At 36.8% G+C, this 288,358-nt stretch overlaps 1 protein-coding gene and 1 pseudogene across 16 annotated transcripts, besides 5 other annotated features; one reads left to right on the forward strand and one right to left on the reverse strand.

The window, feature by feature from the left end:
• Window positions 22,839-22,988: an enhancer, noted in NCBI's record as "active region_25676". NCBI's record gives its function as "activates an Ori minimal core promoter by ATAC-STARR-seq in GM12878 lymphoblastoid cells {active_cell/tissue: GM12878}" and the evidence as "EXISTENCE:reporter gene assay evidence [ECO:0000049][PMID:35858748]".
• Window positions 59,092-59,386: a silencer, noted in NCBI's record as "tiled region #6645; K562 Repressive non-DNase unmatched - State 18:Pol2". NCBI's record gives its function as "represses a minimal TATA promoter and a strong SV40 promoter by Sharpr-MPRA in K562 cells {active_cell/tissue: K562}" and the evidence as "EXISTENCE:reporter gene assay evidence [ECO:0000049][PMID:27701403]".
• SNX13 (sorting nexin 13) lies at window positions 67,928-217,661 on the reverse strand. 16 transcript variants are annotated; one of them, NM_001350864.2, is made up of 27 exons: window positions 217,451-217,661; window positions 174,501-174,613; window positions 170,499-170,601; window positions 168,713-168,802; window positions 167,530-167,651; window positions 158,134-158,200; window positions 152,836-152,957; window positions 152,647-152,748; window positions 150,695-150,783; window positions 145,574-145,657; window positions 127,993-128,131; window positions 127,514-127,602; window positions 122,762-122,861; window positions 116,974-117,167; window positions 111,928-112,032; window positions 111,219-111,351; window positions 107,177-107,214; window positions 103,189-103,258; window positions 98,676-98,815; window positions 93,349-93,456; window positions 92,001-92,111; window positions 80,586-80,747; window positions 78,755-78,826; window positions 76,176-76,321; window positions 75,857-75,925; window positions 73,994-74,106; window positions 67,928-71,459 (listed from the first exon to the last, which is right to left on the reverse strand). In NM_001350864.2, exons 5-27 carry the CDS (start codon window positions 167,594-167,596, stop codon window positions 71,212-71,214), a joined length of 2,568 nt encoding a protein of 855 aa, NP_001337793.1. In that variant the 5' UTR covers window positions 167,597-167,651; window positions 168,713-168,802; window positions 170,499-170,601; window positions 174,501-174,613; window positions 217,451-217,661; the 3' UTR covers window positions 67,928-71,211. The 16 variants fall into 16 exon arrangements, 14 of the variants coding, with proteins under 14 accessions (NP_001337793.1, NP_001337796.1, NP_001337795.1 ...); NM_001350867.2 differs by lacking the exon at window positions 158,134-158,200 and adding an exon at window positions 165,727-165,889; NM_001350866.2 differs by lacking the exon at window positions 158,134-158,200 and adding an exon at window positions 165,727-165,955.
• Window positions 101,950-102,136: a silencer, noted in NCBI's record as "fragment chr7:17864406-17864592 (GRCh37/hg19 assembly coordinates)". NCBI's record gives its function as "represses an EF-1alpha promoter that drives an FKBP-Casp9 reporter gene in an ReSE screen in K562 erythroleukemia cells {active_cell/tissue: K562}" and the evidence as "EXISTENCE:reporter gene assay evidence [ECO:0000049][PMID:32094911]".
• Window positions 198,434-198,934: an enhancer, noted in NCBI's record as "H3K4me1 hESC enhancer chr7:17960890-17961390 (GRCh37/hg19 assembly coordinates)". NCBI's record gives its function as "activates a minimal SCP1, AML or CMV promoter by ChIP-STARR-seq in naive H9 embryonic stem cells {active_cell/tissue: H9 hESC(naive)}" and the evidence as "EXISTENCE:reporter gene assay evidence [ECO:0000049][PMID:30033119]".
• On the forward strand, window positions 239,253-240,385 carry MRM3P2 (MRM3 pseudogene 2; annotated as a pseudogene).
• Window positions 254,682-254,871: a silencer, noted in NCBI's record as "fragment chr7:18017138-18017327 (GRCh37/hg19 assembly coordinates)". NCBI's record gives its function as "represses an EF-1alpha promoter that drives an FKBP-Casp9 reporter gene in an ReSE screen in K562 erythroleukemia cells {active_cell/tissue: K562}" and the evidence as "EXISTENCE:reporter gene assay evidence [ECO:0000049][PMID:32094911]".

Raw genomic sequence — 288,358 nt, forward strand, 5'->3', positions numbered from 1 at the left:
TGGCAGCACAGCAAATGAGGAGCACTGGAAGATCAAAAGGAAACCTGAAAATCACAGGTCACCCTCACTCTGTACCTCTCAACTAGGATTACCAGGTCAGCCATTTGAAAGGGAGCACCCGATCTTTACAAGGTCAAGAGCCACTGACTTTGGTGAGTCTGTAATAGATCTGAGTCAGTTTCATTGCTGCCAAGTACAGAATACATTCCAGCCGGAGAAACTCAGGTAGCTCCCAAAGCTCTTTAGAGTTTGTGGAGGAAACCTGCATTCCACAGGCTTCTGAAATAGTTCTTTTGAAGTATCTCTAGTATCTAAACAGCCTTTCCAGAAGGGCTTACTTAGCAATGTTCATAAAGAGTGATAAAAGTTCTGCAAAATTTGCCCCGTTTTGTTTTGCCAGTGCTGCCATCCAGGTAAAAAGAGGACAACCTCCTGCCATTTTGCCCTAGGACAAGGTCGCCACTCATGCAATGATACCATTTGTAAATATTTAATGTACAAATGCATCTAGTTTCAACACATTACTCTTGAAGCCCTGGTCTTTGTTTTTGGTTAGAAAAAAAAAAGACACTATATTTCTAGGTTTATTTGGATTGAAGTTTCTATATGCTGTTTGAGAAGAATCAAGGCAGTGTACAGCATATATTATGCAACCCTGTGGCTAAGGCAGAGGGCCTGGTAGGGGTTGCTTCTTTACTTCCACATTATGAAGAGCAAAATAATCCAGTCATTGATTCTATTAATCAACTGTGAATATGATAAGTTCACATGATGTTATGTGTTCTGGGTTTGTTCCTTTTTATTTATTTTTACTGTTTATTTTAGGTTTGGGGGGCACATGTGAAGGTTTGTTACATAGATAAACACGTTTCATGGGGGTTTGTTGTACATATTGTTACATCACCCAGGTATTAAGCTCAGTACCCAATAGTTATCTTTTCTGCTCCTCTCCCTCCTTCCACACACCCCCGTCAAGTAGATCCCAGTGTCTGTTGTTTCCTTCTTTGTGTTCATAAGTTCTCATTTGGCTCCCACTTATAAGTGAGAACATGTTGTATTTGGTTTTCTGTTCCTCCATTAGTTTGCTAAGGATGATATCCTCCAGCTCCATCCACGCTCCTGCAAAAAACATGACTCATTTTTTATGGCCACATAGTATTCCATGGTGTATATGTACCACATTTTCTTTATCTGATCTGTCACGGATGGGCATTTAGGTTGATTCTGTGTCTTTGCTACTGTGAATACTGCTGCAATGAACACTCACATTCATGTGTTTTATATCCCTCTGGGTATATACCAAGTAATGGGATTGCTGGATTGAATAGTAGCTCTGCTTTTACCTCTTTGAGGAATTGCCACACTGCTTCCCACAATGGTTAAACTAATTTACACTCCCACCAACAGTGTATAAGGGTTCCCTTTTCTCTGCAACTTCACCAGCATCTGCTATTTTTTGACTTTTTAGTAATAGCCATTTGACTCATTTGAGATGGTATTTGTGATTTTGATTTGCATTTCTTTAATGATCAGTGATGCTGAGCTTTTTTTCATAGGCTCGTTGGCCACATGTATGTCTTCTTTTGAGAAGTGTCTGTTCATATGTTTTGTCCACTTTTCAATGGGGTTATTTGTTTTTCTCTTATAAATTTGTTTAAGTTCGTTACAGATGCTGGGTATTAGAGCTTTGTCAGATGCACAATTTGCAAATATTTTCCCCCATTCTGTAGGTGGTTTCCTCCTTTTTAAAACCCTTAACTCAGTCTCAGTGAAGACTTGAGAGTATTTATAGAAAATTTTGATTAGTTCAACACATCTCAAATGCTGGCTTGAGAATTAAAAAGTCAATCAATAACGTTTCGTTCATGTGCATCTTATAGATCCCACTTCCAAAATTAAATTTTTTATTGACTCCTAATTTTTTTTTTAACTAAATACATCAAAAAACATATATAAAACGTAGTTGTGGTTTGGTGTTCCTTGGAGGAAAGACTCTCTAGGTTAAAAAGAATCAATATTTCCTAGCTGTAATCAGATTTGTACGGATAATATAAGCCACCATTACTATGGCCTTTTCCTCCTCAGCTGGTGCTAAAACCTCTGGACAGCTTAGAGAAAAGTAAATTTTGCTCTGTGGATAATACGTGAGGTTTACTACATTTCATATTTCGTCTTGCATGGTCCAGTGTGTCCATCAACACAATTTTACAAAATATCAAATCCAGTCCAATAAATGTTTAAGTCATGTTCTCTCTGCTTGGGTACCTAGAACTGTTAGCTTATTTGATTTAATTATACAAGAGCAAATAAATAAAACACAATTACCAGAAAATTTCAAGCTATGCATGCTCAATAAATTTATTCATTTCACCACCAGAAAACATGCCAAATAGTCTGGCAGAAAATTCAAATGATCTGATGATATTTGATTAAAACTGAAGTAAAATCAATGGGGAGAAAACTTCAGTCATTCCCAACAGGAAACTCAGATCACATAAGAATTAAGTTAACTCTTGGATAATATTTAAGATTCACTATTTGAAAAGCCTGGTCTTTAGAGACAAGGGCTGAAAAAATCCAGTTCAATTATAAAGGTTTCTGTTTCTGAAATGCAAGTACTGTTAACTTTTTATTATTTTCAGCAAAGAAAAATGATGAGAAATCATCACTGAATGGATGGGTGAGGCAGTGCAACAGGGTGGGTGGGGGGCTAGGCAGAAATAAGAGATCCAGCTGCACTGAGGCAGGTGTAGGGTGGCAGAGCTACCCATGCAATGGTATCCTAAGCCAAGCATCCTGTGACAGAATTTTGGCTGTGCCTAACCTGTCATGGTTTCTGCCTAAGTTGTTTTTCCAGCTTTCCCATAGATTCTGGCAGCCTAGATAGACTTTCAATAGATTCAATTTTAGCTTGAAGTAGCCATGTTTTTGGTGTTGTTTGCCACCAAGGATCCTAAAAGTACAAAATACAATGAAGGAAGAGGAGTTATGGCAAATAAGGGAACGTAAATAAACAAGAACCCAACTAATTTATCTAGCTGAGAAACTGGCAACTTTTCTTAGGAAGTTGTGAAACAGCTGACTAAACAGTTGAATTTTATATCTTAGGGTGCTGAGGCTGTTGTATAAAGGCAAATAAGAAAGATTTATGATGTTGGAACACATTGCGTATGACTGTTTTGTTCTACAAAAAAAGAAAGAAAGAAATCTGGGCAGATGGTAGCCTGTTTGAAAGCAGGCAGCTTAAATGTGATTCAACTGCTGAATCCAACAACTTCTGGATTTCCTCTTATCTGAGTTAATCAGCTTCTTTAATGTTCCATCAGTTTGAGTTGTCAGTTACTTTCCATCAAATCCATCTTAATGGTATACACAAAAAGTTGGGTCCCAGTTTGCTCAAGAGGAGAACAAAGACCTGATATGGGTCCTGTTGCATAAAGCGGGCACAGGGAGAGCCTCTATTATGGGGCTCTCTACATACGCAGGGCTAACTGCATTTTATCTTGATTTATGTTGAGAGGCCAGGCATTCAAGGGCTGAACTGCCCAGACTCAAGTCTCCCCCTGTATTCCAATTCATATTTGTACCACCAATTCTCTCGGCAGCACCTACCTCCAGGGCCCTTGGCCACTCGCTTTTGCATCAGCTTCCATGGCAAAAGCCAGCCATGCCTCACGTCATGCGTGCAGCTCCACACCTCTGCTCTCCTCCCGGCTTCTCCATTGCTGCTGGAGCATGAGAAGCCAGGGATCCTCCTAATGGTTCATTATGTGTACCATGGAAGTATGGCATTAATATCCCGTAAAGAGCTCATACCCTGTAGGGTAAATCTTTGACCAGTGGGAAATGGAGGCTGTCAAATAAATTCTTCTCCTTTTTCTCCCCAGACAGGCTTTCCTAAATAATTTGGTAGCTCATGCGGCTTCTCAGAAAGTGGTCTTGTGAGGTAGAGCAATCGGTGCACTCAGTATCAGATGGCAGCCAGCTCCATAGTGCACACCCTCGTACTTGCCCTCCCTCCTTCTCTGCCTCATTCCTATTTCCCTCAACCCTGCTTCCCTGGGGCTGCACTCCCTAATAATGTATTCCAATACAAGCTTTTGTGGGCTCTAGTTTCTATAGAAGCTGGTCTAAAATGACCCTGATATTTAAAAATATATCCCTTATTTCCAACCATCCTCTTAGATTTCAGCCTTAGCCCCTAATTTTTCCCTAAATTAAAAAATGTTGTACTGCATGTTCTCACCCATAAGTGGGAGTTGAACAGTGAGTACATATGGGCACAGGGAGGGGAACACACACGCCAGGGCCTGTCGGGAGGTGGGGGTTGGGGAGGGATAGCATCAGGAGAAATACCTAATGTAGATGACAGGTTGATGGGTGCAGCAAACCACCATGGCACATGTATAGCTATGCAGCAACCCTTCACGTTCTGCACATGTATCCCAGAACTTAAAGTGTAATAATAATTTTAAAAATGTTGTGCTATATTTGGGTTGCATCTGCCAGCTTTATATTCAAGGCCTACATATAGCAATTAATTTAGAGGACAGTCTGGGAACCAAAGTGGTATTTGTTGGGTACAGACCTCAAAAGAGGCCACTTTGTTTCTTGACACTCCCCAGTCTTGATGAAGTTCTCTCCATTTTTGGGCTGTGGTACAGCATTTGGCAACACACAGTTTCTGTCTGTGTATTCCCAATTCTTGGAAAGCCATTTGCTATTCATAAAACTTCTTTTCCAGTCTTGTGCACACATGTACATTCACGTATTTCTCTCAGGGTTCCTGATGGCTCCCAACCTCTAACCGAGGGAGAGACTCTGACGTCTGAAATTATCTTAGCCTTTGGAGCACACACCCTATTTTATTTTTCTTTATTCATTAAATATTAATCTGAATTAGGCTGCTAATGACAGATTTCATCACCAAAAGGCATTATGCATTCTAGAGCCTGTTAATCTTTTCTAATAGTTCATCTGTATATAAGTGTATCCACTGCCACTCCCTCGCCTCATTACACTGCCATTTTCCCAAGAGTATTGATGAGAAATAATAAAGTGAGTAAAGTGTATTGGCTATTTATTTTTTAATATAGCACCTCTTATCATCGGAGAGGTAAAGTCAGAATTAAGATAACAGCCACTAAGAAAAGCCAAAAATATTTCACCCCAAAATATACTCCTTCTTTGATATATTTTGGGATGGATATTCAGAAGACCTGTAGAGAGAAATAGCCTGCAAAACTGCTTTTTGTGGAGGAGGTTTGCATCTGTAGAGAAAAATCTACATTAGGGAAATAAATAGCCAGGCTTTCTCTGACAACGCCTCCCCTCCAGTCTGGACCTAGGAGACATTTATTCTTTCTGGGAGCTGCTACAAATGAGGTTGCATGTACATAACAAGACCACTCTTCCTAGCCATGCCTTTCCCCTTCCCTCTCTCCCATAACCTGTCTTGACACATTGCAAGCCCCTGTTCTTTCTGGGTAGCTTTTACTCATGGTGGAAGGCGAAGCAGGAGCAGGCATCTTAACATGGCAGAAGCAGGACTAAGACATAGAGTGGGAGTTGCTACACACTTTCAAACAATAGAATCTCATGAGAACTCCATCACAACAGCATGAAGGGGATGTAGCTAAACCATTCGTGAAGCATCCACCCCCACGATCCAATCACCTCCCACCAGGCCCCTCCTCCAACACTGGGGATTACAATTGCACATGAGATTTGGGTGGGGAAGCCGACCTAAACCATATCAAGTGTCAACCACCTGGGCCTTTCGTTGAGTTTTTATATTTTGTATGACTCCTGTGCACATGTGCGTATGTTAATAAATTTGATTATGTCTTTTCTCCTATTAATCTGCCCTTTGTCAGTTGATTTTCAGCAAACCTTCAGAGGACAAAGGGCAAACCCTCAGCCCGTACAGTTTTGGTGCTGTCAGCAGGATAACCAAAACTGCTCTGCTCTTCCAGAAGCTGCAGTCAAGGGAACCCAGGACCTGACAAGCTGGCAGAATAGTAAGAATTCTTTAACAATTAGCTTCTTGGTTGTCTGTGGAATCTGGTTGAGTGGATGGTAAAAATCACTGTCTCTTTTTTCCTCTTCCCAATTTAAGACTGTGGGAGAAAAGCATGTATACAGACTGGTCTTAGGTTTAGCAATTTTGATGTTATTGTCATTGGTTTTGTATAAATAGGTGTATTGTGTGATCCTTTTCCTTCCAGGAATAGTCTTTGTTTTTTCTTTGTCTTTGTCTTCCCGTGCTGTTTCGTCATAAAGAAGGATACTATAGACTATGGAATAAAAACCGAAGGTTGGCCAGGTATGGTTGCTCACGCCTGTAACCCCAGCACTTCGAGAGGCTGAGGTAGGCAGATTACTTGAAGTCAGCAGTTCGAGACCAGCCTGGGCAACAAAGGGCCCCCTCCCCGACCTCTACAAAAAAAAAAAAAATTAACCGAGCACAGTGGCATCTGCTTATAGTCCCAGCCACTCGGGAGGTGGGTGGATTACTTGATTGCCCAGGAGTTTGAGGCTGCAGTGAGCTATAATTGCCACTGCACTCAAGCCTGGATGACAGAGCAAGACTGTCACTGAAAAAAAAAAAAAAGCAAACCCCACCCCCCCTGCCAAAACACTGGAGATTTCCCTCTCATTTTGTTGTACATCCTTGAGGGCTTGACTTGTGACCAAGTGGGAGCACCCTATTTTGGTCTCCACCATCTCAGGGGCCAGGATTTTTGGGTCACATTCAGTGGACAGTATGAAAGGGCTGAGAACCCCAAGACACATAAGATATTAAGAACACTTTTTGTTCCAAATGTGCCAAGCTTTTATGGGCGTTTGTCTTAATAAATCCCATCTATAAGGAGCTTTTGTTGTCTCAACTTTTGTTGCCTGGTCAGTTCTGGGAAAGTCTAATCCTAGGAGGGCCTACCCAGTGTCCCGGATCAATGGGTCTGTGACTGGCGCTCCCCTACACACAAATTTGTGGGATACCAGAGGCATCATATGCACAAACTGTATCCTTAACTGTCTGTAGCAACAACAGTCTTTTGCTATCTTAGACTATTTCTGTGAGTGACTTTTTTGGTGGGGAGTCATAGGGGACTGCATCTTCTGTGCTGATTTTTTTAAAAATTTTATTATTATTATACTTTAAGTTTTAGGGTACACGTGCACAACATGCAGGTTTGTTACATATGTATACATGTGCCATGTTGGTGTGCTGCACCCATTAACTCGTCATTTAGCATTAGGTATATCTCCTAATGCTATCCCTCCCCCCTCCCCCCACCCCACCACAGTCCCCGGTGTGTGATGTTCCCCTTCCTGTGTCCATGTGTTCTCATTGTTCAATTCCCACCTATGAGGGAGAACATGCGGTGTTTGGTTTTTTGTCCTCGCGATAGTTTGCTGAGAATGATGGTTTCCAGCTTCATCCACGTCTCTACAAAGGACACGAACTCATCTTTTTTATGGCTGCATAGTATTCCGTGGTGTATATGTGCCACATTTTCTTAATCCAGTCTATCATTATTGGACATTTGGGTTGTTTCCAAGTCTTTGCTATTGTAAATAGTGCCGCAATAAACATTCATGTGCATGTGTCTTTATAGCAGCATGATTTATAATCCTTTGGGTATATACCCAGTAATGGGATGGCTGGGTCAAATGGTATTTCTGTGCTGATTTTTAAGACACCACTTATATCTATGGTATTCTAAATCTGGAAAATTACCACTGGGACTTTTCATTAAAAAGGATTATTGGCTTGAGCTGCTTAGGGAATAAATAAATTGGCTATAATTTTTTTAAAAAAACTTTTTAGAGAGTTCTCATCTTAAACAGCTATCTTATTGGTACCTATTAGAAAAAACAAACAAACAAACAAACAATAGCCTTAAAAAAAATCCCTTGAAAAAATCAAAAGAAAAAAAATAGCAGAAATCAGTTTTCAAACAAAGTTAAAATCCTTTGTATACTCAAACTGCCTGCTTTGGGTCCCCTGCGAGATTTGCAAAGAAGGGACTCTAGCCAGTACTCTCATGGCTAGGATTCCATACTTAAACCACCATGGTCTGGGTGTGAGTCCTGTCTGGGAGCCAGTTCCTTGGAAATGTAAGTCCTTTAAATCAAAAGGAAAAAAAAATCTATAAAAACTGGTTTGATATTTGTATGACTCTTAACTTTTAGGGTATCCATTGTTTTGTAATCCTTTTTGCCCTCAGGGACAGTTTTTGATGTCCTGTCTTACAGACGGGTGTCTCTTGTAATCTTCCATCTACGGGGCACACTAGATGTCAGGCCTTTGTGTGCAGATGGTCAGCTAAGAAGCTGAGACTCCAGAGAATATGGTCAGACAGAAATGTGGGTTGTGCCCTATTTGGGGTGAGTGAAACTTTCCTTTCTTTGAGCTGTCATTGGGGGTGATCTCTTGGGTGAGTTGCAGTTTTCCTCCCTCTTTGGAGACTTTAGTTAAAGCCATAAAGGACTTCTTGCTTTTAGTCTCATGTGTGCTTATTTGTTTTGGTTTTGAGTCATTAGTTCAGGCATACCTCTGCTTTAAAACTTTTGTATTTAGAGTGTGATAGCAACTTTTTTTCCCCATTGATCTTGCTTCCCCTAGTAGGCCAGAGAGCCATACCTCCCTCTGCCACTGGAAACCAAACCATTGAGCTGAGGAGATGGACCCTACTGCAGCCATCACACTCTCGGCTCTGGCAAAAGGCTGACTGCTTGTAGGATAGAACACTTGCTGCTTGGATATTTAAAACAAATTTTAAAAGAGCTTTATAGTCAAAATTAAAAGCTGATATTCAGGCTGTATTTTTAATAACCTTTCTGCTTTTTCTCTTTTGGATCCTATTTCTCCCCTGGGAATTTTTTCAGTCAATTAAAACCCTTTTTTAAAATGTATATGTTACATCTCTCTGTTCACTTCCTTTCTTGTTGGCATGATTTTTGCTGAGAAAAATGTAAAACTTCATTGATGTTTTTGGAAGTTTAAAACCTTCCCAAACTGGTTCTCATTTACTTCTACTCTTCTCTCCCTTTTGCTTCCTTCGATATCAAATGAAGAGATCTAGACGGGATGTCTAGTGACCCTGAGACCTATGTTCTTGAAAAACACAGAAAAAGGTACCACACACTCATTTTGGGGGGCCTTCTGTCTTCCTCACAGACCCCCAAGAGTCATAGACAGGGTCCTGTCAAGTCTAAAGCTCTGCTGCCATTTGCACTGAGTTCCCTGATCTCTCTGGCTTTTGGGAGTACCGGGAGTTACTTTGCACAGTGGGTGAGCACTTGACCTTTGAGTATGCTGTGGCTGGTGAGTCCCTGGCAAGGCTGCAATTCTGGAGGCAGCTGACAGCAGTTTTAGTCAATGGTTATCACTACAAGGGGCTACTTGTTTCTTTGTGTGTTTCGATAAGCAAAGCATGGTCTGGGCACTTGGAGGCTGTGGGAACACATGCCATCAAAGGATAAGACTCCCATGGGGATTGGGCCGATCACAGAGTGAGCTGGTTGGCATTGGGTTGCCCACTAGCCTCAGGGGAATGTCCTTGCAGCAAGGTTCACTGTGGAAGGGTATGGTGCTTCCTCTTGGGCTTTTGCCTCACCTCTGGAGAACCCAGGATTCAGTGAAAAATGACACCTGGGGATCCAAGCAAGCGCTCTTCCAGCTCTGCCTGCTTTTCACATATAACAGCATTAAGCCCCAGAAGCTGCAAATGCTTTGACAGCCCTATGCATTGATGGGCTCTGCCCTAAGCACACTTGGAAAAGGGAGACTTAATTGGTAACTAACTAAATTGTTCTCCTTATAAAATCCGCTAGTGAATTCCTACGTTTTTGTGTTATTTTGGCGTCCATTTTCGATCTTCCTCTAACACACCCAACTTCTTGAAAAAGCTTAAATTATCTCTCTGCACTTTGAGATGCAAATTTACGACCTATTTTTTCTAAAACTTGGTAAGGGCTTCGGCCTTGTGGAACAAATAAACTTGTGGAACAAATGGAACAATAAATGATGTTTCCATTTACAGAGGCACAGTTTAATCCAACTGTCCTTTTAAACTAATGAGTTTTACCTGCCTCGTGGCTAAAATTTTAGAATCAGAGCTATAAAATCTTTATGTTTGTCTGTTTCTTTGTGTGTATACATGTGTACACATCTGTGTTTGCATATTCTCTACATGGTACTAAATTGGACTTACAAATAAGTCAGTACTCATGAGAGGTGAAGCCAGCTGGAATTCCTGGGTCCAGTGGGGACTGGGGGAACGTTTCTGTCTTACAAGAGCTTTGTTAAACGCACCAACCAGGAACTTTCCTGTATTACAAGAGGTTTGTAAAATGCACCAATCAGGAACTTTCCTGTCTTACAAGAGGTTTGTAAAATGCACCAATCAGGAACTTTCCTGTCTTACAAGAGGTTTGTAAAACGCACCAATCAGCACTCTGTAAAATGCACCAATCAGCGCTCTATAAAATGCACCAATCAGCAGGATTCTAAAAGTAGCCAATCGTGGGGAGGATTGAAAAAAGGGCACTCTGATAGGACAGCAATGGAACATAGGAGTGACCAATAAGGGAATAAAAGCCAGCCAGCAGCAACAACCTGCTCAGATCCCCTTCCACGTTGCGGAAACTTTGTTCTTTCGCTCTTCACAATAAACCTGGCTACTGCTCACTCTTTGCGAAGGTCTGTGGCTTCATTCTTGAAGTCAGCAAGACCATGAACCCAGGCAGGAACCAACTCCGGACACATTCATAAATTAAATAATTTGCCCAAATATTTTTCACTTTAGTAATAGAGTTGACCCTTGAACTGCAAGGGTCCACTTACATGCATATATTCTTCGGCCTCTGCCACCCTTGAGGCAAGAAGACCAACCCCTCCTGTTCCTCCTTCTCCTCAGCCTACTCAACATGAAGATCATGAGGATGAAGACCTTAATGATGATTCACTTCCACTTAGTAGTAAATATTCTCTCTTCCTTATGATTTTCTTAATAACATTTTCTTCTCTCTAGCTTATTTGATTGTAACAATAAAGCATATAATACATAACATAAAAATATTGTTAATCAACTGTTAATATGTTGTCAGTAAGATTTCTAGTCAACCATAGGCTAGTTGTTGTTACATTTTGTGGGAGTCAAATGTTTTCAACTCTGTGGGGGATTGGCTCCTCAACCCTTGTGTTGTTCAAGAGTCAACTATATTTGGTAAAGAAAAATAGTTTTAACATTTTTGGTAAAATAAAATCAAAATGCCTACAGAATTTTAGACATTTTTGACTGGATCAACTGGTCAGACATATTTATACTTTCTCTTCTAGATGTTTTAAGGTAATAAACCTGGTATTTTTTATACTTAGTTTAATTTGTCTATGAGGTTATGTCTTTGGTTTTGAGCCTTTGAATTTAGGAGTCTAGCCAAGTGGCCATGCTGAGTCCTAGGGATATACAGAGCTTGGGTCACCAGCTACAGAGCAGGGACAAGCACATTATGGCCCCATCCTCCCTGGCTCAGCTATGCCTTCTGGATGTGCTGGGAGAGTCGGATCCTCCAGGCATGGTCTTCACAGCTTTGTCCTCTGTCCTGAGCTCTGCACTTTGTACATAACAATTAAAATTGCTTACCTCCTGGATTTTCACTGGAAATTAGGGTTATTAAGAGTTAAAATAATTACATCTATGTCGTTAAAACCAGTAGATATAAGAAAAACAATTCTGTATGTAAAGAGTACAAAGAAAGCAAGATATGTTTGTTTAGGTAAATTATAAACGCATGAGGATATGTGTTGAGAAAAAATTAATTTTGTCTATAGAGGTTATTTAAACATCATTTCAAAACAAAGGGGAATGGTCCGGTTCCAAGATGGCTGAATAGGAACAGGTCCAGTCTATAGCTCCCAGCATGAACAACACAGAAGACAGGTGATTTCTGCATTTCCAACTGAGGTACCAGGTTCATCTCACTGGGGATTGTTGGACAGTGGATGTAGCCCACTGAATGTGAGTCCAAGTAGGGTGGGGCATCACCTTACCCAGGAAGTGCAAGGGGTCAGGGAATTCCCTTTCCTAGCCAAGGGAAGCCATGACAGACGGTACATGGAAAATCGGGACAGTCCTAACCTAATACTGCACTTTTCCAATGGTCTTAGCAAACGGCACACCAGGAGATTATATCCCGCACCTGACTTGGAGGGTCCTACACCCACAGAGCCTCGCTCACTGCTAGCACAGCAGTCTGAGATTGAACTGCAAGGCGGCAGTGAGGCTGGGGGAGGGGTATCTGCCATTGCTGAGGCTTGAGTAGGTAAACAAAGTGGCAGGGAAGCTCAAACTGGGTGGAGCCCACTGCAGCTCAATGAAGCCTGCCTGCCTCTGTAGACTCCACCTCTGGGGGCAGGACATAGCTGAGTAAAAGGCAGCAGAAACTTCTGCAGACTTAAAGGTCCCTGTCTGACAGCTTTGAAGAAAGTAGTGGTTCTCCCAGCACAGAGTTTGAGATCTGAGAACGGACAAACTGCCTCCTCAAATGGGTCCCTGACCCCTGAGTAGCCTAACTGGGAGACATCTCCCATTAGGGGCCAACAGACACCTCATAGAGCTGGGTGCCCCTCTGAGATGAAGCTTCCTGAGGAAGGATCAGGCAGCAACATTTGCTGTTCTGCAATATTTGCGGTTCTGCAGCTTCCACTGGTGATACCTAGGCAAACGGTCTGGAGTGGACCTCCAGCAAACTCCAACAGACCTGCAGCTGAGGGTCCTGACTCTTAGAAGGAAAACTAACAGAAAGGACATTCACACCAAAACCCCATCAGTACGTCACCATCATCAAAGACCAAAGGTAGATAAAACCACAAAGACGGGGAGAAACCAGAGCAGAAAAGCTGAAAATTCTAAAAATCAGAGTGCCTCTTCTCCTCCAAAGGAACGCAGCTCCTCGCCAGCAATGGAACAAAGCTGAATGGAGAATGACTTTGACGAGTTGACGAAAGCAGGCTTCAGATGATCGGTAATAACAAATTTCTCCGAGCTAAAGGAGGATGTTCGAACCCATTGCAAAGAAGCTAAAAACTTTGAAAGAAGATTAGACAAATGGCTAACTGGAATAAACAGCCTAGAGAAGACCTTAAATGACCTGATGGAGCTGAAAACCATGGCATGAGAACTACGTGAAGCATGCACAAACTTCTGTAGTCGATTCGATCAAGTGGAAGAAAGGGTATCAGTGACTGAAGATCAAATGAATGAAATGAAGTGAGAAGAGAAGTTTAGAGAAAAAACAGCAAAAAGAAATGAACAAAGCCTCCAAGAAATATGGGACTATGTGAAAAGACCAAATCTACATCTGACTGGTGTACCTGAACGTGACAGGGAGAATGGAACAAAGTTGGAAAACACTCTTCAGGATATTATCCAGGAGAACTTCCCTAACCTAGCAAGGCAGGCCAACATTCAAATTCAGGAAATACAGAGAACACCACAAAAATACTCCTCAAGAAGAGCAACTCCAAGACACATAATTGTCAGATTCACCAAAGTTGAAATGAAGGAAAGAATGTTAAGGGCAGCCAGAGAGGAAGGTCGGGTTAACCACAAAGGGAAGTCCATCAGACTAACAGTGGATCTCTCGGCAGAAATCCTATAAGCCAGAAGAGAGTGGGGGCCAATATTCAACATTCTTAAAGGAAAGAATTTTCAACACAGAATTTCATATCTAGCCAAACTAAGCTTCATAAGTGAAGGGGAATTAAAATCCTTCACAGACAAGCAAATGCTGAGAGATTTTGTCACCACCAGTCCTGCCTTGCAAGAACTCCTGAAGGAGGCACTAAACATGAAAAGGTACCAGCCACTGCAACAACATACCAAATTGTAAAGATTATCGATGCTAGGAAGAAACCGCATCAACTAATGAGCAAAATAACCAGCTAACATCATAATGACAGGATCAGTTTCACACATAACAACATTAACCTTAAATGTAAATGGGCTAAATGCTCCAATTAAAAGATACAGACTGGCAAATTGGATAAAGAGTCAAGACCCATCAGTGTGCAGTATTCAGGAGACCCATCTCACGTGTAGAGACACACATAGGCTCAAAATAAAGGGGTGGAGGAAGATCTACCAACCAAATGGAAAACAAAAAAAAGCAGGGGTTGCAACCCTAGTCTCTGATAAAACAGACTTTAAACCAACAAAGATCAAAAGAGACAAAGAAGGCCATTACATAACAGTAAAGGGATCAATTCAACAAGAAGTGCTACCTATCCTAAATATATATGCACCCAATACAGGAGCACCCAGATTCATAAAGCAAGTCCCTAGAGACCTACAAAGTCCTAGAGACTTAGACTCCCACACAATAATAATGGGAGACTTTAACACCCCACTGTCAACATTAGACAGATCAATGAGACAGAAAGTTAACAAGGATATCCAGGACTTGAACTCAGCTCCACACCAAGTGGACCTAATAGACATCTACAGAACTCTCCACCCCAAATCAACAGAATATATATTCTTCTCAGCAACACATCACACTTATTCCAAAATTGACCACATAGTTGGAAGTAAAGCACTCCTCAGCAAATGTAAAAGAACAAAAATTATAACAAACTGTCTCTCAAACCACAGTGCAATCAAATTAGGACTCAGGATTAAGAAACTCACCCAAAACTGCGTAACTACATGGAAACTGAACAACCTGCTCCTGAATGACTACTGGGTACACAACGAAATGAAGGCAGAAATAAAAATGTTCTTTGAAAACAATGATAACAAAGACACAACATACGAGAATCTCTGGGATACATTTAAAGCAGCGTGTAGAGGGAAATTTGCAGCGGTAAATGCCCACAAGAGAAAGCAGGAAAGAGCTAAAATTTACACCCTAACATCACAATTAAAAGAACTAGAGAAGCAAGAGCAAACACATTCAAAAGCTTGCAGAAGGCAAGAAATAACTAAGATCATAGCAGAACTGAAAGAGATAGAGACACAAAAAACCCTTCAAAAAATCAATGAATCCAGGAGCTGTTGGTCTTTTTGAAAAGACCAACAAAATTGATAGACCACTAGCAAGACTAATAAAGAAGAAAAGAGAGATGAATCAAATAGACAGAATAAAAAATGATAAAGGGGATATCACCACCGATCCCACAGAAATACAAACTAACATCAGAGAATACTATAAACACCTCTATGCAAATAAACTAGAAAATCTAGAAGAAATGGATAAATTCCTGGACACATACACCCTCCCAAGACTAAACCAGGAAGAAGTTGAATCTCTGAGTAGACCAATAACAGGCTCTGAAATTGAGGCAATAATTAATAGCCTACCAACCAAAAAAAGTTCTGGACCAGACGGATTCACAGCCAAATTGTACCAGAGGTAAAAAGAGGAGTTGGTACTATTCCTTCTGAAACTATTCCAATCAATAGAAAAAGAGCGAATCCTCCCTAATTCATTTTATGAGGCCAGCATCATCCTGATACTGCAGAGACACAACAAAAAAAGAGAATTTAAGACCAATATCCCTGATAAACATTGATGCAAAAATCCTCAATAAAATACTGGCAAACTGAATCCAGCAGCATATCAAAAAGCTTATCCACCATGATCAAGTCAGGTTCATCCCTGGGATGCAAGGCTGGTTCAACACACACACATCAATAAACGTAATCCATCATATAAATAGAACCAAAGACAAAAACCAAATGATTATCTCAATAGATGCAGAAAATGCCTTAGACAAAATTCAACAGCACTTCATGCTAAAAACTCTCAATAAACTAGGTATTGGTAGGACGTATCTCAAAATAATAAGAACTATTTATGACAAACCCACAGCCAATATCATACGGAATGGACAAAAACTGGAAGCATTCCCTTTGAAAACTGGCACAAGACGGGGATGCCCTCTCTCACCACTCCTATTCAACATAGTGTTGGAAGTTCTGGCCAGGGCAATCAGTCAAGAGAAAGAAATAAAGGGTATTCAATTAGGAAAAGAGGACGTCAAATTGTCCCTGTTTGCAGATGACATGATTGTATATCTAGAAAACCCCATCGTCTCAGCCCAAAATCTCCTTAAGCTGATAAGCAACTTCAGCAAAGTCTCAGGATACAAAATCAATGTGCAAAAATCACCAGCATTCCTATACACCAATAACAGACAAACAGAGAGCCAAATCATGAGTGAACTCCCATTCACAATTGCTTCAAAGAGAATAAAATACCTAGGAATCCAACTTACAAGGGATGTGAAGGACCTCTTCAAGTAGAACAACAAACCACTGCTCAATGAAATAAAAGAGGACACAAACAAATGGAAGAACATTCCATGCTCATGGATAGGAAGAATCAATATCTTGAAAATGGCCATACTGCCCAAGCTAATTTATAGATTCAATGCCATCTGCATCAAGCTACCAATGACTTTCTTCACAGAACTGGAAAAAACTACTTTAAAGTTCACATGGAACCAAAAAAGAGCCCACATTGCCAAGTCAATCCTAAGACGAAAGAACACAGCTGGATGCATCATGCTACCTGACTTCAAACTATACTACGAGGCTACAGTAACCAAAACAGAGATATAGACCAATGCAACAGAACAGAGCCCTCGGAAACAATACCACACATCTACAGCAATCTGATCTTTGACAAACCTGACAAAAACAAGAAATGGGGAAAGGATTCCCTATTTAATAAATGGTGCTGGGAAAACTGGCTAGCCATACGTAGAAAGCTGAAACTGGATCCCTTCCTTACACCTTATACAAAAATTAATTCAAGATGGATTAAAGACTTAAATGGTAGACCTAAAACCATAAAAACCCTAGAAGAAAACCTAGGCAATACCATTCAGGACATAGGCGTGGGCAAGGACTTCATGACTAAAACACCAAAAGTAATGGCAACAGAAGCCAAAATAGACAAATGGGATCTCATTAAACTGAAGAGCTTCTGCACAGCAAAAGAAACTAGCATCACAGTGAACAGACAACCTACAGAATGGGAGAAAATTTTTGCAATCTATCCATCTGACAAAGGGCTAATATCCAGAATCTACAAAGAACTTAAAGAAATTTACAAGAAAAAAATCAAACAACCCCATCAAAAAGTGGGGGAAGGATATGAACAGACACTTCTCAAAAGAAGACATTTATGCAGCCAACAGACACATGAAAAAATGCTCATCATCACTGGCCATCAGAGAAATGCAAATCAAAACCACAATGAGATACCATTTCACATCAGTTAGAATGGCGATCATTAAAAAGTCAGGATACAACAGGTGCTGGAGAGGATGTGGAGAAATAGGAACACTTTTGCACTGTTGGTGGGACTGTAAACTAGTTCAACCATTGTGGAAGACAGTGTGGCGATTCCTCAAGGATCTAGAACCAGAAATACCATTTGACCCAGCCATCCTATTATTGGGTATATACCCAAAGGATTATAAATCATGCTGCTATAAAGACACATGCACACGTATGTTTATTGCGGCGCTATTCACAATAGCAAAGACTTGGAACCAACCCAAATGTCCAACAATGATAGACTGGATTAAGAAAATGTGGCACATATACACCATGGAATACTATGCAGCCATAAAAAAGATGAGTTCATGTCCTTTGTAGGGACATGGATGAAGCTGGAAACCATCCTTCTGAGCAAACTATCTCAAGGACAGAAAATCAAACACCGCATGTTCTCACTTGTAGGTGGGAACTGAACAATGAGAAAACTTGGACACAGGGTGGTGAACATCACACACCAGGGCCTGTTGTGGGGTGGGGGGTGGGGGGGAGGGATAGCCTTAGGAGTTATATGTAATGCAAATGATGAGTTAATGGGTGCAGCACACCAACATGGTACATGTATACATATGTAGCAAACCTGCACGTTGTGCACATGTACCCTAGAACTTAAAGTATAATAAAAATAAATAGATAAAACATTTTAAGATTAAAAAAATGGGGGAAAGATGGTTGACTCAAAGCAGCTGGTGTACAGCACTCTCACGAAGAGGCAACCAAGAGGCAAGTAAATACTAGTTTTTCACATGGATCATCAAGGAGATCGTGCTGGGATTCAGCAAGGAAACAATGGGGACATGGGGAGAACAGAGAGGAATAAAGTTGGGCAGCTGCCCTCTCGGAACTGGCATGGAGGTAGGGGAAGCTCCCTAATGCAGAGAAAAGGGGAGTGAGTGATAGTCCCCAGTGGATCCACACTTCAGCCATGGATCTTGGCAATCTTGGGCACAGGAGACCCCCTGGCCCCTCTGGTCCTCCAGACTGACACGGAGAGTCACCTGGACCTTGTGCAGAGGAACCAAAGTTCACATGGAGCTCAACAGGCCTTGAGTCCCTGGGCAGCCTGGCAGCAGCTGCCATAGCCCTGCCAAAAAGGGAGGACAGGCTCTTTTGCACTCCCCTAGGATAAATGCCACAGCCTCAGTGCTGAGGAGCTCACAGACTGCAGACTGCTTGATCCCAAACCCCTGCTGCTCTGCACCAGGCAGAGCCTGCTGATTTGAGCTCCCAGAGCAGTTGCCATGCCCTTTTCTACACTCTGTGGGTGGTCTAGGATGGAACTCCCAGAGTTAACTCTGCCATCACCATTCTTGCTGTCCCTGCCCCTTCTTTCCTAAGGCCAGGGAGAGAATAAAGAGGCTGAGCATATTTGCAGCCTTCACAGGGGTGCCACAGCCACCCCACTAAGAGGTGGCCAGACTGTTTACTGTGCAACCCCACCCCTGCTGCTCCTCGCCAGGCAGGGCCCAGCACCTTGGGCTCCCAGGGTAGCCACCCTGTCCCCACCTGAACACTGTTCAATGGTGGCTTTATGTTCTTCTGGGACCAAATCGCCCACAGGTGGCTGATAAGCCCTTCATAACTGCTGCTGCTGTTGTTCCCATCCCTACTGCCCTCAGGCAAGGGAAGGAACAAGGAAACTGGGCACTTCTGTGCACCTGCAGCAAGGATGCCACAGCCTAGACACAGAGGAGCAGTGGACAGACTACCCACCACACAGCTCCCTACCTCTGATGATCCCTGCCAAATGGGGCTTGCCCAGTGCACCCACCGTGTTCTCATGTGCACATTTCAGCTGTGGTCCAGAGCCCTTCTGAAAATCCTAGCACCACAGGCCTGTGATCTTCCCTCTGGCTCCCACCACCTAAGCATTCCACCTGCCCCGACCTGAGAGTTCAGCAGGTGACCTGGGGACCAGCCCACCCCTCCCCATCATAGTCAGCACCTGAAGTCTGGGCTCACCCAACCAAGGTCCAGCCCCTTCAGGACACATACACATTGTCCAGTGGGCCATCTAGGGGCCTAGAAACTGGGGAACTAAATACCTCATTGCCAACTCTGCTGGCACCTGACCACTTCCCCAGGGCCTGAGGTTGGGTCAACCAAACCAGCTGACAATACCACAACCAACACACACCTGTACAGGGCCAAAGGTGGAGACCCCCCACACACTTTATATGAAGCAGCAGTCCCACTACATCAGAGAAGAAGCAAGCCATAAACCGATCTGTATCAGACCGAGTGAGAGGTTCTGCCCTAAAACCACTTCCATGGCCAGTGACAAAACAGAGACTTACCATGGCTCTCAATCACATTGGGGTCCAGAGATGGACTACAGTGTGCATCTGAACTAGGAGTCATGAGTCTTGGGACAGGGGTATGATAGGGAAACGGATCATAGTCCTGCCTATCTAGCATGGGGAGCCAGTGGAGCCTGCTCACCCCGGGGCAGAGACCTCAGTGCATTTCATTAGGAGCTCCTCCCAGCCACCTTTGTCAGGGCTGGTGCTTGCACTCACCATTGGGGTATTTGTGGGCAAGCCAGGGGCTCCAGTTCTGCTGAGCTGTGTCCCCCATGGAATAGGAACCTAAGGGTGCTGGGAACCCCGCTGTCCAGCCCTCCATTTGTAACAACAGAGAATATCTCACAGTAAATGAAGATCAGGTACAGATCCATCTGCTTGAGCCACAGCTGCCTCTTAAAAGCACTATCTAGTGGCCTCTAAGTCAAACCATACAGCCCAATATAAAGCCTGCTGACAGAAGTGCATAGAGCTATAGAAGCAAATCCAAAGGATTCTATGCAACGTACTCTATGGTCACACTCCCCTAGGGAGAGGGAAAAGGGAAAGAAATATACAGGGGAAGAAAAAAATCAATATTCATATGAAAATAATTACAAAAAGTAGGAGTATTAGCATCGCCAGATGAGAGTAAAACAACACAAGAATTCTGGCACTATGAAATATCATGACAGGATCAAACCTCCCCTATCAATATTAACTTTGAATGTAGATGGTCTCAACACCCCACTTAAAAGGCACAGAGTGGCAAGTTGGATAAAAAATAAAAAAAAAATTTAAAAAAAAAACAAAGATCCAACCACCTGCTGTCTTCAAGAGACTCATCTCACATGTAATGACACCAATAGACTCACATTCAAGGGTTGGAGAAAGATCTATCATGCAAATGGAAAACAAAAAAGAGCAAGGGTAGCTATTCTTATATTGGACAAAACAGACTTTAAACCAACAAAAGTAAAAAAAGGACAAAGAATGGCATTACAAAACCACAATGAGATACCATCTCACATTAATTAGAGTAGCTATTATTAAAACGTCAAAAAATAACAGATGTTCGTGAAGTTGCAGAGAAAAGGGAACACAATATGTTGTTGGTGGGAAGGTAAATTACTTCAGCCACTGTGGAAAGCAGTTTGGAGGTTTCTCAAACACCTAAAAATAGAACTACCATTCGACCAAGCAATCCCATTACTGGGTATCTACCTAAAGGAAAATAAGTTGTTCTATTAAAAAGACACCTGCACTCACATATTTATCACAGCACTGTTCACAATAGCAAAGACATAGAATCAACCTAGGAGCTCATCAGCGGTGGATTCGATAAAGAAAATGTAGTACATATACACCGTGGAACACGAGTCATAAAAAACAATAAAATTATGTCCTTTGCAGCATGTAGACACAGCCGAAGACCAATATCCTAAGCAAATTAACACTGAAACAGAATATCAAATACCAGATGTTCTCACTTACAAGTGGGAGCTAAACATTGGGTACACATGGATATAAAGCTGGGAATAACAGACACTGGGGCCTATTAGAAGGGGGATGTAGCGGGGGTTATATGGTTTGGCTCTGAGTCCCCACCCAAATCTCATGTTGCATTGTAATCCCAATGTGTTGAGGGAGGGACCTGGTGGGAAGTGACTGCATCATGGGGGTGGCCTTCCCCTTGCTGTTCTTTTGATAGAGTTCTCACCAGTTCTGATGGTTTAAAAGTGTTGCACTTCCCCGACTTGCTCTCTCCCTCTCCTGCCTCCATGTAAAACGTGCCTTGCTTCCCCCTCACCTTCCACCATCACTGTAAGTTTCCTGAGGCCTCCCCAGCCAAGTGGAACTGTGAGTCAATTAAACTTCTTTTATTCATAAATTATCCAGTCTCAGGTAGTTCTTTATAGCAGTGTGAGAACAGACAGGGGGGCAAGGATTGAAAAACTATTGGGCACTATGTTCACTACTTAGGTGACAGGATCATTCATACCGCAGACCTCAGCATCATGTGATATACACTTCTAACACTATTGCATATGTACCCCTGAATCGAAATGAAAGTTGAAATTTAAAAAAAGCAAAAAACAAAATGGAGGGAAAAATGATATGAATAAAAATAAAAATAAATGGGGTCAGAAAGTTGGGGGAAAAGGAATCTCAAAACATATGGTTAAACTGACCAAAATTAAACAACTTTTAAAGTTGTTTTAAAATTTGTATGGGGGTATTGAGCCTCAATATCAAAAAACCACTAACGCAAAATTAGAATTTGACTTTCTCTTTTGAAGAAGATTTTTATGTATTTTTAGTAATGGTAAAAAAAAGTGTTCATTTTTGAGTAAACTGCAATAAATGGTGGGGGGATAGAAGGAGAGAAATTATGCTTGCCTCATGTGGTATGGAAAACTGAATCTCCTCTCTGACAAAGGGTAGGATATTTTTCTTTTTGAAATCTTTTAATTATCACTTTGACTAATGAATGACTATTATTTTATAGCAACCTGTAATCTTATTTTGATAAAGTGTTTTAAATCTTTCCTATTTTGATAAAGTGTTTTAAACTTTTAATATGTCTCACAGTCTTCCCAACATCAAATTTCAAAATCCAAATTAAGCTCTTTTGAACTCAAACTAGCTTTGGGGTGTTACAGAGGGCTCCTGAAACATCCAAAAGAGAGATAATAAACAACCTGATTAGATATGTTAAGGAGGTTCATGAAAAGGATGAACGACTGACAGGTACTCTGAAATACGGACCTGTGCTGATTACTCAACAGGACGAGGTAAGAATTTTAAAACATCTCATAAACAAAACTGGACTCATGGAACTGCTAACCAAACGTCAAGCAGAACAAGAATCAAGTACATGAGATTGAACTGATGGAGGACTAAAATAACTTTATGACTTTTTTGGTCTCCCACTCACTTGACTTAAAATTACTAAAAATTAACCCTAAAAACTGAAGCTGGACAACTTGATATAAATTTTGGGAAAAATCACTACATTAACTATAATATAAACAGCCTTCATGCCTATTGATGTATGGCCTATTCAGAAAGTTCATGATTCAAACTCAATTTAGAAAAATCCATCAAATTGTCACTGCCTACCCACTCCAACTGCAAATGCTTTAGAGACTCTAGAAAAACCAGCTTATAGATGACTCCAGACATTAATCTTGGTTCTTCTTTTTTCTTCACAGAAAGGTCTCTTGTTGAAGATCTGTTTTTCTACACCATATATAGATGCCTAGCTTTGAGGCCCATCTGCAATGCCATCTCTTGAAATGAGACACAACTGTTGAACTGAACTGACCTGTGCTCTCAGGACTCAGGACTGAGTCAAGAAGATATGGGTGACTTGTTCCAATCTATGGGTTTTTTTCTTCCCCTTTACCAATCTCTTATCTCACAACCTCAACCCCAAATCTCTCCATAGCTACCAATCCTACTTTAATATGTGAAACTTTCTGAAAATAAAATTTCAAATGAGGAACTAAAGGAAACCAAAAATATTTCACCCCAAAATATACTTCTTTGACATATTTTGAGATGGCTATTCAGAGGGCCTACAGACAGAAATAGTCTTGCAAAGCTGCCTTTTGTGGAGGAGATTTGCATCTGTAGAGAAAAATCTACATTAGTGAAATAAATAGCCAGGCTTTCTCTGACAACGCCTCCCCTCCAGTCTGGATCTAGGAAAGACATTTATTCTTTCTGGGAGCTGCTACTAGTGAGATTGCATGTACATAACAAGATCGCCCTTGCTAGCCATGCCTTTCCCCTTCTCTCCCCCCCATAATCTCTTTTACCACACTCCAAGCCCCTATTCTTTCTACAACCTCAAGAAGGGATAAAAGTGTCAACCATCTGAGCCCTTTGTTCATATTTTCTATGAATCCCATGCATATGTGTATGTTAATAAATTTGGGATGCCTTTCTTTTCTCCTATTAATCTGCCTTTTGACAGTTGATTTTCAGCAAAACTTCAGAGGACAAAAGGGAAAAATTGGGGGAGTTTTAAACATTGCATTTGTTGAAAAGAAATCTTCTGGCCTGGCACGGTGGCTCACGCCTGTAATCCCAGAGTTTTGGGAGGCTGAGGCAGGAGGATTGCTTGCAGCCAGGAGTTCAAGACCAGCCTGGGCAACAAAATAAGACCCTGTCTCAACAACAACAAAATTTTAAATTAGCCAGGTGTGGTGGTGCATACCTATAGTCCTAGCTACTCAGGAGCCTGAGGCAGGAGGATCACTTGAGCCCAGGAGTTCAAGGCTTCGGTGAGCTGTGATCATGCCACTGCACTCCAGCCTGGGTGACAGAGTGAGACTGTTTCAAAAAATATATATAATTATTATAAAAATAAAATAAATAAATAAGAATCCCATACCTGTAGCCCATGTCAGTTAAAGTGAACTAGGCTATACTTGCCAAAACTTCTCTTATCGAGGCTGTAACAGTGTTTCTGCAGTTATTATCTAATACTATTAGACAACTACAAGGCATTTGACTAAAGTCCAAATACTAGACTCTTTTTGCCTTATCTTGCGTATTTCTGAGCCCAAATACCATCATCAATGATATGTCCACAAATATGAATATAGAGAATCAATATTTCAATTCCAAATTAACCAAGACATTGTTTTTTCCAATAAAAGTTTTGACTAAAGTATTTCTTTCTCTCCAATATGTTGATCTCCAAGTTTTTGCCAGAAATCAACTTATTTTCTGTCTATTCACAAAATGGAAAAAAGGTGATCCTACCAGGGGTATGACAGGATTTTTAGAATATGACAGAAAAAAATCTAAATAAATGTGTCACCTTCTATTAAAAAATAATACTGTTTTAAGGATAACCAATAATGTGGTGAAAGATGGCAAAATTCAGCTGCCTAATAAGTATAATGAAAACGAAATGAACATGTATTCTGTGTGATGAGAGCACTTATACTTATGTAACAGATTTAAGGATAAAAAGCAACGGAAGGACTGATTTTTAAAAAACATACTGACAATGTAAGATTTGTCAATGTTTGAAACTCTAAAAAGTAATGGGGAAAAGTATCACTTTTCCTAAAATTGTTCCTTATGCAAAAGATAAAGCTACAGCTATGATTAGTTGACAACATAGGTTAAGAGCAGCTTTTAAAAAGTAGCAACAGATGTTTTAGCAATTCACTATATTATTCCTTGACAACTAATTGCTAAGAATTATAGTGAGAAACTGAACAAATCAACAGATGGTTTTAGTTCTATTTACATAGTGAGAGTAACCCCTTGAATGATAGATTATTTTGTAAATGTTTGATGACACAAAGAAGAGTTTGTATATATTATGCTACAAAAGGAAATAAGTTGACCCTCCAAAGGAAATTATTTGACTTTTTCAGTTTAATATTTGATACCATTATTAAATACTATTATTGTTTTTTTAGTCTCTCAAATAAAAAATTAAGGAAATTAAAATATTATGAAGTTACATGAATCCCTTTCAAATAAGAACTTCCTTCATTTGAAGGTTAAATGAAGTCCTTCTTTAGGGAGAAGAAAAAGATTATTAAAGTAAAAGAAAGCTTAATGAAAGTTTATAGATAATTTTACATAATTTTAAAGGAGGCTTGCCCAGAGAATTTTCAGTTTCCATTCCTGCAGCAATTAGAAAATGACTGGTTTAAACTAATGATCTGAATATATACACTCTGAATTGGAAGCTGTTATAAAGATTTGATGACATTCAATGGTCTATATGATTTTTACAATACAATTTTCTGTGATTTACCCATTTTTAAAAAAGAAATGGAACATGTTAGCCATCATTTTCAGGAAGAATTAACTGAGCTAAAAATTGACTTTGAGAGGAAAGCATAAATTAACTAGTGTAACTATAAAAGGCTTACATCCATTAAGACTCTTATAGTTATTTTTTTTTGCAGAAAGAACCTAATTACTTATTTATAGCTTTCCAATTACATATTTGGTTGAAAAAGTTTTCACTGGAAAAGGGAAATTACCATAAAATATCAAAGCAATTACGCATATGAACAGAAGAAATGGGAGACTATTTTTTACAGATTTACAACAAAATTTTATTAAATTAACATACACATAAAATGCTGGAATATCATTGTTTTATTAATAAGATTGTTTATTAAATATTCCATGTTACTGTCACACTTTTAAAAATTTTTGTGAAGCATAAAGATATGAGCAACCTAAGGTACTGAAAGATGTATTTGGAAATTATTTGTCTTTGGGTTGCCTGTTGTTTTTCAGTCTCACTCCAATATTATGGCCAGAAGTCTGTGCCATACAACTTCTCTATTCTTGCTTGTGCTCCCATTACCTTTTCCAGTCCATCTTCTATTCCTCATTACTTACGTAAGGCTAGGATCTTCAAGGTCTTTTTCTTTTTTTACTCATAACTACATTAGTATGTTTCTCTAACTGATAAATACCTTAAAAAAAAATACAACCAGTACTCCATGTTCACATCTAAGACTACACGTTATTCAGGTCAAGTGTGAGAATTGAGTTAGCTATTCAAATCTTTTGTAACATTATAGATTTACTTTGTATGCTTGCTATTAATATACTTGTTATTGAAAGAGATATAATCTCACACCATAATTGTGTGATTTGTCTACTTATATCATTATTGCCTACTTATTATCATTAATTTGGCTTTATATATTTTGAAGCTGAAGTCATATTATTAGATAGATACATGAAACTTGTACAATTGCTTGTTGTACTGATCCTTTTAAAATTATGAAGCAACCCCCTCTATGTCAAGAAACACTTTTCCTAAAGTCTACTTTATCTGATATTAGCATACCTGTTGTTTTGTTGGTTAGAATTTGCATGATATATTTTTTATCCATTTATTTTCATTCTTTCTCTTTCTTTATATGTAAGATGTAGCTCTTGAATGTATTTGTATATGTTTTATTTTTTAAATTTAGCCTCACAATTCTTGATTTTGAATTCCATTTCTATTTAATATAACATATGTATTTGGGTTAGAGTCTACCATATTACTGTTTTTTTTTTTTCAATTTGGTCCACCTGTTTTATATTACCTTTTCTTCATTTTTGCCTTTCTTTGCATTAGTCAATTATGTTTAGCATTTCATTACTGCCCTTTACTAGCTTGTTATTTATACATAAATAGAAAATTTTACTCTGCTTTTACTGGGTATTAGGGATTATAACATGCATCATTGACTTTTATCATTTCCCAGACAGTTTCAGAATCTTACAACACTGTAACTGCATTCTTCACTTTCCTGCCTTTTGTGTTACAATTATCATGTATTTTAACTCTTCATATTTTAAATTTCACAAAACATTATTATTTATATTGTAAATAATTATTTATATTTGCCCATTTATTTACCCTTTCCATCTTTCTTGCACTTCAATGCTTTATCCTGAATCATTTTCCTTCTTTCTGAAGTTCGCTTTTGATTTTCCTTTTTTATTTTATTTTATTTTATTTTATTTTATTTTATCTCATTTCATTTTATTTGTCTATTTATTTAGAGACAGAGTCCCCCTCTGTCACCAAGGCTGAAGTGCAGAGGCACGATCTCGGCTCACTGCAACCTCCACTTCCTAGATTCAAACGATCCTCCCACCTCAGGCTCCCGAGTAGCTGGGACTACAGGTGTGCATCACTACACCCAGCTAACCGCTATATTTGTTTGTATTTTGTAGAGATGGGGTTTCATCATTTTGTCCAGGCTGGCCTGGAACACCTGGGCTCAAGTGATCCACCCACCTCAGCCTCCCAGAGTTCTGGGATTACAGGTGTGAGCCACCACGCCTGGCAGATTTTTTTTTTTTTTTTTTTCAGTGTGAGTCTAGTGAAAGTAGCAAATTGTATTTGTTTTTATCTATGAATATCTTTATTTTGCCTTCATTTTTGAAAGGCCTATTTATTGGATGTATAATTCTAGGTTGGTGGTTATTTCCTTTTAGGACTTTAAAGGTGTCATTTCATTGTCTTCCGGTTCTGTCGTTTCTGTGGAGAATTCAGCTGTCTTATTGTTACTCTGGTCTATTGTTATGTATTTTTTCTTTTGATTTCTCTGAATATTTTCTCTTAGTCTTTGTTTTTTAACAGTTGCGGTAGGACGTGCTGAGGTGTGATTTCTTTGTATTTTTCCTACTTGGGGTTTATAGAGCTTTTTCAATATGTGGATTGATAACTTTTATCTGTTTCAGAGAATTCTCACCCAGAATCATTTCCAATATTTCTTTTGTCCCATTCTATTCTACATTTTGGAGACTACTATTACACGATAGACCATTGTGCTGTCATGTACTTTCTAGTTTTTTCATCTCTGTCTGTGTATTTTCTCCTGATTTATCTTTCCGTCCAATAATCCTCCTGAGATTCCCAATCTGCTGTTACAAACTCATCTATAGAGTTATTTTTCATATGTGAACTTTCATTATTTTTTTACAAAGTTTTGATTTTGGTGAAATTCTCCATCTTACCTATTTTATTAAAATAACACTTATAGTTATCTTAAAGTCTATGCAGGAAAATTCCAATAACTGAATCACTTATGGGTTGGTTTCTAATATCTTTTTTCTTTTTTTTGGGGGGGGGTCATTTGTTTCTATTTTCTTGCACAATAAAATAAAGAATTGAATGATAGATTCTGGAGGTTACTTGAATCTCTGGCTGATGTTATATTCCTCCAGAAAGGATTTATTTTATCTTTTGTGGGTGGGTGGGAGTGAAGATAGGCAGTTATAGTACAGACAGATGATCATAATAAAATGTGGGCTCTAACTGTATCAAAGCCAGGTTTCAGTCTTTATAAAGGCTGGTATTTTTCCAATTTTCCCTCTCTCCTAGGCTCTAGCCCCTTCTGGCATCGTTACTGGAAATGTGGGTGTTTCCAGTGTCACTCTACCTTGATGGGCCTTGAAACCTCACTTTTATTTCCCTACCCTTGTGAGAGAGCTCAAAGCTCTACTCAGTTTCCAGCTTCTCAGCAGCAGCTGTTTGGCTTCTTAGCTTCTTGGTTTGGTTTCACAAATCAACTAATGTTTTTGGAGGAAAAGTACACACCTCAGTGACTTCCCTTCTCTCTGGGATCATGGTACCACAATTTCTGATTGCTTTGGTAGTAGGTCAGTGTCTTCAAACTAGTGTTCATTTGTTTTAGCTAGCATTTCTGTACTCAGTGGACAATGTGGTGTGGCTTCAATAAACTACTGTTGCCAGAATTCAAACGCAGTGCTGTGGCTTTAGCTTCAGGATGGACTCATCCCTTCTCTACCCTATCTCTAATAATATTTGCGTTATATATCTGGGTGAACCAATGTTGTGTGTATGTATATTTAAAATTATAATATCTTCTTGCTGAATTGACCCCTTTATCATTATATAGTGACTTTCTTTGTCTCAGAGTTTTTGTCTTGAAATCTATTTTGTCTGATATAAGTATAGCTCCTACTGCTCTTTTTTTATTTCCATGTGCATGGAATACCTTTTTTTACCCCTTTATTTTCAGTCTGTGTCTTTATAGGTGAAGTGTGTTTCCTGTAGGCAACAGATCACTGGGTCTTGTTTTTTTAATCTGTTCAGTTACTCTGTGATTTGGAAAGTTTAGTCAATTTACACTCAGTGTTATTATTGATAAGTAAGGACTTACTCCTGCCATTTTGTTATTTGTTTTCTGGGGTTTTTTTTGTTTTTTTTTTTTTGTGGTCTTCTCTTCCTTTCTTCGTTCCTTCCTGTCTTCCTTTTAGTGAAGGTGATTTTCTATAGTGATATGATTTAGTTTCCTGCTGTTTATTTTTTGTGTATCCATTGTATATTTTTTGGTTTGAGGTTACCATGAGGCTTGCACATACTACCTTATAACCCATTATTTTAAGCTGATAACAATAATGTTTGCATAAACTACTGCCTGTGTTCACTTAAGGCCTTGGGGCTCTTCAATCAGCAGGTGGCAAAGCCATCCAGGCCTGTGGCCTTCCCTTCTGGGCAGTGAGTTCTCCTAGGCCCTATGTGGGTCCAGAGGTGCCATCTGGGAGCCAGGGACTAGAGCCAAAAACCTTAGAAGTCTAGCTGGTGCTCTAATGTACTGTGGCCAAGCTGGCTTTCAAACCACAGGATTCAGTCCTTCCAACACCCCACTCTTTTCTTTCCAAAGTCAGAGGAGCAGGCCGGGTGCGGTGGCTCATGCCTATAATCCCAGCACTTTGGGAGGCCAAGGCAGGCGGATCACAAGGTCAGGAGATCGAGACCATCCTGGCCAACACGGTGAAACCCCGTCTCTACTGAAAATACAAAAATTAGCCGGGCGTGGTGGTGGGCGCCTGTAGTCCCAGCTACTCGGGAGGCTGAGGCAGGAGAATGGTGTGAACCCGGGAGGCGGAGCTTGCAGTGAGCCGAGATCACACCACTGCACTCTAGCCTGGGCGACAGAGTGAGACTCCGTCTCAAAACAAAACAAAAAGTCAGAGGAACCTCACCCCATGGGCCTCCACCAAGGGCCCACGGGAAGTATTGCTACACTACCACTGATGTTCCGGTAAGGCCCAAGGGCTGTTCAGTCAGCTTGTGGTGAATGCTGCCTGGCCTGGGACTCACATGTCAGGGCAGTGGGCTACCCTCTGGCCTAAGGCAGGTACAGAAATGCCATCCAAGAGCCAAGTTCTGCAAATGGGGCCCCAAGAGCTCGCTTGGTGCTCTAGCCGCCTGTGGCTGAGCTGGTAACTAAGGTGCAAGACAAAGTCCCCTTTACTTTTCCCTGCACTTTTCTTCTGCGGGAGGAGTCTTGCCTTATAGGGAATGTGCTGAGTCTCATCTGAAGCCAGAAAGCCCCGGAGTCTCATCCAAGGCCCACAGTGTACTACCTGGGTGTCCCTGCTGGTTATTCAGGATGCAAGGGCTCTTCAGTTAGCAGGTGATGAATCCTGCCAGGACTGAGTCCTTCCCTTCAAGGTAATGGGTTTCCTTCTGGCCCAGGGCATGTTTAGAAATGTCATCTGGAAGCTAGGGCCTGGGAAGGGGGCCCTCACAACTCTGACTGGTGCCCTACCCTGCTATGGCTGAGCTGGTATTCAAGGTGCAAGATAAAGTCCTTTCTACCCTTCTCTCTCCTCTCCTCAAGTGGAAGGAAGGGGTCTCTTTTGGAGCTGTGAGCTGTGCAGCCTGCAGTTAGGGAAGGGGTGATGCCAGCACTCACTAAGCTGCCCTGCTGGAGTCTCAGTGGGTTGTGTGACCTTTCTGTCCACTGGCTCTGGGGCCAGTTCAACACCAGAACTCATCTAGGAGTTGCAGTCCTTGTGACCCAGACTGCCATTCAACGTTATTTAGGGCCACAGAGCACTTTAGCCCATGGTGGCAAGGCGTGTAGGAACTCAAGCTCCAATGGCTGGGGTTGGTGATTCCCCTCTTGTTGGGGCTGGTTTAAATGCTCCCTACATAAGCAGGTGTCAGCTGAGTTTGGCCTGGTTTTGCTTTCCGCTATAACAAGGCAGCACTGTGTTCTGTGCCTCACAACTGCTGTGTTCTCCCTCTCCCCAGTGCACAGAATTACCCTCTGCACCACACCACTGCTGCTGGCAATGAAGGAGGAGAGGCACTGGCGATCCAAGGCTTTTTTCTACCTCTTCAATGCCTCTTTCAGTGACATGAAGTTAAAACCAGATACTGTGAGTGCTCACTTGATTTTTGATTCTTATACAGGTACTTTTTTGGTGTGTAGATAGTTGTTAACTTGGCATTCTTGTGGGGCAACAATCAGTGACGCCTTCTGTTCCACCATCTTGCTCTACTGCAACTCCTGCCCTATCTATCAATATTGTGCATCAGGATCCTATAAATGTACTTCCTTACAGAGTGGTTCTTCATGTTGGGGCTCAGAAAACAATACCCCAAATATGGCACTTTCACATGCTGAACTAAAGAAGCAGCCTCAAGGTCTCTCTGACCTTCCCTTGCCTTCCTTTCTCACTAATCTTCTTTCCCAAAGCACCAGGAGGGACTCTCTGGAATTTCCCTATCTGACTAAGAAAACTTCTTTCCAAAATAAATGTAATCATCTTAAAACTCCTCTCTCTAGGAATTTCATCAAGTAACCAGGAATGATTAACCAGCAAAGAAGAGAAGAGACTGGGAGTTATCTCCACACTCAAATAAACTTTCCTCTATTCTTCTGAGGGTAGGTCCAAGAGATTATCTGGGTGGTTTTATCTGCATAAAAGACCTTTGCTCACAGTGAAGTTCTGTCCCTCACCTGCCTACCACCTCCCCCAGTGCTCAGAGGAACTTCATTCAAGGCCATGATTCTTTGGGTTCATTCATTTCCTCTGAAAATCAGTTACTCCTACAATCTCCCCTTCCCTGATGAAGAAGAGTTGGGTTGCTGGGTAATCATTCTCCTGTGATTATCCTGTGCTATGCTTAAATAAATGGCTTTTTTTCTCCCATTAATCTGTCTGTTGTTGGTTCATTTTCAGCACCTTCAGAGGGCAGCTTTCTTTCAGCCCCTACACTCAGTTCAGCCTACTAATTTCAGTTTATCAAGTGACTTTTTGACTCTCACCCTTTGGACTAGGGGGTTTAGCATACACAGCATTCATAGTTATGGTAAAAAGGTATTTCCATTCAGGGCCTAATACAAGATCCTATCTTGCACTTAAGATTTAATAATGAATTACACTGTTGAAATATCTCAAGAAGCTTGAAGGCTATGAAAGATTCCATCTCTAAGGTTCACAGAGTTATCACAACTTTAATGGTAATAATATATTTGTATCATACTTCATAATTATATTCTCATCTATTTTTACAGTAATTTCTTATAGGGTAAATGAGACATAGAGATTAAATTTCCTGGTTACATGGCTAGTTAGTGACAGCCAGTACTGCAAATTTCTTTAACAATCTTTCCACCATATTCAACTATACTATATTTTTTGAATTGCAAATGTAGTCTATTCAGTGGTCTCTGAAAATTTTTCTATTTCAATAGATCTAAATAAGAGTTCTGCAAGGTTATTACCTAATGGTAGTCACTTTAGGGGGCATCACATGAAAAGTGGCCTGGTGGTTCTCAAACTTCAGCCTTTATTCCCTTTGTAATTCTTACCACACCTCCTGGTTAGGCTTCTGCAACTCTGATTTTACTGATATTCTAGCACATGGAAGTGGAAAGTGGTGAATCCCATTTGTTTCAGTCTCCTAACATTTTCTGATTCTCTCAGTAGGGCCCCACATTTCCTTAAGCAACTTAACTGCCTTTAGCTATAATTTCAGAATGTAAGTGAAATCCTTAGTTGAGCAATATGAACTAGCCGTATGTGTCCCCCTTTTCCTTTTGAATGGAATTCATTGGCCTCTGCAAATGCCTTTGCCTCTCTTTGAGGATCATATAAACTTAGGCTGACATTTTCCTGAAAATTAAGAATCTCTCTCTAAATAAGTGGGCATCCATAAAGACTGAAAATCCTTAATTGGGCTTGAATTCAGTATTCTAGCATTCACATCTGTGTGAAGAGTGATCAAGTTGAGAGTTCTCACCCCAAGTCTTGATGGTAACATTCAAAGGAAAACCTTAAGAATTCTTTCAGCATAAGCAGTAGTTTTTATTAAGTCGTGGTGTCCACATGTGAGTGCCAACATGAAAAGGTTCTCTTAAGTTCATTTGACAATGTTCTTTGGCCGGAAAGTAGGACATGCCTAGCACTATTAATGTCAATTTATGCTTTTTCTACATTTTCTCTATTTGGTTTTGTTTTTTTTGTTTTTTTTTTTTTTTTTACCTCTGTCACTATGTTCATATGATAACCGGTTAGTCAGTAAATAACATTGCTAAAAGCATATGATCAAATATATAGTTGGACTTCTAACACTAACTCTTCAAAAACTGAGAACCATTTCCCTCATTCCTTCCTGACCCCAATGCCCAGACATTGCCATCAGGCTCAGCAAAAAAAGCAAAGAAAATAGATACTGCATGCGATGGGTTAGGAGAACTTGTGAGCCAATGTGGTCTCCTGGGAACACACAAAAGGGAAAAATTTTTAATAAGTGATTGGTATTTTTACGCTTTTTAAAGAAAGTTCAGTTTTCACTTTTATCAAGGTCTCCAATTACATGGATGGAGGCGGTAACAAGCAGAATAGTTACGTGTGAAACCCCTTCAAAGTAAAAATGTGTTTTGCTTATTTATGGATATCCTGAGAATTTTAATATTTTCTAGAGGGAGGAATACACCTCTAAAAAAAGAATATGAATTCATACAAAGAGTGGGAATAGGCAGTTATATGTGGTGGGAAAAGTGTCAAATATATATTTTTATATTTCAATGTCCTACCATTTAGCATAAGAGGTTTCTGTCCGTTTGTCCAAGATGTTTCCTTAATCCCTACTAAGAGTTAATCCACTTAACCTTGAATAAAAAAGATTTATTCTTTCTCGTTTATGCAGATCAAGTTGAGCATTTCTCTTGAAAATCAACTAATATTTTTAGGATATGTCTCAAAACAAAATTTTTTCCATCTAATTCCTTTTTTGGATCAACCTACCTCTTCTTCCCAGTTAGAATAAAGAATTTCAGTCTCATGTAGACATCCCCCATCATAAAAGCAGAAAATAGTCTGTAGAAATTCGTGAAGATAGGAAAAATGATTAGCAGGATCCAAAGCCTGACTTTCAAAAATTCTAGGATTTCTGTCAGTGAACATTTACTGGGTATGTTCCCAGTGTATGCTTACTAAAAAGTACCACAAAGTGGAGAGAATAGCTTATAAGTTGATTCTTGCCCTAGCAGAATTTTAGATTTGCAAGAAAGCTCACTGACAAAAAACTAATATTCTGTCCTTCTATATATAAAAAAACTAACTTAAAATTTATAAACTCTAAAACATCACAATCTTTATTTCTGAGGACCTGTGTAGATTCATGCTAGAAAGCACTAATAAAAATTTTTTGACCATAATATTTCCACCACTGCTAAAAATTTACAGTACAAATTAAGGATTTATTTTAACCCTTTTAAAAAAGATTAGTCTGGCAGTACAGGGAGGGAAAAAGTAATGATACAAATGTCAACGAAAATTTTGTGATCTGTTGATTTGAGATATGTATTCTAAGACTGGGGTTGTTTTTATGCTTCGTGTAAAATGGTGCTGTTATGAAACAGTAGAGAAGGAAAAGCGAGCTGGCTTATTTCCTTTAATAATGAAGTATTTTCTTCCTAAAACATGGCAGTCCCAAAGATATTGATAGCAAGTCTACAGTATATCATGTATTGATTGTATTATCCCGTTTATGTAAAATTGTATAAGACTATCTCTACATGTATGTAGGCTCAGAGTCAAATAATATCTGGGATTATGTTAATCAAAGTATAAAACAACAGTTTTCTCTGGTGGAAAGGTTTGGGATGATTCTACTTAAAACTTCATATTTTTTCTTGATTGTTTAAGTTGCTCCAAAAAGGACAAATTATTTTTACCAATGTAATCAAAGCATGTATCAGATCCCCCTACATGAAAATATTGCTTCTCCGGCCAGTGTTGTGGTCCTAGACTTAAAGCAAGGCACTCTGAGCTCTACAGACAATGACCAGGGTTCGGCTTCTTGCATACAGCAGCCCACTGCTCACTAAGTTCCCTCGTTAACACTGCCTATTTACAGAAACCTACCAGTTATCACCAGATTCCATGCTCTTATCCTTCCCTGCTGATAACAATCACCAGACTATGATATTCAGTTTTTGACTCAGTGTGTCTGGTGTGGAGCATAGATATTTGCATTTGAATAAGATCATCAGGTGATGGTGAAACATAATCAGGTTTCAAAGCATCTGGACTCAGCATATCCCAGTAAATGTTCTCTGCAATGGAACAGAGCTTTCTGTGCCCTACACATCAGTTTGCTTCATCAAAGTCTTAGCAACCAATGAATAGCTTCAGAATCCTGAAACTACACCTTAATGAAATAGCGAACCAGAATCATGTCAGAATAATCTTTCATAGAAGCCAGGCATGACCATTAAGAAATGGCTCCCTCCCTGGCAGATCTAAGACTATAAGGCTATTTTAAAAGCTAATACAGGTTCTCTCTCTAGCACCATGTTTTAAGACCATGATGTTCTAAGGTCTTACAATATGAGAACATCATGGTCAAGAATCTAGGCTTTGACTTTCACCACACTTATTCAACATAGTACTAGAAGTCCTAGACAGACCAATCAGGCAAGAGAAAGAAATAAAGGCCATCTAAATCGGAAAAGAGGAAGTCAAACTATCTGTCAATGATATAATCTTATACCTCAAAAACCCTAAAGATTCCTCCAAAAGACTCTTAGGTTTGATAAATGAATTCAGAAAGGTCTCAGGTTACAAAATCAACATACATAAATCAGTAGCACTGCTATACACCAATAACAACTAAGCTGAAAATCAAATCAAGAACTCAATTCCATTTACAATAGCTGCAAAACAAAACAAAACAAAGAATCCCTAGGAATATACTTAAGCAAGGAGGTGAAAGATCTCTACAAAGAGAACTACAAAACACTGATGAAAGAAATCACAGATGACACAAAAAATGGAAAAACATTCTATGCTCATGGATTGGAATAATTAATATTGTAAAAATGACCATATAGTCCAAAGCAATCTACAAATTCAATGCAATTCCTATCAAAATATCAAAGTCATTTTTCACAGAATTAGAAAAAAAAAAACCCTAAAATTTATATGGAAACACACAATTCCCTGAATAGCCAAAGCAATCCTAAGCAAAAATAACCAATCTGAAAGCATCACGTTACCTGATTTGAAATTACACTACAAAGCTATAGTAACCCAGAGAGTATGGTACTGGCATAAAAGTAGACACATAGAGCAATGGAACAGAACTGTAAACCCAAAAATAAGGCCAAATCCTACAACCAACTTATCTTTGACAAAGCAGCCAAAAACAAACAAACAAAAAACACTGGGGAAAGAACACCCTGTTCAATAAATGGTGCTGGGAAAATTGGATAGCCACATGCAGAAGAATGAAACTGGATCCCTATCTCTCACCATATGCAGAAATTAACTCAAGATGGATTAAAGACATAAACGTAACACTTAAAGACACAAACATTCCAGAAAGAGCAGGGTGCGGTGGCTCAGCCTGTAATCCCAGCACTCTGGCAGGCCGAGGTGGGAGGACAGCTCGAGCTCAGGAGTTCAAGACCAGTGTGGACGACACAGGGAGGCCCTTGTTTCTACAAAAAAAAAAAAAAATTTTTTTTTTAAATTAGTTGGGTGTCGTGGCACATGCCTGTAGTCCCAGCTACTTGGGTGAGTGGTGGGAGGATTGGTCGAGCCCGGAAGGTTGACGCTGCAAAGAGCCATGATGACCCCACTGCACTCCAGGCTGGGTGATAGAGAGGGACCCTATCTCACAAACAGACAAAAAAGAATTCTAGAAGAAAACCTAGGAAAAACTCTCCTAGATATTGGCCTAGGCAAATAATTTATGACTAAGACCGCCAAAGCAAATGCAACAAAAACAAAAATAAATAAATGGAACTTAATTAAACTAAAAGCCTTCTGCACAGCAACAGAAATAATCAACATAGTAAATAGACAACCGACAGAATGGGAGAAAATATTTGCAAATTATACATCTGACAAAGGACTAATATCCAGAATCTACAAGGAACTCAAAGAAATCAGCAAGGAAAAAAAGCCAAACAATCCCATTTTAAAAGTGGGCAAAAAACATGAACAGACATTTCTCAAAAGACATATAAAGGGCCAACAAACATGAAAAAATGCTCAATATCACTAATCCTCAGAGAAATGCAAATTAAAAACACAATGAGATACCACCTTACCCTAGTCAGAATGCCCATTATTGAAAAATCAAAAAACAATAGATGTTGGCGCAGATGTGGTAAAAAGGGAATGCTTACACACCATTGGTGGGAATGTAAATTAGTATAACCTCTATGGAATACAGTATGGAGATTTCTCAAAGAACTAAACGTAGATCTACCATTTGATCCAGTAATCCGACTACTGGGTATCTACCCAAAGGAAAAAAGGTCATTATACCAAAAAGACACCCACATGCATATATTTATTACAGCACAATTCACAGTTACAAAGATATGGAATCTACCTGAGTGCCTAACAACTGATGAGTGGACAAAGAAAATGTGGTGTATACATACCATGGAATACTACTCAGCTATAAAAATGAACGAAGTAATGTCTTTTGCAGCAACTTGGATGAAACTGGAGGCCATTATCCTAAGTGAAGTAACTCAGGAACAGAAAACCAAATACCTCATGTTCTCACTTACAAGCTAGAGCTAAGCTATGGGTATGCAAAGGCATACACAGTGTTATAATGGACATTGGAGGCTCAAAAGGGAGGAAGGTGGGAGGAGGGTGAGGGACAAAAAATCATCTGTTGGGTAAAATGTACACTATTCAGGTGATGGGTAGACTAAAATCCGAGACTTCACCACTATAAAATTCACCCATGTAACCAAAAACCACTTGTACCCCTAAAGCTATTGAAATTTTTAAAATAATAAAAAGGAAAGAGAAGCAGGAGAAGACAGTAAGTGAAGGAGCCAAGGTTCCACCCAAAGATTAAAATAAAAGCCCAGACATTAAAAGTTTTTTCAAAAAGAGCAATCCAGGTTTTGGAGTTGACAAACCGCTTTTGAATACTAGCCATAGTGGCCTTCAGCAAGCCTCAGTTACTTTATCTATTAAGTAGAAATAATATTTACTTCCTAAACTTTTAAAGTTTTCATTTTCAATAACTGTATTGAGATATAATTCACACAGTATAAAATGCACACATTTAAAGAACACAGCTCAATGGTTTTTAGGACAGGTATATTGCAGATACTGCAAGTTGGGTTCCTGACCACCGCAATAAAGCAAGTATCATAGTAAAGCAAGTCACACCAACTTTTTGGTTTCCCAGTGCATATGAAAGTTACATTTGCACTATACTGTAGCCTATTAAGTGTGCAATAGCATTATGTTTAAAAAGATGTACAAACCTTAATTTAAAAATACTTTATTGCTAAAAAGAAGCTAACAGTCACCTGAACCTTTAACAAGTTGTAATCTTTTTGCTGGTAGAAGGTCTTACCTCCAATGTAGATGGCTGCTGACTGATTAGGCTGGTGTTTTCTGAAGGCTGGGGTGTCTGTGGCATTTTCTCAAAATAAGACAACAATAAAGTTTGTCATACCGATTGAGCCTTCCTTTCACAAAAGGTTTTTCTGTAGCATGTAATGTGGTTAACTTGCTGATAATATTTGACCCACAGTAGAACTTCTTTCAAAGTTGGAGTCAATCCTCTCCAACCCTGCTGCTGCTTTATCAACTAAGTTTATGTAATACCCTAAAGCATTTGTCACTTCAACAATATTCACAGCATCATCACCTGTAGATTCTATTTCCATAAATCACTTTCTTTGCTCATCCATAAGAAGCAACTCCTTATCCATTCAAGTTTGAGCACGAGATTATAGCAATTCAGTCACATTTTCAGGCTCCACTTCCAATTCTAGTTCTTTTGCTGTTTCCACTACATCTGCAGTGAAGTCTTGAATACCTCAAAGTTATCCATGAGAGTTGAAATCAATTCTTCCAAACTCCTCTGAATGTTGATATTTTGAGCTCCTCCCATGAAGCATGAATATTCATCATGGAATTTAGAATGATTAATCCTTTCCAGAATTCAATTTACTTTGCCCAGATTTGTCAAATAAACCACTATCTATGGCAGCTATAGCCTTATGAAATGCATTTTTAAAATAATAAGACTTGAAAATCGAAATAACTTCTTGATCCATGAGCTACAGAATATATATTGTATCTGGAGGCATGAAAACAACATTAATCTTCTTGTACATCCCCATCAGAGCTCTTGGGTGACCAGGTCCATTGTCAATGAGCAGTAATATTTCTAAAGGAATCTCCTTTTCTGAGCAGCAGTTCTCAACAGCGGGCTTAAAATATTCCAATAAACTGTGCTATAAACATATACTGTCATTCAGTCTTTGTTGTTCCATTTCTAGAGCACAGGCAAAATTGACTTAGCATAATTCTTAAGGGCTTTAGGATTTTCAGAATAGTAAGTTAGCATTGGCTTCAACTTAAAGTTGCCAGCTACAGTAGCCCCTAACAAGAGAATCAGCCTGTCCTTTGACACTTTCGAGCCAGGCATTGACTTGTCCTCTTCAGCTATGAGAGTCTAGCTAGCATCTTCTTCCAATAGAAGGCTGTTTCATCTACATTGAAAATCTGTTGTTTAGTGTAGATGCTTTCAACCGTGATCTTAGCTAGATCTTCTGGAGAACTTGCTGTAGCTTCTATATCGGCACTTGCTGCTTCACCTTGTACTTTTATGTTATGGAGATGGCTTCTTTCATTAAACCTTCTGAGCCAACCTCTGTTAGCTTCAAACTTTTGTTCTGCAGCTGCCTCCTCTCAGCCTTCATAGAATTGAAGAGAGGTATAGCCTTGCCCTGGATAAGGCTTTAGCTTAAGGGAATGTTTTGGCTGGTTTGATCATCTATTCAGACCATTCGAACTTTCTCCATATGAGCAATAAGGCTATTTCACTTTCTTACCATCTGTGTGTTCACTGGAGTAGCAATTTTAATTTCTTTCACAATTTTTTCCTTTGCATTCACAATTTTGCTAACTGTTGCAAGAGGCCTAATTGTAGCCCTATCTTAGGTTTTGACATGCCTTTCTCACTAAGCTTATCATTTCTAGCTTTTGATTTAAAGTGAGAGTTGTGTGACTCTTTCACTTGGACACTTAGAAGTCACTGCTTAATTTCAATATTGTGTGCATGAGGAGAGGGAAAGAGATGGAAGAATGGTTGGTTGGTGAAACAGGCAGAAGACATGCAACATTTATCGATTAATTTGGCTGTCTTATAATGATACAGTTCATGACACTCCAAAACAACTGCAATTGTAACATGAAAGATCACTGATCACAGATGACCATAACAGATATAATAACAATAATGTCCTCACATTTCAATACCAACATTGAATGTAAATGGCCTAAATATTCCATTTAAAAGATACAGAACTGCAGAATGGAAAAGAACTCACCAACCAACTATCTGCTGCCTTCAGGAGACTCACCTAACACATAAAGACTCACATAAACTTAAAGTAAAGGGGTGGAAAAAGGCATTTCATGCAAATGGACACCAAAAGTGAGCTGGAGTAGCTGTTCTTATATCTGACAAAACAAACTTTAAAGCAACAGCGGTTAAAAGAGACAAAGAGGGACATTATATATTGGTAAAAGGCCTTGTCCAACAGGAAAATATCACAATCCTAAACATATATGCACCTAACACGGTAGCTCCCAAATGTATAAAACAATTACTAATAGACCTAAGAAATGAGATAGCAACACGATAATAGTTGGGGACTTCAATACTCCACTGACAGTAGTAGACAGGTCATTAAGACAGGAAGTCAACAAAGAAACAACGGATTTAAACTATACCTTGGAACAAATGGCCTTAACAGATATATACAGAACATGTCATCCAACAACCACAGAATATGCATTCTATTCAACAGTGCCTGGAACTTTCTCCAAGATAGACTGTATAACAGACCATAAAACAAGCCTCAATAAATTTAAGAAAATTGAAATTATATCAAGCACTCTCTCAGACCACAGTGGAATAAAACTGGAAATCAACTCCAAAAGGAACCTTCAAAACCATGCAAATACATGGAAATTAAATAACCTGCTCCTGAATGAGCATGGGGTCAAAAACGAAATCAAGATGGAAATTTAAAAATTCTTCAAACTGATTGACAATAATGACACAACCTATCAAAACCTCTGGGATTTAGCAAAGGCAGTGCTAAGAGGAAAGTTCATAGCCCTAAATGCCTACATTGAAAAATCTGAAAGAGCACCAACAGACAATCAAAGGTCACACCTAAGGAACTAGAGAAACAAAAACAAACCAAACCCAAACACAGCAGAAGAAAGGAAATAATCAAGATCTAAATGAAATTGAATGCCCCCCCCAAAAAATACAAAAGATAAATGAAACAAAAAGCTGGTTCTTTGAAGAGATAAATAAAATTGATAAACCATTAGCAAGATTAACCAAGAAAAGAAGAAAGAAAATCCACATAACCTCACTAAGAAATGAAACAGGAGATGTTACAACTGACACCACTGAAATACAAAAGATCATTCAAGGCTACTATGAACACCTTTACACATATAAACTAGAAAAACCTAGAAGAGAGGGATAGATTCCTGGAAAAATACAATCCTCCTAGCTTAAATCAGGAAGAATTAGATCCCCTGAACAGACCAATAACAAGAAGCAAGATTGAAATGGTAATTTAAAAATTAGCAAAAAAAAAAAAAAAAAAGGCTAGGACCAGATGGATTCACAGCAGAATTCTACCAGACATTCAAAGAATTGGTACCAATCCTTTTGACACTACTCCACAAGACAGAAAAAGAAGGAAACCTCCCTAATTCATTCAATGAAGCCAGTATCACTCTAATACCAAAACTAGGAAAGGACATAACCAAAAAAGAAAACTACAGACTGATATTCTTGATAAACATAGATGCTAAAATCCTTAGCAAAATACTAGCTAACCAAATCCAACAATATATCAGAAAGATAAACCACTACGATCAAGTGGTTTTCATACCAGGGATGCAGGGATGCAAGTCAATAAATGTGATACATCACATAAACAGAATTAAAAACAAAAATCACATGATCACCTCAACAGATGCAGAAAAAGCATTTGACAAAATCTAGCATCCTTTATGATTAAAACTCTCAGCAAAACTGGCATAGAAGGGACGTGCCTTAATGTAATAAATGCCATCTATGACAAACCCACAGCCAACATACTACTGAATGGGGAAAAGTTGAAAGCATTCCCTCTGAGAACTGGAACAAGACAAGGACGCCCACTCTCACCACTCCTCTTCAACATAGTACTGGAAGTCCTAGCCAGAGCAATCAGACAAGAGAAAGAAAGGGCATCCAAATCGGTAAAGAGGAAGTTAAACTGTCACTGTTTGCTGACGATATTATAGTTTACCTTGAAAACCCTAGGGACTCCTCTAGAATGCTCCTAGAACTGATAAAAGAATTCAGCAAAGCTTCCAAATACAAGATTAATGTACACAAATCAGTAGCTCTTCTATACAGCAACAGCGACCAAGCAGAGAATAAAAACAACTCAACCCCTTTCACGACAGCTGCAAAAAAAAAAAAACAACTTAGGAATACACATAACAAAGGAGTCGGAAGACTTACAAGGAAAACTACAAACTACTGTTGAAAGAAATCATAGATGACACAAAGAAATGGAAGCACATCCCATGCTCATGGATGGGTAGAATCAATATTGTGAAAATGACCATACTGCCAAAAGCAATCTACAAATTCAACACAATCGCTATCAGAATATCACCATCATTCTTCAAAAAATTAGAAAAAACAATTCTAAAATTCATATGGAACCAAAAAAGAACCTGCATAGCCAAAGCAAGACTAAGCAAAAAGAACAAATCTGGAGGCATCACACTACCTGATTTCAAACTATACTATAAGGCCATAGTCACCAAAACAGCATGGTACTGGTATAAAAACAGGCACACAGACCAATGGGGCAGAATAGAGAACCCAGAAATAAACCCAAATACTTACAGCCAACTGATCTTCAACAAAGCAAACAAAAACATAAAGTGGGAAAAGGACACCCTTTTCAACAAATGGTGCTGGGATAATTGGCTAGCCACATGTAGGAGAATGAAACTGGATCCTCATCTCTCACCTTATACAAAAATCAACTCAAGATAGATTAAGGACTTAAACCTAAGACCTGAAACTATAAAAATTCTAGAATATAACACTGGAAAAAACCCTATTAGACATTCGCTTAGGCACGGATTTCATGACCAATAACCCAGAAGCAAATGCAATAAAAACAAAGATAAACAGCTGGGACATAATTAAAGAGCTTTTGCATGGCAAAAGGAACAGTCAGCAGAGTAAACAGACAACCCACAGAGTAGGAGAAAATCTTCACAATCTATACATCTGACAAAGGACTAATACCCAGAATCTACAATGAACTCAAACAAATCAGTAAGAAAAAAACAAAAGATCCCATCAAAAAGTAGGCTAAGGACATGAATAGACGATTCTCAAAAGAAGATATACAAATGGCCAACAAACATACAAAAAAATGCTCAGCATCACTAATGATCAGGGAAATGCCAATCAAAACAACTATGTGATACCACCTCACTCCTGCAAGAACGTCCATAATCAAAAAATCAAAAAACAGTAGATGTTAGTGCGGATGCAGTGAACAGGGAACACTTCCACATTGCTGGTAGGAATGTAAACTAGTACAGGCACTAAGGAAAACAGTGTGGAGGTTCCTTAAATAACTAAAAGTAGAACTACCATTTGACCCAGCAATCCCACTACTGGGTGAAAAGAAGTCATTATTCAAAAAAGATACTTGCATATGAATGTTTATAGCAGCACAAGTTACAATTGCAAAATCGTGGAACCAACCCAAATGCCCATCAATCAATGAGTAGATAAAGAAACTGTGGTACATATATACAATTGAATACTACACAGCCATAAAAAGGAATTAATTAACAGCATTTGCAGTGACCTAGATGAGATTGGAGACTATTATTATTATTATTATTATTTTTTTTTTTTTTTTGAGACAGAGTTTCACTCTTGTTTCCCAGACTGGAGTGCAATGGTGTGGTCTTGGCTCACCACAACCTCTGCCTCCCGGATTCAAGTGATTCTCCTGCCTCAGCCTCCCAAGTAGCTGGGATTACAGATGCCCACCACCACACCTGGCTGATTTTTGTATTTTTAGTAGAAGTGGGGTTTCACCATGTTGACCAGGCTGGTCTAGAACTCCTGACCTCAGGTGATCCGCCCACTTTGGCCTCCCAAAGTGCTGGGATTACAGGCGTGAGCCACCACGCCTGGCCTTGGAGATTATTATTCTAAGTGATGTAACTCAGGAATGGAAACCAAACATCGTATGTTCTCACTGATATGTGGGAGCTAAGCTATGAGGATGCAGAGGCATAAGAGTGATACAATGGACTTTGGGGACTTGGGGGGAAGGGTGGGAGGGGGGCGAGGGATAAAAGATTATAAATATGGTGCAGTGTATACTTCTTGGGTGATGGGTGCACCAAAATCTCACAAATCACCATTAAAGAACTTACTCATGTAACCAAATACTACCTGTACCCCAGTAACTTATGGAAAAATAAAATTTAAAATAAAATTTAAAAATTATAATAAAAGTTTGACATATTAAAAAGAATTACCAAAAGGTGAATCAGAGACACAAAGCAGGTATATTTCATTGGAGGATGCCAATGATTAAGACTTGCTTGACACAGGATTGCCAGAAACTTTCAGTTTGTGAAGAAGTACAATAAAATGAGGTATGTCTGTATATTCATAAAATTATGCAACCATCCCCACTATTTAATTCTAGAATGTTTTCATCACCCCAGAAAGGAACTACATATCCATTAGCAGTCACTCCCCAGCTCTCTTCCTTCCCGCAGCCCCTGGTAAACACTAATCTACTTTGTGTTTCCATGGAATTTCCCTGTTGGGTCATTTCATATAAATGAAATTATACATTATGTGGCCTTTTGTGACTAGTTTCTTTCACTTAGCATAGTATTTTCAAGTTCTATCCATATTGTAGACTGTATTAAAACTTTTTCCTTGTTACAACCAAATAAAATTCCATTGTATAAATACATTTTATTTATACATTCATTGATGGATATTTGTGTTGCCTCCATCTTCGGGTTGTTATTAATAGTGCTGCTATAAACATTCGTGTACAAGAATTTGTGTGGATATATGTTTTCATTTCCCTTGCGTATAAATCTGGGCATGACTGCTGGGTATTATGGTAGCTCGATGCTAAACATTTTGAAGAGCTGCCACACTGTTTTTTAAAGGGGCTGCACCATTTTACATTCCCATCAGTTTTGTATTTCTCCATGTCTTTATCTTTTTTATTAATGTCATTCTAGTGAATATGAGGTACTAACTCATTGTGGCTTTGGTTTTTATTTCCCTAATGACTAATGATGTTGAACTTCTTTTTCACACGCTATTTGTAAATCTTATTTGGAGGAATGTTTATTCAGATCCTTTGTCCATCTTTTAATTAAATAGTTTGCCTTTTTATTATTAGGTTGTAAGAGTTCTTTATACAGTCTTTATATATATATATATTTAGAAATTCTGGTTACAAGTCTCTTAACGGATATATAATCTACAAATATTTTCTCCCTGTGGGTTGTTTTTTCACTTTCTAGATAGTGCTCTTTGAAACACAAAATTTTTAATTTTAATTTTGATAAAGTCTAATGTATCTATTTTTTTCTTTGGTTCTTTGTGTTTTTGGTGTCACATGTAAGAAGCTATTGCTTAATCAAAATTTATTAATATTTACTCCTATGTTTTACAGCAGGGGCCCCCAATCCCTGGGCCATCAACGGTACTGGTCTGTGGCCTGTTAGGAACCAGGCTGTGCAGCAGGAGGTGAGCAGTGGGTGAGCAAGCATTATCACCTGAACTCCACTTTCTGTTTGTTTGTTTGTTTGTTTTGTTTTTTGAAACAAAGTCTCACTGTGTTGCCCAGGCTGGACTGCAGTGGTGCGATCTTGGCTCACTGCAACCTCTGCCTCCCAGGTTCAAGTGATTCTCATGCCTCAGGCTGCCAAGTAGCTGGGATTACAGGCGCACGCCACCACACCGGGCTAATTTTCATATTTTTAGTAGAGACAGGGTTTCGCCATGTTGGTCAGGCTGGTCTCAAAGTCCTGGCCTCAGGTGATCCGCCCACCTCGGCCTCCCAAAGTGCTGGGATTACAGGTGTGAGCCACCGCACCTGGCCTCGCATTCTGTAAGATTAGCAGTGGCATTAGATTCTCATAGGAGCATGAATCCTGTTGTGAACTGTGCATGTGAGGGATCTAGGTTGTGCTCCTTATGAGAGTCTGACTAATGCCCAATGATCAGAGGTGGAACACTTTCATCTCAAAACCATCCCACTCGCAGCCATTTGTGGAAAAGTTGTCTTCCACGTAAACAGTCACTGGTGCCAAAAAGGTTGGGGACCACTGTCCTATGAGATTTTGGTGAAGATTAACTGGGATAATGTATGTAAATTCTGGGCATGTAACTATCAGTGGGAAGTAATATCTTATATTGTCATTCAGACAATTCCTCCAGGCTTCCACCTCCACCCTCATCTAATTTCTCTGGTTTCCACCTCTACCATACCCTCTGGATTTGCCCCTTGGTTGGACTGGCTCTGGCTTTGATTTCAGACTCTTCCTAAAACACTGCTTCTGCATACCTCATGACCTTTAGTTTCAAGCAAGTGATGTTGACAGTTGCTCAGCTCAGGTTCTGGACTGTCCAGGAGGGGGCATCAGACAACAAGAAGAGAAGTCCCTAGAAAAGACAGCTTTAATCAAATAATACTGCCATTCATTGAAAACCTGCTGCGTGGCTTCCTCTTTATGGGCATTATCTCTATTCTCTAGAATAACTGTGGGAATAGAGTACAGTATTACCACCATGATATAAAAGAGGAAACTGATTTTCTAAGTTTAATAACTTTCCCAACATTTCCCAGTTTAGTAATTGATGGGCTGGGATTTGACTGACTATAAAGCTTGTACTATTTCTTTTATACCACCAATCTCGATCTCACAGGGCTACAAAAAATCTTGAAGCAAGCATTAGAACTTCCCTCTATCTTTAGTAGCTCTAAATGACGTAAAAATGTGTTTAGAGAGCATTAAAATGTGTTTAACAAAATGTGTTAAGAGAATATGTCCTGGACTTAGGGGACAAACTAGAAATCAAGCTTCCAGACCTCAGGACCTACAGTATAAATTAGAATGCAAAACACTAACAAGCAACATACCCAGAAGGTAGTTATGAAGTAATAATGACTTGATAAAGTTAACATCATACATTCTGATACTTCATTGAAATTTTCTTCCCTGGGCTGGTCTATGATGTTTTTAAATATCTAAACTATGGCTTAACGTCCATGAAGCTTGAACCTGATCAATTTCTCTAAGGCACTATAGTTACAGTTTGAGTATCGTTCACCCAGGGGATAGTATTATTTTCTCAAAATGTCTTCTGGGTCTATCTGCAGCAGAATCTCCTGCTATACTTAATAAAATTCACGTTTCAAAGCCACTCCTTTCATTTACTGATGTCTACGCTGGTGACTGACATGCTGCATTTTTAAGCAGCTGTTCATTAAACAGCAAGAAACAGTTATTGCCTCACCATTGGACTTCCCTTTTTGCCATTAAGAGACAGCATCTGCCCTTTAAGTTCTGCCTCTCTTACCATGAGTCCTAAACATTATAAAAGCAGAAGTTTATAAAGTTAGTCCAATTTCTACCATTTGGCACATAGTGGTAATAACAGCTAACACTTTCAGAGGACTTACTGTGCTCCAGGTACTAGTCTAAGTCCTTTACCTACATATTAGCACCCTGAATCCTCACAACTGTCTCCTGTTGTTGATTCTATTAACTTCAAATCTCTTATACAAATGAGGAAACAGACAGGTTAAGACTTGCCCAAGGTTAAGTAGCTTGAAATTGACAGAGCCAAAACTCGAACCCACAGGCAACCAGATTTCAGAGTCTAAGCTTTTGAACATTATAATTCTTCTTTTTGAAAAATGATTTAATGGCAGAAGATTTGGAAAAACAAACTCATATATTCATCACTAGGGGAATGGTTAAAGAAATTATGATTCCCCCAATGAAACGCAGCTGTGAAAAACTAAGAAGCTTTCACTGAGCTGAAAGGCAAGGGTCAGAATGTGTATAATATGCTGACTTTATGTTTAAAATAAATCTTTTTTCAAATTGAATTTTGGATCTGTATGTATTAGGAATTTAGTCTTTGTTACATGAGTTAAAAAATTTTCCCAATTTTTCATTTAACTTTTTAGGTACTTATGGTATAATTTACTATGCAAAAGTTATCTTTAATTTTATGTACTTGCGTTATTTATTTCATGGTTTTTGGATTTTGAGTCATCATTAGACCTTCTCCACTTCAAGGATAAAAAGTAATTATCCTAATACTTTCTTCTGGTGCTTTCAGGATTTCTTTCTAAATGTGTGATTTTTAATGTATTTTAAGTTTACTGTGATACACAGGTAAGGTATGAACAAGCTCATTATTTGTCGCAACATCCATTATTAAATTGCCCTCTTTGCCCCACTAATTTCAGATGTCCTTCTATCATGAAGTGAATTTTCTTATGTATTTTGAATTATTTCTGGGCTTATTTTGTCCCTTTGGGTACTAAGTTTTTAGTTTATGAGGCAGCCAGATCCATTTATTTTTGCACTCAAGTATTATTTTAGTCCTGGAGATAAATTTATGGTCTGTTTAATGTACCATGTTATTGCTGACATCCCTTATCGTCCTGGGGAAGTTACAGAAATAATGAACAGTAGTTTTACAGTGATGGCTTCAGCAGAAAACAGATCTAGAGAAGCACTGTCCCTGAGGATAGCGCACTGAGCCCCACACCTGCTGAGATTTTCAAATTCGTATCATTCTGTCTGCTCAACTCTGCAACTACCTTTCATCTTCCTTTGGAAAGCAGCAGGACTGAGGATTAAGGTTAAATTCCCATTGTCTGTGGTCCAAAGAGAAAGCATACTACCACTGTCTGTTCATATTATTGCCATTGTGTTAAAGTGCAGAACCAAAAGCAAACTTTCTAATTTTTCATACTCCTAGCTTGGTGTGTGTGCCTGCTGTTGGCACCCAGGATCTGCCTATATTCCCTAGAAAGCATATCAAAACAGCAGCTTGACTCTCCTGAGAATGGAGAGGTGGACTGGCACAAATTCAATGGAGTATGGCGAGAATGTCACAGGAGCTACTCCAACCAAAATTCCTTTTCATATTGCAAAGCTCCTACATGGGCCACTCTGAGCCAATGTCCCTCTAAGTCCCCTTGAAAGCACTGTTTGAATAGGATAAACTTCCTGACAGTGTTTGAACTTTGCAGACTCCCTATCAGACTCACAGTCTCAAGTTAGCAGCTCACAGTGGATAAGGCGGTGTGAGCGCTAGACCTCAAGGCCTGAATATGATTTGGCCAGTGCTCTTGGCTCAATCCCTGCTCCATGTTAAGCTGCAATAACCACAGCTGGAAAGTGTGTTTGTGCCCTCTAGGTCTGAACAGCTGGAAGAAGGGGGGCCCCCCCCGACACAAATTAAATTAGGAGGTGTAAAATGCTGTGGGAAGAAAAACAAACCAAGATGACAAAAGCAGGTGCCAAAAGGCGTTTGTTCACAACCCCCATCACAGTTTCATTTTTATGTGTATGATTAGCAGCTCAGCTGCCTTAGGGCACATTTCATACTTCTTTGATCTTTTAATGTCTTGAAAAGAAAAAGAAACAGCACCTGCTGATGAAAGATATTCCAAGAGAATAGCAGGCTCTGTTCTCCAACAATCTCAAAAGCTTAACTATCCTACTCTGTGGACAGTTTTAAAGACTGTGTATTTTAGAAACCAATCTCTTCAAGAACTAGCTGAACAGTATAAAACAACTGTCCTTTTATTGTTATTTTCCAATTTATTGCCAGAGGATTATCTGTTAATGAGCCTTAGCTTATTAGAAAGACTTAAGGAAGCTAGAAACTTTCACCACAATAGCACTGATTGGTTTGTCATAGTCTGAAGTAACTCTCTTGTACTAGATGATTCATAAATTCTAAATAGGAGACCAAAGGGGCAGCAGTTCTAAAGAGAGCAGCCACACAACCCCATTGCACAATAAGCTTTGTCAGCACAGCCTGTAGATAAACACTGGGTTGCAATATAGCCACGAATGACCGGTTCTCTCCCTTGTTCATCCATCCTGGGAGACCTACAGGTGCCTTAAATTCTCCCTAAATTGTTCCAGAAGACATCGCCTGTGTCCCTTAGCCCGGTCTTCTTGACTACTCTTTAGGTTTCAGCCTTTTTTTTTTTTTTTTTTTTTTTAACTCTCATCTGCTCAGTTTTGTGCTGATTAATGCCTGTAAAGGTACCACCATGGCTGCTAAGGCCCTCACTCTCACATTTCTGTGCCCAGATTGTAAAGCCCTAAGTTCCATGCCAAGCTCCTGACACCTTGTGCTCTCAATGTCCTAGATTTATTCATTTTCGATCTTATCTTTCATTATACTCTTTACTTTCAGACTCATAGCAGAAACAGGACTTGAGGACCATCTAAATGAGTGATAGACATCCCACCCCTTCCTTCCTGACCTACCATTCTTTAACCCTCTTCCAATACAGTGCATTCCATCCCAAGTTTCTCAGTCCCTCATGCCAGTGGTACCTGGCCAGCCTGTGGCATCAGTCCTCTAGATTTGCCTTAGTCTTGGGACAAACTTACGTAGGTCTTCCTTCTAGTAAAACATTGAGATAAAACAACTTTGCAACTGTTATTTCTTCTTGAAATTAGCATTCTGAACGTATCATCCTTAAAGGTATGAATCAATAGTTTCATCTCTGATAAATATTAGAAGTCATCTGAATTTCTTTCCAAGTCATTGGAGGGGAGCAAGAATTAATAAGACAAAGAAAATGAATTCATGCTTGTCACTTTATAGAAACAGACCCACTAATTGATACGAATCAATAATGCCTTGCATGTCCTATGTCCAGTTTTCAAGGAGTCATCCACTTAATAGTGTTATGTACTCAGAGCTCCCACATTCATCAATCAGTCAACCACATATGCTCACATCTCATGAGCCACTGCTTTTGCTGTCCTAACCACTTGCTCCCATTGTGACTCACAGTCCAGTCTCTCTGCTTGCAAACTTGGCTTTCCACCCAGTGGCTCTCTTCTCTCACTATTTGGAGGCAGAACTACAGAGTGATTAAGAGCAACTTGGAATTCTGGTGCCAAGTGTCAACGGTGTGGCTGTGCACAGATGATGTACCCTGCCCCTGTAACTGAGTCTCTCCAGCTATAGAATGGAGGCAATAATAATAATACTTAAATCTTTGGGGGTTTTCAAAGGATTTAAAGCACTTCAAATGTCAAGCACTAATTGTTAGCTAGGATTGCTATTATTCAGGGAAAGGCATGTCACCCATCAATAAAGAATAGCCTCAAGAATCAAACTCTGAAGGGCCACTCTGAAGTGGAGAGTTAGAAGACAGAATGTAAAAGTGCCTAATTATTTTTTATAAGTTGTAAGCTGACTCGTGGCAAGCTTATCTCCATGACTGCAGCCCAAAAGAAGTAAGTAACTCCATAAATGGAAGGCTATATCATTGCACTTCACAGCACCAAGACCAACGGATGGGCTCTAAATACCAGCTGGCAGATGAACTAAAGAAACAGAAACTAATTTTTTTTTAAACTCTAATTTGATGCTGTTTTATTTATATAAGAAAATCCTCAATGTAATTTGCAAGCTCAGCAATAATTCAAGAAATATAAATAGCTCTGCAAAAGAATGTGTGAACATCATTTAGAAAGCTTAACTTCTAATGAGTGAAAAGTTTCCTAAGAAAAACAAATGACTTAGGCTAACAGGAAAATAACTCCTAAAGCAACACATCCAAGGAGAAGAGCCAGGATCCAGAACCTCACTGGGTCTCACGTCCACCAGAGCTCTGCTTGCCAATGGTTCACAGGTGCCTAAGATATGTTCTGCTCTCCAGACACCTGGCACACCAAAACTGTTCCGCTGAACTGAGAATTCATTGATTTCATTTCTGGGCTACAATCTTGGCTACATGGAGTCACTGCCCTGTGACTCCAAGGTTTTGCAGTGATTTTGGGAAAGCCCCTCTTTGAGATACTGCCCTCTGTGTTATTATTCCTTACTCATCACTGGAGCAAGGTTATTTGACCAAGCTTTTATTCCAGACTCTCTCTCACTTCTCTTAGGACACATTGTCTTCCAGACGGTTTGTAGGGCCTCTCCATAAGTCAACTATATACCAAAAAGCATCTGAATCCTAGAATGGGCACACCTGAGGCTCAAGCTAGCCCCTGCCCTGGAATGATTTTATCAGTGAATAGGGTCATTTAGCCAGTGGGTTACAGAAACAGTATTTTAGTCAGGAGACTCTTATTCCAGTGCCCCTTTTCATTTCCCTCACTTCATGTTGACTCACTCTGTGAAAGAGCTCAGGTCAGTTACAAGTAGAACTAGCCAGGAAGGGACAGAGTCTCACCACAACTGATAAAGGAGTATCTTTTCAACAATTAGCCTTCAGCAGAGGGAATTAATTAGTGAATTCCTTAAAAGCTGTTTTCTATGCACCGACTTCAGACAAGTGCAGTTTTGGTGGGATGTACTTCTATTGTAATAGGAACCCAAACCTGGTATCTAATCATCAGGATATTATTAATTGCATGATTGTAAGTATCATTTAAACTGACTCCTCAGAGGGAACTCCTAATTCTATCTCAAATATTTCCTATGTAAAACGGAAATAACTATATCTTACAAACTCATATATGTATACTCGGAACTTCTGAATGGTATTTCTGGGTTTTAAGACATGCATTTGAAAATTATCTTGATTTCCTTCTCCCAAAGGATGATTTTGCTTTTCCTGTTGCCCTTGTAACATCTATTGGACAGGAGTCTGCATACTTGGGCTGCTGACCATGACTATGACATCTCTCCATTAGAAATCTCCTTGCTTGTGATGTTCTAGGAGAGAATCAGTGGCAGGCATCCATGTTCCATACCATAAAGCACTGCCATGGCTGATGGGACAAAGAATGGCTCCTGATCCAAAGATGACTTCTGAGGTGCCCCATTCTGAAATCTCCACCCAACAGAAATGCCCTAAACTGGATGTTGACTGGGTGAATCAATCAAATCCTCTCTCCTGGATTGAGCACAAAGAGAAAAAGCAATGAAAAAAATTCCAGAAATGTAGGACACCACTGAGAGAACATCTGAGTAGCAGAGTCCCAGAAAATACAGTAAAGGAACCAAACACAAGAAATAGGTAAAGATAATTTTCCAGAAATAATAAAAGACATAATACTATAGACCCAAGGAACACAATTGTGAGCAAGATGAAAATACACATGTGCACAGGAGCATGTGCTTATGGACACACACACTCCCCTAGACACATCATAGTCAAACTATATAGTAAAATAAGGATTACTGAACGCACCTAAAAAATTAGAATAATAGAAAAAAAGGTGCAATACATACAAAAAAAGAAAAGAATTACAGCAGACGTCTCTAACAAAACCAAGCAAGGCAAGCAACGGAGTGATATTTTTAAAAAATCATTAAGACTACTTTTAAGTACAGTTTTAGATTTACAGAGTAATTGAGAGATAAGTACAGAGTTCCATATATCTACACCACCCCCCTCCTCATTCCCTATCCCCAGTTTTTCCTATAATTAAAATCTTACATCAATGTGATATATTTGTTATAACTGCTTATATTAATGCAATTATAATAACTACATAATAGGGTTGCATTATTAGTAACTATAGTACATCATCTACACTAAGGTTTATTCTTTGTATTGTACAGTTATATGGGTTTTGACACAAGCCCTTATGACACGTATCCACCATTTTGATTTCATTCAGAATAGTTTTCCCCCATGTGTCACCTATTCATCCCTCCCTTCCCTCTTCCCAAGTCCCTGCAACCACTGACCTTTTTACACGTATGGAGTGGCATATACAAAGTACTGAAAAAAAGTATAGTCAACACAGAATTCTATGCACAGTGAAAATACTGTTCAAAAGTGAAGGTGAAATAAAAACTTTTAGGCAACAAAAACTGAGAGAAGTCAAAGGTAGCAGACATGTGCCACAGTGAATGTTAAATTAAAAATTTTCTGGCAGGAGTATATTACCAGATAGCAACCTGGATCTGCAAAAAGAAACAAAAGCACTGGAAATGGTAACAAGAAATGTAAATATAAACAGTACTGTTCTTCTTTTTAATCACTTTAAGAGATGTCTGACTAACATAAAATAAATAAGTTTATTACAGGGCTTATAGAAATATACTGTTATAAGACCGGCTATAAACAAAGCTGTATAATATTTTAAGGCAGCTGTGGTGAATTAAAGTTGTATATTTCAGATCTTAGAGAAACCACTCAGTTTAAATAGAAAGTAAAACTAATAATAACCCACTAGAGAAGATAAAATGGAATCATAAAAAATATTCAATACAAAAAAAGATTAAAAGGGAATAAAGAACAAATGGGACAAATATAAAGCAGCTACAGCAAGACAAATTTAAATTCAACCGTATCAATAATTAAAAACAAATGGTTTAACTACATTTAACACATTAAAACGACCACATCTAATACATTACAATACAATAATACAATAATACAAAGTAAAAGGCAGAGTTTTTTTAAAACAACAAAAAAAGCTGACTCTGTTTTGCCAACAAAAAAACCTGTTAAAAAAAGGGTCAACACACTACAACCCACTGGCTAACTCTAGCCGCACATATTTTTTTAAGGCCTTAAAGCAAAGAATGGCTTTACATATGTGATCTATAGTGTCGAAAATGTTAGCTATCTAGCCATTTACGGAAAAAGTTCGCCAACCCTGTCTCTAAACAATAAAGACACAAATAGCTTAAAAGTAAAAGAATGAAAAAGATACACTATTCAAACACTAATCTAAAGAAAGCTGGAGTGGCTTTACAAATATCAGATGAAGTAGACTTCAAAACAAAGAATATTACCAGGGATAAAGAAGAACATTAGGCAATGATAAATTGGTCAATTCATCATATAGATATAAATACCTTGTACATGTATACACCTAAGAACAAAGCTTCAAAAACATGATGCAAAATCTGACAGAAATAAAAGAAAACATAGACAGAATTTATAATTTTAGTGGGAGATGTCAGTATTCTTCTTTCAGTAATTGAAAGACCAAATTAAAAAAAAAAGTTGGTAAGGATATTACAGTCTTGAATAGCACAATCAACCAACTTGATCTAACCAACAATCACTGAATACTCTACCCAGTAACAAGCAGAATATATATTCTTTTGACAAGACAGATCATATTCTAGGCTACAAGACAAACCTCAACACATTTAAAAGAAATCACATTAAGTGTGTTCTCCAACTAAAAAGGAATTAAACTAGAAATCAATAGAAAAATATGAAAAAATCAAAATATTTAGAAATTAAACAACACACACGTCTAAATAACCCATAGGACAAAGAATAAATCAAATAGAAAAAGAGAATCTTCTGAATTAAATCAAAATGAATTTTTAAAAAACTCCAAATATGTGGGATATAACTAAAGCATACTTAGAGGGAAATTTATAGTATTAAATGATTATATTAGGAAACAAAAAAAGTTTGAAGTCAACAATCTAAGCTTCCACCTTAATAATTAGAAAAAGAAGAGTAAATTAAACCTAAATCAAGCAAAAGGAAATAAACAATAAAGAGTAGACATAAATAAAACAGAAAACACAAAACAACTGAGAAAAATCAATGAAACAAAAAACAGGTATTTGCAAAGATCAATACAAATAATTAAACTTTAGCCAATCTGATGAGAGAAAGAGAGAGGAGGCAGAGTAGAAACAGAGGGAATGGAAGGGTAAAGAAGAAACACAAATTACCAATATCAGGAGTAAAAGAAGGAATATCCTCACAGTTCTCATATATATTAAAGAGTAGGAGGGGAATACTATATATAGGCAACTTTATGCCAATGAATTGGATTGCTTAAATCAGTGGTCCTCAACCAACAGGGGACATTTGGCAAAATGTCTGGAGACATTTTTAATCGTCACAACTGGGGAGTTTGCTCCTGGCATCTAGTAGGTAGAGGCCTGAGATGCTGCTAAAACATCCCATATTGCACAGAACATCCTCCCACAACAAAGAATTATCTTGCCCAAATGTTACCTTGGTTGAGAAATCCTGATTTAGATGAAATGAACAGTTCAGATAAAATTCCTTCAAAGACTCCAACTACCAAAGCTTTCTCAAGAAGAAATAAATAACTCAAACAGTCCTTTATCTATAAAAGACACTGAGTTTGTAGTTCAAAACTTTCCACAAAAGAAAACCATAGCCTAACAGGCAAATTCTAACAATTAGGAAGAAATAATATATTCTTCTAGAATATATAAAAAGAGAGGGAATACACTCCAACTCATTTTATGATGTTGTTGCTTTGCTACACAAACCAAACATTAAAAGAAAACAAGTGACTAATATCCCTCATGACTATATATGCAAAAATCCTTAATAATAGAGATTCAAATCCAACAATATACAAAAAGGATCATATGTCATGACCAATTGGGATTAATCTCAGGAATGCAAAGTTTATTCAATGTTTGAAAATCATGTAATTCTCCATATCAACAGAGTAAAAAATAACACTACATGATAACTGAAAATGATATAAAGGATTTGAAATCTTCAAAATGTATTTGTGATAAAAGCTGTCAGCAAATAGGAATAAAGAAAAACTCCCTCATTCCAATAAATGACATCTACAAAAAGCCGACAACTAACTTCAAGCTGAATGGCAAGACACCTCTCCCTTAAGATTAAGAACAAGGTAAGGATGTCCATTCTCATCATTCTTGTTCAGCAATATGCTGGAGTTCCTAGACAGTAAAATAAAACAAGAGAGAAATAAAAGGCGAAGGGATTGAAAATGAAGATTTTAGGCCAGGTGTGGTGGTTCATGCCTGTAATACCAGCACTTTGGGAGGCCAAGGCGGGTAGATCACTTAAGCCCACGAGTTTGAGACCAGTCTGGGCAACGTGGCAAAACCCCACCTCTACATAATAAAATTAATAAAAAATACAAAAAAAATTAAAAGTGAAGATTTTAAACTGCCTTTATTAACAGATGATATGATTGTCTATGCAGAAAATCCCACAGAATCTTCAAGTGAGTTTAGCAAGGTCACCAAATATAAGGTGAACATAAAATATTGTATTATTACATGCTAGCAATTAACAATTGAAAGTTAAAATTAAAATATAGAACGATTTATAATAACATCAAAAAACATGAGACACTGAATAAATCTAGCAAAATATGTAAAGGGTTTGTTCAATGAAACTATAAAACACTGATAAGAGAAATTCTGCTATATTCATAGATTGGAAGATTCAATATTAAGATGCCAAGTCTCACCAAACTGAGCTATAGATTAAATGCAAACCTTAGAGGTTTTTTGTTTTTTTTTTTTTTTGGTTTTCATTTGTTTGTTTTGTCTGGCAGACAAGCTGATTCTAAAATTTGTATGGAGAAGCAAAGGAGCCCAAATAGCTAAAGCTATTTTGAAAAATCAAAACCAAGTTGGAGGGCTCACACTACCCAATTTTAAGATTCACTATAACTTTACAGTATTGGCAAAATAATATATATATATATATATATAGATCCATGGAACAAAAATCCAGAAATAAAACCACACATACATGGTCAACAAATGATTCAACAAAGGTGTCAAGGTAATTTAATGGGGGACAAAATGATCTTTTCAACAAATTGTGCTGGAATAATTGGGGATTCATAAAAAAAAACCCCAAACTTATACCCCACATCATACATAAAAATATATTTGAGAGACGGACTATAGACCTAAATGTAAAATCCAAAAATAAAAAGCTTCTGAAAGAAAATGTAAGAGAATGTCTTTGTGGTGCTGAGTTAAGCAAAGTTTTCTAAGAATGAAAGGGAAAAATTGATAAATTGCACTTCATCAAAATTAAAAACTCCTACCCTTTGAGAAATACTGTTAAGAAAATTAAAAGATACAGAGAAAACCTTTGCAAAGCACACATAAAGAACCTGTATCCATAATGTACCCATAATTCCTAGAACTCATTAATAAAAAACCAAAATAAAAAGAAATGAGCAAAAGATTTGAGCACCCACTTTACCAAAGAGACAGAATGGCAAACAAGCATATAAAAAGGTGTATAACACGTTAGTCATCAGGAAAACCCAAATTAAAGCCACAATCAGAGATAACTGTATGCCCATTAAGATGGCTAAACTTAAAGACGAGAAAAGCCTTATAATACAAGTGTTAGCAAGGATGCAGAGCAACGGAAACACACACTGCTGGTGGAAATGCAAAATGCTACAACTACTTTGGAAAATAGTTTGGCAGTTTCTGATAAAATTAAATATACATTTATCACATAACTTGGCAATCCCACTCCTGGGAATTTATCCAAGATAATTAAAACATATGTCCATGGACTGGCACATGAATGTTTATTCTGATGACACCTGGTGTACTGTAATACAACTTCAATGCTAACCACACAGAGTTAGCACCACACATCGCAGGTTTAAAAGCATGCTCCTCAGTAAGACTTCCCTTACTTCTGAGGCCCAGATGCACTTGCGGGTGCCCAAGTCCCCTGCATTTTTGATCAACTGGCTACCAATCCTGTGGTTTCCACAACGTTCCCAGGTTCGATAAGAGAGTGACTCATATAACTCAGGAAAGCACTGTAATCATGACTGTGGTTTTATTCTTTATTATAAGAAGTAAAAATCAGAAACAGCCAGAAGAGACAAAGGGCAAGGTCTAGGAGGTTCTGCAACACAGGGCTTTTGTGTGCTCTTCCCATGGAATTAGGGTGTCACTCTTTTTTAAAGAAAAGGCAGCAGGCCCAAAATGGAGTCACTTATGCCAAGGTTCCAGGTCACCAAACCTAAATGGTTCACTTACAAGATATGACCTTCTGAGAAATCAGGAGATGATGCCAAATTCCATTAGGCTAACAAGATTTTGTTTACTCCCATAAAAGAAATGTAATCTTAAAACAATCCATCCATTAATTTGTTCATTGTTCTTGCTTGCTTCCACTTTTTTCTGCCATAAAACCCATCCATTCTGTCTAGCTTATTGGCACTCCTTTCTATTTTGTAGACTGGATGCTGCCGGGCTCATGAATTGCTAATAAAAGCCAATTAGATCTTTGAAATTAAATGTTTAAATTTTCTTCTTTGATATCCTTTTGGCACACCAATGTGTTCTTCAAACAGGAAACTCTACTGAGCTTTGCTGTCCAGAGTTCTAATTGGGGATTCATTACACAGGCACAACTGATCAGCCAAGTGATTGAATCCAATCTCAACTCTTTCTCCCCTCCTTAGAGGTCAGCTGGCTCAAAAACCCAACACTCTAATCACAGGTTAAATTTTCTGGGGACCAGCCTCCATCCTAAGTCATCTCATCTTGTTAGCATAAACTTTAATAATCCAAGGGGCTCATGAATCAAATACATTCCTATTCCTAGAGAAATTCCAAGGATTTATAGTCTCCCAAGAATGAAGGAAAAAGCCCAAATTCTTTATGTAACAATGTTTATAGAAGCTTTATTAATAATCACCCAAACTTTGAAATAATCCAATTGTCCTTAAACTGGTGAATGGATAAAACTGTGGTATATTCATGCAATGAAATGTTAACAATAAAAGAAACAATTGATATATACAATAACATGGATGAATTTTAAGAATATGACAATTTTTTACATAGAAACTGTAAATGGAATAACTATCAATACAGCATCATCTTATGATCTGTAGCATCAGAGAAACAAATGCTTTTTTATAAAGCTGTAATTTAGTTCAGTGTTTCACAGCCTCAGTGCTCTTGACATTTTGGACCATACAGTTCTTTACTGTGGGGAGCTATAGGTTATTTAGCCTCATCCCTGGCCTCCATCCACAAAGACACCAGTAGCAATGTCCCAGTTGTGACCACCAAAAATGTCTCCAGATATTATCAAATGTTCCATGAGTGGTGAAATCACCCCCAGTTGAAAACTACTGATTTAGTTAAACACATATTTTTTATATCTTCATAATCTTAAGTGTTTTGTGGAAACAAAAATCTGATCTATTAAATCAGTGTAGAAAATTTTATGGCATTCAAATTATGCTTTCCATAGAAAAACATATCAAAATTTTACATAAATTAGAAACTTTAGAGCAGTATTATTTTTCACATCAGGGCAAAGATATAATTGACTTAAAAATTATCACACTTGTCTAAATTGTCCAAGTATTCACTTTGTTTAGTAATATTACCTGATCTTTTTCCACCATTTACTTAATAACAAAAACCTCATTTTTCTTAGAGCTAATTTTTTGACACATACTTGTACATATTTATGGAACATATGTGATATTTTACATGCATAGATTCTGTAATATCAGGTATTTGGACATCCATCACCACAAGCATTTATCATTTCTATGTGCTGAGAACATTTCAAGTCCTTACATCTACCTATTTTGAAATGTACAATACATTGTTGTTTAGTCACCCTACTCTACTAGACTATAACTTACTCATTCTAAATGTATGTTTTTGCCCATTAACCAACCTTTCTTCATTGTCTCCCCCCAACACCTCCCCACTGACATTCTTCCTAGCCTTTTATAACAATCATTCTACCTTTTACCTCCATGAAATCAACTTTTTTAGCTCCCACATATGAGTTGGGAGGCATATAATAGCTTTCTGTCGCTGGTTTATTTCACTTAATGACCTCCAGTTCCATCCATGTTGCTGCAAATTACGTGATTTCATTGTTTTTTATGGCCAAATAGTATTTCATTGTGTAAATATACTACATTTTCTTTATCCATTCAGCCGTTGGCGGACACTTAAGTTGATTCCGTATCTCTGCTATTGTAAAAAGTGCTGTAATAAACATGAGGGCACATGCATCTCTTTGATATATTGATTTCCTTTCCTTTGAATAAGTACCCATATGCTGGATCATATGGCAGTTTTATTAGTTTTCTGAGAAATTTCCATACTGTTTTTCTATAATGGTTGTATTAATTTACATTTCCACCAACAGTGTATGAGAGTTCACTTTTCTCTGTATCCTTCCCAGAATCTGTCATTTTCTGTCTTTTTGATAACAGCCATTCTAAGATGACATCTCATGGTTTTGATCTGCATTTCCCTGATTAGTGATAATAAGCCCTTTTTCATACACCTGTTGGCCATTTGTATGTTTTCTTTTGAAAAATGTCTATTTAGATCCTTTGCCCACTTCTTCATAGGTTTAAAAACCTCTTATTTAAAAATACTGACGGTCTTAGATTGTTTCCTGTTATTTGATAACATATGCGTATCTTTGTTTCTTGTAATCTGGCAATCAAGGCCATTAAACCATGGCTAACTTCTTCAACCCATCTCCTTAACTATTTGAAATTCCTTAAAAAGCCAGTAAACTCACCCATTGAAGTTTTTTGTTTTTTTACTTTCTCTCTGAAAATTTGGTTTTCTTACAAAAAGTCTTACTTTGTTTATACCAATCGAAATAGGAGCTTCTGTTAGGCTGTTCTTGCATTGCTATAAATGAATACCTGAGACAGGGTAATTTATAAAGACAAAAGGTTTAATTGGCTCATGGATCTACGGGCTGTTCAAGCCACCATCTGCTCAGCTTCTGGGGAGGTCTCAGGGGACTTTTACTCATGGCAGACGGTGAAGCGGGAGCAGGATTGTTACACGGTGAAAGCAGGAGCAAGAGAGAGGAGGGGGAGGTACCACACACCTTTTAAACAACCAGGTCTCACATGAATTCACTCGTCATCAAGGGGATAGTGCCATGTCATTCACGAAGGATACGTCCCCATGATCCAAACATCTTCCACTATGCCGCACCTCCAACACTGGGGCAACGTGAGATTTGGAGGGGACACAGAGCTCCATTAAATTTAAGACACATTAAAATCTAATTTAGTACTTATCTCTGGAGAGAAGCAAAGGCATGCAAGTTTATCAACAAATGTATTTAGAAAATATTGTACACTCATAAAATACTTTTATCCAACATCTGGGCAAACTAGGGTACTGTGGAGGAGTTTAGTGCCAAATTTCTTTCCATTTCAGTATTTATGTGTGTATGTTTTGTTTTTAAACACAAAGCTTTTTCAGACCATCTGATTTGTATTTGATTCATTTTATTTTATGGGATTTTTTTTTTTTTAAAGAAAGGAAAAATAAAAATCCAAGCTACTCAGCACCCTTTAGGTTGCTTAGGAGGTCATCAATCTCCAGAAAAAAACAGAAGTAATTTTCCCATTCAGTCTGCTGTCTCATTCCATTACACTTACACATTCATTAATATAAGTGTTTTTTAAAGGAAAATTCTTAAATCTGAAGTCTTTACAACTATGTAAAACTAATTTCAATTTTTTACTTAAATCCCCGCATCACTCCCCATCACTCCCTCATATTTGATGGTTAATCTGTATTTTTAAATTACGTATCACCAGTAGTGCATAGAAATGATCAATTTGTATGTCTAATTAATATCAATAATTTCCAGAAGTTGAGAGACCATAAAGTGGGTAAATGCCAGCTGCAAATACAAAAAGTGTTACAAGTATAAACATCTGTAAAAAGCTTTTACAAGGAGAGGTCTTTTCTTTCATTTACACACACACACTTTACAAGGAGAGGTCTTATATTTACACACACACACACACACACACACACACAGAACTAGCAGCCTAACTTTTGTAACTTCATCCTTCTTAATCAAAAATAAAGAATAAAACTCACCAACTTATTGGAGGGAGATCAGAGACACAAAGGATAGCTGAAAGATGCCTGCTTTCCAGCAAGCATGAAAACTATCTTCTTGAATACTTTTTAACGCTCATAGCACTGTGTAAATAAGACGAGGAACATGCACAAGACAGGGAGCTCTCTGGGCTTCTCAGTACAGGGGGCCTTCAGCAAATGGGCTAGAAAAGGAGAAAGGGAGGTCGAATTCCTCCCTTACAGCCAGACCCTGCCACACAGGTTCCAAGGGCCTTAGCCCCCTGCCCTGGCTGATGCTCCCTCCCCCTCTCCCCCTTAACAGGGCCCTAAGCCCACCACACAGCTGAGCTGGACCAAGCTGAGGAGTTGCTGGAGCAGCAGCTGGAGCTGAATCAGGCCCTGCTGGAAGGGCAGGAGGGGGTCAGGGCCGCAGCCCTGGTGCTCAAGGTCCAGAAGCTGAAGAAACAGATGAGGAAGCACAGATAGTCTGGGAGGAGACACTCAAGCTTCCCACCGGTGGCCACAGCACACTCCATCCCTGGAAATACTGCAAACCAACCCCCCAGGAGCCCCGGGATCAGAAACATCCCAGTCTCTTTCAGGCCAGATAAAGCAGAAGAGACCCCCACAAAGGGCCGGCAATTGGTAGGTAGTGGGGGAGCCAGGGCTCTGCAGTCTTAGTCCCATTCCCCCTTGACCTCGCAGCAGGGCACCCAGGCCTTACAGGAATTTACCCTGGACCATGCCCTAAAATAACCTCACCCCAAATACAACAAAACAAGAGAGCACCCACACATTAAGAAATAATAATAAAATAAATAAGACAAGGAACATGAAGGATTCTGCCACTGGCAGAAGAAACTGATCTAGGCTGCAACATGAACAACTTAATCATACAGGAGAGACAAGATATTGGCCTGACTGAGATGCCAGTTGATATCAACAGCCTTGAAGACATGAAGACAATCAAGAAAGATAAATAGCTGCTTGGCAGAAAATTAGGTCAGACCACAAAAGTCAGCTCTCTAACACTGCTTCCACCAATTGAGAAATAAAGCAGCCATGCACTTATCAAACCCAGAACCAGACTTAACCAAGACCCAGAAAAAGAGCCATGAGGAGGGGAAAGTAGAAAACAGTCAGCAAGTGTAAAGGCTCTAACTGTTTAATGAGGTTCATCCCTGGAGGCAAGGTGAGCCTGGATGTAAACAGCCAACTAGGCAAAGCTGGCTCAGCAGGTGAGTCACCTGGGCATCCCAGTGGAACATCCACCTGTCAAAGGAAAACTCAGACAACAGCATTTAGGACGGGAGTTTACTTGCAAAGAAGGCTGCAAGAAAATTTTCAGGCTTTAGAAGGACAGGCTCACAAATAAAAAGGACAACAGTTATTTGAAAGAAAAATAACTTTCCTAAGAACCAGTATTACTGAATTAAAAATTAGGCTGGTCAGGGTGTAAAATGACAATTTTCTCATGTAATCATTTACCTCACATCTTCAAACATCTTGAAAAACTGTTTTTCTTATTTATCTTAGGTTGTAAGTCCCTTCCCTACCCAACCTCCCCCAACTGTGGGATGCTTACTTAACTGAAAGCAAGGTAAGAAATTTGGACTTGTTGCACCCCGGCCACCTCCATCCCTTTAGGGCAGAAGTAGGCATTCCATTTACATTCCCCTACAATGCAAGCCACAAATTTGTCAGGTGATTGCTTAAAAAGAGAAGACATTCAGCAATCCACAGTTCAATCTTCAGTCCCTACTTACCTTGGTTATTTGACTGACAGCTAAGGTCAGTAGTTTTCAATTGGTGGTAATTTGGCACCCCAGACACTATTTGGCAATGTCCACATACATTTTTGGTTGTTACAGTGGGGGAGGGGGTGCTACTGGCATCACCTAATGGGCAGAGCCCAGGGAAGAGGCCATCTCAACATTAAGAGGTATTTCTACTAGTGAAGTAAACCATGTTTTTTTTTCTAACAGCCTAAGAATATTACACCAAAAAAAGAATTTTATGTAGACATATTAACACCAAGCATTTATTAGTTTTCAATATAAATCTGACAATTATTTTGAGTATCTCTTAATACCTGGTGTTGAGATGTTAAAAAAAATTAAGTTGAACTTCTCTTAGATTAATTCCATTACTATTGTAAATGTTCTTAAATATTAGGTACTAATGGACAGAATAAGTAAAATAATGGATTACCTATAATGCGCAGGATAGTTCCCACAACAAAGAATTACATAGCCCAAAACGTCAATAGTGCCACTGCTGAGAAACCATGACATAGACTCTGGAGCCAGCCCACCTGGGTTGAGATTTCAGCTTGATGACCAGTTACCAGTTGTGAAGCTTTGGACAAACTGACTCAACTACTCTGTCTTATTTAGTTTGCTCATGTAGAAACTGAGTAAGATAAAACAGTACCTATAATGCCTAAGGTTGCTGTGACTATTAAGTGCCATATAACTGTTTGCCATGGTAATCTTTATCGGAAATACTCCTCCTGTTTCTCAGACTGCAATATATATCCGTATCAGTATCACTTCAATAGTTTTTCCTTTTATTTACGTCAAAATTTCCTCTGTCATGTTTCCACTTCTAGATATGGAGGTTTCAACACAAGGATAAATCTTAATGGACTTTCAACATCATCACTTTCTATTATATATAGTCATACAGAAGAGTTAACATAGGAGGCTTGACTGCTCTCCTTGGAGGCCTGCTTACAAGGTTGGCCCTTGTTCTCAGGTGTTTGAGAATTTAAGATTTTAGGAGTGTTCCCATCAATTCCCAGAACTGATAAAAGTGGCTCAGTAAGCCTAAACTATACCAAAACTACAGCGTATGTTGAACACAATTCTCTGAGAAAGAAATTCCATAAAGGAATTCTGTTATGTGCCAGGCAGAGGGTGCCTAAATAAATGCCCTCAATGAAAACCCCAGGCACCAAGTCTCGAATGAGCTTCCCTGGTTGGCAACATTTCACAGGTGTTGTCACAACTCCTTGCTGGGGGAGTTAAGTTGCATCTTGTGTGACTCTACTGGGAGAGAGCAGTTGGCAGCTGGAGCCTGGTTCCCCCAGACTTCATCCATGCACTTTTTTTGCTCTTGTTCTATATCCTTTTGCCATAATAAATCTTATCTGTGAGTATGACTATATGCTGAATTTTGTAAGCCCTCCTAGTCAATCACCAAGGGGGAAAACTCCTAACAAATAGTTCTTGTTGTTTCATTTCATTCTTGATGATATGTAAAAGATCATGTTTACCAATTTAAAGTATCACGTTTAATACATGTCTCATACACTGCATTGGTAAACAGACGGGTTACATTTCATTTTCACTCAGCTACTGCAAGTTTTCCTAAATCAAACATATTCTGTCATCATATATATGGGTCAATATCTGGCACAAATATTTTATAAACTAAACTGTATGGCATTTCCTTCTTCCCCTTACATTTCCAAGTTACTGTTCTTCTGGTCACATGAGCAAAATCTGTGGAAGTATCTTTCCCACTTCTCATGAGATGTGCTCTATTATTCCTCACTGAAGTCATTATTCTGGTATTCAGAGCCAAATTCAACTCTTTAATATCTGCTATATAATCAGCTGTTAACTTTCCATCTTCACCCTTTTTCCATCTTTCCCTTTTCTTCCAAAGATTGAACTTTCCATTAAAATGGCAGGCAAGAAAAAAATCTTTGTGCTCCAAATCCACTGGGTTTTCTGTCCAGTTTACATTCCCTAAATAAAGACACCTCACCTTTTTTTTCTCTCCTACTAAAGATTTTCCAAACTACATTCCATGAGAACATCATCCTCAAGCTGTTCATGACAAAAGATTCTGTGGTTAACTAAGTTTAGGAAATTAGGTAAGCAAAATTAAACAGGTTTCTTATGGAACGTCTCAAAATTTTTGATATAATCATTTGAATTATGAAGGAACATTTTTGCTTTTTGGTTCATATTACAGATAGTCCTGTATAAGTTACATAAAAGTATAAAACTTCTCCCTCAGGAACATCTTATAGGGAACAATATTTTACCATATGCATTTTAAGAAATATGCCAATCCCTGATGGGCTAGAAGTTATCACATCTGAGGCCTTAGAAGTCTGTTGATACAGCTCCAAGAAAGATGCAAATATTATGACCAATCTACTTTTAGAATGGCAAAATCTAAAATATTAGCCAAAATATGAATTTAAAATGAGATCAAATAAAATGGATTACTAATTATAAATCTTTTCATCTGTGGGAAAATACTTTATAATTTGATACGATGAGGAAGTATAAAGTTTCTTTAACACTGTGGTGTAAATTATTTGCCCCATAAAAGAAAAAGTTAAATTCAGTCCATTTAAGTCAGTAATCACTCAAGCACTCATCTATCAACCTGGAACTTGAATTGGTTGATATCTAAAAGAAAAGAAAATACAAACAGATACTAAAAATAAGACTACTGAGCAAGCATCTTAAAAGTAACAAAAATACATTACTATTAAATGAACTCAACAAAAATGTTTGTTAATACTTTATTAGTATTTTCTAATGGACAGAACACAAACCAAATAAATTTTTTAATCCTTTTAGTTGAATAAAAATAACTGACATTCTGATTGTTGTTTCTTCTTTGTTAAAGAAAGAAAGTATTGATAGAACAGTTAGGCACACAGTTGACACTTACTGTACAATGATATGCACACATTATCTTTTAACAATTATAATCCTAAAATGTGCTCTTCATATTTTTTCCCTTGTAATACAGGAGCCATGCTCCTAAAAGCAAAATTTACTACTAATAAAAGAATTTTCCAAGGAGTGACAAAAAGACTTTTAAAACAAGTCCTTAAATAAAAGGATGCAGCAACAACGGAATGTAAGTTGTTGGATTAAGAAGACAGTTTAAGCTACATCTCAAAAAATTAAAAATTCATTTATCTTACAATTACTCAAATACACATGCATTAAATGAAAATATTGCACAAAATTAAAATTTTAGATTGTGAAATTTATATCATTCTTAATTTTTATAAAAATTGGTACACTTTCTGGTAGCACTTAACTGATTGATTTTTCTTCCCAAATACCAGCAGCACAAACTTAAAATGAACAAACTGAAATATTCAAGAAAGTTTTTGTTTTTTTTTTTTTTAAAAAAATTAAGGCTAACCAAGTGCATCCATTGGTCAATGGCACAATTGATTTCAGCAACTATTTGGAATATCCTAATTATAGGAAATGCCCATCTAAGTGATATATTTAAATAATACAATCAATTTTTTAAGGTGAATAAACTATGATGGTTTCTAAATAGTGTACATGTTACCTGAAAAATCAGAAAACACAAAGAATGATTAATTTCGAAAGTTCTTGCCTAAAGGCACCACTGACTTAAAAAACATTCAAAATCAAATACCAGAAGACATAAAGCCTCTTCATGTATATATTCATATATGCAATAAATGCATTAAATGTAACTTTATTAAACATAGTACACTGTACTTGACTTATGGTTAAATATTTTACACACAGCTTGACCAAGTCATTCAAAAAGTTATCTCTAATTTTAGCATGACCACAGCTCTTTCTGATGTAAAAGACAGATGTGCATAGAGAAGGTGCACCACCATTTACAAAGACTATCATTTGACATTTTCTGCTTCTGAAATATAAACTCTTCTAAACAAAAATTACTTTAAAAATCCATTTACTCAAATAGTTTTTGGTATGATTGCAGTTATCTTGCAGGGCTCTATTTTGAAAATTTGCAATATTACATGACCTTTATTTCCCTAATTGATGGCCAGTGCTCCTCACATTATATAGAAATGCTTTTTCACATGTACACGTTAGGGTCTTACATGAATTATTCTGTATACTGTTAGATTTATTCATGTCAAAAATATATTTGAAATGGGCAGAGGCATATATGAAAATCACTGCACTTATGGCCATGCTGATGCTTCCTACAGACATGTTTCATGTTTCAAACATTTTCACTTTTAAAGCCTGGGGCTCAGGGAGGGGCCAAGGCAGGGAGACACCCTGAGAAGAAGAAATACTATTTCTTCCACCAGAGCCACTAAGGATCTTTTCTCACTTGCAAGTTGCAATGAAAGGGATTTCATTTTATGTAATTCTGAAGACATGCAACATATGCTGAATATATGCATACTATAAGTATGCACAACAGCATTATTAATAAATATGATTATTATAAAGCTTTAAAGGAAGGCTTTATTCTGTTAATAACCCTCACTTTGTAAGTAGGATCTAAGTGAAAACAAGACAGTGATATCTTGTTCCAATCTTAAAGCTCCCAAATAACTGGGATACCAATACTCTGTCCCTTTATCTTAAGCACCCAGACTTTCTTTTAATACCAGGATCTTGGCTCAGTGGTCTGATAAGTAGCTTCATTATTTTAAGGTTTTAGTGTTAAATATTTTTAAAACAAAAAAAGCTGACACACCCAAACCCTTAGGCAATGAAAGTATTTAAAACTATGCAGAAATCCTGCATAGAAGGGATGTGAATACTTCTAAGATGGATAAAATGGACAGTCAGAAAACTATAGGAAATACAGAAGCTCCAAAACTAGAGAAAGTATTTTATTTTATTGATATAAAATTAATTTATGGGTTTAAAGGTATACACTGAGGGGTCTTGCCTACTAGCTTTATTTTGTAGAACTTTACATTATGTGAAATATAAATAAAAGCATATTTTTAAAAATATTATAGTTCTTTTTTCATCATTTATTTTCATATATGTACACTGTCATAGAATTAGGAATCTGTATGTTTACTATGACTAATAAGCTCATTAATCATTTAATTTGCTATTTCTGCAGTTACCTAAGGCATGTCTAGATCACACAATTAAAAATTATCATATGGTAACTTTCCAGACTACTATTTAAATTTCCATATTTTTAGAAGGACAAAATGTATTTGGCAGTTCTTCCAATAAATTATATCTTCTGTATAATCAGTAATCTGTTAAAGATAAAACTAATAATTTTGAAATTTAAATGAGAGCCACCACATGCTTCTTTTTGCACAAAGAATGCCAAAAGGAAACATAAAATTGAGTACCCTAAGAGCAAAACACAGCCCTTAAAGCACACATAAGAATAAAAATTGTTGTATACCAATGAATAACAAATCCAATCAAATTCTGTGTTTGATTGGTTTTATTTTATACTCAGCTTTATTTTATATCACAAAACTGTAATTCAGGTATAAGGTTATTTCACACTTTAAGGGCATTCTGTCTCTTTCTCCAGACCTGAAAGAGATGTTTCAAGGATCATTCACCTGGCTAATCCACAATATATCAAAATGCTGACAGACCTACAAAATCATTATGCCAAACAAACTCCTCCAAGTCGTACATTGCACAGTCTCCAACTGTTAAACAAATTAGCCAATTTATCTCTGAACCATTGTTTTGTGCTTTCCTTAGCTTTCATATATACACTCTGGCACTTTGTCATTGCTGGAGAATGCTGATTAGTTTGAAATGGAAGAAACCAACGCCATTCTTGCTTGAGATGGGGGCAGTTTTCTCTCAATGTTGCAAAATATGCACCAAATCATTTAAGACACAGAAATCTCTCTTGGTAGTGGTGGATTATAGATGAGAATGAGAAGAACCACAGACTTATGGATGTATTAATAATCTATTTTGAGACACTAAAAGACTGGTGCAGACACAACAGTATTTGAGTTAAGCCCCAGAAGATCTGTCCATACCATTAGTCCTGGACAAAATGAACACCAGCTTCATAGAGTGGAGTGTCACCTTTTCTGCAAAGAAGGCGCTTGAGTAGTTTGAAGTTTCTGTTTATATTTCTGCATCTGCTTTGACCGTGAATGCAGTTTGTTGAAAAGTTCACGGAATTTATACTGTGGAAATAAGGTTTCTAAAAAGCCTTCCAAGAAGACATAAACCATTCTCCTATTTAATTGGTTGTGCTGAAACATTTCAAAAACACGAAGAATACCTTTCCGTGTTGTCTCAGCCCCAATAATGTGCTTCAGCTCATCTAAATGAAGTGGAGGAAAACACACATAATTATTCAAAGGAAACACAAGGCCTAAACTCTTAAATGTTCTTAAATTAAGGTACACAGCAGAGTAACTGATGAACAGTAGGTAACCAGTTAATGCATTTCAGCTATGTACTATAGCTGAAACTTAATATGCATCTTTGCATGCATGCATCTATTTACGCACTTAATGCAAAAGCTACTGGGAGACAATATAGCACAGGTGTAAGAGATAAAAAATAAAAAACAGTCTCAAAGATCCCAAACTATGATTACAAACATGTCCCTTAATACCCATGTGATACTTACCCACCACCCTGACTCTCTTTTCTCATCTGAAAAGGAGGATTTATAATAACATCCTTATAAGGATTTATAAGTCTTTAATGAAATAATGTAAAAAGTGATCTGTAAACTTTGTAATATTATACAAATATTCTTAGTAGGCCTAATGAATAGTGACAAATGCTGTAAGGAAACAAACTAATCCATGATGGTGAATAAAGTTTCATTGGAACACAGGAAAAAAAAAAATTAATCCCTGATCTACAAAAACCCCTGGCATAGTAACTATACCATAAAAATGCTAAAAGTATAAGAATATTGGTAGTGGGGAGACTTTCAGATGCGATAACAAAGAAAAGTTCCCTTTAAGGAAGTGGCAGGTAAAGGAGACTTTCTACTTGGGCAGGATTTTGATAGGTGCAATGAGATGAAGGATTAGCCTTGGTGAAAAGAACATGAATGAGCAAATAAGCAGTAACTAGAATAACAAAGCATGCTCAAGAAATAGGGATAGTACAAGTTGGGTTGAATTTTATTTAAATTCAAAGTGAAGAAAGCAAAGAAAATAGAAAACCGATGGTGCTGTGACTAAGAGTGAGCAAATTTGGTGTTTAATCATAAATAACACCAAGTTATGAGACCAACATGTATGATTATTAATTATTCATATTCTTATTCATAATTACAAATAATTATTCATAATACTGATAATATAGATATTATTTTGCTGCTTTGGAAAGAAACATGCAATTTCCAAAAAGTCTTTATCTAACTAGGGGTAAGATATAATTTAAAGCAAAAATTTTGAGAATTTACTAAAAAATAGGCAAGGATTATGTATATATAAATTTATATGCTTTCATATTTACCCTCACTTCCTTCAGATCTTCACACCACCATCATCATCTCAGTGAGGCCTGCCCTGGCCACCCCATCTAAAACTGCAACTCATCTGACACTATCTATTCCATTTTCCTGCAGTATCTTTCTCTTTAGTACTTACCACTTATCTAACAAACTACGTTCCATTTATTTGTTCTGTGTGTTTTTGAGTCTCTCTATTTCTACTGGAAAGTAAGCTCCAAGAAGGCAAACATAAGTGCAAAGAACAGCACCTGGCACATAATAACTTTCAATAAATATTTAGTGAATAAAGATTTCTTCCAGCTAGATAACTGAGTCAGTCCATATAGCACAATCAGGTTTACTATAATAGTATATTAAATAATATCCTAAGCAATTGTTTCTTATTTTTCTAAAATGTCATTTCTATAATTTGCTTTTTTATCAGCAAATGAAACGGTATATAGGTAAGAATTAAAATTGTGGCAAATTTTTAATTTAATTGACAGAAGAGAAGGCTGGTCATTAAAATTTATAGAGAAAATACAGGTAAGAAAACAAAATTAGAGAAAAAAATTGGTATTGTGTGATATTAAAGAATGTACAAATATGTCTGTTCATTCTCTACATCCAGAATTAAAATACAGAGAAAAGACATGCAGGCATTTTCAAAGATACTCATTAACAAGGGGCAAAACAACCATCACCACCTCCCAGCCGCATTAAATTGCTTTTTACATTATATAACTTCTCTGATTGAAAGAAGAAAAACGAGAAAAAGTAAATCTAAGGTAGTGAGATAGCTATACCCTAATGAAGCAACCAAAATCAGACCAACAAAATGCTACTAAGTATACTTTGTTTGGGATTGTATTTTAAGTAATAAAGATTAATAATCAGCCAATCAGTTCTTTCTATGTAAATGGAGTTTTTGAAATAACTTGTTTTCCTAAGTACAACAAATATTCTTCCTGAAAAATTCATACTTTATATTTTATTAGCCCTTTCACCTGTCATGTATTTTATTTATTTAACTTAACTCCCAATATGTTTCAAGGCAGCAGAGCGAAGTGGCTAAAAGCATAAGCTTTCACATCACTTAAAGCCAAGTCAGAATACCAACTGTTGCTTAGTAGCTATAAACCTTGGATAGGTTATTTAACCTCTCTGAGCTTCCGTTTCCTCACATATAAAGCGGTGATGTTAACAGTCCTTAGCTTTACAGTACTGTCATGAGGACTGATTAAGAACATATGAGAAATGCCTAGTACAGTGCCTGATATGTATTAAGCCATCAAAAGGTAGTTGTTATAATCAAAAGGCAGTTACACTGGCATGATGAATGCTAAAAACTCAGAAGAATGACAAATTATAAAGATTTTTAACTATACATGCTCACTCACCTGGCATAATTGCAAGTAATTTCGTTTTTCCTGCTACTCTTGTTCTCATTCGAATACTTTTATCTCTGCATGGAACAGCCTCTGCTAAAATGCCATTTGGCCAAAATGCATCTCTATTTGAGAAGATTAAATACATTTTGTAAACATTTTCATTTTCTAATGATACAAGTTGATAAAATTATTTCAAATTTCTACAGAAAATACAAATGTGAACAGAAAGAAAAGTTTCTGAATAATAACATATAGCTATAATGATATTCAAGAAAGATCAACTAAGTGTAGGGTTCAATTTTAGGGGTTCAAAAAAAACGAACACAAGAAAAATACCAGATAAAGTCTGCACCAATGCAGTTCATAAACACTAATGAAGACAGCAAAATGGAATATGTACATGACTATATCACAGCCATTTAAACTCAAAGTGGGCATCTGCTGATTGAACATCTCATCCAAATGCAACCCTACAATATCTTGAATCTCAATGCCTTAGAGTTTAATAGCTATCTCCTTCAGTTATGCCATCCCACTCCTCTTATAATTAAGCCTACATAATACTAAATTCTAAGCCCACAACTTACAGATGGATTGACTATAATGGTCCTTTCACAAGTAAAACAACCCATTCTTCTTAACTTTCAGTGTGCTTTACTCCTGTTCCCTAATTCTTGGTCTGAAGGCAGGGACTGAGCACAAAAACTAAGCTTTCATCTGGGAATTTGGTGTAAGGGCAAGACTCCCCAGAGCAGCTGTTCTTAACTTTACACATTAGAAGCACCTGAGAGCTTTACAGGCTCTTCATGTTCAGGCCTTTCATTGGATTAATTAAGTCAGACTCCCTGGACATGGGATCTAGGCATTAGTAATTTTTAAAGCTCTAGAGGTGATTCCAATGAACAGCCAAAGCTGATAATCACCACTCCAGAGGAACATCATTTACCTACCCTGAAATAAAATGAACATGCCAGGGCAGCTAGTCCAAGTTTTGGAAACAGTATGGTACAGTGGGAAGAAACTTAGCTTCAGATTAGAGAAACCAGATTCCCCACTTTGTAGCCTGAGAGCCTATTCAACTTCTCTAATCCTCAATTTCCTTATAACAAAATAGAGACAAAAATACCTACCTCGAAAAATGGCATAAAATCAGAAAGCATACATAAAGTACTGTGCACAGTGCCAAGAACTTAGTGTTCAATACTGATAGTTCCCTTCTTGCTTCCTTTCCTTCCCTTCAAAATACATGATGCCATGAATTTTTACGCATTGCTTATCTTCACTTTCAGAAAAGAGGTTTATTTCTCTACTATCTGTACTTTCCTCAAGGGACTGCATCTTATCTCAGCAATGGGCTGAGTGCTAGGCACAGAGGAGGCGCTCAGTATTTTTTGTAGAAAGAAATATGAAGTAGGGTACCTACTTAATTTTTGTTCCTTGTAGAGGTTCCAATATTTAATAAAAAATTACAACATAGCCAGAGAGACTTACTTAAAACAATTTCATTTAAAATGAAGGTTAGAAAATACAACTGAGAAAAACTAATCCCCAAAACTAGATATTTGATGATACAACCATATCATTTTTAGGTGAATATTTCAATTATCTTACAGCCATGGTACTGTGATAAAATGTAGCCTATCATTTGAAAGATCTTTCTTCTTACTTTTCCTATTCTGGTTTTAAAGAAACAAAGATCAATAGGTTCATAAGACAAATGTTTAGTATAATTCTTAGAAGTCTTTTTGCTCATCAATGATAACTAAACCAACTTTATGTCCAGGAAGGAAACAAAAGCAATGAAAGTTAATTAGTGATAACAATGCTAAACTCTGTACTACCTGAAAGAAGTGACTGTGTCTTAAGATATACCTGAAACGTTTCACTGAGTCGGCTACTTGTTCAGGTGAAGTCATCCAGTCAACATGGTCAACTATTTTTCTGAAAGTAAATTAATGTAAATGAGGAAGGTTAAAATTTTAGAAGGTGAAAAAAATAAACGTGACTTTCATAGAGCAAGCAACTTAATCTGGATGTAAATTATCCCTGAGAGCAACAGACTGCTTTAATGATGTCCTTAAAAGGCCCAGAGAAAAAAATTCTCCTACAAAGGTTGAGCAATCTACTTCCAGAAGTAAGAGTTTAATAGCTAAGTAAGATCAGATTAAAAGCGAGGAGGAAAGAGTGCTACCTATTAATAGTATCGCCATATGTAGCTCTAATAAGCTGTTGAAGTAGGTTTTTGATATTCCTTCGCAACCACTGATTTCTTTCTTTTAAGTCGAATACTTCATCCATGAGAAGCAGCATTACCCTAAGTGGAATATTGTCATCCACCTGACAAAATATAAGAAATAAGAATAAGTTTGAGTTAGCTATCTACTATGAATTGTTACTTTTGTTGCTTTTACGAAATGATTGATATTTCACAAGTCAGAGAACAAGTTACATTTTAGCCTTTGTAACTTGACATTAAATTCTAATGTAGAAAAAATATTTCTAGTAGTCATTCTGACAGAATACAGAACTTCATAGCCCCACAATAATGAATAAATTTTAAGGCTATAGTTTAACATTTTCAAGGCAAAGTAGATTCATGATGGTCCTAGGAAAAGATGATTTGGTTCTTACTATTGGAAGAGACTGTATGAGTTTGATAAGGCAAATGCTAGACCCTTTGTCTATTTTCTGATGCATCTTTTTCACAAGAATAAGATATTCTCAACATCTCCATATATTTAATAGAACAAAACATGAATGATACAGAATAATGTATTTTGCTTAGTTAGTAAATTGTATGTATTTATGTACTTTCAGGAAAAAGATGCTGAAGTTCAATCCATCACACAACTAAATTCACATTACAAAAGGCATAGTTTACTAAATTACTAGAATTTTCTTTTAGCTTTTAGCAAATAAAAGTCAGTATTATGGGAGTATACAACCACTAAGTATACAACCACTAAGGTAAAAAGGAAGACGATCGGAATGCTTTGATGCAAAAAAATACGTATAAAATAAAAAGCAGGTACAGATTTAGTACCACATATAATTGTTAGTAATTTTATAATTTTTTCATCACTGAGAAACTGTTTCCAATTATTTCCTCATCAACACTGTAATTTAAATACTGGCAAGAAAGCATGAGTTATACATTTTTCACTGTCACGTTACAAACATTTCCTTAGTGCACCTTCCATTTCAAAAACTGAAATCATACAGCTTAATCAAAACCAGTAGGGAGAGGGAGACCCATTTCATTACTGAGACAGAATAAAAACTTCTGTATTCTCTGATCAAGTATATTCCTACGAGTTTGGTGCCATATGAAAATCTAATAAATAGCTAAACTGTAAAAACCACATACCAAAGGTACAATGTTATGGATATTATACCATCAATAAACATAATAAACATCCTAAAATAATCTTGAAAAACCAAATGAAAATATTATTTTTGATTAAGACAGTTGATTATAAACAAATTCGATTAGAAACAGAAAGGAGATAATTACAACTTAAAATAAATCTGCCTAATAGAACAGAATAAAACAGATCCAAACATATATGGTAACCTGATTTGTGATAAGGGAGAAACAGTACAGTGGGGAAAAGATGGCCTTTTCAGTAAATGGTGCTTGGATCAACTGGACCCATACTTCAATCCATATACAAAAATCAATCCCAGATGAACTGCAAACTTAAATGTTGTTACAGTAAAACAAAAAATGTTTTTAAAGAAAATTATAGGACATCTCTGTGACCCTGCAATAGGCACAGATAACATATATAGCACAAGAAAGAAACCTAGAGAGAAGACAATGTATTACATATATCTGACAAACAACTCACATTCAGATTACATAAAGCACTCCTACTAATCAAAAGAACTAAGATAGCTAAGAACTAAGACAGCTAAGCCAACAGAAAAATGACAAAAGGTCTTGACAGACGCATAAGACAGAACATTCAAATGGCCAATAAACATATAAAAAGGTGTGTAACATTTCAACAGTTATCACAGAAACGCAAATTCGCATGAAATATAACAACCAGAATGGCTAAAATTAAAAAAACAAAATACTGAGTACTGGCAGGATGTAGAACACTGGAACTCTCATGTACTGTTGATGGCAATGTAAGTGGTACAAATAATTTGAAAAAGTACTTGGCAGTATCTACTAAAACTGAACATATATATATATATATATATATATATATATATATATATATATATATATATATCCTGATACAGCAATTTCATTCCTAAGTATAGATCCAATAGAAACATGTACAGACATGTACGAATGTTCATAGAAGTATTATTCATGATATAACAAATAGATTGTACTATATTTACAAAATGGAATACTATAAAGCCACAAGAATGAAGGAACTAAAATCATACAAAACCACATGGAAGAACATCACAATGTTGAGCAAAAAAAAGTCAGACTTCATGGAATACGTACCTTACAGTTTCATATATACAAAGTATAAAAGCAGAGTAGAAGTTAGGATAGTGATGGTCCTTGGTGGAGGCGAAGGTCCTAACAGGAACAGAGGATGAAGGGCTTTTCTGGAGTAGTGATAATCTTATTTTTTGATTAGAGTGTTAATTACATGGGCATGTTCAGTTTGTAAGAATTCATCAAGCTTAACACTTATAATATGTGCACATTAATGATACATAGAACACTTCATTAAAAAGTTAAAAAGATATGCCAAGTATGACTTAAACTAAATACTACCAAGAATAAAATTAACTCACATTATCGTCAAGTTGAGCCGAAACTCGGCGATGTTCAGGGTCTGAATCAGTCTTAGGAATTAAAGGAGGCACCTAAAAATAAAACCAAATCCACAAAGTAAACACACTAAAGCAGACAGTGAAAGAACACAACACAATCATAAACCTAAATGAGTATCAGCATTTGATCTGACTTTTGGTACAATATATAAGCCAAATTTAACAATCTAAAATTTGGAACCAAATATAAAGGGTAATTATTTCATTACTAAAAGGGTTTTCTCCTTTACAAAATAAATGACTTTTGAGTTAGAAATAAAAATTAGTCAGTCAAACTCCCATATTTTTTAGAAGAATTCAAAGCTAAGAAAGGTCAAATGACTTGAAAGCCAAAAAGTCATGCATCGCATAATGACGTTTTGTTCAACAATACCACAGTGGTCCCATAAGATTGTAATACTACATTTTTACTGCATTTTTTCTGTGTCGATATATTTAGATACACATTTGTGTACCATTGTGTTAAAATGCCTACAGTATTCAGTACAGTAGCATACTGTAAAGGTTAGTAGCCTAGGAGCAATAGGCAATACTATATAGCCTAGGTGAGAAGTAGGTTTGTGGAACTTACACATACCATCTAGGTTTGTGTAAGTTCACTCTATGATGCTCCCAGATGATGAAATCGCCCGGTGACACATTTCTCAGAACATATCCCTGTTGTTAAGTGATGCACATCTGTAGTTAGTAGTACTGCCAGGGAACAGAGTTCCAATCTTCTTTCTTTTTACCATAAAGAGCTTTTGATATAGTATGTTAATATGTTTAAGAAATTAACAAAATGTTAGATGGAAAGAAGGACAGAAAGATCAGTATTAGCTGAAAATCATTTGTCAGCACAAGGATTGTCAAGACCATCTCAAGTTATTGGTGATGACAAAGAGGCCTAGAAAACTTCAGTGACTTTTGTACAAATTCATATGAGTAATGAACAGCAGAAGTGCGACTGAACAATACTGATTTCAGTGTTAGTATACTTCCTCACAAATAGAAATAAAAATGAGGCATCAGAGAAAGTATGAGAATTAACAGAAAAGTATGATTTACACAATTTTAGGAGTGGCCCTTACATTAAAGAAAACCTGTTTATATACATTTCCCCTACATTCAAGCATAATCTATCAAGTACAAAATTCTAATACCTATATGTTTTATAGCCTTGATTACAACTTCAAATAACTACGTCAAAATGATTTTTAAAATGTTAATTAGGAATTCAACAAACTACACAGTCTAGTACCTTTATGTGTTAATGTAATTAAAAAAAAAATCTCCCTGTGAAATTCTTCTATGACACGCAGAGGTCTATACCCAGTAACGTATGAGCCCAGAGATTGATGGTAATGATGAACTTTTCTTCTCTTTGATCTGGTAATCATTCTATCATGTAAATCAGGAGAAATAAGACTTTATGCTTCCTGAGTGAATACTAGTATAACTCATCTGCACGACAGAATTTGTTTGCTACTAAATTTAATAGTACTTCATGATAAAAATGGCATAATGAAATAAAACAAGATAAAGAATGTTAACTTTACTAATTTTCAGTTTTTGTTTTAAATGAATTTTAAAACCCTACCACAGCAGAGACTAACAAGCAAGTGGATTTTACTATACTCATTTCTGGTAAGAATTTTTCTCTTTAGTTCTTTATTCTTTATGAGACTATGTGTCTAGCAATGTTTGGAAAAGAAATAAGGTTAAGGGACTAAGGTAAATCCAACCAGAATTCAATACATCTTATTGACTTAAAAATAGTTTGCTTTAGACATTACTGAAAATGTCTTCTTACCTTAAAAAATGATTGCTTTATGTCTTGACCTAATCTTTCTGACATTTTGCCCATGTTGTCTGACATTTTAGTCATTCCCTCTGCCAAGCTATCAGGAAGGGATTTAACTGCATTTGAAACATTCCTCATTGAATTGCGAAGTGGATTTACAAAAGTGTCCATCTAAAGGGAAAAAAGATATTATACCATGACTTTATTGTACCAGAGTTGTTATCCAAATGACAAGCCTTGGAAAATATAGAGTGCAACACTGGAAAGATGCAGTAATTTTCTGGTCTATATTATGTCGTTACATTTTAAAAGTACAGAAATGTTGTCTTCAGTGTGTCTTAAAAACGTATTTTCAGCTGGGCACAGTAGCTCATGCCTATAATTGCAGCACTTCGGCAGGCTGTAGCAGGAGGATCACTTGAATCCAGGAGTTTGAGACCAGCCTGGGCAACACAGTGAGACCCCATCTCTAAAAAAAAAAAAAAAAAAAAAGCCAGGTATATTGGTAATGTTGGTACACACCTGTGGTCCTAGCTACTGGGGAAGGTGAGGCAAGAGGATGATTTGATCTCAGGAGTTCAAGGCTGCAGTGAGCCGTGATCATGTCACTGCACTCCATACATTCCAGCCTGGGCAAAAGTGAGACCCTTGTCACAAAAAACAAAAGTATTTTCACATACATATATATGATTTGAAAATCTGCCAGATGAGGTTATTCTTAGAAAATCAATATAAGCTTTGGCTGCCTTCTTATTAAAGAAATTTTGAATAAAAAAAGTTTTCCATTCAAAATTGTAAAACAAAAAAAAATGTTTTCCAAAACAGAAATTGATGCAACTAGAATTAGCCACTATATACTTCTGGCACAGTTCAAGGCAACAGTTAGGTATTTTGAGTAGATACTGAACAGAAAACAGGTAAAATAAACAGAAAACTGAAATAACTAATAAGTATTTGATTTATTTTTTAAAATAATTTTAGAATACATTATATGTGCAATTAAAATCTACAGAAGAAATTTGAAGTTCATTACAAAGAAGGAAAAGAGACGTTGCAAATCAGACATGTAAATCTTATCTTAGCAAGGTGGAATACGAAGACTGTAAAAGGAAATATGACCAGAGATATAAAAAGGAATTAAAAATCTTCAGAGTGACAGAAAGCAAAAATGGTATAAAATTAAAATAATTTACATTAATAAAGAAAGAGACATCTAAAGAAACCAAACTAGAGATGCAGATGAGACTGAGCGATTCTTTAACAGAAATAAAGAAATCAAAGAAAAGACACAAAACCAAAGTCATACAAAACTACAGAAATGTTTTCCAAAAAAAAAAAATTGTTAAGTATCATAAAAGCTACCAGTGAAAACAAATTATGTTTCATGCAAAAACAAAAAAATGAATAACAGTAACAAAACTGAATCTCACTGCTTAGGAATCATAGCAACGTTAATAGATGGTAAGAAGACAAAACTCCTTCACTCTAATTTTATTTTCATAGCTTCCATCAAGAAAAACTAGAAGAGGTAAAATGCATATTAATAAAAAGTGAATTTCAAGATAACTGTACAAGGGCTGAGAGTTTTGGTTGGTTACTCCCTGGCTTAAGCTCAGCCAATAGTACCATAGATATGCTTGACGGAACATCCAACCCTAGAAGAGACTGTCACAGTACAACCCAGAATAAAACCAAAGAACAGAAACTGGCTTGAATAAGGATTTGAAAAACATGACCACTGGTGGAGAGAAACATAAAGATAAAAAGATGAAGTTAAGTCTCACGTTTGGCTAATGATTCTTTGTGTGTGTGTGTGTGTGTGTGTGTGTGTGTGTGTGTGTGCGTGCGCGCGCGCGCATGCATGCACATGTGTAATTCTAATTCTATATACTGTAGTTTTTGGTCAACCAGAATAGTATGTTCAAATCAATCGGGACATTATTTGCAACACTGTGGCCTTTCTTTTAAATGGTAATAACATATAAATAAGCTAAGTCATGAGAATATAGCGTAGAATTCTAAAGAGAAATAAGCATTAAGCATGACAATGCAACATTTAAAATGTGCAGCTTGGGAAAAAATTGCCACCTTGCTAATAAGCTAAAATGTTCACAGAAGAAATAGCATTTCAGAAGCATAAAAGGCATGAATTTCAATTTAATCTCCAACCTGAGTTTAAATAGTGTGATATCCTCAAAAATATTTTAGAAATTTATACATCTTACACTTCACAGCAGAAACTTGAGTTTACCTATTATGAACTGGTTAAATGAATACTATCTCACATGCTTATCTAGGCATGAGGCTATACTACCATTGATACTCTAAGAGAAAGTAAATCTATATAATGAATTTCCTAATTAAAAATAGTTGTCTGTGTAGCATCCCAGAAGTACTGAAGCCTTTTTTTTGTTTGTTTTCCCCACCAAAAGGTAAAGCCCAAGCATTTGTATTAGGAGGGAAGTGGGGTAAGAAGAATGAAAAACCTCTAAAGGTGACTGTTGGTTAACCATGAAAGAGGCAGAATTTCATAAGCATAAAAGCAAAGTCCATCATTGTATGAAAACATTTCCAAAAACAAGATTTGTTTTAAAGTAGATTTTTAGAAAAAAAGAAAAACTTTCAGATGATCATGCACAGGAGATTACGGATTGCCAGCTAAGTGTACACTTAGCTGTCCTTACACAGATGCTGTATATTCATTCAATTACCACCCCAGCTGAGTTATTTGTATTGTTAACAACATACACAATGGTATTTTAACTTAAATTTAGATCTCTAATTATAGCTTAAAATGCCTTCACCATGATAACAAAACTGGATAGAAAGATACTGTGTACAAAGGAGAAAGGCTACCTGTCTGTTACTTTTTCTAAAAATTGTTTCACAGATTTTCCAAAGCTAGGATACATTGTGTGACCAAATTAATGTGTTATAAAGTATTATTTCTCAAGTTCTGAATAGCCATTGATAAAATGTTTGCAGATGATCTACTTTAATAGCTATTTAATTTCCAGTGAAATATAATTAAGGAAAAAAATATTAAACTATCATTTAGCCAAAAAGGAAATAAAGTTGGAAACCCCAAATTCTTAATATGCATAAAAATTATTCTGACATTCTAAAGAGGTCAACATGACCTTGGTTATCACCAATATGGTTTATGAAAAATGTGTGTTATTGTGGATTGCCAGAAATGAATCAGAAAGATAGGTAGACGCCATTATTAATTAAAAAAAAAAAGTGAGTGGCTGGCAAGACAGCCAAATAGGAACAGTTCCGGTCTGCAGCTCCCAGCGAGATCAACGCAGAAGGTGGGTGATTTTTCCATTTCCAACTGAGGTACCCAGCTCATCTCACTGGGACTAGTTAGAAAGTGGGTGCAGTCCACAGAGGGCGAGCTGAAGCAGGGTGGGGCGTCGCGTCACGCGGGAAGTGGAAGGGGTCAGGGAACTCCTTCCCTAGCCAAGGGAAGCCATGAAGGACTGTGCCTTGAGGAATGGTGATTTTTGGTCCAGATACTACGCTTTTCCCACAGTCTTTGCAACCCACAGACCAGCAGATTTCCTCCGGTGCCTCCGCCACCACGGGCCTGGGTTTCAAGCACAAAACTGGGCGGCCGTTTGGACAGACACCAAGCTAGCTGCAGGAGTTTTTTTCATACCCCAGAGGTGCCTGGAATGCCACCGACACAGAACCGTTCACTCCCCTGGAAAGAGGGCTGAAGCCAGGAAGCCAAGTGGTCTAGCTCAGCAGATCCCACCCCCACGGAGCCCAGCAAGCTATAAGATCCACTAGCTTGAAATTCTTGCTGCCAGCACAGCAGTATGAAGTCCACCTGGGACACTCGAGCTTGGTGGGGGGAGGGGCGCCCAGCTAGGTGGGGGGAGGGGCCCCCACTAAGGCTTGAGGAGGTGGTTTTCTCCTTATAGTGTAAACAAAGCCTCAAGGAAGGTCGAACTGGGCGGAGCCCACCACAACTCAGCAAAGCCACTGTAGCCACACTGCCTCACTAGATTCCTCCTCTGGGCAGGAAAGAAAGGCAGCAACCCCAGACAGGGGCTTATAGATAAAACTCCAATCTCCCTGGGACAGAGCACCTGGTGAAAGGTGCGGTTGTGGGCGCAGTTGCAGCATGCTTAAACGTTCCTGCCTGCTGGCTCTGAAGAGAGAGGCAGATCTCCCAGCACAGCGATCGAGCTCTGCTAAAGGACAGACTGCCTCCTCATGTGGGTCCCTGAGCCCCATGCCTCCTGACTGGGAGACACCTCCCATCAGGGGTCGACAGACACCTCATACAGGAGAGCTCCAGCTGGCATCTGGAGAGTGCCCCTCTGGGATGAAGCATCCAGAGGAAGGAACAGGCAGCAATCTTGGCTGCTCTGCAGCCTCTGCTGGTGATACTCGGGCAAACAGGGTCTGGAGTGGGCCTCCAGCAAACCTGCCACAGAGGGGCCTGATTGTTAGAAGGAAAACTAACAAACAGAAAGGAACAGCATCAACATCAACAAAAAGGACATCCACACAGAAACCCATCTGAAGGTCAGCAACATCAAAGACCAAAGGTAGATAAATTCACGAAGAAGAGGAAAAACCAGTGCAAAAAGGCTGAAAATTCCAAAAACCAGAACGCATCTTCTCCTCCAAAGGATCACAACTCCTTGCTAGCAAAGGAACAAAACTGGATGGAGAATGAGATTGACAAACTGACAGAAGTAAGCTTCAGAAGGTGGGTAATAACAAACTCCTCTGACCTAAAGGAGCATGTTCTAACCCAATGCGAGGAAACTAAGAACCTTGAAAAACAGCTGAATTGCTAACTACAATAACCAATGTAGAGAAGATCATAAATGACCTGATGGAGCTGAAAAACACAGCATGAGAACTTTGTGAAGCATACACAACTCTCAATAGCTGAATCAATTAAGTGGAAGAAAGGATATCAGAGATTGAAGATCAACTTAATGAAATAAAGTGTGAAGACAAGATTAGAGAAAAAAGAATGAAAAGAAACGAACAAAGCCTCCAAGAAATATGAGACTATGAGAAAAGACCAAACCTAAGTTTGATTGCTGTACCTGAAAGTGACGGGGAGAATGGAACCAAGTTGGAAAACACTCTTCAGGATATTATCCAGGAGAACTTCCCCAACCTAGCAAGGCAGGCCAACATTCAAATTCAGGAAATACAGAGAACACCACAAAGATACTCCTCAAGGAGAGCAACTCCAAGATACATAATTGTCAGATTCACCAAGGTTGAAATGAAGGAAAAAATGTTAAGGGCAGCCAGAGAGAAAGGTCAGGTTACCCACAAAGGGAAGCCCGTCAGACTAACAGCAGATCTCTTGGCAGAATCCCTACAAGCCAGAAGAGAGTGAGGGCCAATATTCAACATTCTTAAAAAAAAAGAATTCTCAACCCAGAATTTCATATCCAGCCCAACTAAGCTTCATAAGTGAAGGAGAAATAAAATCCTTTACAGACAAGCAAATGCAGAGAGATTTTGTCACCACCAGGCCTGCCTTACAAGAGCTCCTGAAGGAAGCACTAAACATGGAAAGGAACAACCAGTATCAGCCACTGCAAAAACATGCCAAATTGTAAAGACCATCGATGCTAGGAAGAAACTGCATTAACTAACGAGCAAAATAACCAGCTAACATCATAATGACAGGATCAAATTCACACATAACAATATTAACCTTAAATGTAAATGGGCTAAATGCCGCCATGAAAAGAGACAGACTGGCATTCAGATAAATTGTCAAGACCCACCGGAGTGCTGTATTCAGGAGACCCATCTCACATGCAAAGACACACATAGGCTCAAAATAAAGGGATGGAGGAATATTTACCAAGTAGATGGAAAGCAAAAAAAAAAAAAAAAAAAAAAAAAGCAGGTATTGCAATCTTAGTCTCTGATAAAACAGACTTTAAACCAACAAAGACTTTAAACCAACAAAGGGAAAAAGAAGGGCATTACATAATGGTAAAGGGATCAATGCAACAAGAGCTAACTATCCTAAATATATGCACCCAATACAGGAGCACCCAGTTTCATACAGCAAGAGACCTACAAAGAGACTTAGAGTCCCACACAATAATAGTGGAAGACTTTAACACCCTACTGTCAATATTAGACAGATCAATGAGACAGAAAATTAACAAGGATATTCAGGACTTGAACTCAGCTGTGGACCAAGCGGACCTAACAGATATCTACAGAACTCTCCACCCCAAGTCAACAGAACATACATTCTTCTCAGCACCACATCGCACTTATTCTAAAATTGACCACATAATTGGAAGTAAAACACTCCTCAGCAAATGCAAAAGAATGGAAATCATAACAAACAGTCTCTCAGACCACAGTGCAATCAAATTAGAACTCAGGATTAAGAAACTCACTCAAAACAGCACAACTACATGGAAACTGAACAACCTGCTCTGGAATGACCACTGGGTAAATAACGAAATAAAGGTAGAAATAAATACGTTCCTTGAAACTAATGAGAACAAAGATGCAACATACCAGAATCTCTGGGACACAGCTAAACAGCGTTTAGAGGAAAATTTATAGCAGTAAATGCCCCCATGAGAAAGCAGGAAAGATCTAAAATCGACACCCTAACATCGCAATTAAAAAAACTAGAGAAGCAAGAGCAAACAAATTCAAAAGCTAGCAGAAGACAAGAAATAACTAAGATCAGAGCAGAACTGAAGGAGATAGAGACACGAAAAACGCTTCAAAAAATCAGTGAGTCCAGGAGCTGGTTTTTTTGAAAAGATCAACAAGATAGATACAGGACTAGCCAGACTAATAAAGAAGAAAAGAGAAGAATCAAATAGACACAATAAAAAATGATAAAGGGGATATCACCACTGATCCCACAGAAATACAAACTACCATCAGAGAACACTATAAACAACTCTACACAAATAAACTAGGAAATCTAGAAGAAACAGAAAAATTCCTAGACACATCCACCCTCCCAAGACTAAACCAAGAAGAAGTCGAATCCCTGAAGAGACCAACAAGTTCTGAAATTGAGGCAGTAATTAATAGCCTACCAAAGAAAAAAAAAGCCCAGGACCAGATGGCTTCACAGCCAAATTCTACCAGAGGTACAATTCTACTAGAGGTACAAATTCTACCAGAGGGACAGAGGAGCTGGTACCGTTCCTTCTGAAACTATTCCAAACAACAGAAAAAGAGGGAGTCCTTCCTAACTCATTTTATGAGGCCAGCATCAACCTGATACCAAAACCTGTCAGAGACACAACAAAAAAAGAGAAAATTTCAGGCCAATACGCCTGATGAACATCAATGTGAAAATCCTCAATAAAATAATGTGAAACTGAATCCAGCAGCACATCAAAAAGCCTATCCACCACAATCAAGTTGGCTTCATCCCTGGGATGCAAGGCTGGTTCAACATACACAAATCAATAAATGTCATCCATCACATAAACAGAACCAATGACAAAAACCACATGATTATCTCAATAGATGCAGAAAAGGCCTTCAACAAAATTCAACACCCCTTCATGCTAAAAACTCTCAATAAACTAGGTATCAATGGAACGTATCTCAAAATAATAAGAGCTATTTATGACAAAAACACAGCCAATATCATACTGAATGGGCAAAAGCTGGAAGCATTCCCTTTAAAAACCGGCACAAGGATACCCTCTCTCACCACTCCTGTTCAACACAGTATTGGAAGGATGTCTGGCCTGGACAATCGGGCAAGAGAAAGAAAGAAAAGATATTCAAATAGGAAGAGAGAAAGTCAAATTATCTCTGTTTGCAGATGACATGATTGTATATTTAGAAAACCCATAATCTCAGCCCAAAATCTCCTTAAGCAGATAAGCAACTTCAGCAAAGTCCCAGGATACAAAATCAATGTGCAAAAATCACAAGCATTCCTATACACCAATAATAGACAAACAGCCAAATCATGAGTGAACTCCCATTCACAATTGCTACAAAGAGAATAAAATACCTAGGAATACAACTTACAAGGGATGCGAAGGACATCTTTAAGGAGAACTACAAACTACTGCTCAAGGAAGTAAGAGAGGACACAAATAAATGGAAAAACATTCCATGCTCATGGATAGGAAGAATCAATGTCGTGAAAATGGCCATACTGCCCAAAGTAATTTACAGATTCAACGATATCCCCATCAAGCTACCATTGACTTTCTTCACAGAATTAGAAAAAACTACTTTAAATTTCATATGGAAGTAAAAAGAGCCCATATAGACAAGAGAATCCTAAGCAAAAAGATCAAAGCTGGAGGCATCATGCTACCTGACTTCAAACTATACTACAAAGCTACAGTAGTCAAAACAGCATGGTACTGGTACCAAAACAGATATATAGACCAATGGAACAGAACGGAGGCCTCAGAAATGACGCCATACATCTACAACCATCTGATCTTTGAAAACCCTGACAAAAACAAGCAATAGGGAAAGGATTTTCTATTTAATAAATGGTGTTGGAAAAACTGGCTAGCCATAGGCAGAAAACTGAAACTGGACCCCTTCCTTACACCTTATACAAAAATTAACTCAACATGGATTAAAGACTTAAACATAAGACCTAAAAAACATAAAAACCCTAGAAGAAAACCTAGGCAATACAATCCAGGACATAGGGATGGGCAAAGACTTCATGACTAAAACACCAAAAGCAATGGCAACAAAAGCCAAAATTGACAAATGGGATCTAAATAAACTAAAGGGCTTCTGTACAGCAAAAGAAACTACCATCAGCATAAACTGTAGGAACCTACAGATTGGGAGAAAATTTTTGCAATCTATCCATCTGACAAAGGGCTCATATCCAGAATCTACAAAGAACTGAAACAAACTTACAAGAAAAAAAACAACCCCATCAGAAAGTGGGCGAACGATACGAACAGACACTTCTCAAAAGAAGACATTTATGCAGCCAACAAACATGAAAAAAAGCTCAACATCACTGGTCATTAGAGAAATGCATATCAAACCACAAGGAGATACCATCTCACACCAGTTAGAATGGCAATCATTAAAAAGTCAGGAAACAACAGATGCTGGAGAGGATGTGGAGATACAGGAATGCTTTTACACTGTTGGTGGGAGTATAAATTACTTCAACCACTGTGGAAGACAGTGTGGCAATTCCTCACGGATCTAGAACCAGAAATACCATTTGACCCAGTAATCTCATTACTGGGTATATACCCAAAGGATGATAAATCATTCTACTGTAAAGACACATGCACACGTATGTTTATTGCAGCACTGTTCAAAATAGGAAAGACTTGGAACCAACTCAAATGCCCATTGATGATAGACTGGATAAAGGAAATGTGGCACATATACACCATGGCATATTATGCAACCATATAAAAGGATGAGTTCATGTCCTTTACAGGGACATGGATAAAGCTGGAAACCATCATTCTCAGGAAACTAACATAAGAACAGAAAACCAAACACCACACGTTCTCACACATGGACACAGGGAGGGAAACATCATACACCGGGCCTGTCAGGGGGTTGAGGGCTAGGGGAGGGATAGCATTAGGAGAAACACCTAATGTAGATCACAGGTTAATGGGTGCAGCAAAGCACCATGGCACATGTATACCTATGTAACAAACCTGCACATTCTGCACATGTATCCAAGTACTTAAAGTATAAAAAATAAAAAATGAAAAAAAAGTGTTGTATAACTGTTGGGACATACACGTGTGCTATTGTTGTTTGGTTAAAAAAAAGTGTACTTTAATATTTCTTTTATCTCCAAAAGCTGATATCAATTTATTACTTTATCTTAAAATGGATATAATCTTTAAAGGAGAAAAGATATATAAACATAAAAAACATGGAACACTAAAATGCATCTCTAGTGACAATAAAACTGTTCCAAGTTGGAATTTAACTCAATCACTTCAATCATGAAATACGCAGAAAAGCAACATATATTTTTCCCCTCCATTGTAAGGTCCACACCCTAGAACTTATTATTAAAAGAAAACACTAACTTAGAAATGTTATTAGGTTGGTGAAAAGGTAATTGTGGTTTTTGCCATTTGTTTTAAATGTCCAAAAACTGCAATTACTTTTGCACCAAACTATACAATCAAAAATCCTGAAGTAATCATATGAACTCCTTTTTTTTTTTTTTTTTGAGACAGGGTCTTGCTCTCTCACACAGGCTGGAGTGCAGTGGCATGACCATGGTTCACTGAAGCCTTGGCCTCCCAGGTTCAAGCAATCCTCCCACCTCAGCCTCTTGAGTATCTGGGACTATAGGTGTGCACCACCATGCCCAGCTAGTATTTTTTATTTTTTGTAGAGACAGGGTCTCGCTGTTACCAGGGTTAGTCTTGAACTCTTAGGCCCAAGCAATCCACCCACCTCAGCTTCCCAAAGCGCTGGGATTACAGGCATGAGCCACTGTGCTTGGCCCAAACTTCCTATAATTGTTAATTCTTACTTATTTTGTATGAATTCCTTAATCTTTTTAAAAAGATGGTCTTTTTAGGGGGACAAAGAATAGTGAGAAACTCCTTGTTCTTTTTACATTTTCATTTTGAAATAATTTCAGACTTATAAAAAGTGATAAAATACAAAGAGTGGTATAAATAATACCAGCTTCCCCCACTGCTCCTCCTGCTCCTATTGCTATTATTACTAAGAGCAAACATTTATTCAGAGGTTTATTATTTTCCAGGCACTGTAATATACAGAATATTGCATGATTCACATAATGCTCTAATGAAATTTAAATCTTCATTTCTTGAGTAAACTGAAGTACCAAAGGTTCAGTAACATGCTCAAGGTCACAGCTAGTAAATAGTAGAGCAGGGATCTGAAACAAAAGACTGCCTGATTTCAAAGCTTGTGTTCTTACCCACTAAGCTATCCTACCTAATTTAAGCACTTATTTACTGTCTTACCTTACGATTTTATTCCAAGTATGGGTCTTAAACCCTATTTTAAATTATTTAAAATATTTTATATAATAATGATTTTATTCAAAAGGCATACTTTCAGAACATATCCTGCTTAATATTTTTATCATTATTCCAAGTAAATGACATTTTCTCTCAGAATGAAACATTTCCCTCTAAAGATAACGAAAAGCTTGTGACTTGTCTCAGGCAAACTTTTCTTAATGTACCATTTCAAATTTTTTATTTCTTCCTTTCAAGCGTCTGCTGAATTATAATCAACATGTCAAGACAGGAGTTTATATGTAGATATTCCTACCAATAGTGATAAACATGCCGAGAACTTAATAAAATTTTCTAGTTTTAAAACACACGTACAAATCTAAATTTATTTTCTTTTATTACAAACAAAGTAAGAAAACAGACCTAGAAAGAAACCCAGTGCAGTGGTCTGCTTACTTACCTTGCGAGCAAAATCCCCTTTTCCTTTACTGTAGGCTTTGTTCTCAAGGAAATCATACACATAGTGAGCTAAAGCGGGGGATGCCTTCATCATTTCAGGAGCTAACAGTAACTAACAAGAAAAAAAAAAAAAAGAAGAGATTATCTTAAACTGACAGAATGCTAGAAATTACCATTGTTTATAATTTTAGCTCATAAATTTTAAGAATGTATAGTAAAAAATATTGATTTATATTTTTAAAAACCCAATTATACAGTTAGGATAAAGTCACCAATAATTTTATGACGATTAACAGTTTGGTATATATATTCTTTATATCAGCTATTTTGACTTTAAGTGTATCTAATGTGAAAGTTGTCTGAACATATTTACTATTTTATTTTCAGATCTTACAGCTTATACTAAGAAGATCCACGTTAGAAAACTGTCACGTTATTTGCATAACAATTCTAGGGTTAACATTAAATAAGCTGGGCAAGGTGGCTCATGCCTGTAACCCCAGCACTTTTGGAGATTGAGGCGGGAAAATTGCCCCAGCCAGGAATACAAGACCAGCCCGGGCAACAAAGCAAAACCCCATCTCTACAAAAAAATTTAAAACATTAGCCAGGCACAGTGGCATGCACCTGTAGTCCTAGCTACTCAGCAGGCTGAGGCAGGATGATCCCTCGAGCCCAGGAGTTCAAAGTTACAGTGAGCTATGATTGCATCACTGCACTCCAGCCTGGGTGACAGAACAAGATCCTGTCTCAAAACAAACAAAACATTAAATAAAAATGGTACGAAATAAAGTACATAAAATAATCCAAACAAAAACATTCAAGTGTTATATGGAAGCCCCAAACAAAACACTGCTTTCACAACTGCTAATATAACAACATTCTAGCTTGGTTCCTTCAATGGAACAAGTTTTGACATACTGAGTTCATTAGCTAAGAAGTATATAATACATCGACATCTAAAAGATACATTTAGGATAAAAGATTTGGGAAAAGGTGGTTTTTCTTCAAAATCTTGTAAATACATGACACAGACATTTAGCACTTTAAAAAAAAAATTCAAATGTTTGAGCCAGGAGAAGACAGGCAAGTGCATTTATCTAAACACAAACAAGCAAAATCCCTAACATGGAGTGTCTAGAAAACTTCTAAGTTAATCAATACATACAGAAATAATGTTTACAAATTACTAAGCAGACTGCACGTCACATTTGACATGCTGCACAAAAGTGGTTGCTACCCTGTGATTACAGTAAAAACATTCTGTGTGCTATATTAAATGAAAAACATTCTACACCTGTGTGCTATATTAAATGAAAATCTGTGGATTATAGTAAACATGAGCTTACCTGCAAATATGCATTTAGATCCTTTTTTCTCTTTTCTAAAAAATCTCTATCCATATTATTAAAAGTCTTTTTTCCAGGAAGTTTCAATATGCTTGAGAGACTTTCAAACTGTAAGACAAAATACATTCAATAGCACTTTTTATAAAGACAAAAGGTTTTCCCAAGTGATTATTTCTCTACATATTAAAAACATCTTCAGGCCAGGTGCGGTGGCTCACGCCTGTAATCCCAGCACTTTGGGAGGCTGAGGCAGGCGGATCACCTGAGGTCGGGAGTTTGAGATCAGCCTGACCAACATAGAGAGACCCTGTCTCTACTAAAAATACAAAATTAGCTGGGCATGGTGGCACATGCCTGTAATCCCAGCTACTTGGGAGGATGAGGGAGGAGAGAATAGCTTGAACCCAGAAGGTAGAGGTTGTGATGAGCCGAGAGTGTGCCATTGCACTCCAGCCTGGGCAACAAGAGCAAAACTCCGTCTCAAAAAACAACAACAACAACAACAACAAAAACCCATCTTCAACAGATAATTTTGCAATATATTACATGAAAATCAGAAAATAAAAAACATTGTCCAAATATACTCAAAACACAGTTCTAATATTATTTATTAATAAAAGTATTTTAAATCAAGAATGACAGATTTGCATAAATGATGAAGATGGATTTTGACTATGTGGGGTTTCATTTAATATTCTCCCTAATATTGACATTGTTCAAAAATTTCATAATAAAAGGTTTTAAAAAATATTTTCCTTAATAAGCCTTTGACCTGTGAAGTACTAGCAAATAAAAAGGCAATTTTCAAAATACAGATAGTAGTTATATAACCCCGTGTATACACAATTATAATAAATATTGATACCTTTGCCCCATCAACCACATTAAACATAAACTCATAGATTACACTAACCAAAAAAAATTAAGAACAGTCAGCATATACTTTATCTTTGTAAAATCACAAGCACAAAGTAAATGTGTATACCATAAGTCTAGCACTTATGGACTTAACATTTGGATGCACCTTCAAAGGTCCATCATCGTAATCTGTAATGCCTTGCTAAAACACTTTTTTTAACCATACGAGCTGCTAAAATAGTTTAAGAGCAAAGTCATTTAACTAGTGACTGTACCTGACCAACAGCCTAGTGCTGAAATTCAAACAGCCTTACCACTTTTCCCTTGTGATACATATCCTAAAGCGAAACAAACTTTTTAAAACAATTATTTGTTGAAAACGTCTCTGTAAAGAAAACTAATTCTTGGTGCAGAGATTAAAGAGAAGAGAAATGAAAAGGATTAGGATAATTTCCATCCCCAAACTGGAAGATTCTGATACATTAAAAGAAGGACAAATCTGATGGCTGCTTGGAGCTAAAATGTGAACAAGTTCATTATATGTTACACATGAAAGGTAAAAGCAGTTTTTTACTCCAGTATTGGGAGGAAAACCAATAAAGGGTAGAGGTAATTTATAGAGAAAACATTAACTATAGCTATATTCTCAAATTTGGTGATTTACAAAAGTATTAGAAATGGGTCCTCACTGAACATCACATGTGAAAAAAAAAATTTTCGAAGTAAATTTACTTTTTCAAGGTGTCCTAAGAGATATTTCCTGCAATATGACCTATCCACATTAAACTACTGACTCAATTTTAGAAAACACATATTTTTCCTGGTATTACCAAGTCTTGTGTGCTTGTACTGTATTTCCTCAAATTCATGTTGAAGCCCTAACATTCAGTGCCGCAGACGGTGACTGAATTGAGAGATAAAGCCCCTAAAGAGATTATTAAGTTTAAATGAGCCCCTTAGGGTGGGCCCCAACCCAACCTGACTGGTATCCTATCAGAAAAGAAAATTTGGACCCACTAAGAGACAACAGGAATGCATCACATAGAGAAATGGCCATGTAGGGACATGGCAAGAACCCTACCATCTACAAGCCAAGAAGCGAGGCCTCACGACAAACCAAACTTGTCAATACCTTGATCTTTGATTTCTAGTCTCTGGAACTGTAAGAAAATACATTTCTGTTGTTTGGGCCACCCGGTTGGTGGCATTTTATTAGGGCAGCCCTACCAAACTAATATACCAAGGAAATATGACACTATCCATTAAAACAACAATTTATTTCAGAAACTTTAAAATATTAAACCTTACTAATAAAAAGAAATAAAAACCACAGTAACAGTTATTTTCTTAAAGCCTGAATTACCAAAATAAACTCCTTTGTAAGTTGTCTGTCTGGAACAGAAACATAAATCACTAACAGTTTTCTCAAACTATAAAAGCAAGGGAGAAAATGTGAAAATTTATACTCTATATTAACTCATCATAAACTTGCTATTTAAAAGATTATTTTAAACTACGAACAAAACAATTGCCCATTCCCTGAAAAGTAATATAATCCCCTCTGCCAAAAATTCATGAAAATATTTTTAAAGGCATTTAAAAGAAATTCAAAATTCAGCAAAAAAGAACTAAAATAAATTATATCAGAGGATTTCAATGTTTAAAAATAATTCAAATACTACACATAAATCATGGACATTCTACAATCAAAGATCTTACTTTTCTACATTAAAAACACAAGTTTAGATTCCTAATACACTCCTGGAAAATTTAAAGAACAGATGTGAAATTCTGTATTAAAATAATTCAAAATTTGTTTAATATGGTGCATATTTTTACTCAGTTACCTTAATGAATACTTAATATGATCATTTAAATCATGAGTTTATCTATACCTATACAGATTTCACCAAATAAAACAGAAATGCACAGTAGCTATTACACTACAAGCTCTTAGAGGCAAGGACTTAGTCTGTCTTGTTCTCTCATATGTTGCTAGCATCAAGAAAAGTACCAGACACATAGGAAAAGCTTAAGAAATATTTGTTAAATCAATGAATGAGCAGCTCAGGCCATTTCCAAAATCATGACATTTAACATTTTAATTATTTTCTTATAAGTCTCCATAAAATATCAAATAAGATTATTAAAATCTTTAAGGAAAATAAATGATAGCTCATACATTTAGCTTGGATTTTCATTCATTCATTTATCCATTCATTTATGGAACAGGGTCTCACTCTGTCACCCAGGCTGGAGTGCTGAGATCTCAGCTCACTGCAATTTCCACCTCCCAGGCTCAAGTGATCCTCCCACCTCAGCCTCCTGAGTAGCTGGGACTACAGCCCAGCTAATTTTTTGTATTTTTGTAGAGATGAGGATTCGCCATGTTGCCCAGGCTGGTCTCAAACTCCTGACCTCAAGCAATCTGCCCACCTCAGCCTCCCAAAGTGCTGGAATTACAGGCGTGAGGCACCGCGCTTGGCATTGGAAAAAATGTTGTATCACAAAATTATATAAACAAATGAAACTTGTTGTAAAATAATTTTACTTTAAGAGCTCTATGCAGTTACCATTTATTCATGTTAACAGGCTATACTGTGACCAACTGCTGAATTACAAATCATTACATTTTTCTTCCATTATTTTATAAGGGATTTGAGTTTTTAAAATATAGATAAGGCTGAGCTAAAAGGCAAAGACCCTAAATCTTATTTACAGATACTTAATATTTTACTAAAACCTGATTTTCATTTAAAAGGAGTTTTTAATTTCTTAAGTTCTGTGAACAATCTAAACACTTAGGTAATCACAACTTTATAAGTTTTATAAAGTTTATAAACTTTATAAGAAACACACACACACACACACACACAAACACACAAAAGGAAACACCAAGTCAAAACATGTCCATTTCACTCACGTGAGCTGTTTGAAAAAGAAATTGTGCTGTATCAATTTCATGTAATTTTTGGCACTGAACTGAAAAGGGAAATTTCTGTATGAACTGTCCTCTTAAAGTTTTCTTCAAAAGTATGTTCTTCATTTACATTTGTCAATATGTAAAATAATGCCTACAGTTCTAGTCTAGAACATTTAAATCAGGGAATGATTATTCCTCTTAACTAGAAAGAAAATTACAACTATTTACACAATAAAAAATTTCATATTAAACTAAACTCTCATTAATTTGCAAGTAAATTCATTTGCAAATAAATAGAACTCTTACCAACTCAAATTATTTTTTAAATTATCATGTTTGGTTAAAGTGTAAGGATGGGAATAAAAAGATATATGAGCTATATGCTTTTAAAATATCAAACAGGTAATATTTTAAAAAGTAAAGCAATTATTTCTTCAATGTGGGGCAGAAAATTATTTCATCTCTGCAAACAAATCAAGCTAAACATGAAGAAAGGTTATATTTGACACCAGAAGAATGCGCATGTCCAAAGTTATTAATTTAATTTTCTTATTAATATAACACAAAATAGTCCTTTTAATATAGGCTTCAGAAGTCAACATTAACTTCTTTTTCATCACTTTAAAGCTATTAATAGTTTATCTCACTCTATCCACAAGATATTTTAATAAGATTATCATGGTGCCAACTATATATTTTCCACTATATTAAGTTGAAAAAGATAATTTCTGATTTCTAAAGTAGTACAACGTCATTTCAAAGCTTTAGCTCACCCAATCAGATGTCACTTTTAACTATTATTGGTTTAATACCAGTTGTATACCTAAAATCCCTGAATGAGTCAGACTTTTTAAGAGTTAAAATAAGTTAAAATAAATTTCATAGATCATTTATTCCAATTCATCAAAGATCTTTTTTTTAAGTTGAGAAAATATTTAATTTAAAAATAGGACAGGGAAATAATTTCTTTAGATTTGTTATCTTTAAGAGTACTTTTAAATTATTTCTATAAAACAAGAGGGTTGTATTTAATAAGAATTGAAAATATTACTTGGTTAATATTAAATTTATTTTATGTTGTGATTCAAAATAATTTGAGTAATGGATCAAGGATTCATTTCACTGTTACACTGCTGGATTAAACTGCCATTTAAAATAACTTCTAGGTTTAAATTATGCCTTCAAAAACAAAAGCACAAAATGTCCTACAGCAATCCCCATTCCTACTTCAATCTAAGCCCAAAAAACTTTGAAAAGCACAATACACACACGCAAATTTTAAAATCAGAAACATGTATTCACTTTAATTTTCCAAGGTATACTCTTGATAGTCTGTCACTAGTCCATGATGGTTAGGACTGAGGAAGTGTTCAACATTTGATTTACTGGTTAAATGCTCAGATTAATTCTAAGATTTATGGTGATTATACCAAAAATTCTTACCTTATTTTTTTAATTAATCACTCTATCTGGGCATCCTCAGATTTATAATCAAAATCAAATCAAGAAACAACATAAAGTACACAAGTTTTTAAAACTTCATTACCTGTTCAGTGATTCTCATGTGGAAGTCATGGAAGTCACTATAACGACGATAGGTTTTCCACATCTCCTCACTGTTTAGGTTGCGCCGGTGTACAGTGATGGCATATAATGCATATGTCTTGCCATGATCATTACAAACGCCTGCCACAGCATATGGGTCATAGTCAGCATATACTAATCATTTAAAACAAAATGAAGAGGAACGAAAGACACAAAAAAGGAGGAAGATGAAGAAAACAAAAAAGATAATATGAAATGAAGAAGAATCTGAAATGACAGACTGAGACAGAAGGATGTCAGCAAAGGATAGATTCCCATCCTCCATATTCACATCCATAAGGTATTACATATAATGGCTAAATTACAAAATAAACTAAGTTCAGTATGACACTATCAATCACAAAGCGGTACCTATTACAATTCTCTCTTCCAAAGAGCTTTCTGTTACTACATCACTACATCATTACATTGCTACATCTAATGTTACCTTAGAGAGTAAAATTAGAATTTCTTAAATTTAATATAGAAAAAATAAACAAAATGATGTTTTGTACTAGCCTTCACTCTTCAGTTGTATTACAATTAAAATCTTTTCAACTAAACAGCAACAGCCACGGGATAACATTTATCTTCTGGCAATTTTCTTTTTCTTTGATACGTTCAGTAGTTCACAAGTGCGGTTTATTCTGGGGATTTTTTTTTTTCAAAGCATTTTCGCATTACTTTGCCACATACCAAGCAAGTCAGGTAATCTCTAAAATCAAAGCCTGTTCCTATTTTGTACTAATCTTAACTAAGGAGATGCACTTTAAATCATTTTCTCTAACTTGTCTTTCTGATGTTACATTTCTTTATCTTTCTGCACTCTACAATTAACGTCTCCAAAAGTTAATAGTGAGTCTCTTCTCATCTGTATCTGGTCTATTTCTTAATCCATTCTCTGACCTTACTTTCAATCACTGTATTTTTTTGATCTCTAGAGTTTTATTTGGTTCTTTTTCATACTGTTTATTCTTGTCTTAGTATTTCTCTCTAGGAATATTTTTAACATACTTACGGCCAAGTCTATTAAGACTGCCATCTCCAAGTTCACAGGATGCAAATTATCTGCTGGTTCTGTTGGCTTTCTCTTATTGTGGTTCGTATTTCTTTCTGTTGCTATTAATTGCTTTCTGTAAGCTCATTTCCAGCTGGTTTTATTTCTCCCTGGGTGTTCTGAGTGCCCTGGGCTAGGGAAGCGTTCACATTGAACAGTGTCAAGTGTCACCACTCTAACTGCTGGTTTCAGTGGTTCAGAAATAATTTTAATACTAACTCTCTGGCTTGAGATCTTGCAGTACATAATCACTTGAGGACAGCTAAATCCAGACATACTCAGGATAGGATGCAAGCTGGGCTTTCAATTTTTTGTGGGTGACAGATACCATTTCCAGTCATGATCTTGACATTTCTTGTTTTTCTACTGATGGTAGGCTGTTTTCCTAGTTCCTCTTTGACACTGAGCTGCCCTTTGTGACTCTAGGCTTTATGTAAAGCACTTTGTTCCAGCATCCCATGGCCTTGGCCCATCCTGCCTCTTCTAAATTTGAGGGCAGGAAAATGCTATCAAAATCAAGATCCAGTCTTTATGCTACTATGAGCCCCTTGCTTTAACACCCCTTCAATTCTCTGAATTTATTTTTCCCCATGGTCTACGGCATCTGTAGATTTTCCCCTTCAGCTATACTTATAATATTGTTTTTAGCCTTTCTATGCGTGGAAGGCATGATATCTCATAGCAGTTCAGACTACCACACTAACCAGAAGTCTAAAACTGATCTTGTAATAATGGATTACGTTTATTCATAAGTGTGAATAAACGTGGTCAAGTTCTGGGGCTAACATTTTGCTATTTCGTATATAACTGGGCAGAAGAAGGTCACTACAGCTTTTTGGTAAATTAATAACATAAAAGTTAGGACTCTATATTGGCAAGAGTAGTTGGACAGAAGCTCTTCCCAAACTTTCTTAAAATTTTTTCTAAGATTTGTACTTTCTTTCCAAAATTATCTTTCATTCCCTTTCCATCTATTATCACTGTTTCTGATTTAACAAAGTATATGACTAGAAATAGACTTTGGACATCTTGCTCTGTAAGTAGCACTATTATTCACTGTTCACCTTGTCCAGTTATCTTTCTCTCAGAGACTTATGCAAATTAAACAGCACAACACGTTTTAATCACGTTAGAGAACCACCATTTCTCAATGGAGTTAGCATGGCAACAAGGGAATGGTTTTATCAGGTGTGTCCAAGATAGGTTTGGGAAAGGAAAATAGAAAGCAGAGGCCAATTAGGCAGCTAACCATAACTAATTAAAAATTAACAACAGTAAGGAGAATAGCAAGGAACAAAAAAGGAGAAGAGATATAAGAAAGAATAATCAGGATTTGTCAAAAACCAACAGGCTTGGAAGATCACCCAGGGTGGATGCACAATAGGAAGAATAATGAGGTAATTATTTAAAAAAAATGCAGAAGACATCAAGGTAATCTGACTTAAAGGAAGATATTGGGGTTACATATATTGGTTTTGTGAAGATGGTGATTTAGCTAGAAGGGTTTGTTTTTATTAGGCCAATGTTACTCATAGCAGGCGATCTGCAAACTATTTGCTAGTAATTCTTATTATGTAAAAAAAAAATAGCACTAGAATGTAAATCAACTCCATTACTAATCATATTGTTTAATTTAGCCAATACTTTTTAAAGCAAGATTTCTCAATGAAGGAAGCAATACACATACTAGACCACCATTCTTGTGTGTGTACTGCTTCCTTGGGCCATTCTTTCAGTAGCACTGGACTAGTCTATAAGCTCCTACTTTCTGAAATAAAGATGCTAAAAGATCTAGAATCAAAGAGACTCTGAAGTCCAGTTGGTAAAATAAGTATTTAATGAACCAAAAATCAAATATGTTTACCATGCATAATTACCAATGTAATGAATTAGTTCCATAACAACCCTATGAGTTATGTATTATTATTATTATTATTACTAGCCCATCTCACAGGTAAGGAAATTGAGGTACAAGGAAGTTAAGGAACTCACTCAGGTTCACCCAGCTATTTTTTTTTTTTAACTAAATCTTAATTTTGGATGGCTTACCCAACTATTAACTGGCAGAGCTGGGGTTTGAGCCCAAGCAATTCAGTAAAAAAGTTATACTCTTAACCACTATAGTATGCTGCTTCTTCAGTATTTACATATGTTTGTCAGGAAGAAATAACTTTTTTTTTTTTTTGAGACGGAGTCTCGCTCTGTCGCCAGGCTAAAGTGCAGTGGTGTGATCTCGGCTCATTGAAACCTCCACCTCCCGGGTTCAAGCGATTCTCCTGCCTCAGCCTCCCTAGTAGCTGGGACTACAGGTGTGCACCACCACGCCCAGCTAATTTTTGTATTTTTAGTAGAGATGGGGTTTCACCATGTTGGCCAGTATGGTCTCAATATCTTGACCTCGTGATCCGCCTGCCTCAGCCTCCCAAAAGTTCTGGGATTACAGGCGTGAGCCACCAAGCCCAGCCTGAAATAATTTCTTAACAATGCCTAGCACAGTGCTTCCATACATTTTAAGAAGCTAATAAATACTTGTTTTCTTCCAGAAATCTGGCAGGCAACAAATGTAAATTGAGACTTCAGTTCCAGTGACAAGAAAAAGGAAATGAAGATCTATTTTAAAAAGATACAAGTTAATGTCTTCTAAACTAGATTAAACTAGACTAGACTAGACTAGACTAGACTAGACTAGACTAGACTAGACTAGACTATAAAATCTCTTCAGTGTCTAAAATGTAAGCATGAAACTGAATTAAGGTATATACCTCAGTATGTTTATACTTCAGTATGTAATATGACAAACACACTTCTACAATCTAAGAACAGTAAGAGGTCAGATAAGAAAACTATCATTATTTAATACTCATTAGTGTTATCTAATAACTCAATAGCAATGATGAAAACTGGTTATTTTTCCGAATTTACTAACAATTCTTCACATATGCTGAATGATCACAAAGTTTTAGAGGTTTCTCACCTCATTATTCAAGCACTTCTTGAAGTTCTGCAAACCCCTATACCTGGGGCTTCATTTACCCCAGTTATCTAGCCTGACTTTGTATATATGAAAACTAATCCTGAACTAAGATCTCTCCAGAAAAGATTTAACGAGAATTATACAGACAACTATCAGCTAGACCCAAGAACAAAGAGGAAAAGAATGGTTTTAGAGTTTATTAGAAATAGTAGAACACTTAGAATATAAGCATTTTCAAATGTTGATAGTGACAATCTTAGAGAGATCAAATACATAAGCAAATAAATATAGCAGAATTTAATGAAGGACATGCTGCAGAAAAAAAGTAACAAAACTATGACTAGAGAACAAAAAAATGGTTAGTAAAAATTAAGTGTGGAAAATTATTTAGGGATATAATAATACATAGTTTTAATGCAATAATTATACTTCAAACTCTCTTACCTGTGTCTGAAATGTAGGCATGAAGTTGTACTGAGTCATCAGAAGAAACATTTGAAAGGTCATCTAAAGACTGAGAAAAAAAAATCAGGAAACAAATTTTTAAAATTTTATAGGGAAAAAAAAGAGTAAAGAATTCTACATCATATATGCATTACAATTACTCATTTCCCTGCATGTAAACTATATATTATTTGTATACCCTCCATCCCCTCCATACACAATAATATTTTCCATTTAGGCTAACAGAAAAAAAGCAAAGATTAAGAAACAATAACAAAAAATTTAGTAATAAACTTAATATATTAGATTATTTCTCCCTTAATTGCTTGTCCATCTACTGTAACTTGCTACTTTTCAATTATGATCCTTATATGGCAAGAAAATCTAGATAAAAATAAGTAGACATATTATGTTAACATTTACATTGAAATATACTAGAACCAGCTCTGTAGTTTTTAGCTTAATACTTTTGTTAATATAGAAATAATTTTTAAATTTAATTCAGATTCCTTATCTATAAAATGAGAATACTACCTAAGTCAGAGAATTATGTGGAGATTAAATAAGACATGTAAGACATTTAGAAAACTGCCTAATATAACAACTGTTAGCTATTATTCTGATTATTTATTAAATGAGGTGAATCCATAGACTATGATAGATTTTAAATGATTAGTTTTCAAAAACAATTCCACAAACATAAATTCCTATTGACTGACTCAAAATGAATCTTTTATAACTACGGCCTTTGGGTCTAAACTTTAAAAATGTTTTTGCCACATACACATATATCCACACATATATAAAAAGGAACATAACCATGTAATTAAAGCAGGCTGCAGAGTTAACATGGCAGCCTGAAACTGCTCTGTCTAGAAAAGACTGCTTCCAAGTTTGTCCCTCGGATGGAATATGGGAACTTAAATTTAGGGAAGATTCTCAGCATTCTCTAATCAATAAGAGTGGTTTACCATACCTAAACTATCTGTATAAGAAATGTTTATGCTGAACACCTACTTTCCTTCTAGGAGTCCAGAATTTTGGTATGTGCTATATAATCTGCCTCCAATAAAAAACCTGTACATTTAGTCTCCAATGAATTTTCCTGGTGGCAACATTTCACATGTGTTGTCTTGCTGATTTTGCTTTATAACCTTTCATGATAAGAAATTCCAGCCATGAGTAAGACTATGGTATGTTCTGTGAGTTTTCTTAGCAAATCACTGAGCCTGGGAGTGGTCTTGGGGACACCGAACATATATAATCTAGACATGTTTCACGTATTTATATCATTCACACATTTCACATATTCATATTATATAACTCAGATATATTTCACACTTTAAAAATAATAGGATGTGAATGAGCTTTTGAGTCCTAATGTAATATTATTATTACTAAAAGGGTCATCTAAATGACTTAAAAGCAACCATCCATATGGCACAAAGTCACTTAAATTAAGGCAATTGCATTCTAAGAAGAAGGCCAAAAATGTATCTACTAAAAACTGATTGTTAAGAGAAGCAAAATGTGATAATTCTATACAGATAATCCACAAGACTTCCCTGGTCAACTCAAATGGCAAAGACATCAAATTAAATTAGATCTAGTCCATGCTCTACTACCAATACCTTAAGAGACTTTAACCATATCAACTACTTTCTCGGATTTCAGTTTTCCCAATGGTAAAATGGGGCTAATACCTGCTCTACATCTCTGTCAGGACATACTGGGAATGAAAATGCTTTGGAAAAAAAAAGGAGTGCATTTATTTTTATGTGCTCAAGAAATCATTTTGATAGAAATAGCACAACCTTTACTTCAATATTTTTATGTGAAAGATAGAAGACTCAGAGGAAATGGAACAGTCTACCAAATTCATATTATCTACTATAACTTCTTCTAATTATAAGCCAGCACAGGTAACATAAAATAATCTATTTTTTTAAAAAAGCATTATTAATAATGGTAACCTTCCCTTGTATGTTAACATTTAACATGCTAAATGTACTTATCTCTTTAAACATGTTAGCATCTCATACTATGCAATCCAAAAGTTGTTAAAAAGGCTTTGTGGAGAAATGTCTTTTTGTCTCTTAAAATATGCAATTAGTAAATATTATTTTCATTACATATGATGAAAACTTTGGAAAAACATTAGTTACAGTTATAGTGCACGTAAATATCAAGTGGACTATAAAGTTACAATTGGTAAAATAATATTTACAAAACTACATTTGATTTAGGAATATATTAAAAGACAATTGTGATTTCAAAACAAGTACATTAATGCTATATTGAAATAAGCACAATTTGCAAAGTACTCTTTAAGTTATGATTCTTAAACTCCTTGTAAGAAAGTGTTTTTTAACACTAAGACAAAAACTGAAAATTCAAATTTATAATGATAGTCATCAAACACAACCAAAATGGCACTAAAGGAAATGCTTGTAATTTACCTACCAAGCTACCAATGGCAAAATGAGTAAAATACCAAACACATTAAATATCTCCTTTGTTTAGTACATTGGAATAAACTATCGTGATCTAGTTTACAATCTTAAGCTATTTTTAAAATGCAGATATTCACTAAAATTTGTCTACATGGTCCAACTACTTAGAAGTATGAATTAAATAGATTTATGGGAATAAAAAAATACTCCAAGTCACTGACTTCAAGTATGACTGTTTTTTGATCCAGAGACTATTCTGGTTTATATTACCATGTGACAAAAGAGACTTATCTTATTTGGAAAAGCATTTATTCCAGACATGGAATAAAGAAAAAAAATTTTTTACTAGTGTTTAAACATTTACACAAGTACTACAAATGTGAATACTAAAAAATTTCAAACCAAGGAAGGGTTTCATCACATTTGGAAACTTTTCTATATAATGAACATTATTTTTAACACTTCCTTCAAGCTCTAGGAGCAATTCCTTTTAGTTTAAAGCTCTGGACTATAACAAGTAAATGGTAATGACACCAAATGATTTAGGAAATATTTTAAAAGTTACAAAGTATCTGACAATTCTACCACAGATTTGCTTTAGTGTTTTACTAAAGGTTATAATACAGTAACAGAACATTTACTCAATAAGGTTATTTTAGAAGCAGACATGGTAGTACAGCTAACACCTAAGACGACTAACCTCTAAAACATTTAGCTATTACGAAAGGTCTAAAAGAAAAAGTAATGCAGGTAGGAGGAAAAACAAAACAAACAACACCTTACCTGTTTTTCCCCTCCCCAACCCAGCCAAACTGGACTGAAACCTTCATAGAACGCTAATATTTCTTCCTAACAGCATCTTAGAAAATGAGTTATTCAGTGGCAAGGCTGGATATATAAGAGAACTGAAACTTTCATTATTTTACACTGTACCTTGAATATATAAAATGCCAATGACAGTTGAGATTCTAAAAACATGCCATTCTAACCTCTAATCATTAAGGATGTAGTTGCTGTAAAACTGTCTAAACTTACAAAAAAAAATTTTTTGTTTACAATGACCTGAATTTGTTTTAGTGTAGACTTAAAGAAATATCTATTCGGTTTTGGTTATCCCCACTAGTTTTGTATTTCTTTCTAAATACAAGAGGAGAAAAAAACTGATTCCAATATAAACATTTATGTGTCACAAACTTATTGCCTATCATAGCAATTTAGTAATCATAGTAATTTAAACATGCTAAATATTAGAATTGAAAATAATGAAATCAATTTATTTATAAAATGCAGAAAAGCAATTATGCAGGTATAACCTAAGCCAATTTTTAAAATAAAGATAAAATATAATTTTTAAGTTCTAATTCATAGATGCCTTATATGTGAACTTAGCATTTCTTTAAAAGCATAATAACTTTTTACAATACTAAAGGATGATTTGGGGCCTTCTTTATATATCATTTATTTATATATGTTAAGGCTCAGCCTTTTACATTATTTTCAAGTCACTTTAATAAAGTACCCATAATAGTACTTACCAAATTTATGCTTCCTGTAGGAGACCCATTAAAAGATTCTGCAGGGGGGAAATTCAACTTAGTATACAGCAAAAAACTTTAAAACGGTTGCTTTATCTAAGGTTCAAACACTAAGAATGAAAGTCACATAAGCCAAGATATAACATAATAGTAAAAAAAAAAAAAAAAAAAAAAATTGTGGATACTCCCAAAAACTTGATCCCTTAAAGTCCCATGGTTTTCTAAGACAGGCATTTAAGTGACAATATAGTATGTACCTGATAGCTGGCCAAAAATCAAAAAGGCATTCGTGTTCAGGAGAGTAATTATTAAATGTTTTTATTCTCATGGTATCAAGTAAGTTGCCTAATACAATATAAGCATGAGGAAAACATTGCAGAATGAGGCCCATTAGGAAACACCAGCACTATTTTGTAACTTCTGTCTCATTGGATTAAGAAAGATTACAAATAAAATCAGTCTGTACTGTGAGGGATAAACAGACTTATTTTTAATAGGTCTATTAAGTCCTCTTATTCTTGGTGGTAGATTATCTTGAAAACACTGGAAGTCCAGATTTTTAAATCAATATATAACAAAAAGACAGTTAAAACTGCATATGCAATTCCATTTCATTAAAAAGCAACTAGGACAAATTAATGTGAGAGAATAAGTCAATGCTGGATTATTAACATTAATGTCAAACAACAATCTTTTCCCTTAGAGTTCTATTATAAATCTAAGAAAATTAAGTTACCAATTAAGGTGTTCCTTTATTAAACACACAAACAAATCTATGGTAAAGCAATATTCATACACAGTTTAATATATGGTTTCGAGCACTTAAGAGGTTATATATGAATTTGGTTCTCTAAATGGGTCTTCAAAAAAGCAACACTACTATTCCTACAAGGAGGCAGCTGATATTGCCTTCCAAATTTACTCTAAATGCTCAAGAACATTTCTTGGTTCTTCAGCCCTCTGGTCATAAAAAAATGGGAATTTCACCTAGGATTATCCCTTGGTGATACTTAAAATAAGTAAAATAGTTATCTATCCTCCTTATTCAATTATATGCCTCCTACCTCTTCTGTAGTGTGCCCACCTCTTAAATCTTCCCACCAAAGACAAGTCAAGTTAAAGGAGAATTTGGGAGCAAAATAGGGCATAGTTTATTTTCTTGATCAACAATAAGAAGATCCAGAAATACAGTATAAAATCAATCTTGGTCGACATTTAATCAAGAATTGGATGACTACCTACAAATATTAGAAAACAAAAGAAAGCACTGTTCAACATGGTGAGACAAATAATGTTGAGATTAAAATTTAAAAAGGAAAGCATAATTCATATAGTTTTAAAAGCCTATGAGACTGTTTTAATAAAGGAGAAAATATCTACTTTTAAAATAATTTCATAACTAAAGAAAGTAATAATGAATAAAGAGAAAGGGCAAAGGAAGAAATGAGGAGAAAAGGAGAGAGGAGAGATAGTAAGCACAAGCAAGCCAACCAGCTAATTCTCTACCTACTGTTAAGTTTGGTTAAATAGGAATGAAATTTCTACTCAAGCAAAGAAAAACCACCAGAGGATACAGTACTATACCATATGATATGACTTGGTCCTTTAATTTTAGGCTCAAATGTAGACTACTTTAAAAAAATCAGCTGTACATTAATCCCTAGGTTAGATAATTATTTCAGAATGTCTAAAAGGTGGTCAAAATTTCAGAATATCTAAAAAATGCATGTAGTGCTCAGCAGCTTAATTTTAAAAGTCAGAAAACTAATTTATAACAAAAAAAGTGGAAAGGCCTATTTTTGATTAAATAATCATATAAAAAGAAGTATATCAGAAGCATTACTAGTTGAGAAAGGTAAACCAGTGGCCTAAAACCTAAACACTGACAAAGACAACAAAGCTGACAGTTACTTTAAATAGTAATGTTTCATATTATACCCATCACTCCATATACTTTTTTTGAATGGTTTCAAAAAAGGGATAGGTAATTTCACAGTATAAAACTCATCAATTAGGAAACAAAATATTAGAGAGCAATGTCCTAGAAAGACAATAAGATACATAAGTATATAATCTCAAACTACAATCAATGATTCAAATGTGAGGGGTTACTCAATAACTGATATATAAGAGAAGCATATTTACTTCAGATCAAAACCAGTTCCAAAAAAAAATTTTTTAATGTACTTCGTGTTTTAAAAAAGTACAGTGTATGATTTTAGGAAGTTTGAGACTGCTTATAGTTTGCTTCCAATAGCTGTACTGAAGAAGACAGACTGGCTAGAAAGATATGAATGGAAGCTAGAAATCCATTTAAAGGACTGGAAGCATTCTTAAGTTACAGGATCAAAAATTACTTCCACAGAATATATTGCTACTATCACCAGTTTAAATTACACATTACTTAGAAGCCCACACAATTATTTGGTTATGACTTTGTCTTCTCTCTTTCTGAGTCACCTAGCAAATCCACTTCACAAATACGAAGAAATTTCTAAAATAGATAAAATTAGTATAAACAACAAAAACTTTTATAATAGTCATTTTAGGATGGTTAGTTGACAGAGCTGCTATTGCAAATTTCATAGCATCTCTATAAAAGAACATTTTTCAATAGAGTAAGTACAGATATATAGAACAAACTAGAGGTACATAAAATTTTACCATTCAACTCAGAGAAGAACTCTGTTTTTTTAAAAAATCTTCCTTAATTATGCAATCAAAATCAGTTAATACATTATTCCAATTGTACACATAAGTAAACTTATAGAGTATTAATTTAAAAACCCAAGGCATCAGATAAATAATCAAAGAAAAGTTACTAAATTTCAAATGTAAACTTCAGTAACTAGATTTCTTAGATTATTTAAAAAACAAAATCTCACTAGTGTAGACACAGGGATAGGAGGTGGAGGAGAGGGGAGGCTGGGAGACTTCCATAATAAAGGTATTTTTTAAAGCAGTGCTCACTACCTAACAGCTCTATTTTATCTCCATTCTCAAGTGTGCTTGCCATAAAACCTATTCATAAGTAAACAGTCATAACTGAAGCACTTTCTTAAAATACTTAAATCTTTCCCATTTACTTTTTATTGACTTCATTCACTTGGTAGAACATACCAGAAAGATCATCCAACCCTAGATATTTAATTAGAGCTTAATAAATACTTCTGAATTGAATCACAAGTTAATGATCATTGGGCCTAAGAATTTGGAAGCTTGTGTTCTAAAGGCTATCCCTCCCACTATTCTTATATAACTCACTATTTACTAATAAAAATTGATACTTGTGTTTTACTTTATAAATCATTTTCAAATGCATAATTCCATTTAAATCTAACAATGACTAACGTAAGATATTATGAGGATATTATTCCAGATTTACCAACTCAGAAAAATGAGGCTTGAAGAATTTAAGCAGTTGGACAACTTCACACAGGTAGTAAGTGATAGAATGGGAGTAAAATCGAAATATTCTGACTCTTAAACCATTTTTTTCACTATAACATGTAAATAGAACTCATTATCCTCACTGGAAAAAACTGAAGGTTGGGATAAATGACTCTTGCGGCTTTTTCTAGCTCAAAAGTCTCTCACACTGTGTAGAATTTGGAAAAGTGTACAATTAAAGATATTTAAAACTGTAGTTTTTTAATAATGCTTTATAGTTTATGATATACTCTGAGTCATTACTTATTGCATATTAAATCTTCTCAATAATTCTATTGTTAATCATGAATATTGTTACTTACTCCCAAAAGGGAAACTGCCATAAAAATATTTCAGTGACTCACCTGAAGAAAACATTCTTCTTCTTTAAGAATTCAAGGCTTCTATAGTTACATTCTAATCCACTATTAAATTTTCAGCATTTTAATTTAGTATAGTCACTAAACTTTGTCATTCATTTGTAGATTTTTTAATATATTACAGTTTATATTTGGACTCCAACAACATTTTTAACTTATACAAAAGCTCTTTTGGTAAGCAGAATATATATAAATATATATGCATATTATGTGTAAAATGGGTGCCACCTTACCTCCATCCCCATCATCGGATCCTCTGAAACTAGGATCTTTTAACATGTCAAGCTCAGCTAACATGCGCACATAAAGTGCATTCTGTCTGAAGGAAGGATAAAATCTTTCATCTCGTAGCATCAATTCATATACCTTGGTGAAATAAATCAAGATATTCAACAATTAATACAGGTGTGTGGTGATTTTTACAAAACACAATTTCACCAAAAGACACACTGAGGTCTTGCCATAATGTATCATAGTTACAAGCTGTCAGCAATAAGACTATTTCACAACTAATGATTTCCTCTGATCCCTCCAGTAACTAAATTATATTGAAAAAAATCCTACTGCAACACAAGTCACAGACAGCACATTCTAGGAATTGTTTTCTAAGAAACAAGTACATGTAAAGGTTCAAGGCTCATGTTAAAATGAATTTGAAAGACATGTTATTTATATGGCATCAATTCATCAAATTCTGAGACTACAATATCTAGCCCTACAATCAAATTCAAATAAAACAACCCAACTTAAGGATTTTCCTCAGAAAATTAACGAAATAAACAAAAATACTGGTTTACATTTCTGGAATTGAGAAGTATAATTGCCATAGTTTATCTTTTTAATACCACTCTACTTTTAGAAAGTTTTTAAAAACTAATTACATTACATAAAAGTATTTTTTCTCAAAAAAGATAAAATGATAAATGCTGTACATAATAATACCTTTCTTTGAATGTCATCAAAGATTTCAGGGGTTGGATCTTCATGATTCAAAGTATCTGCTAATTTTGCTACTAAATAGTCATCAACAGTAACTCTTGGAGATGCCTAACAGAGAAAAATAATAGTAATGATCTCTGTAATTTCTTAATACAAGATGATACTTGATAGTATGATAATAATGGAATCATATTATTGAAAATAACTGGCAGGTAAGAATCATTGGTTTGTAAACGACACCTTGATGTTTAAGAAGGATGAAACAGGACTAAACCCTTCTCTTCCTCATGTACTCTTCCTCATAGCAGGCTGGCAAACAAACACGGATTTAAATCTCAACTTTTGCCTAGCAAGTTATCTCTCAGTAAGCTTCATTTACCCCATCTGTAAAATGGAGATAATACTATATAAGGTTATTTAGGATTATTGTAAGGATTAAAAAAGATCTATATAAGATATATACCATAGTGTCTGGCACATAGGAAACACTGTCATTAGGAGTCAGTGTTTAGTATTCAGTAGTACTAGATGTGTATTAATATGACTGCTGAACGAATAAGCCATTTCATTTATTATTTGACCCTAGAGAAACCTTTTGAATGTCCTTTAAAGAGATTACTGTTATCCTAAATTTGGTTTTATAACTAATGCTGCAGCAAAGTTCCAGTGTGATATGGGGAAAAAAAAGTCTTAAAATTAATTTGTTTTAAGAACTTCAATTTCAAAGTATATAACACAAGGAAATACAAAATTTGACATTTCAACTTCAAAAATTACTTTATTAAAAGAAAAAATGCTGAAAAGCTAGACATGTCAACAGCTTCAGCACATCAACTTTTGCATTTTCAGTTCTGAAAAGTCTGGAGAGTAAATGAGTCCTAGAGATAACATTTAGAGAAACTAACAAAAACAAAAAGCATTATTTACATAACTTCTCTAATTTATCCAATAAAATAAAGAACAGGTAGATAAATCAAGAAAGGAGAAAAAAAAAGTAAACATCAGGATATAAATATGTAGGAAAAGGGCTATACAACTTCTAATGCCCCACTGTCAATTTGACGCTTTTGTTAGTAAACCTAAGTAGGTTGTGTGGTGGTTGTTGTTTTGAGGGGGATGCTTATTTGTTTTGTGTTTCGGGGGGTAGTAGAGTTGCCCTGAAATAGAAACGGGAGAACTAAACAGCTTCAAGTATTTAACAAACATTAGAGAGGAATATGATGTTACTTGGTTTTGCCCTTTCATTTGCCCTCTAAGCTCACTAAACTCACTTTCTAGGAAATAAAAAGGGTGAATTTGAAACATCATATTTTACGTTTATTTAAACTTTACTTTTTCCTATATATCTCAAGTATACAGAATAGATTAAGCCACATCTTTGGTATAGGATGACCAACACTTTTAGTGTACCAACATGAAACACAACCAGTCAAGATCCCCTCTTCCAAAAAAAGTAATACAAAAATAATACTTATATGGCCAGGCATGATAGCTCATGCTTGTAATCCCAGCACTTTAGGAGGCTAAGGCAGGTGGATCACTCGAGGGCATAAGTTCGAGAACAGCCTGGCCCACATGGCAAAATCCCTGTCTCTTTAAAAAAATACAAAAATTAGCTGGATGTGGGTGCATGCCTACAATCCCACCTACTCGGGAGTCTGAGTCAAGAGAATTGCCTGAACCTGGGATGCAAAGGGTGCAGTGAGATTATGCACTCCAAACTTTACGACAGAGTGAGACTCCGTCTCAAAAAACAAAACAACAACAAAAAAGAAATATTTGTACACATTTGTTATTACTTTAATGTGAAAATATAAAAGTGAATGTTTTCCCAAAATTATCTCTTAATGTGTATTCTTTACTTTTCTATTACAGAAATGTGATTATTTAAACAAACCAATGGGACTAGTTAACAGTGGCAAATAATCTGTGTGAGAAAAATACAACAATATGTAATTTACAATGTTTCTGTCCTCTAATATACCAATTTAACTTTTTTTAAAACTCTATTGGATACTTAAATGTTATAGGCTATATTGTTTTGTATTCTTAAAATACAGAAAGACTTTTTAAAAGACAAATGTACATAAAAGCAAAATATACATGCAAAACAGGTATTATCTATATTTAACAAAAATAAATAATGACTTTTCTATCGAGTCCATGATGCAGTAGGATATTTTTGCTTTTTCTGTTTCCTTCTCTAATACTTTTCTGAACTGCCTGCAGCCTTTAGGACATCTTTTATGCAGTGTTACCACTGAATATAATCAAACATAAAAATTCACCTTGATTTTTAGCTCTGCTCTTTTCAAGCCCACCTCACACTTATTTCTTGTGTCAATCCAATGTGAAGGATCAAGTTAAATAAACTTTTTAAAAAAAAAATTTTTTAAGAGGCAGAATATTGCTCTGTTACCCAGGCTGGAGCGCAATCATATGATCACGGTTCACTGCAGCCTTGATATCCTGGGATCAAGCACCTGGTTCAGCCACCCAAGTAGCTAAGAATACAGCCTTGTGCCACCAACTCCAGCTAATTTTCTTTTCTCTTTTTCTTTCTGTAGATACAAGATCTTGCTATGTTGTCCATGCTGGTCTCAAACTCCTGGCCTCAAGGAATCCTCCCACCTTGGGCTCCCAAAGCACTGGGATTTTAGGTGTGAGCCACTGCACCTAGCCTAAATATCCTTTCAACAAAATAATTTGGGAATGTAATAATTGGGATTTTACTTATTAAAAACAGGTTTTTAAATGTGTAGAAATTTGATTTCGGTGCTCCAAAAAAAGTCCAAAAACCATATATATGGCTTGTTTGGTAGGTAGATCAACTGTTTGTCAATCAGGTCTTTTTCATCTATAAATTCATCATATAGGCTATCCAGGCCTACAATGCTCATTTTTAAATACTTTGAAGCATAATGATGTCATCATAAGTTAAATCCCTTTTTGAGGAAAAATGGTTTTTAAATAGACAGATAAACTTGTCAAACTGAAGTTCAATTCCAAATAAATTACTTTTAGTAAAGAAATTTAGAAAATCCTGTTAAAGTTGGCTGTCCTTTTCTGGTGACACATTTTTTTTTTTTAATATTCAAGTAGTCTTATTTTAAAAATAGGAGTCATTTTGCTCACTATATGAGTTTTTATCACAACCTACATGTATCATCAAACAACTCAGGTCAGTGTGTCAACTCTTTTCTAGGCTGCTTTTGGCCTCGTCAAAGATCACCTACCAATTTTAGCGAAACAGTATATAAATTTCTGTTTACTGTAATCCTTTTCTCCATTTTCATTCAAAAAGTATTTCAAATTAGAGAAAAACATTTTTCTTGTCCTATACTTAAAAAAATATGATTTTACCACAGACCAAGATTTTAGCATTTTTTCTATAGCTAGCAAGAATCAGACCTTATTAAGCAAATTATTTTATTTTCTATTTCTTCTTGAGTTAGTGTGGCAATCTGTGTCTAAAAATTTGTCCACTTTAAGTTGTTTAATTTGTTGTCATAAAGTTGATCATAATATTTGCTTACTCCTTTTAATTTCTGTAGGGTCAGGGTTCATGTCTCCTCTTTCATTTATGAATTTGGTTATCTGTGTCTTCTTCCATTTTTTCATGGCCAGTCTAGCTAAAGGTTTGACAATATTGTTGATATTTTCAGAGAACCAACTTTTGGTTTTAGATTTTCACTATGGTTTTTCTGTTTTCTATTCACTGATTCTCACAATAATCTTTGTTTCCTTTCTTCTGTTTGCCTTGGATTTATTTTTCATTTCTAGATTTTTAAGTAAAAAAAGATTGTTGATTGTAGATCTTTTATCCTAGACATTTTTAAAGCTACAAATATTCTTCTAAGCACTAAGTAGCTGCATCTCATGAATTGATACAATGCATTTTCATTCTCAATTAAAAATACTTTCTAGTTTCCTTGTCATTTCTTGTTGACTCAGAGGCTATTTAGAAATATGTTGTTTAATTTTCAATTATTTGTAGTTTCCCCAAATTTCCTTTTGTTGATGTCTAATTTGATTCCATTCTGATCAAAGAACAATTCCAATACTTTTAAATGGAGACGGCTTTTATGGCCTTGCAAATGATTTATCTTGGAGAATGTTTCATGTGTTCTGGAAAATAATGTGTATTTTGCTTTCATTAGGGGAAATAGTCTATAGAATAATATACATATATGTATTACAGTATTACATTACCTATTATATATATAACAATATATGCATATATTACAATATTATTAGAATTGTTATTAGATTAGAATTATTACAATATTATTAGATTACATTATTAGAATACATGTATGCTATAAGTTCTAAAGCAATTCTATTCTATATATGTATTCTATACATTCTATAATAAAATAATCTATACAATCATATTACATAAAATATATTCTATAGACGCTATAGATTATATATATTCTATAGAATTATAGTGTATTACATATATTCTATAGAATTATAGTATAGTATATATATTATTCTACAGGATTAAGTGATTTATAATGTTCCTAAAGTCTTGTATATCCTTGATGTTTTTCTATCTAATTGTTTTATCAATTATTGAAAGTGGGGTATTGAAGTCTCCAACTATAACCGTTGAATTGTCTCTCTTACCCTTCAATTGTGCAAATTTTTGTTTCATTCATTGGGGGGCTCTGTTATTAAATGTACATATGTTTAATACATACATTTAAACATATATACGTTTTTTAAATATATATACGTACTCTCTTTTGTTTACTTTTGCATGGTTTATCTTTTTCTATCCTTTTACTTTCAGCCTGTGGTGAATCTAATGTGTGACCTTGAATCTTATTCTATCATTTAGTATTTGCATGACTGTGGCCATGATAATTTGACTGGCTAAACATCAGAATCTTCACTTAAACGAGGATACAGACAGACAGGAAGATTGTTATCGATTAAAGGAGACAATGTTTTCGAGGTAGTCAGCCTGGCATAAGCAATGGATTACAAAAATTATTAATAATACTGCTAAAGAAGAAAACAGTAATCAAAATACAGCCTCACCTTTTCTGATAAATACTGTTCATAAATTCCAACAGCAGCTGCTCTTAAAAGACCTTTGGTTTGGTTGGTTTGATGTTTTCCATCTCTCTGACGACTTAATAAAACTTCTAGCTGCTGTTGGGCGGTAACCCGGTATCCTTCCACTGTCATCCAAAAGAATAGATGTGCTTGACCTCCAGTTTGCTGCATGTAATCTAGCAATCAAAAATCCATAATAACATAAATATTAGTGTCACACAATTTGGGGTCCATGTAGTTTTATGACAAGTAAAGAAGGATTAAAGTTTCAAGTGTTTAAAACTCCACATTTTGAAAATGTTTTAGCAAATCCCTGAGGTGAAAATATAGTTGTAAATTAGTTACGCTAAAAAACCAGTTATGTTAAAAACAAAAGTGAAGTCGTGTATTTCAGAATTTTTTCAATCCCACTTTTCATAATAAAATCTCTAGTGAATAAATTTGTTACATAAAACATTCAACATTTGTTCTCAATAAAGATTGTTATAATATGAATATTTCTAGACATTTTTAAAAATGACTCTTCAAACCATATATTTATATTTTTATCACAAAAATGAAAATGTATAGAGGTTTGCTGAAAATGTCCTCCAGATAAAAGCAATCCTAACGTAATAGCAATAAGATCTAAATTAAAAAGTATATATTAAAATGGTATAAAAACAAAATCCCTCATGTACACATGAACAAAAACGATACAAACAGGTTATATACATTGTATGTTCCCAATAAAGTACTCTTTCTCAATGAATTTTAATTTGCATTAGAATTTCCTAGAATTTATTTTAAAAGCAGTTTGGTAAATGCACATTATTTATGATAACTATTTCCTTCAAAACAAAACAAAGCTCTACCTCCATGGTTTCTAAAGAAAAACATTTCAGAGAATAAAGGCTGGACTGAATTTGGCATGCAAAATATTAACTACTTAAAATTCAATAATATTTAAAATTCTTAAAAATTTCAAAGAAGATGTGGGAGTGTGAAGCACCAGAATTCTATCTCTCCACCTCCACAACAAGTGCAATGGCAGAATCTGATGTAACTAATTTGGAACTCTGGAATCTAATGAAGATTTGCAACATTTAAGGGAAGGCTTGGGAAGTAAGCTTTGGTTAATCTCAGTCCATTCCAGCTCTTAGCACAACTGCAGCTACCATTCCCCACTCTCAGACTACTAGAACAAGTAGCTGTGCATGCACTCCAGAATTAGCTTGTACACAGCAAGTAGGAACCAGGGTGGACAAAAAACAACTTGTCCTTCAAATATTCGGATCTAGGCTCTGACAGCACACTGCTGCTTCTGATCAAAGAGGTGCAGACAAATAGGCAGCCTTTGTTGTTGCATATCTCTTGATTGGTCCAAGCCCCTTTCCTTTCTGCTGAAGTAACAAGCAAGAGATTTAGAAGACTGGCACCCTTTCTCCCTTGACTCCTACAGTTTTACCTTTATCTCCCTTTGGGAGCCATGCATTAAAAATGAGGACATTCAAAAGCAACCACATATGTGGGAAAATTAGAAAGTGACTATGCATGCCCAGGGAAAAGCACAAGTTCAGAATAGTCTTGAGAAGACTTTTAAGTTTATACCTCAGGCTGATCCTTAGCATAAACAGCCTACATATTAAAAACAAAAACAGTAACAACAATAAAGAACAGCAAACCCTAAGGAAAGGGAAGTGATTTCCAGAGTTACTACATTATTAGATTCAAACAGCCAGTTATTCATACACACACACACACACACACACACACACACGCACACACACCCCAAGGCATACAAAGTACATGGCAAGTGTGGCCCATTCAAAGAGGAAAAAAAGCCAACATACATGAACAGAAACTGTCCCCAAAAAAGACCTGATGGAATATCTACTAGATGAAGACTTTAAAACAACTACCTTAAAGATGCCCAAAAGACTAAAGAAAGATGTAAAAAAGTCAATAAAACAATCTATGAACAAAATGGAAAGATCAATAGAGACAGAAAACCTAGAAGAAACCAAAATAAAATGGAGGTGAAAAGTATATAACCAAAATAAAAAATGCACTAAAGGAAATTTAAGGTAGATTTGAGCAGGCAGAGGAATCAGCAAATGTAAGGATAGATTAATAAAAGTTTTAGATTCAAGAAACAGAATGTAAAAATACAAAGAAGAGTAAACAGAGCCTAAGGGACCTGCTGGACCAAGTTACATATGGGAGTTCTATAAGGAGAAGAGAGAAACAGGCAGATCATATTTGAAGAAATGACTGAAAATTTTCCAAATTTGAAGAAAGGCACGAATATAAACACCCAAAAAGCTCAACAATCTCCAACTAAGATGAATTCAAAGATACCCACATGGAGACACATTATAATTCAACTTTCAAAAAATAAATCATCCAAAAGCAGAAAGAGAAAAACAACACATACAAAATATCCAAAAGATTATCAGCAGATTTCTTTCAAGAAACTTTGGAGGCTAGAAGGTGATGGAGTGATATTCAAAGTGCTAAAAGAAAAATACTGTCAACCAAGTTCCTATATCTGGCAAAACTATACTTCAAAATGAGAGAGAAGTAAGGATTCCCAGATAAACAAAAGCAAAGGAAGCATCTTACCATAAGACCTGCCTTGCAAAATGTGCTGAAGGGTAAATTAAACAAAAGGACACTAGATAGTAACTTAGTACTTTGAAATCATATGAAGAAATAAATATCTCAGTAAAAATAAAAATATGGGCAATTATAAAAGCTAGTATTATTAACAATGATTTGTAACTCTATTTTTTTGTTTTCTATGGGACTGGAAAGACGAATACGATTTTAAAAAAAATCAACTATCAGTCTGAAAGCCAGAAATATTGTACTTTGTTACTGCACATCCTGGTTTCTACATAATTTACAAAAGTAACTCATTTAAAAGAACTATTAGTTCATATTTTGAACACACAATTTGTAAAGACTTAGTTTTGTGACGTCATCAAAAGAGGGATGGTGACAGAGCTGTAAAGGAGCAAAGTTTTGAATACATTTGAAATTAAGCTGGCATAATTTCAAATTACAGTGTTATAAATTTAGGATGTTACATGTAATCCCCATAGTAACCACAAAGAAAATGGCTACATAATATACATAAGAGGAATGAGAAAGAAATTTAAACATGTCACTACAAAAAAATCAACTAAATACAAAAGAAGTCAGTTATGTAGAAAAGACTATCAAAAAAGACATAAAGCATGTAGAAAACAAATAACAAGATGACAGAACTCTTTCCTTATAAATAATTACTTTACATGTAAATTGATCAAACTTTCTAATCAAAAGACAGAGACTGGCAGAATGGATTAAAAAAATCAATCCAATGATATACTGTCTACAAAGACTTTAGATACAAAGACATAAATAAATTGAAAGTGAAAGAATGAAAAATCACATCACATGCAAACAGTAACCAAAATAGAGCAGGGGAGGCTACACTAGTATCAGCTGAAATAGACTTTAAATCAAAAATGGTTAAGATGTAAATAAGGTCATTATATATTAATAAAAGATTCAGCATAACAAAATAATACAACAATTATAAACAGTTACATACCTATTAACAGATCACCAAAATATATGAAGCAAAAACAGACAGATTTGAAGGGAAAAAGAGACAGTGCCACAATAATAGTTGGAGATTTCGATGCCCCACTCTCAGTAACGGATAGACCCAGACAGAAGATAAGTATGGAAATAGAGGACTTAACACAATATACCAGGTAGATTTAACAAGCATACAGAACACTTCCCAACAACAGCATACAGCTTCTTCTCAGGTACACATGGAATATTTTCTGAACAGACCATACAGTGGGCCACAAATTGAGTCTCATAAAGTTTTTAAAAATGGGTATCATGCAAAGTATCTTCTCCAACTACAATGGGATAAAATTATAAAACAATAACAAAATTAAAACTGGAAAACTCATATATTTTTGGAAATCAAACAACACACTTTTTATTTACCCTACTTATCCTCTGAAAACATGAAAACACACTCACACAACCAATGGATCAAAGAAGAAATCACAAGAGAAATTAGAAAATACATAAATATTAATTAAAACAAACATAACACACCAAACTAATGGGACACAGCAAAAAGGAAAATCTCAAATCATCTTTCCTTATGTTGTAAAGCTTTTTAACTTTACAACATAAAGAAATAGAAAAAGAACAAATTAAACCCAAAGCTAGCAGAAGGAAGGAAACAGTAAAGATTAGAGCAGAGATAAACAAAAGAGAGAACAGAAAAACAATAGTAAAAGTCAATGAAAGCAATAGTTGATTCTTTGAAAAGAGTGACAAAATTAACAAACATTTATCCAGGAGGACAAAAAGAGAAAAGACTCAAATTACTAAAATCGGAAGTGAAAGTGGGGATATTACTAATGACTCTACAAAACTAAAAGTACTATGAACAATTGTATGCCAATAAATCGGATATCCTAGTGGAAATGGAAAAATTCCTAGAAACAGAAAATCCACCAAAACTAAATCATGAAGGAATTGAAAATCTGAGGAGACTGATAACGTAGTAAGGAGAATGAATCAGTAACCAAAAATCGTCAATAAAGAAAAGACCTGGACCTGAATAGCTTTACTGGTGAATTCTATCAAACATTTAAAGAAAAGTAACACCAATCCTTTTTAAATTTTTCCAAAAAATTAAACAGGAAACACTTCCTAACTCATTCTATGAGGCCAGCATTATCCTGAAAACAGAACCAGATAAAGATAGTACAAGAAAACTACAGACCAATGTTCCTTATAAATATAGATGTAAAAATCCTCCATAAAATACTAGCAAAACAAATTCAGCAGCATATTAAAGAAATTATACACCATGACTAAGGTGGCATTTATTCCTGGAATCCAAAGATGGTTGAACATACAAAAAAAAAAAAATCAGTCTAATACAGCACAACAGAATGAAGGATAAACACCACATCTTAATTGATGCACAAAAAGCATATCACAAAATTCAACACATTTTCATGACAAAAACACTCAATAAACTAGGAACAGAAGGCTACTATCTCAAAATAATAAAAGCTGTATCTGAAAAATCCCACAGTGAATAATATACTCAATGATGAAAGACAAAATACTTTTCTTTAAGATCAGGAACAAGACAAAGATTAAGATCAGGAACAAAAAGATTAAGATCAGGAACAAGACAAAGATGCCTGTGTTTGCCACTTCGTTTCAACATAGTACTGGAAGTACTAGGCAGAGAAATTAGGAAAAGTGGAGGGAGGGGAGAAGAGGTAAGGGGAGAAGCAAGTGTGTGCGTGTGTGTACACACACACACACACACACACACGAATATTATTCAGCATTAAAAAGGAAGGAAATTCTCACATATGCTATAACACGGATAAAACCTGAGGGCATATCCACGTTAAGTGAGTAAGCCAGTCACAAAAAGGCAAATACTGTACAATTCCACCTACGTGAGGTACTTAAGAGTAGTCAAAATTATAGAGACAGAAAGCAGAATGATGGTTGCAGGGGTTGAGAGTGTGAGGAATGGAGAGAGTTGGTGTTTAATGAGTAGAGTTTCAGTTTTGGAAGATAAAAACAGTTCTGGAGACTCTGTACAACATCATGAATACATTTAATATCACTGAACTATACACTTAAAAATAGTTGAGATACTAAATTTTATGTGTATTTTACAATAAAAAATCGAAAAAGAAATTCAATGGCTGTATCATTTAAATAGAATTGATCTACCTACCCATAAAAAATTGTAGTGCAACATTGTCTACAAGAATGCTGTCCAGGGGGACTGTGCAAAGTTTCCCAAAGTTTGCTGCAAGTTTCACAGTATTTATTTCCTACAGGCAAAAGTGAATATAAGTTAATATTTTATCTAATCATTCATTGTTAAAGATGTGTACATAAATATAAGGAAAAAAATCAAGCTAAAACGGAGTAAAGATGAAGTTTTTCCCTTCTCATGCATGTTGTTTCCCAATAGATATACATTGTGTGAATTTAAATTCCTAGTTAAGAGTTGCTTAGCAAATTAAAAATATTAACACATTAAAAATAATAGCATTCAACTGTTTCAATATAAAATAAATAGAAATCACTATATTTTCAATTATTCTCTATCTCTATATATTCCAAATGAAAATGAACATTCCAAAGGCTAAAAGGGTGAAGGAAATGGTTAATATACGCAAGAATTTTAAAAACTCAACATTTTCATGTATAAAGTCTATTTACTACTAGGAAAACAAAATATGCCTAAAGAGTAATTTTGCTCCTAACTCAGTAAAATCTCTAATTATTAGATAAAATGTGTTTTTTTTCCAGACTCTCTAAACAGTGAATTTCAGACATACTTTTCAAAGTCACAGAGCAAGGAAACAACCTACATATGAAAAAAAAAAAGGGAAAAATTGCGTCCAAAATTTAAAGAGCATCTACGTATCAGGCTTTGGGCTAGTTACATTACAGATATTACTTCATTTAATCCGCACAGCAATCCTGTTGGATATGTATCACCACGTCTACTTAACAGACAAGGAAAACGAAGATGAAAAAGGTTGCCTATTAAGTCACAAAGCCGGTAAGTATGACTACATGTTTTCAAATGCTGCTGCCCTTTCCAATAAGAGCCATGATGTTTCCATGAATTATTTATTTTCACTGGCTTCTCTATATTCCCAAATTCATATTTCAGAACCCTCTATTTAAAAAAGAAAGATAGGCAGGTTTACTGTAAATGAAGTAGGCTGCCATATTCAGAGGCAGATACTAAATTAAGCATAGGTGGTAAATAAAGGAAAATGTAGAGAATTAAAAAAAAAAACAAATCCATCTCTATAATTTGTATTTTCCTTCATGTAAGTACTGAATAATAACAGCTAACTGACTTTAGATGTCTGGTAGAGAGCAATCTAGAGGCAGCACATGATTCCTACTAAGTCTCCCTTCTTCAAATTGTATCACCTCTTTCTCCTGCCCAGCAGCGGCTCCACAGATACAGGATGGAAGGAAAATTCGCTGAGGATAAAGGTTTCTAAGATTTCAAGATAAGTAACATGGCTATATAACTGCAAATCCGTGGGGATTCTGAGTTTACTTACAAAGGAAAACACTGTATGATCTGAGCTCATTAAAAAATAAAGCTTGTATTCAAAATGGAATTGACAGGCTTGCAAACAAAATATCTAAATTTTAAAAGGATTCAATATCAAAAAGTGCCTGGGTAAATACACTGAGTAATGACGCTGAAAGATCACTACCTCTGAGATCTAGATAAGGAAGTAGTTAAAGAAAAGCACAAGTGAAACCGTATCTTTCTTCTACGCTCATTTGCACGAGTATATAAACTAGTTTTAAAATAAAGTTAACCAAAACAAAGGTGCACACACACACACACACACGTAACAAATATGGGCCTCAAGTAATGTTTCTTAAGTTATAATTCACCTAGAAAACTAAATTTAAGGGTTTTTTTGTTTGTTTGTTTGTTTTTTTGAGACGGAGTGTCGCTCTTGTTGCCCAGGCTGGAGTGCAATGGTGCCATCTCAGCTCACCGCAACCTCTGCCTCCCAGGTTCAAGTGATTCTCCTGCCTCAGTCTCCCGAGTAGCTCGGATTACAGGCATATGCCACCACGGTTTTTAAAAATAATTCTTCTATTCCTTAAGGAGTTTAAATACACTGTAAAATTATAAGACCAGAGACTCACAAATAAATTTTCAAAACAAAACCACAGCAAAAATGTGACCTCATTAAAAACCTAAGGGTATTTAAGAAATGCTTTTTCCTGCTTTAAAGCCCCAAATCTCTGCTCTCCTTTAGGGCAAAACTTCTCTAAAGAGCAACTATCGTTACTGTTTCTAATTTACCTCTTCCCATTCTCTCATGGACAAACTCCAATTAAGATTTTTCTCCACTACTCCACAAAAAATGCTCTCATCAGATCACCAATAATCCAGAAGGTAGGAAGTCCAATGGTCAATTCTCAGTCTTCATCTTTCTCCACGTTATCCTTTGATACACCTCTTCTTTCCCTTTTATAAACACTTTTAACATTTGGCTTCTGAGATATTATTAGGGACAGGGGGCACAAAATTCTAGGCAGAAAAGGGTGGTCCCTGGCGAAACACCACCCCCTCAAGCCAAAAAGCCTGAGCCCACAGTCCTAAATGAGAATTTATATCCCTGTTTTCCTGCTCGAATGTTGCCTTTTCCTAAACCACCCATGGCCGCACACCACCCCATCCTGTGCCTATAAAAAACCGAGACTCAGCTGGTAGCCGGGACTACGGCTGGACATTGGAGAGAAGCGGCTCAACTTCAGAGGGACAGCTTGATGGCATAACTTCGGAAAGAATCCAAATGGAGACAGCCGGACTTCAGGGGAAGATTACCTACCCGCCCCATTCCCCTTTTCAGCTCCCCTTCCCACTGAGAACCACTTTCATCGGCCATAAAGTCTCCAGCATTTACCATCTTTCAACTCATTCATGTGACTTCATTTTTCCTGGACGCCGAGTAAGAGCTCAGAAGCCACGAGTGTGCACACAAAAGGCTTTCACACTGGCCCTGTGCCCTCACTGATGAAGGGCAGCCGCCTCATGCAAAAAGGCAAATGGTCCACTGAGCTGTTAACCCTTAAGCCATCCACAGACAGCAGAGCTAAGAGAGCGCTGTAACACACCTTCTAGGGCTTTGGGAGTCACAGGCACCTCTGACTGGACAGCTGTAGGGCCTGAACAGAGTTTGCTCTTGCCAGTGCTAATGCATCGGCCAGTTCCTCCACCCACTCACCTGGGTGCTCCCTCTCGCGAGGGGTGGAATACAGTGGGTCCGAGTGAGTGGAGTTTGATCCCGCCAGTGCCGAAGTGGCAGGCTGGTTCCAGCACTCCTTCACTCAAGTTCCCACTGGCTTGCTCACGCGCTCCCCACCACAAAGAGTTGAGAACAGCAGGCTGAGCAGTAAACAAGACACCCCTGTTGCAAGTCCTGCGAAGGGGTCAGGGAAGTACCCTGCTTCAATATCACATGCTCAGGTTTTCCTGCAATCTCACTGGCTATTTACTCTGTTTCTTTGGCTAGACTCTTTACTTTGTCTTAAACTCTGTTCATTGAAGTGTAGTAGGACCAAGTCACCAGTGCATTCCTACTTACACACACTCTTTTAGATAACATCATCCAGGCTCTCAACATTAAACATCTGATAATTCTGAGGATTTACAAAATTCATCTCCATCACTAACTTTTCCTTAGAACTCAAGATTGCCAATTGGCATGTCTACTTGAATGTCAAACAGGGATCTCAAATTAAAATACCCAAAACTCAATTCTCTTTTCTAAACTTCCTCCTCTCTCAGTGTTACCCAATTCAGTAAACAGCACCACTATTTATACAGTTGCTCAAACCAAAATACCCTGAAATTATCCTTGAGTTATTTTTTCTTTCTCACCCCATATTCACTCCATTAAGAAAATCCTATTAGCACTATATCCAGTCTCTAATCGCTTCTCACAACCTCCATAGACATCTCTTATCTAGTTTTAAATCAGGAGTATTGCAAATAATCTCTCAGTTTCCATTCTTACCCCCATCATCTCACACTTTGTGTCTATTCTCCACAAAGAGTAAAGATAATAATTTTAACTTTTAGCTTGTAAGTCAGGTAATGTCACTTGTCAGGGCAAATCTCCAATTGATTTTCATCATAATTAGAATAAAATAAAATTCTTACTATGGCCACTAAGACCATATATGACCATATAAGATCTAACCCCCCGGTTCTTCTATGACTTCATTCCTAGCACAATAGCTCATTCATTCCATACCAACCACAACAACCTCCTCCAATTCACCAAGGACATTCTTACTTTAGTGCCCCTGCATTTGCTCTCATGACTGCCTCTAAGATAGATACTTCAAAGGCAAACAAAAATACATCACAGGACTAACTGCCTCATGTTATTTAGATCTCACTATGATCAAGTGTCATCGAACCTCTTGGAACCTATCTAAACCAGTCCAAGACATTCTCTATACGCTACTTTGCTTTATTACTGTTTTTTGCAGTAGATATCACCACCTGATATTACGCGTCAATTTGCTTATTGGTTTATTTCCTGACTCTGCAACTAAAATGTAAACTCCACGAAAAGAGTCTGTCTGCTTGGCTCTTCTAAAAAGTACCCAACTCACAAAACTGAATAAATGTAAGTTTTGAATAAACAAATGATACACAAGTAAATGTATAAATAAATCAAGGAATAAAATAAAATCTTCAATTACTTTAACATTTTTCAGGAAGCATTTTAGTTAACCTTTTTGGCATGTTTTAACAAATATTTATATCACATTGTAGAAGAGAAAACTCTTTTTAAAGTCCTCTTGTAAAGTGCTGCACTGGTAAACGTCCTGCTTTTTGTCCTTTACTGTGCATTTTTAATCCCTATAGTATAGTATTTATAACTAAACGTTAATTCAAAACTACTTTACTTACTTTGCCTGACTGCAATCGCTGTATTCTTGAGTCACATACCTTCTTTACGAATAGTAAGCTATTTATTTGATTTTTGATAGTGTTGATATCTAAAAGCAAAGAAATCATGAACTAGAAAGTGGTAGTGTTATTTATGAAATACTTTAAACATGCACTTACTGTAATTTAACAAAATAACCAATAATACAGCAACTGTTTTAGTCAATAAAAGAAACCATCTGAAATTATACAGTGAAATTATTTAATTAAAAGTAAACCATGCCAATTACCTCCACTTTAGGGATAATTACAATAATCACATTCTCACATTCTGAAAATAATGCTTTTACTTTAACTAAGCACATGTTAACCTAATAAGGAAGATTTAATTAAGGTGAAAACATTAATATCAGAAAATGACATTTAGGTAAATTAATCAAAGTTTTGAAGATAAAATAATACTTCAAAAAAATATATCTTAAATTAAATACATTACTTACCATCACCAGCTGTATCTAGAGATCTAAGATACTGTAATTCTTCTGCTGCCTTATCTCTGACTGCTTCTAGCTCTCCAATATTGTCACTCAATTTAATAATGTTCATAAAGGCCTCATAGTTGCAGTTAGAATCACGGATCTGAAAACAAGTTTAAGAAAAACAGGTGGGAGAGGAACTCACTTATGAAAAGGAAAACTGAATCTTGAGTGCCTACTATGTGCTAGGACAATTTGCTACATACTCAGTGCTTACAACAAAAAGAAAAAAGTTCTATATTTGGGCACCTATTTTCCAATGGATCTTAGACTGCAAATAAAATAAAGTATTATACAGCATGTTTGAAACTGTAGGAATAGGAACATGCTCACAGTATTTGATGATAGCAAAGAAGCCATGATGACTGGAACTAAACCAAAGACAAACTGAGCAAAAGATATGGTCAGCAGCAATGGAGGGCAAATCTTCTGTTATAGTACAAAGGTTTTAGCTTTCACTCTGAAGCAAGTCAGAAGTTATATTGGAAGGTTTAAACAGAAGAGTAACACTCTCTAACCTAAAATATAACACAACCACTGTGTTGTTGTATAAAAATAGAATAAAGGCAGAGCCAAAATCAGAAAAAAGGACCAGTTAATAAGACAAGTGAAATATAATATAGTCAGGGAGCAGGGTGGTGACAATGGTGGTGTGGTACAAAGTGTTTTATAGAATGTTTTCTGGTAAGACGGGTTTTGTAAAGACAATGCCAAAAGAATTTGCTGATAAATCAGACATGGCCGTGAAATAAAGAGAACATAGAACTACACTAACATCGTTGGCCTGACAACTGGAATAGTGGAGTTACCACTAAACAAGATGGAGAAAAAAATTAAGAGATGCAGCATTTGCCGGGCGGGGGGGGCGGGGAGTCGGGGAGGCAAAATATTATGAGGGTGTTTTTGGCAAAATTAAGTGTGAGATCCCATTAAATATAAAAATGGCCATTAGTATGCTTTTGAATATGATGGACAAGAGTTCAGAAAGGAAGACTACACAGAAATACGCATTTTAAAGTCACTGACATGGAGATGACACTTAAAACCATGAACATGGATGGGAATAATCAAGAGAATGAGGGTAGAGTGAAAAAAGAAGAGATCTAAGGACAGATACTCAGAAGATTTACTTACACAGCAAAAAGACTGAGAAAGGCCAAAAACGTAGGAAAAAAAATCAACAAACTTTGGTGTTCTAACAAGCCAAGTAAAGAAGTGTTTTAAAAAAGAAAATGACGGCCAGGTGCAGTGCTTGTAATCGCAGCACTTTGGTAGGCCAAGGCGGGCGGATCACCTGAAGTCAGGAGTTCGAGACCAGCCTGGCCAACATGGTGAAACCCCGTCTCTACTAAAAATAGAAAAATTAGCTGGGCATGGTGGCAGGTGCCTGTAATCCCAGCTACTAGGAAGGTAAGGCGAGATAATCGCTTGAGCCCAGGAGGCGGAGGTTGAAGTGAGCTGAGATCGTGCCACTGTACTCCAGGTTGGGCGCCAGAGTGAGATTCCGTCTCAAAAAGAAAAGAAAAGAAAAAAAGAGAGGGGAGGGGAGAAGAGAGGAAAAGAGGATAAACTGTGTCAAGCATTTCATATAGATGTAAAACAAAAATAAGGAATCTAAGAATTGACCATAACAATGGGGATTATTCTCTTTGACTTGTAAAAGTTTATTGGAGGAGTTCAAGAAAGAAAGAGCAGAGAGAAAATGTAGACAGCCAACAGTCAACCCTCTTATAAAGTTTTGCTGTAAAAAAAATAAGCAGGAGTAAAGAGTACTGCCTAAAATGGAATGTAAGATCAATGACTTCTTTCATCTTCTTTTTAAGATGAGAGAGATAATGACAAAGGTGTATGATAATAAGAATGATCATATAAAGAGTGAAAATGTGATGGTACAGAAAGAAAGTGTAAAATTGCCAAAGCAATAAAATGAAATTGTCTAGAAGGAGTTGGTTACAATGCTCACATAAAGGACTTGCTTTAGCTAGATACATGGATATTTCATCCACAGTAACAGAAGAAAATATAAAATATACATGCATAGATACAGGTTATGAATGTACGTGGTAACAGGATATTATGAAACATCTCTTTCAATTTCCTCAATTTTTCAGTGGAGAACTATGGTCATGAGCTAAGAGAAAAGATGTGAAAAAATATATTAAATGAAAGTGAAGGAAGTATAAAAGAGTTGGTCAGAAGAGTGGGCCAGGTAACATAACAGGAAAAATTTAATGATTGCAAGGCAAGAATAAGGGCACAAATGAGATGAGTGCTCATGAATTTAAAATGAGACCAGTGTAGGTTTCTTTTTTTTCATCAACCACATTCACCTGCTTAAAAATAGGAATGTAGAAGCAGTTATGTTGGATTTAACCAGTGTTGTGGTGTCAATAAGCAAATAAAGTTAAAGAGGTAAAGAAGTACAGGATGTTGTAGAGGGATTAATAACTATGACTGTAAATAAAATTTAAACTAAGCAAAGCAGGAAGAGTGGGCTATGAAAAGGTAATAGACTTCGGATGTTATCTATTTTAAACAAAAAGCCAAATAACTGAATACTGTAAAAGTACAAGACTATGTAAAAAGATGCATTACATAGAGGGGATCAATTATACAGTGGAAGTTGACTTCTAATTAGAAACAACAGAGGCAAAAGGAAAATAAAACAATTTTTAAAGTACTAAAAGAAAAAAATACAGCAATTCTACATCAATGAAATATCCTTCAAACTTGGCAGTAAATGAAAATATTTTCAGAGAATAAAAAGCTCAGATAATTTGTCACAAGAAAATTGGCAATAGGCCAGGCACAGTGGCTCACGCCTGTAATCCCAACACTTTGGGAGGCTGAGGCGGGTGGATCACAAGATCAGGAGTTCAGGACCAGCCTGGCCAAAATGGTGAAACCCCGTCTCTACTAAAAATACAAAAATTAGCCAGGCATGCTGGTGGGCACCTGTAATCCCAGCTACTTGGGAGGCTGAGGCAGAGAATTGCTTGAACCCGGGAGGCGGAGGTTACAGTGAGCCAAAATCGTGCCACTGCACTCCAGCCTGCGCGACAGAGCGAGAATCCATCTCCAAAAAAAATAAAAAAAGAAAAAAAAAGAAAAAAGAAAAGAAAATTGGCAATACACAGAATCCTAAAGAAAGTTCTTCAAAATAAAGAAAAATGACAACAAAACTGAAATTTGTACCTACAAAAAAGAATGAAGGGTACTGAAAACACTAAGTAAATGTATGAGTGTAAAAGATTTTTTTTCTGTTCTTTATTTAAGAAAGGGTGTTTAATGCAACAATTTGCATAGCACTGTGGAGTAAATTATGCATGCAGATGTAAAATATATAATGAAAAAGAACAAAGGATGGGGGCTAATTAAAATTATGCTACAGCAAGGTTCTTCATATTTCATATGAGGTGATAAAGTACTGCCCTCTAGGCATATGATGACAACTTAAAGAGGACACTAATTCCTAGAGCAACCACTAAAATAATAATGGTTATAGGAACAAGGAATAGCTAGAAAGTCATTAAAACAATAAAACAGAATACAGGAATACCTTGTTTCAATTCCACTGTGCTTGACTATGACACATCACACTGTGTTTTTTTTAACAAACTGAAGTTTTCTAGCAACGCTGTGTCCAGAAACTCTTACCAGCATATTTTTTCCAACAACATGTGCCCATGTCATGTGCATAGTCACATTTTAATAATTTTCAGAATATTTCAGACTTTTTCATTATTACTATATCTACTATGGTGATCAGTGATCTTTGATATTATTGTTTTGGTGCACTACAAAACAATCCTCATTTAAGATGACAAAATTAATTGATAAATTGTTTTGTATATTCTGACAGCTCCACAACTGACCATTCCTCCGTCTCTCTCCCTCTAGTAGGGCCTCTCTATTAACTCACACATAACAACATTGAAGTTAGAACAGTTAGTAACCCTACAATGAACTCTTAAGCGTTCAAGCAAAAGGAAGAGCCACATATCTTTCATTTTCAATCAAAAGCTAAAAATGACTAAGCTTAGCCAGGAAAATGTATCAAAAGCCAAGACAGACTTAAAGCTTGGTCTCTTGCACTAAACAATTATCCAATATGAGAATGCAAAAAATAAAAAAAAAGGTTCTTCAGGGAAATTAAAAGTGCTGCTCCAGAACAGATGAATGATAAATGTGAAGAACACTTATGGTGATATGGAGAAAGTATTAGTGGTAAAGGACAGAAAATCACACCAGACACAACATTCCCTTTGTCCAAAGCCTATTCCAGAGCAAGGCCCGGACTAGCTTCAATTCTATAAAGGCTGATAGAGGTAAGGAAACTGCAGAAGAAGAGTTTGAAGCTAGCAGACATTGGAGGTTTGAGGAAAGAAGCTGTCTCCATAACACAGAAGTACAAGGTGAAGCAGCAAGTCCTGATGTAGAAGCTATACGGCAAGTCATCCAGATTTAGTCTAGATCACTGATAATGATGGCTACACTAAACAGATTTTTCACTGTAGACAAAACAGCCTTATATGGAGAAAAGATGCCATCTACTACTTTCACAATTAGACAGTAAAAGCCAGTGTCTGGCTACAAAGCCTCAAAAGACAGAATGAGTATCTTGTTAGAGGCTAGTAGTGACTCTAAGTTGAAGCCAATGCTCATTTACCATTCCAAAAATTCTAGGGCCCTTAGGAATTATGCTAAATCTACTCTACCTGTGCTCCAGAAATGGAACAAGAAAGCCTGAATAATAGCATGTCTGTTTACAACACGGTTTACTAAATATTTTAAGCACACTGTTGAGATGTACCACTTACAAAGAGATTCCTTTCAAAATATTATTGCTCACTGACAACACACCTGGTCGCCCCAGAGCTCTGATGAAGGATATCAATGTTGTTTTCATGCCTACTAAAACAATATCCATTGTGCAGCCCAAGAATCAAGGAGTAATTTCACCTCTCAAGTCTTACTATTTAGGAAATGCATTTTTTGTAAGGCTATGGATATTTGCTCTAGATAGTGATTCCTCTGATGGATCTGAACAAAGTAAACTGATAACCTTCTAGAAATGACTCATTATTCTAGATGCCATTATGAATATTCATGATTCATGGGATGAGGTCAAATATCAACATTCACAGAAGATTGGCAGTTGATTCCAATCTTCATAGATGACTTTAAGGGGTTCAAGACTTCAGTGAAGGAAGTCACCACAGATGTGGTAGAAATGGCAAGAGAAGTAGAATTAGAAGTGGACCCTGAACAATATCAACAATGTAAACTGAAAATAAAAGTCAAAATGTGGGAGGATTAAAGTTTAAAGTTCTTTACAATTTTCTTTGTTTCTTTCTTTGCAATCAAAGTTAATTTGTCATCAGTTCAAAATAACTTGTTATAAATTTAAGGTATCTTTTGTAAGCCTCATGGTAATGACAATCCAAAAACCTGTAATAGTTAAACTAAAAAGCAAGAAATTAAAACATACTACCAGAGAAAAATCACTTAACCACAAAAGAAGACAGTAAGAAGGAACCAAGAAGTTACAAAACAACTAGAAAATAGTTACCTCCTTACCTATTAGTAGTAACACTAAATGTAAGTGGACTAAATTCTCCAATTAAAAGACATAGAGCAGCTGAATGTAGGCCAGGTATATGGCTCACACTTGTAATCCCAGCACTTTGGGAGGTTGAGGTGGGAGGGGTACTTGAGCCAGAAGTTTAAGACCAGCTGGGCAACATAGTAAGACCCTGTCTCTACAAAACAATAAAAAAATTAGCCGGGTATGGTGGCATATCCCTGTAGTCCCAGCTACATGTGAAACTGAGTTGGGAGGATCACATGAGCCTGGTTGAGGTTGCAATGAGCTGTGATCATGCCACCACACTCCAGCCTAGCTGACAGAGTGAGACTCTCTTAAAAAAAAAAAAAAAAAAGAAAGAAAGAAAGAAAAGAAAAAGAAAAAGAAAAAGAAAATTCACCTCAAGGAACTAGAAAAGCAATAACAAACCAAACCCCAAATTAAGATTTATAACAAAAATAAATGAAATTGAGACTAAGAAAACAATACAAAAGATTGAGTTGAAAAGTGATCTTTTAAAGGGAGAAACAAAAGCAATAAATGTTTACGCTAGACTAAGAAAAAAAGAGGCACCAAAAAAAATACAATCAGAGATGAAAATGGATATACTACAACTGATACAACTGAAATATAAAGAATCATCAGAGACCATTATAAATAATTATGCTCCAACAAACTGGAAAACCTAGAAGAACTGAATAAATTCCTCACACATAAAATTACCAGCAATAAACCATAAAGAAATAGAAAATCTGAACAGTCCAGTAACGAGTAATAAGACTGAGGCAGTAGTAAAAGTATCCCATCCAAGAAAAGCCCAAGACCTGATGGCTTCAGTGCTGCTAAATTCTACCAAATATTTTTAAAGGAACTAATATTGATTCTATTCAATGTTTCCAAAAATTAAAGAGGAAGGAATACTTTGAAACTCAATCTACAAGCCCAGCATTACTCTAACACCAACACCAGACAAGGACACAACAAAAAAAGAAAACTACAAGCTCATCCCTGATGAACACAGATGTCAAGATCCTCAACAAAATACTAGTAAACTGGCCAGGTGCGGTGGCTCACACCTATAATCCCAGCACTTTGGGAGGCCGAGGTGGCGGATCACCAGAGGTCAGGAGTTCAAGACCAGCCTGGCCAACATGGTGAAACCTCATCTCTATTAAATATACAGAAATTAGCAGGGCATGCTGGCGGGCATCTGTAATCCCAGTTACTCGGGAGTCTGAGGCAGGGAGAATTGCTTGAACCTGGGAGGTGGAGGTTACAGTGAGCTGAGACAGCGCCACTGAACTACAGAGCAAGACTCCATCTCAAAAAAAAAATACTAATAAACTTAATTCAACAACACATTAAAAAGATTATTCACCATGATTAAGTGGGTGGGATTCATCACAGAAATGCAAGAATGGTTCAAGATATGAAAATCGATAAGCATAATACATGATGTTAACAGAATGAAGCACAAAAAACATTATCATTTCAATAGATGTTGAAAAGGCATTCAATAAAATTCAACATGCCTTCAAAATAAAATCTCTCAAAATATTAGGTATAGAAGGAAAATACCTCAACACAATTAAACACCATATATGACAAACTCACAGTTAACATCATATTGAGTGGAGAAAAGCTAAAAGCTTTTCCTTTAAGAACCAGGAGAAAAAGGATGCCTACTCCTACAAATTTTATTCAGCCTAGTACTAGAAGTCCTACCCAGAGTAATTAGGCAAGAGAGAAATAAAGAGTATCCTAATTGGAAAGGAAAAAGTCAATTTGTCCTTGTTTGCAGACCACATGAACACCATTTAGAAAAACCTAAAGATTCCAAAAAATGTTGCAGAATACAAAATCAACATATAATACTGAGTATCATTTCCATTTGTCATTAGTAAACAATCTGAAAAATAAATCAAGAAACAAATCACATTTATAACAGCATCAAAAATATAAAATATTTATAAAAATTTATTTTAAAAATGTGAAAGATACATAAACACTAAAAATTACAAAACAATGCTGAGAGAAACTACAGAGGCTTCAATAAATGGAGAGATGCCATGTTCCTAGATAAGAAGACAAAATGTTAAACTATCCATTCTTCCTAAATTCATCTATAGATTCAATGTAATCACAGTTAAAATTCTAATAGGTTTTTAATAAAAACTAAACGTTTGATAAATTTTATGTGAAAAATAGTCAAAACAATCCTAGAGAAAAAGAACAAGTGTAAGAGACTCATACTGTCCCATTTCAATATTACGATAAAGCTAAAGTAATCAGAAAGTATGATATTTGCATATGGGTACACAAAGAGAGCAACAGAAAAGAAGAGGCCAGAATCAGAACCAAACATATTAGAGCAAACTGATATTTTAGTAAGGTGCCAAGGAAATTAATTTTATGAAAAAGTCTTTTCAACAAATGGTGCTAGAATATCTAGATGTCTGTATTTTAAAAATCAATCTAAACTGTCATATTCCACACACATAAAAATGTGAGATAAATCATAGAACAAAATATAAAAGTAAAAATTATAAAACTTAGCATAGGCAAATAACTTGGTAATCTTCAAACAAACAAGGATTTCCTAGAGAAGACCAAAAAAATACTAGCTGTGGAACCCAAATTGGGAAATTACGTTTCATCAAAACTTTAAAATTGTCATCAAAAGACATCACTGAACGAGAAAAAATACCAAGTCATAACCTAGGGAATAATATCTGCAATACATATATCTGATAAAGAACTTCTATGTAGAATATACGAAGCATTCTTACATTATCAATTTAAAAAAGATAAACGGGGAGAAAATGAGCACTTGAAAAAAGATACAAAACAGGCCAATAATCACAGGAAAAGACGCTCGGTATCATTAGTAATAAAGAAACTGCAAGTAACTACAACAAAATACCAATTCACACATACTAGAGAAGTTAAAATTTAAGATTGACAATGCTAAATGTTAATCAGAATGTGGAAAGACCAGAACTGTAAAATACTGCTACTGGAAAGGCAAAATTATAATACAACTCTGAAAGACAATTTGTTCATTTCATTCTTTTTTCTACTGTGGTCAAAAACAGAAAACATAAAATTTATCACCTTAAACAATTTAAGTTAACAGTGGTATAAACTATTAGAACATTGTTTTTAAAGAGTTCTCTGATCTTTTATGTTGAAAACTGAAACTCTAGATCCACTGAACAACAAATCCTGTTGGTTCTCTCCTCCCAGATCCCAGCAACCAACATTTTACTAAGAGTTTGACTACTCAAAGAGGGATCATGCAGTATTTGTCTTTCTGTGATAAGCTTATTTCACTTAACACAGTATTCTCAAGGTTCATCATGTTGTAGGATATACAGGATTTCCTTTTTTTTGGTTAAGGCTGAATAATATTTTACTGTATGTATATACCACATTCTCTTTATGCATTCATCTGTTGATAGACACTTAAGGTTATTTCCACCTCTTGGCTACTGTGAATACTGCAATCATGATTACACAAATTTCCCTTTAAGATCCTGTTTTCAATTCTTTTGGATAGAGACCTAGACGTGGGATTGTTAGATCATACGGTAACAATTTTGAGAAGAACCTCCAAACTGTTTTCCAAAGTGTCTGCACCATTTTACATTCCATCGATAGTGCACAAGAGTTTAAATTTTTCCACATCCTCGCCAATACCTGATATTTTGTTTTTTTTTCTTTTAATAGTGACCAAATGGTTGTAAGATAATTCATTTACTATTATGGTTGTGATTTGCATTTCCATAATGATTAGGGATGTTGCACATCTTTTCATATTACTGTTGGCCATCTGTATAACTTCTGTGGAGATACACTATTTTGCACATTTTTAAATACTTTTCTTTTTCCTGTTGTTGAGTAGTATGAGTTCTTTATATATGATGGATGTTAATTCCTAATCGGATATATGGCTTGCAAATATTTTCTCCCATTGTATAGGGTACCTTTTCACTCTGGTGATTGTTCCTTTGCTGGGCAGTTTTTTAGTCTGATACACTCCCACTCTCTATTGCTGTTATTTTTGTCTGAGTTTTTGGTATCATATCAAATAAATCATAATCAAATCTAAGAAGCTCTTCCCTTACATATTCTTCTAGGAGTTTTGTCATTTCAGATCTTTAATCCATTTTGAGTTAATTTTTACATGCAGGGCAAGGTTAAGGGTCCAACTTCATCCTTTTGCATGTGGCTATCCTGTTTTCCCAATACCATTTGCTGAAGAGATTATTCTTTCCCATTTTGTAGCCTTGATACAAATCTATGCAGATCATTTGAGTATGCACATGAGAACTTACTTCTCAGTTCTCTATTCTGTTCCACTAAGTCTACATTTCTATCTTTATGCCAGCACCATACAGTTAATTACTGTAGCTTTGTAATAGGTTTTGAAATCAGGAAGGGTGAGGTGCAAAGAAATATCATTGGGATTTTGGTAAGAATTGCACTGAATCGGTAAATTGCTCTGGGCAGTATGGCTGTCTTTACAATATTAGGTCACTTCATGAACATAGTATGTGTTTCCATTTATTTGTGTCTTTTTTTTGTGATGGGGTCTTGCTCTGTTGCCTAGGCTGGAGTACAATGGCACAATCACAGCTCACTGCAGCTTTGATCTCCTGGGCTCACATGATCTTCCCACTTCAGCCTCTGGAGTAGCTAGGACCACAAGTATGCACCACCATGCACAGATATTTTTATTCCTGATATTTTGTTGCACAGTACAATAGGGACTGCATTCTTGTTCAGCAGGAGAGCACCCCTTTCACCCCGCCCCTGCCAGAAATGTCAGGCAGCCATCAGGTGATGGGTTTGGCAGTTATCACACATACAGTTATCACACATACAGTTATCTCACACACACACACACACACACACACACACACACACACACAGTGTGATAACTGCAAAAATAATTCGCAGCCCACACCAGGAAGAGGCAATTTCCTGATGGTCCACAGCTGTCACACTAACGTAATCATTGGTCACAGGCACCAGAAAGTGGCAATTTCCCAAACAGATAAAAACACTTGAAATTGGTAACTAGCTTCCAATAAAATCTCAGGAAATAGTCAAGTGAGCTCGAGGATGTGCATTGAGAGACAAAATGACAGAGTATGACCTTCTGGTGGAATGCCCCCAGAAAAGTGAAGAAAGTCTCAGATGGACATGTGTACAACTTCCTAAACACACTGTGTGTGCTCACTTCCCAAGTGTAAGGAGGGCACCGTGCATGTGGGCAGCCCACCCAAAGGGAAGAATCATGAGAAAAGGGATGCAAGATGCCAGAAGTGGACCAGTACATAAAATCGTAGGATCAAGGTTAAACAAGGCACTTGACCTCCGAAGTGCCCACTTGGGTCTCTTCCAGTGTACTTTCCTTTCTTTCCTGCTATAAAGCTTTTTAACAAACTTCCACTCCTGCTCTGAAACTTACCTCAGTCTCTTTTTATGCCTCACATCTCTCAGTCAAATTCTTTCTTGAGGAGGCAAGAAGTGAGGTTTCTGCAGAACCATCAGTAATTCAGCTATTTGCTGCCCCCAACAGTTTGAAATATTTTTAGAATATAGGCTAAGCCCACTCCAAAATGTTTTTACTATATACGTAATTACAGTTAATGCAGTTAATACATGCTCAGAAACAGAAAACTGAACACTAAAAAATATCTGTATAGAGACAGAGGGGAATAAAAATAATTCCCAATCCCATGAGTGAGAGATAACCATAACATTCTGTTCAACTTGCTTCCATTTTTGGACCAGAGTTAATAATTATATCCTGATTATTTAAGTTTAGTATACAATATCCATTTTCTGTACTACTAAACAAATTTTATTATTATTTACCCTGCCTGAATTTTAACTTAAATGTTTATAAATTTTGCATGTAAGTTTCTACCGCTTAAAAACATACTATTTTATTACATAATCCATACTCATTGCAAGTGAAATGAAATACATAAAAAAGAAAAATTACTACCTTTCTATTAACATTTCAGTGTATATCCTATGAGAATTACAGTCATTAATAAGTATATTTTTCTAAAGAATGGGATATTTATCTAACATATATGCTAATTTTAGTTATCTTTTTCATGCAAAAGATATGAACAATTTTTCAAGTTCATAAAGATATACTATCATCACTTTAAATGGTTACATAGTATTCAATTGTATCAATGTGTTATTATATATTAACTAATCCCCTATTTGGGACATTTAAGTTGCTTTCCATTTTTTGCTACTATAACCAATGCTGCTATGAACGGTCTTAAATATACATTATTGGAGGAGGCCGAGCAAGGTGGCCAAGTAGAGCCCTCCAGCGATCATCCTCCCCACAGGAACACCATATTAAATAACCGTCCATGCACCTTCATAGGAACCATAAAATTAGGTGAGTGATCACAGTACCCGGTTTGAGCATAATATCAAGGAAAGTGGCATTCAAAAGGGTAGGAAAGACAGTCTCGTATTGCCTCCACCACCCCTCCCCTCAACCCTGGACAGCACAGCACAGAAAGAGAATCTGTGGGCTTGTGGGAGGAAGAGTGAAGTAAGTATAGAACTCTGCTTTGAAACTGAGAACTGCTCTGTCACAGCACAGGACAGAATTCCACTAGCACCCAGGGAAGGAGCATTTAGACCAGCCCTGAGCCAGAGCAGAATTCTCAGCTCAGGGGGAATAACTCGAATCCAGGTGGCTTCACTTGCGCTGACTGACATGGCCTGGGGCACTAAATAAATATGAGTGGCAGTCAGGCCACAAGCACTGCAGTCCTAGGGCAAGCCCTGGTGCTACATACACTCTTCTCAGCGGTCAGTAGACTTCGGGTATGACCCAGTGTAACACCAGCTATGGTGGCCAGCAGAGTGTCTGTGTCATCCCTCCACCACTTCCAGGCAGTGTAACTCCAGCAAAGACTCCTTCCACTCAGAGGAAGGAAAGGGAGGAATACAGAGGGCTGTGTCTTAAAACTTAGGTAACAGCTCAGCCGCAGTAAAACCAAAAACCAGGCAGATTGCTGAAACCCAAGAATATACATCTTTCCTCCTGGACAGCATTTCTAGACCCACCCTTGGCCAGAAGGGAAGCTGTTGCCCTGATAAGACAGACCCAGTCCCTAGCAGAATTCACAATCTGCTGACTAAAGTGGTCCTGGGCCATGAATAAATAGCAGCAGCAGCCAGGCAGCAGTGGCCACAGGCGTTAGGCAAGCCCCAGTACTGTGCTGCTCTGCAAGGTTTGAGGTGCAACTCTGCACGGTGCCAGCCATGGTGACCATGACAGTGTCCATGTCACTGTTTCCCCAACTCTAGGCAGCATTACACAGAAACAGACCCTTTGTAATTAAGAGAAAGAGAGGGAAGAGCATGAAAGACTTTGTCTGGTAACCTAGGGAATTCTCCTTTATCTTACTGAAGTGCATCATGGCAGTGTATTTAGGAGTCTCCAAGAGTCACAGTATTCCTGGGCTTAGGGATCCCACTAGTGCTGAAATAGCATAGTGACCATAGGCTTAGGTTACAACATTCAATCCCTTTTGACTTCATGAAAAGCCTTCTCAACAAGGATGGTACAAATAAGCCCAGATTGAGAAGATTAAAATAAATAATTAACTCTTCAATGTCCAGACATTAATGAACATCTACAAGCACCAAGAACATCCAGGAAAACATCACCTCAAGAAACTAAATAAGGCACCAATGACCACTCTGGAAGTGAAGGAAATATGTGACCTTTCAGACATGAAATACAAAAGAGCTGTTTTGAGGAAGCTCAAAGAATTTCAAGATAACAAAGAGAAGGAATTCAGAATTCTATTGAGAAATTTAACAGAGGCTGAAATAATAAACAAACTCTAGAACTGAAAAATTCAATTGATAAACTGAAAAATTAATCAGAGTATCTTAATAGCAGAATTGGTCCAGCAAAAGGAAGAACCGAGCTAAGACAGGCTATACGAAAACACATAGAGAAAAAAAGAATCTGAAAACAAATGAAGCATACCCACAAGATCTAGAAAACAGTGTCATAAGGGCTAATCTACGATTTATTGGCCTTAAAGAGGATGTAAAGAGAGAGACTGGGTAAAAAGTTTATTCAAAGAAATAATAACAAAGAACTTTTAAAACCCAGAAAAAAACATGAATATCCAGGTACAAGAAGGTCGAAAAACACCAATAAAATTCAATCCAAATAAGATGACCAAAGGCATGTAAATCAAACTCTCCAAGGTCAAGGATAAATAAAGAGTCCTAAAAGCTGCATAAAGAAGGAAAAGAAGGAGAAGGAGGAGAAGGGGGAGGGGAAAGGGAAGAAAGGGAAGGAGGAAGAGGAAGAGGAGGAGGAGGAGGAGCAGCAGCAGCAGCAAATAACACAAAGGAGCTCTGATACGTCTGGCAGCACACATCTGAGCAGAAACCTTACAGGCCAGGAGGGAGCGGGATCATTCATACATTCAAAGTGCTGAAGGAAAAAAAAATGTCTTCCAACCTAAAATATATCCTGCAAATTTATCTGTCAACTCTGAAGGAGAAATAAAGTCTTGGCCAGACAAACAAAAGCTAAGGGATTTCATCAATACCAGATGAGTCTTACTAGAAATCCTAAAGGGAGTTTTTCAATCTGAAAGAAAAGCATGTTAATGAGCAATAAGAAATCACCTGAAAGTATAAAACTCATTGATACTAAGTACACAGACAACTACAGAATAATACTGCAACTGTGGTGTACAATCCACTCATATCTTTAGTGAGATGACTAAAACACAAGTCAACAAAAAATAACTGATAAACAAATTTAGTAAAGCTTCAAGATACAAAACGAACATACAAAAATCAATAGTGTTTCTATGTGAACAATTTGAAAAAGAAAACAAGAAAAGTAATCCCATATAATCACAAATAAAATACGTAAGAATAAACTTAACCAAGGAAGTAAAAGATGTCTACAAGGAAAACTGTAAAACACTGATAAAAGAAATTGAATAAGACACAAAAAAAATGAAAAGATGCTCCATGTTCATGGATTGGAAGAATCAATATTGCTAAAATGTCCATAGTACAAAAAGCAATCTGCAAATTCAAAGCAACCCATATCAAAATACCAATAACCTTTTTCACAGAAATAGAAAAAATAATCCCAAAATGTATTAATATATGGAACCACAAAAGACCCAGAATAGCCAAAGCAATCCTAAGCAGAAAAGAACAAAGCTGAAGACATCACATTACTTGACTTCAAATTATACTACAGAGCTACAGTAACCAAAACAGCAGGGTACTGGCATAAAAACAGACACATAAACCAATGGAACAGAATAGAGAACACAGAAATAAACCCACACATTCACAGTAAATTCACTTTTTACAAATGTGCCAAAAATACACATTGGGGAAAAAAACAGTCACTTTAATAAATGGTGCCAAGACAACTGGATATCGATACGCAGAGGAATGAAACTAGACCCCTATCTCTCAGCATATAGAAAAACCAATTTAAAATGGATTAAAGACTTCAATCTAAGATGTGAAACTATAAAACTACTAGAAGAAAACAGTGGGGAAACAATCCATGACATTGGTCTGGGCAAAGATTTCTTACATAAGACCTCAAAAGCATAGGGAACCAAAGCAAAAATGTACAAATGAGATCACATCAAGCTAAAAGGCTTCTGCACAGCAAAGGGAATGATCAACAAAGGCAAGAGACAATCCACAGAATAGGAGAAAATATTTGCAAGCTACTCATGTGACAAAGAAATAATAACCAGAATATATAAGGAACTCAAACAACTCAATAGGAAAAAAAAAAAAAGAATCCCATTAAAAATGGGCAAAAAGATCTGAATAGACATTTCTCAAAAGGTAACATATAAATGGAAAACAGGTTATTAAAAAATGCTTAACAGCACTTATCATCATAGAAATACAAACTACAATGAGATACTATTTCACTCCAGTTAAAATGGCTTTTAACCAAAAGAAAGGCAATAACAAATGCTTGCAAGTATGTAAAGAAATGGATAAAGAAAACATGGTACATACACAAAATAGAATATTATTCAGCCATTAAAAAAAGAATGAAATATTGACTGAGGGACATTATGTTAAGTCAAATTAACCATGCACAGCAGGCCAAATATGTGGGAACTAAAAACAAAACAAAACAAAGACTGAACTCATGGAGATACAGTGTCAAATAATGTTTCTTTACCAGATGCTGAGAAGGGAAATAAAGAAGGAATGGCTAATGGGTATAAAACACAGTCAGACAGAAAGAGTAAGATCTACCATTCAGTAGCACAACAGGGTGGCTACAGTTAACAATAATTTATTGTATATTTCAAAATAACCATAGGAGTGGAATTGGAATGTTCCTAACACAAAGAAGTGATAAATGCTGATCTGATGGATACCCCAATTATCCTGATTTGAACATTATACATTGTATGCTTATATCGAAATATCACATGTACTCCATAAATATGTACAACTCTTACATATCCATAATTTTTAAAAATTAAAAACTTGTTAAAATTTTTAAATACAGATTGTCACAAATTTGATTATCACTTTAAAATAACTTCTTAGGAGTTCCTAGCCAAAGGAGACTCACTTTTTTATAGTTTTAATTGTGCAGATATGTGTATTTTCAAAGCTTTTATAGTGCCTAATGCAAAGTCTAAAAAAGTTCACAGAGGAAAAGAAGAATCAAGTTCCATGGTCTCCAGGAAAGGCTCCAGAAGTACACAATTAATAACAACTTTTGTCTGCAGGTACTACAATCTGGTCGAAGGGTAAACCTTTGCAACAACAAAAATAAAACAACAGCAGCCAGGCACAATGGCTCACACCTGTAATCCCAGCACTTCGGGAGGCTGAGGCAGGCAGATCGCTTGAGCTCAGGAGTTCATGACTGGCTAGGGCTACATAGCAAAACCATGTCTCTACCAAAAGTACAAAAAATTAGCGGGATGTGGTGGTGCATGCCTGTGTCCCAGCTACTTGGGAGGCTGAAGCGGGAGGATCACTTGAGCCAAGGAGGCGGAGGCTGCAGTGAGCCAAGATTGTCACTGCACTCTAGCCTGGATGAAAGAGTGAGATCCCATCTCAAAAATAAATAAATAAAAATAAAGTAAAAAAAAAAATAAAACAATGGCAAGTCTGACAATGCCTAAGGGAAATCAAAGAACAATCAAGTAATTCTTTCTTAAGAAAGCTACACTGAGTTAAAGGAAGACAAATGTAGAGTAGAAATCCCAGATTTAAGAAAATAAATCAAAGATCTAGAAGTAGGTATCAAAGTATTCCCAGAAGGTGGCCCATTTACAATTCTTCCTTGACCATGAGTTTATTAAGGAAAAGGATACATTATAAAGAAAAAAAAATAGGGCTTGTGGACTTAGTAATAACTAAGTCTTTGATATGTCTGACAGAAGAAAACTATTGAGTTAACTACTACAGACACTAGGCAACTTACAGAAACATCTAGAATCCAGATCTTCTGGTTCTCATTCTACTATTCTGTCCTCCATATTTTCCCCATTATACAGTATAAAATGTGAGTTACATGTCAAGTAGTTCAAATCCCAAGTTGTATTTAAAAATCAAATAGTAGCCATTAAAAATACTCATCATCTATAGACACAGGTAGTAAAATATTCTATTTTTTTAAAGAAATAGTAGTAGCACCATAACCGCAAGGAAGATAATCAACAAAATTCTTAAAGAGAATTTGGCCAACACATTCAAAATATAAGCAAATAAAAATATTGGAAACACAGAGATTACTTCAGAAACATTTTTACTTAATTTCTTTAATAAATTACTGCTTAAACACCCTATCTCCCAACTATATTTTTACATTTCAAAAATTATTTCTAAAACAGAGTTGTAATTTTAAAAGGCACCTACCATCCATATGACATACTGATTAATATAATCAGGATCACTGAGTTGATTTATTAATGGAAGAAGAATTCCTCGTGCAAGGATTTCCTGAAAAAAAAGTAAATAACAAAAACAAATTTAATCTATTTCTGAAATCAACAGCATAATGTAAATATTCTAACACAATGCTGTTACTTAAGAAAAGTATGATATACATGTAACTAGGACTTGATAAGCAACACAGTCTTATAAAAAGATGAACTACTATGCCTCAGTTTAGATAAATGAGATACAGTTACCTGTATCAACTTGGACACATCTCCACAGTAACAACTGTGGAGTGAAATAAAGCAAGATGATACCTCTAGTATGTTAGCATTGATGTCAATTTTAAAAAGACAAAATATAAGACTAACAGTGTTTATGGATTCATTTATCTTTATTAAAACTATAGAAACAGAAAAGAAAAGGGAAGGATACAAACTGATTTTAGAACTACTACCAAGGGAGGAAACGGCAACTACAGTACATTATCAACACTGGTTACATCTAGGTGGTTGGTACATAAATGTCTACTGTATTATTCTCTATGCTTCTCTGTGTTTGAATAGTTTCCTAATAAACATTTTTAAAATAATAGATATGTTAATCGATTCAACATTCTCTAAAATCTACCTTCCCATTCTTTGCAGTTGTTTATGTTCCTATGCAGAACAATTGACTGCAGAATCAATTACCCTATTAAATAAATCTTGATCATTCCAACAGAAATATGCTTGAAATACTCATGCCCTGTATCTACAGCATTTAACACTTGATATTTTCTCTGTAATTATAAGTCTTATATTTTTCTAATAGAGGCAACTATCTAGGAAACCTCCATATGAGTGGAATTGGTCAACTTATCTACTGAATTATTTATTCTCAAAAATATTTACCTTCCTCATCCCATCTTCTCAAGGTCATTGTTTTAAACATGGCAGGCATTTGATAAATGAGTAGAAAAAAAGAAACTAAGAATTTAGTAGATTCTATAAATACAATGATTTCACCTGGTATTACCCTTTAGTGCCAGTAATATATAAATTTATGAACCCTAATTTCTTAAGAATATTGGGGGAGGTTAAATAACAATAAGCTTAACAGGATGTATAATTTTTCTAAGTAAAGGATCACAGAAGGTGGTCTTTATTTTTAGTAAACTGTACAAGTCTCTTTTGTAAGCTGTACAAGTCTCTGCCAACTATTACCCCCATGATGAATCAGTATTTCCAAAAAGCACTAATGGAGGCACCAGTAATTTTTTTGAAATGTCTTTGGAGACACTTTGCAGTCTGAAATGACAAAAAATTGCTTCTTTCAAGGTTAGTTTTAGTCTCCTACTTCTTCAAAATTGTATTTACGTATGTAATTCCTTCCTTCAAATTATGTCTCTGGCCACATGTTCAAATTTTAAAATGCACTTTGTTAGGAGAAAATTTACTCACACACACACAGACACACACACACACACACACACACTTTTTCCAATGCTTCTTTTCAAAAGGAGAAAAAAACACCTGGGGAAAATTTTTGATTAAATTTTGTGTTTCTTATTAGTTGGTGCAATGAGTCGATTTGTATTAGAAAACTTCTAATCTGTCACATTAAAGGGTTTGGTTAGTCAAGGGCTAGTCATATGACTCAAGGTCCTAGTGAGAGCTCTAAATATTCCAAGCAAGTAGGCACTTCCACATAATTCCTACTTTAAGACCTCCAATTTTTAGAAGACAGCAATGTTTGTCAAACATGGGGCCTAAAAGATACAAAATCATTGAAGCCATATCTTTAAAGGAATAAAACATAGTAACGGCAAGAAAGTAGAGGCAATTAAATAGCAATTATCTCAAATACTGTGACTTACACAATCTATACAAAGTATCCGTACAAAGAAAATTAAAACTCTTTCGTCTGTTATTTAATCTAAACAAAAATATCCTGTGAGAAATTTTAGAATTACTGACAAAAGAAAACAAAGAAAGAGCTAAAGGAAAAAAAACTGACTTGCTGAATGCATGGTCTGCAATTATCCTCACTTAATTAGATTCAACCAAAAAGTAATAAAATACCGGCCTAAAAGAGAAATTTATTTTAAAAAAATGTGCTCATTAAAATCCTACTTATTTTAAATAACTTCCTGTAACAAGGCAGATTTTCATTCATGGCTCTTAGGAGTCAACTTAATCTTCAAGAAGCTGCAGTAGCACATGCACCACAGCCATCAAGAGGGTAAATGGGTTTCCTTTTGCATTAAAACTGATTGTCTGAGCATCTGCTATGTGCCAAGTATCACGTTAAGCACTAAGTATATATTTATGATAAATACAGATATAATCTCTGTCCTCATTAGAGTTACAATTCATCTGGGAGAAAGAGGTATCAAATTAACAACCAAATTACCATCTTAAAATATGGTAAATGCTATGAAGGAAAACAATTGGATACTATCCATAATAACAGGGAATTATGAGGGAGATATAGATTGGGTGGTCAGGGAGGGCATCTCTAAGGAAGCGACATGTAGTGAGATATGAAGAATGAATACAATTTAGCTGATAGAATAAGAGGAATCGGGTTTTCTTTTTTTTTTTTCTTTTTTTTTGAGAGGGAGTCTGGCTCTGTCGCCCAGGCTGGAGTGCAGTGGCGCGATCTCAGCTCACTGCAAGCTCCGCCTCCCGGGTTCATGCCATTCTCCTGCCTCAGCCTCCCGAGTAGCTGGGATGACAGGCGCCTGCCACCATGCCCAGCTAATTTTTTGTATTTTTAGTAGAGACGGCGTTTCACCGTGTTAGCCAGGATGGTCTCGATCTCCTGACCTCGTGATCCGCCCACCTTGGCCTCTCAAAGTGCTGGGATCACAGGCGTGAGCCACCGCGCCTGGCCAAGGAATCATTCTTAACAGAGAAAAAAAGGACATGAGAGGCAGGGAGGAAAATGGCACTTTTGGGGGAAAATGCCAGTGTGGCTGGAGTATAGTGACCACTAACAAAGACCATCCTTGACCAAACTTAGGCTCCTCTGAATCCTCCACCCATTTATGCCTTAACCTTTGAGTTTCCATGTCTGTTCATCTTTTCATTGCAGTTTTAGCAAGAATTCTATCAAGTGGGTTTAGCCAAACCTCCCTCACCTTAAATTCCTCAGTCCCCACCCTTTGTGTCTGAACATCCCATCCTGCTTTCAACAAGAATCCTATTAAGTCTGTTTAACCAGAATTCCCACTACATCTGATGTTTCCTTTTAGTAATTTTCCATCCACTGATCCCCAGCCTGCTCCTTGGCTATAAATCCCAACTTGTTCTTTTTTATTCAGAATTGAGTTCGGTCCTAAACCGAGGTCACTTTTCCCCTACTGCAACAGTTGCTGGATAAGGTCTGTTTTTTACTACACTTACTGTCCAGTTCTGGTTTTCCTTGACATTGCTTGGCATGAAGGCTAGAGAGGTAAATAAGGCCACACTACATGCGAACCTATAAGCCTCTTGAAGGACTTGAGATCTGAAAAATTTACTAGATGATCATACCACTTACTAGGATGGAGAGAAGACTAAAAGGCACACAGGATATGGAGGTAAGAATAAGACTTCCACTTTGGACATTTCAGTTTTAAAAAGCTGTGAGTCACTCAAGTGGTGATTTCAAGAGGGCAGCTCAGAGTTGCCCGGAGCTCAGAAGGTAAATCTGAAATAAAGCTATAAATTTCAAACGCATTAGCATTTGGAAAGGCGTTTAAAGCCACAGTAACGGATGAGCAAGAAAAAGTCTTGGGACTTAAGATCTTGAATAATCAAAATTTAAGCAGAAGAGAAGTTAAGGAGTATAAACATGACTAAAAAGGAAAGCAAAGGTGACTAAAAATGAGACCAGTGACATGAAAGAAAGGAGAAAATAGAGTTTCAATAAGGAAAAGATGGCAAGACATGCGAAATAATGCTGAGATTCCACGTAACAGTAGCTGGCTGGAGTAATATATAAACAGATTATTATGCCAAATGGATACTCTGCATGAACAAATGCTATACCTGACTAGTACTATCTTCCTTAAGTGGCAGATATGAATCTAGTGATAGACATCCAGGTACTTGCCACCCGTCATAATGACCAGCCCAAATAATTGGCCTTAACAATATACAGTTAATGTATCAGGCTCCTCCCATCAAAACCAAGCACTTTCTATTACTTCACATAAGTACCATTAACATACCTGAGAAGTACACTGAACCCCAAGCTAGGTAGATGTTAGGAAATTGTATGGTATGGCTTATAAACAATAACATGCAAGCATAAAAGCAAGTCTCAGGAATTGTTATCTATTTTGCAGGACAGACTAAAGAGATCATAAGCTTTTGTTTTTAGGAAAATTCAAAACTTTTCACGTTACGCATTCAACCAGGACATGTTCTTGTGTAGCTAGCCTTTCTAAATCATTACCAGCAGCCAAAGACAAATGTTATTCCTTTAAATTTACACACAGAACTTTACTCTGAAGGTTTATACTCAGGGAATAACAAGTCCAAGACTACTATTCTCATCTGACATTAATTTTCCAATTGCTAAAAAACATAATCTTAACTGTACAGTTTTTAAAGTTTCTGTCCAAAAATGTTATTTTTATCTAACCTGATTTAGATAACACTAGGGTATAAGAAAATTTAAAACAAACTTTTGTCATAACCAAAAACCAAAGCACCTAACTATCAGCCAGAGACTTCTGGGGGATTAGTGGGAGGTTTCCATGAACCTGAAGTTCCCCCGAAGCTTGGGTTTCAGGTGACCCTTTCAACACCATTTTCATAATAATGCTAAGACATTATTTAACTTTTCACTCTTGTTCTTTCATGTACACACAGTGACCTTTACAAAGTTACATAATGCTATGATGGTATCGAGCTATTAGGTAATGAAATACATGCTTGCATATTTTCATGTTTTAAAAATTTCTTAGTCTTCACTTGTGTAAATATTTTAAAGAAAACTCACATAAACAAAAGCTCTTTGGAGTCTTCAATAATTTTTAAGAGTGTAACAGGGTCTTAAGACAAAAATTTTGAAAACTACTGCTCTACATTTTTTTGCAGGTATGATATGGTATGAGTTTAAGCTTACCCTGACAAAGTATCGCATGATCTTGTTCTGGAAATCTCCAGGAGGTAGCAATAAATATAGTAAGACCTCACACAAATCCCTTAGGAATCCTAAAAGTAGAAAAAGTAGCTATCATAACATTAGAAAATATAAAGTCTACACTTCCTCTTGATATATAAGATACATTTAAAAAGGCAGAAATAACCAGTTCCCTGGTTACAATGGCTTATTTTAGTAATTAGTACACATCAGTATTCATTAAAAATTCCTTCATTATTCTCCAAGTAGTAACTATTCATTAATCAACTTAATTTTTTTTAATTTTGCTGTTTTAACCAGTTTTTTGAATCATAAAAAAATTTCGTTACAAGTCTTTTTTCCCAAAATAGTTTTAGATGGACCAGGTACTCTGTAATTCTACCACACGTTAATTAGCTTTCCATACTTAAAAGTTATTCACACATATAAAAACATAGCTGTAATTCTTCTTTCAAGAAAACACCTCCATCATCTCAGCAGGCTATAACAAAGGAAAAAAAGAGTATGCTCTTCTATTCTGCTGATTTAAGAGAGCTCAACTTACATAAAAGTATTGCACATCAGTATATCTATGTGTTACATTCTAAGTTACTGTAATATAAATTGACCCTTGAACAAAGAGTCTGAACTGCTCAGGTCCACTTATATGTGGATTTTTTTCAGTAAATATATTGGAAAATTTTTTAGAGATTTGTGACAATTTAAAAAACTCAAGAGATGAACCGCATAGCCTAGAAATATCAAAAAAATTCACAAAAAGGTATGCCATGAATGCATAAAATATATGCAGATACTAGTCTATGTGTTAATCAATTGTTTACATTATTGATAAGGGTTATGGTTAACAGTGGGCTGTTAGTATTTAAGTTTTTGGGGGTCAAAAGTTATGCACAGAATTCTGTCTGCACAGGGAGTCAGTACCCGAAACCCTCTCACTGTTCAAGTGTCAACTATACTTCTTAACAGTGCTAATAAACTGGCCATTAAAACCTGAATTATACAATAAACATAAAAAGAAAAGGCAAAAGAAGAAAGGAAGAACAAAGAAATAAATAAAAATATTTAAAACATTTTCAAAATCTAAGAAAACAATTTCAACAACTAGAAGGGCTTTTCTATAGTTGTTCCTATGCTGACACTTTCTGGGAATATAATTGCATAAGTGATCCTCTTAATTTAAAACTGTGCCAATTAACAAAGACTTAATACTTGCAAAACTGGGAAGATAACGTCCTCAGCTAAAACTTGTCTAGTGTAAACTCCTACCAATAAAAGACAAGCCCGTTGAAATCTATAAATTTTATTTGAAATCACTGTATCATTCCCTTAGGAAATATTTTATGGTAACAGGTATACTTCTGAAGCAAAAATAATAAATTCAAGAGGAAGAGAAATTACTACAGATAAAAAAATTCAGTCATAAAATGTTTGCGTTTGCTATATTTTAAAAGTAGATTGATAATTTCTTTTCTTTTTTTTAGACAGGGTCTCACTCTCGTCACTCAGGCTGGAGTGCAATAGCATGATCACAGGTCACTGCAGCCTTGACTTCCCAGGCTCCGGTGATTCTCCCACCTCAGCCAGCTGATGTTTCGTACTTTTAGTAGAGACAGGGTTTCGCCATGTTGCCTAGGCTGGTCTTGAACTCCTGGACTCAAGCAATCCAGGCCCTTCGGCCTCCCAAAATGATGGGATTACAGGCATGAGCCACTGCACCCAGCCAGGACCAGTTAATTATTAAAGATGACCTTTAAAGAAGAAAACAGAATCTGGAAACTACTTTTAAGAGTTACAAAATAAAATAAAATGAATAGCATCTTTACTATGCTACCTGCCCTAAGTAAGAATAATTTTACCCTTAGATTTTTTCACTGGTTCTGCTAACTTGACTCTAGCCAGCTACTATTGTCAAAAAAGTTAAATTAAAAGAAAACCTTCTTCATCTTTGGGGGAAGTGCACACTAGATCACGGCAAACCTCCTTCTCCATTTCAACTTCAACTTCAAAGAAGGTATCTACAAGATCTTCTGCTGTACCTAAAGAAAAACAATTCAAGATATATAAAATGATGAAAGGAAAACAGATTTTCAAATCCTAGTTTTCAAATGGAATAAAGATATTACCTTTCACTTGATCATCTTTCTCTGTTATTTTCTGTTGAGCCTTTCTGAATACTCGTAAGTGTGTGCCAAAGTCATCTACAATGCGTGTAGTAAAATAAGGTTGCCAGTCTATTTCTTTTGACCTTATAAAAAACACATTACATAAAAGGATTATATAAATGCTTTATCAGAAAATATAAATTCATTTTAATGACTACTGACAAACAACATGATTATCTGAGACTGTAAATTTAAATTGAGATTTTCATTCATTATTACCTGTTAGTACTGTTTCACAAGATTCAAAGTAAATCAAATCTACTTCACTAAGTCTTCTAACAATATTACTTGAATTATTTTATGTGCCAAAGCTTAAAACTACTATCTAAAGGTTTAAAATAGAAAAAGAAATTAATTTTTTCCAGTTAAATTTGAAGTGAATCTGACAACAGTATATCATGTAATTTCTCAGCCCCAACATAAGAATACATAAGGAATTCTGAATAGTTTTGTTTGCTTTAAAAGAGCATTTCAAACATTTCTTGGTTTCTTCTGAACTCTTTCTGAATTCTCCACATTCATCTTTTTAGCTATGCAACACATGTTCTGAACGTTCTGTTTGAATACACTAGCACTTAAAAACTTGGCCATGGCCAGGCACAGTGGCTCACGCCTATAATCCCAACACTTTGGGAGGCTGAGGCAGGAGGATCACTTGAGTCCAGAAGTTCAAGACCAGCCTAGTCGACATGGTGAAACTGTCTCTACAAAAATTACAAAAAATTAGCCAGGCATGGTGGCATGCACCTATAGTCCCAGCTGCTAGGGAAGCTGAAGTGGGAGGATCACCTGAGCCCAGGAGGTCAACGCTGCAGTGAGCTGTGACCACACCACTGCATTCGAGCCTGGGAACAGAGCTATCTCATCAAAAAAAAAAAAAAAAGCCTTAACCATTAGAAATAACTAATTACAAGGAAATGGTATAAAGAATGATATAAAATATCACACATATAAAAGCCTTTAGAATACTCATGAAAAAGGTGATTACTAATTTTAAGAAGTCACCTAGTACTCTATCTCAAAAGCAACAGACCTCAAAAGATACTGTTAATTCAGTATACCAGTGTAACAGGTAAAAAACACAATAGATAACTCAAAAACAATTTATATCTCTCCTTGGATTGGGTGATTTTTTAATATAATGTTCTTTTTCATAAAATCGCACTAAAATTAATTCACCCAGGAACATACCAAGTAGATAGAAAACGAAGAGTCTATTCATGAAGATGCTAGACAATGGAGGAACCAAAAAAGTATGCCATAATTCATTATGGTAATTACCCACACATACAATAAAAAGGCTAGTGAAGATGCTGACTTAATTACTGTTACTTTTTGAAAAAAAAAAAAAAAAAAAAAAAGCCTTAAAGAGTCAGTATGATGTTGAAAAATAAATGGCTGTTTTCAAGTAAAAAAATAAGTTATTAACACTAAGGTTTGTTGTATACATGAAACTAAAGAGAAAGCCGTAAGTATATGAACACGAAAACAAATTAACATAAAAAGGTGGATCCCTAAGCTCAGTAATCCGAGGATGAATTAATTAACATTATTTAGAATATAAGAGCCATGCATATAAGCATATAACTAAACTTGGTAACAATATTCAGTCTCAACATAAACCTAAAATAAAAACTTAAACCTAGCAGTCTCTAGAAACTCTTTTTTCTTATTTAAAAAAATAAATCACAATCTGTGTAAGCATCTTTCAAAAATCTTTACATGAATATTTATTCAAAATCATCCATACTGAAAATTTTATAAAAACAAAATTTACTTAGTATAGGCCATAGCTCATTTAATCCATAAAAGGTTCATTTTGACAAATTTAGAAGAAAGCAGAATATATAATATTTCAAGTTACATCTGTCCTGTTTCATGCTACAATGCTGTTTATTTAATTTACTGAAACTTTCAAACAAAATAAATTTTACCAATTTAGAAGACATTTTAAATCCATCTTGATTCATTATAGAGGATGTAATGACATTTTAAACGAATAAAATTATCAAGCAATGCAAATACATACAAAATTATTTTAAATTTGATGTACAGATTTCTATTTTCAATACAGAAATATGTTGAGGGTAGGAAAAATAGGAAAAACAGTACCGATATCTTATCTCTTTCTGAGGTTATTTTCCTTCTGCTTGACTTATTTCCACTGACTTCATGCAAACTTAATATAAATCTCAAAAGAACTTTCTAGATTAGGAAGAACAATAGCACACTTCTTCCCATTTATAAATTAGGATATATACTAACAATTTCTAATAATGTTTGTCTTAACAAAATTGGAAAATACTTTGATGACAGTGAAGTACTTTCTAAAATCATGACATGATAAATATGTAATAAATGCAATGTGAAAATGAGTAAGAAATATTTCATTTATGTAATAGCCATACTTCTACTGCATTTACTACATAGCTTTCTATTAGAGCTCTTAGTATCAATTATTCTTACATTATGCCAACAGTCAAAACTCTTTTTCATTTTGCTTAAAATATTCCCCCATAGAATTCTTAGTAAAACAACCGGGCTATTACATAATGCATCTTATTACCGACACTTGAGCTTTATTATTACTAATAAGCTGTAATTTCTTGAATTTAAAAATAAAAGAACACAATCCCTATATGGCCAAAAAAAGTGATACAATTAACCCTAGCTTGAAAACATTTATAGTAGGCCCCTGAAGCTTATATATCTTGACAGAATGGTTGCAAGAAAAAATTAAGAAGGTTAACTAGGAATGCAAACAACTAATGAAATTTTAACTGAAAGCACAAAAGCAAAACAAAACTATAAAGTGTGTCTCTCTGAACATAAATTTTGCATGCCTTCATCTCTGTCTCTAATGCCACCATCGTATCCCTCGCCACCATTCTACTTACAGGTCTCCCACATCCACTCGTTTCCCTTGCATTCCAATTTCCATAAAGCAGTCAAATTTTTAAAATAGGATATATACAGCTTTAAAACTGCAATAACACCCCATTATTATTAGGACTAAGCACAAACACCTTCTCTAAGATCTTCCATACGGAAAGCCCTTGTGTATTTCCTCATCACCATCTATTTCACCCTCTCCCTTCCTCTTTGTTATGCAGATTCACAGGCTTTCTTTCCATTTGTCAAGTGCAAATATGCCCCTTTTACTCTCAGTGCCTCTGGACAGACTATTCCCTCTACCAAATTTGCTTGGCATTGCCTACTCTCCATAAATTTTCCTTCTCTCCCCCCATTCACTTGACAATTCCCACTTACACATTAAAGTTCATCTAAAATGTCAATTCCACATGCCAACCTTCACTGACCCCCACCCTCTCCACTATTCCTTCAGACTAGGCCCTGTCTCCAGTTATGCATTCTGATAATACCAAACTTTCCACTTTTTATAGCTCTTACAACCTACAGTTGAATTATTTGCTGTTAGAACATTAATCTCAGTAAGGCACAGATTGACTGTGTCTGTTTTTTTGTTTGTTCATTTTGTTTGTTCTTTTTCAATAGAGTCTCGCTATGTTGTCCAGGCTGGAATGCCATGACTCTTCACATGCATATTCACAGTGCAGCCTCAAACTGCTGGGCTCAAGTGATCCTCCTACCTCAGCCTTCTGAGTAGCTGGGAGTACAGGCACATAGCACTGCACTCAGCCAACTGTGTTTGTTTTATTCATAGCTGTATCCCCCAAGGAAAAGTAATGATTCAAACATTATTAGAGGCACTCAATGCATATTGATTTATTGATTCCTTTTTCAGGGTCGGAGCACTGTTTACAATGGGTGTTTGGACAATGGCAACAGGAGGCACAAACAACAATTGCTTCCTTACTCCTTAAAGTGTTAAAGTAGAATATGTACTGAGAAGCTCTTTTTGTCCCATGGCTACTTAATGCCAATCCCTTAAAAAGGCAAGTAAAGGCCCAAATATGTGGTTGAGTTTAGGATTGTAAATTGCCTCACTTGTTCCATCTATTCTAAGCAGTGTACAGCTCATCATCAGTAGCACAAAACACTACCAAAATCAAGTATTTCTGGAAAACGCACTGGACTGACACAGATGCCTTTGATTCTAACAAAAGACTCCCCCAAATGATGGGTCTTTTACTCAAATCAAAGGCATCAGTGCCAGTCTATGAAATTCAGCAAGTCACATCATTTCCCAAAGTTTGTTTTCTCTAACAACACTCATTACATCTTTGAGTCTATGATTATATTAGCTACATAAAACCACACATATACATACACAGGGATGGAGTGTATAAAAAACTGGTAATTGGGCAGTAGGTAAATTTAAACATTCGATCAAAAGAGGGAGCCATGAATATATTTCACTTTAAGTTCAATTATATAAATCTTCCTGTGTAGGAATAAGACTTTTTCTTTGGTTAAGGCTCTGCTGAGTGGTATTAACATGACCTGGGTCTTGAAAAAACTATGAACTGTTCCTACACTGCAAAACCTATGGTTTCCAGTTTCTTTAAAATGGCATGGCAATAAAGACATTTGTGAACAAATCTGCATGCAGAGTCCTTGAAGACTTTCAAATTTCATAGCTGCCTTTCGCTCACTTAATTCAATTACACTCTTCAACCAGCTGCGAGTAATTCCAAAGCAAGTGACTTGGTTTTCATAGAAACTACCTTGTCATATTCATATTTCTTCAATCTAAGTTGACTGTTAATTAAACGACCTGATTATCATAAAAAGTGTAACTGGGATATTTAGGCTCAAAAACAAATACAACTTTTATTTCAACGTGTTTGATTATCTGTCTCCTCTAAATCACCAATATTCAGGTCACACTACAGACTAATTGTATCAGATTTTCTGGAGGTGGGGTCCAGGTATCACACAACTGACTTTTGATAAGCATACAACTCCAAGGGTGGAAACAGAAGTGGATAGATGTAATAGAGCCTAGTCTTAATGCTAAGGTTATCAGTCAGTACAGCATACAAAGGGAATGGAGAGCACTGGCTAACCAAACATCAGTTAAGAGAACTTTCACTGCAATAGCACAGAATAGGAACCATTTCAAAATCAGCTTAAAATTTTGTTGACGAGAACCACACACACAAAGACTATAGATTAAGGAATATGTCATAATTTAAAGAGGCTTCATTAAAGAGGCTACACTTAAATCTTGATGAAAGAGCAGTATTTATATGGGAGAAGAAAGGACACAGGAATGAGCAGAAGAGGGGGATGAGCATGATAAATATATATGCAAGGGTCATCTTGTAGACTTGCCTGACTAGAGGAGAGGGTGATCGCTTGGCAGTAAAGGCGATCTTCACATTCATGGCAGAATATTTTCCTGGAAAAGGTGCCTTATGTCAAAATGATAAAAGTAAAAGCTGCTTTTTCCACAGAAAACAATCCTATAATAAATGTTATGCTCCTGATGCCACATTAGTTTTTCAGAGAAATGACTACGAAGACCTTTTTTAAAAACAGTAAGAATGGTAGAGTATACTATATACTGCATAATGTGTAGGTATACATAGACACTATATGTACAACACACACACACACACACACACACAGAGGTCCATAGAATCTTAGTATTTTAGAACTGAAAGGAATCTCAAGGGAAAAGGTATATACATATACACATACACAAACACACACACACACACGCACGTTAAGAGTTGGCCTTTTTAAAGGTATGTTAATAAGATCAATATAATAACCAATCACATAAAATTATAATAATATGTATTAATCTTCAACAAAAGGTCTTTATCTTCTATGTAAAAAAAATAGAAATTTTTGAAAAATCATTAAAATAGAATTCCTAGTTTTCTTGGGTAGATTTTTGACAAGTAACTTTGAGTAGATTTTGAGAAAAGTTTTACTCCATTAGAAGGCCTTTTGATCAACTGACTCAGACTTTTTTTTGTTGAGAGAAAGCAACTGAGTGGCTTATCTGTGAAAGAAAAAAATTCCTTCTCCTGAGTCTCTGAATCAGATACTAAGTCCCCCTCTTAATTCACTATTAGAAAGGATATACTACTCTTCACTCTAAATACATAATCCTTTACTTGTTTCCATCCTTCAGAGTCCTTGAAGAACTACTTTGTTAACGGTGTCAAAAACTCAGGCTGAAATTGAATTTGGGTAAAATTGTAAAGGCACAGAATTGTAAGCTTCATTTTGAATCCACTAAATCAATCCCCCCTACGTCAATTCAGTCATAAATACTACATGTTACCATAACCATCTCTCCAGAGTCTCCTTTTATCATCCACTTTAAGGATTTAGTTGTCAGTATTGATTAAAATAATGAAACTAATTTGACCTTCTTCACAAACATTCCTGAACTTAAAGTTAATGTATGAGTACCCCCTACCATAGTCCTCAAAAATATACGGGGAATTCTTTCATAGGAGCTAAATTAGCAACCACACAAGGAAATACAACTCATTACTTCAGGTTTACAAATCTGCCTCTGCCCCCTCTTCACTTAGCTGTATCCTCTCCAACTGTGAGCTGGAGTAGGCAAACAATTGTGTACATCTCTTCCTATTTCCATGTTCAGTGACTTCATGCTGATAGCTTAAAACTGAACGTGGTGGGAGAACTTACACTTCAGAAAACTTAAAAAAAATCAAACTCATAACACTACAGATTTATTGTTTTCAGCATTCTATAAAGAACAGCAATAGTCTGGTTGTACAAAAACTTTTTATTTCATTGATACAAGGGTTTTAATCATCGAGAAGAGATTAGTAAATGTATTTTATGTTTAGAATCAAGCATTCTTTCTGATCATTTAGAAATATATTAAAAGGTTTAAATAAATTTTGTTATCCTACTATAAGACCCCTACTAATAAAACAATAGATATGAAGAGTACTTTAATCCCAAAGTAAATTAACTCTAATTAGCAATCCTATATACTTAAAAAAAAATAACTCCCCAAATGGTATTCAAAATGTGGAGTGTGATGGAGTATGTTAGTGTGTGTTTTGGGAGGAAACATGATTGAAAAGAAATCAAGATTAGTAACAACCTGACCAGAGAATCTTACTATTTTAGAACTGAAAGGGTTCTCAAATCACTACCACAATTCCCTGTAATTTCAGAGCCAGAATTTAAATTACATATTCTAGGAGACACAGTGAGACCAAGGTTTTGTTAAACAAAACAGGGTTCCAGGAAGCGGAGGTTGCAGTGAGCCGAGATTGCGCCATTGTACTCCAGCCTGGGCGACAGGGCGAGACTCTGTCTCAAAAACAAAAACAAAAACAAAAACAAACAGGGTTCTTAACTTTCAGTTCAGTGTTCTTTCTACTCTACCATAACAAGAAAACAAAACATCCTGATTCATAGAAGTAATAAGCAAATTGGTGGAAACGAACTTAGGCATGCAGTTTTATATGACTGTATTAAAGGAAATGGTATTTAGTGAGCTATAACACTGCTTAAGAAGTGCAGTCCTATATCCTATATTTCAATGCTTCAAAGAGATTCCAATATCCAGATGTTCTGAAGGACTTAGATCTCAGAAAATAGTAAAAAATTTACACAGAAGTACACACATAAAGTATAGTCATCATTTCAGGAGTACAAAAAACAAGACGTGAACACCTTAGTTAAGATAAAATACAGGAAAAAACATAACATGGGGCTAAGTGCACATCTTCTTAAGTATGTTAAAGTATAGAAAATTAAACTCATGATGTTAACTACTTTAGTAAACAGGAGTATTAATAAAACTACTAAAACTAAGATATAAGTCCTTCAGAACATCTGGACATTTCTTCTATAGTGAAATGTCTATTCAAATTATTTCCCCATTTTTTAATTAGGTTACTTGTCATTTTATTATTGAGTGTGCTGTTGCTTTTTTTAATACATACTTTTAATTCTGGGATACATGTGCTGAATGTGCACGTTTGTTACACAGGTATACACGTGCCATGGTGGCTTGCTGCACCCATCAACCTGTCACCTACATTAGGTACTTATCCTAATGCTATCCCTCCCCTTGCCCCTCACCCCCCAAGAGGCCCCGGTGTGTGATGTTCCCCTCCCTGTGTCCATGTGTTCTCATCGTTCTCATCTCATCACGCCACTCATGGGTGAGAACATACGGTGTTTGGTTTTCTGTTCTTGTGTTAGTTTGCTGAGAATGATGGTTTCCAGCTTCATCCATGTCCCTGCAAAGGACATGTACTCTGCTTGTTTTTATAAATATAGTTTTATTGGACAGTTATGCTCATTTATTTGCATTTTGTCCGTAGCTGCTTTTGTGCTACAATGGCAGAATTTACTAGCTGTGACAGAAATGATGTGGCCTACAAATCCTAAAATCGTTGCTGTTTGGCTCTTTAGAAAAAAGTTTGCTGATTCCTGCAACAGACAGTTTTATAGCCATTAAAATATATAAGAAGAATTATAAATATATAGAAAATAGAATCACAACTATACAAAGTAGCATATGCTGTATGATTTTTAGCTATATAAAAATTGTGACTATGTATGCACAGCTAAGACATTAAAAGGAAATACACTAAAACATTAACAGTGATCTTTGGATTGTGGGTCTATGGCTGAAAATAGCTAATTCAGAAAATCTAAAGAAGAAAATTACATTTTACAAAATAGGTGTATATTACTTTACAGCCAGAAACAGAAACATTTGGTTGTCAGTAATAAAGATACCTAAGATGACTTTTTAAAAAGTTAATTTATTTGCCATTTTTCTTTTCTATTCTTTGTGTTCTTATGAACGAAAACATAAGAATTGTTTTTTCAACTATAGATAACAATTTTGTATAGGCAGCCACTATCTGGAAACAAATTCTTACTACCATGGTTTGTACACGATGGAACAGTAAATACCCAATAAATTATTGTTAATAGAGTTCCCACTTGTGACTTCCATGTTTTTTCCACACATTTTAATATGCTCCCATTGGGTCTATGAACATTTCATTTTTCATAGACACTGGGAAAAAAGTATGATTGAAAACAAACCATCTATCTGTAGAACAAATCACATATCTATAGAAAATATACAAATGACCAATAAGCACATGAAAAGATGCTCGATATCACTAGCTATCAGGGAAATGCAGATTCAAACGATAATGTAATACTACTTCACACTCACTAAGATGGTAACAAAAAGACAGACAATAATAACTTAAGTGTTGGTCAAAGAGGAGCCTTCATACACTGCTGGTGGAAACGTAACAAAATACAGCCACTATGAAAAAGTTTGCAGTTCCTCAAAAGACTGATCATACAATCCAGAAATTATATTCCTAGGTATATATCCAAGAGAAATGGAAACATTTGTCCCTCAAAAACTTGTACATGAATACTCATAGTAGCATTATTCATATGATTCAAAGACTAGAAACAACCTAAATGCCCATTTACTGATGAAAAACAAATGTGGTATGTGTTCAACGGAATATTATTCAGCAATAAAAAAGAATAAGCACTAATTTATGCCACAACATGAATGAACCTTGAAAACATAATGTTAAGTAAAAGAAACAGGAAAAAAGACCACATATATTATTTCATTCATATAAAATGCTCAGAATAGGCAAATCCATAGAGACAAAAAAAAAAAAAAAAGATTAGTGGTTACCTAGAGCTAGAAGCTTGGGGAAACGCAGAAGTGACTGACAATGGATATAAGGTTTCTTTGTGAAGTCATTAAAATGTTCTTAAATTTATTGTGATGAAAGCTGTACAATGCTTAACTAAAGCTACTGACTTTAAGTGGGTGAACTGTATAGTTTGTGAATTGTATCAGTTAATAATGAACTATTACCCCAGGTCTATTCTACAGATTATAAAAACGTTAGGCTGGGTGTGGTGGCTCACACCTGTAATCCCAGCACTTTGGGAGGCTGAGGCCAGTGGATTGCCTGAGCTCAGGAGCTCCAGACCAGCCTAGGCAATGTGGTGAAACCCCGTCTCTACTAGAATACAAAAAATTAGCCGGGAGTGGCAGCGTGCACCTGTAATCCCAGCTACTCAGGAATCTGAGACAGGAGAATCGCTTGAACCTGTGAGGCGGAAACTGCAGTGAGCCGAGATCGTGCCACTGCACTCCAGCCTAGGTGACAGAACAAGAGTCTGCCTCAAAACAAAAACAAAAAACATTAACTATTTCCCCTTCTTTTAAATATTTAGATAAAATTTCTAATTTTAAATTAGTTTCTAATTGTTTTTGCTGTACTGTAATAAATATAATAACTGTCTTTCCAAGTAATGTCAGTTTTTACCCAAATTTCATATAGCAAAGAATATAAAATGGTAAAACAAAAAAAAGGATAAAACTTTGTTGCAAATGTCCACTATTTGAGTTTTGTTTGCCTTTTAACAAGTGTAGGGATATACCATTTATTTTCATTATTTCTATGGCAAAAGGTAGTAAGAAAATTGGTAAAACTTCAAGAACACATTCCCTATCATTCCCTGTGATACTATATCATTAGTATCACAGCCAGCGAATCCTGAAACCTATGTATCTATCCCTCCTCCCTCTACAGGAAGATCCTTCAGTTAGGAACACAGTGGCATTAGCATATACCTACTTTCGCTGGGGGGCACAGTGACTCACGCCTGTAATCCCAGCACTTTGGGAGGCTGAGGGGGGCGGATCACAAGGTCAGGAGTTCGAGGCCAGCCTGACCAACATGGTGAAACCCCGTCTCTACTAAAAATACAAAAATTAGTCGGGTGTAGTGGCGTGCGCTTATAATATCAGCTACTAAGGAGGCTGGGGCAGAAGAATTGCTTGAACCTGGGATGCAGAGGTTGCAGTGAGCCGAGATCGTGCCACTGCTCTCCACCGATCATGCCACTGCACTCCAGCCTGGGTGACAGAGTGAGACTCCGTCTCAAAAAAAAAAAGAATATATTATGTACTTTCTGCTAATCTTGGGTTAAGGGGAACAATGATGGAGGGATTTACCACCCACACTTCACTTTCAAGATCAACAACAAGGTTGCTTGTTATAGTTTCTACTACACTATCCTTATCTTCTTTTTTAGAAATTTGCTCATACTATTCTTATTTCCTAACATGTCCTTCCTCTCTATCTATCCAAATAACCCATTCTTGAAAACCAGTTTTGGTCTCAACTCCGTTCAGGTCTTCATCAGCTACTGTGGTTCACTCTATCGCTACATGACAAACCGCTCTCAATACCACAGAAATGATTGTTTTATTTCTCTATGTTTCATGTGCCTTAATTTTGCCCTCTCCACCTCCCTTGCTCTACAAAAAAAAAAAAAAAAGAGCTAAGACAGGGTCAAAGAATCTGTGTACACAACCTAGGAACATAATAGCAACAATAATAACAGAGAAGTTAACTTTACTGAACACTTACTATGTGCCAGCTTATAGAGGCACAGAGTCAAGTGATTTGCTAAAAATGTCATTTACTGGTTGGCAAATACTTTACTAAATGTTTCACCCACATCATCTCATTTTCCCCTTACAACTCTAAGTTTGCTACAAGAATTACTATTACTATTTTACAGAGACATTAAAAATTTTCTTTTCGATACACTAAAACTTAACAGTAGAGATAGAATTATAGATTTTCTGACACAGGCCAAGGCTGTCTGCATCACACTATAATATCTTATTTAGAGGGTGAATAAAAATACATGGGTTATCCAGGATTCATTCCCTAAGGCTCCCGTCTAATCCACACCCAAATTCCACAGAGAAGGAGAACTCAAGGGTGCTGGAGGAAAGTTTCCTTCCCCAAGCTGGTACTGGAATAACAAGTACTAATACTAAATAAGATGTTATGACTACAAAGCACTCTCCCACACATGATGTCATTTAATCCTAACAACCACCTCATAAGGAGATATAAGTTATCATCTCCAGACAAAAAATGTATGTGTTTTGTCCACTCAAGGCCAAGAGCTTAAGAAGTAATAGAGCTAAGCTCAAATCAACAGCTTCGGACTCAAAACATACATTATTTTCTTCCCATCTTTCAAAATTAAGCACTTCATTTTACAGTGACATTCTCTAATTGTTTCTCAAAGTTGATGAATAAATACAAACACTAGAAATCATGGGTTCTAAACATTTTCTGAGTTCATGACCCTTTAAAGAAATCAAACCTATGAAACCACTGGATAGGAAAAAAAAAAAAACCACAGTTTTTTTCCAGGTTTGTGGGCCCCTGTTAAGAGCCCTATAAAGGACTGTAAGTTAAAGAATAGAGGTGATAGTTTTTGCTGCTATCATATGTTTCACAGTATACAGCAGACAGCACAGAATAAGGCTTTCTGAAGTATATGAATGATTGTAAACAGACTAATCTTCCTGATATTGGCACCGGAAGTCATGGAGCCTCTAGTAAGTCATATATTTGTGTAGTAATAGAAAAAGGGAATGTAGGAAAGTCATTAACAGAGAAGGAACAAACCAACAATTAATGAGTTTTACTGCACGCTAAGAACTTTATTTGATACCATTTTTTAGCCTCAAAGCAGCCTCTAAAGTAGTTATTATCTGTATTGTTTTAATTTTCCAGAAATTTAAGGTAAATGGTCAAGCAAAGATATAAATTTAGATCAGTGTAGGATGGAAAAAACCTTGCTTTTTCACTAAGCTTGATAGCACTGAATGTTTTCAAAAGAAAAAAAAACTTAATACCTACAGTGAAAAGAAAGGTGACTAGGGGATCAAAAACAGGGAAAGTATTGCAATAACAGGAAAGAAGAGCAGGAAACTAAGATAAATAACCTAGATTATAAAATATTTAATTGGGTAGGAGAAAAAATACCAAACTTAAGAACAATTTGATTCTAACTCACTAGATAACATTAGACTAACCACTTTACCTTTCTGGACCTTAGCTTCCTCATCAGTAAAATTATGGGTGTTGGATGGCATAAAAACTTAAATTTCTAAATTCCTTCACAATTTTCAAAACACTGTCACAGGTATTTCATTTCACTCCACTGAGCAGGGACTTTGTTTTATTCACTGCTGTATCCCCAGCATCTGGTTGGTACAAAGTATGCCCAAAATATTAGTTGAATAAGATGAATTTTGATCCTGACAATTATCCTGAGAGGAACACAGAACAGGGCAGTTATTATTACACTTATTTTACATATGAGAAAAACCAAGGTTCAGAGTTTAAAGACACTTGCTCACAGTCCCATAGCTAGAGGTGGAGCTAGAATGCAAACTCAAGTTTTCAGATTACTAGTTCAAATCTCTTCCCAGGTCTAAAATGTGTTACACATTTTTATATATTTTTCAATAGTCAGGCACAAGAATAATGAATTCTTCCTATTCTCACCCTTTCAAAGAAAAAAAAAGTCATCAGGATAGTGTTGCTATAGAAAGCAATAAAAAATATTTAGAAGAGTTATCTGAAAGAATACCTAACACTCAATAATGGTGCATATGAAATAAAAGAGATTAAATTCAAATTCTGACTTTCTTTGATTATACCAATTATATGTTCTGTGTTCCACAGTGAGTCTGCATCTGTAATTCTGGCTGGCTACTTTGTAAATTCTTGCTCCTAATCACGAGGGATGAGGAGTACAAATCTATCTCTGTAACAATTATTGTTCAAATCATAAAACTTGTGCCAGGCTCCCCAATGAGGTTGGGAAACACATCCAATGCCCTTCCTCTAGCCAACTCCAAATCTAAAGCTTTATAATCAATGGAGATAGAGGAAAGGGCCTGAGAGGGCAGCATGGCTGGAAATACCTAGCAGGGCAATCTTTGCGTGTGATGGTAGCAACATATTTTAATGGAATAAAAAAAAAAAATCTACAAACTCATCCAAACATAAAATCTTTCTTTCAAAAATAAATAATTTCTAGAACACAAGTATTCCCTTTCACATAACGTTGCCCATTAAAAGGCTTTCAAAAAGTTAGACATCAAGGATGGAGGGGAAAAAAAGCCTTCAAAAATAAAAATGAAAGTAAACATAATTTAAACAGGTGTGAAATAGCCTCCCATCAAAAAAAATCAAGCAGTTTAAGTACAAGAATAGAAGTCAAAACACTTTCATCATATGGGAAGCAGTATATAGCTGGTTTGTAAAGTAAGAATTTTAGTATATCTGACAAAAAAAGTTTGTTAAAACAAACTCACCAAAATATACTTCTTTTCTGAAAAATATAAACTTGAATATTTTCCACTGACTTATGTTCCTTTGGTCCCTTCTCGTCCAAGAGGACTTCCAATAGATATGTGTCATAATTAGGAGAAGGGTTACAGCAAAACTATGTGGAGAAGAGCAGTTACACTGAAACTAATCTATTTTCATAGCACTCACATAAAACAGAGGGTCTAGGGAAGGGGGAGGGGGGAAGTAGCAATAAGTGGGGTAACAGATTTGAAAAGTCACCTGATTTGGACCCTAAAGAAAAAACTACCAAACAGACTTAGAAAGCAGGGCTTAATCAAAATAACATTCTGTAAAAACCTAAAATCTGGGGTAATTTAAAGGTTTTAAGAGCTCTAGTTGTAAAATCTTGGAGTTATCCCACAGTAATAATCTGCTGTTCTACTTACCTTTTAATAAACAATTCCTCCCCTTAAAAGTTGTTTTCCTTACTGGTACAAACCATACATCTAAATTTTTCTGCATAAATACAATGTCGTGTCCTTACCTAGTAGCAAACTGAATGAGTGCGTTTTGAAGAGTCTGCCTAATTTCAAGAAGAAAAGATTCATCATCGCTTAGTGTATAATACCAATACTGGACATAATCCCTCAAGGAAAACTGGATAACCTATAACAAAAATATTGGAAAAAAAATTACAACATTTTAGGATTTAAAAAGTTACAGTGGTAAACTAAAAAAGTATGCTGTATCTACCAATTTATATTTACTCTCTACGTATTAATTTATGGTGGTAAATACCTGCCCTCATTACAAAAACATCAACATACTAAAAACCATTTCAAACATTTTTAAATTATTCTGGTATCCCAACTTACCTACTGCCTAGATTTAAAAAAAAAAATAAAATAAAACACTATCTATGGCCAAGTCCCACATAAATCCAGGTAAAGACAGGGTTTGCAGAAAAAAAAGAAACTTTCCATGCTATAATCTAATAAATAATATCAATCAGTTTAATGGAATGAGATGTAAAATAATAGAGACTATAATTCCACAAAAAAAGTTTTTTTAAAGATTATATCATCAGATCCATTGCAGTCTAATTATAAAAATGATACAGGAGTTCACTTATTTCTACTAATACCTTTGATACTGCCAACAGTATTCAGACAATAAATAGTACATAATACAACTCAATGTATAATTTTTACAAATCAGATAAACTAAATATTAGTAATAATAATAAATGTTAAAATTCTAAAGTACACATTTTTATAATCATATAATCAAACATCAATGAAAAATATTTCAGGGGGCATAGTTTTTTTACCTATCTCTAATTTTTTAATGTTTTTGCATCGGATATTTCTTTTCCATTTTTTAAAAGGTAACAAGTAGGAAAAAAAGTCTGATTTACCACACCACTAAGCTTGTTCATCAACGAAAGAGTAACACTTTAACTGTAAAATTTTAAGAAACACTATCAAATGTCAATAACAACTTTTTTTCTAAATCCAAATTCAATCGAAAGGCTTTTACATAAAGTAAACCACCTCATTAGAAGTGAGTTAATAAATAAGGAAGCATCTTCAAGTATAAAATTCAAGGATAACATTAAGAAATTCCAGGATATTATTTAAAGAGCAAAAAGTATTTCCTGGTATCTTCAAAAGAAATATACCTAGAACACAATATATAGAATTCAAATACCACACGCTGAAACTCACTTGCTGGAGAGGTTCATCAATTATATTGGCACCCGTCAATCTTCTATCAATCTTAATAGTCCTGGCTTCCCGTTTCATTTCTTCTAAGCACTTAAAGGAAATCAAAATATCTTACTGAGTAGTTTTCTGATGTAAAATCTCTCCAGTTTAATTCCAGTTGAATACTCAATGTAACATCCCTTCATTATCCTCAAGTAAATAAATAACCTTATTTGAGGTGCTACTCTATAAGCCAAACACTATTTCTCAAGTTAACAAAATTAGACACTCCCAAAAAAATGATTATCCTCAAAAATTTAATCAGCAAAAATTATTTAGAATGTGGGAAAACTGCAAATGTACAGGTATGCTGCTGCCATATTTCAATGAAACTCTACAACTATAAAATTAGTGTTTCATGTGAGTCAAACTGTCTTTACTGGACACTCTCCCTCTTGCCCCTCCCCTTTCCCAGCCCAAAACAGTATACCAGCTGCAAAATAATTAATTTTTAAACGGATTTTATGTAGGGATAGTTTTGGCAACTTAAGAAAATGTACTTCTCTACTTTTTTGTGTTCAGAAAGATCAGTGGCCTGAAAATTGGGGAAAAGGTAGTGGGAGATTCTTAAAAAAACAAACCATAAATATATATAAACATAGATACAGATATAGACATAGATATCTATATTAAAAATACATGCTTCAAAGTTATAATATGAAACCACGGATATTTTTTCATAAGACATACTTAGAAATCATATTTTAGAAATAGCAAATAAAACCCATTGTTTTATACTATCTATTAAAAATGGATTATAAAGACTTAACCATTCTTGAATATAATTTATTACTGTTAAGGATCTTAATTCTTAAAATATTTCCTATTCTCTGTATATGCCACTCAAATGAAGTACACTATAAATAGCTAAGAAATGGTTCAAAAAAGGAAAGGTTAATTTCCTAAGACTTATAAGTAAAAAAAAAAAAATACATATTAATATGAGTCCTAAAGGAGAGAAAGGTTTCAGATTATAAAAAAGTTTAAGTATTAAAAAATTTGTTTATCAATATAAAAGTCAGTGGAATAGAGTGAAATTCTTTTATTAATGTAAAATAATATTGGACATTATTTACTTCTACATCTCCTGCACCTTAGCATGTAACAGATAAATTAATAACTGTAAAGAAAGTTGTTATTAGCATCAACTCCAGGCCATCTGCCTCTCTTCATACAAAATGAAACCAACCCAACTGCACAAGAATTGAAGGCACTACAATCTGAAACTTACACAATTCCAATTTTATTTATAGAGTATGATACTGAAAAAATAATAGCACCATTCAAGATGATAAAAATTAGGCCTGAATTATTAAAATTATAGATACTGCATAATCTAATTACAAGCTGTATTTTTCAAAGTAATGAAAAGTATCCATTTTTTCCTCTGATTCCTCTGCAATTTATTTCATTCAAACCAGAATACTCATTGACATTGTTAAAAATCATATGCATGATGCTTTGAAATACTATGATAAGACAGCAGGAAAAATACCCAAAATAAACTAACCAATTTCTATCGTTTTCTCAAGTTTGTATTCCCACTTTTTAAATCTAACACTAAGAAAGTTTTTAAGATGGCCTTTTAAAATATATTTTCTAAGTATAATTAGACAATCTCACATAAATTCCCAGTGAGCATTAGTAAACTATACGAAAATTTGTCACGCTATATATACAGATGATTACTCTATTATCATTGCAAAGAACTGGACTTTGAGGTTTTATATTCCCTCAAACGATTTACCTTAGGAACCCCAGGTGATGTTGGAGGAAGAAATGAGTGTTCACACTGTTCTAGGTACTTCTCTGAGTTTGTTTTTCCAAACAGGAGAGTAACCACTAAACCCCTAGAAAGAAAAATTTAATCACAAATATAAAAACAAAATTTCCTTATAATTTAATGAATCTACTACCAAGTATATTTTCCAGAGTTCACAGATGGCTTATCATTTACTAAAAAGTCAATTTGTGACTTTGGCAAAGCAAGAAATTGACAGATTGTATTAGGTTCTGAAGTTTAAAACAACTATGAACATTTTGTGAATTATACAATAATACTTTTTAAAGTTTTAATCCAATATATTTCCTAAAGAATCTTGTGACAAGGCCAGGTGTGGTGGCTCATGCCTGTAATCCCAGCACTTTGGGAGGCCAAGACAGGAGGATCACAAGGTCAGGAGTTCGAGACCAGCTTGACCAACATGGTGAAACCCCGTCTCTACTAAAAATACAAAAATTAGCCAGGGTGGTGGCTTGCACCTGTAGTCCCAGCTACTTGGGAGGCTGAGGCAGGAGAATCGCTGGAACCTGGGAGGCAGAGATTGCAGTGAACTGAGATCACGCCACTGCACTTGAGCCTGGGTGACAGATCAAGACTGTCTCGAAAAAAAAAAAAAAACTTAAGTGACATTTTTCAAACTTAAAAAAAAATCAGGCTGAGCACAGTGGCTCACACCTGTAATCCCAGCACCTTGGGAGGCCGAGGCAGGTGGCTCATCTGAGGTCAGGAGATCGAGACCACCCTGACCAACATGGTGAAACCCCGTCTCTACTAAAAACACAAAAATTAGCTGGGTGTGGTGACATGCACCTGTAATCCCAGCTACTCAGGAGGCTGAGGTAGGAAAATTGCTTGAACCGGGGAGGCAGAGGATGCAGTGAGCCGAGATCGCGCCACTGCACTCTAGCGACAGAGTAAGACTCGCCTCAAAAAAAAAAAGAAAAGAAAAATCAGCCCTTATTAAACAAGTAGGCTAGCTAATAACCATGGATAAAGACAAATGAATCTAAATATGTAGCTAAATGACAGAATTCTATAGTTCTGTTAACCAATTCACGTGAGGTATTACATTATTATAACTTTCCAGTATGAATACAGAATACATAAAGGCTATTTAGGGAAAAAAAAATCTAATCTATGATTTGTTTAAAATAAGGCTGGAATTAAGAAAATATAAATGTATCCCAAAAAAAGTTAATTATTTTGAAAAATAATTACAGGATCAAGGAAGATAAATGGTGATTTAGAACTACTTCACTCTAAGTATTGACTAAATATTATCAATATTTCATAGATTTTAAATTTACCAATAAAGCAAAGTGTTGGAAATCCATCAAAAAACATTTAATCTAATAATGATCTTATAGTAATGTTACAATGATTCAAAGACTGTAATGACAGGAAGGGAACAGTAAAACATTAAATATTGTCAGTCTCAACTACTGAAAGGAAGATTCTCAAAGTCCTCCAATTTTTGTGTCTACCTGCCCTCTCACTAGTCCTCAGTACAAGTATCACAAAAGCAGGGGTTGGGGGTTGAGAACATGGATAAAGTCAAATCAGTTTAAGTCATTAATTCTGTTTTTGTTATTTGTAAAAGGCTGGTCTCAGAATTACTGCTAAATGTCATCTATCTGTGTTATATCTGATATTATTATTAAGATTCAAGTTGGCCCTCTATTTCAGTTTTACCTGGTTATTAAGCATATTTATAGACAAAATAAAATGTTTATATTAACACTGTGTTATTAAAAACATCATCAAGAAACAGACTGATAAGACATTAATTTTTGCCCACAAGTGTGTAACGATAGGAAGACAAGATAAAGAGCAGTCTGATTTTAAAAGAACCTAAATAGTAGTTTCAGCTGTAAAGTTTAAGTAATAATTTAAACTGTAGTTGGGTGCCATAAATTAATTATATAACCCAACAAATACAACAGAATGCCACAAAATAACCATAATGCAGTAAGATGAAAGTATCCTACAACAACAAAAACGAAAAATCCCCAAGTGTTTTTCTTTCCAAAAGCATTCTTTATATTAAAAAATAAGGAGTTAACTTTGACTATAAGCAAAATATAGACATTATCAACACTTGACAAGAATAAACTATGCAAGTTAAAAACTTAAGTTTTATTAGAAAAACAAGAGAGGATTCCACAGACCCTACCATGTGACTCTTAATATTCTCTAGAGTTTTTTAGTACCCATTATCCTCTAGTATCCCACCTTATCTCCAAATTTTTACAGAACTTTGTAAGCATCCAAAAGATTTTTTGAAATTATTCCTTGATAAACTACAACATTTAAAAAAGGAACAATGAAGGTTCTCATGACTTTAAAAATGAATAAACTTTGTGCAGGATCTGGTTTTATTAAAGATTAAAAACTTAAAAAATTAATAAACTGATTACTCTTCTCTTTTTCCTAAATTTATTTGGAGCAGTTGAGTAAAAAAAGAAATAATTATTCACTTACCCACCTTCCAAGGGCTCCTACCTTAGCCTATAAAGCTGCAATATCCTCCCTTGACAAAGTATTGGGAAATACTCTGAAATCCTTTTCCTTCAATCTTACAAGGGCTAATACAATTAGTGAAATTAGAAGAAATTTCTACCTTTCAAAAAAAAATGTCAAGACAATTTCCCTTCCAATTAATAAATGCAGCCTCGACTCTGAGAGGGAGAGGTGCAACCATGTCACTATTCAGCCATGCTGTCGCCTTAACTGTGACTGAGAAGTATAATTAGGAAACCCATTTGGCTGCAGATCTGTAGTATCTTCAATCATCTTTATCATCTTCAGTCATCTTTATCATCAATAAAGATATTCTGAACTCCATTATCAGACTCTTATGGCTGAAATAAGTTTAAATGTTTCAGTACACAGTATCGTATCTAGGCCATAGATATGAAAATACTAAATCTAACATAAAATACAGTTTTATGGAGAGTCCTTGACATAGCTGCTCAATTAAAGAAATTCTCACTTGTTCAAGCATATGCTCCCTATAGAAAGACTACAACATGACTATCAAATCTGTATCCCCAAAAAAGTGATAGATATATTTAGAAGCTAACCCTTCAGTGTCCTATACAGTTTCTCAAGCTACTGTTTATATATGCTATTCAATTCAGCTAAATCCTCCAAACCTATAGGCTCAAAAAACTCCTCCAAATATCTGGGGTCTCAAAAGATTTTTCAGAAAGAAATCAGTGTTCATTCCACAACTAACTACATAAATACGTCATATTATAAACATACATACAAACACATTAACAACAAAAGACTCATTTCAACTAAGCTATTTTGGTAACAGTGTCTAACAAACATCCCTTGTCTATATATTTTCTAATATTTCCTTGTAATTCGTGTCTGATACCAAATGCTCTGCATACAAAGCTACAATAAATTATGACTGAAACCTCTCTTGTAAAGGTTTATCAACTTAAGGGAAAACATAAACGTACACCAAATAACTATGAAGAGAAAACTGCAAAATCAGGTATTTGAATTTTCTAGACCGAAATGACAACATTCATTAAAGGAAAAAATTAACATTTGTTTGAAGTCTAATCACAATTTCTATAATGTAAAACTTCATGTGCAGTCTCAATTTAACTTACTTATTAACATAATGCAAAAGAAAATTTCAACTTTAAAGGAGAAACACCACCAAAAGGAATTTGAAAAATTTTTTAAACTTTACACATTATCACCAAAAAAAGTTCATACCTTTGGAAATGGACATCTTATTATTGAAGGACTACCCATATTTCTGATACAAATAATGACAATCACTGTTTTTATTTTTATGGGTATCCTTATTTTTTTAACTTTAGTAAAAGCAATTTATTAAAAATGGCATTCACAAATAAATCATACTCCCGTTTCTCAGTCATTTGTTTCCATTTTAACAAGATATGACACATGAATTATAAAATTATAATTGAGTATACTTACCCACCCACAAAGCAGAGGATATAAAATGTCAAATAAAATATTACAAAGGGTCCAAAGGTTATCAGAAAAAGGACAATGCCAAGGCTTCCCCATCCCCATATGGATAGACTGGCCTGAAATACAGAAAAAATATAAGTAAATTAGTAAATAATTCTCCACATGAATTAGAAAAGAACCAACAAAACTTTTACATAGTTTTAAATTTCTTCTTGTAAACATTCATGGTATTATTTCAGTAACTTTTGAAAATGTGAAGTGTATACTTGAAAATTTATCTCCACAAAACAATATACAAAATTTATATGTATAGAGAGATTTACAGAGCATCTGCAATTACTTTTTTAAAAAATCCTAGTGGCAATGCAAAGGTACAGGACAGAAATAGTTATACAAACTGTTAAATGAAATCCTAGCATGAGAAATACAACAAAGTATGTACAAAAACATCTGTACATTTATATTTGCAAATGCATATACAAAAGGATAAGTAGGCTACAAAGTTATACTTACTTAGAATTAGTATTTCATCTTGAAACTAGCTCCCAATATAACTACAGCATAAGGAGACATTTTATTAGAAATTTAAATTTCAAGGTAAGAAATTATCTCATTGAAAATTGTGATATTATTTTACTCAAATTACGTATAGAAACTCATACAATTATAATTACAAAAGTTCCAACTTCCAGTTACCGAAATTTACTATGAGCTCAACAAAACATCACCAAAAAGTATCCATACATTAAAAAAAAAACCTATTTCATACAGAATTATACTGTTTTAGCCAATTAAAAAAAAAACGCCTTTTATTAAAGGCAAACTAGAATTTGGCAACTTAAGTCATTATGAATAAATACATGTGTTCAATTCAACAAGTTCCTACATCCATTCGCCTTGCACTGTGAGGTAGTACACAAAGGAAGCATTTGTCCCACTCATGCCGTCAAGGAGCATAGAGAAGAATCTCCTATAGGAATGAAACAATTAGATACTGAACCAAAAGAAAATAATAGAAAGCATTATAAGATGCTAAACTGAACAAAATTAATGACCAAAAAACTACAGAACAGACAGTAAGTGCTGTGGATTATGAGAGAAAGGAGGGCTTTATTTATTCATTCATTCACTCACCAGTCATTGCTTCCTACGTGCCAAGCACAGCTCAAGGTAGTGGGGATACCATAAGGGATAAAACATACCCCCATAAATCTACATTCTAGTAAGGAAAGAAACACAAGCATACCCACATAAGTTCACATACCTTCATAAGTTTACATTCCAGAAGTGGGGAAAAAGAAAATTAAGTAAATATATAGTTATATCACACGGGGATAAGTGCTATGGAGAAAAATAAAGCAACTGTGTAGGGCTGGTCTAAGCAACTCTAAATGATTAGATGACAAATAAACAGAAATCCTGGATAAGATTTATTTAGGGAGACATATAATACTGAGTCTTCCTACCCCAAAATGACATTTTTCCATTAATCATACCTTCTTTTACGTCCCTCAGAGTTATACAACTCTTATTCCTTTGTGTTTTATTATCCTTTTTCCACATCTTGGCCACTTTTATCTTTTAACCAAAGGACAGAATGCCTGCTAACGAAGTTTCTGCTCTGCCTCCATGCTCTCTTCTCTCTGAATCAGGGGGGAATACTATTTCACCTACAGAAGTGTCCTCTGACTTCCTTCTAAGAGCGGGTAAGTAGGACATAGTTATTTAGAATAAAGTACAGAGACACTCAGTTCCTCTGATAATACTTTGCTGAAGTTCCTAATCCACACTAAAATATGGCATGCCACTCTCTCCTGGCCTGTACAACTTCCACTGAGAAGTCTGCTGGCAAATGTACTGGAGCACCATTCCATGTTTTTTTCTTTTTCTCTTGCTGCTTTTAGGATCCTTTCTTCATCCTTGACCTTTGAGAGTTTGATTATTAAGTATCTTGAGGTAGTCTTGGGTTAAATCTGCTCAGTGTTCTATAACCTTCTTGTATTTTAATATTGATATCTTTTACTAGGTTTGAGAGGCTCTCTGTTATTATCTATCTGAATAAATTTTCTACGCCTAACTCTCTCTCTACCTCCTCTTTAAGGACAATAACTCTTAAATTTGCCCTTTTGAGGCTATTTTCTAGATCTTGTAGTTGTGCCTCATTCCTTTTTATTCTTTTTTCTCCTCTGTGTATTTTCAATTAGCCTGTCTTCAAGTTCACTCATTCCTTCTTCTGCTTGATCAATTCTGTTAAGAAATTCTGATGCATTCGTCAGTAGGTCAACTGCATTTTTCAACTCCAAGATTTGTGCTTGATTCTATTTATTATTTTAATCTCTTTGTTAAATTTATCTGATAAGATTCTGAATTCCTTCTCTGTATTATCTTGAATTTTGTTGTACTTCCTCAAAACAACTATTCTGATTTTTCCACCCAAAAGGACACATATCTCTGTCTCCAGGATTGGTCTGTGGTGTCTTATTTAGTCCATTTGGTGAGGCCAATGTTTTCCTGAATGGTCTTGATGCTTGTGGATGTTCACTGATGTCTGGACATTGAAGAGTTAGGCATTTATTGCAGTCTTTACAGTCTGGGCTTGTTTGTCCCAGTCCTTCTTGGGAAGGCTTTCCAGGTATTCAAAGGAACTTGGGTGTTGTGATCTATGTTTCTAGTAACTGTAGCCATATATACATTAGAGGCACCCTAAGCCTACTAATGTTGTGGCTCTGAAAGACTTGTAGTGGTATTGCCTTTATGGTCCTAAATAAGATGTGGAAGAATTATCTAAATTACCAGGCAGAAACTCTTGCTTTCTTCCCTTACATTCTCCCAAACAGAGTCAGTCTCTCTGCTGAGTTGTGTGGAGCTGGGAGAGGGGTGACACAAGCAACCCTGTTGCTACCTCCACTGTGATGGCACTGGATCATACCTGAAGTCAACAAAGCACTGGGTCACACCCGAGGCCTGTGGTAACCATGGCCTGGCCACTGCCTATGTTCACTTGAAGCCCTAGGACTCTACAATCTACAGGCAGTGAAGCCAGATAGGCTTGTGTCCTTCCCTTCAAGGTGGAGAGTTTCTCCCATTCCTGGGCAGGTCAAGAGATGCTTCTGGAAGCCAGGGTCTGGAGGTGGAAACCTCAGGAATCTACCTGCTGCTCTACTCTACTGCAGGTGGGCTAGCACCCAAGCCACAAGATGAAGTCCTTCCCATTCTTCCCTCCCCTTTCCACAAGTAGAGGAGTCTCTCCCTACAGCAAGCACAGTCCCCAGGCCCATGGCAAGTACTGCCTGGCTACCAACGTTCATTAAGGACCAAGGGCTCTTCTGTCAGCTGTGGTGAATGCTGCCAGGCCTGGGACTCTCCCTTCAGGGCAATGGGCTCCCCTCTGGCTCAGGGTAGGTCATGAGATGCTATACAAGAGCCAAGGCCTAGAATCAGGGACCCCAAGAGCCCACTTGGTGCTCTATTCCACTGTAACCAAGCTGGTAGCTAAGGTGCAACACAAAGTCCCCTCACTCTTCCCTCTCCTTTTCTCAAACAGAAGAAGTCCCCCCGCATAGTTACCACAACTGGAAATGTACTAGGTCACATCTAAAGCCAGCATGTCTCTGAATCTCACCCAAGGCCCAGGGAAAGTACTGCCTGGGTACCTACTGCTACTGATTATTCAGGGACCAAGGGCTCTTTAGTCAGCAGGCAATCAATCTTGCCCGGACTAGGTCCTTCCCTTCAAAGCAGTAGGTTCCCTTCTGGCCAAAGGTGTGTCTAGAAATGCGGTCTGGGAGGTAGGGCCTGGAACAGGGGCCTCAGGACTCTGCCTGGTGCCCTGTCCTACTGTGGCTAAGCTGGTATCCAAGTTGCAAAACAGAATCCTCTTCACTTTTCCCTCTCCTCTTCTCAAGCAGAGAGAAGGAGTCTTTCCCGGACCTGCAAGCTGCACTACTTGGGGTGGGAGGAAGGGTGGTGCAAGTGCTCTCTTCGTCGCCCCAGCTGGTGTCTCACTGGGTGGTGCGGTGGCTCCAAACCCAGCACAGCACCAGGACTCGCCCAGGAATTGCACTCCTTGTGGCCTAGCCTGCCTTTCAAGTTTACTTAGGACCCCCGAGCACATTAGCCAGCAGTGGCAAGGGTTGCTGGACTCAGGTTCCAACCACTGGGATGGGCAATTCCCTCTGCCTAGGACTGGTCCAAATGCTTCATCCATAGGCTCTGGCTGGGTTCTGCCCAGTGGTGCTTTCCACTGTGACAGGGCAGCACTGAGTTCCAATGCAAAGTCCCATAATCACTGTGCTCTCCCTCCCCTAAGTGCACAGATTTTCTCTCTGCACCACTCAGCTTCTGCCAGGGGATGAGGGAGGGGTGGCATTGACAATTCAATATTGTCCTTCCTACCATCTTCAGTGCCTCTTGCAGCAATATGAAGTTAAAACCAGCTACTGTGATCAGTCCCTGATTTTTGGTTCTTATGAAGGTGCTTTATATGTGGATAGTTGTTCAATTTGTTGTTCCTGTGGAGAGGACAATCAGTGGAGGCTTCTATTTGGCCATCCTGCTCTGCATCCCCCAGTATTCTATTTTTTAACCAGTTGTTAGGACTAAACTGTATAAATGTTTTATTCTCTCTTATGTACAAATCATATCTTTCACAATTAAAGAAATTTTCAAAAAAGAGTCAAAATGAGTTGATATGGAGAAGATTCATGCACCAATTTGTCAACAAGGGGAAATACTTGATTTTTCTAAAAACTCAACTTTTCATATTCTAACAGGTGTTTTATTATTCATTTGAAAACAGTAGCAAAATCACCTAAACCAAAGTCCTATTCATTCATTCAACAACTATTCTGTGAATTTCTGCAATGTGCCAGGTGATAATTTAACAGTGAAAAAACAGTCATTACTGTCATGGTTTTTTTTTTTTTTTTTTTTTTTAGAAAAAAAAGATTCTTTCCTTAATTAAGTTTGAGAGAAATTTTTAAATTCCACAGACTACAAAAATTAGGCTTTTCTAATCAAGCAAGTGCAGTGCTAATTTGCTTGGTAGTTAATCTATTACAACAGTTAACTTCAAATGTTAAACTGTTCATTGAAACATCAGAATAGCGAATTGTCCAAAAATCAAGTTATGTTATTCTAAGTGTTCTCATATGTATAACTGGCTGACATTATAATCTTATTAGTGAGATAAATTAGGAAAAACATTTGATCTAATGCCACATAAAAATAATTGGGTTCTAATTATTTCCTAAAATGATACAGGATAAAATTTAGGGTAATTTTCTTCTATATAAGAAACCTTTCACAAATTCAAACAAGTATTATCTCAAGAGTTGTCCTATAATGGAATCCAAAGAATACAGACAAATCTATATGACAGTGATTTACATTTTTAAAATTCTTTAATACAGGAGTCCCCAACCCCCAGGCTGCAGACCATTAGGAACTGGGCCGCACAGCAGGAGGTGAGCATGCCGCGAGCATTAGCACCTGAGCTCTGCCTCCTGTCAGAGCAGCAGCAGCATTAGATTCTCATAGGAACGTGAAACCTATTGTGAACTGTGCATGTGAGGGCTCTAGGTTGAGTATTCCTTATGATAATCTAACTAATGCCTGATGATCTGAGGTGGGAGAGTTTCATCTTGAAACCATCCCCTCCACCTCGCAGGCCATGGAAAAATTGTCTTCCATGAAACTGGGGGTCCCTGGTGCCACAGAGGTTGGGAACTGCTACTTTAATATAGTACCATTTTCTTTGCTAAATACAATAATCAACATTGAGATATCCATGCTGACTGGTCCCAGAATCACTCACAACTGTGAATTGGAAGAAACTCTCAAGATCATCTACTGCAATACTTCTCAAACTTTAAGGATATTAAATACAGTTTCTTAAAATGCAGATTATGATCCAGTGTGTCTGGGATAGGGCCTATAGTTCTCTCATTTCTAACAAGCTACCAAAACTGTTTAGAAGGAAGGACAATTATATATTTATAATTTTCCCTAAATTAATCTCTAGGCCATAAAATCTTAATCACAATTTTAAAATCTAAAATGCTGTGGAAATCATACACCTCAGAACAACTTATGAAGCAGTAGAAGGCAGCAGCATAGTGCTCAAAAACTACAGACTTAGGAGTTAGGACTAGCTGAATTCAAATCTCACCTTTACCATTAGTTGTGTAACCACTACATGCCTTCATTTCCTCACCTATGTCATGTGGTTACTGTGGGGAGTAAATGAGTTCACAGTCCAAGGTCAATTTTGGCTTAATCACTATTATTATGCAAAGTTAAACAATAAAAAAGTTTTTAAAAATTGCCCAAGGTCACACAGCTATCAGGGTAAGATCTGATACTAAACAAATCTTGACTCTTTAACCCATAAAATTTGTCAGCTGACAATTGTCTTAAAAGTCACAGAAAAAAATGTTAATATCATAAATGAATGCTTTTATCTAAATATTAATCAGCTTAATATGCCTCCCAAGAAAGTAGTCAGAAAACTACCTGCAATAAGTGAATATAATAAATTCCTGGTCTGAAAATCAATTTATCCATGTATCTTCTAAATACATAATGGAAAAAATTTAAGTTTCAAAGGGTGTCTACTTACTAGTATGCTTAGATAATCTACCTGTGTTGGTTTGAACTCAGGGACACAAAAAAACATAAAAAATGACCTCGACTTCCATGATTCTGAAAATTAAGAAATGGCAATGCAAAAAATCACATATGCATCCTGACCAAAGAAAGGAAGTAGAAATAATTTATCTGGTGATATTTTCTGCCTATCAAGGCGTACTGACATTTATCTCATTTGATCCTAAAAAGATATTTATGATAGGAAAGGCAGCATAATAAAATACTTAAGAGTCAGAAATCACAGATTCCAGATTGCCGCTAACTTTCTGCATAACCTTTGCAAAATCACTAACCCTCTCTTTGATCCAGAATACCCATCAGCACCATGAAGGGGCTGAGTTGTGACATCATCTCTCAAGTCTAGTTGTAGCAGACTGGTTCAGTAACTCTTCACAATCACACAACTAATTCAGTGCTTAATTTAGGCCTAGGTTATCAGTGCTTAATTTAGGCCTAGGTTATCAGTGCTTAATTCAGCTAATTCAGGTGTAGATTATCCTGGTTCATGTGGAGAGTGGGGGTTAAGTGGAAAATGCAGTTTTAGATCAGCTGTTTTATACCAGCTATCTTAGAATAGACTGTCAGAACTACCATAGAAAGGAACTTCGACTCTGAGATCAATCTCACTAGAATGGGGTCAACCACTCTCCAACTTATATTCACCTGGTATATTTAAATACATTATATGGCTTAAGGCTGCCAAACAGGGCTAAGAATCTTAGTTGATACTACTTCAGTGCCAACTTGAGTCACAGAAATTATATATATAGTTCAACAATAAAAATAAGTAGCCATAAGAAGAGTGGTCTTATAACAAGTACAGACTGTTTTCCTCCCACGTTATTCTATGTACAATAAGTTGAACGTTCTTCTCCAGGTAATTTCAATAAAATGTGCTCCTGATGTGGAACCCTGTCTCATTCAGCATCAAATAATAATGTAACCAAGGCCAAGTACACAGAAGCTGCTCATTAAGTATGAAAATTACTAACTAGACAAGTGAAATGAGGGAAGGAATGGAAAAAGGAGAGAAAAGGGGAGACCAAGGGAAGGAGGGAAAGGACAGTGAAAAGGCAAAGGACCTTAAAGTGTTCCTCCTCAGTCTCACCTGATGGCTTCAGATACAATGCTATATACTCCTATGATTAGTTTATAGTGCAGCAACATATGCATGGCTATACAATTAAGAAAAAAATTAAATATGAAACTAAGTAATGAGCCTTAGTATTCTATTTTATGTGTGGGTATGAGTACATTTAATATAAAAACTACTGTCCTCCAACCCAATTATTTTGGAGGCTTCATATTGATTCTATTGTTACTAGGTGGGTATGTGCTAGGCCTTAACGATACAAAGATGAATGAGGCAGTTTCTGCCCCTAATATGCTCAGAAGCTAAAAAGGTAAAATATACATGTAATGATAACATAAGTGTAGTAAATACCACATTGATTCACAGAGTGTTTGGGGAATACAGAAAAGATAATGCCTTTAGAGCTTAAATATTTTTAGAACTCCTTTTAAATTGTCTTCAAAAGGCAGTTTTGCAGGTGAACAATAAAAATTAATCTCCTTTATTTACAATTACCCAATTCTTTCCACCAAAATAGTACTACCCAAAACCAGTTACTAACTTTATATGCTAAAGTTTTGGTAAATTCCAAAAACAAAAACTTGAAGTGAACAAATATTCACAAATGTTGAGGCTGCTCAACAGTGTACCCACAGGGAAAGTACTCTTTAAAACTCTTGATTCAACAGGAGAATATAAAATAACATTTGTTTAGTGAACCTAAGCCCAACGCTCAAGGCTATTTACACTTTTACAGATTTTGTCTGTTTAAAAAGATGGAGTCTCTCACTCTCTTCCAGACTGGAATGCAGTGGTGCCATCACAGCTTAATGCAGCCTCCAATTCTGAGACTCACAGGATCCTCCCACCTCAGCCTCCTGAGTAGCTGGGACTACCAGCATATACCACTTTACCTTGCTCTGGCATGTCTAAATATATATAAATATTTCATTTATAAATGATAATAAAGAAAGAATATGATTCTTACTCAACATATACTAGTTTGTGTGGGATAAATGCACTATTCAAGAGTTTCCAAAAAGTAATTTTAAAACCATATATAAATAATCACAAGTACAAGATGATTTTACAAAAGAGGGAGAACGACAGCCAGATGGCACTAGCCATGAATTATAATAAACTGATACATGGTTAGACTTATCAGTGCCCAAAAGAACAAATGAAAGAGAAAAAAAATGTAAAAGTCACAATTCATTCGACATTTAATAAAACATAGACAAAACTATTTCCACATGATATTAAAATTAACTGCTTAGATTCATCTCATAGCTTTTATCATCCCTAACATTAGTATAAGGAAATAATAGATCAACAACTCTGGTATAGAAAACCTTAAGGGAAACTATAAATATATATAAAATATGTACCACACAATTTAAAAAAACCATTTGATCAAAATTTTAGTTGATATGGTAAATTCACACGTAGTTTATTTAGTTCCAACTATACTCCCACCTCAAAGAAAAAAAAAATCACACCTCCTTTACTCAGGAGGCCTACTCCTTAACTTCCTCTCATAATCTGATATGGCCAAAAGGTGGTTAGAGCAAGAATCAATGATCAAATTATAATATCTTGTGACACATTTTTTAATTATAATTTTTAACTGTAAGATCTAATTGTTATACAAGTGGAATTTACTTCCAGAGAAATCTGTTCCTAAAAGTGAACACACAAACTCAAGGAATCATAACTCTTTATTTCCACAGGGTCAACCAACAGAAGAGCCAAAGGTCAGTTCCAATTACCTCCTTGATTTTTCTATAGAATAAATAGGAGACTTCCTGTAAAAATTCTTTAAACTGATTCAACAAAAATAAATAAATAAATAAAGATAATACAGTCAGCCCTAACAAATCATCCTGTGAGTTCATTTGGTGTATCAGGTGTTCAGATTTTGAAAGCCACAAGCTGACAGAAACATTTCCATTCATGTTGGTTATGTTCTTGGGGCGAAACACCAAGTATTTTTTGTATTGTGTTTATAATTTTGTACTAAAATATGCAGGACAAAATAATAGAAAAAAATCCTCCCTAAAAACCATTCCAGTTTCAAGTCCCAGAAACAACAAGACCTCAGCAAACAAGGAGCCAAAGGTGGCAATGATTGATTCACTGCCAGTACAGTCACTAAAGATGGGTCTCAGCCCATCTGACTTATAACCTCTATTACTCACTCAATCTCTAAATCTTCTAAGCCCAGGGACTCAGTCTGTCTCCTTTTCCACTATAATTTTCTGGAGCTTCCAGTCAAGTTTTTTCTTTCATCCTAGTATGCAACAGAAACAAGTACATTTCAATACCTCAGAAGGTGATACTAGTTGCTCTTTGTTACAGAGAATGTAAGGATTGAGAAAGGGATCAGAAACTGACAATGTTTTACCTGACCAACAACAGCACTTTTTAAAATTCTGAGTAAGCATTTAAAAATCTGTAAAAATCAGGATTTCTGGCTTTTCTTGAAAAACAGAAATATCTGGAATCAGGAATCGGTGGAATTGCACACCTGCAAGGCAATAACTGGATAAAACTGAGTAGGCAGCAACACCCCCCCTGAAAATAAGCCATGAATGTTTTAGTACTGCTACAGCCCCACACTTGCTATAAGGTTTATCTGATGCTGAGTCCAAGACATGATATCTCAACATAATTTTACTGCCATTTTGATTAAAGTTGGGAAAGCATACAGGAAATAAAAGGGACCAAGAAAAATTAACACTAGTTTGCAAGTATGCCCTTGATTACCTTTAAGCAGAAGAAAGCTTGCAATTCCCAGGGTTCTGTTTTTACCTTCTTATAGTCTTACTAGATATGCAATCCTTGAGTTTTCTAGTCCACCATTTATATGTCCACCCATATGTACTGTGACTTCCAAAACTGTGCCTCCAGCTCAGAAATATCTCCTGAGTTTCAGAAACTTATATTCAACTACACACTGAACGCTCCTACCTGAATTTGTCATAAAGATCATAAACTTATCATGTCCAAAATTAAATTCATTCAAGATCCCAAATGTTTCCTATATTCCTTTACTTTTTTAAAAGGAGGCATCAATACCTACCCAATTACTGAGAAGAGAAATTCTAGAGTTGCCTTGGATTATCCTCTTGGAATTTTTCAGCCAATTAGCTATCAGGGCCTGCCTGACCATTTTATATCTTAAGTATCTTTTGAAACCTTCCCTTCCTCACAGCCAAAGCTTGACACAAAACCTTCATTATAGCTGCATGACTATATCATTACTGCTTCTCCCTGTATTCCATCCTCCTTACTGCCAAAATGACCTTTGAGAAAGATTCTAAAATACTTGGCTTTTCCATGATCATGACTTGCTCTCTTGCTTCTGTTCTCTAGGATGGATTACTTTTACTCCCTAGCAAAAAATTCTATCAAGTTCCCCTCAAGAACCAGCTGAAATTGTTATCTCCCATGAAGCAAACCTTCCCTCATAAACACCTCACACTCTTCCCAAATATATTTTTCATTGTATTCTCTGCTTCCACTGCACAATTTACAATTCTACAATAGTTATTTATGCATATTTGCCTCTTCTAAACTAGAAGCTTCTTTCATTCATTCACTAAACATTTACTGAAGTCTATCATGTGCCTAGGATAGTAAGGTTCTGCAATTTCAAAGGTAAATAAAGCATAGTTTTCCTGGAATCAAAAAGCTCACAGTTTTGTAGGAGACAACATACATATAATTACAAAACAATACAGTAAGTAAAATGACATATGCTTCAGTTATTACAAGACTTTAGGAAGGAACATATCATCTGACTCAGCTAGAAAGGGTGGGGCAGGGGGGTCAGTCAGAGGAAGCATCTTGGAAAATGCGACACCTAAGATTAGTCTCCAAGAATTATAAGGATATAGCCAGGTGAAGAACAGAATAACTGATAAAGAGACCATAATATGAGTAGGCACTGAAGCAAGGAACGATGTTCTGTGTGTTAAAAGAAAGCCCTTAAACAAACAAAAGACATGAAGAGACACTTTGCAAAAGAAACAGATGAAAAGCTCAACATCACTAATCATTAGAGAAATGCTAATCAAAAAAAAATTAAAAAAAACATGAGATACCATCTCACGCCAGTCAGAATGCCGATTATTAAAATGTCAAGAAACAACAGATGCTAATGAGGTTGTGGAGAAAAAGGAATGCTTTACACTGTTGGTGGGAGTGTAAATTAGTTCAACCATGTGGAAGACAGTGTGGCAACTCCTCAAAGACTAGAGGCAGAAATACGACTTGACCCAGCAATCCCATTACTGGGTATATACCCAAAGGAATAGAAATCATTCTATTATAAAGATACATGCACATGTATGTTCACTACAGCACTATTCACAGTAGCAAAAATATGGATTCAACCCAAAAGCCCATCAACGATAGACTGGATAAAGAAAATGTGGTACATATACACCATGGAATACTATGCAGCCATAAAAAGGAACAAGAGACTAACAAGATCACATCCTTTGTAGGGACATGGGTCGAGCTAGAAGCCATTATTCTCAGCAAACTAATGCAGGAACAAAAAAACCGAACACTGCATGTTCTCATTTGCAAGTAGAAGCTGAATGATGAGAACATATGGACACACAGATGGGAAAAATACACACTGGCACCTGTCTGGCAGGTGTGGATGGGAGGAGCGAGAGCATCAGGAAGAACAGCTAATGGTTGCTGGGCTTAATACCCAGGTGATGGGATGATCTGTGCAGCAAACCACCATGGCACACACTTACCTATGTAACAAATCTGCACATCCTGCACATGTACCCCTGAACTTAAAAGTTGAAAAAGACATATTTGAATAGTATTTAACCTATCTTAAGCCATTTACGTTTTCTACAAATCCATTGATCAAATATAATACAAGAAATTGTTTTAGTAAATATGTCACAGCAATACGATGGCCTCAAATTTAAGGACACTCAAAACCGAGCCCTACAAACTGACTCCTAGAGCAAAGGTAGAAGACAAAGAGATCTGACCTGTACTTAAGTCAATTAAAACCTAACATAACTCCTTCAAAGTACCCAAGACTATTTCAGTGTTGCTATTTCTTTTTGATTATTTTCCTTTTATTTTGTGCAATAAATAGACTGATATTTAATTAGACCTCCAAAATCATTCCCATAGGTTTTAGGAACATAAATATAATAAGGGAAAAGAAATTCACCTCAGTTTGAATGAAAGGAATAAAACAAAATACAATTCAATAAACCACTGGAAAAATAACAGATAAAACTGGTTGAAAAATCTGTTGCAAAAGATGTACCGAGAGTTCGTACCTCAAACAAAACGACTAATTTTTGGCTTTCTTTTTCAAGTCAGCATGATCTCAGCATGATGGAGGACAAGGAAGATAAAAACAAAATGGAGGTATGTACAATGGTGCTGCCACTGTGTAAAACAATCGGCAGTTTCTCAAAAAATTGAACACAGAATTATGATATGACTCAGCAATTCCACTCCTATGTACATACCCAAAATAATTAAAACCAGGTACTCAAACAGAAACATGTACACACATGTTCACAGCAGCACTAATTACTATAGCCAAAAGGAGGAAATGCCCCAAATGTTTATCAGTGAATGAACAAATTGTGGTATCTACCTATAATTCAGCCATGAAAAGGAATAACGTACTAGTACATGCTATAATATGAATGAGCTTAAAAAACTTATGTTAAATGAAAGAAGCCAGACACAAAGGCCACAGTTTGTGTGATTTCATTTATATAAAATATCCAGAATACATAAATCCATAGTAACAGAACTCAGATTGGTGACTGCCACGGGCTGGGGCGGAAGAGGAAAATGGCTTAATGGATACAGTCTTCTTTTTAGGGTGATAAAAATGTTCTGACACTAATTAGAGGTGGTGGTTGCATACCATGGTGAATGAACTCAATACCAATGAATCACTCATTTTTAAATGGCTAATTTTACATTATGTCAATGCTAACTCAACTTCCAAACGTTAAAAAACAAAACAAAACAAAACTGGGCCTGTTGTTAGAAGACACAATTTCTAGACCAGGTTCCAGGCTAGCTACTTTTTGTTGACCTCTCCAAGCCATGGTTTCTTCATCTGTACAACAGTTGAAAACACATGATATCCAAGGTCCCTCTCATTAACTGTATCTGTAGCACTGAATTTATAAAGAATTGTATCATATAGGAATGTATCTGAAAAACAAAGTGTGAAGTAGTACTTAACGTTCTCAGCAACAGTTTTTCAGGAAAGTCATTAGAAAGCTAAACATAATTGCCGGGGCGCAGTGATTCATGCCTATAATCCCAGAACTTTGGGAGGCTAAGGCAGGCAGATCACTTGAGGTCAGGAGTTCAAGACCAGACTGGCCAACATGGTGAAACCCCGCCTCTACCAAAAATACAAAAATTAGCCAGGCGTAGTGGTGTATGTCTGTAGTCCCAGCTGCTCTGGAGGCTAAGGCAGGAGAACTGCTTGAACCAGGAAGCAGAGATTGCAGTGAGCCAAGATCGCGCCACTGCACTCCAGCCACGGCAACAGAGCGAGACTCTGTCTCAAAAAAAAAAAAAAAAAAGTTTAACATAATTGCTTCCCATAACGACTTTACTTAAAAATTGATGTAAGTATTAAAAGATAATGCAATGAAGGCAATGCTACAAGGAGTACAATATGTTATTAAGATTATTATCTTTTAGCGGTCAAACTATACCCAAGGATAGAAATCAGAGAATCAAAAATAAATAAGTAGATTTTTTTAAAAAGAGAGAGAGAATCTACACAAAAAGCCTAGACTAAATAAGTCTTGGGCATCTTCCCCAGCATCAGTTCTTTCAGGCTTTGAGAGATACTCAAGAGTATCACATAGTCTGAGGTCACTAAATGTTGGCATTCTATATTTGCAATCAGAGTCAATCCAGGCAGATTTTTTTCCCAAGATTGTGGATTAGAGGTTTTGAGTGTGCCTCAGCCACTTGGAATTAGCAAAATAGTGCATAAAGATCAACTCTGCAAGCTTTAATTCAAGAAAGAAAACAGGATTCACCAGAATGCAAAGAACACCCCAGAACCCAGGAAGAAGAAGGTGGGCAGGCAGCCCCAGGGACAGCATTTGGCTGAGAAAAGTAAGTGAAGCTCCAGTACATGAAAGGGACAGTCAGTATCCCTCTGTGACTCACCTTTCCACTGGGGATCTGTGCAACCCAGGCCATGGGAGAGCGCCCTGTTTCTCCCAAACACTGACACTAAACTGGGAAAAGGCTGAGAGACTGAGACAGGAAAAGACACCAGGAAAAGCTGCAGGCATTTTCCCAGGCATGGGAATAAGAGGAAAATGCTTTTTTTTTTTGGAAATGGAGTCTCACTCTGTTGCCCAGGTTGGAGTGCCGTGGCATGATCTTGACTCACTGCAACCTCCTGCCTCCCGGGTTCAAGTGATTCTCCTGCCTCAGCCTCCTGAGTAGCTGGGATTACAGGCGCCCACCACCACACCTGGCTAATTTCTGTATTTCTAGTAGAGACGGGGTTTACACCATGTTGGCCAGGCTGGTCTTGAACTTCTGACCTCAAGTCATCCACCTGCCTTGGCCTCTCAAAGTGCTGGGATTACAGGCTTGAGCTACCACACCCAGCCAGAGGATGCCATTTCTAATCTGGGCTCATGCAAAGTAAGTCACTGTTTGGCAACCTGGCAGCAGCAGCCATTGCAGGCATTTTAGTCTCAGGCCAGAGACTGAAGCACTTGCCCTGGAGTGGGGAAAGGACCCTCACAGTCAGAATTGAGTGGCGAGTGTGGAAAGCACCCAAGCAGCAAGCACTGAAATTAGACTTTCCCATCACAGGACTGGAGCAGGAAGAGACTTGTGAAGCTGAGGTTTCTCCTAGGATGCAAGACTCGCAGCCAGGGACAGCTCTGCAACCTAAAACTGGTCTATGTGTGTCACTGCTGGGCACCCCAGTCTGCTTTCATGGACAGTTCAGGGAGAGTGTCTCACTAGTTCTGAGGAGCGGGAGGGAGGCAGACTCCACTCCCATGGAGATCTAACCCTTGGCAGGGACTGCCCCTGAGGGAGAAGGGAGAGCACCCCACCAAAACCCACCTTGGGTCAAAGGAAACACAAGTGTGGTGCCAGCCACAAAAGGAGGGACCACCAAAATCTGGGAATGAACTTGAAGAGGGGGTAATCTCTTAATCCCCACCACTCCCCAGTGCACTGTTGCAGAGACAGCAGTGGCTCTTCCCACTGGGGTCCAGGGAACGGGGTCTGAAAGGGGCCATTTCTTAGACTTCTCCAGAAGCTTCACCCTCACCAAAGGTGAGCACACCCTCACCAAAGGTGGAGCACTTTTCAGGCTTCTCCACCGCCTCCACCTCTGCTGAGGGTAAGCATGTGCAGAGTTAAGAGCCCACCTGCCAATTCTTAATCTTAAGTGCCACCTACTGGACTGCAGCCTAAATCATAACACCAAACAAAAATATGTTGCTACAATAAACAATATCTGACAAAACCACCATATGAATTTATCTGCAACCAAGGAACCCATACAGAGCCTTGGCCCTCTGAAAGCACCCAGAAACAAAGCCAACTGATCACAAGCAACATACGTCAGTCATACCCTCAAGGGAAAACAGAAATTAAAAATCAAAAAGCCCGAGCCAAACAATAGCAAATTAACAAAAACAAAAAAAAAAAAAAAAAAAAAAGAAGCAGCATCGGCTCCCTCAGATGAGAAGGAACCAGCACAAGAACTCCGACAATACAAAAGCCAGTGTTTTGTCACATCCAAAGGATCACACTAGCTCCCTAGCAATGGATCCTAACCAGAATGAAATATCTGAAATGACAGTATAAAATTCAGAATATATATGGAGCAAAGAAACTCAATGAGGTCCAAGAGAAAGATGAAATCCAACACAAAGAAGCCAGAAAAACAATCCAATTCAAAAGATGACATAGCTGTATTAAGAAAGAACCAAACAGAACGTCTGGAATTGAAAAATTTCAAAATACAGTTGGAAGCCTTAGGAATAGACTAGACCAAGCAGAAGAGAGTTTCAAAGTTCAAAGGCCGATCCTGCAAATCCACCCAGTCAGACAAAAGAAAAAAGAATTTAAGGAAATGGGAGAAAAAAAAAAAGACTTCGAGAAATACAGGATTATGTAATGCAATCAAACCTATGCCTTATTGGCATTCTTGAAAAAGATGAAAGTAAGCAACTTGGAAAACACATTTGAGGAAATAATTCGGGAAAATTTCACCAATCTGTCTATAGAGATCAACATACAGATACAAAAAAATTCCAGAGAAATCCTGCAAGATACTGTACAAGATGACAATCTGCAAGACACATAGTAATCAGACCATCCAAAATAGAAAAAATCTTCAAGGCAGCTAGAGAAAAGAGCCATATTACCTATAAAGGCAAACCCATCAAACTAACAGCGGACTTCTCAGCAGAAATTTTACAAGCCAGAAGAGACAGGGGGCCCATTTTAAGCATTCTTAAAGAAAAGAAATGCCAGCCAAAAATGTCATATCCCACCAAACTAAGCTTCATAAGTGAACAAGAAATAAAGTCCTTCCCAGACAGTCACTAAAGAAATTTGCCACCATGAGACTGGCCCTACAAGAGAAGCTTAAGGGGGTTCTAAACATGAAAACAAAATAACAATACTTGCTGTCACAAAAGCACACGTAAGCACATGGTCTCCAGACCCCATAAAACAACTAACAATCAAGATTATAAAGCCAACTAGCTAACAACACTATGGCAGGAACAAAACCTCACATATCAGTATTACCCTTGAATGTAAATGGAATAAACACTCCACTTAAAAGACACAGAATGGCAATTGGGCAAACAAAGACCCATTCTTTTACTACCTTTAAGAGACTCATCTCACATGTAATGACACCCATAGGCTCAAAATAAATGGTTGAAGAAGGATCTATCACACAAATGGAAAACAAAAAAGATAGAGGGATTGCTATTCTTGTATCAAATAAAACAAACTTTAAACCAAAAACACTAAAAAAGGACAAAGAAGAGCATTATATTATGATAAAGGTTCATCAACAGGAAGATGTAACTGTCCTCAATATACACACACCCAACATTGGAGCACCCAGATTTATAAAATTACTACTGTTAGGGACAAGCTGCCCCAGGACCCCCGCCCCTCTATGCAGCTGACCCTTACCCTGAATACTCTGCAGCTGCATTCCTGAACCCTTACCTAGGCGCCACAGCAAGGTCACCAGACTTGCTGAGCAAAACCCTGATTACAGCCCCCTGGGCGGCACTGGGGAGGTCACAAGAAATGTGGATAAACCTAAGTTACACCCTCTTGTAAATTCCTATATTGTAAGCCCGTCAATGATATGCGGTAAAGTCAACCGACAAACAACCCCAGGGTCTCTCTCCCCCATATAAACACCACACTTTTTAAGATCAGGGCTGCCTCCTCTGACTGTGGTGGAGCAGCCCAACAGGTGAAGGAACTTACTCACCTGACCTTGGAGGTGTGTCTCTGTCTGTCTGTCTGTCTGTCTCTCTCTCTCGTCCTTTCTTTCAGCTAACCTACAACTACCACACCTAAAACAAGAGTTAGACAGTCACACAATAATAGGGACTTCAACATCCAACTGACAACATAAGATAGATCAACAAGGCAGAAAACTAACCAAAAAATCCTTAAGTTAATTTGACACTTGACCAATTGGACCTAAGAGACATCTACAGGACACTTAACCCAATGACTGCAGAGTACACATTCTTCTCATCTGCACACAGAACATACTCTAAGACTGTCCACATTGCTCTGTCACAAAGCAAGTTTCAACAAATTCAAAACAACTGAAATCATACCAAGTATCTTCTCAGACTACAGTGGACTAAAAATAGAAATTAATACCAAGATGACTCTCAAAACCACAAAAAAATACATGGAAACTAAACATCCTGCTCCTGAATGACTTTTGGGTAAACAAGAAAATTATGACAGAAAACAAAATCATTTGTTAAAAAATGAAAACAGGCCAAAACCTCTGGGTTGCGACAAACACAGTGTTAAGAGGACTAGACAGCACTAAACGTCTACACCAAGGAGATAGACGTCCAATTAACAACCTCACCTCGCACCTAAAAAAACTAGAAAAACAAAAACAAACTCCAAAAACGAGCAGAAGAATAAACTCATAAACTAGAAGAAGAAAGCAAATAACTAAAATCACAGCAAAACTCAATGAAATTGAAAGCCAAAAAACATACAAAGGATCAACAAAATCAAAAGTTGGTTATTTGAAAGGATAAATAAGACTGACGGATCATTAGCTAGCTAAGCAAAGAAAAAGAAGATTCACAAATAACCACAATCAGCCATGAGAAAGGTGACATTACAAGCAACCCAAGAGAAACACAAAAGATCCTCAGACTACTATAAACATCTGTATGTACACAAACAAGAAAATCTAGAGGAAATGGAAATATTCCTGGAAACTCACAAACTCCCAAAATTGAACTAGGAAAAAATGGAAACCCTGAACAGATCGATAACAAGTTCCAAAATTGAATCAGTAACAAAAGAAGAACGTATCAACCAAAAAAAAAAACCCTGGACCAGATGGATTCACAGCCAAATTCTACCAGATATACAAAGAAGAGTTAGTAACAATCCTACTGAAACTATTCTCAAAAAAACTAGGAGGAGGGATTCCTCCCTAACTCATTCTACAAAACCAGAATCATCCTGATACCAATTTCTGGCAAAGACACAGCAAAAAAGGAAAACTATAGGCCAATATCCCTTATGAACACAGATGCAAAAATCCTCAACAAAATACTAGCAAACTGAACCCAACAACATATGAAAAAGAAAATTCACCTCCATCAAGTGGGCTTTATTCTTGGCATGCAAGGATGGTTCAACATATGCAAATCAATAAATGTGATTCACCATATAAACAGCATTAAAAACAAAAACCATATATGATCACCTCAATATATTCAGAAAAAGCATTCAGTAAAATCCAACATCTCTTCAAGATAAAACCCTTCACAAACTAGGCATCAAAGGATCATACCTCAAAATAGTAAGAGCCATCTATGACACACCCACAGCCAACATCATCATAAATGGGCAAAAGCTGGAAGCATTCCCCTAAGAACTGGAGCAAAACAAGGATGTCCACTCTTGCCACTCCTATTTAACATAGTACCAGAAGTCTTAGAGCAATCCGGCAAGGAAAAGAAAGAAAACGCATCCAAATAGAAAAAGAAGAAGTCAAATAATTTCCCTTTGCTGACCATATGATTCTATACCTAGAAAACTCTAAAGATTCTGCCAAAAGACTCCTAGACCCGATATACAACTTCAGTAAAGTTTCAGGATACAAAAATCAATATTATTTCTATAGACCAATAACATTCAAGCCAAAAACCAAATCAAGAACACAATCCCATTTGCAACAGCAATAAAAAGAAAAAAATACCTAGGAATACAGCTAATCAAGGAAGTGAACGACCTCTACAAACAGAACTATAAAACACAGCAGAAATATGTCAGAGAAGACACAAACAGGAAAAAAAAAAATCCATGGTCATGGAATAGAAGAATCAATACTGTTAAAACGGCCATAGTGCCCAAAGCAATCTACAGATTCAATGCAATTCCTATCAAAGTGTCAACATCATTTTTCACAGAGTTAGAAGAAACTATTCTAAAATTCATATGAACTACAAAAGAGCCTGAATAGCCAAAGCAATCCCAAGCAAAAGAAAATAGGTATCACATTACCTGACTTAAAACTATACCACATTACCTGACTTAAAACTATACAAGGCTACAACAATCAAAACACCATGGTACTGGTATGAAAACAGACACACAGACCAGAATAGAGAACCCAGAAATAAAGCCACACACCTACAACCAACTGACCTTCGACAACATCGACAAAAATAAACAATGGGGAAAGGACCTCCTAGTCAATAAACAGTGCTGGGAAAACTGGTTAACCTCATACAAAAGAAACTGGACTACCTCTCACCATGTATAAAAACTAACTCAAAATGAATTAAAGACCTAAAACTGTAAAAACCCTAGAACAAAACCTAGGAAATACGCTTCTGAACATTGGCTTAGCCAAAGAATTTATAAGTCCTCAAAAGCAAATGCAACAATACCAAAAATTGACAACTGAGACATAATTAAACTAAAGACCTTCTGCACAGCAAAAGAAACTATCAACAGAGTAAACAGACAACCTACAGAATGGGAGAAAACATTCGCAAACTATAAATCTGACAAAGGAATAATATCCAGAATCCGTAAGAAACTTAAGATGAATCAACAAGAAAAAAAAAAAAATTTAAAAATGGGCAAAGGATATGAACAGCCACTTCTCAAAAGACATACAAGCAGCCAACATATTTTTTAAAATGCTTATGACTAATCATTAGAGAAAAGCAAATGAGGTATCATCTCACATCAGTCAAAATGACTATTATTAAAAAGTCAAAAAATAACAGATGTTTGTGAGGTTATGGAGAAAAAGGAAATGTTAATACACTGTTGGAAGTATATTAGTTCAGCCCCTGTAGAAAGCAGTTTAGATATTTCTTAAAGAACTAAAAATGTAATTACCACTGGACCCCACAATCCCATTACTGGGTATTTACCCAAAAGAAAATGAATCTTTCTACCAAAAGGTAATCTGCACTCATATGTTTATCACAGTACTATTCACAATAGCAAAGGCATGGAATTAACCTAGATGCCCATCAATGGTGGACTGGATAAAGAAAATGTGGTACATATACTACGCAGCCACAAAAGAGAATGAAATCATGTCCTTTGCAGCAACATGGATGCAGGTGGAGGCCATTGTCCTAAGCAAAATTAACACAAAAACAGAAAACTAACTACCATGTTCTCACTTAAAAGTAGGAGCTAAACATTGGGTACACACGGACACAAAGACGGGACCAAAAGACACTGGCCACTGCAAAAGAGGGGAAGAATGGAGGGAGCCAAGGGTTGAAAAACTACTTATTTAGTGCTGTGTTCACTATTTGGCTGATGGAGTCAATAGAAGTCCAAACCTCAGCAATGCACAAAATACCCATGTAACAAACCTGCACATTTATCCCCTGAACTTAAAATAATTTGAAAAACAAAAATAGTTGGTCCATATACACCTAAAAATCAGAAAAGCCATAAATACTAAATAACCTACTTAGTGTTCTCACCACCCTATTATAAGGTGACATACTATAGCAAAGTCAAATAAAAGCCAAAATTTTCCTCAGAAAGCAGCTTCGAATATATTCCAACATAACTAATGTTGTCCTGAGTTACCAGAATTTCATACCATACAGTTCAGTAGAAATAATTTTGGTTAGAAATTCTCAGCCAAATGATGTCACCTACCATAGCCAAAGAAAAATCTTAATAGCATTCCTACAAATAGTCTGAAACTGTATCTATAAAACACAACTTAGAAATGTACCCCTAGATGACAGACAATTGATCTAATGTGCAGAGTTCTATAACAAATACCCGAGTTTTAGAAAAATTGATACTATTCATATCCACCTAAACATCAGATAAGTCAATGAAAGCAACTCAGGAGGAGGAAAGCGAAACAAGCATCATTTAACGTAATTGCTCTTCAGTTTTTATCTTGCACATCTAAAACATCTAAAACATGAATACAAAAGATACATTATAAAAATGTATGTCACTCAGCTACTAAAAGTTTACTTTTGGGCTGGACAGGGTAGCTCACACCTGTAATCCCAGGACTTTGGGAGGCCAAGGCAGTAGGATCATTTGAGGCCAGGAGTTCAAAACCAGCCTAGGCAACAGTGTAAGACCCCCATCTCTAAATAAATTAATTAAATTAATGAATGAGTAAAGAATAAAATTTTAAAAAGAAAAAAAAGTATCCTTTTGATGTGGCCTAAATCCCCATGACTTAAAACAGGCTTCATCTATCTGGTGTCATAGCCTCAAAAAGTTACCTTGCGTTTCACAATTCAAACACAGGTGAAATAAGATCGCTATACGCAAAATAGACTAATGTTTAAAAGTATAAAAGCTTTAATCATGATATCTATTTCGCTTAGTAAAAGCACATGGGTTTTAATTACTAGTTAACATGATATACTATAATTATGTGAAAGTCTTGTTTTCACTTAGCAATTTTCTTATTTCTAAAACAAACTGTTACCAAATTTACCATTTTACTACTTACCTTATTCTGACCAAAAATATATTTGAATATTTTTGAGAAGGTTTGAATGAACTCTTCATTCAAAAGCAATTTCATAGTTCTCTTGCATAACTAGAGTAGCTCTTAAAGCCTACACATACACTGTACTTTTAAAAGCTTTCTTTAATTGTAAAAGAAAAATAAATTTGAAGCACTCTGTGGGCGGTGATGTCTGATGCTCTTATATTTCAAAGTTTAACAGTGAAAAAATACAGAAATCAAGTTACGTGTCAAATTAATAAAATGAGTTGCAGTTAACCCATTTATTCTTACAAAAACTTTGAATCAGTGCAGCAATTATAAATTTCCAGCCCCATATACCGTTTATACTTTAATCTAAGTAAGAGGGTTCTTTGTGAATTTCACTTTGATTCTCTATGCATAAAAATTCTAATGCATAAATAAGAAGAGTTTGCCTAGATAATATATAAGGCCCTTTTTCACTCTAAGTCTATATCATTTCTTGTATGTTGAAAAAGTGAAACCTATAAATAGTTGCTCACAAATCTAGAACTGGACAATTTAAAGTGTTCCTGAAAAGTATGAAGTATAAAAGTAAAGAAATAGTAAAGGCTTTGCCATCATTTGGTGCAGCAGCGTGTACTCAGCCAAGCAGCGCACTGGAGTGAGAAGAACAAATCTGACCAAACCTTAAGACTTCACAGCCTCCCCCGCCAGTGTTAGAAAAGACTCCAACCACTATCAGGAGCCTGTGGGACAACAGCCCCAAACTCTAGGGCTCTCCTTAGATCTTGCACAATCAATCCAAACCCCTTACCAGAGGATACAAGGATAGGACTTCCTATGAAATTCAGTCTATCAAGGTCTGGACTGACTCCTAAGAACTGTTTACCCAATTCCCAATTATTGGGCACTACAGGACTGCTGGATGTGTTCTCTAGACTAATAATGAACCCACTAAGCCTTGTTATCCTTGTTCATCATAGAGAGATAAATACATTCAGTTATCGATTCTCTCCTACACTCTGACCACTGTACTGTTCTTGCTTTTTCCTCCCTTATACAATTTCCCAGTGATTCCATCCCTCCTAAACTTTCCCTCTAGGATCACTCTGTTCCAAAGTCAAAACAAACACTTCCATATCCCCGACAACTTCACTATTTTTGCTTCAAGTAAAAGCTGCTTCTCCTGCAGCTCTCTCAAACAAAGGCTGCTTATTCTTTCATTAATCATGTACCCAACTTCAGAATGTAGGGTCACGATCAAAACCATAACTCCCAGCCCATTTCCTGTAAAAGCCCCTGTTGTTCCTGTATAATTCCTGCCCATTAGCATTACCTGGGGAAGTAGGGGGATTTTAAAATCCCACTACCCAGCTTACGCCACATACAAATTAAATCAAAATAGCTAGGTATGTGAGCCATGCATCAGAATTTCCAATGTTCAGGAAAGCTGATATAAGAGCATTGTTAGTTTGTGAAGTTCCCCAGATGATTGCAATATGCAGTTACTTTTGAGAACCACCGATGTATGCACTACTAATCCATAAACATTCTTCTCTATCAGGAATGCTGAATAACCTTCAGTTATTTTAACATACATGTGGATAATCCATCAAATATGCTACTTTTAATATCATAAGCATTTCACCTCCACCAACATTCACTACAACTTCACTTTAGACACTACAAGACCACACACCCTCATTTACATAACCCACTTCTGTACTCACTTTCCTATCTAGATTGGACTCCATGGTTCACCATTCCAACCATTCTCTAGCAAATATCCTCATTTATCACATTATGTTGGAACTGCCTGCCTACTAATGGAGTAAACAGGTCACACAGGCAGTGAGCACAGGGTTACAAATACTCATTTCCACTTTTGGAGGAGTCCTGTTCTAGTTGCGGCTAGCCAGGGAGAATACTCACAACAGGGCAGTGGAAGAGGACACTGCAGAATTTAAAGCTAGTGGGGTCTTAGTTTCCACTACAAAGCACAGCAGTTGTTAATTATTCAGCACTGCTACATGTAAACCCAAGCCCCCACTGCCCTCATGTATATACCACATACTGTAAGTCTCCTGAGGGCATAAACTGTGTATGTTTTGTTCAGTGTTGTCTCATGCCAAGTATAACAACATCTGCCACACAAAGTAGGCTCCCAGTAAGTATGTGTTAACTAAGTAAAACAAAAATAGAGTAGAACTTCTGATTAATCATCTAAACCAATGTTTTCTAAATCGAGATTTTTTTCTTCAGTGAACATCTTCACAAGTTTATTTTCCTTTCTGATCATTAATTGGCATCATAACATTTATGTTCAGCTTGACCCTGGTTTCTGTATCCAGTCAATTCACTGGGCAACTACTATCTTCAGAGCAGAAAGAAAGGGAGAAGATTTAGAGTACGAAGTGTAGCAATAAACAAAAACTACTGGGAAAAAAAGATAAAGAGAAAATTATCAAGGCAGAAAAACATAATTCACAACACTACCTTTAAGAGTAATTTTTTAAAATGTAATGAAAAATCATATGTGCTTACTCAGAAAAAGGTATGAAAGTAGACATGCAGACTGTTTTTAAAATGAAAACGGTAAACAATATTTTAACTTTACTTAATACACTTTCACACTGGTTTACTTTTCAAGTAGCAGGTAGTATTATAAACAAAAAAATGCATTGCAAATAATATTTTATTTTTAGATAGCACATACCACTTTTCTACAAAGAACACACCACATGGTTAACTCATTTACATTCAGTTAACACTCATTTAAAATATTTAAGTGAAGGCATTACTCCTAACATTTATTTCTACCATGCAAAAGTCATAAGGCTGTCCCAAAACTTGTACTCCACCACGTGAAAAAACATGAAATATCCTGTTTGAGAAAGCAAAACAAGAAAGTTGGTCCAAATTGTGGTAATAATCAGGAAAAATAACTTACTATACACAGGATCTTTAAAACAGACTTGTATATAGAAAGTTTTAAAAAGAAAATGAATATGTATTTATATACTGTCAAGGTTTAACTATTTAAATGGCAAATAAAACTTTTAAAACCCCTCAATGAGAAAAGGTGTAACATTAGGAAGGTGGTAGCAATGAGGGCAAACAGACTGCTGCCAAGTGACTCTGTTAAGAGGCAGCTGGACCAAAAACAGACGATCCTCAAGAATACCATGATTTGAGCTATAATTCTTAGACCTGGAGTGTTGCTAAAAGAACGGGTCAGCCCAGTAGGGATCTCCAAAGCCAAAACCCAGAGAGAATGTGCTGAGAGAAAAAATAACAGAAAGCACCCCAATAATCCAGGAGATCATGAAGCAAGGAGAAGAAAACAGATCACATATGCAGGGAGAACAGAGAAACAAATACTAGTTTCTACTTTTGGGAGTCCTCTTCTTCTCGGAGTTGTGGCTAATCAGGAAGAATACTCACAATAGGGCAGTGGAAGAGGACACTGCAGAATTTAAAGTTACTGGGGTCTTAGTTTCCACTACAAAGTACACTGGTTGTTGTTAATTATTCGACACTGCTACAAAGTAAACCCAAGCCCCCACTGCCCTCAAATCCTCAATAAAATATTCTATAAATATATACACCATCTAGATATGATAGAATTCATCAAAAATACATTTATTCAAAACTCAATTTGGGGAAAACTATAATGGTTTAACTTCAGCTCTTCTTTTATCTATTTATCTTGTATATATGCTATTTGACACCACTAATGAAGCTAACTTTTTAATGCATTACAGAATTTAAATAATTATCTTTTGACACCAAAAGCAACAAGGTAAACATAAATCAGACTACATCAAAATTAGAAAATCCTGTGCTTAAATGACACCATCAAGAAAATGAAAAGCTGTCCCATAAATGGGAGAAAATATTTGCAAATCATGTATCTGATTAATAGACTTCTACTCGAAATATACAAAGAATTATTAAAACTGAGTAAGAAACATGAATAACCCAATTTAAAAATGGGCACAAGACTTGAATAGACATTTCTCCAAAGAAGATATACAAATGAAATATGAAGATATACACATGAAAAGGTGCTCTCTAGAGGCACTAGAGAGATGCAAACAAAAACCACTAAGAGATGCTACTTGCGCTCACCAGGATGACTGTAATCAAGTGTTCTGGAGGATATGGAGAAAACAAAACCTTCCTACACTCCTGGTAGAAATGTAAAATAGTGCAGCCACTTTGAAAAATAGTTTGCAGTTTCTCAAAAGGTTAAAGAATTACTGTATAACCCAGCAATTCCATTCCTAGGTATAGACTCAAAAGAAATGAAAACATATTTCCACAAAAAACACTGTGGAAACACAATACAAATGTTCACAGCAGCATTATTTGTAATGACCAAAAAGCAGAAATAACCCATATGTCCAGCAACTGATGAAAGGATAAGCAAAATGTAGTATATCCATACAATGGAATGTTACTTGGCAATAAAAATAAATTTGAAGTCCCATTACATGATACAACATGGATGAATCTTGAAAACAAGCTAAGTGAAATAAGCCAGTCACAAAGGCCCACATATTGTACAACGCCACTCATATAACATGTTCAAAACAGGCAAAACCGGCCTGGCACAGTGGCTCACCCCTGTAATCCCAGCACTTTAGGAGGCCAAGGCGGGCAGATCACTTGAGTTCAGCAGTTCAAGACCAGCCTGGCCAACATGGTTGAAACCCCATTTCTACTAAAAATACAAAAATTAGCTGGGCATGGTGGCACGTGCCTGGAATTCCTGCTACTCTACTCAGGAGGCTGAGGCAGGAGAATCACTTGAACCTGGGAGGCAGAGGTTTCAGTGAGCCGATATCATGCCACTGCACTACAGCCTGAGTGAAAAAGTGAGACTCCGTCTCAAAAAAAATAGGCAAAACCATAAAGACAGATTAGTGATAGCCTGCTGTGTGAAGGAGAAAGAAGTGTGGAGTAAAAGGAGGAGGGGTCTTCAGTTTGGAGTAATGAGGTACTTCAACTTATTTTGATGACAGATGCCCAACTCTGTGAATATAGCAAAAGCCGTTGAATTGAATGCTTTAGTTAGGTGAATTGCATGGTATATGAATTATATCTCAATAAAGCTACTTTTCAAATTACAACTAAACAACCCAGAGAAGTAAAATACATAAGCAGAATAGGCTAAAGGACAGACATACAGATCAAGGGAACAAAACAGATTCAAGATAAAACAAAATAAAAGCAATTCTAAAAAATAAGTAATTTAAAAAATAAGGTACTATCTCTAGTGCAGTGGTTCTCAGCCAAGGGCAATTTTGCTCCCCATGAGACACTTGGCAATGTATGGAGAAAGTATGGATTATCACACCTTGTTAGGGAAGGCACTATCATAGACCAGGCCAGGGATGTTGCTAAGCATCCTACAATGCACAGGACAATCTCTCACAACAATGAAGAGGACGAAGAAGGGGAAAAAAGAGGAGGAGAAAGAGGAAAAGAAAAGGAGAAAAAGAGGAGAAAGTGGAGGAGGAATAAAGGTATTCTATATTAAAGAAACATAACAATCACATTACTGAATTAGAACCTGGTTCTAACTGGGAAAATTTGCACATACCAAGTATTAGATTATAATTGGGAATTGCCGATAATTTTACTAGGTGTAACAATAATGTTGTGGTTATAGGTATTTTTTAAATTCTTTAGCCTGGGAGATTCAGGAGAGCATTTTAAAAAGTGACATAATATCAGCAATTTACCTTAAAATAGTTGAGCTATAATAACAACAAAAATAACAGAGAAAGTTGGGGCACATCCATAGAGCTAAGGTAACAGAAGATAAATACGAAGAAAGTAGAGAGAAAGCAAATATGACAGTTTTAACAAATCTAGGTAACTGTATAACGGGTGCTAGTGACAGTATTTTTTTTCAGGGTTTCTGTATGTTTGAAAGTGTGCTATATAAAAAATTAATTTAAATTAGGAATATTTTTCCCCTACAAAACACATCACAAATATACTAACAATATGTAGAAAACTGCTTGGAAATTCTGGCTTAAAAAAAGGTAAATTGTTGTACTATCTAGGGCTGGGAAAGGTCATTTTTAGAAAGGCAAAATCTATAGAAAAAGATCAACATATTTGAAAACATAAAATTAATTTTTTCCTAATAACAAAACAAAATCAGAAAGTATACATATACTTGTAAAAATACATGCACCATATGCAACAAAATATTATAATCCATGAGTAAACAGATGTTTATAAATCATTAAGAAACAGACTACTACTCCAGACCAGGCACAGTGGCTCACACCTGTAAATCCATCACTTTGGGAGGCTGAGGTGGATGGATTACTTTGAGCTCGGGAGTTTGAGATCAGCCTAAGCAACATGGTGAAACCCCATTTCTACAAAAATACAAAAATCAGCTGGGCATGGTGGCACGTGCCTGTAGTCCCAGCTACTTGGGGGGCTGAGGCAGGAGGATCACTTGAGCCTAGGAGGTCAAGGCTGCAGTGAGCCGTGTTCGTGCTACTGCACTCTAGCCTGGACGACAAAGTGAGACCCTGTCTCATAAAAGAAAAAGGAATAGACTACTACTCCAAAGAAAAACAGGGTATGAACAGCAATTCAAAACAGGAAATATAAATGGCTAATAAGCATATGAAAAGATTATCTACCTTACCAGCAATCAAAGAAATCCAAAATTTTAAAGCAAGAATGTAATTTTTCACCTATGTAATAAGCAAAGATAAAAACTTATGTCAAATTTTTTGTTTTAATAAGCTAAACAAGATTAAAAAATATAAACTATGCTCTTGACATTTTTGACATATATATACATTACATATATGTTTATATATTATGCGTGTACATATAATATATATGTGTATATATAATATATATGTGTGCATGTGTGTATATATATATATGTATATATATATATTAGAAACAGTGTCTCACTCTGTTGCCCAGGCTAGAGTGCAGTGATGCGATCATAGCTCACTGCAGCCTCCAACACCTGGACTCCAGCAATCCTCCCGCCTCAGCCTCCTGAGTAGCTAGGACTACAGGCACACACCACCATGCCTGGCTAATTTTTTAATTTTTTGCAGAGACAAGGTCTCCCTACACTGCCCAGGCTGGTCTAGAACTCATGGGCTCAAGCAATCCTTTCACCTCAGCCTCCTGAAGTACTGGGATTACAGGCATGAGCCACAGCACTCAGCCAGAAATTAAAATATTCTTGACTGTCCAGGTTTCTCAATAATTTTCCTATTCCATAAATACTCTGTTCTCTTTAGATTGCCTGTCCTTATGACACTAAACCAAAATAAAATTTATTATTTTGACATAATACAACACTACACTTGGCATTTCTAACCTTCTGTCTACCTCCTAAGCACTCTGTTTGGGCCACATGATAGTACTTAAAATCCTCAAGCATCAAGACCATTTCTATCATTACCTCATACTAAAAATAAGCTCAGTTACATGGAAATTCACCTTCAATTCCTTTAACTGAGTTAGAACAAATTTAGTTTATATATCAGAAGATTTCCACTCACAAAGTGTTCCTCTACTAAATAAAGTACACAAAACTTTTATCACAGCAGTTCCCTGGTACAAAAGCAAGATAAAACAGGCCATATTCACAAATGTCCCCCCATCCATCTCTCATTCATACAGGACTACAATACAATAAAAGTCCTAATATTTACAAGTTTTGACTTCTGCTTTTCTCCATAATACAGACTCCAAGGGGAAATCAAAGCAACACAATCCTACCACAGCAGAGAAAGCTAGATCCTCAATGCATGGTATTAACACTTCATTTCTTTCTTATGAAAAGGAGCACCCTCTAAAACAACAATAGGAGCTATCATTTATTAAGTGCTTACTTGGCCAGGCACAGCAGCACGTGGATGTAGCCCCAGCTACTCAGACTGAGGCAGGAAGGTTGCTTGGGCCCAGGAGTTTGATTCCAGCCTGGGCAATATAGCAAGACCCCATCTCTAAAAAAATATATATATTAAGTGCTTACAGTTGGCTAGGATTTGCTAACCACTTTAACTATATCTAGTTCTCACAATTCTATGACATAAGTTATACTAACTATTCTACAGATTTAAGAAATAACAGCTAAGTGATAAAACTGGAGCATGAACTGAGCTTTGGCTTAAAACCCAAGCATGTTCTTGAACCATTACTTTACACTGACTCTCAAGGTTTTTTAAAAGGGAGGATGGGCAAAATTCTGCACATAATATCTAAATAATCAAACACAACTGATTAACTTAGATTCAAAAAATTCAATTATGAGAAAAAAACAGAACAAACTAACCCGCCACTAACATCTTAAAATCCTTGATGCTTTTTAGGAATCTGATGTAGATTTTGTAGGTGTTAAGATAACTTTCAGGGTATGTTCTAAAGTTAGCAACAACTCAATATCAGAACAATGACTCTGACCCTGAAAATACTACAAGATTCTTTTAACTCACAATAAAAAGTAAGATTAATAGTGTTCATTTAAGTCCAAGATGATGTCTTTTCAATCAAGATAAATTCAGATAAGGGGTATATGAGAAAATTATACTGGGCTCTACTGCTCATGAAAAAAGTATATAAACCATTCTATTTGTTACCCTTTTAAATTAACAATAAAAAGCATTTTTCAAACCTATAAAGTATAACAAAAAATAGAAGTTAAATTTTCTATTTTGGCTTTTTTAATCTATTTGAGAAGGGGTAGAAAGATTAAAGGCTAGGGAATATACCCTGAGAGAGAAACTTGCAGGCCTGTAGACACAGAGAAGAATAATGAATACAGAAAGGAGAAAAAACAAATCAACAAATACACAAAGCATCAGTGACAAGAAAGAAAAGATGGAAAGCATAGAGTGTAACTATATAAAGGAATAGAGAGAGATATAGATTCACCCATAAAGGACCTTAATGGCATAATCTCCAACTAAGTAAAATGTTACTGTAACAGGCAGAAGACCCCACTCCTTGAGTATAATAGTTTATTCTATTATTATGTGAAAAGATAAGCAACTGCTGCATATAAAGGGACTGAAATTATGTATATGCTTAATATCTACAATTTAAATTTATATCAGCACAAATTTTATTTGTAATACCTTAGCCCTAAGTCTCTTTACCTACTGCACAATACTATTAACACCACTCAAGTCAACTACATATTTTTAAAAAAAAAGATTTTTAACACTCCTCACCTTTATGCTCTAAGACAATTCAACAGAAGAGCTTATATAAATGAGAGCCACTTTACATAAAACTTTATCAAACTGACAAGAACCATAGTACTTCTCATGTCAGAAAACTACAATAATAGCATTTCAAAAGCATAATATGCAAGTGTACTACAATCTTTCCTTTTCATTTCATCTACAGTAAAAGTTTTAGTGTCCAAAAGAAACATACTGGTTAGCCAAAAATTGTGGTTATGATCAATTCATATTACACAGGTGTCATCCCTTTGTATTTCCTCCCGAAATTCAGTCTAAATCTCACTCTTAGTATTCACTTTGGAAATGCAATACGTAAATTGAGAAGTTAGTAAAAACTGAGATAGCAAGTAAGGAAAGAATTAGATCATCTGGGTCATACAGGATTACTCTTGACATTTTAAAACTACCTCAATCAAAGAACACTAAAACAACTTCAAACATATTAAATTCTAAGTTTTGAAAATAAACCACTTGCTATTTACATCAGAGGAAATAAGAATAAAGAATAAGAAAAAGAATAAAGAATAAGAATAAGAATAAAGAATAAAGAATAAGAATAAAGAAATAAGAATAAAGATTTATTGTTACTGTAGGAAACACTGCACAGTACATGTGTTACTTCACTTAATACTTGCAACAACCCTATGAGGTCAGTACCATTCATTTATAAGTCACACATATAAGAAAACTGAGGCTCTGAAACGTTAGCAACCTTTCCAAGGTCAAAATGCTCGGAATCGAGAAAACTTAGATTCAAATCCAAATAATCTGACACCAGCCATCACTCTTAACCAAAAGTATACATTTTTATTCAGAAATTAGGAATATTTGGTTTGGGACTAGAGGAGATATATATACATATATAAAAAAGATGATTAACACTGAATCCTAGTATAAAGATAATCTTTCATCATCACATAAATTTTGTGTTAGTGCCTATTATATGATTGAATATTCTGAGCTGCTGTTATTAATTTCTGGAATTTCAGATTCATAAAATACATTTTTAATGCATCATAAAATACTCTCAAGTCTACTTGGTTTTTCTAAACCTTTATGCAACCAATACTCACTATTTGGAAAGTATATTATTTCAGTTTCTTTTCCTGTAACTTTGTGGTGTTCTGCCCTTCAACCCCTGGGCCACAGAGCATTACAGGTCCATGGCCCATTAGGAATCAGGCCGCACAGAAGGAGGTGAGCAGCAGGGGTTAGTGGCGGGGAGTGGGCTTTTCCACCTGAGCTCAGCCTCCTGTCAGATCAGCTGGGACATTAGATTCTCATAGGAGCACTACCCCTATTGTGAAGTGCACATGCAAGGATCTAGGTTGCATATTCCTTATGAGACTCTCATGCCTGATGATCTAAGGTGGAACAGTTTCATCCCGAAACCATTCCCCCCAACAGCCGTCCGTGGAAAAACTGTCTTCCACAAAACCGGTCCCTTGGTGCCAAAAAGGCTGGAGACTGTCATTGTAGCCCATTTATTTTACTCTCCTGACTCCCACCAGGATTAACACTATTGCAATACTTTAAGTGTTGAGCAGTTGGGTACCATACAAGAAAAAGATCAGATGTTAGTAATTAATACCACATGTAAAATAGCTGATTATATTAATAGTTGCAGTCTGAATTAAACACCAGTTGTGTTTCTCAGCTGAGAAAAATTCTGAGAAAACAAGCTATCTCAAACTCTGGAAGAGAACAAATTGCAAAATACAATATTACAGCTTGGAGAAACACTGGATAACACAATATCACATCTTAAAGTCAGAACATTATTTCCTAATATTTATGTAATAACAGAAATACGGTGAAATTTTATTTCACATTTAACTCTTCCACTAAAATTGTACAACTTCAGTTTTATAATTTCCAAACTTCACAGGACAATGAATCCAAAGGCCATTCTCCACAACTCTAGCTCGAAAATAAAAGAAATCACAAAACAAAGAATCACAACTCTTTCCTATGCTAAGCCAGTCAGGCTAAAAATAGCCCCCAAATTTCAGGTATAATACCAATTCAGGTTTAAATGGAATAAGAACCAAGGATTCTCCAACAATGCACAGCTAAGGTCAAGAGCAAAGCTGGATTCACCTTAGGGTCTTCACAGATGCATCAGAATAAAAAGATCCCTTAGGAAATCAGAGAAAACAGTGCAATAAGTAAACAATGGTGAATTATTCCAGTTAATATACATGATCCTCTCATAAGTATATTTACAGACCATTATTCTACTTGAACAGTGGAACAGAGCAGAATCATCTTATTGAACTTTTCTGGTATATATTATTTCTGAATATACAGTGGAATTACAGATGGGCAAACGACATAACAGTACTCTGTCTCCAACATTGAACAGAGACGCATTTTAGTTAAGAGACTGTGGTAGCAGCTGCCCTCCTTAAAAATGGACCCCCAAAATTTCCAACTTTGAAACCACGGCCAAATTTTTACTGATACTTACAAACTTTCAAGATAGCATCAAAGGTCATACAAATTGAAACAGTCAACAAAGTGCCATGAAAATCAGCATTATTGTACTATTACAGACAAAGCTTTCTTTAAATGTATCTAGTTTAGGAATTAAACTTTAAGTAATATTAATGAAATCATAATATCAAGTAGTAAGAGATACAAAACAAAATCCAAGTCCCTCTTGCATTTATAATTGGTTATATCAAAGTAACAACCTAATCAGATTTTTCCCTGTAGGAAAAATTAAGACAGAATTTCATTCCTAACTAAAAGCCTCAGGTTCAACTTTTTTTTGTCCCATTGCTCTTAAACACAATATTTAACCACAATGTACTTACTATATAAAATGTCTAATGAACAGATAGTAACCAATCCTTTAAGGGTAATTAATATGATGGTTTAAATTTATCACTGACAATTTCATCTCCGTAATTTTTCACTTTAATCTTAATTTTTCTTGAGGAAATATTCAACATTCATTCATTCAACAGATATTTAGTGAGGCCTACTAAGTATCAAGCTCTATTCTAGGCTCTGGGAGTACACCTATGAGGCCCATCCTCAGGAGTTTACTCTATTAGGGAAAAACATGTAACAAGCAAATAAATATATACATAACACATGGAGGTGGGAACAGCAGGATCAAGTACTACTTTCACCAGGTTGACTCTTCAATTGCAAGAAATCCATTTCAGAGCTGCTGTCTCATCCAAACTAGTAGATTTACCAGGAGTTGTAAAGCTAACCCAAGTCACAGTTATCTTTTAATTATATTCTCCAATCTTTTCCCCTCTTAACTTTTCACCCTTTAGTGGTATCATTTTATTCTGACAAAAGACCTCAAGGCTCCCACTTTGATGGCCTAAGTGGTACAATGCTAAATTTAGCGCTGATAGTGATTTCTGAGGACAGGTTTCCCAACTGACTCACCACTTCAACACTAGAACTTATCAGCATGTGCCTAGTACAAAGTAGGCATACTCTTGTTTGGTGAAGAAATCAATCCATAAAAATCAATCTCCAGCACGAGTTATAACAAAAGCCTTATAAACATTATCCTTAATAACAGCTTTTCAAGGATTTACCAAGTCTGATTAAAAATAAAAGATTTTTCTTCCCACAAATGTTTGGGAATATGTACAGACAAATGACTGGTAACCCTCAAATAAATCATCTTTTTCAAAACATTTTTTAGAACTTTGCTTTAAGGCGGCCGGGCCCAGTGGCTCATGCCTGTAATCCCAGCACTTTGGGAGGCCGAGGCGGGCGGAACATGACGTCAGGAGATGGAGACCATCGTGGCTAACCTGGTGAAACCCCGTCTCTACTAAAAACACAAAAAATTAGCCAGGCGTGCTGGCACGCGCCTGTAGTCCCAGCTAGTCAGGAGGCTGAGGCAAAAGAATCGCTTGAACCCGTGAGACAGAGCTTGCAGTGAGCTGAGATCGCGCCACTGCACTCCAGCCTGGGCAACAGAGCGAGACTCTGTCTCAGAAAAAAAAAAAAAAGAGAGAACTTGCTTTAAGGCATTCATTGAAATCGGTTTACCAACCACACAAGAAACTATCCCCTTTTTTCTCTTTCACTTCTTTTAGTCTATTCCCTGTCTCCCCTGTAACTGCACCACTAGCCAGGAGACTCCCCTCCTAATTTCCCCTCAGGACCCACCCACCTATCCACCAAGAAAATAGTGAGCAATAAAACTACATGGAGCCTAGGATTTACATTCATTAGTACAAGGAATATACAGAAAAAAAAAAAAACCCGATGTACTACCACTATTTCTATAATGACTGGCAATTTACAAAGTTATACCCTCCATCATCTTATATGATCTTCATAACAATGTAAGAACAGCAAGAAAGGTGCTATTACCCCAATTTTACACAGAAGGAAATTAAAAGCTTAGAAAGTTCAAACTAGTTCCCCAAAATCCCATCATAAATAAGTGATAAAGTTGAGACTCATCCCTTATAGTGCTTAACATACAGGTTTGTGTGTTGCCATATGTATAATTTGTTGATAGACACAGTATTTATCACTATCACTCCAGCCTATTTATTCATTTAATTCCAAATACTTTTAAAACGTTAAACAGTTTAAGAGCTATCTGCTTGCTTCAACGTTTCCTCTCCTTACACATATTTAAGGCTTTGTGACACCAAAATTAAACCTGACTCTGAAATAGAAAGTCAATTCCAGATTACAATCAATTGAGGAGGCACTTCATGGTCTATGAAACCACAAAATTTCAAAGCACAGTTTAAAAAGCCATAATCTGAGAACCTCATTCAGGGAAAGCTGTAAAGTCATTGTGGTGGATAATTTTAGATGTCAACTTGACTATATTAAGGAATACCTAAAAACCTGGTAAAGCATTCCTTTGGATGTGTCTGTGAGGATGTTTCCAGAGGAGACTGAGATTAGCATGTGAGTCTGAGTAGACTACCTGGAGGTCTGCCTTCCATGTGGGCAGGCACCACCCAATCTGCTGGGGGCCCAGAGATAACAAAAACAGAAAGAGGTATATCTACCAGAGCTGGGATACACTTTTCCACTCCACAACTTGGGAGAAAGTGTAAACCATACATGTGATAAGTGGTTAACAGACTAAATATAAAAGGAACTCAACACAATTTCAAGAAAATAACCATTTTTAAAATGGGCAAAGGGCTTGAATAGACATGTCTCAAAGGAAGACATAAATCTGGCCAACAAATACATGAAAAACTGCTCAGCATCACTAACCATTAGGAAAATGCAAATTAAAACCACAATGAGATATCACCTCACACCTGTTAGAATGGCTATAATCAAAAAAATGAGAGTAAGTGATGCCATGAATGTGAAGAAAAGGGAATTCTTGTACACTGTAGGTAGAAATGCAAATTAATACAAACATTATGAAAAATGGTATGTAAGTTCCTCAAAAACCTAAAAATAAAACTACCATACAATCTCACTCCTGGGTATATTTCCAAAAAACGGAACTCAATATGTTGAAAGGATATCTGCACTCCCAGGTTCACAGCAGCATTAGTCACAAAATCCAAGACAAAGAATCAACCTAAGTGTCCATCAATGGATAAACAGATGAAGAAAAGGTGGTAGATACAATGGAATACTAATTGGGCTTAAAAGAGAAGGAAATTCTGTCACTTGCTACAACATGAACGAACATGGAGAACATCATGCTAACTGAAAAAAGCCAAGCATGGGAAGACAAATACCACACGATCTCACTTATATGTGAAATTTAAGAAGTCAAACTCACAGAAGTAGACAGCAGAATGACAGATACCAGAGCCTGGAGAAGAGGGAGCAATGGGGATATACTGCTCAGAGTACAAAGTTTCAGATAGATAGAAGGAAGAAATTTTTAGATCAATTAAACAACTGTCAACAATCATGTATTTTATTTTTTAAATAACTAAATTTCAATTGTCTCACCATAGAAAATAATCAAGGTGATATGTTATTCAGCTGCACTTAATCATTCCACATTGTACACACATTTCAAAATATCACCCTGTACCCCATAAATGCATAAAAATGACTGTCAATTAAAATAATATTTAAAAAGAAAAAATTCTTTAAGAATGTTTATCAATATTCCTCTTGGTTTGTCAAAAGATGCCAAGTAAGGCTGTGTGTAGAGTGGCAAGCCAAACTCATTTTAGATACTGATGTCCTTCCACTCCCGTTATAAAATCCCTTTCCTACCTCTTGACACCTCTGAATGCCAGTGGACCTATGGTCTTCTTGCTTTGGTTAGTAGCTCTTGCAGTGTCATTAATAATTGAAGAAATAGCTTATATAGCTTAAAGATTAATGTGCCCCAAGAGTATTTCTATTACAAATATATTAATCAACAAAACCAAGTCATAATATTTTACTAAGCACTTATGGGCAAGACAACTGTGTGTGAGCGTGGATGTATGATGTATGTGCATGTGTGTGTTCAAAAGGACCCCTGGATGTTCAGGGAGCCTTTCTTGATACGTAACTCATCACTCCAGGATTTCCCTAAGTGAAATACAAGAAAGTGTATTCACCTCCATGGTTAAATGACTCTGCAATATGCTGTAAATTCTATCATCTTCTTTGAAAATAAATCACCTATCAAAAACTAACTATGTTAAGTCATCCAGAGAAGAAACCTATTAACTTTCTTTAGGCAAATATCCTCCAAATTTATTTCAACTACAAAACCTTTTACTTAACAACTATTAACCTGGAACTTCTCAAAGTGCTGCATTTTTTGCCTTTTCCCATTTATATCAGATCTGTTAACTCTGAGAATCAGTGTTAATATTGAAAAAGCAACAAATCTGGATGGAAGTAACAACACAAATAGAAACTATTTTTATTTAATAGTCACTTAATGATTCATATTTACAGACAACTCAAACAACTAATAGCTTTAAATAGCTACACTGTTTATTATTTTTTAAAACACAGGACAAGTGACAACACGTTGATAACTGGTTTCCATGCAAAAACAACCTCCAAAGTATGCCACAACACTGGAATGTATTCAGCACATTTTCCCACATTTCTTACCTTTAGTTTTCTGTAATAATAAATGCTCAGAATTATAATCCTAATTGCTCCTGGTATCAAGAAAAGTTTAAAAGTGTGTTTGATAAAAATTCACTGATAAATATTTCATTATCTTCTAATGTTGTGAAAACTCGGATTAATTAAAACAAATTCTCAGGTAAACAAACATCCCATGCTCTAATTTCGATATATGAAGTTTACTGTTAGGGGAAAAGAAAAAAAAAAAGAAAAAAAAAGAAGGGATAGAGGGAGAGTGAGGAGTGAATATTAAACAAGTAACTTTCATGTACACTATGACAAATTTTTTGCCAAGTATAGCAGGAGTCACATTAGAAGCAGGAAGTCCTAACAGGAGCAAGGACAACAGAAGGGGAAAAAAACTAACATTAAAAAAAATAAAATAAAATAAAAAAAAAAAAACTAGCTAGACGTTACATACAGCTCATCCCTGTATGTAAAATGCAAAAAAAAAAAAAATACATACATAAATATGACTAGCAAGTTTTCTAAATAATTCCATTGTATTTAAGATAAAATAATATAAATTGAAGCCAAAAAGTTTACATCGAGAACTATATGGGAGCTATACTTTCAATTTACATTAATCTATATTTCATAGGCTCAAAGTTCAATGTACATATTAGTTTGCTCAACTGAGTGATATTCCATTTTAGCTTAATATAAAATGGTCCTTAATTGATCACTTGTGTGGCTTCTCATTTCTGAAAAGGTTTCAATTAGAGATATATTTTTGGCCCGGTGCAGTGGCTCACGCCTGTAATCCCAGCTGCTTGGGAGGCTGAAGCACGAGAATAGTTTGAACCTGGAAGGCGGAGGTTGCAGTGAGCCAAGATCGCGCCACTGCACTCCAGCCTGGGCAACAGGGCAAGACTCCGTCTCAAAAAAAAAAAAAAAAAAAAAGATATATTTTCACAAAACGCAAAACTGAAAAGTTTCATATGAACACTTATCATTACTATTCTCATTATGTATCTATGTACTTAGTATCCTCACCTTGGTTAAAAAAAAATAAAAATAGTATGCTGATTTTATCAGCTACAAAGAAAATTAATGATGCATTCCACACTGAGTCATAAAAAGCACACAATGTGGAATAAGAGGACCTAAATATGATTTCTGTCTCCTCCATTCTTTATACAACTCTAAGTAAGCTCTTTCAACTTTCTCAACCTGTTTTATCATTGGTTAATGGGGATATCACCTACCTCAGTGTTGAGATGTAAAGAATCCAGGCACATACTACAATTCACCACTTTCTGAGCACAGTAAATGCTTGCTGAGCATGACTAATATAAAGACAGGAGAATCTTTCATAGCACAGCTCATCACTACACATTTTGAGACCTAACATGAATTAAATCACATCTCCTAAAAGCTGCTGATCTAAGTCAGCAATGTCTAGCAGAAGCAATAAAAAGGAAGTCTCACACTAATTTTGTAGTAGCCAATATTGAGTGAAATTTTATATCTAAAATATCTCAAAATAGGACTAGTTTACGAGGCTTAGAAGCCTTGTTTAAAAAATGAAAAGGAAAAAAAGCTAAGGTAAAGCAGAAAGTCTTTTTTAAGTAATAATCATTTTCAGTTTACTGACAATATTCAGACAAGGAAGTACAATAGCATGTTTTAAAATCTATCAAGAGAGCTGAAAACTACTTGAGAGGCAGCTGAGCAAAACGGTCAGAGCTCTCTACTGAGAGTTAGGAGATGAGATTCCAGTTTCGACTGTCACTAATATTTAATAATTGACCTTGGACAAGAGTCTCTGGCTTCAGTTTCCTAATCTATAAACGACTACTGAAAACTATAGGGAAGACTTTAGTACAATTTAATCTGGGTCTTACTTTGGCGAGGCAATCTAGAAAAGTTAACAGAATGGGCTAGGTGGCAACTGCCAAGGTTGGAATCCTGCTTCTGCCACTTATAAGTTGTGCAGTGTTCACACAAAAAGTACTAAAGTACAGTTTACTTAATATTATCATTGATTTACTGTTTAAAATATTTCCCTAAAACGCAAAATTGCATTAAAATACAGAAGCTGAGAAAGCTCCATCTTTCCAAATCATTTTACTGGCAGACACACAAGTAGTTCATTTGAAAGTATTAAAACTCTGAAACATGTTAACATAAGCTAAGTTTAAGGAAAAGATCATATCATATAATATTACACATTAGAGACAACACTAAACACTTATTATAAGGCTAACTGTTCCCACTAAAATATCACACTTAAGGTAAAAATGAAACTTCTGCTACTTATAACTCTTTTTTCTAATCTATTACTGCTAATCACAACACAAACTTATGCTATAACCATAATCTCAATTAACTCCAAGAATGAAAAATCTGTAGAATTTAGAAATATAAAATGAACTTCAAACAACTAAAAATACGTACTGTAGAAGTTACAATCAACCAGTAAGTATTTATCATATGCCAGGCTCTGTGCTTAGATTAAGTACAAACAGCAAAGTATAAAGTTCCTCAAAGTTAGTCACGTTCCAAGGACCTGAAATTTCAGGCAAGTACGTGCTTTACCATCACTTTTCACAAAATAAAAGCCACTCACCTACAAATGTTTGTATTTCCTTTTTGGCCCATGTAGGAATACTTCCCATTGCCCACTAAAACTGTTTCCTATTCAGTTCAGCCCATAAAAATGCCCAATCCGGTCAGTTCCTCACGTCAGGATCCTCACAGTACTTAAAGTGAAAGGCTTCGAAAAAGGTATTTCATCAAATCACAAGGTTCAGTATTTTATGTTCAGTGACACCTACACCTGCAGATACTACAACACATAACTGGGCTAACCTGGGTCAAGTACCTAGTTGCACCGATTTAGTTCTTCCCCTTAAAGTGTTGCTAGTAAAGGCAAACTCTACTTCTTCAAAAAGTCGGCTTTTTGCAATGCCCATTAGGCACTAGAAAAGGGAAATTGATTGGTTCGTCATAGTTGCCCTACTTCCATTTCAGGTCCAAAGAAAAAAACTATTCCATAGGGAGTAACAAGGGGGCCACACGCAAATCAAGGTGGCAGATGCTAAACTGAACTTTGTGATGACCACGATTTAACCGAAAAGGTGATGGATGTGGGGGAGGGGGATGACCCAACTGAGCCATACATGTGCAGCTTGAGATAAAAAAGTCCACTTCATGAAGCAGTCAAAGTAGAGGGTGGGAAACAAACCGGTCGGGCCGAGCAACAACCCCAGGGTGCTGACCGAGCTCGGAGGCGGAGGGCCCTGGAGCCCAGGGACCAGAGAAAGGAGACCTAGGGCAAACCATAGGATCACAAGAACCAGCAGTAACGTGGAAAGGCCAACGCTGCCACAGAGTAGCGTGTAAGGGGACACGAAGAAGGGAGCGATGAGTTAGAAGGGAGTGACAGCAGGAGGGAGACCAGTGCCAGGGGCGAGTGGCAAGTGGCAACTGCGAAAGGCGAGGCACTGGCAGCCGGAGGTGGTGGGACTCTGTTGAGTCAGCACAGCTCCTACTCTGAGGGCACTTGTAGGATCCCCGCTGCTCCTCGGGCCCTGGAGCCCACGGCGAAGGGTCAGGCCCACCTTCCGTACAGATGATGTTCTCTGACGGGCTGGCGCCGGCCCCTTCCCCATTTCACAGGTAAACACTGGCCACCGTCGCCGCTTACCTCAGTTAACATTATTACACCCCGGGGAAGTGAGGTCCTCCCTAGCCTCGCCTCATGGCAACAGCCGTAGCAGCAGCGAAAACTGCTCGGGCCGCCGCCAACGGCGGCAACTGCTCCTTCAGTCTTCTCCCGGGCGGCGGTTTTACTCGGCTTCGCTGGCCTCCCCTCGGCCCGGTCGCTCGCGACGGACGCGCCGCCATCTTGGAAGAGCGACGTCCGCGTCTCGCTGCAACGTGCGTTCCCATTGGCGGGCGCAGGGGCTGCTGGCGTCTCGTGACCGTCTCCATAGCGCCGGCGCGCGGAGAAGCGGAGGTAGGCTGTCGGCAGTCGGCTTGGCGCTGACTTGTAGGACCCCGGGACCGGGCGCCTGGGCCAACTTGGGACCGCTGGGAGTGCAGAGGGGCCCCAGCGCCCGAGCCTTCCGGGAATGGACGTGCGCGCCCTTGGGGCCGGCGCATCATCCACCGCCCACTAGCGTTGGCCCGCCCTGGGGAGAGGAGAAAATGCCAGAGGCCGACACTTGACTGATGGCGCTGCGGACCTCGCTGGTCTTGGGGACAAGGCGGCAGATTTCCTTTAGAAAAACTTCCCTCTCGCGTCTCCCTGGCCCCGCGGCGACCGAAGAGTTGGGGTTCGGCTTTCTTCTCCTGGGATTTAAGTGTTATTTGAAACAGCTCCCTGCGCGGCCCTTTTCTCCTAAACTTTGACAGAAACTTCCCTTTGTCCCTACCAATCCTCAGTGAGTTCTTTACAGGGGTCCGAGACAGGTTGTAGATATGATGCGGCTTATCGGCTTTACCCCGATCCTAGCGGAGTTAGGACTTGCTGATGTAATTGGCCAGCACCTGCCTAACAATGAAGGTTTAGTTATGCTACAAGTAATGCACCTCTAAAAAAACGTAAAACAGGCTTTACGTTTTACCTGCTATCTCCACAGGTTTACTAGCTGCTTAATACAATATGCTTGTATATCAAGGTGAGCAAATTTCAGCAAATGTCATTGTAAATAGTCCCAACTTAAATGGAATTGAACTCTGGAACTCAATGTGCATAGAAGTCCCTGAGACTGACGCCATTCTAGATCTACCACTAGATGGTTTGCGATGTACGGAATTAAAGGCAGTCACTTCTACCTGAATTGTGATGAAAGTAGTTTACCTGAACATGCTGGGAAAGTGTGCTACCCTGTTTTGTATTAGAAACCAGTTTCCAAGTAAATTGAAAAGCAAATTTTCAGACTTGACATTAAAAACACCTCCATGTCATTCTTACAAGAGGTACAAAAGCATTTTAGAAAACTAAAGCCAGGAGTTTCTTCCCTTTTACCAGAATCTTTTCCCTCCATTTAACAATAGTACTGTTGTGCTAAATGAAATTTACTTAATGTATTACTCTTACAGTCTCAAAACAATAAGGGCATTGCAAACCTTGTATTATCTCTATCGTGTCAAGGAAACAAAACGGTTCATTTAAGCAGTCATGCAAAAAATTCAAGAAAAACTGATTTTGCTCAATTCAACTAATTGAAGCAAAGTAGTTTTTCTTGTTGTTTTAATCTGCATTTTGTACATCATTTCCACATTGCTGGACCAGCAAAATTCTGACCTCTGCAATACAATAAAATGTGTTACTGGTATTGACAGATGAAGCCACAAATAGAAAATGAGCATGGAAATCCTACCTGGACTGAGGTATCAAAGGATACCAAGAGATACTAGAGACAACAAGGAACCTGGAAAAAGATAGTGTTCCAACCTGTAAATAAGAAAACAGAGAAGGAGGTTCATTAATATTTAAGATACCAGCTAGTAAATTAAAACAGCAATGTAGTTGTCTGGCTTGAGTATTCAGTTTTATTTACTACATCTTTTTATCTTTTCTAGAAGCAAGGCATTAAGTGTTGACACTTGAGTATTGAACCAATCTGTGATATGACATGAATATGCCTTTAACTTTCAGAAGTTTGTCTACAGACTTACAAGGAAACCAAAAGTAGTCGCTCTTCCAATGGCTTCCTAATTTTCTCAGCCTGAGTCTTTTCTGCAACCTAAAAATCCTATGCTAGCTGGCCTCCCAAGTCCTACCTCACCTCCACCCCTCTGACCTCATTTCTGCTAAGCACTTTGTTCCAGTTACACAGACCTGCTCCCTGCTTCTGTAACACCAAGGCATCTTCTTGCCCTGAGGCCCTTACACTGTGTATAGTTTCTATCTGCAAAGATCTTTCCACCAAATACCTGCATGGCTAGATCTTCCACTTCTGTCCAATCTTTGCTTAAAAGTCATCTTTTTTCAAAGAAGCCTACCCTAATCATCTCATTTAAAATATTGCCCCTTCCCCAGAATCCTCCCTTCCTTGCTTCTGTTTTTTTCATAGTACTTACCTTCTAACCTTCTAACATCGTCATTTTCTATTTTTATTTTCTATTGCCTTCCCTCCGCTAGAATGTAAGCTCCACAAGATCGGGGATTTTTTTTTTTTCATTTTGTTCAATGTTTCCTTAGTACCTAAAATACTAGAATAGTAGATGGCACAGAGTAGATGCTCAATAAATATTTCTTAAGTGAATAAATGAATGGGTGAATCATTGCCTAAAAGACACTAAAAGGAAAAGACCTAATTAAAACTATTTAAAAACAAAATCCTTGGTGTTGAAAGATTAAATTATTTAAAAGTTGGCCATTGTGTGTTCTCTTGTCTTCCAATTAATAGGAACATCACTTCTGCCACTGGAATGTTGAAGTGTATGACAATTGTTACTTCCACTAGAATGCTACAGAAAAGTTTAGGACAAAATTGTGAGCTATGCCTTTTCCTTCACCTTTTTTCTTTTCCTTTTTTTAAATTTGTTGTAGAGATGTGTTCTCACTATGTTGCCAGACTAGTCTCTGGACTCCTGGCCTCAAAGATCCTCAGGCTTTGACCTCCCAAAGTGCTGGGATTGCAGGAATGAGCCACCACACCTGGCCTCCTTCACTTTCTTAAATACATCTTGGGCATGAGTCAAAGTTAATTTCCTAGGAAGGGAAGCAACAAAGCGAATAAGGTATACTATTTAAGAGACTTACGGAAATTAAGGAGTTATATAGTTGGAAAAGAGAATGCTTATAGAAACAGCTAGCTTAAAAAAAAAAAGCACCTAATTTGATACAGATTCCATGTCTTAAAAACATCCTATTCATATCAGTTGTTACAGAGGAAACCTGGGACAGGGTGATCTGAGATGCCTGGTTCTTTGGCTATCAGAAATTAAAACAAAGCAAGCTATCGTAAGGGATGCATCTGTGACTGTTACTGCAAAAGGTTTGATTCCTCAGCAGCAGTGTCCAGTCTGTCTGATTAACACAGGAAAGCATGACAAAAAGAGGTAAGAGGCAAAAGTCAAGTGTGTTTTTTGAGACGGAGTCTCGCTCTGTCACCGAGGCTGGAGTGCAGTGGCGCTCTCTGCTCACTGCAAGCTCCGCCTCCCGAGTTCACGCCATTCTCCTGCCTCAGCCTCCCGAGTAGCTGGGACTACAGGCGCCTGCCACCATGCCCGGCTAATTTTTTTTATTTTTATTTTTTTATTTTTAGTAGAGACAGGGTTTCGCCATGTTAGCCAGGATGGTCTCCGTCTCCTAACCTTGTGATCCGCCCGCCTCCACCTCCCAAAGTGCTGGGATTACAGGCGTGAGCCACCGCGCCCGGCCGTAAGATGCTTTTAAACAAGCCACTGCCAGTGATTTCTAAACCTACAAGCAAAAATTCGGAATATCCAAGTTGCCTGTTTTTTAGTTTTGAAACAAAAACAATTTCTTCTACATATTCAGGTTGTCACAAATTGGCTCTAATTGCTTTTTGAGAAGCAGGAAAAGTATGCCTTTAACCTCCTAGGCAAATTGCATCTAGCAAACAGTTGTGTCATTTAATCTTTTGATGTCTTAAAGCATTCTATTAACTCCAGTTTCTTCATAATGCAATATTGTCAGTGTCATCTACCATCTCTACTGAACATTAAATACTATATACTCATTAACAAGGATTGGTGTCAAAACCTGCAAATTGGTATTGAAATCATGCATTGACAACAGAGGAGACATCCTAAGAACAGATAAGAGTTGGATATCCCGATTCTTTTTTACAGCTTTAATAGGGCAGTAGTAAGCAGAAATCTCAGAGCATTTAAGAGTACTCTGAAGTCTAGCCCAGCATGTACTTTTTTCTTGCATGATTCTTTTTGAGGCAATGTTGAGCCAACTCAAGACAGAAAGACAGAAGCAGAAATAATATGAGGCTTTACTAACAAATGCAGCCATAACAAAATAATAATGTACACAAATGCTTTCAATATTAGCTCCACAATGCAAAGATCTAAATAGAAAGAACCACATTATAAATTTGTAAAAGTCTATAAAATAATTAAGAGGTATTACTACATCAATGACACCTCAGTCAATCATTTTGAAAACAAAAATTTAGAGCACTTTTCAAACATTTAATTCTTAATTATGGATACTGTTTTTCAGTATCTATTATGGGCCAGGCACTGGTGGTAGACATTTTGCATGTATTATATTTAACATTTGAAAAAGACCATTACAGTAGATCACTACCCTTAGAGGCCACTAGAGGTTTAGTAATTTGCACCACATTACCTATCAAGGATTCATACTATCAACATGATTTATCACTGGTGATGTTGACCTTTATCACCTGAATGAGATAGTGTTTGTCAAGTTTCTCCACTGTAAAGTTACCATTTTCCCCCGTTCTATGCTATCCTCCTTGGATGGAAATCACTATGTGCAGCCCACACTTAAAGAGTGGGGATTTCTGCTTCTCCTTTTGCTGGTGGAATATGTAGATAAATTATGTGGCATTTTTTTTTTGCATGGGAGATTTGTCTTTTCTCCCTTTTTATTTAATCATTTATGTATATGAGTATGGACATATAAATATTTGTTTTATACTTTGAGTTATAATCTAATACTACTTTGTTGTTCAAATTGTCCCAGCTTTGGCCACTGGAGCTCTCTTAGTTGTCCTATTTCCTTTTAATATACTCCCATCAATGTGGTATGGTTTTTTGTTTGGTTAGTTTTGTTTTTAAGCACATGGTTACTTTCTAGTACTATAAGATGCTCTGGGGTCATCATGCCCCAGGCCTAGAATTAGCCATATCTTTCAGAAATCTTGGTTTCTTTTATTGGAGAATGGTGTCAGAAACCAAAATCTGGGCTCAAGAAGTGCTGTTTGCTGCTTCAGTGTCAATTCTTTTAAGACCTCGTAGCTGACACAGCAAGGAATTAAATACTTGTATATTAACCCATGTATATATGCCTATGTATAAATATTTCTGCATGTAATCATCTGTATTTATATTAAGCTAAATGTGAATTCATACTGGTATCTCCAACTCTAATCCATTATCAGATGGATCATTCTAGTCTCTTCCCCTAGCTTATCTGTATGTAATTTCCACTTCAACAGTGAGAAACTGACACCTAACATCTACCATCCATTTACTTAATTGTTCAGTTTGAAAATACATATATGGCAATTTCAGAATTGTTAACCCATACTCCCATTGGAAACAAATTTATCAACTAGAGTACATTGCCTACATGCAGTCCCTTCAGTCTTATAGACAAATCATTCCTAAAGTCACTTAGTTCAGCACCTTTTCTCCCAACCCTTTCATTGAGGTTGTTTCATATGTTTGCAATACATTTAAATTCTCTTGTCAAAGTCAGCATTCTTTCCTGAGATCTGCCTACCTCCTAAATGATTTGATTTTTAATTTGCATACATTTTCACTCTTTGTGCTGCAAAGTTCTGCAAGTTCTGACAAATGCATTATGTCAGGTCTCCACTTTATAGTATCATACAGAATAGTTTCATAGCCCTAAAACATAAAGGAAAAGAGAAGTACATAACAAAATTGCCTTTACATATTTATCTGTAGACCCAAACAACTGATCATTGTATTGAATAAACTTCACTTGAATCATAGAGATATTTATATTGATATATAATATGTAATCGATTTCTCTATAATACCTAATTACCTAATACTTGTTAAAGTCTTACCATATGCTAGTAGCTGTTCTAAGTGCTTCACAATAATCCTATAAGATAGAAACTGTTATTTCCATTTTACAAATGAGTAAACTGAGGCTCAGAGAGTTAAAATTTTTTGCTGAAGTTTACATAGCTAGTAGAAGAGCCAATATTTAAAGAAAAAATTATATATATACATTTATACATAACTGTGTATATGTATAAACTTATCTATATGTACGTATATATGTCATGTGAAGTTGTATGATACAGAATTGTGTGTGTACTGTGTCAAGTATATTAATTAAGCTAACTTTAAGAACTAAAAATTTTCAACCATCTTTGTCCTTCATTTTTTAATGTGAATCATAAATGTTGTGGTGGGTCCTTGAACTCCTGTTTTTGCCTTTAGCCAAAGAAGGAAATGAGAAAAGGAATCAGTACTCATAGATGAAGCTTAATACGTGCCTATATTTAAGGCTTACCTCAGCTGGTTTCATTTTTACAGAAGAAGGGTGAAATCAAAGGCTGTCATTATATTGCTTCCTGTTTTACTATTTTAACAACTGAGGTAAAATAATGAGATTATTCTAAGAATTGCTGTTGTTTTTAAATGATAATATGATAATTTGCACAGTTAATTTGGCATGTCTTCACCCTTGCATATATGGTGATCTTTTTGTTTTGAATGAAAATTTTAAATTGAAAACTATTTATAATAAATGTATATACAATTAAATGGAAGAGATGTTACACACATGCCCCATAATATTGGCTGTGGAATAAAAAGAATACAAGCGTGGAAAGATTTGCACTGTGGCCTTGCCTTTGCTGTTTAATGAGATTAAACCTTGGAAATGAAAGATCACCATTTGTTGAGCTTCAGTTTCCTTTTCTGTAAAGTAATGAAATTAAAACATATAATTAGAGTAACACTAATATACTGTCTACATTAATACGGTGGGTTATTATTGTAATCATTGGACAATGCCTTGTGGCTCAAGATCAAATGCTTCATAAGGTTTCTTTTCGTGTTAAAACTGTTATACTTAATGAAAGTAAGTTGCAGTTCATTTTCTTATCACTTTCCTTCAACAAACATATGCATCATCACCTTTTTACAAAAACCTTGCTACCAAGCAGTGGCACAAACTGCTGTGAACTATTTTGTGTATGATAATGAACTCCTTGAATTACCACCTTTCTATTTAAAATGAGACACCTCCTACCTTATAATGGCCATATGTGCAAATATCCATGAACAGAAAAATCAGCAAAAATGTCAAGAAAAGTCCTGGTGTATAAAGACAAATCAAATTATCAAATAAAAGACATGTAAAATCAGGCTATTTGTTCTTGAAATCTATGGGATGTTCACCTAATCTCGATGGATAAGATTTGTATTCTGTCTTGTTCACTAAATCAGCAAAATGCTGAGGGCTTCACATTTTATTTTTAAAAATAGATGTCCTTTTCGAGTTTTCCTGTTGCTGGGGAAGTGTTCTTGCTGTTGCTAACAGAGAGCTAAATGTTCTGCTTTGAATGGGATGTGTTTGTTTTTATTGGTAGGAGTGGCAGAAGGATGAATGAAGGAATTCATGTTTTTTAACTGTGTTTCTTTAAGTGACATGTCTGCCTTCTGGGTAGAGGTACCCCATTGGCTATTTACCAGATAATCTGTCTATACAATCATAGAATATGCTCATTTGTTTACATATTATTTTATTCATTAAATCTTAAATGGGCTAACTATTCAAATTTAGAGAGCATAAGGTTATGGAATTCATATCAGGAACATCAATTATCGCTCAACATCTAGTGGTTAGAAGGTACACAGAAGATACTTAAACCCTTTACATGTTTGCCTAATGTAATTTAGCCTCAAAAAAGGGAAGAAAAATAGATGAGATCTGGCTTTTTCTTTAAATCTTCTGATCATATAATTAAAATACAAGCCATTGTTTCTTAATCTTTATATATTACTCTTTGCTCTATTTACCACAGGAAACTGATGAGAGAAATATCACAGACAAAATATTACAAATTATTACTTTGGTATATACTGTGCTTAAAACTGCATGGAAAAACAGTAGTTATTCTGGCTATCCCAAGCTTAAAATAGGAATTACAGAATTACTTTTTAATGTAATTTTATTGCCCTAAAGTTAAGTTCTATATTATTATGATTTTAATTCTGTTGTAGTACTCTGTAAAAGATTGTTGATTTCTTAAACAAGAGCTTTTACTTTGTTTGAAGTTATGTCTGTTCTTCTGAGTAATTCATTGAACTTTATGGATATGCCAGAAAATTTGGTAATGCTGAAATTCTACACTGTGAAAATATAATTGAGTTTCTAAATTTCATGTTTGTCTTTAGGGGAAGGTTGTTAATCTGTGAGTCATTGGTTTATGGGGAGGAGGCAATATTTCATAATATCTCTCTAAATCAATCTGTAGCATGACGATGCTATGTGTTCACCTAATTATTTCATTTTCCTCATTGATGTTGAAAGAGCTTACATGCTCTACCTATTTGGGCAGGGTGGTCTAACTAGCTTACATCAAAGGAGTGTAGCAATCCTCCCATCTCTCCATCTTCCAAGGTGACCTTGGATGCTACAGATTGAGATAATAGAAACTCAAACTGGAAGGAACCGCACAGGAGAACCCATCTACTAGATCAGGAAAAAAATACCTTTGGACTTTGCATGAGTGACAAATTCTTTTATTATTATGGGTGGCTGTTACAGCAGCTGGCAATATATGCCCTGAATTAAATGCCCTCTAACTCTACTTACTGAGAATAGAAAGTTTCTAACCTAAGGAATGTTTGCCCTCTTTTTCCCCCCACCCTTCAGAATGAGGGGACTGTTTTAATTAAGTGATATTACTTAAGTAGATCTCCAATTGATTTACAATTCTCTAAGGACTATGGCCTTAATAAATCATGTCCTAGGTGTTATAGATTAGAACACACACACACACGCAGATTAAGATTTCTGGGTGAAAAGGGTGACCTCAAAACCCTGCTGTGGCCGGGTGTGGTGGCTCCCAAAGTGGTAATCCCAGCACTTTGGGAGGCCGAGGTGGGTGGATCACTTGAGGTCAGGAGTTCAAGACCAGCCTGACCAACATGGTGAAACCCTATCTCTACTAAAAAAAAAATACAAAATTAGCTGGGCGTGGTGGCACACACCTGTAATCCCAGCTACTCGTGAGGCTGAGGCAGGAGAATTGCTTGAACCCAAGAGGCGGAGGTTACAGTGAGCTGAGGTCGCACCATTTCATTCCAACCTGGACAACAAGAGCAAAACTCCATCTAAAAACAAAAAAAACAAAAAAAACCCTACTGCAACCAGGTTACACAGAAAAGAAAACCAAGGAAGCAATGAATAGCAATAAGGATGAATAAGACAGTTATGGACCGGAAACAGTGAACAGTTACTCTGAAAATCCTGAGAACCTCTCCAGAGAGTTCCGATAGCTAATATAATCCAAGGATGTGGTCAAATTGGAAACTAAGGGAGTACACGTAGGTGTTTTGCTTAGGAATCTGCATCAAAGAATAACTCAAGTCACCTGGATTGGGGTGGATTTTGCCCTGGGGATGTTTGACAGGTGCTTCTCACCTCTGACAGTCACCCACACTGACAGTTCACTTGGGTGAACAAGGGAACTAATGCTTATTGAATGCCTCCTCTGTGCCAGGCACATTATGTGCGTTACCTTTAAACTTCATGGGGTAAGTATTGCTGGCCCCATTTACACAAGGAAATAAAATTCAGATGGATAATTTGCCCAGGAGTTATTTGCCAATAACAGGCAAATCAATTTGAGTCTAGACTTTTTTTACTTGGAACTTACTCTTTTTTCTGTAAGCTCTCACAAGTTGAATCTCAGTTCTAGGAGTTAGTACACCTTTTGAATTCCTATAAAAACCTATCTCCTTTTCCAGAGCATGTTTTGCTTTTTTTTTTTTTTTTTTTTTTTTTTTTTGAGACGGAGCTCATTCTGTCGCCCACGCTGGAGTGCAGTGGCCTGATCTCGGCTCACTGCAAGCTCCGCCTCCGGGGTTCACGCCATTCTCCTGCCTCAGCCTCCCGAGTAGCTGGGACAACAGGCGCCTGCCACCACACCCGGCTAATTTTTTTTTTTTTTTTTTTTTTTTTTTTTTTTGTATTTTTAGTAGAGACGGGGTTTCACCGTGTTAGCCAGGATGGTCTCGATCTCCTGACCTTGTATCTGCCCACCTCGGCCTACCAAAGTGCTGGGATTACAGGCGTGAGCCACTGCGCCCGGCCCCATTTTTTGCTTTTTACAGTCTATTTCTCATAAAGAACTCTTTAAATAAACTATCATTTATCTAGTGATGATGAGTTTTTCCAGTTTACCTACTTTCTCCCCTCTCATGTAAGAGACAAGAGTGAGTCCAGTAGTTTTATCTGATTTCTCTTGTTAATTTGTGAAAATCTAACCGTAGTTCTATTCTGATCTTAACAAACTTTACCTCTCCTCTTTGTAAATTGCTAATCTGACACATTTATTTTTCTCATTGATTGACATGACATTATACATTTGGAAAATCCAAAATGGCAAATAATCTAAAACTTGTCAAATTATAAAGTAAAGCAATTCAAATTTTAGTGTTTGACACTGGATATTCACCTAAATATAGTTACTGAGTATGTTGTTTTAGATAAATCACAGGGATGCCGTGGCTGAATCTTGATTTTACATGTCAGCTCTCTAAGTTATTAATAATAACTTCAAATTATTGTTTCTTAATTTAAATCTTCTTCATAAGAATCATGCAAAACATCTTTCATGATTTGCTGTTACTTGTTTGAACTGGCTCACAAAACAATTGTTAAATTTTTGGAATTTTGCTAAATGATTTCTAATAACAGCCATTATTAAAAAATAAAGTATATAAACTTACAATTAAATAGATGATATATAGGGGCACATGTCATCAGGACCTCTTGAGGCTGTGTCACAGAAAAAAATATAAATAAATAAATAAAATAGGTGATATATAAAACGAAGGTAGTGAATATTCAAAAATCTTTACTTATTATTTTACCCTTTTTTACTGTTATGTATGTGTTTGAGGTTATGTATGTCTTGTATGGTGAAAATAATATAGATTGGGGTATTAGTGCACATCTCTGTGTTCAGTGATGTCCTGTCAGTAGCTTAAAACCAGCTGTAGTGGGAGAATTTACACAACAGAAATAGCCAAGTGAAAAATTAAGGCTTGAATTATTGCTTTCCTGATTTTGTAGAGTTAAGATCAAGAGAAAACGTTAATAATGAATAATAGGCCAGACATCGTGGCTCACACCTGTAATCCCAGCACTTTGGGAGGCTGAGGCAGGAGGATTGCTTGAGGCCAGGAGTATGAGACCAGCCTGGGCAACATAGTGAGATCCTGTTTTTACAAAAATAAAATAAAAAATAGCCTGGCATGGTGGCACATGCCTGAAATCCCACCTACTGGAGAGGCTGAGGCAGGAGGATCACCTGAGCCCAGGAGTTCAAGGTTGCAGTGAGCCATGGTCATGCCACTGCACCCCAGCCCAGGCGACAAAGTGAAACCCTGTCTCAAAACAAGAAAACACACACATAAAGGTGTCATGACTAGCTGTACATGATGTATAGCACAAAGAACTATCCTTCAAGTATTAGGCACAGCCTTTTTCTATTGTAGTTTGTTTTATCGCGATTTGCTGATACTGCGGTTTTTACAAGTTGAATGTTTGTGGCAACCCTGCATCAAGCAAGTCTGTCAGCACCATTTTTCCAACAACATGTGCTCACTGGTAATTCTCACAATATTTCAAACTTTTTCATTATTATTATATCTGTTATGACGGTCTGTGATCAGTGATTTTTGATGTCAATATTGTAATTTTGGAGGGGTAATGTGTACCACATCCATATAAGACTGCAAATTTAATCAATAATGTGTTCTGACCGTTCCACTGACTGGTCTTTCTCAGTCTCTCTTCCTCTCTTCGGAACACTTTATCCCCTGATACACAAGAATATTGAAATTAGACCAACTAATAACACTATAATGGCCCCTAAATATTCAAGTGAAAGGAAGAGTCACACATCTCTCACTTTCAATCAAAAGCTAGAAATGATTAAGCTTAGTGAGGAATGCATGTCAAAAGCTGAGATAGGCTGAAAGCTAGGCCACTTGCACCAACAGTTGGCCCAGCTGTGGATACAAAGAAAAGGTCTTGAAGGAAATTGAAAGTGCTACTGCAGTGAACACCTAAAAGATATGAAAGTGGAACTGCCGTGTTACTAATATGGAGAAAGTTTGAGTGGTCTGGATAGATCGACCCAGCCAGAACATTCTCTTAAGCCAAAGCCTAATGCATAGTAAGGCCCTAACTCTCTTCAGTTCTATCAAGGCTGAGAGAAGTAAAGAAACTGCAGAAGAAAGGCTTGAAGCTAGCAGAGGTTGGTTCAGGAGGTTTAAAGAAAGAAGCTATCTCTATAACATGAAAGTACAAGGTGAAGCAACAAGGGCTGATGTAGAAGCTGCAGCAAGTTATCCAGAAGATCTAGCCAAGATCAAAGATGAAAGTGGCTATATTAAACAATATATTTTCAAAGTAGATAAAACGGCTTTCTATTGGAAGAAGATGTCATCTAGGATATTTACAGCTAGAGAAGAGAAGACAATGCCTGGCTTCAGAGCTTCAAAGGACAGGCTGACTCTCTTATTAGAGGCTAATGCAACTGGTGAGTTTACGTTGAAGCCAATGCTCATTTGTCATTCTGAAAATCCCAAAGCCCTTAAGAATTATGCTAAATCAACTCTGCCTGTGCTCTAGAAATGGAACAACAAATCCTGGGTAACAGCACATCTGTTTACAAAATGGCTTACTGAATATTTTAAGCCCACAGTGGAGACCTACTGCTCAGAAAAAGGGATTCATTTGAAAATATTACTGCTTACTAACAATGGACCTGATCACCCAAGAGTTCTGATGGAGATGTACGGGAAAGTAATGTTGTTTTCATGCCTGTTAACCCAACATCTGTTCTGCAGCCCATGAATCAAGGAGTAGTTTCAACTTTCAAGTCTTAGTATTTAAGAAATGCACTTCATAAGGCTGTAGCTGCCATAGATTAGTGATTTCTCTGATGGATCTGAGCAAAGTAAATTGAAAATTTTTGGAAGGGTTTCACTCTGCTAGGTGTCATTAAGAATATTTGTGATTCATAGGAGGAGGCCAAAATATCAATATTTATGTAGGAGTTTGGAAGAACTTGATTCCAACCCTCATAAATGACTTACAGAGGTTCAAGACTCCAGTGGAGGAAGTTATTTTAAATGTGGAAGACATAGCAAGAGAACTAGAATTAGAAATAGAGTCTGGAGATGTGACTGAATTGCTGTAATCTCATCAACAAACTTGAGTAGATGAGGAATGGCTTCTTATGGATGAGCGAAGAAATGGTTTCTTGAGATGGAATGTACTCCTAGTGAAGATGCTGTGAACATTGTTGAGATCACAACAAAGGATTTAGAATATTACATAATATTATTATTAATATAATAATATATTATTAGTTGATAAAGCACCAGCCGAGTTGGAGAGGATTCCAATTTTGAAAGATGTTCTACTGTGGGCCAAATAGTATCAAACAACATTGCATGCTGCACAGAAATCTTTCATGAAAAGAAGAGTCAATCAGTGCAGCAAACTTCATTGTTATCTTATTTTCAGAAATTGCTACAGCTACCCCAACCTTCAGCAACCTGCTAGCCTGATCAGTCAGCAGCCATCAACCTTGAGGCAAGGCCCTCCACCAGCAAAAAGATTACCACTGGCTGAAAGCTCAGATAATTGTTAGCAATTTTTAGCAGCAAAATACTTTTAAATTAAATTATGTATATTTTGTTAGATATAATGTATATTTTGTTAGATAAAATGTATATTTTGTTAGATATAATGCTATTGCACACGTAATAGATTACAGTTTTACATAAACATAACTTCTATATGTACTAGGAAGCCAAAAAATTTGTGTGACTTGCTTTATTGAGATATTTGCTCCATTGCTGTGGTCTGGAATTGAACCCACAATATCTCTAAGGTATGTCTGTATTCAAAAACTTGATTATCCAATTTAGTAAAGAATTTGCTCACATGAAGTTGTTCATTGACAAATGAGTGAAGTTCTGACATTTTACTTGCTAATGAAAAAGAAAATATCAGCCAACACTCATGTTTATGGAACACTTTTTATTAATTGCAACCATAATTTAGGGAGGATACAGGAATTCAGCAAAAGTCAGCAAAAGCATTAGAAGAGATTTAATTGGCTATATGAAAATCATAAACCTCATGAGTATATCATTTTTAATAATTGTGTGCCATTTATTCTTTATGTTAGTAAAGTATATTTCAAAAATATATACGTGTATGTATTTTCTTTCCTAGAGAGCAAATTTATCAGCGCAGCACTGACACTGTTTTACCCCCTTCACATTGCCTTAGTTTATCCATTAATTGCCAGCTCGTTTCCTTCTTTGACATTCTCACATTTGTTTGGCTGAAACTTGAAATAGTTGTCAGACAGAAGTTGAGAAAGGTAATTTCTCACCATTATCTCTGTGGTCTTAGATACTTGATACTGGAAGTTGTGGATATTGGTGATAGTGTTTAAGGTATTACATTCTCTTTCTTCTAGTTACAAAATTTGCCTCTCTTGCCTTCCTGCCACAGAGGAAACTATGAGACTCAGACTTGATTAATTTGAGCAACAGTGATTAGTGGATTATCAAGTGTCCTAATCAGAGAGAGAATTTGTCTCTGGGTTTGATACATAGATGCTCAGGGGAACTTCTTCCTAGGGTGGCTAAGCCAGATCTTCTGGCAAGTTAAGTTCTCCACCATGTGAGGAAGGTATCTCTACAGCAGGAGAAAATGAGATTACTGTGCCAAGAGAGATAATTCCCACAGTAGTGAACAGCAGATAGAGTACATCCTGGTAATGCTGACTCTCCAGACCCAGTTCCTGTGGGCATTATTTCCTACAGCCATTGAGTTATTGTACGGTTTTCCCAGCTATATGGGCAATATATTGATATTTGCCTTAAGATAATATGAGTTGGCTTTCTCTTATTTGCAACATTGGTGTCCTGACTCATACAAATCCCAGTATATTTAGTGAGCAGGCTTCACTGAGTTTGCAAACTTTCTGAAATTCTATGCAAGATTTGTGTGTTTCTGTTTAGGTGCATTTTTACCCCCTGGGAATAGGGTTCATGGCTTTCCTCAGATTTGAAAAAAGAACCATACACCCACAAAAGCTGACTAAAGTTAATGTGAATCAAAATAAGCTAAATACATAGCTTTCTATGTCAGAATTTGTTCAGCATGTATCGCACAAATCAAGTGGTGGTTACATTCACCTGAGCATGAATTTGAGTCTTTCTTTGATGTTTTTGACCTAGATTTCAAAGCTTCCTAAGAGTTGTAAGTCCCAAAGGCACTTAATTTCCATTTGATTTCTTCCTTGTTACTTTCTTCACATAGTAACCTTTTTGTATATGTGTGATATTGTTAGCATATTTCTCAGGAGAGACTAAAATGGGAGGCACTTGTTATTCACTTGATTTATGAAATTCCAAGAAGGATGAACAGTGAATAAGAAGTAACTGTATTTTATCAAAACTTCAAAAAATGACTTTTATCTGTCTTTAGAAATAACTTTCAAGGAAATGACATCAGGCAGTAAACTCAAATTTGGTGACTATTTCTCAGATGTTTTAAGATTACTTTTACAAAGACTTCTAGGTTAAGAGGACAATGAAATTAAGTTATAGAGTGGGAAGAACCTTTAGTGGGGGCAAATTAAAACTAGACTTATTGTGAATGAGAAAACAGTAAAATATAAGAAACCTATCTTTTTCTCTTGAGATGTTAGCTATCAAGTGGAAAATAATTGCATTTGGTAAAAGGCAAAATAAAGTGTTCCCAATACTATACATTTAATACCTTTACTTCAGAAACAGCTAAAGCAATTTCAGAGGATGATTTTTGTCTAAAAAGGTAATTTATTGCTTGGATAAGCATGACACAGAAGGCTGTACAGGTTATGCTTGCCTAACTGAAGCAATATTTTGTCAGCCTCTGTAAGAGTTTTGATTGATTGTATCTATGGCCCTAAAAAGAAATTATTTAAATCTTCTTTAAAATGTAATGCACACAATAAAGTAATATAGTGAGTTATTTGAAAATAAATCTTAATTAAAAATTAAAATGCAGTATATTTTACTTTATAAAAAATAAAAACACTTTCTCACTAGAGCCAATAGACAACATTATAAATATCCCATCAAAGTTGAAGTAAATAAACAATGTTTAAGGCTTACGGAAGAATACAAATAGACTAAAATATCAGATTAATAGATAAGTCTAGTAATGAGAGTTTAAGAGCTAAAGCTATGAAATTAACTGGACTTTTTTTTTCTTTTCTTTTCTTTTTTATTTTTTTGAGAAGGAGTTTCGCTCTTGTTGCTCAGGCTGGAGTGCAATGGCATGATCTCAGCTCACCGCAACCTCCGCCTCCTGGATTCAAGCAATCCTCCTGCCTCAGCCTTCCAAGTAGCTGGGACCACAGGCATGCGCCACCACACAAAGCTAATTTTGTATTTTTAGTAGAGACGGGGTTTCACCATGTTGGTCAGGCTGGTCTCGAACTCCTTACCTCAGGTGATCCACCCGCCTTGGCCTCTCCAAGTGTTGGGATTACAGGCGTGAGCCACTGTGCCTGGCCAACTGGACCATTTTAAGAAGAATTTTACTACATTTAAATTTGTGCACTTAGTTGAAATTTAGCGTTACTTCTCTAAATCATACAAACCATTAAGTTACTAGTTGAGAATGATTAATTAATACACAGAAAGAAATTCTATCCTTAGTTCTAAGGCTGCAGTAGTTTATACCTATTTAATGGGTAGTTTAGCTAGTCTAACCCTTAAGGCTAGCTCACATTCTTGGAATCTATATATTCACAAATACCTCTCATGCTATTGGCAATAATATTAAGTCAAACATATGCAAAGATAAGTTGATATATAAGCATGACACAGAAAGCTATTAAGTCCTTGTTCACTGAACTGAAACAATATTTTGCCATCCTTTACATGAGTGTGTGCATGTGTGTGTATGTGTGTGTGGGTGTGTCTAAAAGAAAGGTTTGGGTACAAGATTAATGAATTGGCCCCTAAATGTTTCTGATGACAGAACTCAGATTTTCATGATAATTCATTACAACAGAACTGCAAATTAACATGGCTTTAGGTGTTGTGTTCAGCACCAAGAAGAAAAAGTTAGATGCAAAGAAATCTGGTTTGAGACAAGAAATATGTGACTTATAATTCTTTATTATCTACTTATTGAAATTCTTTATTACTTCCATAAGATACCTTACCCTGATGTCGAAAGTAGTAACTGATCTCAAACTAAACCGTGCTGTAAAACAGTTTGGCACCTATTTAAGTTGTTATTTTATTTGACATGCAGATGGAGTTTTAAAACACAAAATAAATAACCAACAGATCCATGTGGCAACTCCTCACACAAAAGACTTTATGCATACTAAGGTGTATATAAAACACCACACTCTCACCTGTGGATAATACTAATACTGAGTTAGAAGATTTTCACCCTTATACTGCCAGAAAGGAAATTGCAAACAGATGATATACACAGTTCATTGATATGCTTAATACACTTACTCCATGAAGTGTAGAAAAACTGCCAAAAAAGAAATTATGAACAGCATTCCAAACGCTTAGGAAGTTAATGTTATATTTTAGAAAAGTAATGACCGAAAACCATTTTCTACTTCATACATGATACTTACATATCTGCACAAGCTTTCCCCTCACATATAAAAAGCTGAAAATAAATGGAAAACACCAATAAAGCTGGCCACTAATATTGCCACTTCCAGAAGAAGGACAATAATGTGACATCTTTCATAGCTGACAGGATTTCTGCCAGAGGCTTGGTAGATTGTCCTCTACTGAGTTACTTCTTCTACCTATTTCTCAATTACAAGCTTATGTTCCTGCAAAATACTAACCTAGCCAAATAAACAACCATTGTTTCTGAAAACAGCATCTGCCCTGTGTCCTTTATTCTATTCTATCTTAATAAATCAGGGTCAGTACATGACAAAAACAATCTGAAATCTTCTCTACTAGTCTCTTCGGAAATACAGCATCCAAATTTAATCCTAAGCATCCACTTTTGTGCTTTCTCCCCTCATACCTTATAATGACCCCTCTACCTTTTCTGATTCACAGGTAACTCTTAAACTAAAGGTACAACAGACCCAACAGGCAGAAAAAGAGCCTGCAAGGCAAGAGAATGAGACCCAAATGCTGCACCAGTTCAAGCTGAAGTACAAAGGAGGCCAAAAGTTTACCCTGCTGTGTTCGATTTTTAAAATTCTATAGCCCATTTTAGGTTAAAGATCCTATCTCCTCTTTTTTCAAAATGTCTAACCCCATCCCAAACATGAGAACCATTTTTTCTACCCTCTTCCAAATGTGAAACCTGCTGAGCAATTAAAAAGAACAGAAGTCAATAGGCACTGAGGAAAAACATGGGTCTCAGAGTTGGTTTGTGGTAGGGACAAAACATTTAAAGTATTAGTATAAGCCCTTTAACAAAAGTAAGAGAATTCTTTTACTTTCAGAATTTTTATTTGCATAACTTCATTTAATAGACAACTGATTGAACTTTGATTATAAAATAATTATGAAAACCCCAAAATGAATGTGACTGCTTGCCATAATTGATGCAGCTACAGTTTGAAAATAACACATGAGGCAAGGAGAGGACGCAGCAGAAAATTTAGAATAATAATATTTTAGGCAGTAACTGTTGATGAATGCCAATTTTGAATTATTTTAAAAACCAGAGATTAATAAATAGTTTTATAGGACACAGTTTTATAAAACTTAAAAGTAAATTTTTTTGTGAACTCTCTAGAGAATAACTTTTGGCAAATATACTAGTGATGAAACACTTTCTATTCTGTAATAATTATATTGCATGCAATCATTACTTTGTAGGTCTTTCCTCTACTACATTGAGCTTAATAAAGTGCTTATCTTTGTATCTGCAGGTCCTATACAAAATGTAACTCAAATGTTTGCACACTTACTTAATTTACTTATTTATACCTTATATTGTTATGGAATACATTCTTGAGAGTTTACATTAGAATCAGTTCTGAAGCTTTTTATAAAACAAATGCTCAGGCCCCACTCTGCACATAGGGCTAGATATGTTTTAAAAGCTGTACAAATTGATATACATGCTATGAAATGATGGATATATAGAGACATGATGGAAACATTCCTGCCAAAGTCAGGAACAAGGTAAGGATAGCTATCAGCTCCACTACTACTAAACTTAGACCAAAGCTACTAGCTGGTGAAATCATACAAGGGAAAATAAGCAGCACTGTAAGAATTTGAAAAGAAAGGACCCAGTGCAGTAGTGTGTACCTGGCAACTGAAGTCCTAGCTACTTGGGAGGCTGAGGTGGGAGGAGGGCTTGAGTCCTGGAGTTTGAGGCCAGCCTGGAAAATGCAGGGAGATCCCATTTCTTAAAAAAAATAAAAAATTAATAAATAAATAAAGTAGAAAACAAAGAGTAAAACTGTATGTAAAGACATATGATATGTTGGTGTACTGAGAACACAGAAGATAATGCTAAGACTAACACAAGTAAGAAAAAACATTTAATAAGGTAGCAGATATTAAAAATATATAATTAAAGAAACAAATGTTTAAAATAAGGACAGAAAGAAATATTTAGAAATAAATCAACAAAAACTGTGCAAAACCTATGTAAGAAAAACCTTAAAATATTCAAATGCAGAAAGTAGGCCTGAAATAATGGAAAGACATCCCTTCTCTTTGGGAAAGAAAACTCAATATTATAAAGACGTAAATTCCCTTCAAGTTAATATATAAATTAAATGTGATCCCAGTAAAGATACTCTGAAGTTGTTGTTATTTGATGAAGATAGATTAATGCTAAGATTCATGTGGAAAAATAAACATGCAAGAATATGAAGGGAAACTCCAAATAAAGAAAAGCTAGGCTAGGCGCAGTGGCTCACGACTATAATCCTAGCAGTTTGGGAGGCCAAGGTGGGCAGATTGCCTGAGCTCAGGAGTTTGAGACCAGCCTGGGCAACACGGTGAAACCCCATCTCTACTAAAATACAAAAAATTAGCCCGCCATGGTGGCATGTGCCTATAGTCCCAGCTACTCGGGAGGCTGAGGCAAGAGAATTGCTTGAACCCAGGAGTTGGAGGTTGCAGTGAGCCAAGATCATGCCACTGTGCTCCAGCCTGGGTGACAGAATGAGACTCCATCTCCAAAAAAAGAAGAAGAAGAAGAAGAAAAACAAAGCTGGCCAGGCGCAGTGGCTCACACCTGTAATCCCAGCACTCTGGAAGGCTGAGGTGGGCAGATCACCTGAGGTCAGGAGTTCGAGACCAGCCTGGCCAACATGGCAAAACCCCGTCTCTGCTAAAAAATATAAAAATTAGCTGGGCATGGTGGCACACTCCTGTAATCCCAGCTACTCAGGAGGCTGAGGCTGGAGAATCTCTTGAACCCAGGAGGTGGAGGTTGCAGTGAGCCGAGATTGCGCCATTGCACTCCAGCCTGGGTGACAGAGCAAGATTCGGTCTCAAAAAAAAAAAAAAAAGCTAATGAGTGGGAAGTAGACTTACATGACATAAAACATACTTTAAAGCCTCTATAATTAAAAAAGTAGAGTGTAGATGCAGGAATAGAGAGACCAATAAAACAGAATACCAGGTCCAGAAATAGATCCAACCAAGCACATAAGAAATTTAGTAAATGATAGATGTGGAAGTTTGTATCACTGGGGGGAAATGATAGTCTTTAACAAAAATTGTATTCAAATATTAGAATTTTGGAGCCAGGTGCAGTGGCTCATGCCCCAGCACTTTGGGAGGCTGAGACAGGAGGATCACTTGAGGCCATGAGTTCAAGACCAGCCTGGGCAAAATAGTGAGACCTCGTCTATACAAAACATTAAAAAAATTAGCCGGACCTGGTGGCATGTGCCTGTGGTCCCAGCTACGGGGGAGGATGAGGTGAGAGGATCACTTGGGCCTTTGGAAGTTGAGACTACAGTGAATGGTGATCCCGCCACTGTACTCTATCCAGCCGGGGCATCAGAGCAACACTCTGTCTCAGACAAAAAAAAAAAAATTTGAAAAAAGACAAAATTAGATCCATACTTCATCTATTCAAAAGACAATTCTCCAAACACATCAGGTATCCAAATGTAAAATATTAAATCATATAATTACTAGAAGAGAACATGAATGAGTTCATTTAAGACATGAATGTCAGTGCCGCTACACACATGATCCCATACCAGACACTGTATATAGGTGATCTCAATGAAAAGTTGCTCAAAACTCAGTGAGGAAGATACATTGTCATCATACCCACTCTGTCGATGGAAAAACCTGATGCAGATAAGCTATGAGATAGAAGGCCACATATTTCCCTGGGTGGTCTCTCTCAGCCTGATCATGTAAATTAACACCTTATATTCATAGGGATATTCAGAGTCTAAAGAAGATTTTAAGAAACAAGGTATCATACCCATTACAGGCAGCCTTGCAGCCTTCTTCAAATTCCTCATGCCACAGAACCTGCAGTGTAATGACACTAGTTAAGTCCAGGCCTTTTCGGGAAAAGCAAGGGAAGATACTGCCGAAAGGTCGCAGGCTCATTGCAGACGATCTGAAGGCTGGAGCTGTGCTGAAAGTTTTCTTCTCTAGCCATCTATAATACATAAAGAAGCTGCTCATCGATAAGCTGAAGGGTGTCAGCTTCATTAAGATGAAATTCGAGGACATCAAGGATTGGTCCAACCTAGTAATGCCACGAGAATAATGGGGATTTTTGCCAAACCTGACCATGCTAACATGACATATCCAAAGACTCAGCTTTAGCACTCACTGCCTTTATTATTGATTTGTGACAATCTCTGCGACCCTGGGAACCTGGGGACAATTCTGAGATCTCCAGCTGGGGAAGGCTGCAGCAAAGTGTTACTCACTTTGAAAGGATGTGTGGATGCCTGGGAGCCCAAAGTGCTACAGGCGGGTATGGGTGCACATTTCCAAGTGCCCATTATCGATAATCTGAAAACGAAACAGTGCCAAATTACCTGCCCCCTGACACCCAGGTCTGTGTGGCTGACAACTGAAGCCTTTATGCTCAGGCTCAGATGTCTAATAAAGCCAGTGACCATGGCTGGGTGTAGGATTGGCGATTCCTGAAGTTTCACAAGTATGAAGAAAAGCAAGGTCTAGAAACTGGAGCCAGTAAAGGTTTGCTGCCTGTTATTGAGGTTCAGAGTTATGACTTGGACTGGACAGAGGCACCAGCAGCTGTAATGGTTGGTGGCGTGACCTACGGCATGATCCTGGAATCTCTGTAGTTTGCCGAGAGCCCTGCGGGCAAGAGGCTGCTGATCCCTGTTGCACCTGGAGTGGACAGCCTCAACTCAGCCATGGCTGCACGCATCCTGTTTTTTGAAGGGAAAAGACAACTGCGGGTGAGGGCGGAACACTTGAGCAGGGACAGGAGTTACCACGGAGAGGGGACAGAAAAGTGAGTTCTGCTGAGGACATCTCCAGCTCCCCCTATGCTGGCACATCGTTAGGAGGCTGGCAGAGTCGGAAACTGTGGCCTCTCAGTTGGTGACTGTGGCCTCCATGTTCAGGAGGCAACAGGTAAGCATGATACCATCATATGGTTATAGGAAAAATCAGAATTTCCATAAATTTCTGCTATTCCTCAGAAATAACAGGTCAAAATCCTTCCTGAGAACCCCCATCTCTTCACTGATTTTGAGGTTATATCTTATTCTTTTCCTTGGTGACAATACAAATAGGGGATCCACATGGCTCTGTATGTGTGTTTTTAAAAATTGTCCACTGAGAAGCATTTCGTGCCCAGAAAGCTCCTGAAAGCATCATCTCGGGCAGGGAGGAATTTGCTCCACCAGCTGGTGGGTGTTTTGCAATCATCGAGCACTGGTTATAGGTCATGGCCAAGTCACTCACATGTGATCATTGGTCAATGGTAAATAAAATAAAGTGTAGAACCAGCAGATTACATTGAAAAGTTTTATTTGTGTGATCAAAAAAATAAATAAAATAAAACAGGAATGTAGGGAAATCCTTTCTAACTATGACTCAAAATCTAGAAGCATTAAGAGAAAATATTTTACTTTGCAGCTCTTATTGCCAAAGGGATTTTTATCCAGTGGAAGGCTGACTTCACCAGAGCAAGAAAAATCAGCCAGAGGCATCTGGGATGAATCTTGCAGCTACAGGACCAGCACCCAGACCATCTGTGAGATTTGGGCAAAACTGTGCTCATCAAGTGCAGCCTACCTCTACCCTCACAGTGTTGCCCACTTCATTCAACTGGGATTTTTTTCTCTATTAGTACTCCACCAAAATTAGAGCCTCTAGTCTGTTTCTCCAATACCCAGAGGCCCTGCATAGAATTTACTACCATTTTCCTACCAAAGGCCACATCCTATTCCGGAATTCCCCATACTATTAGTCGTTAACTAAGGACCTGCTTTAAAATAATAACTCAGAACCAGAATGCCATCAAATTGACTTCCTCTGGTACTTACACTTCCTTGTACATATTTATACCCTGATATGACATGGACCCCTTGCATTACCTGTCATCTCTAATAATTACTGCACAATTGGTTCTTCTCAAATAATGACTCCTGTTAGGACCAAGACCAGGGCTTCTTTCAACTTTGCATTTTGGACTACTAGCTTGGTTTCCTCAGTTTTTTACCTGCAGTGAAGTCACTCTTCTCAGTGATGCTTTTCCCACACTATCCTGCCTTTCCTTTCCTGTGTCCAGTCCCTATTGCTAGAATTAGCTAGCTTTCTTTAATCACCAAATTGCCTTTTATTATGCTGTGGCAGACATTATAGCGCTCACTTATATCTGTTCTTTCTTTCTGGAAACGTATTGCATAAAACTTCCCTGTCCACCTTTTAGTTAGGTGATATTGTCTTAGGTCAAGTTTCCCAGATCCAATCTGTAAGACAAGAATGTATATGCAAGTGATATATTAAGGAAATATTCTCAAGGAAGACTGTAAGGAAGTGATAGAAGCAAGACAGAGAATGAAATAAAGCCAAGCAAGGCAAAAGTCCCACACATGGTAGGCTTTAGGAAGATCCTACAAGAGAATTTTGGAGGGAAAACAATTTCTCAGAGTTATCCCAACCTGAAGCAAGGGAGCTGAGCTAATATTCCTGTACAAAACAGTCTCTAATCAACAGCCACAGACAGGCACGGTGGCTCACGCCTATAATCCCAGCACTTTGGGAGGCTGAGGCAGTCAAATCACTTGAGCCCAAAAGTTCGAGACCAGCTTGGGCAACATAGTGAGAGTCCATCTCTACAAAAAATTAGCCAAGCATAATGGTTCTCACCTGTAGTCCCAGCTCCTTGGGAGGCTGAAATCACTTGAGCCTGGGAAGTCAAAGCTGCAGTGAGCTGTGAACACACCACTGCACTCAGCCTGGGCGACACAGTAACACCTTGTCTCAAAAAAAAAAAAAAAATCAACAGCCACTTCAAAGTATGCACCAGGCATTTCTGGCTCTTGATGCAAAGGGGCTCCAGTAACCCAAATGGAAGCTATTGAAGAAGAGTCACAGGTGCTGGCCATTGAACACATGCCAATCAGGGATTTAAGCCAATGACAGACATTATCTGTTTCAGGTCTCAAGTGAGTAGTTCTCTGGCCAATGATTTTTGAATGGAAATTATTGTCACAGTGAATTTCACTTTCCGTGTGCACTCCTCCAGCAATTTTTTCTCCTTCCTTGTGTCAATCTAGAAGTCTATCTGCTTTAGAAAATGCAGCACCATAAGGTGGTAGAGTCTGGTCAGATTGCATCTTTGAGTTATGGAGGCAGAGCCTTCTTCTGACCTATGTTAGACATTTCTATTAAGTGAGGAATAAACTTAGTATGTGTTTGTTATTATAGCACATCCTCTCCTATCCTGACTAATACATATCCCATATATGCATTTTTCATTCAAAAATATTTGCTGAGCAAATATCATGTGCTAGATATTATGCTAGAGAATATAAAGACAAAAAAGAAATGTTCCTTTTCCTCAGAAAGCCCCTTATCATAATAGAGTCTAGTTAGTGCCATGATAGAGATATGTGGTGGGACCCAGAATGCTTTGTGAACAATGAGTAGGAGACTCTAAAAGAGACAGCAAGGCCAGGCAAGTCTCCTTAGAGATTCCACATGAGTCACATTATAAAGCATGAGTTAAAATTAGCTAGAAAAATAAAGGGGCTGGGAAAGGAAGGTCAACAGAAGCAGCCAGAACATGAGATGCAAAGTTCTGATTTGTGAAGGACAGGATACACTGATGACTCACTAATATATAACAATATACAAAGTAGTATTTTGATATTTTATTTGTTGTAGCTTGGCCTGTCAGATTGAACCACAGACTAGTTAATTGACAGGAAGTAATTTCAAATGATGAGCTAGTTCATGACCTAAAGCAAATTATTATTTTACTTCTCTGTGTCCTGTTTACCTATTCTGAAAGATGAAAGTACTGACCTGCTTCATAGAGATGTTGTTTAATTACTCTTCAAAGTTGCTTTGAAAATATCAAGGCCTTCTCAAACATAAAGTACTAGTACAATTTCCTTAGGAGCTGTGCTAACAGAAGAAAATGTAGGTTTAAATCTTTAGACTGGAATAAATCTAAAGAAGAAAATAATTATTGATTCCTTTCCACTAGTATTAGAGCAATTTCTACTGATACGTCTTTAATGATCTCAGGATAAAAAAAAAATGGTAAAGGTATGATTATTCCATGACAAGAATAGGAAAATTTTTAAAGTTACCACCCCTGGGCCGGACGTGGGCTCACGCCTGCTATGCTAGCACTTTGGAAGGTCAAGGTGGGCAGATCGCTTAAGCTCAGGAGTTCGAGACCAACCTGGACAAGCAAAACCCCATTTCAACAAAAAATTAAAAAAATTAGCTGAGTGTGGTGGCGCATGCCTTTAGTTCAGGTTACTTGGGGGACTGAGGTGGGAGGATCACTTGAGCCCAGGAGGTCGAGGCTGCAGTGAGCCGAGATCCTGCCACTGCACTCCAGCCCGGGTGACAAAGTGAGACCCTGTCTCAAGAAAGAGAAAAAAGTTACCATCACTGGAAGGGGCTTCCAGGGAAAAAGTACTCAGATGACCCATTTTACCCTTTTAAATTTAAATACAGATGATCATGATAACTAACATCTAATGAGCAAAATAATATGTTCTAGAATGGTTCTATGTGTTTTTCCATGTATAATCTTTGGAAATTATCTAGGCAACTTTATCTCTAGATAGTAAAAAACCTAGATAGGTTTATTATTATCTCTGTCTTGCAGACAAGGAAATGCAGGCACAGAGAGTTTAGCAATGTGCCCAGGGCCACTCATTATATTCCACGGTACTCATGATATTCCTGAGTACTTGTGTGGCTCTGAGAAACTCTGTTTCTCTGTGTCTTTTTAAAACATCCACAATTTTCCTTTAGGGCTCACGGGAAGAACAGTACCTTTAAGGTATTTCTATACTCGTGGTAAAATTTCTGCTTATATGACCAGATTAATAAAAGCCGTTATCTTAGAAGGCAAACTGTATAGAAAAGTTCATCTGAATTCAGCTTTTCCCTGACCACTTTTATTGACATTACTCAGTTGACCCGTCTGTTTCCCAATTTAGCTTCCCTCAAGATTGTGGGAAATTTCTGATTTTTCTCAGGAACAATTGTGGATATGACTTTTTTGTGCACCACTGTTTCTGAAACTTCTGCCCACATTTAATGCCACTTCCTTATTAGGAATTATAATTATTAATGTCACTGTCTTACTATTGTCCCTAATTTGTCTCTAGAATTGAGACAAAACTAGAAAGCCTGCCATAGTTTCATTTCACTTACCAGACCAGTCCCTGGCTTTCTTCTTTGCCCATGCTGGTATATGACATTGAGCAATAATACACACTAAAATAATCCCCCATATTTTCTGTTTTTTAAATACCAATAATATGCACCTTCCTGTAGCGTATTTTTAGTGTTCTCAAATGTATTGAAGTATGGAAATCATCTGTGATCTACATACTGAACAAACAATATTAGTATTGCTTAATGTTTCCCTTCATAGACTTTTTTCTGAGGCCCCCATTCAGACTACAGCATTAAAGAAAAGCTAATGTCAATCAAAATTCAAGTGAATTATAACTAGCAGTGTGTGAGCAGTATAATCGATTAGATCAATCTGAAAAGATACAATTATGAAAGCAGAATTGTGTCTGCTTCTCTAGTGGGCATGTCTAATTATTTTTATTTGCATGGAATATTAGTCAGACATTTAATAATTAAATATAGATTCACTTATAGAACAGCAATGCAAACAATAGCTAATATTTATTGACCACTTACTATGTGCCCAGCAGCGTGCTAAGCATTCAGTTTGCATGATTATCATCTAATACCTCCCAAACTCTATAACCTATATCATATATATATATATACATATATAAATAGTCCATATGCTAGTTGATACGCTGATTGATAGATGGCAGAACATATTCCCATTATATAGACTGAACAGATGTTTCATTGATATGGTTTTATGAGGGCTATGAAAATTTATCTCGTCGCCCTACATTAACATGCAGTTTTCGCACTTATCACCTATTTCATGTAGAAAATATCTTTTGTTCTCTAAGGGTTAGATCATTTATTCCAGCGAGTTCTATCAGGAAAATTAGCCTGACATTTAGCAGTCTTTAGCAAGAGTCAAAATTTACCAGAATGAACCGTAAGGAGAGATTAGAGGAGGAAAGGATTGTACCTGGGGCTTAGGATCTTTATCAGTTCAAACAACAGCCAACAAAAAGACAGTATTAGGTTGGAAGAGGCATAATTGGGAGTACAAAAGAAGGAAAAAGAAAAAAAGAGTCACAACTTTGGATTAGAATCATAATATTGGCTAAAGGCAGATATAATTTCCATTTCACACAAAGGGAAATTAAGAGATCAATAACCACACAAAGTTACACAGGTGGTAAAGCCTGGAATCAAATTCCAGGAGCCTGGTTCCAAATCCTTTCTACCATTTTTAAAAAATTATTATTATATAAGAGTGCTGCCTGGATCCGTTGTGTTTTTTCACTGCAAAAGGTGAGATGACTTCCTAAACCCTTCTTTAATCAGCCTAAATCTATGTTTTCTCATGTCTTTTGAGGTTCATGGCTAGCATTGGGTAAAAGCAGTTAGGAAGAAAAGCTAAAGCAGTATAGCCTAGTAACGAAATCTATGGACTCTGGATTCTAAACTTTTTGAGTTTCAAATTCCAGCTTTATCACTTACTGACTTTTCTTTTGGACAAGTTACTTGAACTCCTGCATAGCTTTCCTTATCTGTAAAATGAGCACAATAAGAATGCTACTCTCATGGAGCTTTTTTAAAGGAAAAAGTAATACAAACTGCAAAGCATGCAGAAGAATCCTTTTCACACGGGGAATGCTCAAGTCATGTTGCAAGGTATTTCAACATAAATGGTAAGACACTGTTAGGACTGGGCATGGAGATGAAAATCACAAAGGCAATGAGGATAGAAATCCTCTAAAATAGACAAAAATGGCTTCATGAAAGTGACAGAAGAAACAGAGGAGATGCAGAGGTATGTGTTGGCAAGCTGACTGAGCAAATAAGGTGTAAGTGTTAAATAATGAGGAGGAAAAGAATGCAGTTTAACGTGTAGAAATTTCTAGGGAATAGGGAGGAAGCTTGCTTTGCCTACATTTTGGCTGTTTATAGAAGCAGTGGAAGGCAAGAGCTTCACAGAGGAAACTGTAAGAGATGCAAAGACATGGGAAGAGTTTAGAAGAGATGGAAGGAAGCTATAGAAACAGACAGGATTAAACACAGGTTTTCCCTCAGAGGACTGGGCCATGGGGGTTACAAAGAGATAATGGAAAGGAATGTTGAAACAGAATTTTATGGGAGGAAATGAGGATAATAAACTTGCCCTGGGAAAGTGGGTGGGGAGGATAAGAATGAGGAATTATTAGAGGAGAAAGAAGTAGGAAATTATATTTGGCAGAAAAGAGTCAACAACCTATTTTCCATGCTCTGACAGGCTTAAACATAAACCAGGTACGTAGCCAGGGTTAAGAATTCGAGTAGTTGGCCAGGTGTGGTGGCTCACTACTGTAATCTCAGCACTTTGGGAGGCTGAGGCGGGAGGATCACTTGAAGTCAGGAGTTTGAGATCAGCCTGGCCCGCATGGTGAAACCCCACCTCTACTGAAAATACAAAAATTAGCCAGGCATGGTGGTGGGCACCTGTAATTCTAGCTACTTAGGAGGGTGAGGCAGGAGAATCGCTTGAACCCAGCAGACAAATGTTGCAGTGACCCAAGATTGAGCCACTGCACTCCAGCCTGGGTGACAAGAGCGAAACGCTGTCTCAAAACTAACTAAATAAATAAAATAAATTAGTCAGGTGGCAGACAAAGTAGAATTTTTCAGAGGACGTATTAGCGTTGGCTCTCTTCTAAATCTTCATCTCATAGACCCATCTGCTTGACCCAGAAAAGCTCAACACTGCCATGACATACACACACAGACTTAAGGCTTGATCCATGATGTGCATGAGTAGTTAGATGTAGAAATCCTTTTTCTACTTGTGACTGGGTGAAAATTTGGGGTAGGAATGGCTGTTCTCAATTTTTGAAACTGTCTGGGTTCTTTTATAGCTACTCCATTAATTTTAGGGATTCTGACAAGAGTATGGTTTTAGAGTAACCTAGTTAAGGAGGTGAGATATTAGCTTTCTAGACCTCACACAAATTAACTGTTTTATTTTATTAATTTTTTTTAAATTTTTTTTTTTTGGAGATGGAGTTTTGCCCTTGTTGCCTAGGCTGGAGTGCAATGGTGCAATCTCGGCTCACTTCAACCTCCACCTCCCGGGTTCAAGTGATTCTCCTGCCTCAGCCTCCCGAGTAGCTGGGATTACAGGCATGCACCACCACACCTGGCTAATTTTGTATTTTTAGTAGAAACGTGGTTTCTCCATGTTGGTCAGGTTGGTCTCGAACTCCCGACCTCAGGTGATCCGCACGTCTCGGCCTCCCAAAGTGCTGGGATTACAGGCGTGAGCCACTGCGCCCAGCAATTTACTGTTTTATTTAAATTTGAGTAGCTCACACAGTGAACTGTTATGACAGTGATCCTACTGAGTGGTAAAAGCCTCTGACCCACAGTGTATATGTAAGTGAAGCAGGAAGACAAATAGGTTATGATTGAAAGAGCTGGGCTGAATATAATATAATATAATATAATATAATATAATATAATATAATATAATATAATATAATATATACTTTTTTTTTTATTTTGAGACAGAGTCTTGCTCTGTCACCCAGGCTGGAGTGCAGTGTCATGATCTTGGCTCACTGAAACTTCTGCCTCCCAGGTTCAAGCAATTCTCCTGCCTCAGCCTTCCAAATAGGCTGGGACTACAGTCACACACCACCATGCCCTGCTAATTTTTGTATTTGTAGTAGAGACGGGGTTTCACCATGTTGGCCAAGCTGGTCTCAAACTCCTGACCTCAAGTGATCTACCCGCCTTGGCCTCCCAAAGTGCTGGGATTACAGGTATAAGCCACAATGCCCAGGCTGAATATATTTTTGTTCAAGGAATTTAGAACATAAGACATTCTAAATAATTTGACCTTTTGTCTGTGAATAATTTGCATATGTTAATATATTAAATATACTTTCCCAAAGACTATTTTAAAAAATATAGCCAACAGATAATAACATATATAACATTTTTACTTCTAGTAATCTTGTACTGTACTCATTCAATAAAAACCTTTTTTTTTTTTTTTTTTTGCAGAACTTCCAAATTTATAGAGACATAGACTCTACAGATAAAGGATGAAATGGACTCTATAGTGAAGGTCTTTGGTGTACATGTTAAATATGTGAGATTTAAAAATCTTGGACTGATAGGGTCATTTTTATATTAGATATTGAACTGAATTTAAATCTCAACTCTAGGTGGCAGTTTACACCATCACTTACTTTAGTTCTTTTAACAAGCAGTAGATTCATTCACAGTTTTTCCATGAATGCATAATTTTGTGTAAAAATTAGTCCCTGGCTCTCGGTATCTGTTAAAAATAGATTTGATTTTAGGAATAAAATCATGGCTTGAGATGCAGGTTTTCCATGTATCTTGTCATTCTTGGTTTCATTAAGCCGACAGAATAAAGCAAAAGAAAATAGATAAAAATGAAGGTTTTAACCGAATTTTTTGGAGAAATATAATATTTTAAAATCATAGCAATAGTTCTACATCAAAGTTGTGCTTCTATCGTGCAGAATAGATCTTAGTATGAATAATTTTTCCATGAATACCCTGATTTTCAGAACTATCAAGGATATTTGAGATTCTGGGTTTTCTGAGATTGTTTAAGCGTATTGATTTAATTGAAGGAAAAACTGTCCTACAGAAAAGGAAAATGACTCATAGCTGTGTTTCTTTGCATCTTATTGATGAAAATAGCCAAAGCTGGAGTTTAATTGGGTTGTCAAGGACCAAAATACTCAGGCTGCCCAATTAAAAGCAATATATCGGCAGGGCGTGGTGGCTCACGCCTGTAATCGTAGCACTTTGGGAGGTCAAGACGGGCGGATCACCTGAGGTCAAGAGTTCGAGACCAGCCTGACCAACACGGAGAAACCTCATCTCTACCAAAAATACAAAATTAGCCGGGTGTGGTGGCACATGCCTGTAATCCCAGCTACTCGGGAGGCTGAGGCAGGAGAATCTCTTGAACCTGGCAGGCAGAGGTTCTGGTGAGCCGAGATCATGCCATTGCATTCCAGCATGGGCAACAAAAGCAGAACTCCATCTCAAAAAAAAAAAAAAAAAAAAAAAAAAAAAAAAAAAAAAGCATATATCAGGCCAGGCGTGGTGGCTCATGCCTGTAATCCCAGCACTTTGGGAGGCCTAGGTGGGCGGATCACTGGAGGTCAGGAGTTTGAGACCAGCCTGGCCAACATGGTGAAACCTGTCTCTACTAAAAATACAAAAAGTAGGTAGGCGCAGTGGCGGGTGTCTCAAAAACAAACAAACAAACAAACAAAAACTCCCCCACCACATACCCCAACAGTCCTGCATGAGGCATTTTGTCCTGATTCATATTTGCAAGAGCCCCAACGATAGGATACACAGAACAACTCCTGGGCACTTATCACATAAAAAACTTGCTACACTTCACAGTTCTTTCATTGTTTCAGTTCTAGCAGGAGAAAAATGCATAAAGGATTTAAATTTTGTCCTAAAATTAGATTTTCTTTAAATTGGGGGTAATAACTGTGTTGTGAGCATGAAATAAGATTATGTTTGCATACAGTGACTGGCACCTGGCATTCTGCATATTAGTTATTCTTATTCTTACTATTCTTATTTTTATTAATAAGAAATGTTAACTACAATCCCAAAGAGACTGGCCAATGTGGCAAACTCATGAGCAGCTTTTATTTAGGGAGTTGCATGCCTTCGGCTCCCCTGGGCCTATCCCTGTCTCCATACTCGCCTATGTGTAAAAGGAACATAGGAAAAAGCCATATGGCATGGGCGTAGGGGGTGAGGATATTAGTCACTGGAGTGTGAAAATTAACAATTTCCAAAATGTGTCTAATTGTTTATAAAAATGAATACAAAATTATATTTGGCAAAACTTGGAATCATTTCTGCATTTCTCCTTGATATATATGTGTGTGTTATGTGTATGTATATATATATGTGCATATATAATATAAATGCATATATATTTATAATATGTGTGGATGGAGAGAGAGGTATACATTTTAATGTCATCACCATCTGCACTCTCAATTTATTGAATGATATTCTTCAGGATTTATGTAGAAGTCAAAGGTACCAACCCTATTAATAGAATGTAATCTCTCATTTCACTCAAGTTCCATTTATAAATTATTCACATAAATATGTCTAAATAAAAACATCTTTGGCCAGGCGTGGTGGCTCACGCCTGTAATCCCAGCACTTTGGGAGGCCGAGACGGGTGGATCACCTGAGGTTGGGAGTTCAAGACCAGCCTGACCAACACAGAGAAACCCCATCTCTACTAAAAATACAAAAGTAGCCAGGCGTGGTGGCACCTGCCTGTAATCCCAGCTACTTGGGAAGCTGAGGCAGGAGAACTGCTTGAACCCGGGAGGCGGAGGTTGCGGTCAGCCGAGATCGCGCCATTGCCCTCCAGCCTGGGCAACAAGAGCGAAACTCCGTCTAAAAAGAAAAAAAAATTCTCTATCTTACAACAGAATTGATCCCCTATGGCATAGTTCCCTAACAGGCGTGCCACATAGGAATAAGTAATAGCTATATTAACGTGTTCATCCTTGAAGGCCTCAGGGCTCCTAGGTGGGGCCGTAGCAGTTGTGCATGGGGCCAGTTGCCCTCAACAGTTAAAAGCCTCATCTATTTAACCCAATGTGCTATAAAAATATTCTTCTATGCATAGCCTCATGTGAAAAAAGTTGGAGAGAACTATTCTAGCATTGCCAGGTATTCTCATTATCAAGGTCTGAATATGTTCCCCCATTGCCTGTCGAGCAAAGGCCAAACTTCTTATGGTGCTATTCAAGTCCCTACAGCACCTGGTTCCAGGCTGCCCTTGCAGGTCTATTTGTCATCAATATCCTTCCACAACCCACATAGGGATGCCGTGTTTCCACCTCATTTCCAAATGCCCAAATCCTACATGGTTCAAATGCAACTGTCTCTACACAGTCCTGATTCCTCCAACCGGAATGAATCCCCTCCTTTTCTAGAGCATTTGTCACTCTGTATGGCTATTCTCATGTTCTACAATAATTTAAATCTTGGTGTTAACTAGGATTAAGCTCAGCTACATGTAACTGAAAATTATCCAAAATAATAATAGCTTAAACACATATATTCTTTTCTCTTTCACATATTGAAGTCCTGAAGGAGGCAGCTGAAAGCTGTTTCACTGCTTCATGGTGTCATCAACTTAGGTTCTTCTGTCCTGTTGCCCTGCCGTCCTTGGCACATGGCTTCAACCTCAGGGTTTAAAATGGTTGCTCAAGCTGGGGCCATTGTATCCACAATCTAATCAGCATGAAAGAGGAAGAGAGGAAGAAGAGCATCGCCTCTGCACTTCAAGGGCCCATTCTGAAAGTTGTATATACCACTTCCACGTATATTACACTAGCCAGGATTGAATCACACGTCCATATCTAGCAACCAAAGCAGCTGACAAATGCAGCCTTTATTCCATGTGGCCATATGCTGAGTTTAACAATATAGGGGTTATATTAATAGGGCATAAAGACAGGATGATATAGGTACAACTATTAATCTCTGCTCCATTTACCTATGAGAAGTATAAACTTTTTGATCTATGTTTGATTAACTTTGTAATATAAATCAATACATTTGATCTATAGTTGATCTAACTTTATAGTCTTAGAATCAGGAACAGTGTCATATATATTAATATTGAATGAACAACTACATGGATAAGAGTAAGGTATGGGGATACTAGTCCTCTGCACTTTTATTGACTCTGTCAATTCAAGTGACATTGAATATTGAGCTTGAATACATCTGGCATTGATTTTATTTTCTCTTTAATTTTTATTTGATTTTATTTTTGAGACAGGGTCTCGCTCTGTTGCCCAGGCTGAACTGCATTGTCACAGTCATGGCTTACTGCAGTCCCAGCATCCTGGGCTCAAGCAGTCCTCTCGCCTCAGCTTCTCGAGTAGCTGGAACAGGCACGTGCCACAACGCTTCGATAATTTTTTTTTTTTTTTTTTTTTTTGTAGAGACAGGGTCTCATTATTTTACCCAGGCTGGTCTGGATCTCCTGAGCTTGAACAATCCTCCTGACTCAGCCTCCCAAAGTGCTGGGATTGCAGGTGTGAGCCACTGCACCTGGCTTTGATTTTATCTTATTATGCTCACATGCCTACCAGACATTGAGAACCAAAGTGATATTTAAATATAGGGAAGTAAGGCCGGGCATGGTGGCTCATGCCTGTAATCCCAACACTTTGGGAAGCCTAGGTGAGCAGATCACCTGAGGTCAGGAGTTCAAGACCAGCCTCGCCAACATGGCGAAACCCTGTCTCTACTAGAAATACAAAAATTAGCTGGGTGTAGTGGTGCATGCCTGTAATCCCAGTTACTCAGGAGGGTGAGACACAAGAATCGCTTGAACCCGGGGTGGGGGTGGGGGGAGGTTGCAGTGAGCCGAGATTGTGCCACTGCACTCCAGCCTGGGTGACAGAGTGAGACTCTGTCTCAAAAATAAAAATAAAAATAAATAAATACAGGGAAGTGAGATGAAAGTGATTACTCCAAATATTTTGAGCAATGGATATCTGGAAATCATGTGTATTATACTTATGCTAACGTCAAATTTAAATGCCATTATTGGCAAGCTTACTGTTATTGCTCCACTCCAAATATCTGTATGGTTCAGATTTATTTTTATACTTTTTATTTTTTTGAGACAGAGTCTTGCTCTGTCATCCAGTGCAGTGGCACAATCTCAGCTCACTGCAACCTCCGCCTTTCAGGTTGAAGCATTTCTCCTGCCTCAGCCTCCCAAGTAGCTGGGATTGCAGGTGCCCGCCACCACGCCCAGGTAATTTTTTGTATTTTTAGTACAGACGGGATTTAACCATCTTGGCCAAGCTGGTCTTGAACTCCTGACCTCATGATCCACCCGCTTTGGCCTCCCAAAGTGCTAGACTTACAAGCATGAGCCACCGCACCCGGCCAATGGTCCGGATTTAAAATTCACAAATCTGACCCTGGCTGATTATCAAAAGCATTGGGATTGTCAACTTTAATTTAAAAGAAGAAATGTGGATTACTGTCTTTCTTGTTCCTTTCTCTCTGGGCCAGTGACAGATTATGTCATCTTGTCGCTGAAAGCTGCTTGGATTTGAAGAAGCTTTCTAAAATATACTCCTCCACTACCACCCCCAATAATGAAAAATGTTGGCTTTGGAGGAGTTAGGTCATATCCCCTTGGGTACCCCCACACACTATAATTTATAATTCGAGTTCCCTAGCTCCATCTTAGATTGTGGTATGGGAGGAAGACTGTTGAATTTCACTTTCTAGTTCTCTATCTATTGGTCACTAGAGCTTAGGACTCTAAGGCTTCCTATCATGTTTCATGTCTGCATGAAGGTTTAAAGCGTTTCCCTAACAACTCACAGATACACTGTTGGGAAGCAAAGGCCTTCCATTTGGGCAAGAACAGGAAGAAGAGGGGAGTGGGAACTAAATACTACAGGAATTTAAATATAAAATAAATTGTATCTCTGTCTCTTACATTCTCCCTATAATGGCTACAATCTTCTAATTTTGTTTGACTTCCTTTTATGTGCCTAACACCATAGAGCAGGCTTTATCATTAAAACTCAGATTTGATCAGGTTTTGATGAAGCTCAGAAGCTTAATCTTCTATACACTGACAGGAAGATTTAAAGTTGAATCGACCCACCCATTCAACAATTGCCTGTTGAGTGAGGACTCAACAGGCAATATGACTAACATCAATACTTAAAATGAACACAAAGATGAATCTCATGTCAGGTTGGCTCTCAGGAAGATGACAAGCTAACCACACAAAATAAATATCACACAAGAGGTATAGATTCGCATTATTCAAAATAGCAATGGATTAAAGAAGATATTTCTTTTCCATTTTAAGATATGTAGAGGTGGGAAACCATGGTGACAGGGTTACTCTGCCATGTCTAGCCCTGTCTAGCTTTCATTTCTAAGGCTCCTTCATGGTCTCATGCTGTTTTGGGAGTTCCAGCCTTCAGAATGAGCAGGAAAGAAGAAGAGCGGCTGGGCGTGGTGGCTCACGCCTGTAATCCGAGCACTTTGGGAGGCCGAGGCGGGCAGATCACGAGGTCAGAAGATCGAGATCATCCTGGCTAACACGGTGAAATCTGTCTCTACTAAAAAATACAAAAAAAAATTAGCCGGGCGTGGTGGCGGGCGCCTGTTGTCCCAGGTACTCGGGAGGCTGAGGCAGGAGAATGGCGTGAACCCGGGAGGCGGAGCTTGCAGTGAGCCAAGATCGCACCACTGCACTCCAGCCTGGGCGACAGAGTGAGACTCTGTCTCAAAAAAAAAAAAAAAAAAAAAAAAAAAAAAAAAGAAGAAGAGCAAGAATGGCATATTAGATTCCTAGGGGTGCTGTAAGAAAGTGCCACAAACGTGGTGGCTTAATACAACAAAAACTTATTCTTTTATAGTTTCGGAGGCCACAAATGTGAAACAAGGTGTAAGCAATCAATCAAGGCATGAACAGGGCCATGTTTCCACCAAGGCTCTACTGGACAATCCGTCCTTGCCTCTTCTACCTTCTAATGGCTCCAGGTATTCCTTCGCTTGGGGCTGCATAACTCCAGTCTCTGCTCTGTCGTCGTATTGCTCTCTCTACCGTGTGTCTCTGTGTTTCAAATGTTCCTCTACCTTTGCCTTGTCATTGGATTAAGGGCTGCCCTTCCTGTATTTAGGATGATTATCTCAGGATCCTTCACTTCATCACACATGCAAAGATTCTTTTTCTCGTTTCCAAGTGGACATATCTTTCAAGAAGCCACAATTGAACCCATTATACCCTCTCACTTTTGATAGAAACTATTCAGTTTCCATACCTAACTACATGGGCAGCGGAGAAATGTAGTATTTACTCAGTGGACATGTACTCAATTAAACATGAGACATTCCATTACTAATTATAAGTAAAAGTGATATTGTTTTACTAAAAAGTTACTTAGAAAATGTGACAGATTATTATAACACTCTGCTCATTTGGAATGATGCCCAATTCTAATGTTAGATTTGTATGCTTCATAAAAATAAAAAGTAGTAACCTCATATAAAACAGAAACTGTAAAAGCCCTACTGGGGGCTGGGCACGGTGGCTCATGCCTGTAATCTCAGCACTTTGGGAGGCTGAGGCAAGCGGATCACGAGGTCAGGAGTTCCAGACTAGCCTGACCAACATGGTGATACCCTGTCTCTACTAAAAATACAAAAGTTAGCCAGGCACGGTGGTGCGTGCCTATAATCCCAGCTACTCGGGGGACTGAGGCAGGAGAATTACTTGAACTCAGGAGGCGGAGGTTGCAGTGAGCCGAGATCTCCCCACTGCACTCCAGCCTGGGTGACAGAGCAAGACTTTGTCTGAAAAAAAAAAAAAACTGACAAATTCCATAATTGCCATATTTTCCTGAGGTGTTCATAGGTTAGGTAAGCTAGTTTATACTCCTTTTGCTGTTGCTTCTCTATGCCTTAACTCTAGCTCTAACTCTGAAAAATCTCATACTTTTTTAAATTAATTTTTTTTTGAGATGGGGTCTTGCTTTGTTGCCCAGGCTGGAGTGTAGTGCTGTGGTCATAGCTCACTGCAGCCTCAAACTCCTGGGTTCAAGCAATCCTCCTGCCTCAGCCTCCTGAGTAGCTGGGACTACAGGTATGTGCCACCATATCTATCTAATTAAAAAAAAAAACACCTTTTTTTTTTTTGTGTGTGTGTGTGTGTAGAGATAAGATTTCATGATATTTCCCAGATTCCCAGACTGGTCTCAAACTCCCGGCCTCAAGTGATTCTCTTTCCTCAGCTTCCTGAAGTGCTGGAATTAGAGGCATGAACCTCTGCGTCTGGCCTCAGACTTTTTTTTTTAATCAGGAAAGAAATCAGCCGGGCGCAGGGGCTCATGCCTGTAATCCCAGCACTTTGGGAGGCCGAGACAGGCGGATCACCTGAGGTCGGGAGTTCGAGACCAGCCTAACCAATAAGGAGAGACCCTGTCTTTACTAAAAATACAAAATCAGCCATGCGTGGTGGCTGGCACCTGTAATCCCAGCTACTCAGGAGGCTGAGGCAGGAGAATTGCTTGAACCCTGGAGGCGGAGGTTGCAGTGAGCCAAGACTGCACCATTGCACTCCAGCCTGAGCAAGAGGGCGAGACTCCATCTCAAAAAAAAAAAAAAGAAAAAGAAAAAGAAAGAAATCAGTCTACATTTGAGAAGAAAAATCTGTTAAGCTCATAGACGTATAATATGGGGGCAATAAAGTGTTTCTTTTTGAAAAGAGGCAATTGATTATCTAGTCAATCTAGTCAAATGGAACCATTTCTATATAGAGTTGAGAAAAGTAAAGAAATAAAGCCTCAGGCTTAAAATAAACTACACTACATGAAGAGACATTTCTAGGACTCAGAAAGTAGAGAGCAGCCTGATACTCAAAGTTTTGGGTGGTGGATCTTGGTTTATAAAGCTATGAAGAGTAAAGTCAAGATACGGGCGTACCTCAGCAATATTGTAGGTTTGATTCCAGACCAGCGCAATGAAGCAAATGTAACAATGATGCAAGTCCACCAATTTTTTGATTTCAGTGTATATAGATTTCAGTGTATATAGAAGTTATGTTTAGGCCAGGTGTGGTGGCTTCTACCTGTAATTCCAGCATTTTTGGGGGGCCAGAGTGGGAGGACTGCTTGAGGCCAGGAGTTTAAGACCAGCCTGGGCAGCATGGAAAGACCTCATCTCTACAAAAAATTTTAAAAAGTTATCTGGGCATGGTGGCACTCACCTGTGTTCCTAGATACTCCAGAGGCTGAGGCAGGAGGTTCGCTTGAGCCCAGGAGGTTGAGGCTGCAGTGAGTCTTGTTTGAGCCATTGTACTCCAGCCTGGATGACAGAGCAAGACCCTGTCTCAAGAAAAAAGAAAAAAAAAGAAGTTAAGTTTACACTATACTGTAGTCTATTGTGTGAAATAGCCTTATGTCTTAAAAAATGTACATATGTTAGTTTTAAAATACCTTATTGCAGCCGGGCATGGTGGCTCACGCCTGTAATCCCAGCACTTTGGGAGGCCAAGGCGGGCAGATCACGAGGTCAGGAGATCGAGACCATCCTGGCTAACACGGTGAAACCCCGTCTCTACTAAAAATACAAGAAATTAGCTGGGCATGATGGTGGACGCCTGTAGTCCCAGCTACTCCAGAGGCTGAGGCAGGAGAATGGCATGAACCCGGGAGGCAGAGCTTGCAGTGAGCTGAGATCACGCAACTGCACTCCAGCCTGGGTGACAGAGCGAGACTCCATCTCAAAAAAAGATGGAGACAATCCTCTTCAACCCTGCTACTGCTTTATCAACTAAGTTTAGGTTATATTCTAAATTCTTTGTTGTAATTACAACAATGTTCTCAGCATCTTCACCAGGAGTAGGTTTAACTTAAGAATCCACTTACTTTGCTTATACATAAGAAGCAACTCCTCATCCATTCAACTTTGATCATGAGATTGCCACATCTTTAGGATTCACTTGTAATTGTAGTTCTCTTGCTGTTTCCACCACATCTGCAGTTATTTTCTCTACTAAACGCTTGAACCCCTCATAGTCATCAATATGGGTTGAAATCAGCTTCTTCCAAACTTATATTAATGTTGATATTTTGATTTCCTCCTATGAATCACAAATATTTTAATGGCAACTAGAATAGTCAATCCTTTCCAAAAGGTTTTCAATTTATTTTGCTCAGATCTATCAGAGGAATCACTATCTATGGCAGCTATAACCTTATGAAATATATTACTTAAAGAATAACACTTGAAAGTAAAAATTACTTCTTGATTCATGAGCTATGGAATGAATGTTGTGTTCACAGCCAAGAAAAACAATATTAATCTTCCTGTACATCTCCATCAGAGCTCTTGGGTGATCCGGTCCACTGTCCATGAGCAGTACTATTTTGAAAGGAATCCTCTTTTCTGAGCAATAGGTCTCAACAGAGGACTTAAAATTTTCAGTAAACCATGATTTAAACAGATGTGTTGTTATCCAAGATTTGCTGTTCCAATTCTAGTGCACAGACAGAATAGATTTAGCATCTTAAGGGCCCTGGGATTTTGAGAATGGTAAATGAGCATTGGCTTCAACTTAAAGTCACCAGCTGCAATTAGCCCCTAACAAGAGTCAGTCTGCCCTTTGAAGCTGGCAGACATAGACTTCTCCTCTCTAGCTATAAATATCCTAGATGGCATATTCTTCTAATAGAAGGCTGTTTCATCTACATTGAAAATCTGTTGTTTAGTGTAGTCAACTTCATCAGTGATCTCAGCTACATCTTCTGGATAACTTGCTGCAGCTTCTACATCAGCACTTGTGGCTTTATCTTGCTTTTTTTTTTTTTTTTTTCCTTGAGATAGAGTCTCACTCTGTCATCCAGGCTGGAGTGCAGTGGTGCGATCTTGGCTCACTGCAAGCTCTGCTTCCTGGGTTCAAGCAATCCTCCTGCCTCAGCCTCCCAAGTAGCAGGGATTACAGGTGTTTGCCACCGCACACGGCTTATTTTTGTATTTTTAGTAGAGACAGGATTTCACCATGTTGGTCAGGTTGGTCTAAAACTCCTGACTTCAGGTGATCCACCCACCTCAGCCTCCCAAAGTGCTGGGATTACAGACGTGAGCCACCATGCCTGGCTTATCTTGCACTTTTATGTTCTGGAGATAGCTTCTCTCTTTCAGCCTCTTAAACCAACCTCTTTTGTTCTGCAGTTTCTTCCCCTCTCTCAGACTTCATAGCATTGAAGAGTTAGGACCTTGCTCTGGATTAGGCTTTGGTTTAAGGGAATGTTGTGTCTGGTTTGGTCTTATATCCAGACCACTCAAACTTTCTCCTTATCAGCCAAAGGCTGTTTTGCTCTCTTATGGTTTCATGTGTTCACTGAGGTAGCACTTCTAATTTTCTTCTAGAACTTTTCCTTTGCATTCATAATTTTGCTAGCTATTTGGTGCAAGAAGACTAGCTTTTGGCCTATCTCAGTTTTCAATATGTTCTCCTTACTAAATTTAATCATTTCTAGTTTTTGATTGAAAAGTGAGAGATGTGTGACTCTTCCTTTCACTTGGCCTAATTTAAATGGTGTTGTGTCTCAGGGAATAGGAAGATACAAGGAGAGATAAAGAGCTGGAGGAAAGACCAATCAGTGGAGCAGTCAGTATACATACAAATTATTGATTAAATTGGCTGTTATATAGGCACAGTATACGTTGCCCCAAAATAATTACAATAACATGAATGATCACTGATGACAGACCACCATAATAGATATAATAGTAATGAATGTGTTGAAATATTGCAAGAATTACCAAAATGTGACATAGACATGAAATGAGTACATGCTTTTGGAAAAATGGCACCAATAATCTTGTTCAACTTGGGGTTGATACAGCCTTCAATTTGCAAAAAATGCAGCATCTGCAAAGAGCAATAAAGTGTAACACAATAAAATGGCGTATGTTTGTGTCAACGAAGATCTAAGCTTTTACAAGAAACTATCCTAAACCTATTAACTAAACACATTACCCTCGTAATCTTAGGAATTTCTGTATGTCAAATTTTCAGACAAATTTGAGTCTTCTCACAAAGTTTATTTAGGGGTTTTGTTTTGCTCTGTGAGCCGATAATACATTTAAGACAGGATATCAATTCAAAATTGTTTTGCTAATCTAACATTTTTCTCCACATAGCCCTCTTTGCTTGTCTAGGGTTTCTTTTTATCAGTTTCCTGAGCTGCTTCTTTTCTTCCTCTTCCTCTTCCTCTTCCTCTTCCTCTTCCTCCTCCTCCTCCTCCTCCTCCTCTTCCTCTTCCTCTTCCTCTTCCTCTTCTTCTTCTTCTTCTTCTTCTTCTTCTTTTCTTCTTCTTCTTCTTTTTGGTATCCAAAAGCAGAATGATGACTCACCTTAAAGAAGAATTTTTTCATTTGCTACATATTACTCAGAATAAAACTAACTCTCATATGAGGAAGTGACAGGAGAAATAGAAATCTCTTTCTCAAGGTAAACAAAACAAAATTTTAAAAAAGAAATCCTTGGTTGTCAAAGTTGCCAATCAAGTTTAGATTTCTACACCCATTTTACTATTCTTGACTTTAAACTGCCCATCAGAACAGACTCTGAGATATGAAGGGATACTTAATGCTCTCCTTCTTGTCCAAAGGATCCAATCAAGTCTGTTAGCAGTCAAAGAGACAGTAACTCCAAGCTATAAAACTCTAACCCACTGAGTATATTATGTGCTTAGTTTTGTCCAGATTTATTACCGTTTAGCAAATCCAGGTGCAGTTTATAAGCGAAGCTTTGTAAGGAATTTTCCATTGAGCAGTCAGTGTTGCATACAAGCAATTCCTGATTTTTAAAAGCCCATTTAACTTTCAGTATTACTAAACTTTAATACTGCAATATTAGTCAGGCTTATGAGAGCTAAAAAAAAGGAAGTCTAGTTTTCTCTTGTTTCCTTGGAAACAGGCAAAATTTTGAAATAAAAAAAAATTCTGAATGCCCTTTTAGTAGTATCCCATTTTGTTTTTTCACGGTCACTTCCAAGACCACCCAGATAAACAGCTTCAGTATCTTCTTCCTGCCCTAAGTGCCCTTTGTAGGACTCTTTCGGGGCCAATCCTGCTCTTCAAGGTATTCTCTGTTCCCAATAGTCCTATCACTCCTTCCTGAGTCTAACTGGATTTTCAGCCCCACAGCCTTCCTTTGGGTATTATGAGGAGTGCAATCTGATTGAATTAGTTTGAATTCTGTAATTCAAACTAGTGTGTAATAGTTTCTTCAGTTTCAAGTTGTTTACATTATTAAAGGAGAATGCTTCTTACTTAATCAGGATGGCCAACTGCAAGAATTTCATTCAGGACAACAAAATGAAATGAAATAAATAGTTTCTACTATAACATGAAGGAGTTAAACTGGATGACTTTTCATATTCCCTTTACCCCTGATGTTCTTTAACTTTATAACATAATAAGGGTTGTAAAAGGGAAGGATATTTCTGGCCACAGGGTGTCAGTTTCTGCAGCCTTTTTCCTCCCACACCTGGACTACCCAGACTCAGCTCAACTGTTGTCCTTAGGACCAATCTGGACTTTAGGCTGGAATCATGAAAGAAGCTCCAAAACAACACAAATATAATGCGAGTCACATATGTAATTTTAAGTTTTCTAGTAGCCACATTTTAAATAGTAAAAAGAAATAGGTGCTGGGTACAGTGGCTCACACCTGTAATCCCAGCACTTTGGGAGGCCAAGGTGACCTCTCTCTCTCCAACACCCCTTATAAAAAGAAAAAAGGAAATTTTATTTTATTTTATTTTATTTTGAGACAAGATCTCACTCTGTCTTCCAGGCTGGAGTGCAGTGACACAATCTTGGTCACTGCCTCCGGCTCTCGGGCCCAAGCGATCCTCCACCTCAGCCTCCTGAGTAGCTGGGACTACAGACACCACCACCACACCCAGCTAATTTTTGTATTTTTTGTAGAGGTGGGGCCTTGCTATGTTGCCCAGGCTGGTCTCAAACTCCTGGACCCAAGCAATCACCCACCTTGAAATCCCAAAGTGCTGGACGGGCTTGAGCCACTGCGCCTGGTCTAAATTTTTTTTTCATAGTTTATTTTATTTAACCCAATATATTCGAAATGTTCAACATGTAATCAATATAAAAATTATTAATGACTATTTTACATTACTATTTTCATAGTCTTTAAAACCCAGTGTGTTTTTTAGGCTTACAGCACATCTCAGTTCAGACTAGCAACATTTCACGTACTTAATAGCCACATGTGACTAGTGGCTACCTTAGTCACCAGGACAGCGTAGTTCTAGACCATGACTTTTGACCTCGGCTGCATATTAAAATCATTTGGGGACCTTTGAAAAGTGCTTACATTTAAGCTGAACCCCAGACTTTAACTTAGAATCTATTGGAGTAGAACCTGACCTCAGGGATTTTTTTTAAAAGCTATCCAGGTAATTACGATGGTTGAGTACATTCTAGATGAGTGTTTTTCAACTTTTGCTTACAACACTTGGATAGTTTTTGTTTTAAAGAGCAACATCTAGGCTCCACCAACGGAAAACCCAATTTTAATTAGTTTAGAATGGGTACTAGGCAAAAATATTTGTTTAAATTTCTCCAAGTGGTTACAACATACTAGCTGGGTAAAGAAGCATTGGCTGACACTTTTGAACTTAGTACTCTGTTAGCTCCTTTCTCCACAGTCTTCCTGATCAGCTGGTAACAGGCTTCTACCTTGTTTCCAAGACCCACTTCACAAACTATACCCTCAGCCTTTTACCTGGTTGCTTGTTTTTGTTCCTCTGCTTGACCCTACTTCATGTCTAGCTAGTATTCCATGTCCATAGGTCTGCAGTCCTTTGCCTTGCTGGGTTTTCTCTCGGGCACTAGAATTCTCCCTCGAGTACCCACCAGTGAATAGGTCACCTTCTGACACTTCCTTGTTAGTAGTTGTTGGCCTGTGGGGATTCCCAGGTATTACCCTTCCCTGGATTCTATATCTTTATGCTTGATTGCTCATTGGACACCTTCCTCAGACCACAATAGACTTCCCCATGCCCTGGGGTTGCCTCTACTACCACCTACTGCCTGTTTGTATCGACTCCAGGTGCCACAGACTTCCTCAGCCTTCAGCTGGGTTTATCACCGCAGCACGTGCCCCCCAACACAGTATTATATCCAGGTCATATATTCTCCTACTCTGCCCATTCTGATACAGCCAGACAGATTGAATAAAATCCCAGGAGAAGGAATGTCTCTATGATAAGGGCACATTTTATTGTCCCTCCTCCTTCCCTGAAAGCCCCCACTATAGTAAATCTTTTTGTTGTTGTTGTTTGTTTGTTTTTGAGATGGAATCTCTCTCTGTCACCCACCCAGGTTGGAGTGCAGTGGCGCAATGTTGGCTCACTGCAACCTCTGCCTCCCGGTTCAAGTGATTCTCCTGCCTCAGCCTCCTGAGTAGCTGGGACTACAGGTGCCTGCCACCACATTCGGCTAATTTTTGTATTTTTAGTAGAGACGGGGTTTCACCATGGTGGCCAGTCTGGTCTTGAACTCCTGACCTCAAATAATCTGCTAGCCTCGGTCTCTCAAAGTGCTGGGATTACAAGCATGAGCTTTGTAATCCCAGTAGTGGGATTACATTGAAATACCACTGTGCCCAGCCTAGAGTAAATTTTCTTCCACTGTGAATAAACTTTATAAATTTTCCCCTAGTACTGCTTTGTGCAGAAACTGTGTTCTTTCTCTTATGAGCTGCATCTCAGGTACTACTATAACCATCTACACACTAAACCAAGCTAGGAGCCTCGGGGATGCCTTTCACTTCTGTGTTCCCGATCTCCAACTGGTTATCATGTTTTTTAAAAAATTATTATTTTACCAAATTTCTCCATGTTATGACACACCCCTGCACTTATCTCCCTGCACTTAACTTTCCAGAATACATTGAAATAGCACACACTTGCTTACAACTTCTGCTGGTTCCCATTTGCTTACAAACTTAAGTACAAATTCCTAAGCATGACACACGGCAATAAAATTAGCAATGTATAATGCTGCCAGGACTGAGTTAAGAACTCCCATGTTTCAGCCTATCCTCAATCTTTCTTTTCAGCCTCACCTTATTATGTTTGTCTCATGCCTTCTGTCTAATCTTCTTGAACATGCACTGTGCATTCAAGAACTTTTCCCATGTTGCTGTTCCCATGTTTATGTTTAAATGGAGTAGCTATTCTAAAGTTCTGTGACTCTGTGTTTTTCCTCTATGGATCCTTAGGACTTTGTGCTGAATTACATTACTAGCACTTACTGGATGATTAGTTATTTATGTCTGTTTACCCAGTTAGAATGTGAGCAGACATTTCTTCTCCTTTCTGTGTTCTCCTCCCTGGCACATGCTAGGCACTCAATAAATGTTAGATATAGTTATTTTATAAGACGACCATAGCTTAATGTATGTGGAACTGTGGAGATTCTTTTATCTTCACCCATTTCAAAAGTTAATCATTGGTATGCATTCTGAGAGCATTTGATTTTTTAAAAAATGAAGATTTTAGTCCCAGGTTTCATTTTTCCTTCTTTTCTTTTTGTCACAAACATCAGTCAGTGCTATTTATTGTCTCAGAGAAAAGTAAAGAGAGGCAGAATAAATAACTAATACTGGCTTCTGAAATTTTACGGTAAAAACCAATAATATGTCAAAGCATACTGATTTGCAAGAATTGAACAATTTGAAGGAGAAAATTATTTTAGGTCTCCAAAAGTCAGAACTTAGAGAACCAAGCAAAGTTTATACCAGAAACTTTCAAACCTTTTTTGACAGTAACTCCCAGAAATAAATATTTTACACCTTGGTTCAGTGTAAAACACACACACACACACACACACACACACACACACACACACACAAAGTATTACAAAACAATACATACCCTTATTACATGACAGAGTTATATTTTCTATTCTGTTTGATTTTATTTAATTTTAACAAAAATGATTTTATAAACTATTAATGAGTCACGATTCATGGTGTGAAAAAATCTCTGGTTTATCCTACAAACCATAAAATGGGAAGAATTTATTGTTAAATGTCAGGGCATCTTTTTCACCACAATGAAAAGAGATAAAATGTCAATTAGCTGTTGAAGAAGAAGACGAAAGGGACGTGGCTAAGATTTTCATTCTGCCTTAGCTAGAAAATCCAAATAGGTTGAGGAGGAATTAAAGAAAAACATCTAAGAAGAACACAGGCCCCTTAGAGAGGCTTGGCAGAAACCCTGGCGCTGATAGAACTTTTGTGACGACAGCTGATGGGAGTGTCTGGGATCCAAGGCCTGAAAGCACACTTGTACAGGCCCATACATTTCAGCACAGGAAGGGACACAGCTGAGTGTCCTTGAGTTCTCAAGTGGTATATAGAAGAACTGAGAGGCCTGGGGGACTAGAAACGGCCCGACACTAGGAGAGAAAACCTCTAAATGCATCAGATCTGGCACCACAGATAGCAGCAGCAGATGTCAGCTCATGATACCCCAAGGCCAAGCAGGGGCAGCTAAGGCACAGCAAATGCCAAGTTAAGATACCAGGTGGGACACGACACATCTAAATGGGGCACAGCCCTTGGACCAGATATTCCCTATTCTCACCCTCAACATATAAATACACCAGGGTGATCATAAATCCCCAGGGGACTTAGTTCACTTTAGGGGAGAGAAGACAAGACCAAAGATGGGGAAGAAGAAAAGAAGGAAAGTGGTACTTTAAAAAACACTATCTGCCTGAAAGACGTGAAATTTTAAAGAAGAGTTAAAGATATTGAAAATGCAGGAATATGAGATTTCCACCATCATTTCTGTACATTTGAGTAATGACTGCCAATTTTAAACCTACTAAACACAGTTGCCAAAGTAATACATTATCCAATGGCTAGCGTCTTCCATCATCAGCAAAGGTTCTCTGAATGATACACATAACGATGAAAATTTTGTCATTCTTCTTGTTTACCTTAACAGAACATAGCCAGAGGGAGGCGATGCTGCAGCAGCCACTGATGGTGATCTCTTGAGGTAGCTGGGGCACTACAGCAGCCAGGCCAAGGCAGGGAAGAGCTGGAAGGCCGTCAGTGGGGATAATGTAAATCCAGAACGAGCCTGGGCTACAGAGGGATATCTGAAATGGAGAGTTTGACTAGCCCCTTGGGGCAAAGCAGTGACTAGAACAGGATCCCAAGAAAGAACGCTTGCTGAACCTCTTATGGCATGAGAACGGTGCAATGGGAACACACTAGGGTCCAATGCTGGGTGACCGAGGAGGAAGACCCTGAACCATTGCGGAAGCCAGCTAAATAGGAGACAGGCTGTGTACAGGAGCTAGTTAGCTAGTTTGTTCAAGAGTAGCTATGAAGCTGAATTCATGATATGAGTTTTACTGGTACCATTTTTCTTTCTTTCTCTTTCTTTCTTTTCTTTCTTTCTTTCTTTCTTTCTTTCTTTCTTTCTTTCTTTCTTTCTTTCTTTCTTTCTTTCTTTTTTTTTTTTTTAAGATAGGATCTTGTTCTGTCGCCCAGGCTGGAATACAGTGGCATGATCTGGGCTCACTGCAACCTCTGCCTCACAGGTTCAAGCCATCCTCCTGCCTCACCCTCCGGAGTAGTTGAGACTATAGGCGTGAGCCACCATGCCTGAGCACTGGTAACATTTTGAACTCTGAACTTGCCCTGCCTGCTTTTAAAGGCACATTGCCTCCTTATGGACAGAGCCCTCATGGAACTCTGATGAGTCACTACTTTCCATTCCCACAAACCACTTTCTTCCTCCAATTCTTAGATCGCTCCATCTAGCTTCCTCTCTGCCCTGCTTCAGTTTGAAGGATACTTGCGTTTTTCCTAACACCTTCACTTTTATTCAACATCTGCCCACTAAACTTGCCTCTCTATAGACAATGTACCTTATGGTAGATGACAAATATGCTCTCATTAGCACTCTTAAAGGTTCTTTGGCCATCCCTGCCTCAACTTTGTATCAGTTGAGGAATTTGTCCTTTTTTTTTTCTGTTATATCCAGGTTACAAAGCACATCTGTAAACTATTGGGTAACTGTATAGAATAGGACCATTTCATGTACAGCCTACCCAATCTCAACTGGTACTTTAATATTGTGTGAATTTTTGAGACAGAGTCTTGCTCTGTCGCCCAGGCTGGAGTGCAGTGGCACAATCTCAGCTCACTGCAACCTCCATCTCCCAGGTTCAAGTGATTCTCCTGCCTTAGCCTCTCAAGTAGCTGGGATTATAGGTGCTTGCCACCACACTTGGCTAATTTTTGTATTTTTATTAGAGATAAGGTTTTACACCATGTTGGCCAGGCTGGTCTTGAACTCCTGACCTCAGGTAATCTGCCTGCCTCGGCCTCCCAAAGTGCTGGGATTACAGGTGTAAGCCACCATGCTTGGCCTGAAATTCTTTTAAAAAATGGCACGTGTTGCTATACATTCTCCCAAAAGCTCTAGTAACCTGCCAGATCTCTTATTTGTATTAATATAAATAATAGTTCATATTTATTGAACACTCCTTGTGATAGGTGCTTTATAAGCATTATCTCATTTAATCCTCATAACAACTCTATGACAGATACTATTCTTCTTTTTTTCACATTCACCAGTTTATTATGAGGGATATTACAAAGGCTACAGATGAAGAGATGCATAGGATGAGATACGGGGGAAGAGATACAGAGCTTCCATTCTCAACCTGGGCTCGCCACCCTCCGGGAACCTCCAGGTGTTCAGCTATCCGGAAGCTCTCTGAAGTTGGTTTTCCTGGGTTGTTATGGATGCTTCCTGATATTAGCATTCCTTCCCCCCCGGGTACAATGCAAGACTCTCTCTGGAATGAGAGTTTTATGTCCCATAATCAGAAAAGTGGGGAAGATTAGAGTCCTGCCTTGGAGCAGGTGAAAGGAGGGCAGGAGAAAGTCAGAGACATTCTGCTTCCTGAGGCTGACCCTGAGGCCTAACATACCCAACATTACAGCAAAAGACTGTAATAGGGGCTATGAGAGTTATGAGCCAGAAACCATGGAAGAAAGCATAGATAGATGATAGATAGATAGATAGAAAGATAGATAGATAGATAGATAGATAGATATCTTTTATATATCTACATATATAAACAGATCATAACACTACAGGCCACCCCCTGGTTTTCGAACACAGATCCATTACATCAACAGAATATTCACAGTAACGAATAATTAGTCCAGTCCATCATATTGTATGAATGTCCCCCAGGGAGAGGCCATTTATGTTTGTTGGCTTTCTTTCAATCTTGTCAGGTTCCAAAAGCAGAAGTGGCCCTGGCAAATGTATAGCTTCACCTTTTCAGGCATCTGGAATAATTGAACTAAGAGACAATGTTATCTCTTGCTCTGAGACCCTTTCAAGTTGTTAAGGTAATATTGGATTTCCCTCCATTTATAACCCATTTTTTCATTTATTTACCCTCAGCTATTATTAGTACTCCTTTTTCCCATTTGTCATTTATTTTTTACCGAAACTTTTCCACCTTCGGAAGGGATATTAGGTTTGGCCACTGTGCTGGTCCACATTGCTGGTAGCAATACTAGTCTAACAAGTGCCTCTCTCTCAGACCATTCCCGCCCACAGAAGGTAGGGTTACATGGGTTCTGGACTCGTGAGCCACCCTACTACCAGGCTATATAGCTGTATTCACTTTTAGCCCCAATTTGCCAGATGGGGCGAAGTCACAATCCACTCCCATCAGGCCCATAGGAATTCTGACATAAAGTTTTAAAACATAGTTTCTTAGTTACAGAAATCATCCCTGCTTCAGCAGTTATGTTGTAGCCCTGGTCCTAGGGCCCCTGCATCATGTAGGGGAGGAAAAAAAATGTGTTTAGATGACTTGGGGAAGAAATAAAAAAATTATAGTCATTAGCCAGCATACCCCTCCCTTGGCAAGAATTGCATATTCATACCAGCAACAGATACTACTATTAATCTCAAACTACAGGAGAAGGAATTTAGGGTTAGAGACATTAAGTCATTTGCTGCAGGTCACAGTCCAGAAAAAACGCATTTTAACCACTCAGCAGCTTCGCATTCTTCTCAACAGGCATTTCTACATTTTCCCTGCTCTCTCCTGAAGCTCTCCAGGACTCCTGCACTCCAGTTCTTTCCAGCAAATGTCCTTAACTTTCCACAGCAATGCAGGAGAGGAGACTGACTGGAGCAACTGTTTACACCTTCCTCTTCCCCCACATCTGTCAGCGTCTTTCCCCCAATATATATGTGAGAATTGTCAAGTCCAGATCCTCCTTTCTTCTTCTAGGTCTTGCATTCATTCTTTCCTTTAACTTCTCCCTACTAACGCTTTTTTTTTTCTTTTTTTTTTTTTTTTAGTTTTTTATTTTGAGACTGTCTCCCTCTGTTGCTCTCTCAGCCTGTAGTGAAGTGGCGCCCTCTCTCGGCTCACTGCAACCTCCAACCCCCGGGTTCAAATCATTCCCCTGCCTCAGCCTCCCGAGTAGGTGGGATTACGGGCATACCACCACACCCGGCTAATTTTTGTATTTTTAGTAGAGACACGGTTTCATCGTGTTGGCCAGGCTGGTCTTGAACTCCCGACATCAGGTGCTCTGCCTGCCTCGGCCACCCAAAGTTCTGGGATTATGGGCATGAGCCACCATGCCTAACTCCTAATAGCTCTTCCTTTATAGAAAATGAACACGGTCAAACCTTTCTCATCTTAAAAAAAAATCATTAAGTTGTCCAGTCCTTCTAGCTACTTCCATTTTTTCATGTTCATAGTCAAGCTTCATGGGAGTAGTCTGCGCCACTGGTGTCAATCCTCGAGATTAAGAGACCTAGGAGGACACAGGCCACACCTGTCTTGTTTACTGTTCCACCCACCTACACTTCATGCTAAGCACAGTTCCTACCCTAATAAGCATCTGTTAAAGTTTTGTTAAATTAGTGAAAAGATGCAGAGATGCATGGAAAAAATAAATAAGATTTCTATTGCCAATCAGTTTTTGAAAGCTGTGGTAGCCCTGCTTCTTCTAAACCCAAACTCATTATTCCCCTCTTCGTGCTTACCTCTCCTTCTGCATTAGCTTCTCCTCCCTCATCATGTATATGCAACAAGTCACCAGGTGAAAGTATTACATCAAACTAGCAAGCATGTGTGATATAAAAATAAACACATTTATATTTGTCTCCCACTCTCCTTTGAAATATTTCCTCTGGGACTAGTTTCCACTTTATCTCTTGATGAAATATAGGGCAAGACCCATGATTTTCTGGTCACTTTTAGTGACCAGCTGTATTACAACCCTGAAGGCTCGGTCTCCCAGGGACTGATCTAAATTCTTCATTCAGAAAAAGTGTCTCTCTCCTTATGGGAGATTTTTAAACCAATAGTTTGTGTATTATACATATGCACATACACACATGTACATATATACACACATATGCATATATACAAATACATGTGATATATTTAAATTAAATATGAATATAATGTAAATCATACATGTTTAATGTACACATATCCAAATATATTTTACTATATGTAATGTACAGTATATATATAGTCCACATGATATTCTGGGTTTCTTGTTATTTGCCTGATTGCCTTATTCTGAACCTTGTTTCTGTCTCTTGGTCCAGACCTTTTGGATTCATGCCTTTTAATGTTAATTTCCCCACAAGACTGTTTTTCATTTGTCCCCTTTTGCTCTATGCATCCAAGTCTATCACCAGTTCCAATCTGTGGGCCCAGACCATCTTTGAAGGAGAGAGTGTAATTTCTACTCACTTGGGAGTTCTTTAAGGAGAGACATCATATCCATTTATCCTCCAAAATGGTACTTTTCTCCTGGCATCCTAATGCTGTTCCCATCTTACACATGTGCTTTAGGACCCAGCAGAATACAGAATCCTAAATTGTCAAGCCACATATTTTGAGTCTGAAGTGATAGACATGTGAAATATTAGGTTGAACTCAGATAATCAAAGCTCAAGTTATATACCCCATCGTCTCTGCAATGGGAACGCCACAAATTCACTACCAAAATTTGCAGTAATCAAATTGAGAGTTTCAATATTAGAATTTTAGGTAGTTTGTCCCACCCCTTCCCATAACACCCACTGATGGGCTTTCTTATTACTCCTTGCGCATGCCCGCCCCCATCTATTCTACCCCCTGTCACTCACTATTTGGCATGAGTAACTCGGCCTCTGTTTGTGCCTAGGTTCATAATGTGGCAGCTGTTTTCATTACCATCTCATTATTTCACTGAGGGGGAGATGTTTCCATGGTGATGCTGAACTGCATAAGTAGAGATTTTACTACACTGAGCTTTTATCTTCTCAATGTATTAGTTAGAGGGAACTGAGCTAGAACCTTTCCAATAGGAAAAGGGTTTGTAAATCTCCCTTCTGTTTCCTGTATCTGTCTGTGCTTTTTTCAATGAAGGTAGGTCGTAATTATGAATTTTTAACAGACGGGAGTTGATAAAGAAAACCAATAGCTGTTTCTCTGTATTTTAATTAAATTGCCCTTTTAACATATCCATAGAAGCTTCCAGAATAGCATTACATAGGACAATTGACTAGCACAATTAATTTTTTCAAAATAGCCCCACCAGGGAAAGGGAATTTAGAGTCTTGAGAAAAATTCTGGATGGGAACTGGCCCAATTACTAATGTAATTACTGCTTAAGCTTTGATTGCTTCCCAAGTTGTCACTCCCTGGGGGAAACAAAGGGTCACAACAGCATTGAAATGATTACATAAAACTTTTTCTACAGGTGAATGAGTGATGCTTGGTTTCATTAATTGCTTTGTGCTTAACCCTACTTTGCAGGAGAACTTTTAATACAGTTTAATACATTCCCCTTTGCAGTAAGCCTTCAATAATTTGATATTCACTGAAAGTAAATCTGCCCATGACAGCAAATTCTTTTTCATCATTTGCTTTTGGATTTTTAGCCAAATCAAACCACATTTGTTGAACACTGAAGTTCTTAAGCACTTATATTCTTATTTAATAACTGAAGTACAAAGACAATCAAAATGTTTAAAGTAAACAGCATTGATAGTAACAGAATTAGTAAAGGCACCATTAAACAAATGCACCAATAGGATAAATACATTGGATCAAATCAATTATGGCATGGAATTCAGTTAAACGTAGATTTATCTATGACCTGATCCAATGGACTTTGATAATCAAAATAATACTAATTTCACATAGTTACTGATATGTTAATGTTATTGCTACAGAGATTTTGGCAAATTTTCAACAAATGTAAGGCAATCTGTGGTATATCAGAATTCAATGTAACAGAACATTTCTTCGTTTTCTTCTTCTTTTTTTTTTTTTTAGTAGAAACGAGGGCTCACTATGTTGCCTAGGCTGATCTCAAACTCCTGAGCTCAACTGATCCTCCTGCCTTGGCCTCTCAAAGTGCAGGGATTACAGGTGTGAGCCACCAGGCCCGGCCACAGAACACTTCTTGAGGAACTATTATGTGTGTTAGACATAGTGGTAGTTTTTTTCCCCGATATTTCTTTGCTTATTTCTTGCAATAGCATAAAGTGAATATTACTATTTCCACTTAAATGATGATGAAACCAACATTTAAGATGTGCAACAACTAGTCATACATCAAACACCCAGGCAGTATTAGAAGTGGGATTCAAATTCAGGTGTTTGTTTCTAACATCTCACTGGAAGGAATTATGAAATTATGGTAGTCACTATTAGTCTCTAAATAAACTAGGAAAGTTTTTTTGGTGGGGGACTTTCTGAACAATTATAGGGTGAGTGCCTGATGGAAAAACATAGAGTAGATAACAAAATCAAGTAGAAAAACCTTCTATAAAGAATTATATATATTAATAAACAATATTCAGCAATATCTTGGACAAGTAAATCATATATTAAAATGAAAAATCAGTTTTTTGTACATGAGAATTGGTTTGGTGGCCAGTTCAAGTTTGAGTATAGTTTTCCCTCTCCGTGAGTCCTCATTTAAAATCAAAGTGCATTAGAATCGTTCATTCCTGTTTATTCTAAACTGTTTCTATTTCAAGTAAAGCCCAATTCTAGGAGAGTAACATCTATCTCTACATAAAATGTAACTCAAATATTCTCTTCCCTCAGTATTCAGATACAATCCTTAGAATACCATAACTTGTACACTTGAAACAAGTGTAGAGTCAAGATATGATGATCTTGCCTAACTCACCCACTTGGCATTCAAAGTTCTATTTCATTACCTGCTAAGCCAGATTCAGTAAAATTTAGTCTTTGCTTATTAGAATGTTTTTATTTACATTCCCTGTAACTCTATGTTTTCTAGCTTTTAAATTAAAGAGAAATTTTGGAATTAATGGTTAAGATGAAGAAAAATAAATTTATTGACATAGGGTTATCAGGCTATTCTCTGGCCAGTATATTTCCAAAATATGCAAGATAAAGCTAACACAACCAAAGTGTTCAGTCAAGTGTTTGTGGAATTGAGTTCTTTAGAAATTGTAATTATAGACAAAGCAGAGCCCCATTTGACTGCTAGCCAAGTATCACCTGGTACTATTTTTATACAGTCTATTATTATCAAGAAATGTCTTCACAGAGAGTGAAAGTATAATGACCTTTCAGGCCGCTAAATGTGGATAAGAGCTCAATGTCAAAACAGATTGCTATGCCTCACCACATAGCTAGAACAAAAATTAATCAAAATTTTATGTGTGCAGATGGAAATGCTTAAGCCAGTTTTACATACCAATTACTGTTTGGTTCCAAAAACCTATAACTTGTTCAAGATTTAATACACACTGAACAGCCTCAGAACTCCTTGAAGAATAATAATTCAAACTTAATGTAGAATATAAGTTGACTACTGTTTCTGTGTTCTTAATTTCTATATTTTTGAGTTAAGATAAGTTATAATTCAGAGCCACACAGGAGATGCCTTTATAAAATATGTTTTCTGCTGACTGGCCTTTTTACAAAGACTTATGCAGCATACTTTTAGTGATGTAGTACCACTGCTATTACAGGACCTGATTCTGCACTCCTTGTTCAGAATAAAAGACAGCTGAATTTAGGATCAAGAAGCAAGATTTTATTTTAGTATTTGTCATGGCTAAACCTTGAAAATTACAATCAATGAATCAAGTTCTTCAGGGCATTGTTTTTTTCCTTTCGGTGCTGTTGTTTTTGTTTAGTAAAGCTATTGATGTCCAGATCAAAGAATACATGTTACTATTTTTATTTTAAATAATCTTTTCTTACTGTGTCAATAATGTGTGCTTGGGATATGAAAATTAGAAAAAAGATAAACTAAAATGAAAATAAAAAAATCACTCATAATTCTACCAGTCAGAGATGATCATTGTTAACATTTTAGTATTTATATTATAATCTACTTAATATATTTTAAATAATCGACATAATATGCTAATATTAACAATAAATTTAAAATATCAACATCTTCTTCTAGATTTTTTAAATTGCAATGTATCATACCATAACTGTCATTTAATAAGTAATATATTTTGAATATTTTTCCATGCCTTCGGTAAGTAACAGCCATGAAAATATTAAATGCCAAATATAAAGTGTTCCATTTAATGGATCTTCAGCTTTTTTGGTTTTATTACTCCCTAAAATGTTCTGAAAAATTTAGGTGCCCCATTGCTAATTTTAAGTCAACTTTTAAATTTTTTATCATGGGCTTAATAGTTACAAAGTGCCCCATTTCCACAACATTAAAATATTAACATCTTAAATTAAAACTGCTAAAATGCTCTTAAATATAGCTAATGGAAACTGGTATCATAGTGATTTCATGCTGACGATCATGTGTTTGAGAAATACATCAAGATCTTTTAGTTAGAAAGTACTGTATGCATTATTCCTTTTCCTCCTTATATTATATTTCCATACACCTACCCCATTGATTTTTATTCCAATGTAATGTTTTTATGTTTAAAAGTATTCATTTTTTGAAAGTTTTTTTTGTTATATCTTTATGCCTCTTTGAAACAAAACTATACACATAAAATACACTTGAAAATTCATATATTGTGGGTAACCATAGAGCTCTAAGTACTAAATTTTCTTTTGAGCCGGGCATGGAGGTGCGTACCTGTAGTCTCAGCTACTCAGAGGGGTGTGGCAGGAGGATCGCTTGAGTGAAGGAGTTTGAGGCTGCAGTGAACTACAATCACACCACTGCACTCCAGGCTGGGTAATAGAATGAGACTCAGTCTTAAAAAAAAATTATTTTGGATTGAGTTATGATTACATTTAATATTGAATAATTGATCAAACAGTTCTAAACATATTATGCTTTTATAAATTATTATTAAACATTTAACAGTAAGATTTTATCAGAAATGAATTTCTTGATATGATGGATGTAAGTCTTTTTTCAATAGATTGTATATCAATCAATAAATGTGCCTTATTTCTAAAATGAGACTTTTAGTGGAAATTAACAACATGGTCACTAATAAGTGTACAGCTTTTATGAGGTTTCTCCATGAATGTTTCTAAATGCATTATTTTCAGAAGAGTCTATAACAGATTCCCTTTAAAGCAGTCCAAATTGCATAATTATGTGATAGGAATAACAAAATAAACAGAGAAGTAGTTGACATGTGATGAACAGGAGACTTATCCAAAGTGAAATGTGAATTTACAGTACTAGTAATATTTTAGCAAATGTTAATGAAAATATTTTCTTACAAGCCTGAATATATGTTAAAAAGACAACAACCCACTAACTTACCTCCACCATTGTTCTTTTCCCTCAAACTTGAGGCCCTTACTACTGGAAGTAAAAATGGAAGTTTTTGTTACGAAGCAAATGAGCTTGCTGCCTGATACACATATGAGCCAATACTATGAGGCACATGCTTTTGAGAAAAAAAAAGGCTTTATAGCAAAACCGATTAGCAAGGAGACAAGAGCAGACTCAGATTTGTTTCCCCAGTTTGGAGTCTGGACAAATTTATGGGCTCAGAGGGCAGGGAAAAGGATTTAGGAATGTTGGTTTCACACGGTCTGATTGGAGGACTTTATATTTGACCGTTTATGGAAACATATGTCAAGGTGGATTTTAGCCCCGGATCTTCCAGGCCCATCCACCCCTTGCTTCTGATAAACTTCTGGTGTTCAGGTCCCTGTCGTGTCCTGGTCTTCTCGGTTCCAAGGGGAGGATTCACTGTTTCCAGATATTGTTAGAGCTCAAAGCTTTTTCTGTTGCACATGCTTGGACAACATGACTTGCAGTTTGGGGCTCTGTTCTATATAAAAGTTAACTCAACATTTTGTTATTAACAGAGTAGACTCAGTTTGGGCTGGTCCCAAAATTACTACCTCATTCCTCCTTTAAGTCATTTTGAGAAAAGTAACAGAGACCCAAATGGTGTTTTGATTACATGAGACCCAAATCATGTCTTGATTAAATGAGGCTTCACAGGCACCAACGTTTTGAATTGCCCTTTGTTTGGCACTCCATTGTCTTTATATAATCTGAGGAAATGTAATGGTTGTAAGGCTCAGGATGGGTAAGAGGCACGCCTTTCTTTGGTAAAGTGGACAAGGGTATCAGGGAAAGAGGAGGTGGAAAAGGAAAACAGACATGATGCTTTGACCATAGCACACTGTAAGGTGCATCAGTTTTAGGGAAAAAAGTCATTGAAAAATGAAGATCTGGAAATTGATTTTCTTAAAAGTGTCAATACTTGTTTGTGTTCCATAAGGAGCACCTTCAGGTATCCCCAAAGATAGCGAACATTGGGTTTGACATCACTGGCATATTAGTTCTTTAATAGTAAAACATCATAGTGAGATCCCCCATCTCTACAAAAATACATTAAAAAAATTAGCCAGTTGTGGTGGTGCATACCTGTAATTCCAGCTACTGGGGAGGCTGAGATGGGAGGATCACTTGAGCTCAGGAATTCAAGGCTATACTAAGCTGTGATTGCACCACTGTACTCTAGCCTGGGCAATAGAGTGAGACCCTGTCTCAAAAAAACAAAAATAGGCCAGACCTGGTGGCTCATGGCTGTAATCCCAGCACTTTGGGAGACCAAAGTGGGAGGATCCCCTGAGTCCGGGAGTTCAAGACCAGCCTGGGAAACACAGGAAGACCCTGTCTCTACAAAAAAAATTAAAAAGAAAATAGTAAAACATTTACCTAAGTGTATTGACTTAAGTGATTAATAGTAAATCATTTTTGTTTTTAAGAAGGCCACTCAGAGGAAATTCCAGCATCCTAGATTTACTTACATATTTATCTAAATTTAAAAAATATTCCATGATAAGTTTATGGCTGGTAGAGACTAGCTCAGTTTCCTGGGCATATATGGAAACCCGTGAGGCCAAGAGAGGGAAATGATTCTTCCCATGGCACCTAAATACTTAGTAGTAACGTAGTACTGAGGATTGGAAACCAAGGCCTTTTTTTCTTTTTAACGAATCATAGAAAAATTCTTTTTCATTTATTTTTTAAAGCTTAGCCTAAATATAGTTTCAAACAGGAATTTAAAAATTGCCAACTGCCTCTTGCTAGGAAATGAATCTAAATTCCACAGAACCTGAACTTTAGTGTCATCACCATATCCATTTATTCTTCATGGCTTTTTTATTTTTGACTGAGTCTCGTTCTGTCGCCCAGGCTGGAGCGCAGTGGCGCGATCTCCGCTGACTGCAAGCTCCGCCTCCCAGGTTCACGCCATTCTCCTGCGTCAGCCTCCCGAGTGCTGGGACTACAGGCACCCGCCACCACGCCCGGCTAATTTTTTGTGTGTTTTTAGTAGAGACGGGGTTTCTCCGTGTTAGCCAGGAGGGTTTCGATCTCCTGACCTCGTGATCCGCCCACCTCGGCCTCCCAAAGTGCTGGGATTACAGGCGTGAGCCACCGCGCCCGGTCTCTTCGTGGCTTTTTATCAACGTCTGTTTCCTTGGTTTCTGCCTTCGTAACTTGCCCTCTTGGTATTTGGAGTCTTTAACTTCTGCACTCCTCAAAACTGGACTGAGACTTTCCCCGTCATGCATAGTGCTTGTCTTGACAACTCTGTTTGGGGTTCCACTTGGCCTCAAGGAGACTGGGCCCAGGTAGGTCTTCTGCATCAGGGAAGCCCTGAAGACCCTCCACAAGTATTGCAGAGCTTCACTTATGCCACATTTTACGAACGCTTTCTGCTTCTTCATTACTTTTATTTTTTCATGACCCTTTCTGTGCCTCATGACCTTTCTTCGCACATCACTTCAGCTTCAGTCTCACTGCCTGATTCCTTCAATATTTACAATTGCAATTTAATTAGAGCAAAATTCTGATTGACACAGCTTATTTCTGCCTGGTTAGGGATTCTGATGCCAAACTACACTGAGCCTGTAGACCAGTAGCTCACTCTTGATACAGTCAGATTTGGTGAAGGTGGAGCATGTTGCTAGAGGCTTGGGGCTGTCCCTTCATAAAGGTTGCAAGTAGAACAAAATTTCTATAGAACACAGCCATGTCCTGAATAATATTGTTTAGCATCTTGATTTTTTTAAAAAATACAATATATTGTGAACATTCTTTCATGATAATATTTTTCTATATTGTTTTAATGCAATAGTTCCCAAATGATATTGCACATTGTACCTGGGGAGCTTAAAAAAAACAATGCCTCATCCCCAGAAATTATAATCTAATTTGTGTGGAATGTGACCTGGTCTTTAAAATTTTTAAAAGATCCCCAGGTGATTCTAAATTGCAGACAACTTTGGAGACACCACATTAATGGCAGCAGAGTGTTACTGAATAGGAGCAGTATAGCAGTATAACTTATTTAATGAATATTTTCTCAATGGATATATTTTAAGGTGGTTGTTAAGTTTTCACTATTTTTAACTACACTACCAAGAACATTCTTTTTTTTTTTTTTTTTTTTTTTTTGAGACGGAGTCTTGCTGTGTTGCCCAGGCTGGAGTGCAGTGGTGCAATCCCAGCTCACTGCAACCTACGCCTCCCGGGTCAAAGCAATTCTCCTGCCTTAGCCTCCTGAGTGGCTGGGACTACAGGCGCCTGCCACCACGCTCGGCTCATTTTTGTATTTTTAGTAGAGACAGGATTTCACGATGTTGGCCAGGCTGGTCTCGAACTCCTGACCTCAGGCGATCCGCTTGCCTCAGCCTCGGAAAGTGCTGGGATTACAGGCATGAGCCGCCACACCCGGCATGAACGTTCTTTTAGCAAAAATTTTTAGCACAATTATGGTTACTTAGAGCAAATTTCTACTATTGAAATTATTGAATTAAAAAGTATGACTATTCCAAACTGCCCTCAAAAAAGATTCAATTTACACTTTTGCAAATGATTTATGGATGTTTTCCTATTCCAAGCTCATATTATTTATTAATTTTTTTCTATTTGATAAGTAAAAAATAGTATGTTTTATTTTTTGCATTACTAGGGAGATTGAATTCCACCCCCTCTTCAGTTTATTTTGCCCTTTTATTTTTTCTTCTGTAAATTATTTATATTTGGGTTTTCTTTGGTTCATTTTTCTCTTAGGTGATCATCTTTTGCTGATTTGTTTATTTATTTTTACATACTAACACTATAGATTCTTTGTCATATATGTTATACATATTTCAGCTTGTTTTTTGCCTTCATTATTGCCTTGCCAGTTTTTAGAAAGTAGAATAATTTAATGTTTTTTATTATTTCAATTTCTTGGTGTCTGTGTCTCCACTTAGAAAAAAAAACTTTCATTATTATTTTTACCACCTTTCAAAAAATAACCTCTGTAAGACTAAAATTGTTTGTTATTTTTTAAAAAGGATGGAAAATTGACTATTGTGGTATGATCTTTATCACAAACAAATGAGACCGAGACCAATGTAACTGGTTTGTATTATTGAACCATTAGTTGTCCAAGTCTTACTAGAAGTATACACTAAAAAACATGAAAGACATGAAAAAATTTAACCTCACCAAAAGTGTTTCCTTATTGCAACACCCCTGAAATTGAGACACTGGAATTTTCCTGGGTATACAGTAAATATGCAATAGGGAAACAATGGCAGAATAAAGCCAGATAATGTTCAATTGAAGACCATCTTGCTTATTTTATTTCATAAGCAAATTCCCAAATATAAAGTTTAAAAAGAAGTTGGTTCCCATATTGGTACCCTGGCATTTGTATTTGTCTGTAATGTAATCTGTAGATATAGTTCTCAAGTCCTGTGGAAAGTTAGCATTAAATTACTGGTTAATGTTACTCTAGAAGAATTGTGTTCATTACAGCATGTCTTTGAACCATCTCAAATATCCTTATAGTTGTCCTTCAGTTTATGATGCTGAACGTATGGTGCTTTAGTCCTATAAGAAAATAGCAAAGATTAGATTGCCTTGTAGTCTCATTTAGACAGTTAATTTTATCTTTGTTTTCTCAAGTCACATTTCATTGTGTTTCTCGATGGTGCAAAACTAATTGGCTCTTATCACAGTTACATTACCTTCAAAGGCAGATAAAATTAATGCAAAGTAAAAGATCACTACAATCAGAGATATCTGGTTAAAAGGGAGACAGGCTTGCATAAAGTGGCTGCAGAATCCACAGAAGACTCTGGCAGAATAATAAATCATGACTTTCTCCAGGTTATCATCTTGTGCTCCAGTTCATTATTTTGTATCGTTTGTTTTAACCTTGGATTGTCCCTACTACATCTGCTCTGCTGTGATTAATTCTGCTGATGGAAATAAACTGTGGAAGGGCAATGCTGTACTGCATGACTAATTAGCTACCAAATTATGTCCATAAATTAACATTTTGTTTTTATTCATTTAAATAAGTCAAAGTTGTCAAAACTTATTTTGTGTAGACCGCTTTATATCAATTTATATTTGTATATCACATAATATCAATTTATATTTGTAACCTTTAACTGATTCAGTTTACTTACTTTTTGGTCAACTAATTCTTAAACAATTTTGTATGTTAACTTTTCTAAAATGATCATAGTTCGGTTATTGTCTCTGCACAAGAGGAAGAAAGCTTTTCTCAGTTAAGCTGTATCTCTCTTCAGACTCTCGCCGTAGCCCACCACTTCCTCAGCTCCCACTTGTCCCCAGTCCTGGCCACAGTTCCTGGTCCTTCTTCTATTGGTTATATGGAAAGGATTACTATTGTAAAAAACTAAATCTTTCTCACAAGAATCTTCTAGGGCCTCTAACAAGAGGAAAGACGTTTATAGGTACTGAAGAAAGGGACCAAGCCACTTTTTATTTTTAAATACCTCCACCTAAAAAAGTAGTTAGGACCAAGTAGGCTCTCAGTAAACTTTAAAAGTCCACTCAAGATTGCTATATGAAAGAATAATATTAGATATAAAACAGATTATTTCAGATCCAGAAACAAAGATGAGAAATGTTTCTATATATCCTGTGGCATTGCATTGCTTGCTACCATAGGCATTTGAAGAATGCGACTCAGTCTTTCTGAAACACTGTTTCATTGATTTTATTTTAATAAAAGCATTTAGGCCTTTTTCCATAAGAAGGCACTGCCTCCCACCTCAGGAAACTGAATAACATGAGAGATGTCACAAACCCTCAAGTTAATTTCAGAAAGTTCTCCTAGTGGCTGTCCTTGCCTTTTATGTAGGGTGGTTGGGAAGACGGCTCACACTCGTTCACTAGACCAAACTGTGCAAAGCTCTTCCCAATTTCTTGTTCAGTGAGGGTATGTTGGTAGCTTGAATTTGGCAATGGAAATATTTATTCCACAGAAATTTTCTAAAAGTACAAATTAGGACTTTTATTTTCCAGAGAGTTGGTTGTTAAACATTTACCAGCACTCCACTGTTTAGATGTGAGATAAATGCTGCTAGGCATGGATCTCTCTCTCTCTCTCTGTTTTTTTTTTTTTTTTTGAGATGGAGTCTCACTTTTTCATCGGGCTGGAGTGCAGTGGTGCTATCTCGGCTAACTGCAACCTCCGCTTCCCGGGTTCAAGTGATTCTCCTGCCTCAGCCTCCCGAGTAGCTGCGACTACAGACGCGCGCCACCAGGCCCAGCTAATTTTTGTGTTTTTAGTAGAGATGGGGTTTCACCATGTTTGCCAGGATTGTCTCGATCTCTTGACCTCGTGATCCACCTGCCTCAGCCTCCCAAAGTGCTAGGTTTACAGGCATGAGCCACGGCGCCCGGCTGGGCATGGCTCTCTTATGGTGCCTTTCCAATTTAACTCTTAACTAGTTCATAGTAGAAGAATCTTTACATTTATGTTTTTTCTCTCTCCTCTCTCTTCCTAAGAACATACATAGTTCATCATCTCTCACCTTTCCTTAGTCCTCAGCCCTGTTTGAAATAAACATCCTAGAAATTCATGTTTGAAATAAATACCCCTGAAAATCTCTGAGTGGAACAATCAGGAGACAGTTGTTCCCAGGCTTTTTAACTCAGCTGAGTCAAGTACCATTCCAGTTACCACTCCAGACAGGTTTCCACAATGATAACATGTTTCTGCTTTACATGGGGAGTACCACCTTATGTCTTCCTTGATACTTGGATAGTTTTGACAGAGGAAAGCTCCGCATCGTTGAATCATGGTATCATACATAATGGAATCACTCCTCAGCTTAGTGACCAATGTGTTTTTTTTTTTAAATGTGATCTCACTTTTTCTTTTATTTTTACATTTTGTATTATACTTTAAGTTCTGGGTTACACGTGCAGAACGTGCAGTTTTGTTACATAGATATATATGTGCCATGGTGGCTTGATGCACCCATCAACTCATCACCTACATTAGGTATTTCTCCTAATGTTATCCCTCTCCTAGCCCCCCAACCCGAGACAGGCTCTGGTGTGTGATGTTCCCCTCCCTGTGTCCATGTGTTCTCATTGTTCAACTCCCACTTATGAGTGAGAACATGCTGTGTTTGGTTTTCTGATCTTGTGATAGCTTGCTGAGAATGATGTTTTCCAGCTTCATCCATGTCCCTGCAAAGGACATGAACTCATTCTTTTTTTATGGCTGCATAGAATTCCATGGTGTATATGTGCCACATTTTCTTAATCCAGCCGGTCAAGGATGGACATTTGGGTTGGCTCCAAGTCTTTGCTATTGTGAATAGTGCCGCAATAAATATATGTGTGCATGTGTCTTTATCGTAGAATGATTTATAATCCTTTGGGTATATAACCAGTAATGGGATGGCTGAGTCCAATGGTGTTTCTAGTTATAGATGTTTGAGGAATCGTCACACTGTCTTCCACAATGGTTGAACTAATTTACATGCCCACCAACAGTCTAAAAGTGTTCCTATTTTTCCACAACCTCTCCAGCATCTGTTGTTTCCTGACTTTTTAATGATCGCCATTCTAACTGGCGTGAGATGGTATCTCATTGTGGTTTTGATTTGCATTTCTCTAATGACCAGTGATGATGATCATTTTTTCATAGGTCTGTTGGCTGCATAAATATCTTCTTTTGAGAAGGGTCTGTTCATATCCTTTGCCCATTTTTTGATGGGGTTTTTTTTTTTTTCAGAGGACTTTTATTTGTCTTAGAAACTGGGATATTGGGGATTTCCTTAGAAAAATCATATACAACATATATAGCTCACAGTCCAAGGTTTAATGAATTTTTTTTTTCACTATAAGCAGCTTATGCCTTATTTGGTTTTCTTGTTTTTTTTTTATTATTATACTTTAAGTTTTAGGGTACATGTGCACATTGTGCAGGTTAGTTCCATATGTATACATGTGCCGTGCTGGTGCGCTGCACCCACTAACTCGTCATCTAGCATTAGGTGTATCTCCCAATGCTATCCCTCCCCCCCCCCCCACCCCACAACAGTCCCCAGAGTGTGATATTCCCCTTCCTGTGTCCGTGTGATCTCATTGTTCAATTCCCACCTATGAGTGAGAATATGCGGTGTCTGGTTTTTTGTTCTTGCGATAGTTTACTGAGAATGATGATTTCCAATTTCACCCATGTCCCTCAAAGGACATGAACTCATCCTTTTTTATGGCTGCATAGTATTCCATGGTATATATGTGCCACATTTTCTTAATCCAGTCTATCATTGTTGGACATTTGGGTTGGTTCCAAGTCTTTGCTATCGTGAATAATGCCGCAATAAACATACGTGTGCATGTGTCTTTATAGCAGCATGATTTATAGTCCTTTGGGTATATACCCAGTAATGGGATGGCTGGGTCAAATGGTATTTCCAGTTCTAGATCCCTGAGGAATCGCCACACTGACTTCGACAATGGTTGAACTAGTTTACAGTCCCACCAACAGTGTAAAAGTGTTCCTATTTCTCCACATCCTCTCCAGCACCTGTTGTTTCCTGACTTTTTAATGATTGCCATTCTAACTGGTGTGAGATGGTATCTCATTGTGGTTTTGATTTGCATTTCTCTGATGGCCAGTGATGATGAGCGTTTTTTCATGTGTTTTTTGGCTGCATAAATGTCTTCTTTTGAGAAGTGTCTGTTCATATCCTTCGCCCACTTTTTGATGGGGTTGTTTGTTTTTTTCTTGTAAATTTGTTTGAGTTCATTGTAGATTCTGGATATTAGACCTTTGTCAGATGGGTAGATTGCAAAAATTTTCTCCCATTCTGTAAGTTGCCTGTTCACTCTGATAGTTTCTTTTGCTGTGCAGAAGCTCTTTAGTTTAATTAGATCCCATTTGTCAATTTTGTCTTTTGTTGCCATTGCTTTTGGTGTTTTGATGGGGTTTTTTTTTCTTGTAAATTTGTTTAAGTTCTTTGTAGACTCTGGATATTAGCCCTTTGTCAGATGGATAGATTGCAAAAATTTTCTCCCATTCTGTAGGTTGCCTGTTCACTCTGATGCTAGTTTCTTTTGCTGTGCAGAAGCTCTTTAGTTTAATTAGATCACATTTGTCAATTCTGGCTTTTGTTGCCATTGCTTTTGGTGTTTTAGACATGAAGTCTTTGCCCATGCCTATGTCCTGAATGGTATTGCCCAGGTTTTCTCCTAGGATTTTTATGGTCCTAGGTCTTACATTTAAGTCTTTGATCCATCTTGAGTTGATTTTTATATAAGGTGTAAGGAAGGGGTACAGTTTCAGTTTTCTGCATATGGTTAGCCAGTTTTCCCAACACCATTTATTAAATAGGGCATCTTTTCCGCATTGCTTGTGTGTGTCACATTTGTCAAAGATCCAATGGTTGTAGGTGTGTGGTATTATTTCTGAGGCCTCCGTTCTGTTCCATTGGTCTATGTATCTGTTTTGGTACCAGTACCATGCTGTTTTGGTTACTGTAGCCTTGTAGTATAGTTTGAAGTCAGGTAGCGTGATGCCTCCAGCTTTGTTCTTCTTTCCCAGGATTGTCTTGGCTATGTGGGCTCATTTTTGGTTCCATAGGAAGTTTAAAGTAGTTTTTTACCAATTCTGTGAAGAAAGTCAATGGTAGCTTGATGGGGATAGCATTGAATCTATAAATTACCTTGGGCAGTATGGCCATTTTCACGATACTGATTCTTCCTATCCATAAGCATGGAATGTTTTTCCATTTGTTTGTGTCCTCTCTTATTTCCTTGAGCAGTGGTTTGTAGTTCTCCTTGAAGAGATCCTTCACATCCCTTGTAAGTTGTATTCCTAGGTATTTTATTCTCTTAGTAGCAATTGTGAATGGGAGTTCACTCATGATTTGGCTCTCTGTTTGTCTGTTATTTGTGTATAGGAATGCTTGTGATTTTTGCACATTGATTTTGTGTCCTGAGAATTTGCTGAAGTTGCTTATCGGCTTAAGGAGATTTGGGGCTGAGACAATGGGGTTTTCTAAATATACAATCATGTCATCTGCAAACAGAGACAGTTTGACTTCCTCTCTTCCTATTTGAATACACTTTATTGCTTTCTCTTGCCTGATTGCACTGGCCAGAACTTCCAATACTATGTTGAATAGGAGTGGTGAGAGCATCCTTGTCTTGTGCTGGTTTTCAAAGGGAATGCTTCCAGTTTTTGCCCATTCAGTATGACATTGGCTGTTGGTTTGTCATAGATAGCTCTTATTATTTTGAGATACATTCCATCGATACCTAGCCTATTGAGCATTTTTAGCATAAGGGGTGTTGAATTTTATCGAAGGCCTTTTCTGCATCTATTGAGATAATCAAGTGGTTTTTGTCTTTGGTTGTGTTTATGTGATGGATTACATTTATTGATTTGCATATGTTGAACTAGCCTTGCATCCCAGGTATGAAGCCAACTTGATCATGGTGGATAAGCTTTTTGATGTGCTGCTGGATTCGGTTTGCCAGTATTTTATTGAGGATTTTTGCATCAACGTTCATCAGGGATATTGGCCTGAAATTTCCTTTTTTTGTTGTGTCTCTGCCAGGTTTTGGTATGAGGATGATGCTGGCCTCATAAAATGAGTTAGGGAGGATTCCCTCTTTTTCTATTGATTGGAATAGTTTCAGGAGGAATGGTACCAGCTCCTGTTTGTACCTCTGGTAGAATTCGGCTGTGAATCCATCTGGTCCTGGCCTTTTTTTGGTTGATAGGCTATTAATTACTGCCTCTATTTCAGAACTTGTTATTAGTTTATTCAGGGATTCAACTTCTTCCTGGCTTAGACTTGAGAGTGTGTATGTGTCCAGGAATTTATCCATTTCTTCTAGATTTTCTAGTTTATTTGCATAGAGGTGTTTATAGTATTCTCTGATGGTAGTTTGTATTTCTATGGGATCAGTGGTGATGTCCCCTCTATCATTTTTTTATTGCATCTATTTGAATCTTCTCTCTTTTCTTCTTTATTAGTCTGGCTGGTGGTCTATCTATTTTGTTGATTTTTTTCAAAAAATTAGCTCCTGGATTCATTGATATTTTTGAGGGTTTTTTTCATGTCTCTCCTTCAGTTCTGCTCTGATCTTAGTTATTTCATGTCTTCTGCTAGCTTTTGAATTTGTTTGCTGTTGCTTTTCTAGTTCTGTTAATTTTGATGTTAGGGTGTCAATTTTAGATCTTTTCTGCTTTCTCCTGTGGGCATTTAGTGCTATAAATTTCCCGCTAAACACTGCTTTAAATGTGTCCCAGAGATTCTGGTACATTGTGCCTTCGTTCTCATTGGTTTGAAAGAACATATTATTTCTGCCTTCATTTCGTTATTTACCCCGTAGTCACTCAGGAGCAGGTTGTTCAGTTTCCATGTAGTTGTGTGGTTTTGAGTGAGTTTCTTAATTCTGAGTTCTAATCTGATTGCACTGTGGTCTGAGAGACTGTTTGTTATCATTTCCATTCTTTTGCATTTGCTGAGGAGTGTTTTATTTCCAATTATGTGGCCAATTTTAGAATAAGTGTGATGAGGTGCTGAGAAGAATGAATATTCTGTTGATTTGGGCTGGAGAGTTCTATAGATGCCTATTATGTCTGCTTGGTCCAGAGCTGAGTCCAGGTCCTGAATATCCTTGTTAATTTTCTGTCTCATTGATATGTCTAATATTGACAGTGGGGCATTAAATTCTCCTATTATTATTGTGTGGGAGTCTAAATGTCTTTTTAGGTTTCTAAGAACTTGCTTTATGAATCTGGGTGCTCCTGTATTGGGTGCATTTATATTTAGGATAGTTAGCTCTTCTTGTTGCATTGATCCCTTTACCATTATGTAATGCCCTTCTTTGTCTCTTTTGATCTTTGTTGGTTTAAAGTCTGTTTTATCAGAGATTAGGATTGCAACTCCTGCTTTTTTTTTGCTTTTTATTTGCTTGGTAAATATTCCTCCATCCCTTTGTTTTGAGCCTATGTATGTCTCTGCATGTGAGATGGGTATCCTGAATACAGCACACTGATGGGTCTTGACTCTTTATCCAATTTGCCAGTCTGTGTGTTTTAATTCGAGCTTTTAGCCCATTTACATTTAAGGTTAATATTGTTATGTGTGAATTTGATCCTGTCTTAATGATGCTAGCTGGTTGTTTTGCCCATTAGTTAATGCAGTTTCTTCATACTGTTGATATGCTTTACAATTTGGTATGTTTTTGCAGTGGTTGGTACTGGCTGTTCCTTTCCACATTTAGTGCTTCCCTCAGGAGCTCTTGTAAGGCAGGTCTGGTGACAAAATCCCTCAGCATTTGCTTGTCTGTAAAGGATTTTATTTCTCCTTTGCTTATGAA

Source organism: Homo sapiens, chromosome 7 (assembly GCF_000001405.40).
Source record: "Homo sapiens chromosome 7, GRCh38.p14 Primary Assembly".
In the NCBI taxonomy this organism is placed as follows: Eukaryota; Metazoa; Chordata; class Mammalia; order Primates; family Hominidae; genus Homo; species Homo sapiens.

Excerpts from the sequence above, each read along its gene's own strand:
- SNX13 (NM_001350862.2), bottom strand. Across the intron at positions 107,215-111,218 it reads ATCCGATGATGGGGATGGAG|AATCTTTTAATGGGTCTCCT; the intron begins GTAAGGTGGCAC and ends TCCCCCCTGCAG. Across the intron at positions 80,748-92,000 it reads AAGGGGATTTTGCTCGCAAG|ATGGACACTTTTGTAAATCC; the intron begins GTAAGTAAGCAG and ends TTTTCCCTTTAG.